At 52.8% G+C, this 282,336-nt stretch overlaps 5 protein-coding genes and 1 pseudogene across 13 annotated transcripts; 3 read left to right on the top strand and 3 right to left on the bottom strand.

Annotated features, from left to right (window-relative positions):
* Positions 1 to 74,055: 74,055 nt before the first annotated feature.
* MGLL (monoglyceride lipase) lies at positions 74,056 to 182,037 on the top strand. Of its 3 annotated transcripts, none has more exons than XM_082847764.1 (8): positions 74,056 to 74,174; positions 75,338 to 75,482; positions 111,533 to 111,639; positions 153,034 to 153,170; positions 154,381 to 154,491; positions 162,355 to 162,444; positions 177,158 to 177,373; positions 179,373 to 182,037. In XM_082847764.1, the coding sequence occupies exons 2-8, from the start codon at positions 75,358 to 75,360 to the stop codon at positions 179,496 to 179,498; spliced, it is 912 nt and encodes a 303-aa protein (XP_082703890.1). In that variant the 5' UTR covers positions 74,056 to 74,174; positions 75,338 to 75,357; the 3' UTR covers positions 179,499 to 182,037. The 3 variants fall into 3 exon arrangements, with proteins under 3 accessions (XP_082703890.1, XP_082703889.1, XP_082703891.1); XM_082847763.1 differs by lacking the exon at positions 74,056 to 74,174 and adding an exon at positions 74,758 to 74,874; XM_082847765.1 differs by lacking the exons at positions 74,056 to 74,174; positions 75,338 to 75,482 and adding an exon at positions 109,863 to 109,984.
* Positions 182,038 to 189,116: 7,079 nt separating this feature from the next.
* Positions 189,117 to 194,831, bottom strand: ABTB1 (ankyrin repeat and BTB domain containing 1). Of its 5 annotated transcripts, none has more exons than XM_082847317.1 (12): positions 194,725 to 194,831; positions 193,514 to 193,576; positions 193,365 to 193,420; positions 192,350 to 192,494; positions 192,064 to 192,223; positions 191,920 to 191,965; positions 191,556 to 191,657; positions 191,350 to 191,468; positions 191,005 to 191,100; positions 190,755 to 190,922; positions 189,779 to 189,979; positions 189,117 to 189,713 (listed from the first exon to the last, which is right to left on the bottom strand). In XM_082847317.1, the coding sequence occupies exons 1-12, from the start codon at positions 194,778 to 194,780 to the stop codon at positions 189,507 to 189,509; spliced, it is 1,419 nt and encodes a 472-aa protein (XP_082703443.1). In that variant the 5' UTR covers positions 194,781 to 194,831; the 3' UTR covers positions 189,117 to 189,506. The 5 variants fall into 5 exon arrangements, with proteins under 5 accessions (XP_082703443.1, XP_082703444.1, XP_082703445.1 ...); XM_082847318.1 differs by having other exon boundaries at positions 191,562 to 191,657; XM_082847319.1 differs by lacking the exon at positions 191,556 to 191,657.
* Positions 194,832 to 195,050: 219 nt separating this feature from the next.
* Positions 195,051 to 220,811, bottom strand: PODXL2 (podocalyxin like 2). Its single transcript, XM_082847132.1, has 7 exons — positions 220,649 to 220,811; positions 204,772 to 205,493; positions 204,057 to 204,131; positions 199,351 to 199,507; positions 198,960 to 199,021; positions 196,002 to 196,181; positions 195,051 to 195,373 (listed from the first exon to the last, which is right to left on the bottom strand). The coding sequence occupies exons 1-7, from the start codon at positions 220,794 to 220,796 to the stop codon at positions 195,161 to 195,163; spliced, it is 1,557 nt and encodes a 518-aa protein (XP_082703258.1). The 5' UTR covers positions 220,797 to 220,811; the 3' UTR covers positions 195,051 to 195,160.
* LOC309967878 (large ribosomal subunit protein eL29-like) lies at positions 215,610 to 219,064 on the top strand (annotated as a pseudogene). Its single transcript has 2 exons — positions 215,610 to 215,631; positions 218,530 to 219,064. The product of its transcript is annotated as a large ribosomal subunit protein eL29-like (transcript).
* A 15,813-nt stretch (positions 220,812 to 236,624) lies between the features above and the next one.
* Positions 236,625 to 254,191, bottom strand: MCM2 (minichromosome maintenance complex component 2; the record flags this gene model as incomplete). Its single annotated transcript, XM_082847767.1, has 16 exons — positions 254,066 to 254,191; positions 253,211 to 253,443; positions 249,500 to 249,675; positions 249,164 to 249,424; positions 247,983 to 248,202; positions 247,632 to 247,839; positions 245,918 to 246,052; positions 245,452 to 245,643; positions 241,066 to 241,159; positions 240,062 to 240,312; positions 239,822 to 239,948; positions 239,213 to 239,325; positions 238,225 to 238,470; positions 237,330 to 237,512; positions 237,050 to 237,205; positions 236,625 to 236,735 (listed from the first exon to the last, which is right to left on the bottom strand). Exons 1-16 carry the CDS (start codon positions 254,069 to 254,071, stop codon positions 236,625 to 236,627), a joined length of 2,712 nt encoding a protein of 903 aa, XP_082703893.1. The 5' UTR covers positions 254,072 to 254,191.
* A 3,749-nt stretch (positions 254,192 to 257,940) lies between these two features.
* TPRA1 (transmembrane protein adipocyte associated 1) lies at positions 257,941 to 267,791 on the top strand. Of its 2 annotated transcripts, none has more exons than XM_082847798.1 (11): positions 257,941 to 258,146; positions 262,546 to 262,675; positions 262,905 to 263,037; positions 264,233 to 264,319; positions 264,407 to 264,479; positions 264,575 to 264,654; positions 265,106 to 265,216; positions 265,317 to 265,377; positions 265,522 to 265,624; positions 265,711 to 265,791; positions 267,140 to 267,791. In XM_082847798.1, the coding sequence occupies exons 2-11, from the start codon at positions 262,563 to 262,565 to the stop codon at positions 267,381 to 267,383; spliced, it is 1,086 nt and encodes a 361-aa protein (XP_082703924.1). In that variant the 5' UTR covers positions 257,941 to 258,146; positions 262,546 to 262,562; the 3' UTR covers positions 267,384 to 267,791. The 2 variants fall into 2 exon arrangements, with proteins under 2 accessions (XP_082703924.1, XP_082703925.1); XM_082847799.1 differs by lacking the exon at positions 257,941 to 258,146 and adding an exon at positions 261,862 to 261,941.
* Positions 267,792 to 282,336: the final 14,545 nt, after the last annotated feature.

Genomic DNA, 282,336 nt, shown 5'->3' with positions numbered 1-282,336 from the left:
TCTGTTCATATTTTCTTTTTTAAAATAAATTTATTTGTGGCTATGTTGGGTCTTCGTTGCTGCACGTGGGCTTTCTCTAGTTGTGGCGAGCAGGCTACTCTTTGTGTGGTGCGCGGGCTTCTTATTGTGGTGGTTTCTCTTGTTGTGGAGCACGGGCTCTAGGTGTGCAGGCTTCAGTAGTTGTGGCTTGCGGGCTCTAAAGTGCAGGCTCGGTAGTTGTGGCACACGGGCTTAGTTGCTCCACAGCATGTGGGATCTTCCCGGACCAGGGCTCGAACCCATGTCCCCTGCATTGGCAGGTAGATTCTTAGCAACTGTGCCACCAGGGAAGTCCCCTGTTCATATTTTCTATTTCTTCCTGGTTCAGTCTTGGAAGATTTTACCTTTCTAAGAATTTGTCCATTTCTTCTAGGTTGTCCATTTTATTGACATATAGTTGCTTATAATACTCTCTTACAATCCTTTGTATTTTTGTGGTGTCAGTTGTAACTTTTCCTTTTTCCTTTCTAATTTTATTGATTTTGAACCCTTTCCCTTTTTTCTTTGATGAGTCTGGCTAAAGGTTTATCAGTTATGTGTATCTTTTCAAAGAACTAGCTTTTAGTCTCATTGATGTTTTCTATATTTTTCTTCATCTCTATTTCATTTATTCCTGCTCTTAGCTTTATGATTTCTTTCCTTCTACTAACTTTGGGTTTTGTTTGGTCTTCTTTCTCTAGTTGCTTTAGATGTACGGTTAGGGTGTTTATTTGAAATTTTTCTTGTTTCTTGAGGTAAGATTATCTGGATATAAAATTCCCTCCTAGAACTGTTTTTGCTGCATTCCAAAGATTTTGGATCGTCGTGTTTTCGTTTTCATTTGTCTCTAGGTATTTTTTAGTTTCATCCTTGATTTCTTTGGTGATCCATTGGTTGTTTAGTAGCATATTGTTTAGCCTCTGTGTGTTTGTGTTTTTTAGTTTTTTTTTTTTTTTGTAATTGACTTCTAATCTCATAGTGTTGTGGCCAGAAAAGATGCTTGATACGATTTCTATTTTTTTAAATTTACCAAGGTTTGCTTTGTAGCCCAGCATGTGGTCTAATCCTGGAGAATGTTACATGTCCATGCACTTTGGAAAACAACCAAGTACTCACCAATAATGAAGGCTTATGGTGTCCAACTCTAGGTCAGTCAGTTCTGAACTGAGGCAGTGGAAGTAATAATCTGAGCCATTTAATGTAAGCATCAGTAAGCACACTTTCTAAACCATGGTCACCACACTCAGGAACCTGCATCTTTAACCAGCAGCCTAGGTGATTCCAGTAAGTACAGCTCAGGTGGACCCTGAGAAAAGGCAGAGTTCATTTCCTGGTGCCTGTGCTCCTCTCTCATAGCAATAATGCTGTCAAATTCTCATCCTCACTTCCCTTTCTGAGGGGTTTCTTTTTTTCCCTGGCTTGTGCTGTAACTCCCTGCATGGCCCTGTCTTGCATTTGGTCACGTTTAAAGCCTAGCACTCCTTGAGTGTCTAATGTGGGCAAGTGCCTTTGATGTATCACCATGTTATCCTGATGACTCCTCAGCCTGCCCGTGATGTGAGCAGCAGCATCTTCCAAGTGAGCAAAGCGAGTGTCAGAGCAGTTTAATGACACAGTGATGTTCACACAGGAGTGGCAGAGCTGAGGCGGAGATCAGGTCTGGCTGGCTATAAGCCTCTGTTCCTTCCACCACTTCATTCGGTGCTGTTGACTCCACACTGGTCCTCCATCTCTCCCACCTCCTCCAAATTGCAGAACACCTCTTAAGAGGGGCACTTCTACATGCAGCTGACCTCTTGTATTGACTGCTAATTTCTGGGTTTCCATCAGAAAGGGTAAATTGTAGGGAACACTTACTTTAAGTGCTGTTTATGGTAACAATGCAGTGCGTAGTTGGAGTGTGACTTTGGAGTCTGAGATTCTGAGATTGGAGTTTGACTCCTCCTAGCTCTTCCATAACTAGCTGTGTGACCTTGGGCAAGTCACTCAAGTTCTCTGAGAGTTAGTTGTTTCATCTGTAAAATGGCCTCTCACAGTCCCTAACCATGCTGTATTACAGTCGTGTGCCTATTTGACTGTACCAGACTGTGAGATCTTTGAAGGCTAAGGAATGTACTATCTTTATCTTTGTTTCCTTAGCCTCTGGCAAAAGGCAGGGGCCTTGCTGTGTCCCGTTCACCCTTTCAACATGCAGGGTGTTGCCTGGTGCGCTGGGGGTGCTCAGTCAATGCTAGTGGAGTAGCTGAACAGTCCAGGACACTGTCTTCAGTTTTGACTGAAGAGGAATTTGAATTGTTTGCATTATGCGGCCAGACTGGAAAGTCCCCTAACTGGTGAGGGGATCCAGGTGCCTGTCTACCACCCACATTGTTACTGCAGCTTTGTTCTTCCCTGGTCCTTGTTCCCAGTCCATCAAATGTGGTGAGTTACTAAGGTTAAATGTTAGTGATGTCAACAGTTCTCTTGGGAATGTTGGAGCAAAACTTCTCTCTTTTCCTTCTGGACCAGCAGGAGGAAGGCCACGAGGCATGTGGGATCTTAGCTCCCCTACCAGGGATCGGACCCACACCCTAGGAAAGTCCTAGGCCATTTAGCATTGGGGAGCTTTTGGCAGTCGCCTTGGGATTGTGGAGGGAGTCTGCCTTAGGGTATAGTTAATACCACAGAAGACAGAGCAGAGAGATGGAAAGAGCTGTAGAGCAGATGAAGAAGTCCAAGAAACTGATACTTAATGGCCGGAGGAAAGCTTTAGATAACATTTTCCTTACAAATGATTTTAGTTTCAGTTTGATGAAATTCAATGATTTTTTACATTCACAACAGTTCCACTCCTGAGACATTCTTGCCTCTGTGCAATAGGAACCTTGTATAAGAAAGTATATTGTGACGGTGTGCACAATAGCAAAAAACCAGAAGCAGCAGTGTCCATCAGCAGAAAAATGCATAGTAAATTGTGTTCTAGTCAGGATGGAGTATTACGTAGCAATGGAAATTAGGGGACCATTGCCAAATGCAGCAACAGGGATGCACCTTAGAATCATAACATTGAATTGAAAAGACAAGTCACAGTATGATAACTTTTCCAAAGATAGGAAAATTGGATGACGTACCATTTAGAGAGATATACATAAGTGATAAAACAGTTTTTTTTAAAAGCGAGGAAATGAATAGTGGATCTGGATAAGGTGGAGTAGTTAAACTTTTCCCTATTCCTCCTGCTAAGTACAGCTAAAAACCCTGGACATTATTTATAAAACAAAGATGAAAAGACTCTGAAAGGTGGAAAGGAAAAGGCAGACCATCAGGGATCTTGGGATCTGACGAATGGCACAGCAGTGAGTTCTCTGGGTTTTCCTTTTGCCTTGTGTGCCCTGGAATGAATGGTTGCTGCAGAAGATGACAACCTGGAAACACCAATGAGAACAGACCCAAAATACCTTGATAAAATTCTCTTTAGCCAGAGAACCAGGAAAAGGATAGCTTAGCTAGACAGAAAACTTAAAAAAAAATTAATTTATTAATTTATTTTTGTCTGCATTGGGTCTTCATTGCTGTATGCGGGCTTTCTCTAGTTGCAGCTAGAGGGGGCTACTTTTCATTGCGGTGCGTGGGCTTCTCGTTGTGGTGGGGCTTCTCTTGTTGCGGAGCACAGGCTCTGGGCACACAGGCTTCAGTAGTTGTGGCACGTGGGCTCAGTAGTTGTGGCTTGCAGGCTCAGTAGTTGTGGTGCATGGGCTTAGTTGCTCTGCGGCATGTGGGATCTTCCCGGACCAGGGCTCGAACCCAGGTCCCTTGAATTGGCAGGTGGATTCTTAAGCACTGCACCACCAGGGAAGTTCTAGACAGAAAACTTCTAGACAATAATCGTTCTACTCCTGCCAAACACCCCAGAGAAAACTGTGGCCCCAGTTCTTCCCCATAGCAAAGGCTAAATGAGGAGCCTGGACTTTCCCTCTCACCCAGTTGTTATGAGATGACCCCCTTCCCAACTGGCGGGTATCAGAGAAGGCCAGGCGGGAACCAGGACTTATACCCAATGGTAACAAGCCCCTCTCCCTGCAGCATTAACAGAGGCCACTTGAGAATCAGTAATAAGGTGTCCTTCTCTCCTTGGCCAGGCAGGTATCCGTGGAGGTCTAGTCGAGAGCCTAAACTCCCAGCCCTGCTCAGCAGTGATGAGGTCTGTGCTGGAGGCTGAGTGGTGCACTTGCTGTGACAGGCAGCACCCTCCTTCCCTCACTGGCAGCAGGGGAGGCTTATTGCAAAAAGAGAAGTGTTAGATGAGATCCAGAGGCTCATAACATAACACACAAAATGTCCAGGGTATGATAAAAAATCACGAGTCATGCCAAGAACCAGGAACATGTCAACTCGAATGACAAAAGACAGTCAACAGACAGCAATACCAAAATAACACAAATGTTGGAATCATCTGAAGTGGATTTAAGGCAGCCATCATAAAAAATGTTGCAACAAGCAATTGAAAATGTGCTTGAAACAAGTGGGAACATAGAACGTCTCAGCAAAAAATACAAGGCAAAAAGAACCAAATGAAAAGTTTAGAACTGAAAAATACAATAATAATAAAATCAGTGGATGGGCGAAATAGGAATGGAGAAGACAAGAGAAAAGAAACTGTGAACTTGGAGCTGGAACAATAGAAATTGCTCAATCTGGAAAACAAAGATAAAGGACTGAAAAAAATGAACAGAGCTCTGGGACACCTGGAGGACAGTAATAAAAGGTCTAACAGTTGTGTCATTGAAGTTCCAGAAGGAGAGGAGAGAAATGTTGGGGCTGAAAACGTACTCAAAGAATAATGGCTCAAAATTTTCCAACTTTGGCAAAATACATAAACCTAAAGATTCAAGAAGCTGAGGAAACCCCAATCAGAACAACCCAGAGGAATCCATGCCAGGATTGGTTTGTGTGCGTCTGAAATAAAACCCTGAAAACTAAAGACAAATTAAAAATCTTGAAAGCATTGAGAGAGAAATGACACCTTATGTATGTGGGAAAAACAATTAGAATGCAAGTGGATTTCTCATAAAAAACCATGAAGTTCAACAAAAACTATCAATACTGAATTCTATATCCAGCAGACATCTTTTAGGGAAATTAAGACATTTTCAGATGAAGGAAAACATGTTGCCAGCTGAAAAAATAACCAGAGAAACTTCTTGAAACAGAAAGGAAATGATAAAAGAAGGAAATTTGGGATATCAGGGAAGAAGAAAAAACACAGTAAGGGTAAAAATAAGGGTAAATACCATAAATTTTCCTTCTCCTTTTTAGTTTTCTAAATTCTGTTTGATGACTGAAGGAAAAATTAAAACCATGTTTGATGTGATTCTCAAAATATGTAGGGTATATAAAGTATATAAAACAGTCATAAATGGGGGACAGTTGAGGGATATAAGTAAGGTTAGGTTCCTACACTTGACTTGAACAAGTGAAATGTCAACGCCATAGACCGTGATAACTTATGTATATAATATACAACCACTAAAAAATCAATGTAAAGTGATACACTTAAAAGAGTATTGATACACTTAAATGGAATTTTGAAAAATATCAGTAAGTCAGGAAAAAGAAAACAGAAATGAAAAAGAGAGGAAATCAACAGAAAACATTCCCCTCCCCCAAATTCCAGAGTTAATCCATAGCGTATCAAAATTACATCAGATGGAAATAGTCTAAATATACAAATTAAAAGACAGAGATTGACACAGTAGGTAAAAATGACCCAACTGTATACTGTGTGTAAGAAATTCATTTCAAATATAAAGATGTACGTAGGTTAAAAGTATAAGGATGGAAAAACATACCATGCAAATATTAATCAAAAAAAAGCAGGAGTGGCTATACTAATATCAGATGAAGCAGACTTCAGAAGAAGAAGAACAACAACAAATTACCAGAGACGGAAAAGGACATTACATAATTCACCAAGAAGGAATAGCAGTTCTAAATGTGCGTACACCAAAAGGTGGAGTTGAAAAACACATGAGGTAAAAACAGTGATGGAACTGAAAATGGTGAGGCTGGTTCTTCTGTATGTGGGGGGTGGCTAAGTATACCCAAGGTTCCGAAGGACGTTTCATGCTAGAATCTCAGAGCCAGACCTGGGAGGCAACTCTAGTTCACATGTGAAAAGCCACCCCTGGCCCTGGATTCCATGTGTACTAATTTGGGGGAAGCTTTGTTCTACAGTGATTAATGCTTACGTGAGGAGACAAAATTTGTGCCGCTGTGATGCAAAGTCTCCCACAATCCCAGGGTATTTTTCAGTCATTTTTTTCTGTGTAAATTCAGAGCCCTATCTTTATTCCAATTGAATTCTATCTTCTTCTATTTGACTAGCCTACCAACCTCCTGAGGTCTTTCTTAGAATGTGTTTGGGTAAAATATAAATTATTTTTCATAGTTCAGTGTCATATGGAAATTTGATTATCATGCTATCAGTTTTCTTATCCATATGTTTTATTAATCTAATTAGATATTTTTATGAGTGTCATAACTGAGAGTCACGTCCAGAGATTTGAGGACCTCATTGTAGTTTGGAATTAGCCACCAAAACATTTTTCTGAATTCAACCAGATTTAAATCATTCAAGTGATTGTCATTTATTCTGTGTTTCTGTAATTTGTCCACAAATACATTATAAGTAATCGATTACTTTAAATTATAATTTGTGACTGTGATATATCTTCCTTAAATAACCTTTATATAATCTCATCTTAAATGTGTAAAAAAGGGACAGGAAAGATCCAACTTGATATCAGAAAGGAGGCCACCTTCCCTACTAATCAGCCCTCACCGTTGTCATAGAGATTATAGGGGACCTGACACTCAAGCTTGAGTTTTCATCAGAAGTATTTTTTCCAGTCATTCAGAAACATTTATTTACTCATTATTATAAAAATAAAAATTCAAACTGTGCAGAAGGCTGAAAAGTAGAAAGCAAAGCCCCCTGAGTCCCCACCATTTCCATACCTGAAGGATAACGAGGAACGTGTAACAGTTTCTTCTGCATCCGTCCAAACCTTCCCTGCTGCCTGAGCTGCATCAGTGCAGGCAGTTCAGGTGAGCTCCTCCTTGAACCAGAAAGGCAGGGCATTGGCTCAGGTAGTTGGAAAGCCTGGAGGTGGGGCTTGTTTTGCGTGAGGCCTGATCTGGGAGCTCAAGACTCTCGTGATACCTGCTTTCTCTCCCTCCTCCTGCCCCAAAGCGGGTTCTCATCCCCTCTTGTTTGGCTGCTCCTGGGGGCTCTTTATTCACAGCCAGTAGGAAAGAGAGAGCACTTCTTTTGTCGCACATTTCCAGCAGAAGCCCTGAGATCACTTGGAATGGACCGGCTAAGGTGGCAGTCCCCACACCATTTATATGAGTGGACTTGTGCGCTGCATGTACTCCGTCACTTGCGTTTTAATTTAATGTACCTTGGACATCTTTAGCCCGTGTAGCTTCCAGCAGCGAGCTCTGCAACATGAAGATACGAGGAGGAGATGTGTTAGGTTAGATGGAATGGGCCAGTGGGCAGTTTACCGGGCTGGGAGCTATGGCTTCTCATTTTGAGTTTGCTTATGAACTGGGCAGCCCTTCTGTATCTTGGTTTCCCCGCTGCAAAATGAAGGGGTTGCTGGACCCCATGATTCCAGCTCAAAGGTACCACAAACAAGCTCATTGTTAGTGAACACTAATAATGTCTCTTAGAAGAGATGAATTATTTGGGGCATGGGCTAGAGAGTTCACGTGTAATCATAAATCGTAATAAATACGTCACACTAGACAGTGGGACTCGTCTCTGAACACAATTTCCAATGGTCCACGTGGCCTCTTGTTAAGAAAGGGATTCAGTAGCTTTCCGTTTCAAGGACTGAGATGTTGTTAGAACAGCTCACTTAATAATTTGGCTCCTCTTGGGTTTAATTTCTTTCCTGAGCTAAGTGTTTCTCCTTCAGGAGGTCTGGACCCTTATCACAAAGTAGTTGGTTTATTTATAATTCAGGATTTAAAGCCATTGACCTGAGGCTCACACAGTCTAGTAGATGGTTCTGTTCCAACTTGTTGGGAAACAAAGCTCTTGCAATCCCTGAGGACCTTTCCTCTTTGGTCTCTCCTTCTCTCTCCATTTCAGGATCATAGGGCCTGATTGCAAAAGATCTGTGCAAAGGGCTCCTTCACCTGAGGAGGAAGAGAAGCAGTCTGATGGGTTCCAGGAGGAGAAGGGCAGTTCCAGACAGGTGATAAGGGGACACCAAGAAGGCAGGAGGAGGATGCGCCCGAGGGCACATTCCTCAAAGATCCTGGCCCACAGAGCTGGGAATTGGTTTTAAAGGAACTCCGTGCTCATTAAGGATGAATGAGGAGAAAACCAGGAAGCTGGGGATCAGCGCACAAGCAGCAAGTGGCTGAGATTGTTTAGCAGAGCTTTGATTTGTCACACGGGTCCACTTCATTACCAGTTCTGTAGGGCACTCCCTTAAATGTAAGTGTGGGTTAGTGGAAAGAGCATGGGCCTTGGAGCCAGAAGGCAATATAGATTCTCATCCTGTTTTTGCAATTTGATAATTTTATTACCTTCTGCAGATAATTTAACCTAATTTAACTGAGGCTCAGAGAGGTTAAGCAAGTCACCTCAGGTCACACAGCCAGAGAGAAAACTGCAGAGGTGTGGCTGGGACTCTGGTTTGTTTCACCCTCGAGCCCAAGGTCTTCACGTAAGTGCTTGGCTACACCTGCCTGGGGAATTATATTACTATTCTATGTCTGTAATAGCACCATAATAACTGGAGCTTGTTTGGTGACAACTCTAATAAATAGTTCTGGTCTCAAGTGTTTGTATTCACTTTCTGTTAATTTACTTGACACACTATATGTAAAACCACCAAGCCTGAATTTGTGTATACTTAGGGTGACATATCAGGAAGAAACTTCGTTTAGTGCGTAAAGTTTTGAGTGTGTGTGTGTGTGTGTGTGTGTATGTATGTATCAGTTATAATACACATAAATCAGTTAGACACACTTGGCTGTAGTTAACAGAAACCCTAATTTGGATTTGTTTAAACAAGAAAGAGATGAGAGAGTGTTTAAGTCACTGGTGGTCCAGGTTTACGGCCGAGTGGGTAAGCTGGAGCTGGAGCTGCAGCAGGGTTACCCGGAGGCTCCAGCTTCGTGTCTCTATTGGTCCCCAGCTGCCCCGTTTCATATGTTGGTTTCAGTCAACATCCAAAGGAGGAGAGAACGTCTCTTCTAGAATGTCTTTCCCACAGGTCCACAGGAAATCTCCGCTTGTGCCCATGGGTCTGGCTCTGTCCCTGCACCCCAGTGGGGGGTGGGGGGGTATGGGCAGGAGACTGAGCAGTCAAATGGCCCTTCCTGTCCCACTGCTGCAGCCAGGGAATGCCAGGCCCTGACTGGCTCCGGCACAGGGCACCTCCTGGGGTCAGCAGCCCCTGTGGTACTCGGGCTGAGTTTGCAGGGGAGGCTTCCGAAAGAGGATCAGGTCTGCAAGGCGGGGCAGGGGGAGGGTGTGCTTGGAGCCCGCTGCGTCCTCCCGGGAGAAGTTAGATGCCTGCATAGAGCACTTAGAGAGGTTTTCTGTTTCAAGCCACTTGGTAGTTGGACAGTGTGTCTTTTTTTGTAAATTGTAACAAAAAATAAAAAAGAACAAAACCTGAGGAGGTTTTAGAACCTGTTTCCAGTTGAGTCTCATCATTCCATCATGTAATCTGTTCATTATATTGAGCCTGCACTCGAGTCGGCAGGACCCTTGCTTCTGTGGGGCACCAGCTTCCTTCATGGGCAGCTCCTCTGTCTGTCCCCTCGTTTGTGGGGGGCTCTGAGCCACAGTGGCTCCCACCCAGGGCCAGCTGCTGGGTACTAAGTTACTGACCCCTTACCGGCTCTGTGACTCTTGGCAAGTTACTTAAGCTCACTGTTGCTTGTTCCTCTCGTGTGTGTATATATATGCACACACACACACACAACTAAAAATTAGAACGTTCTTCATAAGGTTATTGTTGTGACTAAATGCGTTAATAAATGTGTTTTGAACAGTGAGTGACATTAGTAAGTGCTCAGGAAATGTGTGTTGTTTTTGTCATTATTATTATTTTATCATAATTAGTGAAGGGATTCTTTAGTCAATGAAACGAAGACCTCTGGTTTTAGCAGTGGCTGCAGAATTATATGTAGAGAGGGGTGACTAGACCAAGTGGCCCTGGTTCTGTCCCCCATAAAGTTCATCTTGTTGGATGGGGATGTGTATCCCTTTCTCTCTCTGTTTTTACTGTGGAAGCATACATAACATAGAATTTACCCTTTTAAGCATTTTTAAGTATGCAGTTCAGTGGCATTAAGTACATTCATGATGTTGGGCAACCATCACCTCCATTATCTCCAGAAAAGTTTCATCTTCCCAAACTGCATCTCTCTCCCCCTCCCCCTCCCCCAGCCCTCATAGCCTCTGATCTAATTTCTGTCTTTATGAATTTGCCTATTCTGGGTACTCCGTGTGAGTGGAACCGTACAGAGTTGGTCCTTCTGCTTCTGGCTCATTTCACTGAGCACAGTGTCCTCGGGGTTCGTCCGTGCTGTCGCAGGTGTCAGAGTTCTGTTCCATTTTAAGGCTGGGGTGGATACACACATATCCATTGCACAGACTACGTTTTGTTTCCATTCATCTGTTGATGCACACTTGTGTTGTTCCTACATTTTGGCTGTTGTGAATAGTGCTGCAGTGAACACGGGGGAAGATACCTGTCTCTTCAAGACGTAGTACTCCCCTTTTAAAGCCGCGGCCATGCGTGATTTCTTGTAGCGTATCCAAAAGTAGGATGGAGTTTTCAGTAAGACCTTATTAAATATCAAGGGGAACAAAAGAGAAAACCATGAACCTACGAAAAGCGTCAAAAGTGTTCAGCTCATAAAAGATCTTAGTTTGGAAACCTTGATGGGGACGGGGGCCCTGTGCTGTTCCCTGCTTCCCTCCTGAGTCCCCAGGGGCTGGTACAACTAGACAGGCTCTTGCCATGGGTGCTTATTTCCCGCTCCTGGCCGCTGTCCCCAAGGAAGGCACCACCCATGGCCCACGACTTGGCGTCTCATACACGTTGTGTTGCCTGTTGCTTGGCCAAGAAAGTGATCCTCCTTTATCTGCCTCTCAGGCCCTTCCCCTTGGTTCTTGTTTTGGGGACAGACTTTTCTCAGTCCCCGGGTGACAGGTAAAACTTCAATAAATGACCCATGAATTATCTCAGTCCTCAAATAAGACCCAGTCTAAGGGATGCACGTCCGACAGGTAATGATACCTATGCATGTGCTACCGTGGCATATCCACCCGAAGATGCTGTAAGCTCATCACAATGGTGGGTCCTTCGGCAAAAGGAAAAAAAAAAAATCTGGTGACGACGTGAGCTCACTAGGATATTATCCTGGCTGTTCTCTGATGACGTTTCACGTGGTGTTCAGTTATCCGCGGCTGCGTGACAGACAGTCCCAAAGCGGCGGTCTAAAAGGTAGCCGCCATTTGTTTTGCCTGTGAGTCTGGGGCTAGACTGGATCAGCTGGGCAGTCCTTGCTTGGGGTCTCTTGTGAGGTTATAGGTGGTTGGTGATGGGCCGGGTTATCTGGAAGCCTCACTTGTCACATGTCTGGCACCTGGAAAGTTGAACAGCTGGGGCTCCCCAGGCATCTGTGTCTGTCTGTCTCTCATCTTTCCACAGGTCTCTGTCAGTGCAGCAGTCGCAGTGCAGCCAGACTTCTTAGGTGGCCGCTGAGCCTCCGTCCACTGGTGGCTTGCAAATCTCTGTATTTCCTACTCAACTTCATCCCTTGGGGATGAAAGAAATCAGATAGTACTCAGATAAAAGTGTGTGATCAAGACCATAGCATTTTACTGAAAAGCAATCTTTATAACCAGCTGCAAATTTCCGCCAGGTATCTGATTAGGGTGATCACATTATGTAGATAGGGCACACGCCATGGACTGCAGGGTAACTGGGAGGCAGCCCATGGAGCTGGGCAGTACATATCCTGTGTAGCCTGGCACTGAGGTCCTGTCTATAATAGGTCCAAATCACTCATTTAAACAATTTTTGGGCCTTATAACCCTTCACTGATTGTCACTGTCCTTACCATAAATTCCAGAGAATCAGAGAAAAACCTGGGCTTCATCATCATTATAATCTAGGTGTGACCTGCCTTCCCAACCCTATGTCCCACTATTTAAATAAATAAATAAAGACCATAGGAGTTTAAAATGTATATAATGAGGAAGAGAAATTTCAGCAAGGCGCTCAGTGTGTAAGGTGCAACCAGTTCTGACTGTCTATCAGGTTTCTAATATCCATTGTGGACTTTCTGAGGAAGGAGCCTAGGACTCCTGGCAGCGTAGAAGGAGGGCTCTGGGCCTCCTGAGTACTGGGAACTGGGGATGACCACGGTGAGAGGCAGGTGGGCAAGGCAGAGAGAACTGGGCTCCAGCAGCCTGAAGTTGACACCAGCTCCACCCTGTTTGCGGTGGGCTCCCAAGCAGCTTTCTCAAACCCCTCTCAGCCTCCTTGTCCTCTGAAAAGTGAGGATACTAGTGGCACCCACCTCATGACTTGCATGGAGACTGGATTAGGCATTTCACCAAAAGCACTGAGAAAGGTGTCTGTCACAGAATAATGCAAAAAAAAAATGTTGACTAGTATTACCATTCACATAAAATCTTAGATTTTTTGCCATGAAGGATAGGATTTTTATTGACAAGATTTTGGCCTGATGTCCCCAACCCTCAGCAAAAACTTTGATGCACGTATACGTGAGTAGACATAAATAGAAGGAAGAATAAAAATGTTCAGATGGGCTTGACACAAAGACAGTCCTCCTTTAGCAATTATGAAGCTATAAAAAGAATGAAAGCAGCACGTCCTCTCGACACATTTCCAGAATGACTTGGCTTGGGGATAAATTACAGTACAGGCAAGTTCTAAGTACCCTGGGAGCTCCTTTGCTCAGCCCTATGAAAGTTTCAGGGCTGAATGCATTTTTTGGCAGCAAGAAAATTTGTCAAGCAGAAGTGTGAAAATTGGAACTGCCAAGACTGAAACAAAAAGCAAACACATTTCATCATTTTGAGGAGGCATCAAGGTTGGGGTTTGCAGCTGTTGTCCTGAATGAGAGAAAATAGAAGCCCCTGGCTAGAAAAAATGGAATATAATTATGTTATGATGAGCTGGGAGAAAGTGGCAAAGAAAAATTGTAATGCAAAGCATGATGGATGCTGTTCTGTCCGTCGGAACTGCTGGAATGCGCAGGACGGCAAAGCAGCATAATGACTTGCTTTCTTCCCTTCCAGTTTGGCAAGCAGACATGCAGTAGCGCACCACGTCTTCTGTTTTTGGATTTTCTTCTTGGCATAATTATGTCAGGTTTGTAGAATGGATTGAAAGTGAAGTGTATGTTCCACTTTGAGGCACAAAGCTGTAATTCTGTTGAGTAGAAATTTCCTTTTGCTTGTTTATATTTTGAAAATCACATCAGAGTCTTCTCTCAGGGTCGTTTACATGATGGCAAACTATCCATACATTTGAATACAGGGCTTCCAGGTAGTATGGATTTTATTTACATCGTTGCTAATCACATTTTTTAAAAAAATTATTTATTTATTTTATTTTTGGCTGTGTTGGGTCTTTGTTGCTGCGCGCGGGCTTTCTCCAGTTGCGGCGAGCAGGGGCTACTCTTCGTTGTGGTGCACGGGCTTCTCATTACCGTGGCTTCTCTTGTTGTGGAGCACGGGCTCTAGGTGCGCAGGCTTCAGTAGTTATGGCGCACGGGCTTAGTTGATCTGCGACATGTGGGATCCTCCCTGACCAGGGCTCGAACCCGTGTCCCCTGTATTGGCAAGCGGCTTCTCAACCACTGTGCCACCAGGGAGGTCCCGCTAACCACATTTTAAATCATGATTTATGTCACAGGCAGGAAGACGCAAATCATTAATCGACTCAACTTGCTGCTTGCTTCTTCTGCAGTCTAGAGGTTTGGTTTGGTGGGAAGTTAATCTCTTCACAGAGGTAGGAGGTGTATTCTGTTTTACTGCAGTATTTTAATTTCATATGTTTTCAGATTTAATAATTTTATAATTAAATAAGAAAAATAGTGATGATTCAGGCATCTTAATCAAATTATTCAAAGCATATTCTTTTATTTACTGGGAAATTAGTCATTTCTAATTTAACAGAATTACCATGGATATCTGGAGAATATATTTGCCATATCATATTAAAGAAAAACAAGCAATGTATCTGAAACATTTTGTTTAAGAGAGATAACAAATACATATTACACATGCAGGTGTATGTTTTAAAGAGTAACTTTGGAGTCTAGCACATGGGATGAGTTGGCAGCTGAAAAGCTGGGGATACAGAGACCAGTTAGGACGTAATTTCAATGGTCCAGGGAGGAGGTGAGGAGGACCTGACCCCAGGAAGTGGTGGTCAGCTGGAAGCAAGAGGACAGCTTTCATGGACAGATAGGAGAGACCTCTGAGTGATGAGCGTTGGAACAAGTGATGAGACATGAGGCTGGTCAGGATGTTTTACACAAAACGGCAGTCAGACTAAAATCTTGTTTCCAATATCATTTTTCTTCACTACGAGTTACTACTGTGCTTAAAAATCAAATCACCGGGCTTCCGTGGTGGCGCAGTGGTTGAGAGTCCCCCTGCCGATGCAGGGGACACGGGTTTGTGCCCCGGTCCGGGAAGATCCCACATGCCGCGGAGCGGCTGGGCCCGTGAGCCCTGGCCGCTGAGCTTGTGCGTCCGGAGCCTGTGCTCCGCAACGGGAGAGGCCACAGCAGTGAGAGGCCCGCGTACCGCAAAATAAAATAAAATAAAATAAAATCACCATTATTATAGTACTTAAAGATCCTGAGTGTCCAGTGGCCCTTATCCATATAGTATTTACTGTGTGCTTTCCCCACTCTGTCTTTTATCAGTTCATTTAGAACTCCATAATTTTAAAAAAATTACATAATCATAGTTTCATTGACTATTTGTATATAAGTCATTCACATTTTATATGGATATAAAATGCATTTGTATATAAAACATTGCTAGGAGAAATTAAAGATCCAAATAAATGGAGAAGTTTGCCATGTTTATAGACTGGAGGACTTGATTTAGCTAAAATGGAAAATCTCCCCCAGTTGATCTATAGATTTAATCTGATTCTAATCAAAAGCCCAGAAGACCATTGGCAAAAATTGATAAATAAATTCTTAAGCTTTTATGAAGGGCGAAGAACACAGAGGAGCCAAAACAATCCCAAAAAAGTTCAGCAAAGCTGAAGGACTTACACAGGATGATTTCAGGGCTTACTATACAGCTACAGAAATCAAAAGACAGCATTGTACTGGAGTAAGAAAGGATAAGTGGATCACGGGGATAGAACAGAGAACCCAGAAATAGACAAACACAGTCAGTTGATTTTTCAGCAAATGACACTGGAACCCGGTTTCTAAAAATGGACAAAAGACTTAAGCAGATACTTCAAAAAGAAGAATACAGATAGCCAATAAGCACATGAAGAGATGCTCACATCTTAGTCATCAGAGAAATGCAATTTGAAACCAAAGTGCGGGCCCATTACATACCCAACAGAATGGCTCACGTTAAAAAGACAGACAGTATCAAGTGTTGGCAGGGATGAGGAACGACTCGAATGCTCCTATATTACTTGTGGGAGTATAAAATGGTATGGCCACTTTGGAAGACTGGTGTTTTCCTATAAAGCATACACCTGCCCAGAAATTCCATTTTTAAAAAAATTTTATTTATTTTTATTTTTGGCTGTGTTGGGTCTTTGTTGCTGCGTGCGGGCTAAGTGGTGAGCGGGGGCTACTCTTCGTTGTGGTACCCGGTCTTCTCATTGGGTGGCTTCTCTTGCTGCAGAGCACAGCCTCTAGGCGCGCGGGCTTCAGTAGTTGTGGCACACGGTCTCAGTAGTTGTGGCTCGCGAGCTCTAGAGCGCAGGCTCAGTAGTTGTGGCACACGGGCTTAGTTTCTCCACAGCATGTGGGATCTTCCTGGAGCAGGGCTCGAACCTATGTCCCGTGCATTAGCAGGTAGATTCTTAACCACTGCGCCACCAGGGAAGCCCCAGAAATTCCACTTCTAAGTTTTACCTAAGTGAAACCAAAATATTTGTTCACAAGAAGACACACAGAAAAAAAAAAAAACTGGAAAGAAAAATGCCTATCAGTATGAGAGTAAACAATTTGCAACATATCCGTACAGTGGAATACTAATCAGTAATGAAAAGGAACCAACTACTGATGCATACAACAGCATAAAAAAAAAAATCTCAAAAATATTACAGTGAGCAAAAGAAGCCAGACACAGAAGAGTCCACGCTGCATGATTCCTTTTAGAGGAAGTTCGAAAATAGGCAGAATAATCTACAACACAATTCAGAGTGGTAGTTGCTTGGAATGGGAGAGTTAAGTAGAAGTGGGAACAAGGGAGTTTTCTGGGGTGATAGAGGGGTTCTATATCTTGATTATTGGTTACATGCGTGTAGGTATTTTTCGAAATGTATTGAATTGCATACTAAGATCTGTGCATTTCAATGTATGTAAATTTTACTTCAATTAAAAAATGCAAAAATCTCCAATGAATTATAGTCTTATCTAATATTTATGTATGAATGGTCTTTAGAAGTCTTCTGATGTAGATTCCACATTAATGATTTAGGAGGCACTAATAATAATTCCACATTGCAAAACTAAGGAAACATGGATGTGACGAAAACTGTTTCAAGGAAAATTTGCAACTTTTTTTTTTTTTTTTTTTTGTGGTACGCGGGCCTCTCACTGTTGTGGCCTCTCCCGTTGCGGAGCACAGGCTCTGGACGTGCAGGCTCAGCGGGCATGGCTCACGGGCCCAGCCGCTCCGCGGCATGTGGGATCTTCCCGGACCGGAGCACGAACCCGTGTCCCCTGCATCGGCAGGCGGACTCTCAACCACTGTGCCACCAGGGAAGCCCCGCAACTTTTGCTATTAAACATTTGTAACTCTATGTCAGTATCTTGAATGCCACCCCATCCTCCCGTTGGCGGGTAAGGATACTTAAAAACCCGCTTTCCCCAGCCAGTATTTTCAGGGCTTAATAAGGGGAAGGAGTTACAATTCTCTCAATCACTCCTGCCTTTAAGACTCTGCTTCCAGTGATTTTTGATCTGTGTTCTGGATTTTACTTCCTTTTTTCACACTGTTTCTTTCTTTTCTTGGGCACTCTCCATAAAACCAGCACAATATTTTCACTCTTGCAAGTACCACTGATTCAAGGTTGTGTGTCGAGCCTATTTGACTGAAATTTTGAAGCCTTAGGGTAGTTCAGTCTCACAGCACAGCACATCAAATGATAAATATGCCCCATTGGATGTTTCATTGGTCATTTTTTACATTTTATAACCAGTATCTGGCCATATAGCTGGGCTCTCTCCTTTCCACTTTTAATGTTCTCTCATCTCCTCCTTAGCTTGCTGCAATTCCCCAGCTCCTCATTTTGGAGTTTTTCTTCTCATCAATCTACACTAGACTCTGAGGTCCAACTTTTGATATGTAAAATAGTCCAGTAAAGTGTTTTACTGAAATTCCCCCAGAGGGATTTTAAAGTACTGAATCTCCTCTCCTTCACCCACTCCCACAAAAAGAAATACAGAAAATTTTACAAACATCCTCCAGTGGGAAGAAAAGTGGACAGAGCAGTAACTAAGGAGTTGCAGATGAGAGAGAGGAAACCCTGAGAGTGGGAAAGCTTACGTTATCACCACCAGGCTACAGAGGAGACCAGAGGGGCATCGTCTCAGAGTCTTTGCCACATGGGGAAGTGACTCAAAGCCCGCAGGAGTGAGGGAGGGTGTCCCAGTACAAGACCCCGAATGAACGCTCCGAAGAGAGAGCCAGTGTCCAGCGCCCTGGTGAGGGCTTCTAACAACTCCCGCTGGCTCAACCCTGCCCCTGGCCACACCACATGCCCTCAAGTCACACAAAACTTAATATAAAATACCTCTTAAGAAGGATATCCAGGAGAACTATCCACACGATAGTGGGGCAAATAGCAAATCTGGGCACATGGGTACCATCCTAAGAATGTGCAAAATGAAAGAAATGACATGCAGCTAGGAAAATTCATAACAACCAAAATGCATAAAATACTGCACAGAAGTAACAAAGAATGCAGTCTGGAGGAAATGATAGTCTAAGAAACAGAAGAAAACTTCCAGGTGTGTTTCATGATATGGAAGATCTAAAAAAGGATATCAACTCCATAAAACCTAGCTCAGTGCTAAGGTAATAACAGAGAGGTGAAAAGTAAGGAGATATGGAAAAATGAGATTCCAGCACTACTACAGATTGAGTAAATAATTTGGAATGAGTAAGACATCAGATTCCTAATATAGAACAAAGGGTTTGAGATAACACAGTAATTTCAGAGGAGAAATACAAAGAGACTAAAGCAATTAAGGTGACGATTTGAAGGAATGACAATGAACCAACACAAGGATAACTGGAGTAAGTCAAAAACAGAACCCAGGACATGGAACAGAGAGAATGTTCATGAGTATAATAAAGGTAAACCCTGTAATGGAGAAACTGTTAAATCTTTTGCTCATAGGGGCACATAGTGTTTAGGGGGAAATTTATACAGAACAGTCAATAACTTAGACGTTGTTAAATTATTGAACTTTAAGACTGAAGACATAATTCTTCAGGCATCCAGGTGGATAAACAAGTCATTTATCAGGGAGAAGGTCAGCAGCATTCATGACCAGTAAACATTGCGGGGCGGGGTGGGGGTGAAGTATTAGTAATGTTCTGAGGGAAGGAAGTGGGACCCAAGATAATTGTCACCAGCCAAAGAAAGGAAACAGGAGGTCACACGCAGACACGGAAGAATCCAAGAAATGTTGCATATGGCACTTCTTGTCATTTTTCCTTTTTACAATAAATAGAACCGATGATGAGGTTAAAAAATGTTATAAAAAATTTTATGTAGTAAAAAAAGAAAGGCTTAGTGTTAAATTCATGTAAACACAGACTAAAACTAAGCAACTGGAGAAATGTTTGTTCAGCTAAATGTGTTATAACGCTTGACAAAATAAAAATGAAAATATAAGTAACAAAATGCTAGTGGAGAAAGAAGTGTAAGAATACAGGTCTGTTTCATAGCAGGGAATCCACAGTTTTCATCCAAAATTGAGACATGTAGATACAAACATATAATAAATCCAACTTTCTAATTGTTTTACAACCTTAGAGAAATCTTTTAGGGACATCCTATGGAAAAAAACCCCTTTTTTTCCTGAAGTTCAGCAATTTTTTGAATTTCACACAAGTTTTCATACTTCTGTGAAGGTCAAATATTCAACAGAACCCTTCAATTTATATATAGCTTTAGACATACGTCTGAAATGACATTCAGCCCATATTTAACACTTTTCTTTCCTGCTTCATAGGATTTTGGGCAGTGTTTTTTTTTTTAACTTTCTTTTAAAATATTTTCTGTGTTTCTTAAATTATTTAATTTTTGTTTTTAATTTAATGAAGACTAATAATTTTTCGAAAGAAATACGGAAATGGCCAGTGCAACTTAGAAAAGGCAATGGTGAAGAGAGGTGACTTGGCCTATCAAATATTGAAACATTATAAGTAGAGAAATTAAAGCAATATAGTACTGAAGGAAAAATAGGTAGTTATTTCGCTGGAACCGAATACAGTCCATAAACCGACTCATGTTTTTATGGGAATTTGGTGTTTACGAAAAATGATGTCTAATGAAAAACTCTCTATGTATTGATATGTGAAGATCTCCAGGGTCATATGACTAAGTGAAAAAAGAGCAGAACAGTATTATAGTGTTATGGGTTGAATTTTGTCCCCCCAAATTTGCATGTTGAAGTCCTAACCCCTAGTACCTCAGATTATGACCTTAGTTGGAGATAGGATCTTTAAAGAGGTAGCCAAGAGAAAATGAGGTCATTTACGGTGGGCCCTAATCCAGTATGACTGGCATCCTAGTAAATAGGGGACATTTGGACACAGCCATGCATACAGGGAGGATGGCCTGTGAACATGAAAATCTACCAGCCAAGGAGAGAGGCCTGAGCAGATTCCCTCTGGGCCTCAGAAGGTACCAACTCTGCTGATACCTTGATTTTGGACTTCCAGCCTCCAGAAACTGAGACGGTAGATTTCTGTTGTTTAAGCCGCCCCGTTTGTAGTGCTTTGTTACAGCAGCCCTAGCAAACTAATACATGTACTATGCCATGTTTTGTGTAAGCCAGGAGGGAAAGTAAGTATATTTTTTTATATTTGCTTGCAGTTGCACAAGAAACGAATATAAATGATTACCTGTGGGGTGGGGAGGAATGAGGCTGAGGGGCAAAGTGAGAGTGAGACTTCTCAATATACTCTCTTTATTTTCCTTTGATTTTTGAATTATGCAAGTGTAGTACAGATTTTTTTTTTTTTTTTTTTTGCGGTACACAGGCCTCTCACTGTTGTGGCCTCTCCCGCCGCGGAGCGCAGGCTCAGCGGCCGTGGCTCACGGGCCCAGCCACTCCGCGGCATGTGGGATCCTCCCGGACTGGGGCACGAACCCGTGTCCCCTGCATCGCCAGGTGGACTCTCAACCACTGCGCCACCAGGGAAGCTCTCTAATGCTTTTTACAGCTCATAAATTAAAAAATATATTTTTTTCCCATCATTACAAAGAGATCCTGGGAAGCAGGGGTGGCAGGTGCTTGTGCTCTTTAAACAGGTCCCAAGGACCTCACTGTTGTAGCATCATGACTATCTTTGCTCACCAAGTCAAGGTTACACTCATTCATTAAATTCATTTGAGAAAACAGGGAAATGTTATATATTTAAGTGAGATGTCAGAATCAATCAGCATTCAAGAAAAAAATTGACCTGTGTATTTCAGGAGAGGGACTGCATGGAGGAAACTGGTTTTCAACTAAAGAAGGGCTGGAGGTGTGTTAAGGGGTGAGCTGTTGGTGCCCAGAGAGCAGGAGGTAAATGGAGCTGCTGTCCCCCCATCAGTCCAGCTTGCAGTCACTATGGAGTCTGGGGGTATGTGGGTCCAGCGCATCCCACTGGAAAAACCCAGCTGGAATCCTGCTGTCTGGGACGTCTGCTTCCATCCCCTATAGTATAAGGGAGAATAAAGGATAAAGCTGAAAGACCAAGAAGGACGGACTCCCCTGAAGGAACTAAGTTCCCCGCAGAATTGATAACAAGACATCCCTGAGTGGATTGCTTTGTGGGTTCAATGAATAGCCTGGGAGCCAGACTGCTGGGTTCAGACTTTGCCTCTTGGAAGTGCAGGGTTTTCTGTGCCTGAGGGTCCCACTGGAGCAGCAGTAAGAGTAGCGCCTCCGGGGTGGTTGTAAGGGGACATGAGTTAATGCAGGCTCACCCTTTGGAGCAAAGGCTGGAATGCCAGCCAGCCATTCGGTGCTTTGTCAATGACAGGGCATTCAGAGAGGCCATGCATTTTAAAGACTTGCTTTTCTCATTTGGTGGAACTTGCTTTCATGGAAGGATATTTCCATACCCTTTAGTGAAGTAGGTTGTGTTTTCAGACTCCATACACTCTTAGGGAGCTTCTCTCTGCACAGAGTCACGTGATGTGGAATGTATATGATGGGATCATGCCGTAGACCTTGGGCTTTCGCCATTTTGAGTAATTGTTTTCCCCCAAACATTTTCTTCTTACAAAAACTTTTAAAATACTAGAAATGTTTCAAATTTTAAAATTTATTTTTATTTATACCTTTCTCTCAAGAAATGTAAAATACTGTGGATGAAGAAAATAGAGACAAGTGGTGAAGGGTTTATGACAGCTGAGTGTGTGGTGTAGAATGAACACGGAACTTGGAATAACATTGGATCTGAGTCTCAGCCTTGCCTTTTACTAGCTGTGTAACTCCAAGTCACTTAACATAGTCTGGTTTTATCGGCTTTCACTAGGAAATGAGGGGGGGTTTGGACCAGGTGATTCCTACCCCTCTCTCAGCCCTGATAGGTTGTGGTTCTGTGTTAAACTATTATATCAATACATTGAGATCTAATTGATTTAACTAAGAGTTAACAACCCCATACATATGTGTAATCAAGTTGCTCACTGATGCAATAAAGACCATTTGAGGGTGAGGAGTCTTGATTTGACTCTCAAACTCACTAACGGTACAGATGTTACCCCCAGTGTCTCCTGAGATATGGACCACATCATCTTCTGACCTAAGACCCTTAGCTGCTGGGAACTGTCTGTGAACAGAGTTGGTTTTGTAATTAGTATGCTTCTCTTTAAGAAGGCAAAGTATAGCATATATTTTCAAATTTGAAATGGAAAAAATAAGGTAAAAAAGAATGATTTTCAATGTAGAATAACTTTTCATCTCCAAAAAGATCTCCCATATAGTTTTTTAAATTTCACAGTCTCCTGGGCATTTTGGTAAAATGTTTGAAATGTGGTATGATTTACACCCAGCTTTTCAGGAGGGCTTAGAGGGCTCTGCTACTTTGAGAATAGAGTTCAAACCTCTTAGCAGCTATAAAAGATAAGATTGTGATCTAGCCTCTGTTCATCCACCCCTCCCCCCACCTCCAAAACATCCCATTCTGACCATTGAGGCAACTCTAAGGACCATTTCTTAATGTCCTCTGCACCCCACTGCGTAGCACCTAGTAAACACTCAATGATGTTTGTTAACGGGTGTCTCAGTTCTGCTTTGACCTGAAGTCAAAGATAAATAGATATTCCCGAGAGAGGAGAGTTCACAGAATGGAGGGCTTGGCTAGACTATAGCTATCACCAAGGTCTGTCAGGTAACTTTACCTGGAAGATTACTTCAGGGGGAGATGCTCCAGGCTGGGCAGAGTGATCCAGGGGGCGGGGGGAAGCAGGTCGGACTGGGGACAGGTGGGATTGCCCAAGTATTTAACACCTGGCCGAGAACTGGGATAGCAGGGACACGTGGGCAGGTTCCTGCAAACTCCTGCCCACACCTCTGTGGGTTTTATCTGTAGATTTTTCCTCAGCATTTTATTATGAGGATGTTTACAGAAAAGATGAATATTGCAGCCAACTCCCCTATACCTATCACATGGACTCTGGAACATTTACTGTAGAGTTGCTTCTCACCCGTCTGTCCATCTATCCATGCCTCTAAACAAATCTAGCTTATAAGGATGCCTTTAAAAGTGGCTCACAGACGTCAGTACTTCACCCCTAAACACTTCTTTCTTTGGAGGTAACATTTTTTAAAATTAATTTTTATCGGAGTATAGTTGCTTTACAATGTTGTGATAGTTTCTGCTGTACAGCAAAGCGAATCAGCTATATGTATACATATGTTCCCTCTTTTTTGGATTTTCTTCCCATTTAGGTCACCACAGAGCATTGAGTAGAGTTCCTTGTTCTGTACAGTAGGTTCTCATTAGTTATCTATTTTATACATACTGTCAATTGTGTATATGTGTCAATCCCAATCTCCCAACTCATCCCACCCCCCCAATTCCCCCTTGGTATCCATACGTTTGTTCTCTACGCCTGAGGTAGTATTTACTTACAATGAAAAGTCCCAATTTCAAGCTTATGACTTGTCATTTCTGACAAATATGCAGACCTATGTAACCCAGATCCTTATCAAAATACCATCACCCAGAAGGTCAAAGGGAACAACCTTTCAGTTATAAAATAAATAAGTCCTGGGGATGGAAGGTACAGAATGGTGACAGTTGTTAATAATTCTGTGCTGTATGTATATTTGAAAGTTTTGTTAAGAGAGTAGGTCTTAAAAGTTTTCATCACAAGCAAAAAAATTCTGTAACTGTAGGATGACGAATAGTAACTAGACTTATTGCGGCGATCATTTCACAATAGATACAAATATCGAATCATTATGTTGTGCACCTGAAACTAATATCATGTTTTATGTCAATTATACCTCCGTAAAAAAAAGATACCATCACCCCAGAAATTCCTTCCCCCACCACAGCGTCCAGTGGCAAGCACTGTTCGGATTTCTCCACCAAAGTATCGTTTTGACTGTCTTAGAGCGTCTTGTAGATGGAATCGCAGCACTTTTTTATCTCAGGCTTGTTTCCCTCACCATAATGCACGTGAGATTCACCCACACTGTCGCATGTGTCAGGAGTCTGTTCCTTGTTATTGTCGGACAGTATTCCATTGCATGGGGTGGGGGGGCGGGTAGCCCAGGTGTGTATCCAGTCACCAGTTCAAAGACACATGGCTTGTTGCCAGTTTGGGGTGATTAAGAATAGAGCTGCTGTGAACATACTTGCACACGTTTTTGTGTGGACATGTTTTCATTTCTCTTCAGCAACGACTCGGGCATGAGATTTCCAGGTCATAGGTGAAGTGTATGTTTTGTTCTCTACGAAACTGTCAGATGTTTTTCCAAAGTAGTTGTACCATTTTACCCTCTGCCCAACAATGTGTAAGAGTTCCAGTCATCCTCTTCCCTGATTGGCATTGGGTGCTGGCAGTCTTTCAAATTTCAGCCATTCTGGTGGACAGGCCTGTAGGTTTTGGACCGTGACAGTGTCTGGAAGGTTCTAGAGGAGGAGACAGGGCAGCTGGGATGGAAGTGGGCCCTCAGAGGGCTCATGGGAACAGCTGTCTCTTGACTGACGCAGAAGGACGGACTCTTCTGACAACCTCGGGGCGGCCATGCCGGTGGGTCTGCCCCAGCTACAGATCAGCTCTGTCTGGAGTTGAGGGACCTGGGCTGCCACCTTGAGACTTTCTTCTGACATGTGAGGAGATTGAAATAGATGATTTCCAAGGTTACTCTCTGCTTTTAACTTTCACAAATACAGCACAACCAGATGAAGTCAGAGGTTGTGGGGTGCAGACTTCCTGCTGAGCAGGGAGTCCTGGGGAGGGTGCACTCCCAGGTGCCTGGCCCAACCTTCACAGACACTGTGGGCGCCCGGGGTGGATCAGGTCTTCCTCTGACCTAATGTTGACTAAATACTACTGAATGTAAATCTTTGGTACCAGTATTTCTTATATCGTTGCAGTCGCAAACCTGAACTCCTGAAATTTTGCAAGGAGCAAAGACTAACAAGTATATTGTTGGACTTCGTGGGAGAAAGGACCTGATTTAAAATTTTTGCCAGGTAGCATGGAGTTGACTTACTATAAGACAACCTAAATATTAGGCAATCCTCTATTTTCCCAATGAAAGGACAAAAATAGGAAGCTTCATTTTTGCTAATTTGAATATACAAACTTTCAGGCAGGGATATAGATTAAATAGTCAGTGGCCTGATTATATTATTATTTCAGTTACACACACATTTAAAATTATATATTGTACAGTATATTAATTTCAAATGCTTCTATTGTTCTACTGTCTCATCTTATGAATATAATTTTTTCAAACTTTTCGCATGTCCCATTGACTTCAGCATCTTTGCTCTAAAGTTGCTTATAAAGTCACCCAAAGCAGATTTCCAAAAACACGCCGTCTTTCATAGGTGGTTTGAGTAGCTCTTCCTGAATCCACGCAGGGCTGTGACTAGAAAACCTTCAAATGTTTTAGAAACTTATTTTGGGATTTTTTGGAGCATATATAAAAGAAAAGAGAATAAACAATTACTAGCTTCATGAATTATTAATTAATGGTCTATTTGTTTTACCTGTACCTCCCCCATCTTGCAATAATTATTTTAATTTTATTTTATTTTTATCGAAATGTAGTTGATTTCCAATGTTGTGCCAATCTCTGCTGTACAGTAAAGTGACTCAGTTACACACAGATAGACATTCTTTTTTTCTAATCTTTATTGAAGTGTAATTGCTTTATACTGTGTTAGTTTCTGTTGCACACAAAGTGAATCAGCCATACGCATACACATGTCCCCATATCCCCTCCCTCTTGCGTCTCCCTCCCACCCTCCCTATCCCACCCCTCTAGGTCATCGCAAAGCACCAAGCTGATCTCCCTGTGCTATGCGGCTGCTTCCCACTAGCTATTTTACATTCAGTAGTGTATATATGTCGATGCTACTCTCACTTTGCCCCAGCTACCCCTTCCACCCTGTGTCCTCAAGTCCATTCTCTGTCTACATCTTTATCCCTGCCCTGTAACTAGGTTCATCAGTACCACTTTTTTTTTTTTTAGATTCCATACATATGCGTTAACATTGGTATTTGTTTTTCTCTTTCTGACTTACTTTACTCTGTATGACAGACCAGGTCCATCCACCTCACTACAAATAGCTCAATTTCGTTTCTTTTTATGGCTGAGTAATATTCCATTATATATATAGATATATATATCTATATATCTATATATATATATATGCCACATCTTCTTTATCCATTCATCTGTTGATGAACATTTAGGTTGGTTCCATGTCCTGGCTATTGTAAATAGTGCTGCAGTGAACATTGTGGTACATGTATCTTTTTTCTTTTTTAAAAAAATTATTTATTTATTTATTTATTTTTGGCTGTGTTGGGTCTTTGTTGCTGCATGCAGACTTTCTCTAGTTGTGGCGAGTGGGGGGCTACTCTTCCTTGCCGTGCACGGACTTCTCATTGCAGTGGCTTCTCTTGTTGTGGAGCACGGGCTCTAGGCATGTGGGCTTCAGTAGTTGCAGCACATGGGCTCAGTAGTTGTGGCTCGTGGGCTCTAGAGCACAGGCTCAGTAGTTATGGCGCACAGGCCTAGTTGCTCTGTGGCATCCTCCCGGACCAGGGCTCAAACCCGTGTCCCCTGCATTGGCAGGCAGATTCTTAACCACTGCGCCACCAGGGAATTCCCATGTACATTTCTTCATTATAGTTTTCTCAGGGTATATGCCCAGTAGTAGGATTGCTGGGTTATATGGTAGGTCTATTTTTAGGTTTTTAAGGAACCTCCATACTGTTCTCCATAGTGGTTGTATCAATTTACATTCCCACCAACAGTGCAGGAGGGTTCCCTTTTCACCACACCCTTTCCAGCATTTATTGTTTCTAGATTTTTTGATAATGGCCATTCTAACCAGTGTGAGGTGATACCTCATTGTAGTTTTGATTTGCATTTCTCTAATAATTAGTGATGTTGAGCATCTTTTCATGTGCCTCTTGGCCATCTGTATGTCTTCCTTGGTGAAATGTCTATTTCTAGGACCTAGAAATGTCTAGGTCTTCTGCCTACTTTCTAATTGGATTGTTGGTTTTTTTGATATTGAGCTCCATGAGCTGTTTGTATATTTTGGAGATTAATCCTTTCTCTGTTTTTCATTTGCAAATATTTTCTCCCATTCTGAGGGGTGTGTTTTTGTCTTGTTTATGGTTTCCTTTGCTGTGCAAAAGGTTTTAAGCTTCATTAGGTCCCATTTTTAAATTTTTGTTTTTATTTCCGTTACTCTAGGAGGTGGGTCAGAAAAGATTTTGCTGTGGTGTATGTCAAAGTGTGTTTTTCCTATGTTTTCCTCTAAGAGCTTTATAGTGTCCTGTGTTACTTTTAGGTCTTTGATCCATTTTGAGTTTATTTTTGTGTATGGTGTAGGGTAGTGTTGTAATTTCATTCTTTTACGTGTAGCTGTCCAGTTTTCCCAGCACCACTTATTGAAGAGGCTGTCTTTTCTCCATTGTATGTGTTTGCTTCCATTGTCATAAATTAGGTGACCATATGTGTGTGCTGTTATCTCTGGGTATTCTATCCTGTACCATTGATCTGTATTTCTGTTTTTGTGCCAGTACTATACTGTCTTGATTACTGTAACTTTGTGGTAGAGTTTGAAGTTGGGGAGCCTGATTCCTCCAGCTCCATTTTTCTTTCTCAAGATTGCTTTGGCTATTTAGGGTCTTTTGTGTTTCCATACGAACTGTAAAATTTTTTGTTCTAATTCTGTGAAGAATGCCATTGGTAGTTTGATAGGGATTGCATTGAATCTGTAGAATGCTCTGGGTAGTATAGTCATTTTCACAAATGAAATGTGAAAATTTCTTTCATCAGTGTCTTATAGTTTTCTGAGTACAGGTCTTTCGCTTCCTTAGGCAGGTTTATCCCGGGTATTTTATTCTTTTTGTTGAAATGGTAAATGGGAGTGTTCCCTTAATTTCTCTTTCTGATCTTTTGTTGTTGGTGTATAGGAATGCCAGAGATTGCTATGCATTAATTTTGTGTCCTGCAACCTTACAAATTCATTGATTAGTTCTAGTAGTTTTCTGGTGGCATCTTTAGGATTTTCTATGTATAGTATCATGTCATCTTAAAACAGTGACAGTTTTACTTATTCTTTTCCAATTTGTATTCCTTTTATTTATTTTTCTTCTTTGATTGCCATGACTAGGACTTCCAAAACTACGTTGAATAATAGTGGCGAGAGTGGACATCCTTGTCTTGTTGCTGATCTTGGTGGAAATGCTTTCAGTTTTTCACCATTGAGAATGATGTTTGCTGTGGGTTTATCATATATGGCCTTTATTATGTTGAGGTAGGTTCCCTCTATGCCCACTTTCTGGAGAGTTTTTTATCATAAATGGGTGTTGAATTTTGTCAAAAGCTTTTTCTGCATCTATTGAGATGATCATATGGTTTTTTCCCTCAATTTGTTAAAGTGGTGTATCACATTGATTGATTTGCGTATACTGAAGAATCCTTGCATCCCTGAGATAAATCCCACTTGATCATGGTGTATGATCCTTTTAATGTGTTGGTGGATTCTGTTTGCTAGTATTCTGTTCAGGATTTTTGCATCTATGTTCATCAGTGATACTGGTCTGTAATTTTCTTTTTTTGTGATATCTTTTTCTGGTTTTGGTATCAGGGTGATGGTGGCTTTGTAGAATGAATTTGGGAGTGTTTCTCCCTCTGCAGTTTTTTGGAACAATTTGAGAAGGATCAGTGTTAGCTCTTCTCTAAATGTTTGATAGAATTTGCCTGTGAAGCCATCTGGTCCTGGACTTCTGTTTGTTGGGAGAATTTTAATTACAGTTTCAACTTCATTACTTGTGATACGTCAGTTTATATTTTCTAATTCTTCCTGGTTTAGTCTTGGAAGATTGTACCTTTCCAAGAATTTGTCCATTTCTTCGTAGTTGTCCATTTTATCGGCATATAGTTGTTTGTAGTAGTCTCTTATAATCCTTTGTATTTCTGTGGTGTCAGTTGTGTTTTCTCCTTTTTCATTTCTAATTTTACTGATTTGTGTCCTTTCTCTTTTTTTCGTGATGAGTCTGGCTAAGGGTTTATCAACTTTGCTTATCTTCTCAAAGAACCAGCTTTTAGTTTTATTGATCTTTGCTATTGTTTTTCTTTGTTTCTATTTCATTTATCTCTGGTCTGATCTTTATGATTTCTTTCTACTTACTGCATAACCTTTGTTCTTTCTCTAGCTGTTTTCAGTGTACGGTTAGATTGTTTATTTGAGATTTCTCTTGTTTCTTGAGGTGAGTTGAATTGCTATAAACTTCCCTCTTAGAACTGCTTTTGCTGCCTCCCATAGGTTTTGGGTCGTCGTGTTTTTGTTGTTTGTTTCTATGTACTTTTTTATTTCTTCTTTGATTTCTTCAGTGATCTCTTGGTTATTTAGTAGTGCACTGTTTAGCCTCCATGTATTTGTGTTTTTCACAGTTTTTTCCCTGTAGTTTATTTCTAATCTCATAGTGTTGTGGTCGGAAAAGATGCTTGATATGATTTCAGTTTTCTTAAATTTACTGAGGCTTGATTTGTGACCCAAGATGTGATCTATCCTGGAGAATGTTCCATGTGCACTTGAGAAGAAAGTGTATTCTGCCACTTTTGGGTGGAATGTCCTATAAATATCAATTAAATCTATCTGGTCTATTGTGTCATTTAAAGCTGTGTTTCCTTATTTGTTTTCTGTTTGGATGGTCTGTCCATTGGTGTAAGTGGGGTGTTAAAGTCCCCCACTATTATTGTGTTATTTTCGATTTCTCCTTTCACGGTTCTTAGCATTTGCCTTATGTATTAAGGTGCTCCTGTGTTGGGTGCATAAACATTTATAACTGTTATATCTTCTTCTTGGATTGATCCTTTGATTGTTATATAGTGTGCCTCCTTATCTCTTGTAACAGTCTTTATTTTATATTTTATCTGATACGAGTATTGCTACTCCAGCTTTCTTTGTTTTCCATTTGCATGGAATATCTTTTTCCATCCCCTCACTTTCAGTCCGTATGTGTCCCTAGGTCTGAAGTGGGTCTCTTGTAGACAGCATCTATATGGGTCTTGTTTTTTTATCTGTTCAGCCAGTCTGTATCTTTTGGTTGAGGCATTTAATCCATTTACATTCAAGGTTATTATTGCTATGTATGTTCCTATTACCATTTTCTTAATTGTTTTGTGTTTGTTTTTGTGGGTCTTTTTCTTGTGTTTCCCACCTAGAGAAGTTTCTTTAACATTGGTTGTAGAGCTGGTTTGGTGGTGCTGAATTCTCTTAGCTTTTGCTTGTCTGTAAAGCTTTTGACTTCTCCATCGAATCTGAATGAGACTTGCCCAGCAGAGTAATCTTGGTTGTAGGTTCTTCCCTTTCATCACTTTAAATATATTGTGCCTCTCCCTTCTGGCCTGCAGAGTTTCTGCTGAAAAATCAGCTGATAACCTTATGGGCATTCCTTTGAATGTTATGTTTTGTTTTTCTCTTGCTCCTTTTAATATTTTTTCTTTGCATTTAATTTTTGTTAGTTTGATTAATATGTGTCTTGGTGTTTTCTTCCTAAGGTTTATCCTGTATGGGACTCTCTGTGCTTCCTGGAATTGGGTGACTATTTCCTTTCCCATGTTAGGGAAGTTTTTGACTATAATCTCTTCAAATATTTTTGTAGACCCTTTCTTCTTCTTTTCTTCTGGGACCCCTATAATTCGAATGTTGGTGTGTTTAATGTTGTCCCAGAGGTCTCTGAGATGTCTTTGATTCTTTTCATTCTTTTTTCTTTACTCTGCTCCTCAACCATTATTTCCACCATTTTGTCTTCCAGCTCACTTATTCGTTCTTCTGCCTCAGTTATTCTGTTACTGATTTCTTCTAGTGTATTTTTCATTTCAGGTATTGTGTTGTTCATCACTGTTTGTTCGTTCTCTAGTTCTGCTAAATCTTTGTTAAATGTTTATTGTGTTTTCTCAGTCCGTGACTCCATTCTATTTCCGAGATTCTGGATCACCTTTACTATCATTACTCTGAATTCTTTTTCAGGTAGATTGCCTATTTCCTCTTCATTTATTTGGTCTTGTAGGTTTTTAACTTCCTCCTTCATCTGTGATGTATTTTTTTGCCGTCTCATTTCTTTTTTCTTTTTTTTTTATATGAGTGGGATTGTGTTCCTGTCTTACTGGTTGTTTGCCTTGAGGCTTCCAACACTAGAGCTTGTAGGCTGCTGGGTCTTGGTGCAGAGATGAGGACCTCCGTGAGACCTCACTCTGATGAAGGGGTCTGTGGTTCTCTGTTAGTCCAGTGGTTTGGAGTTGGAGCTCCCGCCGCAGGAGCTTTGGCCCGACTCCTGGCTCATGAACCAAGATCCCGCAAGCCGCGTGGGGTGGCAATAAGTAAGTAAGTAAGTAAATAAATAAATAAATAGAGAACAATAACAAAGTGAAGAATAAAATTAGACTAGGAAACTAACAGATTCAACGTTAGATATAAAAATAAAAATACTGATTCACTTTGTTATAAAGCAGAAACTAACACACCATTGTAAAGCAATTATACCCCAATAAAGATGTTAAAAAAAAAATATATATATATAGATGAATCAACTAACTGAAGGTACAATAGTACCACAATAGTAAAAAAGAGGAGAAGTGAAAAGGAAAAAGAATAAAAGGGTTGGGGGGGAGGCCTTGGCTGTGGAGGCGGGGCCTAAGCAAGGGTGAGGTTTGGGTGGTGGGCGGGGCCGATGCTCAGGACCCACAGGGCTGGAAGAGGCTGTGGGGGTTGGGGCTTAGGCTCAAGGAACAGAAGGGGCCCAGGCGTGCCCCCCACCCCTCGTCTCAGAGGGTGGGGGACCTCACCTGGGAGCCCAGCAGGCTTCCTGGGCTTGAGTGGGCGGGGCAAATGCCTTCCTCTCCTGCTCCTCCAGTCCTGGAGGGCCCCTTCTGCCTGCCTCTCCTGTTCTCCCCGTAGCCTCCTTCCTGTGCCCCCCGGACTAATGTGGCTGGGGGGAGGGGAGCCTTGGAGGGCAGGGGACCAGCCTGGGAGCTCAGCAGGCTCCCCGGGCCCGAGTGGTGGGGAGAACACCCTCCACTCCTCTCCCACTCCTCCCAGATGGCTCTTCCCGCCTTCCTCTCCGTATCTCCCCGGCCTCAGGGGCGCCGATCCTGTCTGGCTTCCACTTCTCCTCCCCCCTCAGTTTCCCCACATCCTACTGGTTCACTTGGGGGTTCCTCCCATCTCCTTGGGCATCATGGTTTCCCAGCAGTGCCAGCAGCCGCCCTAGTAGTGGGGAGGTGCTAACTCAGCGTCTTTCCACACTGCCTTCTTGACTCTGCCTCTGTACATTCTTTTTTAATATTCTTTTCCATTATGGTTTATCCCAGGAGACTGGATATAGTTCCCTGGGCTATACAGTAGAACCTTCTTGTTTATTCATTCTAACGGTAATAGTTTGCATCTACCAACCCCAAACTCCCAGTCCTTCCCTTCCCCGCCCCCTCCCCCTTGGCAACTACCAGTCTGTTCTCTATGGCCGTGATTCTGTTTCTCTTTCATAGATAGGTTCATTTGTGGCATATTTTAGATTCCACATATAAGTGATATAATATGATATTTGTCTTTCTCTTTCCGACTTCACTTAGTATGATAACCTCTAGTTGCATCCATGTTGCAGATGGCGTCATTTCATTCTTTTTTATGGCTGAGTAGTATTCCAGTGTATCTATGTACCACGTCTTCTTATCCATTCATCTGTTGATGGACATTTAGGTTGTTTCCATGTCTTGGCTATTGTGAACAGTGCTGCTGTGAACATAGGGGTGCATGTATCTTTCTGAATTAGAGCTTCGTTTGGGTATATGCCCAGGAGTGGGATTGCTGGATCATATGGTAGTTCTATTTTTAGTTTTCTGAGGAACCTCCTTACTGTTCTCCATAGTGGCTGCACCAACTTACATTCCCACCAACAGTGTAGGAAGGCTCCCTTTTCTCCACACCCTCTCCAGCATTTGTCATTTGTAGACTTTGTGATGATGGCCATTCTGACCACTGTGAGGTGGTGCAGTAATTACGTTAAAGCACATCCCAAGCATCGGTCACTTATCCAGCAGCATCGCCAGCTGTCCACAGTCACATCCCCTCCGTGACTCGTACGTGCTGCTCACAGTTGCTTTATGTGGATCAGGATCCACAGACCCCCACGTTGCGTTTGCTCATTAGGTCTCTTAAATCTCTTAGTTTATGGATTCTCCCTCTGCCTTTTTCGTCTTTTCCTTGCAGTTTATTTAGTGAGGAAATCAGGTCTCTTGTCCCGTCGAGTTTCCCACGTCATGTACTGGCTCCACCATATTCTTCCACCACCTTCATGTCTGGTCAGCAGGTGTTTCAACCAAGAGGACTCAGATGGTCAGCCTGATCCGTCACGTTCACTGCTAGTGGGTGGCCTTCTGGGTTTAGGAGCAGCGATGATCTTTGCCCAGATCCATCATAGGACGAGGAGGCAAAATGGCACAGTGCTGACTCTGTCCTCCCTTCTTTATCATTTGCTGGATTTCTTTCCCAAAGAAGATTTTGCTCTCATTGACTATATGATTATTCTGGGGCAGGGTTCCTTAGATGTCTGATTGTTTTCTTTATATTTACCAGTTTTCAGAATAATAATTAGTTTCTCCAAACATCCTGCAAAGATGACAAAGGAGATTTTTAATTTTAATTTCATTTTGAACCCATGGGCGATGAGCTCCAGTCCATTGCAGTTATTCTTTCTGACGGTCAAATTGCCTCATTTTTGGCTCGTTTGAGCCTCTCCAAGTTGGCTCCTGAGTCCTTTTGACATGACCCTAGGAAGGACAGATGTTACAGGCGTATCTTTTCTATTTCCTGCCCCGTATCTGGAATTAGCTGTTTTCCATGGAGCCTTGGTACTCTCTCAGCAGGAAATGGCATTTAGAAGCCACAGCCTGGGTGCTAGGGGTGCTTGTGATTACTGGGTCCATCATTGTTTGTAGACATTGCTGGGAAATACTTTATTCTTTTAAGAGTGTGCTGAGGGTATAATGGTATTTTTCATTCAAATGAAGACTTATGGAGTTTTTCCTTAAATTGTTAGATTTTATATTTTTTTAACAACAACAACAAAAAGCTTGGTTCCTAGTGATACTTGTTGCCTACTTCTTATTTACTGTGTGGGTGTGTTTCAGAATTACACTTCCAGTACTATCATTAACTATATATGATTATTGAAAACGCTTGTAAGATTTCTTTGCACTTCTTTGGTCCCTAGAGTACCTCCCACTGGAGGGGTGCAAATCACTGTTTCTAAGTCAAATCTGGAAACCCTCTGTAGGTCTAACTTCCTTTCCTGTTCCTTCTGACTCATTCTGTCCCTACTTCACAGGTAACCTATTAGCTTTTGGGTTATCCCCCTCATTTTTTAAAAATATATATAGCATAAGCACACACATATATTCCCCCTCTCTTAGGCAGATGTATCTGATCTGCTGTACATAACATTCCGTCCCTTATTCTTTTCACTTATATAGTCTCCTGGAGATCGTGCTATTGCACAAGACCGAGGTACTCGTCATTCTTACATATAGGTGCACAGCACTCCACTGCGTGGATCTGCCTTACTTTGTTCACCTAGTCCCGATCGATGGGCGTTTGTTTGTTTACGTTCTTTTGTGTTACACATACAGCTGCGAAGAGCAGCCTGTGTATATGCCTCATGGAATGCACTGTGTCTTCACTGAAGGCTCCTGGAAGCGACATTGGTCCCAAGGGATGGTTTTCCTGGGTGTCACCAGATCCCCCCCAGGGGGTGGTACCATTTTGCACTCCCACCTGCAGTGTATGAGGATTCCAGTTTCCCCACAGCCTCACCTGCAGAGGACATTGGTTCCCAGTGTGGTTTGAATTAGAGCTTCCTGTAGCCAGGCTGAGGTTTCAGAACCTTTTTATTGGTGGCTTTTCAGAGCACATTGGATCCAGACAGGAAGTTTTATTTGCTCCCTCAGGGGTGCATCTTGGCCTAATGCGATGGTTCAGGTGGGGCTGCTGCCCTCCAGTCTGCAGGTAATACTTTATTTTTTATTAGTTTATTTCTATTTTATCTTATTTTTTATTGAAGTATAGTTGATTTACAGTGTTTCAGGTATACAGCAAAGTGATTCAGTCATATATATATATATATGTATATATATAGTTCCCTGTGCTATACAGTAGGACCTTATTGTTTACCTATTTTATATATAGTAGTGTGTATCTGTTAATTCCAAGCTCCTAATTTATCCCTCCCCCCACTTCCCTTTTTGGTAGCCATAAGTTTGTTTTCTGTGAGTCTATTTCTGTTTTGTAAATAAATTCATTTGTATCATTTTTTAAGATTCCACATTAAGTGACGTCGTATGCTATTTGTCCTTCTCTGTCTGACTTCACTTAGTATGATAATCTCTAGGTCCATCCATGTTGCTGCAAATGGCATTGTTTCATTTTTTTTTTTTTTTTTGCGGTACGCTGGCCCCTCACTGTTGTGGGCTCTCCTGTTGCGGAGCACAGTCTCCGGACGCGCAGGCTCAGCGGCCATGGCTCACGGGCCCAGCCGCTCCGCGGCATGTGGGATCCTCCCGGACCGGGGCACGAACCCGTGTCCCCTGCATTGGCAGGCGGACTCTCAACCACTGCGCCACCAGGGAAGCCCTGTTTCATTCTTTTTTAGGTAATACTTTAATATTTCGGATCCTAGAAAGTCATAAAAAAATTATGGTTGTGTTCCTGCTCCCTTTTTGGGAATGAGCTGGAATGTTTTTGGTTTTTCTTCCCATCTCATCATGAACAGATCCTCCACATGCTTTAAGGCACAGCTCAATTGTCACTCCCTCCGTTCAACTGCATTAATCTCCCCCCACAAGGCATTTGAACTTGACCTTTTAGGGCGCTTATCATTCTCCCGTGTGCCTCCTTTTTTGGATGGGTTTTGTGTCTCATTGGTTATGAGTCCCTGTAAGTCCCTACCCTGGCATCCTCGAATCTCCCACAGCACCTGGTGGGGAGCAGGGGCTCCACGCTAGCTGTCCAGGGACTGAAGTGTCACAGATGCGCATGTCTGGGGAAGGGCCTGTCCAGGAAGGGGTGGTGAGAGCTGCATTTCGCGTGCATGTGTGTTCCCCTGAGCTGTGTGAATATGCACTCACAAAGCATATCATCAACCTGCAGAGGAAGCCACCTGCTAGAATATCACACATGGGTGTTGAAAGAGTAGGTGGTGTTAGGAATATGGGACTCAGAAATCTGGTGTGTATGGAAAATAGCAGCTCACCAGCACATGCCAGCTATGGACCGGGGCGGGGGGGGCCTCTTCAGTATTCCTGGGAGCTCTGGTCTGGGCAGGACTTGCCCCACCTGTGATTGTAAAATGGCGTGATCTCACCTTCCCACCTGGGCATCCTGTTTGCTTTTCTTGAGAACCCAGATTCACCAAGAACATCTCTGAGTTTTTCTGTTTCCCAAGCAGGCTTCTCTGCTGGAAAGAAAACTTGGCAACCCACTGACGTGAATCCTGCAGTGTACTTGGCACTTATATTTAGTTTTTTAAAAAAGAGTGCCGATTTTTTCAATTATAAAAATGATACATGCTTATAATAGAAAATTGGGAAGTATTAAAAAACTAGAAAGGAGGAAATAATTATCTGTGATTTCACTGCCTGGAACACCCACTGTTAGCATCTTAGTGGGTTTCCTTCCAGTCGTTTTCCATGAATATTTATGTAGCTGGATTCATTTTCTGGGTACACTCTTTTATATTGCACTTTTAACTTAAGTTGCAACACGAGTATTTGTCTTCTATAGATAACTATTTTAGCTGTTTACTACCTAGGTCTTTACTTAAAGTCTTCATAAACATCCGTACAATTAAACGTATATGTATTTTTCTGTTAACCGTAGCCATAGCTCATGGTAAGAGAACAATCAGAGGTGACAGGAATGTGTAATTTGGAGAGAGAAAGCTCCTTAGTTATAATCACCATTGTTGGTTGGGTTTCTCGGTGCCTGTGTTAACATTTGCTTATTTATATACACATACAATTTTAAGATTTTTCTTGCTTAATCAGAACGCTGTGAAGTAATCAGAGGATGGTGAGGATGCAGCATAAAATGCCCAGCCTCAGCCCCTTCCCCAGAGGCGATGACAGTTAGGACTTGCTGTTCCTGCAGCTCTTCCCCTGGCTGTCCTGTGCGTGTGCTTGCGCTACAGGGCAGAGCTGAGTCCAGATGCCAGGGGCGGTGTGACTTCCAAAGCCCTGTGACCTTCCCTGTCTGGTGTTACCCACGACTGTGTTACTTCGCTGGGCACAGGGGCTTTGCAGATGTGATTAAGGTTGCTAATCAGTGGACCTTAAAATAAGGAAGTTCTCCTGGATCATCTGGGTGGGTCCTTAAAAGCAGAAGAGGGAGCTGGAGAGGTTGGAAGCGCACCTTGAGGATGGAGGGGCCACGTGGCAGGAGTGGGGCCCTCGGTCCTACGAGCGCCAGGACCTGGAAGCTGCCAGCACTGGCTGAGCTGGGGCAGCTCCTTCCCCAGAGACTCCAGATAAGGGGAGCCTGCCAGCACCTTGATTTCGGGCATGTGAGCCACGAGCAGAGAATCCAGCCACGCTGTGCCGTGTTCTGACCTACAGAGCTGAGGGTTGATAAATGGTGTGGAGTCACCACATTTGTGACTGTTTGTGACGCAGCACAGAGAATGGATCCGTTGTAGATTTTACTGTCTGGCTCTTTGCAGAAGAGGTTTGCTGACCCTTACTAGACAGTCCCGTTTCTCTTTCTCATCCACGTTTCCCTTCGCCTTTACCTCTTCTGGACGATTATTCTGGCTGGTGCGTACGGGCCCCTGAATAACATTCTCATATTGCTTCTTCTGGCTTTTTCAGTTCTCTTCCATATCTACTGGTCCCCACTCAGACTTGCTTCCCAGCCCTGCTTCCCACTCTGGGCCACCCTCACCCTCCTATGGTTGCTTTACCTTGGTTTCGGTTAAACAGGTGATCGATATTCACATTTTCATGGCTGTGGAAATACTGTTTGCAGCTATGAAACTGCCCAAAGTGGTAATGTATGATTAACGTTTCTTTTCCTGCACAACTTTTGTTTTCCTTGGAGTAAATAGCTGTCTTTTATTTTCATATGCTTGGTTCTCCCTGAACTTATTGTTAATTCTGTCCCAGACTGTTTACCCATTATGTGTATTTTCTCACAGTAAGGTCACATGCATCAGATAAACTCTCAGTTCATCTTCCCGAGGGAGCGTCTCTGGACTCTTCTGAACCGCTCGAGTCTGGACGGCCCACAGCTGTCCTGCACTGTGTCTTCAGTACCATTTTGACACCCTTTTCTTCCTCCCTGTATCTACTCTTTCCTGTAACCCCAGTGCCTTCTCGTTCTTAGCTGAGTCATTTGTCTGAGAACATCCTCCAGGAGTTTCTCGAGGGAGGTTGTGTGGGACGTTAAGTGTTTTGAGAATTTACTCTGGAAAATGTCTTTATTTTCCTCTCCCCCTTGATTGATAGTTTGGCGGAGGAGAGAAAGCTTCCAGGCAGGAAGTGATCTCGTGCAGAGTGGAGAGGGGTGCCGGACTGCCGGCTGTGTTCCAGGGCTGCTCTTTACAAGTCCAGTGCTGGGGTGGGGGGCACACTCATGCCCCCGACCCAGAGGTACACAGCCGTAACCCTGGAGCCTGTGAACATGGTGCTTCACATGACAGAAGGGACTGTGCAGGTGTGACTGCATTAGGGTGTTGAATGAGGGGAACTATCCTCACGGGTCAAATGGAATCACAAGGGTCCTTATCAGAGGGGGGTAGGAGGGTCAGAATCAAAGGAGGACATGTGAGAGTGGAAGCAGAGTTGAGGTGGTTGGCAAGGGAAAGGAGGATAGAGAGGCTTGAAAATGCTATGATGCTGGCTTTGAAGATAGAGGGGCCACAAGCCAGAGCACAGGTGACCCCTAGAAGCCAGAAAAGGCAGAATCGGATTCTCCCTCAGAGTCTCCAGAAAGAGACAGCTGACCCTACATCCTGCCTTCAGCCCAGTAAGATCCATGTGGGATTTCTGATCCCCATTTAGTGTCAGATACTAAATGTGTGTTGTTATTAGCTATTAAATTTGTGGTTATTATTTATAGTAACAATGGGAAACTAATACAATGCCAGCTTATCCAACCAATTTTTTTTTTTTAATATTTACTTACTTATTTGGCTGCATCGGGTCTTAGTTGCAGCATGTGGGATCTAGTTCCCTGACCTGGGATCGAACCAGGGGCCCCTGGCTTTGGAAAGAGCGCAGAGTCTTAGTCACTGGACCACCAGGGAAGTCCCTATCCAGCTGATTTTTGAAAAAATTAATTTATTTTTGGCTGTGTTGGATCTTCGTTGCTGCACGCAGTCTCTCTAGTTGCGGCGAGCGGGGGCTACTCTCTGTTGCTGTGCACCCGCTTCTCATTGCAGTGGCTTCTCTTGTTGCGGAACACAGGCTCTAGGCACACGGACTTCAGTAGTTGTGGCACGCGGGCTTCAGTAGTTGTGGCATGCGGGCTCAGTAGTTGTGGCTTGCGGGCTCTAGAGTGCAGGCTCAGTAGTTGCGGCGCATGGGCTTAGTTGCTCCGCGGCATGTGGGATCTTCCCAGACCAGGGCTTGAACCCGTGGCCCCTGCATTGGCAGGCGGATTCTTAACCACTGAGCCACCAGGAAAACCCTCTATCTGATTCTCGATCTTTCCCTCTCCGTCTTCTGCTGGAAGCTTCTGCGTCTTTTCTGTCTCCAGCGTCCTGAGGTTTCGGGACCGTGTGCCTCATTGGGCACTTGGTGGGTCTTTGCAATGTGGCATCTCATCCTCTGGGGAGGTTTTTAGACCCTTCCCCCATCTGTCCCAACCCACCCTCTATTTGATTCTCTTTTTTCTGAAACTGCGGTTCTTTGAATCCTGAGCTTCACAGGCCAGTCCTTAAATTTTCTCAACTTTTCTCTTTTATTTTCCAACTTTGGTCTTGTTGTCTACTTTCTGAACTTACTTTCATCTTCTAACCTTCTGCGGAGCTCCCCACTTTGGCCATCATGATTTTAATTACCAAAGTTCTTTTTTGTTCTCTGAATGTTAATTTTTATTACATCCTGTCTGTTTCATGTTTGTGATATCTTGTCTTATCTTTTGGAGGATAGTAATGATTTTTTTTTAAAGCTTTCTTCTCTTGCAAAAATCCCTGTTTTCTCCGAATTGCTGTTCTTTTTCTTCCATCTTGGTCCACCTCCATCTGCATTTCGGCCCATCTTTCAGGTTAGGGCCTTTCCTCTGATGTCTGAGGACCTTTGCAGGTCTCCTCATATTCGGGCGTGGGACAGTAAATGCCGACTGGAAAGCGAGGGCATGAGTGGGGCCTGACAACTTTGAGCTTCGCGGCAGGGTGGTGTGGCCGGGTCGTTTAGTTGGGATGTCCCAGTGTCACTCATCAGATTCCATCTAGAAAGGTCCTCCAGTCTCCTGCCTCAAGGGCTAGATTTCTGGAGACTGAGTCGGGGAGAGGGCTGGGGATTTCACCATCCAAAATACACAGATCTTTTTGTTTTTTTGGTATCACAACGCTCAGTTGTCCCTCGTGTCCCCCAGTCCAGAGACTTACTTTTATGTCCCCCCAAATAAATTTCTTGTCTTCTGCTAGGCTGGGGGAGGGGCAGTCACCAGTGATGCAGCGTGGGGAGGGGCCTGAGTGCCACCTGCCTCTCATCACCCCGCCTGCCACAGGGGCCTAGCGCCCCAGCCCGGGCACTCCGGGGCTCTGCAGCCTGAATCTGGCTGCGCTCCTGCTCCCGCCCCGCCCCGCCCCTCCTGCCTCCTCTGATCACAGATGATGGCTTTAAAGCAATGCTGTGTTCACCTAAAAGGGAGTTCGGAGCAAAAGAGATGCCTGGGCTCAATCTGCTACCTGTACCGGGCACGCCCTGCAAGAGAATACTTTGTTAAACATCTCTCCTCTCACACAACAAAATTCTTTTCGGTAATCATCATGACGTCATAATAATGAAGAAGACTGTCTGGAGGAGAAATGCTGCAGGCTGAACATCTTTTATTGAACTTTGTATGTATAATCATGTCAGTGCATACAAACACACACGTGCACACGCATGTCCAAAAAGGAAGAGGCAACATGAAAATTTTAATTACATTAATTTTCAAGAGGGGAATTTATACTGAATTCATACTCAATTTCACGGTTTTAACTTTTCACCGGAAGTAGAAACTCCAAGTCATCAGTAAAAGATGAAGAACTGAAGTAACTCATGTTCCCTTTCTTCCTCAGTGAAATGACTGTGCTATCATTTTTTGTGTTGAATCTCCTGTTTAAAAGCAGGAAGATGAGGTGTCCATACCATTGATATGTTGGAGATAGGAGCCCAAAGAGAGCGAAAATGATTGCAAACTTACAGTGAACGTGTGTGGCTGGGTCCTCCCCGTTGGGGGCCAGCTGTGTGAGTGGGGGTTCTCCAAATTCACTGGGCGAACTGCTCCCCCCACACTGCCCTGAGGACATACGTCACATTCTGGAAGTTTCTTAAATGAATGAATGAATGAATGAATGACTTTGGCTCCACCAGGTCTTAGTTGCGGCTCGTGGGATCTTTAGTTGCAGCATGTGGGATCTTTTAGTTGCAGCATGCGGACTCTTAGTTGTGGCATCAGACTCTTAGTTGCAGCATGTGAACCCTAGTTGCGGCATGCAGACTCTTAGTTGCGCCACGTGGGCTTCTTAGCTGCGGCGCACAGGCAGGATCTAGGTCCCTGACCAGGGATCGAACCTGGGCCCCCTGCATTGAGAGCATGGAATCTTACCTACTGGACCACCAGGGAAGCCCCACCCCTTAAATTATTTTTAATGTAAAATTTGTTGCCTACCTCCTGCGCTCCAGGAGCTGCTAGGAGCTTTTTCACGTGTTCTCCTGATTCTTAGTTGAGTCCTCTTCTGTGTCCTCTTGGCGACATTCCTTGCTGCAGAGCCAGGCAATTCCCTGTCAGCTGAGCCGGCGTTAATCACTGAAATGGAAAGTCCTCCTCTAATGAAATTGAATTTCGGGTTACTCCACCATCCAGCTGCACGAGAGTAAACCACTTCTACACACTCACAGGAAAATGGAGGGCGGGATTTCAGATCCCCCCCAGAGGCCTTTGCGTTCCTTGGCTCTACCAACTGCCCCAGCAGCCAGAATTCCCAACTTCTGACGAGCGTCTGTCCTCAGGCTTCATCTGCCGGCGGCTGCTTGATGCTTTTTGATCTCATGTGGAAATTCACATTTGTGTGAATATATTTTACAAGACAGTCAGCCCCTTTCCTGCCTCAGCTTGTGACATTATCTTACGTGTTGTTATCAGTGGCAAACCTGATGAGGTCCCAGAGCGAGGGGTGAAGATGACGGCCATCTTGTCCATCCAGGTTCAGCCACTGTGCACCGACAGTGCTGGGCCCACTGTGAGCCAGGGACCCCTGTGTTATGGACTGAATGTTTGTGTCTCCCCAGATCCATATGTTGAAACCTAACCCTCAGTGTGACAGTACTAGGAGGTGGGGCCTTTGGGAGGTGATGAGCTGATAAGGGTGGAGCCCCATGGGTGGGATTAGTGCCTTGATAAGAGACCACAGAGGGGTAGCTCATGCTCTTGCCACCGGTGAGGACCCAAGAGGTCAGCTGTGTGCATCCCAGAAAAGGGCCCTCCCCAGGACCCGGCCGTGCCAGCATCCTGATCTCAGACTTCCAGCCTCCAGACCTGTGAGCAATAAATTTCTGTTGCTTATAAAGCACCCAGCCTGTTGTACTTTGTTGTTGTAGCTTGAATGGACTAAGACATCTTGCTTTTTTCCTTTTTTTAAAAAATGTAAATATTTTAGTATTTTTTACATTGTCACTGGTAGAAGCAGTAGGTCAGTAGAATCAGAATTTCTCTTGAACACATTGCCCCAGTTTAACCCTATTGTTTAAAATACATTTTATTTATTTGTTTATTTATGTCTGTGTTGGGTCTTTGTTGCTGCGTGCGGGCTTTCTCTAGTTGCGATGAGCGGGGGCTACTCTTCGTTGCCCTGCGCAGGCTTCTCACTGTGGTGGCTTCTCTTGTTGTGGAGCATGGGCTCTAGGCATGCAGGCTCAGTAGTTGTGGCACATGGGCTCAGTAGCTGTGGCTCACAGTCTCTAGAGCACAGGCTCAGTAGTTGTGGTGCACGGGCTTAGCTGTTCTGCGGCATGTGGGATCTTCCCGGACCAGGGCTCGAACCCGTGTCCTCTGCATTGGTAGGCAGATTCTTAACCACTGTGCTACCAGGGAAGTCCCTAACCCTCTTTTATGTAATTCAAGTTCTTTCCCTTCATAGCATCTTATTTTTCTTCTCCAACTTTTATTTGAAAAATTTCAAATCCACCTTAAAAGAGTAATACAGTGAAAAATTATACACCGTGTCCCGACTCACTGATTGTTAACATTTTGCCACATTTTATTTTACAGTCTCTTTCTTCACATATACTTACATACACACATTCACATTTAAAAAATCATTTGAGGGCTTCCCTGGTGGCGCAGTGCTTGAGAGTTCGCCTGCCGATGCAGGGGACACGGGTTCGTGCCCCGGTCCGGGAGGATCCCACATGCCGCGGAGCGGCTGGGCCCGTGAGCCATGGCCGCTGAGCCTGTGCGTCTGGAGCCTGTGCTCTGCAGCAGGAGAGGCCACAACAGTGAGAGGCCCGCGTACTGCAAAAAAAAATCATTTGAAAGTAAATTTCAGTTATCATGATATTGCACCTCTAAATAAATCAGCATGTATTTCCTGAGAGAAAGGGCATAAGCCTACTTAACCATCACAAGATTCTCTGTCAACGAATTTAACATTGACACACACTATTATTTAATGTATAGTTTATATTCAATTTTTCCCAATTGTTACAACAATGTCCTTTACAGGTTTTCCTGATGGAAGATTTCAAATGTTTGTGTTCATTAGTTACACTTCTTCACCTCCTTTAAGCAAGAATAGTTCCCTCTCCTTTGTGTGCACATGTGCATGTGTGCATGTGTGTGTTCCATGACACTGATATTTTTGAGTCCAGGTCAGTTGTTTTCGAAAATGTCCCTTGATCTGAGTTTGTCTGCATTTCTTCATGATTAAATTCAGATCACGCGTTTTTAGAAGGAACATCATAGAGGTGATGATTCTCTGTCCCCAGTGCAGTGCAGTAGGTGGACGTGATGTCACTTTGTCCCTTTATTACACCTGTTAGGATTGATCACCTGGCTAACGCATCATTAGAAACATGCCCATGTCTCTTTACAAGAAACTAGGTTTTTAAATCCTTTCTTGGGGTGTAGTTTCTATCCAAGCGCTCTGCACATAGTAACTGACAGCCGATGTCCTGAGTTCGAAGGAAAGCAAGACGTTTTTTGAGCTTCCTCTATGGGTCAATTCTAGTACCTCATTTAATTTGGCCAAGGAGAGTCATTATTATCCCCATTTTACAAGTGATGTAGTTGAAGCCAAGAAAGGTGAGTAATTTGTCCCCAGTAGCACACTAAGTGATACACTGGGATTCCAACCCAAGACGGTGAAAGTTGACATCAGCCTCATTGCCCACCGTCCCCCACCCCCCCAACCCCCACGCTCTGTTCCTATCTCCTTCGCCTGGGGGCACGAGCTCATGACTTGCTAATATAAACTTGGGCACTGGATACATGCCAGAGGTTCGAAAGGGTCCTTTGAAACAGTGTCCGAATTTGTGCTTACAAAGCACGTGAGTGGGTCAGCACTCATTCATTACTTGCTGGCATTGAATAACCGCTCACATCCTGAAAATTCTAGTTTTGAGGAATCGAAAAATCACTGTCGAGCCAGCATGTCAGAATAAGTGAAGCAGAAAATGCAAGGCTGTTGCATCAGTTTCTCCCCCAGAGCATTGCAGAGATCTCTGGTACAGCGAGCAAAGCAGCTGACGGCCCCTGCAGGCTCCATCCTCCCCTTCCTGTTCCTGGAAACAGGACCTCCCACGTTTAACTTGGCCCCCGGTTGCCCATACAGCCGCCCAGAGCAAGAACTACATTTCCCAGGCTTCCTCGCAGCTAGGTTCTCCCTGTGAGCAGTATGTGCAATTTCCAAGTGTTCCCAGAGAGGGAATTCGTTTGTCCTCCTCTTCCCCCTTCCAGCCAGAATGTAGAATGTGAGTGTATAAAAGTGGTAGGGGTGAATTTAGGATGTGCTGCGAATATCGAAGTGGTAGGGGTGGATAGGGAGTGCCCGGAGGGTGTGCTGTCACTTCAGCCGTGGAGAGGATAGAGTGCAGGAGTGGAGGGGCGGGTACAGGGTGCAGGGGCTGAGCCTTGGACCATGTGGGCGAGGACCAGGTCTGGCCTGTGGAAGGAGCCTGGGTCTCTGACACAGAGAAGACTTTCTGCCAGCCCTGGACCTCTCATGCTCATATTATTATATGAGAGAGAAATTTTGTTTGTTTGATTGATTTTATTCAGTTTTTCATTTTAGAAAGTTTTAGATTTACAGGAAATTTGGGAAGATAGTTCAAAGAGTTCCCGTATACTCCGCGTCCTGTTTGCCCTCTTGCTAACATCTCACGTTAGAATAGTACGTTTGTTACGATGAATGAATGTTGAGACACTTCTATTAACTAAAGTGCATACTTTATTCACATTGTCTTAGTCTTTCCCCAGTGTCCTTTTTCTGTCCCAGAGCCACGTCCACGACACCACATTACATTCAATCAAGTCTCCTTAAGTTCCTTGTGGCTGTGACAGTTTCTCAGACTTGCTTTTAAAACATTTTTATTCTTAAAGCCATTTTTATCTGGGGACATATTTTTTAAGACAGGCTGAACCCATGTCCAAACTAACACCGAGGCCACCGTCAACTTCATCTCACCCCACTTTCCGTCCTGCTTTCGCACTGCTGGTCTCTAAGGACACGCAAACTTACCCACACATGCTTCTGCTTATGCGTTTTGTACATGGTCTTCCTCGGCTCTCATCTGCCTGGTGAACTCCTACTCACCCTACAGTACATCCTCTCCTCCAGAAGCCTGCTTGGACCCCCATCTCTCGCCAGCCAGGAGTCATTATATCCCTTCCTTGAGCCCATAGTAAAGTGTCCAAACCTCTGTTATACTTACCTTGTGGCACCATAATTATTTTCTCACATGTGGATCTCTAGAACTAGACTGTGGTTTTCTGGAAGTCAGGGACCATATTTTATTCATTTTTTGTATCCCTAAAAACAAATTTGTAAGAGGCACATAAAGATCTTTGGTGAATGGATGAATGAGCTCAGATGATTTAATTGCATGTATGCCCATAAATCCTCACCTTAAAAGTGTTTCCTTTTTTAAAAAAATTATTTTTTTATACAGCAGGTTCTTATTAGTTACCTGTTTTATACATACTAGTGTATACATGTCAATCCCAATCTCCCAATTCATCCCACCACCACCACTACCACCTTCTCCACCGCTTTCCCCTCTTGGTGTCCATACATTTTTCTCTACATCTGTGTCTCTGTTTCTGCCCTGAAAACTGGTTCATCTGTACCATTTTTGTAGGTTCCACATACATACGTTAATATACGATATTTGTTTTTCTCTTTCTGACTTACTTCACTCTGTATGACAGTCTGTGTGTCCATCCATGTCTCTACAAGTGACCCAATCTCATTCCTTTTTATGGCTGAGTAATAGTCCATTGTATATATGTACCACACCTCCCTAATCCATTTGTCTGTCGATGGACATTTAGGTTGCTTCCATGACCTGGCTATTGTAAATAGTGCTGCATGCAGTGAACATCGAGGTGCATGTGTCTTTTTGAATTATGGTTTTCTCAGGGTGTATGCCCAGTAGTGGGATTGCTGGGTCATATGGTAATTCTATTTTTAGTTTTTTAAGGAACCTCCATATGGTTCTCCGTGGTGGCTGTATAAATTTACATTCCCACCAACAGTGCAAGAGGGTTCCCTTTTCTCCACACCCTCTCCGGCATTTGTTGTTTGTAGATTTTCTGATGATGCCCATTCTAACAGGTGTGAGGTGATACCTCATTGTAGTTGTGATTTGCATTTCTCTAATGATCAGTGGTGTTGAGCAGCTTTGCATGTGCCTCTTGCCCATCTCTATGTCTTCTTTGGAGAAATGTCTATTTAGGTCTTCTGCCCATTTTTTTTTGATTGGGTTGTTTGTTTTTTTAATATTGAGCTGGGCTTCTCTGGTGGTGCAGTGGTTAAGAATCAGCCTGCCGATGCAGGGGCCATGGGTTTAAGCCCTGGTCCGGGAAGATCCCACATGTCGTGGAGCCACTAAGCCCGTGTGCCACAAGTACTGAGCCTGTGATCTAGAGCCTGCAAGCCACAGCTACTGAGCCCACGTGCCACAACTGCTGAAGCCCACGCACCTAGAGCCCTGCTCCGCAACAAGAGAAGCCACCGCAATGAGAAGCCCACGCACTGCAACGAAGAATAGCCCCCACACGCCACAACTAGAGAAAGCCCATGCACAGAAACAAAGACCCAGTGCAGCCAAAAATAAATAAATTAATTAATTAAAAAATATATTGAGCTATATATATATATTGAGCTATATATAATTAATTAAAAAAATATATTGAGCTATATGAGCTGTTTATATATTTTGGAGATTAATCCTTTGTCCATTGATTCGTTTGCAAATATTTTCTCCCATTCTGAGGGTTATCTTTTTGTCTTGTTTATAGTTTCCTTTGCTGTGCAAAAGCTTTTAAGTTTCATTAGGTCCCATTTGTTTATTTTTGTTTTCATTTCCATTACTTTAGGAGGTGGGTCAAAAAAGATCTTGCTGTGATTTATGTGAAAGAGTGTTCAACCTACGTTTTCTTCTAAGAGTTTTATAGTGTCCTGTCTTACTTTTAGGTCTTTAATCCATTTTGAGTTTATTTTTGTGTATGGTGTTAGGGAGTGTTCTAATTTCTTTCTTTTATATGTAGCTGTCCAGTTTTCCCAGCACCACTTATTGAAGAGACTGGCTTTTCTTCTCTGTATATCCTTGCCTCCTTTGTCATAGATTAGTTGACCCTAGGTGCGTGGGTTTATCTCTGGGCTTTCTATCCTGTTCCATTGATCTATATTTCTGTTTTTGTGCCAGCACCATATTGTCTTAATTACTGTAGCTTTGTAGTATAGTCTGAAGTCAGGGAGCCTGATTCCTCCAGCTCCTTTTTTTCCCCTCACGATTGCTTTGGCTATTCGGGGTCTTTTGTGTCTCCATACATATATTAAGATTTTTTGTTCTAGTTCTGTAAAAAAAAAAAAAATGCCGTTGGTAATTTGATAGGGATTGCATTGAATCTGTAGATTGCTTTGGGTAGTATAGTCATTTTCACAGTATTGATACTTCCAATCCAAGAATATGGTGTATCTCTCCATCTGTTTGTGTCATCTTTGATTTCATTCATCAGTGTCTTATAGTTTTCTGAGTACAGGTCTTTTACCTCCTTAGGTAGGTTTATTCCTAGGTATTTTATTCTTTTTGTTGCCGTGGTGAATGGGATTGTTTCCTTAATTTCTCTTTCTGATCTTTCATTGTTAGTGTATAGGAATGCAAGAGATTTCTGTGCATTAATTTTGTATCCTGCAACTTTACCAAATGCATTGATTAGTTCTAGCAGTTTTCTGGTGGCATCTTTAGGATAATCTATATATAGCATCATGTCATCTACAAACAGTGACTTGTTTACTTCTTCTTTTCCAGTTTGTATTCCTTTTATTTCTGTTTCTTCTCTGATTGCCATAGCTAGGAGTTCCAAAAGTATGTTGAATAATAGTGGTGAGAGTGGACGTCCTTATCTTGTTCCTGATCTTAGAGGAAATGCTTTGTTTGTCACCATTGAGAATGATGTTGGCTGTGGGTTTGTCGTATATGGCCTTTATTATGTTGAGGTAGGTTCCCTCTATGCCCACTTTCTGGAGAGCTTTTATCATAAATGGGTGTTGAATTTTGTCAAAAGATTTTCTGCATCTATTGAGATGATCATGTGGTTTTTCTTCTTCAGTTTGTTAATATGGTGTATCACATTGATTGATTTGAGTATATTGAAGAATTCTTGCATCCCTGGGATAAATTCCACTTGATCATGGTGAATGATGCTTTTAATGTATTGTTGGATTCTGTTTGCTTGTATTTTGTTGAGGATTTTTGCATCTATATTCATCAGTGATATTGGCCTGTAACTTTCTTTTTTTGTAGTATCTTTGGTTTTGGTATAAGTGTGTTGGTGGCCTTGTAAAATGAGTTTGGGAGTGTTCCTTCCTCTGCAATTTTTTGGAACATTTTGAGAAGGATGGGTGCTAGTTCTTCTGTAGATGTTTGATAGAATTCACCTGTGAAGCCATCTGGTCCTGGACTTTTGTTTGTTGGAAGATTTTTAATCACAGTTTCAATGTCATTACTTGTGATTGGTCTGTTCATATTTTCTATTTCTTCCTGGTTCAGTCTTGGAGGGTTATACCTAAGAATTTGTCCATTTTTTCCAGGTTGTCCATTTTATTGGCATAGAGTTGCTTGTAGTAGTCTCTTAGGATGCTTTGTGTTTCTGCAATGTCCGTTGTAACTTCTCCTTTTTCATTTCTAATTTTATTTTTATCTATTTATTTTATTTATTTACTTTTTAACATCTTTATTGGGGTATAATTGCTTTACAATTGTGTGTTAGTTTCTGCTTTATAACAAAGTGAATCAGTTATACATATACATATGTTCCCATATCTCTTCCCTCTTGCATCTCCCTCCCTCCCACCCTCCCTATCCCACCCCTCCAGGCGGTCACAAAGCACCGAGCTGATCTCCCTGTGCTATGCGGCTGCTTCCCACTAGCTATCTACCTTACGTTTGGTAGTGTATATATGTCCATGCCTCTCTCTCGCTTTGTCACAGCTCACCCTTCCCCCTCCCCGTATCCTCAAGTCCATTCTCCAGTAAGTCTGTGTCTTTATTCCTGTCTTACCCCTAGGTTCTTCATGACATTTTTTTTCTTAAATTCCATATATATGTGTTAGCATACGGTATTTGTCTTTCTCTTTCTGACTTACTTCTCTCTGTATGACAGACTCTAGGTCTATCCACCTCATTACAAATAGCTCAATTTTGTTTCTTTTTATGGCTGAGTAATATTCCATTGTATATATGTGCCACATCTTCTTTATCCATTCATCTGGTGATGGGCACTTAGGTTGTTTCCGTCTCCGGGCTATTGTAAATAGAGCTGCAATGAACATTTTGGTACATGACTCTTTTTGAATTATGGTTTTCTCAGGGTATATGCCCAGTAGTGGGATTGCTGGGTCATATGGTAGTTCTATTTGTAGTTTTTTAAGGAACCTCCATACTGTTCGCCATAGTGGCTGTACCAGTTCACATTCCCACCAGCAGTGCAGGAGTGTTCCCTTTTCTCCACACCCTCTCCAGCATTTATTGTTTCTAGATTTTTTGATGATGGCCATTCTGACCTGGTGTGAGATGATATCTCGTTGTAGTTTTGATTTGCATTTCCCTAATGATTAATGATGTTGAGCATTCTTTCATGTGTTTGTTGGCAGTCTGTATATCTTCTTTGGAGAAATGTCTATTTAGGTCTTCTGCCCATTTTTGGATTGGGTTGTTTGTTTTTTTGTTATTGAGCTGCATGAGCTGCTTGTAAATTTTGGAAATTAATCCTTTGTCAGTTGCTTCATTTGCCAATATTTTCTCCCATTCTGAGGGTTGTCTTTTGGTCTTGTTTATAGTTTCCTTTGCTGTGCAAAAGCTTTGAAGTTTCATTAGGTCCCATTTGTTTATTTTTGTGTTTATTTCCATTTCTCTAGGAGGTGGGTCAAAAAGGATCTTGCTGTGATTTATATCATAGAGTGTTCTGCCTATGTTTTCCTCTAAGAGTTTGATAGTTTCTGGCCGTACATTTAGGTCCTTAATCCATTTTGAGCTTATTTTTGTGTATGGTGTTAGGGAGTGATCTAATCTCATACTTTTACATGTACCTGTCCAGTTTCCCCAGCACCACTTATTAAAGAGGCTGTCCTTTCTCCACTGTACATTCCTGCCTCCTTTATCAAAGATAAGGTGACCATATGTGCGTGGGTTTATCTCTGGGCTTTCTATCCTGTTCCATTGATCTGTCTTTCTGTTTTTGTGTCAGTACCATACAGTCTTGATTACTGTAGCTTTGTAGTATAGTCTGAAGTCAGGGAGCCTGATTCCTCCAGCTCCGTTTTTTCTTCTCAAGATTGCTTTGGCTATTCGGGGTCTTTTGTGTTTCCATACAAATTGTGAAATTGTTTGTTCTAGTTCTGTGAAAAATGCCAGTGGTAGTTTGATAGGGATCGCATGGAATCTGTAGATTGCTTTGGGTAGTAGAGTCATTTTCACAGTGTTGATTCTTCCAATCCAAGAACATGGTATATCTCTCCATCTATTTGTATCATCTTTAATTTCTTTCATCAGTGTCTTATCATTTTCTGCATACAGGTCTTTTGTCTCCTTAGGTAAGTTTACTCCTAGATATTTTATTCTTTTTGTTGCAGTGGTAAATGGGAGTGTTTTCTTGATTTCACTTTCAGATTTTTCATCATTAGTGTATAGGAATGCCAGAGATTTCTGTGCATTAATTTTGTATCCTGCAACTTTACCAAATTCATTGATTAGCTCTAGTAGTTTTCTGGTAGCATCTTTAGGATTCTCTATGTATAGTATCATGTCATCTGCAAACAGTGACAGCTTTACTTCTTTTCCGATTTGGATTCCTTTTATTTCCTTTTCTTCTCTGATTGCTGTGGCTAAAACTTCCAAAACTATATTGAATAAGAGTGGTGAGAGTGGGCAGCCTTGTCTTGTTCCTGATCTTAGTGGAAATGCTTTCAGTTTTTCACCATTGAGGATGATGTTGGCTGTGGGTTTGTCATATATGGCCTTTATTATGTTGAGGAAAGTTCCCTCTATGCCTACTTTCTGCAAGGTTTTTATCATAAATGGGTGTTGAATTTTGTCAAAAGCTTTCTCTGCATCTATTGAGATGATCATATAGTTTTTCTCCTTCAATTTGTTAATATGGTTTATGACATTGATTGATTTGCATATATTGAAGAATCCTTGCATTCCTGGAATAAACCCCACTTGATCATGGTGTATGATCCTTTTAATGTGCTGTTGGATCCTGTTTGCTAGTATTTTGTTGAGGATTTTTGCATCTCTGTTCATCAGTGATATTGGCCTGTAGTTTTCTTTCTTTGTGGCATCCTTGTGTGGTTTTGGTATCAGGGTGATGGTGGCCTCGTAGAATGAGTTTGGGAGTGTTCCTCCCCCTGCTATATTTTGTAAGAGTTTGAGAAGGATAGGTGTTAGCTCTTCTCTAAATGTTTGATAGAATTAGCCTGTGAAGCCATCTGGTCCTGGGCTTTTGTTTGTTGGAAGATTTTTAATCACAGTTTCAATTTCAGTGCTTGTGATTGGTCTGTTCACATTTTCTATTTCTTCCTGATTCAGTCTTGGCAGGTTGTGCATTTCTAAGAATTTGTCCATTTCTTCCAGGTTGTCCATTTTATTGGCATAGAGTTGCTTGTAGTAGTCTCTTAGGATGCTTTGTGTTTCTGCAGTGTCCGTTGTAACTTCTTTTTCATTTCTAATTTTATTTTTATCTATTTATTTTTAAAATAAATTTATTTTATTTTTATTTTTGGCTGCGTTGGGTCTTTGTTGCTGTGTGCGGGCTTTCTGTAGTTGTGGTGAGCGGGGGCTGCTCCTCGTTGCAGTGCGCGGGCTTCTCATCACGGTGGCTTCTCTTGTTGCGGAGCACGGACTCTAGGTGCACAGGCTTCAGTTGTTGTGGCAGGCGGGCTCAGTAGTTGTGGCTCACAGACCCTACAGCGCCTGCTCAGTAGTTGCAGTGCACGGGCTTAGTTGCTCCATGGCATGTGGGATCTTCCCAGACCAGGGCTTGAACCTGTGTCCCCTGCATTGGCAGGCGGATTCTTAACCTCTGCACCACCAGAGAAACCTCTCTAATTTTATTGATTTGAGTCCTCTCTCTCTTTTAATTGATGAGACTGGCTAAAGGTTTATCAATTATGTTTATCTTCTCAAAGAACCAACTTTTAGTTTTATTGATCTTTGCTGTTGTTTTCTTTGTTTCTGTTCCATTTATTTCTGCTCTGATCTTTATGATTTCTTTCCTTCTACTAACTTTGGGTTTTGTTTGTTCTTCTTTCTCTAGTTCCTTTAGGTATACAGTTAGATTGCTTATTTGAGATTTTTCTTGTTTCTTGAGGTAGGATTGTATTGCTGTAAACTTCGGTCTTAGAAATGCGTTTGCTGCATCCCACAGATTTTGGATTGTCATGTTTTCGTTGTCATTTGTCTTTAGGTATTTTTTGAATCCCGCTTTGATTTCTTCAGTGATATGCTGGTTATTTAGTAACATATTGTTTAGTTTCTATGTGTGTTTTTTACGTTTCTTTCCCTGTAATTTATTTCTAATTTCATAGTGTTGTGGTCGGCAAAGATGCTTGATATGATTTCAATTTTCTTAAATTTACCAAGGCTTGATTTGTAGCCCAAGATGTGATCTATCCTGGATAATGTTCCATGTGCACTTGAGAAGAAAGTGTAATCTGCTGATTTCAGATGGAATGTCTTAAATCTTTCTGGTCTGTTGTGTCATTTAAAGCTTGTGTTTCCTTATAAATTTTCTGTCTGGATGATCTGTCCACTGGTGTAAGTAAGGTGTTAAAGTGCCCCACTATTAGTGAGTTACTGTCGATTTCCTTTTTTTTTTTTTAATTGTATTTATTTTGGCTGTGTTTTTTTGGATCTTTGTTGCTGTGTGCAGGCTTTCTCTAGTTGAGGCTAACGGGGGCTACTCTTCCTTTGGGTGTGCAGGCTTTTCATTTCATTGGCTTCTCTCGTTGCAGAGCACAGGCTCTAGGTGCGTGAGCGTCAGTAGTTGTGGCACACAGGCCCAGTTGCTCCGCGGCATGTGGGATCTTCCCAGACCAGGGATCGAACCCATGTCCCGTGCATTGGAAGGAGGATTCTTAACCACTTTGCCACAAGGGAAGTCCGTCGATTTCCTCTTTTATAGCTGTTAGCATTTGCCTTATGTATTGAGGTGCTCCTATGTTGGGTGCATATATATTTATAATTGTTATATCTTCTTGGATTGATCCCTTGATGATTATGTAGTGTCCTTCCTTGTCTCTTGTAACAGTCTTTATTTTAAAGTCTGTTTTATCTGATATGAGTATTGCTACTCCAGCTTTCTTTCCCATTTGCATGGAGTATCTTTTTCCATCCCCTCACTTTCAGTCTGTATGTGTCTCTAGGTCTGAAGTTGGTGTCTTGTAGACAGCGTATATATGGGTCTTGTTTTTGTACCCGTTCAGCGAGCCTGTGTCTTTTGGTTGGAGCATGTAATCCATTCACATTTAAGGTAATTATTGATACGTATGTTCCTGTTACCATTTTCTTAATTGTTTTGGGTTTGTTTTTGTAGGCCCTTTTCTTCTCTTGTGTTTCCCACCTAGAGAAGTTCCTTTAGCAGTTGTTGTAGAGGTGGTTTGGTGGTGCTAAATTCACTTAGCTTTTGCTTGTCTGTAAAGCTTTTGATTTCTCCAGCGAATCTGAATGAGATCCTTGCCAGGTAGCGTACTCTTGGTTTTAGGTTCTTCCTTTTCATCACTTGAAATATAACGTGCCACTCCCTTCTGGCTTATAGAGTTTCTGCTGAGAAATCAGCTGTTAACCTTATGGAAATTCCCTCATATGTTATTTGTCATTTCCCCCTTGTTGCTTTTAATAATTTTTCTTTGTGTTTGATTTTTGTCAGTTTGATTACTGTGTGTCTTGGTGTGTTTCTCCTTGGGTTTATCCTGCCTGGGACTTTCTGCACTTCCTGGTCTTGGGTGGCTGTTTCCTTTCCCACGTTAGGGAAGTTTTCAACTATAATCTCTTCACATATTTTCTAGGGTTCTTTCTCTGTCTCTTCTCCTTCGGGGACCCCTATAATGCAAATGTTGGTGCGTTTAATGTTGCCCCAGAGGTCTCTTAGGCTGTCTTCATTTCTTTTCATTCTTTTTTCTTTAGTCTGTTCTGCAGCAGTGAATTTCACTATTCTGTCTTCCAGGTCACTTATCCATTCTTCTGCCTCACTTATTCTGCTATTGATTCCTTCTAGTATAGTTTGCATTTCAGTTTTTGTATTGTTCATCTCTGTTTGTTTGTTCTTTAATGCTTCTAGGTCTTTGTTCAACATTTCTTGCATCTTCTCGATCTCTGCCTCCATTCTTTTTCCGAGGTCCTGGGTCATCTTCGCTATCATTATTCTGAACTCTTCTTCTGGAAGGTTGCCTATCTCCACTTCATTTAGTTGTTTTTCTGGGGTTTTATCTTGTTCCTTCATCTGGTACAGAGTCCTCTGCCTTTTCATCTTGTCTATCTTTCTGTGAATGTGGTTTTCGTTCCACAGGCTGCAGAATTGTAGTTGTTCTTGCTTCTGCTGTCTGCCCTCTGGTGGATGAGGCTATCTAAGAGGCTTGTTCAAGCTTCCTGATGGGAGGGACTGGTGGTGGGTAGAGCTGGCTGTTGCTCTGGTGGGCAGAGCTCAGTAAAACTTTAATCCACTTGTCTGCTGGTGGGTGGGGCTGAGTTCCCTCCCAGTTGGTTGTTTGGCCTGAGGCGATGCAGCACTGGAGCCTGCAGGCCCTTTGGTGGGGCTAATGGCGGACCCTGCGAGGGCTCCCGCCAAGGAGTACTTCACAGAATTTCTGCTGCAGAATTCCCTGCAGTGAGCCACAGCTGCCCCCTGCCTCTGCAGGAGACCCTCCAACACTAGCAAATAGGTCTGGTTCAGTCTCCCCTGGGGTCACTGCTCCTTCCTCTGGGTCCTGATGTACACACTACTTTGTGTGTGCCCTCCAAGAGCGGAGTCTCTGTTTCCCCCAGTCCTGTCAGAGTCCTGCAATCAAATCCCACTAGCCTTCAAAGTCTGATTCTCTGGGAATTCCTCCTCCCATTGCCTGATCCCTAGCTTGGGAAGCCTGATGTGGGGCTCAGAACCTTCACTCCAGTGGGTGGACTTCTGTGGTATAATCGTTCTCCAGTTTGTGAGTCACCCACCCAGCAGTTATGGGATTTGATTTTATGGTGATTGTGCCCTTCCTACCGTCTCATTGTGGCTTCTCCTTTGTCTTTGGATGTGGGGTATCTTTTTTGGTGAGTTCTAGTGTCTTCCTGTCGATGATTGTTCAGCAGTTAGTTGATTCTGGTGCTCTCGCAAGAGGGAGTGAGCGCACGTCCTTCTACTCCACCATCTTGAACCAATCTTCTCAGTGTTTCCTTTTATAGTAAGACACCACTTGTGAATAGCACACCCATCCCTCCTGCAGAAATTCATTGAGCATCAATGTAGTAGTACATAATTCATAAGCCAGGGACTGATTACATATTGCCCAAAAGCCTGCATTACAGTTTGCCAGGTCTCCTTTGCTGAGCCACCCTGCACGTGGGCTCCCTGCCCTGGTGCTGCGGTGACTGCAGAATGTTAAATCAATGCCCTTGTTCCTTGTTTCTGGCTCCTTTCAGCTCAGAGCCAGCGATCTGGGCGGCAGTGCTAGCAGTTTCCAGAAGGTGCTGGGGCATGCTCAGAGCATTTTCCTGCCCTGGAGCGCTGCAGAGTTCAGGGCTTTTCAGGCAAGCGAGTTCTATTCCAGTGGGTGTCATGTTTTGCTTTTCTTTCATTCTGTGCCAAATATCATAGCAACACTAGCAACTCTGCAGGTGCGTTTTGTACTACTTTTGTACTAATGCTAATACTGGTATTAAAATGATTTTTTCTTCTCTAGAAATGTAATTTTTAGCATTTTCTAGGTTTCAACATGCAATGTATGTGACAAGTCTTGGAGCTGTCCCACATTAATGGCACTCAGCTGGGACTAAATGCTCCTTTACACAGTGGCCTCTGTGTTCTCAAATCTAGCCTGGGTTTTATTTCTGCAGAGATTTATCTTAGATATCCTTAACTTGTAAAAGTCCTAGAATTATACTCAAACAGTTCCACTGCCCAACTTTATCCACCAAGCTGTGGATGTTAAAATTGAATTGAGAACATGGATTCCAGTCTCTGAGTGTGCAGTACTAAAGCGTGTAGAATACATATGTATGTATGTGCTTGTGTGCTCATTTCCTGTCTCCTTCAGACAGAATATAAGCTCCAGGAAGAGACCTTGTCTGTTCTATTCTGGCTGTGTCCCCAGCACTGGCATATAGGAAGTGCTCAGTAATTCCGCAGAGTGACTTTGAGTGGCTGGCGTCTCTCCGCACGTAGATGTCTTTGCTGCCTCAGCAGCTGCTCCGAGTGGGGGGCGCCTGCCTGGGGCCCGGGACGCAGAGGCTGGTTCTCAGTGCTTGCCCCTCCTGTCCTCACTGCTGACCCCTCCTTTCCTGCTCAGGCATCTGGCACCTTTCTGACCCCCTGGCCTTCGCTGTCTCAGCTGCTACCCCACACTGCTCCTTGTGATGAGATTGTTGGTTTGTTTTTCTTTCCCTTTCTTCCACCTGTCCTTTCAGGATAATTAGATTAATTTATCCATAAAATGGGCTCTTCAAAATGCAGTAACTATTTTGGAAAAGAATTAAGGTTATTTCCAAACACATTTTAAGATCTAACCAAGAAGGGAGCAAATCAGGACAGGGGCTTAGTTAAGCAGACAAGGAAGGGTGTTGGCATCCTATGTAATGATGTCATCAGGGGGCAAGGAATTGCGAGAGAGTGAGGACAGAGGGAGAGAATGCAATGGACACAGGGTCCCGCTAACAAGTGACTGAAGCCTGAACTGTGCACCAGTTGCTCTCCTAGACGCCGGGACAAGACAAAGTCCGTATTCTCACAGGATGTTCATCCTAGATCACTGCTGTCCAGTGGAAACAGGACGAAAATCACAAATGCAAGCCACATGTGGAAGTTAAACTGGTCTAGTAGGCACATTGACAGAGTAAAAAGACGTAAATGAAATTGATTTCAGTATTAAATTGTGGGTAACCCAATATATTGAGTTAATCCAAAATTTATTGTTTCAACATGTAATCAATATAAAAATCACTGGTGAGATCCTTTACCTTCTCTCTTTATGCTCAGTCTTCAAAATCCAGTGTGTGTTTTACACTTGTAGCACTCCTCAGTTCAGACCCGCCAAACCCCAAGTGTTGCTAGAGGTTACCGTGCTGGACGGTGGTGTCCTAGACAGTAAACAAGTAAAGACAGAAAGATACACTAAGTATTAATGCATTTATAAATACTATAATTTTAGTATTGAGTACTGTGACCTATTATGAAGTACTCAGAATAGTGAGGGTGTTGTGAAGGAAACAGAAGGAAGGAGGTCGGGCGATAGAGGATCAGGGGCTACTTGGTTGGGGGAGGGCAGGGGGGCCTGTCTGGAGCTGACACCCGAGCAGAGCCTGAGAGAGTGAGGGACAGTCCTGCTAATAAGGTTGGACAGCACAGGGCTTCCGGGGTGGAGGAGCCACAGGAACAAAGGCCCTGAGTCAGGACCAGTGGGTGCGTTCAAAGTGGCGGGTGTGGAGGGGGCAACAGAAGGGTTAGATTGGGGGGGGGGTGCTCAGAGCTGTCGGGGTAGGGCCGGACCCATGGAACCTTGCAGGCCAGGCAAGGAGCTTGTTTCTGGAGGATGTGAATCCGTGCTCCTGTTTCCTGGGTGCTCCCAGCTCTTCCATGTCAAAGGATGCTGTCTTAGGCCTTAACCCTTAAATGCAGCCGTGTGTGTGTCTTCTGTCAGTTTCCCTGAGGGTTTCTTTGTACAGCACCTGCCATGAATCCTCTGTGATTAGACATGGGGACACCTTGTCTGGGGTTTGAGAGCGTCACATGCCAACGCACCTGCTTAAAGGCATTTTCTCCCTGCAGGTGTCTCAAGTAACCGTCATGCCCGCTGAATGTATCTATTCCACACGTATCACGATCATGCTTTAAAAGGGTTATAAATGTGCCTCAGCCTTTCTCTAGGATCAGATGTTTGGAGAGGTTTTCCTCTCCCTTAACAGAGGAAGGCAGCTCTTGTCTGTGCTGCTGACCAGCTCAAGTCCCTGCACTCTGAACACACACTGGTGTTTGCAGCGCTGCCTAAGGGCAGAGCCTCCCCTCCGCCACCACCACGCCCCCCGCCCCTGCCCCCGGCTGTGCATCTGTGGCTCTGAGGCTGCAGCGCGCATCCCTGCAAGGCTGACTTTCTGCTGCAGCCCCTTCCGCTCTCCCTGTGGACCCCTCAGTATTTACAGATGTGTTCTCCCTTTCCCAGCCCCTTCCCTTGCAGCGCCCTTCCGCACCAGCCCCAGAAGCTCTGAGCTTGCCTGCTGGCCTCTGGGGTTGGGAGGCCAGGGTGCTGTTGTCACTTCCTCTGCTGAGCAGGTTCTGACCCGTGCTCAGGAGGCCACCAAGTCATGCTTGTCACTCTCGGGAAGTGATTTAAGATCTTAACTGGGCCACGCGCTCCCCCATCTGGGTTCCTGTTACAACAGGTGGGGGGCTGCTGGCGATGTGAAAACAACTTCTTTTGACCTCAAAAAAGAAACTCTAAATGTTACCACCCCTGTAATAGTTTTGCCTGACCGGTGGCTCCCCTCCGACCCAGGCTGCCCTGTCCCTGATCTGACCTAGCGGTGCTCCTTCACCACTGCGCCGGGTAGGGGCTGCCGTGATGCCGCCGACTGTTCTGGGTTAATCTCTAAATCAGCTCAGGAGAGTTTTAACTTAGAGAGAGAGCCACACGTTGTTTTCAGCATTTTTGAACTTGATCCTCGTGGTCGCTTCAGGTGCAAGGGTGTCTGGGAAATGTCTGGTGGTTGCCGTGAGCTGGCAGTCTTTGCACAAATGTGGGTATAAAACGTCCTGTGCATCACAGCTGCACAGTGGGTGAGCCAGGTGGTCTGAAAACCAAAACAAGTGTATTGTCTCGTCGATTAGTGAATACGGTGTTCAATACAGTTCTTGGTGAAAATGAAAAATCTTTTATTTTTACTTAAAACCGAACGAATTTTTTTTTGCCAACCCAATACTTGTTTTCAGAGGGACACTCTGCCTTTTCAGTTACTTTGCCAAAGCGTTGAAATCCCAGCATCTGAGAGTCAGGAGGGACATGAGAGTCCTGGCTTTCTGGTGGTTTCTTTTGTTTACATCTAGATCTCTGACCCCTTTCTAATTTGTTCTTATGTGTGGTGTGAGCTGCAGATCTGGTATCTTTTTTCAAACAACTAATCAGTTTCTTTGTTAAAAAGTCCTTCTTTGCCCCAATGACTTGAGACGCCACCTTTATCAAATGCCAAATTCCTACATGTGCCTGGCTCTATTTTTGGACTTTCTGTTCTTTTCCACGGATCCTTCAGTCATTTGTGCGCTGATACCACACTGTCTGAAAAGCTTGCTTCAGCGTCTGGTCAGGCGTTCTTGCCTGTCAGGCGTTCTTGCCTATCAGGCATTAAATTTGGTTCTTGCGTTTTTGAGGTTAAGAGCTTTCGTATCAATTGTCTAACTTCACAAAGAAGCTTGTTGCTATTTTTATTGGGATTGTTTAAACTTCATAAATTAATTTAAGGAAAACTTAATTTTACGATGACGCCATTCTAAGAACAAGGAATGTCTTTTCATTTGTTCATATCTATTTTCCGTGTCTTTCGAAGGTGTTTAATGTAGGTTTTGCATGTTTCTTATTAAGTTTATTCCTAAATATCTTATCTTCTTTGTTGTTATTATAAAAGGGATTTTATCTTCCTAATGTCCTCTGAGATATATATTTAAGGCTGTTGATTTCTGTGTGCTAATTTTATCTTTTGTGCATTTGCTTTATTGCAGACTAGTGGTTATAATAAAATTAGTTCTATTCCACATTATTGGTTCATAATTAGAAATACATGAACAAAACAGATACCATCTCACCAAGTCTTCTATGGCTAAACAATTAAACTGTCCATGTGCTAATTTTAGAGCCTGCCTTACAGTTTTGTTTTGTTTTGTTAAAAAAAGTCAGCATTTTTCAACCTAAGAGCCACCTAAGGAACATTTTCAAGTAGAGATGCTGAGGCGCCCTCCCCCGTCCGAGGTTGCAGAGAATGTCAGGAAAGGAGGGGAGTTCAGGTGGCACTCTGCTCCCTTGGTCAGAACCCACTGATTAAGACCCAGAATGTGAGGAGCTCAGATCCACAAGTCAGAGAGAGTGGGGCTGGGCCGAGTAATGGGTTCCCCTGCTGCGTGAGTGATTGCATTTCCCCAGGAGAAGGAGGGAAGAACTACCTCTCAGCAGTGGGAATCGGGGCATCCACATGCAAGATGCAGAGACAGTTTGCATGAAAAGGGCAGCAGGCCCAGAGGCTGGGCAGAACTGAGCAGCAGCCGGGAGCCCAGGGCTCCCGAGGGTCGGAGAAGTGGGTACCTCGGAGTGAGCCCCAAAGGGGACGATGACAGTGACTGTAGACCCCCATGGTTACTTATTTATTTATTTACAGGTTTGTGTTTGAACTTCAGGTGCAGAGGGCTGGGCCGAGAGTACCCCTCATTTCATGCTACTTACCACGCTTGGTTGTTTCTTCTTGCATTTTATTTACATTTTTCTTCTTATTATTTTATTGTTTGCTCTTTGTTTATTATTTTTATTACTTCTTTCTCTCATTTATCATTTTCTGTATCTCTGCATCCCTCTCCCGATTCTCCTTCCAAGCAAATACAACTTTTCTATTCTGAATATGTAGCTCATGATTGCAAACTATGTTTGGGGTGCCTGTGTTTTTAAGTACATACAAATGGAAGTGGGTTATAGATTTCTGTTTTTCACTTTGTTTACTAAGTGCTCTGCAGGCGCTTCTGTTACTTTGGGTGTGTCTGGCCATTGCTTTGAACTCTGCATAACCTTCTGTGATTGGTCCACTGCCCCAGCAACGGCGCTCAGGGAGCATGGACGGCTGCCCACAAAGGGTTGTGCTGCCCCCTCTGGAGCTGTGTGAGAATGGGACTGGGAGGTGCCGGCCGGGGGTGCGAGGCTGTCCACTCCCACCAGCCGGGTGCAGCTCTCCTGCAGCCCCTTCCTGAGCCCAGCCTTCTCTCGTTGCCAGGCTGACACAGGCTTGTACGGAGTGATGTGTCGATGTTATTTAGTTGTGCATTTCTCTGATTACTGATGATTTTGAGCATCTCTTTGATAGACTTGTTAGCTTTTTGGTATTCTGTTTCTGTAAATCCCCTATTTATATTCTCTGCCCACTTTTTCCCTCTTAGGTCAGTTGACTTTTTCTTGTTGATTTTCAAGAGTTCCTTGTGCCTTTTATAAATTAATCCCTAATTTGTCTTTGGTAAATATCTCCACCTTGTCCTTGTCTTGCCCTGTTTGTCCTTGGTGTCCTTTGTCGAAAGGAAATCCTTAATTTTGATGTAATCAAATTCTTTTTTTTTTGTCTTATGGTTTGTATTTTTTAAATTTGCTTTAAGATGCCTTCCCTACACCTAGGGTAACAAAGACATTCTCTGGTATTTTCTTTTAAAGTCTGTCTCTCACTGTTGGGTCTGTAACTCGTGTGGTATTAGGTAGAAATTCAGCTTTATTTTCCAGTACTATTTACTAAACCCTCTGCCACCTCTAGTTCTTGCTCTGTTGTGGAGAGAAATTGGTGATTCAACTACATTCATGTCAGGGTTGAAAATATAATTGTACTCAGTGTCCCTTAATTGAAGCCACTCATTCTGCTCTTTTGGTTCTTCTTAATGAATCCCTTTGTTTTAAAAGCTTCAAGCCCTTTTAGATGTTGCGAGGTTAACAACTGGATCCTGGTAGACTAGGGTTGCCAGATTCAGCAATTAAAAATACAGGATGCAAAACAGTTCCATTTGAATTTCAGATACACAATGAGTAAAAAGAGGAATTCTACTAAAAATTTAAAAATATTACGTGGGGGACTTCCCTGGTGGTGCAGTGGTTAAGAATCCGCCTGCCAGTGCAGGGGACACGGGTTGGAGCGCTGGTGTGGGAAGATCCCATTTTCCGCGGATCAACTAAGCCCGTGTGCCACAACTCCTGAGGCTGCTCATCTGTAAAATGGGGCTAATGATAAGAGCTCCTCCTTCCTAAGGTTGTGGTGAGTGTTACATAGGCCTGTAGACACAAAATATCAACCCGGAGCCTAAGTAGTGGGTGTCATCAGGTATTACCATCCCTATACGTGACTTAATTTCCATCCCCTGGGTGATGAGGTCCTGGGGACTCAGGAGAAACACAAGATTATTTGCATGGTGTCTCCACAAAGTCTCCTGCAGGTGAAGAGGCTAGTCTTCTAGGCTCTGCATTTTATTTTATTTTATTGGCCGAACCACACAACTTGCGGGATCTTAGTTCCCTGACCAGGGATTGAACCCACGCCCTCGGCAGTGAAAGCGCGGAGTCCTAACCACTGGACCGCCAGGGAATTCCCTAGGATCTGCATTTTAGTCCTTCAAAAAAATAAGCGAATAAAGTTCAACTAAATGCAGAGTTGGCTATCTCCATTTGCCATTAGACAATCTTATTAAGGGACAGGAATCCTAGGAATATGTCTGTATCTGTGTTTTGGAGATTGTTTGGTGCCACAGACTAAATGTTTGTGTCCCCCACACCACCACCACGCCCAAATTTGTATGTTGCCATCTGTCTCCCAACGTGATGGTATTAGAAGCTGGGGCCAGGGACTTCCCTGGCTGTCCAGTGGTTAGGGCTCTGTGCTTCTACTGCAGGGCCCATGTGCCACAACTACTGAAGCCTGCACGCCTAGAGCCCATGCTCCACAGCAAGAGAAGCCACCTCAGTGAGAAGCCCGCACACTGCAACGAAGAGTAGCCCCCGCTCGCCGCAACTAGAGAAAGCCTGCGCTCAGCAACAAAGACCCAATGCAGCCATAAATAAATAAATAAATAGGGAAAAAAACCAGGTCTTCGATTGCAAGCAACAGAAATCAAATCTGGCTGACTTAAGCCAAAAGGGCCTTTATTGGAGCCCTGTTGGATCCACTTACAGGATGCACCAGAGCCTGGAAGCTTGGAAACCACAGATCAGGGCCCACGACGTGCACCAGGCATCCTGCAGCAGGAACCAACTCCTCCCCACCCCCCAGCTACCATGCCCAGAAAGCATAGGTGTGAGTGAGCTCTGCCTGTACCTTCCATCCCATGTCACTCTGTGCAAGGGTCTGGGAGCCTCCAGTGGCCTTCCTTGGGCCCTGGGCCAACCCGTCTGGAGGGAGGCACACACTTTGATTGACAGTGGCCCCAAGAATTTACACAGTGGTGGAGAATTCCTTAAAAGGAAATATAACTGTTGTTGGAAAAGAGAAAGTGTTGTCTGGTGGTCAAAAAACAAATTATAGAGAAAACAAATGTCCACAGAGACCTCTTGTGGATTTGAAGGAAATGAGCGGGGGAAGGTCTGACACTGCCTGTGACAGCATGTGGGTGAGGGACCCCACGCATCATAATCCCTGGTTTCCAATTGCTTTTCATACCTGAAACACTAAGAATCCACTGGGAATGAAAGCAGATGATGTAAATTGTACCCAAGATGCAAAAGGAGCAGCATGGGCCCTTGTTCTGTACTTGACCGCCAACTTGCTGTGCAACCTTGGGCAAGTCACCTCACCCCTCTGGTCTCAGTTGTTTCATCTACAAAATGGTGGCTTTAGAATGGATGATGTCTAGGACAGCTTTCAGAGGTAAAATCCTTCCTCAAGCTCACCAGTTTTGCTTGACGTACAGGGAAGTGTACATTTAACATTGTATATGGTCCACGATTTCCTAAGACACAGGTTCTCAGGCGTGTGGTATTTACAAAGGCAATTTGGAGGGGAGTGTTGATGCTGTGTTACAAATAATAATAATAATAAAAGAATATAGCTCACACGTAAAGCATTTACTGTATGCCCAACATTGTTCTCAGCATTTTAATGTGTCAGTTCATTTAGTCCTCACAGCCATTCTGTGAAGCAAGTAATATTACCACATTACTTTTACTGATGAGGACACTGAGGCACAGAGAGGCTAAGTAACTTGCTCAAGGGCACAGAGCCTGAAAGTCCAAGAGCTGATTAAGACCCCAGGGTCTATGCGCATAACAAGCCTCTCTGACCAAAATCAACCAGATGAAAACAGACGAGAAAATATGCTGTTGTTTAGAGATGCTGTGCACCATGCCTCCCCCCAAACTGCCTCGAGTGTCTGGAAATGTCCATACATCTGCAGCGCTGTCTGCAGTTACTCAACCGTCACTGGACTTTCCCTGCCTGAACGTAACCACGACCTCATTTGCCTTCAGAGACCAACCTTCAGCACTAGGGGAGTGGCATCTATTTCAAGTGAAGTTGAAAAGACATTTTTTAAATAAAAATAGATGTGTGTTACCCACCACTGTTACTTGCTAGCGGAGTCCGTTTTACTTGTACTTAGAGTGACCCTGATGGAATATTTTTCGGTGTGTATAACTTTAACTGCTCCATTAACCAGATTAGTCAGTGGAAGCATTTCTCCTTTACTGCTGAGTGCAAATCTCATTACAGTGACTGGGCCCAGTTACTAATTGCTGACATTGTGGACTTGCCAAACGCATTTAAAGGGGGTGGCATGTGGGTGGGAACCTGCGTTTTCATCTTTGTGGATCTGACTGGACTTAATGGCCTTTCCCAGTAGGCCTGGCCCTGGTGCTTAAATATATAGCAAAAATAGCCCTCCTCAGATGACTTTCTGAGAATGACCTGGCCCTGGTGCTTAAATACATAGCAAAAATAGCCCTCCACAGATGACTTTCTGAGAATGACCTTGGAGACCCTCTGTGCCGACCGTTATTCTGACCCACAGGAGGCTGAAGCCTAGCAGCAAGGTCTCGGGCTGGCGTGGAAGGAGCCTGAACCAGGACGCACTGTCGGCAGGTAGAGGCAGAGCGCCTCCACCCCGGGGCTCCTCCCTGGGCGTCCCTGACTCACTCACGGCCACACCACTGACATTGTAGCTTCGCCGTGTCTGTGGACCACGTGCTCTGTATTTACTTCACTGTCTTTCTTTACATTAACTGGTGTTAAACTTCATTTATTTTAAAGGTTTCTTTAAATAGAAAATGAACTCTTGCCACAAATTTAAGGTAACCCTACAAATAAATGAATGAAGACAAAGCCAAGTGGTTAACTTCTAGGGACGCGTGGTTGCCTTTATCAGAAAGGGAGATGAGTGAGCCTTTACGGATGCATAAAAACCTAACGAAGAGTTTTCCTCAGAAAGATGCAGGCACTGAAGGGGATTTTCCCATGATGCAGCTGAGTGGCACTTAACCCCTGCCTGTGAGCACCTGCATCCATCCTCCCCAGAAACCTCGGCCCACATGGCAGTCTGTAGGAGAGGAAAGGACATGGGGTGCGGACAGATGGGGTTCAGGGGCTGCTTCTGCCTCCCAACATGTGGGCCGTGGCCAAGGAAAGGCAGTGCAGTTTCCTCAGCTGTCAAATTCCCCCTTTTAATTGAACCCCCGTTTTGATTCCAGTGGATGTAACTGCTGTGGGAACCACACTAAAAGGATTAAAATTCCACTGTTTTGTCTTTCCTGCACAAGTCTCAGTGGTCAAGGAAAGCCAGGGATGTGCCTTGAGCGCCATGCTGCCCTGCCGGTGTAACCACCCTCAGTGACGCTGACAGCCGTGTCCTCGGAAAGAGTCAGTGGAGGCTGAGTCACCTCAGGAGTTTTTCTGCGCCCACACGCGTCTTGGGACTTCCACGTGCATTTGACACCCAGCAGCCCTTTCTCAACCATGGCCGTTAGTGGCCCCAAGTCTCCTGTGCAGGAAGAATTGATGAAGAAGGAACTTAAGACTTTATGGGAAAAGTAAGGAAGGGGGGCCAAGGCAGAAGTGATGTTAGGAAATTTTTAAACACATTTCAATAAGACAGAACAGCAGAATCAGTACACCCTGTCACAGCAGCCCTAGGATTTTTTTTTTTAATGACCTTTTTAGTTACAGCTTTGGGTACATCCTATAACCTGTTCGTTGTCATCTGTAAATTCTTTTTTGTAGATAGTGTATATACTACAGTGTTCCCTTTTCCTTCCTCCATCCAAATTTTCAGTGATTTTAAAAAACGTTTACACTTGGAACTGTTGAATCCCACCTCCCAGGTCCCGCAGTGATGCCGGAGAAAGGAACCTGTGAGTGTGGAAGAAGGCACATGTAATGGGGGACCTGCTGTGTCACGAGTCACCCCAGGACTTAGGGCTTCAAAGAGCCGCCACCTATTCAGCTTATGATTCTGGGGGCTGGACTCAGCCAGTGGCGGTGGATGTTGGTCCCGGCCAGGTTCCCTCAGGCACTGTGGGCAGCAGCAGGTGAGCAGGGCACAGCTGCTTCTGGACAGGCTGCTTGTGAGCTGCGGAGCCTCTGTTTTCTCCGCGTGTTCATCCTCCCTGCGCCTCGATAGTGGCCCCAGCGAGCTGTCCAGGCAGGTTGACACAGCAGAGGGAAGGGAGAGGAAGCATGGCAGGCCTCTTGCAGTGGCTTGGAACAGGCTTAGAATGAGCACAGCATCATTTCCACCACATTCTACTGGCCAGAGCAAGTCGTGGAGCCAGTCCAGATTCAAGGCAGGGGATCTGGACTCCATCTCTCCATGGGAAGAGCTGCACAGTCACAAATGCAGATGGCGTGGGGAGTGAGTGGCCCTTCGCAGGGGCTGTTGATGCAACAAACCTCGACACCTGCTGAGCAGCAGCCTCACGGGCCCTGTCCTCACCGCCCACGCCCAGCAGCTGGCTCTGCCTCTTTAAGGAGCCACTAGAAATTCAGTTACTCTCACTGGCGTTTGGTGCCCTTGCATCTTAGTTCCTCCCTTCTTCCTCCTAGATGTTTCCGGCATTTCCCACTCTCCTCAGACCTCAGAGTGGGTCTGGAAGGTCACTCGAGCACCTGCAGGGCGGTTACCCGTGGGGACAGGAGTGGGAAGGAGACTCACCGTTCACTGATTACTTTTTGGTTCTCGCTGGCATTTTTCACACAAGCACATATATTACCTTAACTTAGAAATCGTGAGGTTTTATTGTACCGGGCGCTGTGCTAAGTACTTGACCTGCGCTGTTCTTTTCAGCCCTGTGAACTAGAAAGTAATTGTAATTATCCTCAGTTTGTGGAGGCACAAAGAGGGTAAACCACCTGCCCAAGATCATGTCGCTGAAGTCAGCACAGCTGGGCTCTGCATCCAGGCTGTCTGGCCCCCAAACCCATCGACTTCACCACTGTGCTCTTCTGCCCCTTCTTCACAGAAAATATCCTGAGATGGTTGTCTCCACTCGCTGCCTCACTCCCTTTCACTCACTTCATAATGCAGTTCGGGCTGTCTTCTGCCCTGATGAACCATGAACTGGGTTATCTCCAAGGTCACATGTGACCTCCCTGTCATCAAATCTATTGTGCACACCTCAGTCCTCTTGATTGATTTCTGGACAGTAGTATTAGACTCTGTTGGTCCTTTTTTCTATGCTGTACCTTTGGATTCTGAGATCACACCCTCCGGATCATCTTCCTCTGTCTCCATCACCTTTGCAAACTCCCCTCCCCTCCCCTCCCCTCCCCTCCCCTCCCCTCCCCTCCCCTCCCCTCCCCTCCCCTCCCCTCCCCTCCCCCTCCCCTCCCTCCCCTCCCCTCCCCTCCCCTCCCCTCCCCTCCCCTCCCCTCCCTCCCCTCCCCTCCCCCTCCCCTCCCCCTCCCCTCCCCTCCCCTCCCCTCCCCCTCCTCCACATTTCCTGGACAAGTTACTCCATTCTCATGACCTCAATTACCAATTATTTCCAAATGTCTGAGTCTCATTCTGCACCTGCCCATCAGGCCTCTCCTTGGATGTCCCAGAGAACTCAAAATGTCTAGAATTACATGTCACCCCACCATCAACACCTACTCCCCCTCCTTTATGTTCCAACCCAGTAAAATAGACCAGAAACCTTAGGATTGGAGTTTTGGGAGGTGGGCATGGCAGAGGGGCTGGCAGATGGGCACATACATGCACCACCTGAAATAAAAACCCCAAGAGTTGGGTTCAAAGGCAGAATGGAGGTGACAGAGGAAAGAATTAATGAACTGGAGGATAGGACACTAGAAATTACCCACTCTGGACAACAGAGAGGAAACAGACTGGAAAAAAGTGAGCAGACCCTCAGGGACCTATGGAAATATAATGAAAGATCTAACATTTGTATCATCAGAGTCCCAAAGAGAGAGGAGAAAAGATGGCGGGGCTGAAAAAGGAACAGAAGAAATAATGGCTGAAAATGTCCTAGATTTGGCAAGAGACATAAAGCTATGAATCCAAGAAGGTGAACAAACCTCAGATGGTACATACTCTAAGAGATCCATGCTAAGACACAGCATCATCAAACTTCTGAGAACTGGAGTCAAAGAAGAATCTTGAAAGCAGCAAGAGAGAAAGGACATGTTGCCTGTAAGAGAAAAACAATTTGAATGACAGTGGATATCTCTTCAGATTCCATGAGGCCATAAGAGAGTGGCAAAACCTGTTTCAAGTCCTGAAAGAAAAGAACTATTAACCAGAATCCTATATCCAGCAAACATATCCTTCAGGAATGAAGGGGAAATCAAGACATTCTCAAATGAAGGAAAATAAAGAGAATTTTTTTCCAAAAAATGGCCTCAAAAAATGGCTAAAGTAAGTTCTCTAAACAGAAAGAAAATGATAAATTGATCCTTGGAATACCAGGAAGGAAAAAAAGCACATGGTGAGGAAAAATACATGGAAATAAAATAGGTTTTACTTTTCCTCTCGAGTTTTCTAAATTATATCTGATGGTCAAAGCAAAAATTATAACACAGTCTGATCTGTTTCTCAGAGTACATAGAGGAAATATTTGACAAATGTAGTATAAATGGGGGAGAGTGAAGGGACGTAAGGAGATGTTAGGTTTTTATAGTTCGCTAGAACTGGTAAAATGATATCAGTGAACATGATATATGTGTACATATATGTATATATATGTAATATACATGCAATATATGCTCTCTCTATATATTTGCAGTACTAGAGCAACCACTAAAAGTCTATACAAAGAAATACACTCAAACACAGTACAGATAAATAAAAATGTATAGAATTATAAAACGATCCTGTTCCAGTAACCCACAGGAAGGCAAGAAAAATAAAACAGAAAAAGGAAAAAGAGAAATAACAGAAAACAAATAAAATGGTGGACTTAAGCCCTAACTTAACAATCGTTACAGTAAATGTTCTAAATATACCAATTAAAAGACAGAGGTTGGCAGAATTAATTTTTTTTAAATGAACCAACTATATGTTGCCTACAAGAAACTCCAAATATGATGATAGTCCATATGGAAAATCCCAAGGAAGCTACAAAAACAAACAACAACAACAAACACCCTCCTACTAAGTGAGTTCAGCAAGGTCAGAGGATACAAGATGAACCTACAAAAATCAGTTGTCTTTCCATGCACTGGAAGTGAATACATGGAAACCGAGATTAAAAATACATGACATTTACAATTATTTGAAAAAAGAAAGATGTAAATGTGACAAAAGAGGTATAAAATGTGTATACTAAAAACTATACGAAGATGTAAATGTGACAAAAGATGTATAAAACATGTATACTAAAAACTATATGACACCGAGGGAACTCAAAGAAGACCTGAATAAATGGAGTGACATACCAAGAAGAATCAACATAGTAACAGTGTCATCAGCATAATTGATGTGCATGTTTAACACAATTCCTATCAAAATCCTACCAAGACTTTTTATAGATATAGACAAGATTATTCTAAAATTTATATTGAAAGGTGAAGGAACTAGAATAGCTAAAAAATGTATAAAATAAGCATAAAGTGGGAGGAACCAGTTTATGCAATTTTAAGATTTCTTAGGTTGCTACAATAATGAAGACAGTGAGGTCCTGATGAAGAAATAGACACATAGATCAAAACAGAATGGAGAATCCAGAAACAGATCTAACAAGTTGTGCAGAGGATTTTTGACAAAGTTGCGAAACAGTTCAGTGGGGGGCAGGGGAAGCCTTTTCAGCAAACTGGAGCAATTGGACATCAACAGACAAAAAACAAAACTGATCTAAGTCTCACACCTTATACAACAGTTAACTTAGACTAGATCAGAGGCTGAAATGTAAAATATAAAGAGAAAAACATAGGAGAAAATCTTCAGATGTAGTACGAGGTAAAGGGTTCTGAGACTTGACACCACAAGCAAACTCTGTAAGGTGAAAAACTGATAAATTGTATCATAAAAATTAAAAACTTCTGCTTTGCAGAAGACCACATTAACAGGATGCAAAGACAAGCTACAAATGGGAAAAAATATTTGCAAATCATATCCAACAGATGATTAATATCTAAAATATAGAACTCTCAGGACTCAACAGTAAAAACTAAAACAAATAGAAACTAAAAAAAAATCCAATTAGAAAATGGTCAAAAGCCATGAAGAGGCATCCAGTAAATGAGATATACAGATGGCAAGTAAGTACATAAATGATACTCGACATGAGCCATTAGACAAATGAAAATTACAGTCGCAGTGAGACACCCCCATACACCTAACAGAATGGCTAAACAAAACAGACAGGGAGCGGTAAATGCGGACAAGTTGGTGAGAGACTGGACCTCTCACACATTTCTGGTGGGAATATGAAATGGGACAACCACTCTGAAATACGTTTTGGCGATCTCTTAAAAAACTAAGCATGCAGTTTCCATAGGGCCCAGCAATTGTACTCCAGGGCATTTATCCCAGAGACATGCAAAACCTGCAGATGAATGTTTACAGAAGTTTTATTCGTAGTAGCCAGACACTGAAAACAATCCAGACGTCCTTCACCTGGTGAACTGTTAAACCATGTGGCACGTCCATACCATGGGATACTACATGATAACCTGGAAATGCTGAAAGGAAAAAGCAAATCCTAAAAGGCTACACACTGTGCAATTCAATTTATAAAACTTCTTAAATTATAAAAGTTTAGAGATGGAGAACATCTTAGCGGTTACCAGGGGGTGTGGGGAGAGTGGGGATGGGAGAGCAGAGGGTGTAACTAGAAGAGGGCAACATGAGGGATCTTTGTGGGGTTGAAAGGTTATGTCAACATCCATATCCCAGTTGTGACATGGCCCTGTAGTTTTGCAAGATGTTATCTCTGGATTAAAGGGTACGCAGTATCTCTCTGTATTATTTCTGAATTGAATCTACGTTTATATAATTGAATAATCGAGCCTACAATTTTCTCAAAATAAAAAGTTTAATTAAAAAAAAAAAGCCAGATACGGAACAGCACAATCCCACTCTCCTAACTCCCAGTGTGGGTGCTGACCAACCCCCGTGCTCTCGTTTACGTTGGTAACCAAACTAGGAGAGACTCTTCAAGCTCTTAACCATCACTTCCACTGGGGTTCTGCTGAAAACTGTCCCCCAAACTTTCACAGTGTGTATTCAAAATCATGAGACGCTGGAGCTGGGAAAATGTGAAACAACTGCATACAGGGGACTTGGTGGGCTTTGGGTCCCCCACAATGTCCATTGGACCCCAATGGCCACTCCTTGGATAAATTCTAATCCAGGTGCTTGCAGCGTGACAGCCTCCGCCTCCGGGCTCTCTGCTCTGAGATGGCTGCTCCAGACTTGGCGTGCCTGGGTCCTGTCACTTAGCCACCCCTCTCCGCAGCGCTTACACCCAAGCGGCTTCTCAGCGGCTTCTCTCGTGGTATTTCTTAATTTGGAGCACAGGCCTTAAGCAGCCTGGGTCCCCCCCTCAAGACGTGTGACCCTGAGATGGGAGTTTCTGGAGGACAGTGGTTCTTTTCAACACTGCTATGGTGTAAAGTTGTTTGTGAAAGAAGGAAGGACGCAAAGGCCTTCCGAGGTCAGTGTGAGCAGGGGCACCTGTCACTCAGGGACAGAGATACTGTCAGTCGTGGGTTGCAGGTGAGGAGACGAAGCCTCGCAGGCAAATTGGAGGTGCTAATTTTGAGCCCAGGTGGTCTAGACTGTGATCCAGTGCTGTCCCTGTGCCCCAGCTACGCTGCCAGCTGCACTGGAAGCTGTTCAGAATCCCCTGTTCCCAGGGGTTTTGTTAGGAGCCCAGGGAGGGTTTCTGGGGCAAGGCCTGCACTTGTCTGCCTCTACCCTACCTCTTGGGGGTTGTGCACATCCTCCCCCAAACCCCCAGCTTCTTGTGTGTGTGTCTGACTGTGTGGTGTGTGTGTGTGATGTGTGTGTGTCTCTGTCTGCATGGGGTGTCTGTGTCTGAGTGCCTCTCTGTTCCTTTTTATGTGTTATGTGGGATTGTGTGTCTCTGTGGATCGCGTGTGTCTGTCTTTGTGTATTGAGTGTGTGTCCGTGCAGTTTGTTGTTTGCATGCGTGGTGCCCACGTGTGTGTATCTGTGGGGAGGTCTGTGTGCATGTGTGTCCCTGCATGTGTCTCTGTGCGGGTGGGTGTGCGCGCGTGGTGTGTGCGCGCGTGGGTGTGGCGTGTCCTCCCGCTCGGAGGCTCCCGAGAGCCGACCCCGTTCGGGGAGTGACAGTCCCCGGCGCGGCCACCCCGGGGCGCGGCCGGCGGGGAGGAGCGCGTGGCGGGTCCGCCAGCCGCACACGTGGGCCCGGCGCCGCCTCTCGCGTTCCCACCCCCTCCGGCCGCCCCCGCCGAGAGCCGGGATAAGTGGCGGCGCGGACGCCGCGCCCTGTCTCTGCGGAGCCGGCAGCGCGCAGCTCTCCGGCCCTAGCCCGCCACAGACGAGGACCGCGCTCGGGGACGCGACAGCGGCGCTCGTGGCCCCGGTAACTGCCTCCCGTACCCGCCCCCGGCTGCCGCGCCGTCCCCGGGTGGGGCAGCCCCGGGTCCCCGCGTCCCCGCGTCCCCGCGTCCGGGCTCGGCGTGGGCTCCCGCGCCCCTGCGCGCGTGTGCGCGCGTGTCTGTGTGTGCATTGGTGCGCGCGCGCCCCGCTCCCCAGCAGCAGCCCCGAACCAACTTGGACCTGTCAACTCCGTGTCCCCGTGCCCGTCCTCGAGCAGAGCAGCTGGCAGCACCTCCAGAGACAGCGCGGGGCTGTGCTGCCTGCGCTGGTGGAGACAGGAGGGGAACAAAGTTTGTCGGGAGCCCGGGTGACTTTCCTCGGGGACCCGCATGTGTGCGTGTGCGGGGGGCCTGGGAGCGCGGAGCTGGTTCCCTGGCTTCCCGGGCAGTGGGCGCCGGGCTTCTGGCCCCCCTTCACGCCGCCTCAGTGGTTTGTTTAGGAAAAGTGATGGTGAACTAATAGTGGAGGCTCGCAGGCGCCCGCTGCCCGCCCCGCGGAGGGAGGGCGGCCCCGGAGGGCTGAGAGGGCGCCGCACCCTTCAAGCCCAGGCGGCATATGTGAGCCAGGGCTCTGAGGTGGGAACCTGTGACCGCGGAGATGAGGGAACAGCCCGTGTTTGCCTGGCTCTAACTGTCAAGGCTGTGTGATTGTGGACCGCAAAAGCCAGGACGTGATGGAAACAGGTTTGTCACGGCATCCTTGGAATTTCAGACAGGAGGAATTAATCGCAATATCATCCACCTCATTATCGTGCCCCTTTGAAACTTCCTTGGGGATTTTAAGATAGATGGGTCTTTTGCAGCTGGGTCTTTATACCCATAGAGCTGACTATAATTTCCACTTGATTACAGCTAAAGTAGTCTTTAAGATGAAGTTTCCTGAAATGATTTAAAATAAACACAGATGGGAAGGGGGGAAAAGCTGTAATGAGGCGCTTAAAAAATAAAGTGAGCATTTTTCTCAAGAACGAATGGGATTTTTCAGTCTTAAGGAATATATATGTATTTTTAAAATCTTTGAAATGGAGGTTTTTTGTTTTTAACCTGCTTTAAAAAATTGTTACTGACTCTGAACAAGGTTTCCCTCCTGATCTCTATGTGTTTTGCCATATCCCTGACTTCGGAATGTGTCCTTCTTCCTTCCCAGGACCTGAAGATCCTTTCAGAATGCCGGAGGAAAGTTCTCCCAGGCGGACCCCGCAGAGTGTTCCGTACCAGGACCTCCCTCACCTGGTCAACGCTGATGGACAGTACCTCTTCTGCCGGTACTGGAAACCCTCGGGCACACCCAGGTACGTCTCCCCCAGGTGCTACCCGGATGTGCCCTGGGGGGGTTCATGTCCCCTCTGCCCCTTTGTGTGCAGCTCCCGTGCGGCCACTTTCTCCATGACCAACTTCACGTACCATTTTAACATCAGGCACAGTGGGCTAACAGAACTGAGATTTATATATCTTTTTTTAAAATTAAGAAGCAGACGTTCTATTTTCATTATAACAACTAGGATACGGATCCTACCGTATGGCAGTTTTCAAAAATTCCACATGACTTTATTTTTTGTACTGGAGTTGATTTCCTGTTGTACAGGCATTCCTTTAAAATCCAACCCAGCAGGTATAGAAAACCACCTAATCAGATAAGATCAAAATAATGGATATGTAGTAACTTTTGTTCTCTTTTCCTGTTTGAGTATGAGCTTCAGAAGGTGTCATACCTGTGTAACAGAGAGAAAGGGGTCTGGGTGTTTCCTTCTGATTTCTTGCCAGCTCAGTTACTTTGTACATTTTCCATCCAGGACTTGTCTTGCTCTTAGAAGCAGGCGTTGGGACCTGCACACAGTAAGATAGCTGGTCTCCTGCTTCCCTCCTCTTGTACGAAATAGGGAAAACCCTGCTTGTTTGCGTTGTTCAGGGAAAGAAATTATTTGTGGTAACCAATTGGCCTAGTGAAAAGTGAACATTTTCTATTCCATGGACATGTTACCTGTTTCACAGGCCTGTTGTCTCCTAGGGGACATGTATGGTGTGCTGTGGCTTATAGGATTATGTCTCCCTTTGTGTTTCAGTCATCACCCAACCCTAGTACAGATACAAAATTCCTCCTACATTTTCAACAAGGTGTGTATAATCCAGGTAGCTGCACATTAAAAAGCAAAAACAAAAGCAGAGATATGGACTTTAAAGACCTAGTTTAAAATCATAGCTTCAGGGCAGCTGTATAAACCGGCTATTGTAATGGGCAGTTAAGAGTTCCTACAGGGCTTCCCTGGTGGCGCAGTGGTTGAGAGTCCGCCTGCCGATGCAGGGGACATGGGTTCGTGCCCTGGCTGGCCTGTGAGCCATGGCCGCTGAGCCTGCGTGTCCGGAGCCTGTGCTCCGTGATGGGAGAGGCCACAGCAGTGAGAGGCCCGCGTACCGCAAAACAAACAAACAAAGAGTTCCTGCACGTCTGGCCATGTCCTTCTTAAAGATTTCCTCTACAGGAAAGAGTGTGTGTGTATGTGCATGTGTGTCAGACGGGGAGGTGGGGTTGTCAAGCATTATCATTAATTCTCCATTCTGACTTAATTGGCAGTACAAGTGCACACTCTTGGTTTAATTTCTAACAACTTCGTGGTATGTGGTGCATTATTTGATCAATATACAAAAAGAGGACAAAGAATTGGGAGCTAAGTTTGTGATGTTTGAGTCTCAGACATTGGGGGCTTTCCTGGTTAAGTGGGGAGGTTGTCCTCGCTGGAGGTTGATGGAAGGGAGACCCTGCGGTCCTCAAATGGGCGGGGTGGTGCTGAGTGGGTGGGCCAAGGCAGAATGGCTGCCCTTCCCTGGGCTGTGAGTGGTTTTCACAGTCTCCACCCTGAGTCGCACTGTGGGGAGCTCTGTGCGCCCTCGCTTTTGCTCTAGTTAGAGATGGCAGACGCCACTCCCAGTTGTTTAAACCGAGTGTCTCTTGGGGTTAGTGTTTACCTTGCAGCGGACGCTGATGGGAATAAGAACGGGGGCCGATAGTTCAGGCAGCTGGGCCCTGGGCTTTGGAAGAGAGGCTGCCCGCCTACCTGCTCGGCCTCCACCCCCTGAGATGATGCAGGTCGATAAACTCCCTCTGGGATTGGCCCCCCTCTGTCAGGGGGTCCTTAAAACATTTCACCACCAGCCCTGACCAGTTGGAAAGTCCTGGAGGCCCCCTGCGGTGACAGATGCCGCATCCTGGCGTCCTGGGGGAGGGGTCAGGGCAGGCCAAGTGGTAAGGACGCAGCGGGGGCCTCAGGGCAGAGGTCTGTGCTGGCTGGTGAGGGAGCGTGTCCCTATCAGAGAAGCTGAGCCCAGCTGCTCTGGCAGATAGCAGTGTGGCAGCCCAGCCCTCTTGCTGCTCTGGGACAGCTCTGCTGCTTCCCGTCAGCAGGGCTGCCTCTAGGAGCGGGAGGGGACCACTGGCCTCCGCCTTTCCCCTCCAGGGAGTGTCCTCCATGGTCTTTCCCCCAGTTAGCTCAGAGTCTTGTCTGCTCTAATCGGCGGGGAAAACACCAGCAAATGTCCCTTTTCTCTGCTCCTCTTAAAAAATCTTTCCTGCAGAGGCCCTTGGGACCTCAGAAGCCACTGTCTTACAGACTGTGTCCAGCAGAGGGGTCGGTGCCTGTCTCTCTTAGTTGGCACTGGGATGGGTTGGATTTCTGGTCAACAAGTTGGGCCTGTTCAGAACACCTGCCAGAACATTCAGCCCCCGGCGGATTTGCTGGGTTCCCAGACCAGCTCTGCAGGCGGCTTCAGAGCGACCCAGGGTCATGGCATCAACCACACTGGGAAGTCGGCTTAACCTGCTGATGGAAACATCGTGTCTCTACAAATGCTGGCCTCCTCACCCTGGGCCCTGGGGTCGCTGTTCCCATGTGTGCGTCCAAACTCAGTGTTGTTTTTAACAGAGCTGGCCAGACACTCGGTCTTTAATCACTATGAACCAGAGGTACGCTTGGTTCCGCCAAGGCAGATTCGTGCTCATCTGGTAGTATTTTCTGTAAGTATCGTGTGTTCTGGAGTCCGGACTAGTCTCTTAGATGTGATCTTGTTTTATCTTCACGTCAACCTGTGGGGCAGATGTTATCATTGTTTTCCCTCTTTTAAAGCTGGTCCAACTGCATTTTGTCCACATTCCTCTGGTTCCAAGTCTCTTTCTAAGGAAGACAGACTTTTGTCTAAGTACTGTCTTCCTGATAAATTCTTATATTTTTTGTTAGGGTGAAGGTCACTTCTTATGGTAAAGAGGAATAGAATAATTAATCCTCCCTAATTGTTTCTTCATAATATATTAAAAGTGGGAAATAGATTAAGATATGATCCATTCTGAAACAAAACCTTCTGATGCCCTGGGGACTGGCTGCCTTACCGAGACTCACTCGGTACTTTGGAATTGTAAAATACTGGTTCTTCAGCAAGTTTCCACTGATGGTGCTTTCAGGGTAGTGGAGACTAGCCCAGGTGAGGCTTGAGTTGCTCTGTGGGCTCTCGTGCCCTTGGGTAGTATTTCACACCTTTGGATTCAGTCCACCACCGGGCCCTCAGTCCACTTAAAGGGCAACTTTGAATTAACTTCTGAATGTTACTTAGCCATCCTGCCCCACAGGATGAATGACTGGGCAACATCACTGGGGGGTCTGAAACAATACTCAGTTTGATGACTTGGCTGCAAAGAAGTCCTCCCTTGGTTCTGCTGGACCAGGAGGGCTAGAGAGCTCGCTGTAATTGTGTGATCGCACAGCTGCCACCTTCTGGGCGGTTAGTTCCCGGCGTGGACCGGTCATGCCCAAGGCCGGTGTGAAATAGACACTTGTGGAATCAATGCCCAGATGCTCCTTTGAGCAGGGGCTCCCCTCGCGCTGAGTGTGCTCTGTCTCGGAGGAGCACCCCACCCCCGCCCAACGCTGAGGAACTGACCAGGCTCTCCTGCAGCTTCTGTGGTGATAACAGCCAGTGTACCGAGGGAGCCGTTTCAAAGAGCGCTGTCCCTCCACGGGCCAATGGCCTGATGCAGATGCCTGGGTGACTCCTCAGTGGAAGCTCCAGAGCCCCTGCCTTTGCGGGGACCTCCCAACCTGAGCCCCGGAGCCCCTTCTGCAGTCTGCCTGGCTCTGCCCGCTTCTCCTTTCTTGCCTCCACTCAGGAGCTGACCTTCCTCCAGTGACCCCGTGGCCACTGGTTGCCGTGGACGCCTCCTCTCCCCTCCCCAGCTCCACGCGTCCAAGCTGCCCCCTCGCAGTCTCAGCCGGTGTGGTTGTCAGGACTTTCCTCTTGGTGACAGGGTGCTGGGAGTGGGGCCCATGGCAGGGGCTGGACTAAGGAGGGTGGCGTGGCGTCGTTTCGGGAACGTACCTGTGTTCTCAGAGCCATGGCTGTTGTCGGAGGATCTAGAATCAACAAGCCAAGGCCCCTTCTCCCCTCTTTATTCCCATTCCCCAGAACGGGGCTCAGCTGACATCCCCTACCCCTGCTCTGCCCTTTACTGGGTCACTTTGCTCCCTTTCAGACACGAGGCCTTCGCAGTCTGTGTCTGGAGTTTCGGGCGATGCCGTCTTAGGGCACTTCCTCCCACCTATGCACATTTACCTGAAGAAGAAGCCATTCCCTGAAGCTGGGATATATTTAAATGCTAGAGAACGTCCTCCCTTCCTGCCACCCCTCACGATGTCCTTCCATCAGTCACCAACCACTTGGGTGTGGCATCTGTGACTCCAGGAGCTGGGCCCCTCCCGGCCAAGCTGGTCCAGACCACAGAGAGGCAGAGTGTCCATCATCTGGTTGGACTTGATTTCCAGCGCCCGCCCTCTGGAAATTCTGTTCCCTTTGGTCAGCTTGGCGTCTGCCCGTCCCCCCCTCCACCTTAGGCTTTCCCATCAGGTTGTGTGTCAGTTACTTGGTGCCTTCCTCCCCGCTGCTCACGGTGTGGGTTCAGTGTCCTGGGCAGCATTCCCCGGGTTCTGTGTTTCTTGGAGTGTTTCTCCCTCCCTGTGGGCCCCTGCAGCCCTCACGACCCCACACCCTCTGAACTGCTGCCGCCTGTGTGACTAGGCGTCACCAAATCACTTACCTTTGGTTGGTACATCCCCAGGGCCAAGCAAATCACATCCTTTCACTGTCCCTAAAAGTAGCCACTTTGAACTCCATTCGCTTGGTCTCCATGGGCGTGAGGGCCACCACGCATCTAGCTCCCAGCCCAGCCCCTTGGACCTTCCCCCAATTGTGAGGGTCTGGGATAGCTCTTGGGCTCCCCAGAGCCTCTGCAGGAAGGCAGGCCCTGAGGGCTCAGCTCCGGGAGTGTCCGCTCTTCGCGCTTACCCATAGCCACACTGCCACCCAGAAAGTCGGTTAGCAGACCCTGATTTATTGAAGCCTGCGTGTCCCAGACAGAGCTGGCCACCAGGGTGGGGAGAGAGGAGCAAAGGCCGCTGTGTTTCAGGAAGCGGTGGGTGTAGTTATTGTACGAGGGGCAGGTACCTGGAGACGGGACCACTGCTGGCCACACAACACCTTGGTGTAAGTTAGACAAAGGAGCCAATCCAGGTAGACGTGGCCTCACAGGTGTGAGGTTTGGTGAGCAGAGCGTGGGCTGGATTTCAGCTCCTACTCATCCTTCCAGCCAGCGCCCTTGAACGGTATTGCACCTGTGAGAAGGGCGTGCAGGGCAGGGAACCAAGTGAAGCTAGAAAGGTGGGCGGGTGGGGCCAGGCGCCCAGGGTCCTGAAGGCCAAGCTGCAGCCTTGAACTTGAGCCTCAAGGGCTGGGTGGGGAGCCACGGACAGGTGTTAGGCCAGGAAGTGGTGCAGTCAGGCATGTGACCTGGACAGCCAGCTGGGTGGAGGTGTTTGCCATCATCCAGGTGGCAGGTGAAGGGGGCTGAGTCAGGCGTGGCAGTGGCACCTCAAGTTGCAAGGGACTGACCGTGTGTGGTGGTGATGGTGGTGGGGGGGGCGCTCCCAGGTGTCTCCCTGGGTGACGGCGCACAGGGAACACCTTTAGATTGCTCTGCTCTGAAGACGCGGGGCTGCCCTCTGCCTGTGACGACATGTGGCACTCCAGGCGCCGTGGGACACCTTGCTGGAGCATCCTTGATAAGCCAGTAGGAGAAGTGGAGGAGAGGTATCGGGGCCGCAAAACGAACCACACTGCGAGCGTCACCAGTAAGATACTAATGCGGGGGCGGGTGGTTTCCTGAAGGTAAGAAAGGAGTCCTTCCTGGCTTCCACCTTCTCCCCACGCTGAAGAATCAAAAACCGCCCTTGACTTATATGTGTTGGCTCGTGAAATTTCTACGTGGACACTGAGAAAATGGACCTTACTGTGCGTTTTATAGCAAGGACATTATTTTTAATGCGATCACTGCCTTCCAGTACGACTTCAGATTTCTCTTGCCTATTTTAAGAATTTCCAAAAGTTCCTTCCCCTTGTAAGGAGCCGCTGGTCCTCCTCCTGGTGCTTCTGCCATTCTTACAGCGCAGCAAACTGCCTTAGTTTTAAATAGGGCATCTCTTCTGGGCTTTTCTTTTTTTTTTCTTAAGATTCTTCAAACAGCAAAGATCTTTTGATGGCGAGAGGAAAGGCCGCAGCTATTCTTGCAGCTGATTTTTCCAGCAGCTACGTTAAGGGATGATTTTTTCCAGTTGCTTTGAGAATGTTCTGCAGATACAAGTCTGTCTTTGTTTGCAGTGGAGATGAAGAAAAAAATAGCAAAATAAGCTGCTTCCTGAACGAGAGCCATGTTCACCATTGTCTGTCTCTTGGCACCTTTTAGGTAGAGATGCTGATCCCAGGCACACTTTGTCCCCCAGGGCCGGCCAAACATGGGTTATTGTCAATGGGGAAGCGGTCCTTAGCGGTGCAAATCTTTGCGGCTGGGATCACAGGATGACCCTTGTCCCATATTCAGGGTCAGCCAAGCCTCTTGTTGGAGGCGGTGCCTTCACTTCACACAGGCTTGTTCACTGGGGTGGGGGTGGGGAGGCAGTGGTGGCCATCGAGTGGGGCTGGGGGTGGCGTTTTCTCTGTATGGAGGGCCTGGTCCACTCGCAGAGGGGCGGGTGCAGGGAAGAGGGCCGCCGGAGGAGCTTGCTCTGTGTCACGTTGTTGGGTCTCACGGCAGCCGTCCCTCCCCCACCTTGCTGGCCATCAGTCTCTGCTCTGGCGTTTGGCAGGCTCTCTGGTATGCAGGGGTGGAAAGTTTCTCACCTTCCTCAGAAAGGTTCAAAGGAGCTCTTCTCCTTAACCTTCTGGAAGGAAAGGGGGAGGAGGGAGGAAGAGGAGGGGCAGAACAGGAGGAGGGTTTGGGCACTGCGTCCTCCCTGGGGGCTTCCCACGGCTGGTGGAGGGTTTAGTGGGTGGAGTTTGCGGACCTGTTGACATCATGATGGGCGAGTATATGCCGTTTCCCAGAAAGGACGGTGGATCACAGACTTGCCCAGACTGTCCAGGTCGGGGCGGCCTGTGACCCCAGCACTCGGTGCAGCCTCATCACGTGCAGGGGAGGTGGCTCAGAGGGTGAGCATGGTCACCCAGGGGCTGGCGGGGCCAGAGGGCAATCCTGGAGTTCTTCCGCCCCACCCTGTCTCTCAGAAGCCGCTCCCACACCTTCCTCTTGTGGGTTTAAAGCACAGATCAGCCCTTCCCAGTAAGCGTTTAAACAAATGTCTGGCTTGGGGCCCGGCTTAGAGAGGTCCTAATTGCCACCCTTCTCCCCGCCCCCTGCCCCCACCAAAGGAATCATTTCCCACGCCTCTGTCCTGGTGGTTCTGTTTTCAGTGGTGAAGAGTGTGTGGGCACCTGTGCGGTGCCCAGGGGGCTGAGGAGCGGGGGCAGACGGACCTCAGGAGGACGCAGGAGACTGACTTAGACCCAGAGGTGGGAGGAGAAGCCCGGAGGCCTCTAGGAACAAAAGAGAAGAAGCGGAGGAGATGGGGGCCCCCCGAGTGGAGTGGGGGGAGGGTGGAAGAAAGAATGTCGAGAGCAGGAGCTGGAAGGCAGGGAGGAAGCTGCAGGCTGGGTCACCCCGAGCTCTGGTCAGGCTCTCCTGGTCAAAGCAGGCCAGTTTCCCCCAGGCTGTCCACGGCGGCTGGATTAGAGATGAAAGGCCCCCCGCTTAGGAAGCGCTGCCTTTGGACATTTTAGGAGCTCCGCTCTGTTCTTCCTGTTGAGTCACTCTTGTAGAGGTATGTGCACAGCTGGGTGGTGCAGCAGAGAATGGGGAAGACCGTGGAGCCAGGCCCCAGGACCAGCCTGAGTCCACACGGACGGCGTGGGGGCCGTCACTGGACCAGTGTGTTGGTCTTCTCACCTTTCCCCCAGGTGATTATACGGTTAGACATCAGTGGGTGGTCAGCGCCTGGCACCCGGTAATGAGATGTGTGTCCTCTTTGCCTCCACCGTCTGGCTGGTGAGCTCTGGGGACCGTTGGCTTGTCTGTTACTCACCACCCTTCCTTATTCCCCTCCACCCTCTTGTCCGGCATCAGTCACAGAGACCCAGAGGCAAAGCAGTAACCTTTTTTTTTTTTTTTTTTTTTTTTTTGCGGTACGCCGGCCTCTCACTGTTGTGGCCTCTCCCGTTGTGGAGCACAGGCTCTGGACGCGCAGGCTCAGCGGCCATGGCTCACGGGCCCAGCCGCTCCGCGACATGCGGGATCTTCCTGGACCGGGGCACAAACCCGCGTCCCCTGCATCGGCAGGCGGACTCTCAACCACTGCGCCACCAGGGAAGCCCAAAGCAGTAACCTTTATTAACTCCACCTTGACCTCTCTCCCCATGTTGCAGGCTGTGTGCTTTCCGCAGACTCCAGGTTTTGACTTTTTTTTCCTTAACAGTTAAAACTCAGTTCCATTTCAGTGAGATTTCAAACTCCACGATAAACTTCTGTAGGTGCTTAGTTTACCAAGGCATGGGGAAGCCGTTGGTGGTGAAATTCTTTTTGAGATAACACATAGGTAGCAAATTAGATACTTTCTTTAATGTCACACGAGACCTCTGTGACAGTGTTTGTGGTGTCACTCTAGACTGGCTGGAGGACCAAATGAGTCTTAGGGAGGGAGGCTGGGGGCCAGTGCAGACAGACCCGCCCGCTTCTCAGAGTCCCATCTCCAGTGGCCTCAGTCCTTGTCGTGTGTTTCTCCTTTGGTCCCGATCGTGGGCCGGGGTGTGTGGAGATGCTTGTGCTACAGAATGAGCCTGTGCTACAGAATGAGCCTGTGCTACAAGGGCTGTCCTGGCACCTGCCACGTCTGCAGTGGCAGGGTGGTTGGTGCATCAGGGATTCTCTGGGTTGGCGCCCTGTGCTGGACTCAGCCGGGCAGTCCTGTGCTAGTCTTGACTGGGCTCTCCATGTGTCTCTGTGCAGGACTGGCAGCTGGCGGGGGCCTGCTGGTCTCAAGTGTCTGGGCTTGGCAGGCTGGTGGCGGGAGCACGTCTGTCCTTCCCCACATCCCCTGTCCTCCTTTCCCAGGCCGTTAGGGTGGCAGTGTCTCGTGAGCAGCAGCGCGCTTTCCAGGTCTCTGCTTGTGTCGAGTTTGCAAATGTCGAAGTCAGTCGGCCCGGAGGCGGTGGGGACACATCCACGGAGCAAGGCGAGGGGAGGATGGTTTGTGGCCATTGTTGAATCTATAGCATTCAACAGTGGGAAAGGTTTTTGTGCTGAGATTTGGGAAACCAGGGTCGAAATTTTATTTCTGCCTCTGAGTGACTCTAGACAAGGTACCCTCCATTAGACCTTCCAGCAAGTTCCCAGAGGGTTTTGTATTTTATGTAACTCTGGTGTGTTTTGCATCTCATAGTGGTAGAACAACCTGTGAGCTTCTCCAGGGCAGAATTCATGCTTCCTTAGTGCGTGCCCCTTGTAGACTTTCGTGCCTGGCACAAACTAAGGGATCTAAACATGTTTGTTGAATGAATGAATGAACGTCCCGTATTTAGAGTAAGATGATGGGGCTAGATGAGTCTCAAAAATCCCTTCTGGCATGGTTTTCGAGGAAAAGAACCGAGCATTTCCATCAAGTGTAGGTCAGAGGGGCTAACTGTTTGTGCAGGAAATGCAGCACCTAAATCCAGAAGCACGAGTGAAGAAGTTAGTAACACCTAGGATGGGAACATTCCCTACAGGTGATCCCCTGGGATACTAGGTGGCTGGGTTTTAGCCAATTTAACTTTGAAGTAAAGGTCTGTGTGTGAAGACACACCTACAAGTGAGAACTGCAGGACGGCAGACAGTGTTTTCCCTGTTAGCACAGAAGTCAGCGTGGACACCAGAATCTGGAGTGGTGTCAGCTTCCCCTTGATGTGGGGGATGATTCAGTGGGCGTTAACTGAGCTCCAGGTGTAAACTCAGCGCTGTGGTAGACAGCGATGGGGGGTCCTCACAGCGACGTGGAGACTCAGGGTCTGCTTGACTGCAGACCTCCAATCCCATGAGTTTTTTCTGAACATCTTGTGCGTGCCGTGTCTCATTCTGGTTTGGAGATATGGAAATGAAACAGCCCCCGTCTGCCTTTGAAGACATCGCCCCACGTTTATCAGGGAGACAGTTCCAAGCACCGTGGGAGTTTGCTTGTGAGGGCAATGCATTTGGGGGGAGGGGGTGGTTTCAGGGAAAAGTTGAGGTGACTTTAAGCTGGCCCTTGAATGTGGTTGGAGAAACCACTTTCACACAGGCATGGAGGTATGTTCTGAAAACGACAGGAAGTCTTTGGAAACTATATAGTCTACGGTACGTGGCAGAAGGAGAGTTTGGAATCACTGATTCAGGAGCCTGAATTTGAATGGCCCTTGTATTAGTCTGCTAGGGCTGCCATAACAAAATACCACAGACCTGGTGGCTTAAACAACAGAAATTTGTTTTTCTCACAGTCCTGAAGGCTGAAGGTCCACAATCCAGGTGCTGGTTGGGTTGGTTTCTGGTGAGAGCTCTCTTCTGGCTTGCAGATGGCCACCTTCTCTCTGTTTCTTCACGTGATCTTTCCTCTGTGAGTCTTTCCTCTAATTGGGTAAATCTTCCATGATTGAACTTGGATGAGGATCCTGACTTTTCACTTATTTGCTTCTCTGTGATTCCATGGTAGATGCCCCAGCCTGTCTGAAGTTGCCTTTGCCTTGATGTCTTGTGTCTAAGACCACCTGGTTTCAGCAAACCCTACTGGCCGGCTGGCCTGAGGCAGGTTCAGACACAGGAGTGGGAGATACCAGGGACAAGCTCTGTCAGTACTGTGCAGACCCAGTAGTTGCCTTCTCTCTAGCCATTCCTCTTTCTTTCTTACTGATTTTTGTCCCCGGGGTGGGAGGGGCAGCGGTATGACTAATGATTGGAATATTTACACCTGATTAAAACCATTCTCACTTACCAGTGTTATTTGTAGCTAGAGGTGGCTATAGGACCAGTATATCTCCTTAAGACACTAGGAAAAGAACAGTAAATTAAACCTAAAGCAAGCAGAAGGAAGGAAATAATAAAGATGAGAGCAGAAATTAATGAGGTAGAGAATAGAGAAACCGTAGAGAAAATAAACGAATCCAAGAGTTGGCTGTTGGAAAAGCTCAACAAAACTGACAAATCTCTAGATTGATCGAGAAGAAAAGGGAGAAGATTCAAATTACTAGAATCAGAAATGAAAGAGGAAACCTTAGTAGCAATCTTGCATAAATAAAAAGTTATAAAGGAATAGTACGAGCAGTTGTACACCAGGTACAGTTAGGTAACTTAGATAAAGGGAACACGTTTCTAGAAAGATGCAGACTAGCAAAACCGACCTAAGAAGAAATGAAAAAGATCGGAATAGACTTGTAACAAGTAATGAGATCTAATTAATAAGCAAAACAACTGCCCACAAAGAGAAGCCCAGGCCCAGATGGCTTCACTATTGAAATCCACTAAGTATGTAAAGAAGAATTAATGCTAATTATTCACAGATTTTTCTTAGAAGAGGAAGCACTTCCCAACTCATTCTAAGTGGCCATTATTACCGGGATACCAAAAGCAAACAAAGACATGCAAGAAAAGAAAACTACAGGCTAATATTTCTTATAAACATTGATGCAGAAATCCTCAGTTAAATACTAACAAGCTGAATCCAACAACAGAGAAAAGAATTATACAATATTACCAAGTGAGATTTATCCTCAGAATGCAAGGACGGTTTAATATCTGAAACTCAGTTACTACAATACACTATGTTAGTAAAATAAAAAAAAAACTCACATGATCATCTCAGTATATGCAGAAAGTGTTTGACAGAATCCAACACACTTTCATGATAAAAACATCCAACAAACTGTGAATTGAGGGGACCTTCCTCAGCCTGATAAAGAACAATGACAAAAGTCTCAAGCTAATACCATACTTAATGATAAATGACCGTATGCTTTTCTCCTAAGATAAGGAACAAGACAAGGATGTCCATCTTACCACTGCTATTCGTCACTGTACTGAGGGTCTAGTTATGGCAGTTAGGCAAGAAAAAGAAAAGGGATCCAGATTGAAAAGGAAGAACTAAAACTATCTCTATTTGCAGATGACATGATCTTGTATATAGTAAATCCTAAGGAATCCACTAAAAACTATTAGAACTAATAAATGAATTCAACAAGACTGGAAGATACAAGATGAATATATAAAAACCGATCGTAGGGCTTCCCTGGTGGCGCAGTGGTTGAGAGTCTGCCTGCCGTTGCAGGGGACACGGGTTTGTGCCCCGGTCTGGGAAGATCCCACATGCCGCGGAGCGGCTGGGCCCATGAGCCATGGCTGCTGAGCCTGTGCGTCCAGAGCCTGTGCTCCGCAACGGGAGAGGCCACAACAGTGAGAGGCCCGTGTACTGCAAAAAAAAAAAAAAATTTTAAAAATCGATTGTATTTCTACATACATGCAGTGAACAATCTGAAAATGAAATTAAGACAATTTCATTTAAAAGAGCATCAGAGAGAATAGAAGTGCTTACAAGTAAATTTAACAAAAGAAATGCAAAACTTGTACTCTGAAAACTGCAAAACATTGCTGAGAGAAGTTAAAGAAGATCCAAATGAGTGTAAAGACATCCCATATTCATGGATTGGAAGACTTAATATTGTTAACATGGCAGTACTCCCCAAATTGATCTACAGATTTAATATAATCCCTATGAGAATCCCAGATGCCTTCTTTCTGGAAATTGATCAGCTGTTTGTAAAATTCATGTGGAAACTCAAGGGGCCCAGAAAAGCCAAAACAATCTTGAAGAAGAAGAACAAAGTTGGAGGACTCACATTTTCTGATTTCAAAACTTACTGTAAAACAACAATAATCAAACCAGTGTGCTATTGGCTTGGCATAAGGATGGACAAGAATTGAGAGTCCAGGAAAACCCATATATCTATGATTAATTGATTTTTGACAAGAATGCCAAAAGAACTCAATAGGAAAATGATAGTCTTCTCAACAAATGTTGCTGGGACACTTGGATATCTGCATGCAGAGGAAGGAAGTCGCACCTCTTCCTCACACAAAAGTAAACTCAAAAACCTAAATGCAAGGGCTACAACTGTAAAACTCGTAGAAGAAGACATAGGAGCAAATCTTCATGACCTTGGATTTGACAGTGGTTTCTTAGATGTGGCACCAAAAGGACAAGTTACAAAAGAAAAAACTGGTATATTGGACTTGATCAGAATTAAAAAACTTCTGTGCTTCAAAGTAAACTGTCAAGAAAACTAAAAGTTCACAAAATGGGAGAAAATACTTGTAAATCTATGTGATAAGGGAATTGTATCTAGAATGTAAAAAGAATGCTTGTAATTCAGTGATAGAAAGACAATCCAATCAAAAAAATGGGCAAAAGACCCGAGTAACATTTGCCCAAAGAAGATACACAAATGGCCAATGAGCATATAAAAAGATGCTCAGCATCAAGTGTCGTCAGGGAAATGCAAATGCAAACCACAGTGAGGTACCACTTCCCATCCACCAGCGTGGCTGTAATAAAAAAGACAGAGAATGACAAGTATCGGTGAGGATGTGGAGAAATCTGGACCCTCATGCACTGCTGGAGGGGATTTAAAATGCTGCAGCCACTTTGGAAGATAGTCTGACAGTTACTCAAAAGTTAAACAGTGTTAGCGTATGACCCAGCAATTCCATTCCTAGGTATATAGCAAAAGCAATTTGGGTTTAACAGGTACACACTACTCTATATAAAATAGATAAATAAGGACCTACTGTATATCACAGGAAACTATAATGTTTTGTAATAACCTGTATTGGAAAAGAACCTGAAAAAGAATATGTATATAGATAGATAGATAGATTTGCATTTCCCTGATGACAGTTGTACACAAATATTCATAGCAGCATTATTCATAATAGTCAAAATGTGGAAACAATCCAATGTCTATAACTGATGAATGGATAAATAAAATGTGGCATATCAATACAATGGAATATTATTTGGGCTTAAAAAGGAATGAAATACTTACACATTGGTGAACCTGAAACAATTATGCTAAGTGAAAGAAGCCAGTCACAAAAGGTGACGTATTATATGACTCCATTTACATGACGTGTCCAGCATAGGCAAATCTGTGGAGACAGGAAGTAGATTAGTGGTTGCCAGGGGCTGGGGCAGAGATTGGGAAAGTTGCGGGGTGATAGCTAAGGATACGAGGTTTCTTTTTGGGGTGATGAAAATGTTCTAAAACTGATTATGGTGATGGTTGTACTATTCTGTAAATATACTAAAAACCACTGAGTTGTACACTTTAAAAGAGCAAATTATATGATCTGTGAATTATATCTCATTAAAGCTGTTACCAAAAAATGCAAATACCTAAGGAAATGAGTTAAGGAATGTTATGCGAACATTTTTAACGATGTTTACCAAAAAAACTAACGACACAAAGTTATTTAGGATATAATGGTACAGAGGAAAAATATAAATTTAAGTATAAAACTGTGATCTCAACCATATTAAAAATATAATCATGGAAAAGAGGTTAGAAATTTGATTACAAAAATTGAATGCATGTCTTCAGGCCTTGCATCATCTTTGGAAAGGAAAGGAAACTAGTCTTCAGAAAGGCCCACACCCGAGTCTGACACCTTGCTAAATACTTCTTTGGCTTCACCTCCCTGAATCTCACAACACACCAGCGGGTTGGCATCGTTCTTGATATTTTATTGACGTGGAAACTGGTCGCAGAGAACCATGGGCTAATGAATGCAGAGCCAGGATTTGAACCCACATCTGCTTTGCTTTAAAGGCACTGTCCTCTCTCCGGCACCCAGCTCTGCCACATCAAACGCTTACAGAGCTGCTCGTAGAACCCAGCTGTGTGCACAGGCGCTGTTTATAATGCTCTTGGCAGCTGGCGAAGGTAGGGATGACAGCCCCACCTTATAGATGAGACTGATGCTTGGAAAGGCACGGTGGCTCTGATGAGGGGCCCTGGTACAGTGACAGGCCGTGGTGTGAGCCCACGGTCCGTGGTCCATCCACCGCCATTCGCGTTCAGCTCTGCCGTCTGCTCTGATTAGGCCGTCCTGACTGTAGCTGCCCGTCAGGGCAGTATATTTACAGAGTAGTACAACCATCATCATAATCAGTTTTAGAACATTTCATAACAGAGCTCTGAGCTGTGTGCCCATAAGATTGTGACCATTTCCCTTAAATTCGTCACTGTGTGCTCGTCTTACCTCTCCTGCATTCTTAGTAAATTCCCGATTGTTTATTGCCATCCGTTTGGCATTTCACCACCCAGAAGAACTTGGAGCCATCTGCAGACCTGGAAAGTTCATTTTTTTCTCCTTCCAGGAAAAAAAAAAAAAAATGAATGTTACATAAGATGGGACCGAGCACATTCTTACCGGAAGGTCGGGAGCCACTTCTCAGCCTGAAGAATCCCTGTTACCTCTGCCCGTTACTTCCTGTTTCATCCAGGTCCAAAATCACACTGCAGCTCTCTTTGCAAACGCGGTTCCTTGCAAAACCTCTAAGAATAAGTGTTGCCTCCATTCCCACACAGAACTCTGCCCTGTCTTCAGGGTCTCCTCTGGGTCTGAGGAGAGGTTCCTCCTTGAGAACTCATGGGCCTTCCTCTAGGCAGTCTGTGCTGGTCACATTGTCCTCCATCCTTCAAGCAGGGATAGGAGTCATCTCTGGGGGCAGAGGTCCCCAGGACCCTCGCCCACCTCCTCCTAGCGCCTCTCCAACTGTGGCCGTTTCTCCCTCGTGGAACAGTCTCTTCGCGACTCGCTCATCTTGGGTCATTTAATTTTGTTGTCGTAAATAAAATTTGCTCTCTTCTTTTGTGAACATATTCATGATAAGACATTGAGAAATTAAGGAAGAGTGGAAAGCTAGGACAACTGACCACCCCAGGACAATCCTTGTTAACATTCGTGGACTCTGAGAAACTGGAAAGCACCATAAAGATGACCAGCCCCTTGGCTCTGCAGATGGGGAGCCAGAGGAGCTAGGACCGTCCAGTCACCTGCAGAGGCCTGGTGCCTGTGGCAGGAATCGGGTCTGAGCCGAGTGAGCTGCGGGCCCACCCCCAGGAAGCCGGAAGTCGGCAGGCAAGCAAGAAGGTGAGGGGCAGGTGACCAGTGAGCCCAGGGGATCGCCTGACTCTGCTGGGGTGGCTTCGAGCTGAGGGGGCCTTGACCTGGGTCTGGACATGAACCTGCTGTCCAGTGAGGAGGCGGCCCAGAGCTCTGTGCCCACCTGCCATCCAGCCCTCTGCTGCCCGCGGCTCGCCCTGGCGCTCGGCTCACTGGCAGTGGGGCTTTCTGCTTCCGCGTCCTCCAGGAGCGTTTGAGGGTTTGCCTAATAAATGTCCACCTCCTGTGCGGGTCATTTCTGTGTCCAGCCTCCTCCACCTCTGCTCTCGGTGAGTCTTCAAATGCCCGGTGGTGAGAGAGGGGCCTGGTGACCCCCTCCCTGTCAGATGAAGGCCCTGCGTGTCCTCGTTGCCACAGGCCCCCGGTGCTGTGGCGGCTGCAGCTGTCTGAATTGAGTTATCATTTCCTCGTTGTTCTCTTTGACTCAACTTTCCTTTTCACTGGCGAGCTATTTTAAGAGGAAGCGTTATTCTAACTCGGGAAATGTAAAACCAGTATCAGGGGCCATCAGTGGAAGGTGACCACAGGACAAAAGAAAACCCCGGCACTGAATCCCAGCTCTGCCCTGGGCTTGCCCCCAGCCTGGGCCTGTGGCTTCTCTCTGTCCTGAGAACGGAGGCGGGTCGTGTTGCAGATCTCTTTCAGACAGACCGGCACCTCGCCCAGGGCTCCGTGCATTCAGGGTGGAATGGGAGGGATGAAGGAGTAGTAGCATCGCCCTGTGCACGTTCCCGTTCCTTGATGCTGTGCCTCCAGCCCTCCCCGGTTCAGCCTGAGCGCTGCCCGCATGGGGGCCCCACAGGTTGGGAGCCCGAGGACAGGTGTGCCATCCCCGACCCCCGTGACGCGTTGCACCAACTGGGAAGCGTCGAGGCTTGCACCTTCGCTTCCAGAGACTGGTGGTCTGGCTTCTCCAGGTGCACGCATGTCCACACCACACGCCCGCGTTCACGAGTCCCCCGCGAGAGCCTGCCGCTCTCTTTTCTGTGGAACGTGACACTGCGGCAAGAGTGTCCCAGATGGCATGGGGTGCCTGCGTCACCGGTGCCGTGCATCTGGTTGGCCCCTTGGAGGATGCAGGGGAGCAGCGGCAGGCCAGAGCACCCCTGCGTGCGGCCCCTCCTCGTGGCCTGCAGGCGGCGGCTCACTGTTGGCAGCAAGAACAAGCACAGGCCCTTTTCTGTGCAGGGAAAAGGAGCCCTGGGCTTGGAGACAGAGCTCAGAGCGCTTCCACGCAGAGACCACGTCAGTCACACTAACATCTGGCCCTGGGCTTCCCTTTTCTGAAATCTTGGGACAGCTGTGAAGCTCTTCATTAATGGACCATCCTAAAAGCCATGCCATGTGCCTTCCGCAGACCATCAGTGATTTCCCAGAAGGCCAGTTCCAAATTGATCTCGACAGCGGCCCCCGAGGAGCCCTTTGGCACGAGAACCTTTTCAGAGCCGCAGGGCCACGGCTGCCAGAAGACGCCTCTGAAGAGATCACACATGTTAATGAAGGGTCTTAATCTCCTGCCCCCTTACAGTTCAGAGCTGCTTTGCAATTGAAGATAAATCATTCCTGGAGGTTGCATCCCCCAAAGCGTAGGAAATTACTTTGAGGCAGGAGGAATAATAATTTCCATATCAGTTTCGAACTTGGTTTATGGAAGGCAGTTATCCGCCTCACTTCACTGGAACCTTGAGCAGATGATAGGAGGAGGGGCTGACGTGGGAGGGGCTGAGTAATCTCCGTCAGGGCATCCAGATGCCAATTTTGCTCACTGGATTTTGGGCACTGGAACTGTCAGCTGCTAAGTACCTCAGAGGGCCCCATATTTGGTTGGTTCTGCACTTTATTGGCAGCAATAAGGCATGCAGCTGAGTTAGTGACACCCTCTCTGACCAAACTCTTTGTTGTCGCTGATGTTGCTTTCCAGTTTTATTGAGATGTGATTGACGTATAGCACTGTATGAGCTTAAGGTGTGCAGCGTAATGATTTGACTTAATGGACTTAGAAATGATTATCACATTAGGTTGGTAAACATTGCTCATCTCATATAGATGGAAAAAAAAAGGTTTTTTTTCCTCCTTGTGATGAGAACTCTTAGGGTCTGCTCTCTTAACAACTTTCCTGTACCATGTACAGCAGTGGTAACTGTGGTCACCATGCTGTACATCACATCCCAGGACTTACTTATCTTATAACTGGAAGTTTGTACTTTTTGACCTGCTTCTTCCAATTCCCCCTCCTCCCACCCCCATCTTTGGTAACCACAAATCTGATCTCTTGTTCTCAGAGTTTTCTTATTTTGCTGTTGTTTCTGTTTCGGTTCCATGTATGAGTGAGAGCATGTGCTATTTGTCTTTCTCTGACTTATTTCACTTAGCATAATGCCCTGAAGGTCCCTCCATATTGTTGCCAATGGTAGAATTTCCTCAATTTTTATGGCTGAATTATATTCCACCGTATATATTGGGTTGGCCAAGAAGTCCATTTGGGGTTTTCCATAGCGTCTTGCGGCGAAACCCGAACGAACTTTTTGGCCAACCCAGTATATGCCACATCTTTATCCATTCGTCTGTCGACGGACACTTAGGTTGTTTCCATAACTTGGCGGCAGTAAACAATGCTGCTGTGAACATGGGGGTGCAGGTATCTCTTGGACATAGTGTTTTCATTTCCTTTGGATATATTCTCAAGTGAAATTGCTGGATCATATGGTAGCTTTACTTTTAATTTTTGAGGAACCTCCATACTGTTTTCCACAGTGGCTGCACCAATCTACGTTCCCACCAGCAGTGTAGGAGGGCTCCCTTTTCTGCACACCCTCTCCAGCATTTGTTATTTGTAGGCTTTTTAATGGTGGCCATTCTGACCAGTGTGAGGTGGTAGCTCAGTGTGGTTCTGATTGGCATTTCCCTGATGACTAGTGACGCTGAGCACCTTTTCATGTGCCTGTTGGCCATCCATGCATCTTCTTTGGAAAATGTCTGACCGCAGTCTTGGACCTGGTGTGTCTAGAGTGTCTGGTGCTGCAGGAAGCAATTCTGCACTCTGAGGGGTGGAGCACAGTGGCGCTTGGCCCCTAACCCTGACTGTTCTCTCCATGGTGCTTTAATGCGACCTGGCATACGTTTATTTGCTGATTATTCTGTCTCCACCAGGGTAGGGACTTTATCTAATTCAGATGTGTCCTCAGAGCCTAAGCCAGAGCCTGGTCCAGAAACCCAGCGCTCAGTCAATCTCTGTTGCTGAAGAAATGAGGGGCTGAGAGCCGGGCAGCCATTGGACTGTGCCCAGTGGTCCTGTTGCTCCTCCACCTGGTGTTACAGGTGGAGTCATCGCAGCCTTCCATCCCCTTTCATGGGTCTTTGTCTTCTCTAGGGAAAAATATGTCTATGTCTGTATCTATCTACATATAGATGGATGGATGGATGGATGGACCCTTTCATGGGGCTTCGTCTTCTCTAGGGAAAAATATGTCTGTGTCTATGTGCATATAGCTGGATGGATAGATAGATTTTTTTTTTTTTTTTTTTAAGGAAATAGATGCTCTGGGAAACATGCTGGAGGAGCCTTGCAGCATTGGAACTTTGCTCTGCAGTTCTTACCACTGTGCTTGTTAGGATCTTGCGTTAAAATGGATGTGAGGACGGTGATATCAGCTGGGGCAGGAAGACAGTAGCTGACGCCACGGGACCCACATAAAACCTGCGTCCTCCAGCACAGGCTGACTGACGGGGCTGTTGGCAGGAGAACACTCCACTACGCTGACAGTAGCCAGCTTTGTAGTGTGTGTGCTGTGTCATCTGCACTGCCGGTCCTGTGTTATCCTCGTTTCACACGGGAGGAAGCAGAGAATTCAGCAAGTTGCCCACCGTTGCAGTTAGGGAACAGCAGAGCCTGGGTGTGAACGCACATCAGCTTGCACCTGCATGTGTGAAGGGATCTCGTACACGAGGGTCTGCGTTTGTTAAGGTTCAGCCTGAGTGTTGTGAAAAAGAAACATGGTGCTCATGTAAGATGGAGGTCTATGTCTCTCTCCATCACCAGTCCAGGGGTCCACACGGCCACTCAGGGCACAAGTCCCTCCCGCCTTGTTGCCCCACCCTCCAAGGGTTTGGGGGCTTCCAAGAAGCCCAGTTCACTGTCTCTGCTGGTAATGTAGCTGGGAGATGAGCTGTCGGCCACCAAACAGGGAAGAGTAAAGAGGCTGAGTCACGATTGCACTCATCCTTCACTCCCCTTCATTTGCCCGTCTCACCCTAAGAGAGGACTTGAGGCTGGTAGCTGGTCACATACAGTTGGCAAAATGCAGTCCGTACGCATAATCTCTTTCATCTTCTCGCCACCCCCCCAAAAGGGGCGGGTAGGTCCATGCTGGTGAGGGCTGGAGCCATGAGCTGGGGCCCTCGGGGATCCTGGTGGGATGGGCAGAGCACAGGTTCAAGGTCAGGTGGATCCAGATTCTACTTCTGACTCTTCTTTTTTTTTTTGAAAAAAATTATTTATTTATTTATGGCTCTGTTGGGTCTTCGTTTCCGTGCGAGGGCTTTCTCTAGTTGCAGTGAGCGGGGGCCACTCTTCATTGGCCCGCGGTGCGGGGACATCTCACTGTCGTGGCCTCTCTTGTTGCGGAGCACAAGCTCCAGACGCGCAGGCTCAGTAGTTGTGGCTCACGGGCCTAGTTGCTCCGCGGCATGTGGGATCCTCCCAGACCAGGGCTCGAACCCGTGTCCCCTGCACTGGCAGGCGGACTCTCAACCACTGCGCCACCAGGGAAGCCCAACTTCTGATGCTTCTGATTGCTAGTGCGTAACTTCAGCTCTTTGAGTCTCCGTTTTCTCCTTTGCAAAATTGGCTACTTATGTCACAGGACTCCTGGGAAGAGTCTGCTGGGATGAAGGGTATGGCTTTGGGTAAGTGGACGGCCCCAGGCGTATTTCCTTCCCTCTGGCTGCTTCGGAGCCCCTGGTCCCCGACCGTTTGCCCCGCGTGTTTGACGACGTCCGAGGCAGCCCTGCCTGTCCCTTCCATCGTGGGCCCTCTGCCAGCCCTTGTCCTGAGCCTTGTTACCTGTGGTCCTGTGACTCCTCCCACCGCCCACTTGCTCTGCCCATGGTGTCCCTTGGCCACCCCCCGGCTGGGCCGCGTCGTCCGTGGCCTCAGCTCCCTGCGGCCGCCCTGACCACCCATGTCCTCCCCAGACCCCCGTGGCTGGGGCACCCTGGGAGGGCCTGGAGCAGAGCCTCTTAGGACAGGCAGAGGTGCAGAGCCCGGACAGGGGCCTGGCAGAGGAGAGGGCCCAGCGAAGGCGCAGGTGTCAGCACGCCAGAAAGCTGGGGTTTGTGTTGGCACAGATTGGAGTGGGAGGGCTGGGGGCAGGGTGTGGAGTTGGAGGCTGTTGTGAGCCTCGATCTGGGGGAACGGGGGCCGGGGGTGGTAGCAGAAGGGGTGGAGAGAGCGCACATGAGAGGCGAGGCCCATCTCGGGGGGTCAGGCCCGGGGCTCCGTGTCCAGAGGCTGCAGGGGTGGCTGGCACGGCCGCAGAGGTAGGCCGGGGGCTCAGAGCAGAGGCTGAGCTGGAGGCCGGCTGCCTGTGACGCGCGCCCAGGATGCACCTTGAGCACCGGAGGCTCAGGGGACCGGCGAGGAGTCCACAGCTGTCTTTTCACCTAAATCGAACGCCCCACCTGCACCCAAAGTACTCTCTGCTGGAGCAAGCAAGTTTTCCTTCAAAGCTGACGGAAGCCGCCGACACAGTGAGCGGCTTGCTCTGTGCCGGGCGTGTTCGTTTGGTTTCTTTATAAATGTATTTATTTTGGCTGCGTTGGCTCTTCGTTGCTGCGCACTGGCTTTCTCTAGTTGCGGCGAGTAGGGGCTACTCTCTGTTGCGGTGCGCGGGCTTCTCATGGTGGCTTCTCTTGCTGCGGAGCCTGGGCTCTAGGCACGCGGGCTTCAGTAGTTGTGGCACGCAGGCTCAGTAGTCGTGGCTCGTGGGCTCTAGAGCGCAGGCTCAGCAGCTGTGGCGCACGGGCTTCGTTGCTCCGCGGCACGTGGGATCTTCCCAGACCAGGGCTCGAACCCACGTGTCCTGCATTGGCAGGCGGATTCTTAACCACTGCGCCACCAGGGAAATCCCATTTTGTCTTGTTTTCAATTGTACGCTGTTTTCCTAAGCTGGTATATTTTAGGATATTAGTGATATTCAGAATACATAAAATCGTAGGTATGTAAGTAAGGAGTTAGAGACAATTATAATAAAAGGATGGTGTCAGATCTCAGTCTTTTTGCCCCAGGGTTCTGCTTTCAGAGGGCTTCCAGCTCAGAAAAAGGCTGTGTGCAGGGCAAGACTAGATCGAGTCTTGAAAGGTCAAGGGACATATCACGTAGGGGATGTGGTAGTCCTGTGCATCCTCGAGACACCTTGCTTTGCCTGCAGACATTAAGGCTGTGGGCTGGCGAGGAACCTCAGCCTTGCTCTGCCAGGCCCGGGTCTTCTCGGGGACAGCCACACGGGGCGGAGGGCTGAGGGGAGCCAACCAGGAGAAGCTGGCAGAGCCCAGGAGTGCGTGTGCTGGAAGCAGAGTGCTGAGCAGTCTGGGGATAACGTCCTCTGCAGAGAGACGAGGACAGTGGGGCTGGGGGCCGGGCTGGTGCGGACCCCCCATGCCCGGTGGCGGGGCGGCACCGCATGCTGCTCCCTGCTGGCCCTGACTGCAGGCACACCTGTCAGTCGCAGGAGCCCAAGGGCTCTGCGGAGTAGGTGAGGTACCACATTAGCAGGCTAGGTAAGCCCGGCACACGGGTGGCCCGGGGGGGATGCGATAAGTGCCCAAAGAGAGATGTTAGCAGTGTGCTAAGTTACGGATTAAAAGTGCATCAGGCTGTCCATCGCCCTCTGCTTCAAGCTGGTTGATGCTGGATTTGCTTTTTGCACAAATCAAAACAAAGGTGTGTTTTGTATGGAAACACACCTTTGGTGTGGCCTGTGATTTCCCAGTTGACTGACTTCAGGGCAGGCCAACTTTGGGATTTCATTATCCTTGCACAGGGAAACCTTTGCTGAGTGGGGTCAGTGCTGGAAGAGTGGCTGCTCCAGGCGTCCTGTGACACCTCCCGGGGCACCATCGGCTTCCATGTGTTGCTGTCTGCTGGAGGGTTGTGTGACAGTGTTCCTTCGATGGCCCAGGAATCAAGGAGCTCTGGTCTCAAACTAAATCCAGCCGCGTCACTGTCGTGATGCTGGGAGGCCAGACCCCGATTTTGGAACCCATGTGCAGTGGTTTCACGGTACTCATTCGTGAAGGCCGCGCTGAATGCAGAAGGACCAGCTGCAGGTCCACAGAATGCGAGAGCCTTGATGCTCCAAGTGGTGGTGACATCATCCTGGGGGAATTAGGAATTGAAGCTGTTCAGAACCAGCCTTTTCAAAACCAGGACCCAGTGTAGGAACACAGTATGAGTCCCGAGTGTGGAGCTGAAAAGGCTCAGAGGCTTCCTGGGTTCAGCAGAACAGGGAGCTGTGGTTGATTAGTGATGTCTGCTCTGGATGCAGGAGGGATGTTTATCGTCTGACCATTTCCTGGGTGCTTCCCAGGTGCGGGCGCAGTGCCGGGGGGCCTTCTCAGGTGTTCCGTCCGTTCACTCACAGCAGCTCTGGAAGTAGGTGGTGCTGCACTTCCTGCAGGAAACTTCATGGAAAGACGTTGAGGAATCAAAAGAGGGGTCCAAAATGGAACATAAGTGTGATTACAATTATAAGCCATAATCACAGCTGTAAGTTGTAATTATAAATTTATAATTAACTTACAAATAATGAAAAACAGAATTTAATGTCTGTGGAGAGGGAGAACCTGAAGGGAAGTGTAGTGTTCCTGACAGTGCCACTGGGTGGTGGGTTATGGGCGGGTTTGATTTTTCTTTATGCGTCTGTATTTTTCCATCTTTCAAAATGACCCATATTCCTTTTTCAAACTTACATAAATTATGTGTGGGGGGGTGTGTGTGTGCGTGCGTTTTTTCATATTATACTTGTGGAGAGTTGGTGGCCTTTGTCCCTTCATAAATTCACCAGGAGCATCAATTACTCCTCCTCCTGTGAGCCTTGGTGGCTCCCTAGGGGTAGTTGCGCACCTTTTGCTTCAGCTGGACTAAAAGGTTTTGGCAGGACCGTCACAATTGCCCCTTAGTTCTTGATACTGGGCACATCTTGACCTTTTTCAAAAAGGATGAGCAAAAGATGAAAATCACCAGAAATCCAGACTTTACAGCTCCACAGAAGGGCATCCTTCTGAGGACTCGAGGAAACGTATTATCAGGTAGCTTTGCTACAAGAAATTTAGAAGCTTTCCAATAACTTCCAACAGGATCCAGGAAGACTTGGCTATAAAACATTCTGTAAAATAAGAATGGGCACTTACGAAGAGGGAATAAACTGAAATCTGAGAAGGCTCCAGGAGATCCAGAGCTTTTCCAGCCTGGGGGTGAGATTGTGCACACAGAGTGCAGAGCCCAGCCCCTGGCACACAGGCACTCAAAATAGCCCTTCTTATCATTTGTAAAATCAAACTATGTTATGACGTACACACACACATTACCTGTTTTTTAATGTTTTAGTAACGTCGGCATATGGGGATTTAGGCTAAGTGGGGTTTTTGAAACCACCCCGTTGTGCAAATCTGCCAAAGCAGGCCCTTCCTCCCGTGGACGTGCGTGGGTTGCAGTGAGAGCTGCTGAGCCAGCCAAGGCCCCGGGCGGCTGTCGTCCTGCTGCATGCCTGCTTCCACTCGGCTGCTTTATTTCTTTGGTGGGAGCCACTCTTGTTAGCGTGTTGGAGCTGGGAAGACTTCTGGCTGGCTGGCAGCCGTGGGGCGTGGAGAGGTCCTGCAGCCTTGGGTGGGCTGACAGTCCAGCACTGCTCCCGTGTCCAAATGACTCGAGTCGTGACCTCCTGTTGGCTTTAGGTCCATTTTGGGCACAGGTGGGGCTGCTTATGTGTAGAATACCCAGAGTGGAAGACCAGGAGGTGACCTGCCTGGTAACCGAATGGCTGTGTGGAGCAGGAGCTGCACGTGCAAGCACCCTGGCGTGTTCCCAGGTGGCCCGGCTCACGCAGTGCCGCCGTGGGCTGAACAGGGAGAGGAAGCCGAGCGCCACGTGCTGGGCAGGCACCTTGAGGGCGTCGTCATTTACACCTCTGCGAGGCAGGGATTGCGTTTCCCTTTTTACGGGTACCTACCCGAGTGACTTTCTCAGGTGGCGGAGGTGGGGTCCGAACTCAGGGAGAGCTGATTTTTAAAGCTCACCCCTTTTTGGTGACTCTAGGTTTTCTCTGCGGCCTTCCCGTCAGGTCTTACAGAAGGACGTTTGTGGACCACAGCCATGTTTTTCTGCAATGTTACTGGTCTGTGAGATAAAAATAAAGTGAATGGATTGATTTAGCACGAGTATCTTAAAGCCAGGTCCGTAGCCGTCGGTCTCCATAGAGAGAGATGTGTGGACTTGGCTCCGAGTGGCCCCAGGCACAGTGCACTCGAAAGGACAGGGCCCTGGCCCCTCCTTCCCGCGAGGACGGAGCATCAGCAGGTGGAACCAGTTGCAGCGTGAAGAATTTCCGTGAAAGTGGGGGAAAAACTGGCCTCAGGAGTTCAGTGCTGGGGTGAGCGGGCCGCATGGTGTCCTGGGGGCGCAGTAAGCAGGGAGCTCATTCAGTAGGATGACTCGACCTCACTCAGCAGATAAGAATTTCTCCGCTTCTGTGTCTTGGGACAGCTAGGAGATGCAGAAGACACCTCCAGCCTAGAGACAGACATAACCAGCTGCCACTGTGTGGAGTAACCAGGGCGTGGACATTAGCTCTGGCTGTGCAGTGGTCACCCTGGAGGCTGCAGGGTGCTTTGAACCAGGAGGGCACACAGACCAGAGGGGAAGGGGGGCGGGCGGCTCTGTCTGCAGGGCATGTGGGTGCGCAGGGTGAGCCTTCAGCTCTCTAGATCTGGCCTTTCGGGCGACCCGGAAACAAGCCCGTGGTGAAGGGTACAGCTCAGAGCGCGGGGATGTGGGGAAGCTCGGTGCTCTCCGCTCGGCTCGTCTTCTGTTTCTGGGAGCGTCTTGGTATTGGGTGGGGGGCATGCACGTCATCGAAAGGAAGCGGAAGAGGGCCTCACAGGGGCTCGCCGGCCACGCCTTACACGTGCACTCTGGGGACCCGGCCACGCTCTCCAGCGGGGAAGGCAGGAGCGGGCGGCCTGGAGGACCAGGGTCACATCAGAGCAGGAGGGAAGGGGGTGTGGGGAGTGGGGGCCCAGCCAGGCGGGAGGAGGAGTCACACGGGCAGCGGGCGGGCAGCCCAGGCGTCCACTCTGGAGGCTCTGGGCAGGCAGCACCGCGGGTTACTCATGGCCTTCAGCCCCGCTTCGTGCTCGTAAGTCCAGTAAGTCAGGGGAAGCGAAGGGCCTGCTGCACTCATCTCAGGGTTATCGACTCAGAGCAGACCTTGTGTAGGTGTCCTGCAGTCTTCCACTACTGCCCAGGGCGAGGGCCTTCGGGACGCCACCTGACTGCACATCTGGACGTGGCCACGTGGTATCTTCCCCTTATCGTGTGGTCCCACAGTGGCCCAGCGTGCAGGTTCAAAACTTACAGCTCTGTGACCCCAGGAGAGCTGCTTAGCCTCTCGGGGCCCCACTTTTCTCATCTGTAAAATGGGGAGTCTAGCGGTGCCTACCTCTGGGTTGTTGTGAGCCCTGAGTGAGCTAGCGCCCAGCACACTTAGACCAGTATCTGGCCAAAGTAAATACCAGCTGTCAGCACTGGCTGTTACATAACGCCTGACTGCCCCCCGCGTCCTGCTGGGTTATTTTCCATAAATTCTCTCAATCATTCCTCACAAGGCCCGGGAGATAGGCATTATCGATCTGTTTTACAAACGAGAGGTCTATTTCTAGTTCCCTCTGTGAAGTTTTAGACCCCCTTCACTGGCTCTGTTCTATTTCTGTCCCCGCTACACACTGTTCACGCTGTGGGAGCCCTGCCAGGGAGGAGGAACCAAGTCCTCCGGCAGCTGGGTTTGGACTCTGCAGAGCCCGGCGTGCTCCCGCTCTCGTTATGGGGAAGGGGTCCAAGCCAGCCTCACAGTCCCACCCGCAGGCCTGGTGACACATGCGCTGGGTTTTTTGTTTGTTTGTATTTTTTAAGGCTGCGTTGGGTCTTCGTTGCTGCGCGTGGGCTTTCTCTGGTCGAGTTGCGGTGAGCGGGGGCTACTCTTCACTGCAGAGCACTGGTTTCTCATTGGGGTGGCTTCTCTTGTTGTGGAGCACGGGCTCTAGGCACACGGGCTCAGTTGCTCCGCGGCATGTGGGATCCTCCCGGACCAGGGCTCGAACCCGTGTCCCCTGCATCGGCAGGCGGATTCTCAACCACTGCGCCACCAGGGAAGCCCCAGGGGAATTTTTTTACGTCATAAAACGTGGCAGTAACGAGCGTGGTGGATGTGGATGCTGCCGTGTCCATCTAGTTTTCTGAGCGGGACGCCTTGGAAATAAGCAAGTGCAGCCCCTGAAGAGGCGGGAGGAGCCCCTCGCGCCCCCTGCATTGGGGACGTTATGAGGGTCAGCGGGCTGGTGCCCACAAAGCCTGCCGCTTCCTGGGTCAGGTGACCCCACCTGAGCTGCGGCCTGCTGGCGCAAACATCTACTGTGTCCCTCCGACCAAAAATCTCCTCCAAGAAATCCTTGGGGTTTTTTTTTTGTTTGTTTTTTCCTAATAAAATAAAATAATAAAAGGAGCAGAACATCTCTTCAGCTGGGCAGTCAGTTCTTCCTTTGATGAGTCAGCATGTCTGGGAGAAGGGTGAGCAGGAAGGAGGCTGACGTTTTCTCCTTCAGCCAGGCCAGGCCGAGTGTTTTACGTTGGTCCCCTTAGTTCTCCCGACGGCCGTGTGCCCACCCTGCAGGTGTGCAGACGGAGGTGGGAGCGGGTCTCAGCCGAGGCCGAAGTCCTGTAGGAAATAGGTGGGGAGGAGTTCTTTGCATCCCAGCACCGGTCTCTGTCTTCGAAGCGCGTGAGGCTGCTGGCCCGTTTCCCGCCCACCCTTCCAGGGGCCTCTGCAGAGTGTGGGTCCATGAATGGGCTCGCTGTCCAGCGGGTGAGTGAGGCAGAGCCCACGACAGGGGCTGCAGAGCCCCTCAGCGTATTTTCACATACCTTCTCTCATCTCATCTCCAACCCCATCGAGGAGGCACCAGTGCCCCCGTTTCACAGGTGGAGAAACCGAGGCCCACAGAGGTGCAGGAGCCAGCTCACGGGGGCTGCAGCGTGAACCGGCCTCCAGGCTGCAAGTAGGACCCCCCTGTGCCGTCGGAGAAACATCCTCACCGAGGACAGTGCCAGGCAGGACCCAGAGCCTTCCACACCTGTTTTCTTGTTTACCTTGTGATTCCTCTGTGGTCAGTGGTTTTAGGATTGTCCCCCTTTTACAGCTGAGAAAACTGAGCCCCAGAGAGGTCAGTCACTTAAACAATGAACAAGCAGAGGAATAAAGAGAATCGGTTATTTGATGGAGGGCGAGTTCCGCTTTGTCAAACCCAGGCACAGGTAGAGCGGCTGGCTTGTAAATGCCGAGGAGCTCCGCAGCGTGCTCATCTCAGGGGCGGCACGTGCTTTACTGGGAGCTGCCCCGCCTCCCAGGCTGGGTGCCAGGCAGGCCATCTGCTCCCGGGGCCGGGCCGACAGTCGCCCTCTCCCGGAATGGGAGCGACGGGCTCCCGACTGGCTGCAGCCGGCGAAGAAGTTCCAGGAAGAAGATCCTCGCCAGCGTCTTCTGGAGCCTCGTTCCCGCCGCTGCGGGTGTTGCCTTGTCTGCATAAACGGCCTCGCCGACGTTCCGCTGCCGTCCTTTGTCGGGGATGCAAACACGAGGGGAGGAAGGAGGGAGGGGATCGCCTTCCCTGGCACCTGCTGGGGGCCTGGCCACGCGGGTTCCTCGGCGGACGTCGTCCCCTGCCTCCCTGCTCTGTTGTCCACAGCAGCTCCGGGGGCTTCAGGAAGTCAGATCGGGTCACTGCCCTGCTCGGTCCCACCCTCTGCATGCAGAACCCCCGGCTCTTCGCAGCAACGTCCACATGGGAGGCCTTCTCTCTGGGCCTGGGGTGGGCAGGACCCTGCAAAGGACAGCTGTCATTCCCACCACGCCTGTCTCTTTCTCGGCCTGCCTTCCCGGCCGCTCCCTCCAGGGCGGATCAGGCTCCCTGCAGCCCCCCTGTGTGTTCACGGTGCTTCTCACAGCACACGCTGACACTTGTGTTCTCTGCTGAGGCCTGTCTTTCCCACTGGACTGTCAGCTGTGTGAGGGCAGGGGCAGTGCTGTTCGTCCGTCTCGTGTCCCTGGGGCCTGGCACGTGGTTAAGCCTTGAGTCAGTATTTCTGGGTGATCTCAGTCAAAGGACTGCCGTTGCTGCCATCCTGTGAGTGGCTAGGGGCCTTGCCCGGGGTCACGAGCGGCAATGCCGGGAATCAAACCAAGTTGTCCTGGCTTCAGACGTTGCTCCCTGTTCACAGCCTTGAGTGAGGCTGGTGTTTATTTACTTGGCATGCTGGTTCCACAGTGCTGTTTCCCAGAGCTGAAATGTAATCACGGGGTCTCGTGAAACCCCAAAGGAGCAATGCCAAGTGACGGCCAGCATGCAGTGGTGAATGTGCTGGGGGGGGGTTCCCTTTTCCCCAGAGACACAGCGTAAGCACGCAGCTCGGGAAATGGCTGGATGTTCCCGTGGCAGCGAGGTAGGGACCTGGGAGGGGCTGGGGCCCGGCCTCAGGTTTAGATCGCAGGACGGGACAGTGAGCAGGGGCTCCACCTACAGCAGGCCTGGGGGTGGGGGAGGCAGGAAGGTCTCCTGACGGGTGGGTGGGGCGAGGCAGAGGGACACCCCGGGCATGAGGTCTGAGCCTGTGGGATGCGGTGGGCGGAGGGATCCAGGCTCCAGGGGTCTTGCAGCCTGTCAGCACATCCTTCCTAAGCTCCTGTGTGTGCCGGCCTGTTCCTCAGCTGAGAACTTGGGCATAAATGAGATCAGTGAGACCTCTGCTCTGGAGAGTACGTGCCGGCCAGGGGTCGGGGAGGCAAAGCAAGGCGTGGCCGTGGACCGGTGATTCAGACGGTGTCGCGTGCCGAAGGGACCCTTCACCTGAGGTGGTCGGAAAAGGCCTGAGACCCAAGCGACAGTCCAAGCACAGTCAGAAAAGAGGGGTCCCCAGAGAGGCCTCGGTTGGCGCAGGGGTTCCGTGCCGGCGCCCACCTGCCTGGCTCTCGGGAGTCGACTGTGTACACCTCTCCCCAGCACCGTGTCCAGTGGTGTCACGTTAATAACTTGAAATCCGCTGTGCTGAGAGCATTTACACCGTGGAAACTGCAAACCCTACAGATGAGGACCACTCCCTACGGTTATTAAACATTTAGCAGTGCACCCCGATCTGCTCATCTGAGCGCCAGGAAGAAGGGTAGCCCTCGGCCAAGGGGAGAAGGGAGATGAGGGCGTGATCACAGGGCCTGTAGCTTCTCTCTGACGCAGCGAGAAGTCTCATGTGACTGGATCTTCACTTTGCTAGACGCATTCTACAAAATAAAGGCTCAGGTCCAGGGAGCAGGGAAGTGTGGGGAGCAGGAGGGCAGACTGATGTTTCAGAATTGGGGTCCAGGTGAGAGCTGAAACTAGCAACTAAGGGGAACCCACTTAATGGCAGCAGCAGCTTAGGACCAGTCGAGGCCAGTGCCGGAGGGCGTGTCTGTGGAGAAGCCTGGCCTGGGTCTGGGGGAGGCGAGCGTGCAGGTGCTGCCCATCTGTGCGGGGGTGTGTGTGCGTGTGTGTGTGTGTGTGTGTGTGTGTGTGTGCGCGGGTGTGTGTGTGTGTGTGTGTGGCGGCAGCATGCCTCAGAAGCCTCTACAGCGATCCAGGTAAGCCTGTGGTTTACCCAGCATGTCCCTCCGGGAGATAAGTGGCCCCAAAAGTCTCCATGCCAGAAGGGCTGCTTTCTCGCCACTGGGGATCCCACGTGGCGTCTGAGCAGCATCGTTGGCCGCGCTGCACGTGGTGACAGGTGCTTCTCTGCCTCGGCCACACAGCGGAACCTCTGGGGCGCTCTCCCACCCAGACCAGTTAACCAGAGCAGCTTCCGGGGGTGGGACACAGCCTTGGCACTTTGGAAGGCTCTGCAGGTGATTTCAGGTGTGGCCCAAGTTGAGAACCGCTGGGGGAGAAGTTGTTCCTGTACAGTAAGAGCACCCGTTCTCCCACACGTCGTGTCCAGGCTGGGTTCTGTTAACAGACAGTTCCAGGCACGGTGGCAGTGATGCCGTGTGCCGCTCCTGTGGATGCAAACTGAGACCCTGAAGTCCTCCTCCACCCTGGGTCCTGACCGCAGGGAGAGGCTGGCTGTCACGTGACCCGGCTTGTCTGTCCGCGTTAGCTGTGGGCTGAATTCATCCAGCAGCTGCCACGTTCCCCAAGGATGTTAAAGTGCTTGAGCTGCCCCTTCTGGGAGCACAGCCCCTTGTGCCGACGGCAGATGATGGCTCTTTAGAGGTTCCAGCCATGCTTCTGGGTAGCTGAGGGACATCCCATCAGCCGACCCCGGAAGTGTCAGGTGGGCAGGTGTAATCTGCCCAGATTGACGTCTGAGCAAGCAGAGGTAGCTGGACATTCCGTGGAGCAGTGAAGAGGGGGTGAGATGTCTGCTGTATTTTAGGAAAAGGGCAGGGAGGACAGACGCAGAAGGAAACTGAGGTTAGTGCTGGGGCTTTGTGTGCTGCTCAGAGAATAAAATGCGGGGCGCAGAGGGGAGCTGCAGAGAGAACGCAGGAGTCTGCTCGCTCACCACATATGTGCCAGTGCCACTAGGCTGGGGCAGCTCTGGGATTCTGCCAGCAGCAAGGTGGACAAGGCTTCTGGCCTCTTGAGCTGACCTCGAAGTGGAGGAGAGAGCCAGGAACCGAGTGAGCAAGTGAATAGCAAAGCAGTGGCAAACTGTGACGTGCAGTGAGGGCCCAGTGCAAACAAGGACAAACTGTGACGTGCAGTGAGGGCCCAGTGCAAACAAGGGCAAATGTGACGTGCAGTGAGGGCCCAGTGCAAACAAGGGCAAACTGTGACGTGCAGTGAGGGCCCAGTGCAAACAAGGGCAAATGTGACGTGCAGTGAGGGCCCAGTGCAAACAAGGGCAAATGTGACGTGCAGTGAGGGCCCAGTGCAAACAAGGGCAAATGTGACGTGCAGTGAGGGCCCAGTGCAAACAAGGGCAAATGTGACGTGCAGTGAGGGCCCAGTGCAAACAAGGGCAAATGTGACGTGCAGTGAGGGCCCAGTGCAAACAAGGGCAAATGTGACGTGCAGTGAGGGCCCAGTGCAAACAAGGGCAAATGTGACGTGCAGTGAGGGCCCAGTGCAAACAAGGGCAAATGTGACGTGCAGTGAGGGCCCAGTGCAAACAAGGGCAAATGTGACGTGCAGTGAGGGCCCAGTGCAAACAAGGGCAAACTGTGACGTGCAGTGAGGGCCCAGTGCAAACAAGGGCAAATGTGACGTGCAGTGAGGGCCCAGTGCAAACAAGGGCAAACTGTGACGTGCAGTGAGGGCCCAGTGCAAACAAGGGCAAATGTGACGTGCAGTGAGGGCCCAGTGCAAACAAGGGCAAATGTGACGTGCAGTGAGGGCCCAGTGCAAACAAGGGCAAATGTGACGTGCAGTGAGGGCCCAGTGCAAACAAGGGCAAATGTGACGTGCAGTGAGGGCCCAGTGCAAACAAGGGCAAATGTGACGTGCAGTGAGGGCCCAGTGCAAACAAGGGCAAATGTGACGTGCAGTGAGGGCCCAGTGCAAACAAGGGCAAATGTGACGTGCAGTGAGGGCCCAGTGCAAACAAGGGCAAATGTGACGTGCAGTGAGGGCCCAGTGCAAACAAGGGCAAATGTGACGTGCAGTGAGGGCCCAGTGCAAACAAGGGCAAATGTGACGTGCAGTGAGGGCCCAGTGCAAACAAGGACAAACTGTGACGTGCAGTGAGGGCCCAGTGCAAACAAGGACAAATGTGACGTGCAGTGAGGGCCCAGTGCAAACAAGGGCAAATGTGACGTGCAGTGAGGGCCCAGTGCAAACAAGGACAAATGTGACGTGCAGTGAGGGCCCAGTGCAAACAAGGACAAACTGTGACGTGCAGTGAGGGCCCAGTGCAAACAAGGGCAAATGTGACGTGCAGTGAGGGCCCAGTGCAAACAAGGACAAACTGTGACGTGCAGTGAGGGCCCAGTGCAAACAAGGACAAACTGTGACGTGCAGTGAGGGCCCAGTGCAAACAAGGACAAACTGTGACGTGCAGTGAGGGCCCAGTGCAAACAAGGACAAACTGTGACGTGCAGTGAGGGCCCAGTGCAAACAAGGACAAACTGTGACGTGCAGTGAGGGCCCAGTGCAAACAAGGGCAAATGTGACGTGCAGTGAGGGCCCAGTGCAAACAAGGACAAACTGTGACGTGCAGTGAGGGCCCAGTGCAAACAAGGGCAAACTGTGACGTGCAGTGAGGGCCCAGTGCAAACAAGGACAAACTGTGACGTGCAGTGAGGGCCCAGTGCAAACAAGGACAAACTGTGACGTGCAGTGAGGGCCCAGTGCAAACAAGGACAAATGTGACGTGCAGTGAGGGCCCAGTGCAAACAAGGGCAAATGTGACGTGCAGTGAGGGCCCAGTGCAAACAAGGACAAACTGTGACGTGCAGTGAGGGCCCAGTGCAAACAAGGGCAAACTGTGACGTGCAGTGAGGGCCCAGTGTAAACAAGGACAAATGTGACGTGCAGTGAGGGCCCAGTGCAAACAAGGACAAACTGTGACGTGCAGTGAGGGCCCAGTGCAAACAAGGACAAATGTGACGTGCAGTGAGGGCCCAGTGCAAACAAGGACAAACTGTGACGTGCAGTGAGGGCCCAGTGCAAACAAGGGCAAACTGTGATGTGTAGTGAGGGCCCAGTGTAGGTCAGAAAGGTCAGAGGGACAGGGGCCGCTCCAGGAGACGTCTTCCATGAGTCCCAGGCACGAGGAGCAGCCATGGGAGGTCTGGGGGAGGGTGCTCCGGGGAGACGCGCCAAAGACCCTGAGGTGGGAAGAGCCGGTGCTGCTGAAGAATGGCCGGAAGCTCCTCGTGAGGACGGGCGGTGAGCGGGAAGGGGCCGAGGAGTGGTGAGACAGGAAGGGACAGGACGACCTGTACTCTGGGCCTGCTGGTTGCCCGCTGGAGACCTGGAAGCCGGGTGGTGACATGCTCTGCTCCACATTTTACCCGCTTGTTGTGTGACCTCTGGTTTTCACTCTCAGCTGTAAAGAAGGTAAGGGTAGGATGATTATGAGGGTTAGAAACCTGTATGTGGACTTAGCGGAGGAACTGTCACATGGGAAATGCTCAGTGAAAGGGCAGCTGCTGTCCTCCCCCTCCTGCCCCCTCTCCCTCCCCCTCGTCTTTATGGGCGTGGCTCACAGGAGTTCCTCCCTTGCCTGAAGGGGACTCTAGCCTCCCTGGGCCGCATGCTGAGTCCTAGACTGGGCAGTTGTATATTCAAGAATCTGAGTGCCCTCCTGTAACCCTCCACTGCCGGGTCACTCTGGGGTGAGCCGCGGCGTGATGGGGGCTGCTGTGTGTGTCCGCAGGTGGGCTCACCACATGGAAGGCTTTCGGCGGCTGGGGGACTGGGCGCCCAGCCAGGCTCTGCTTCCAGGCCTGAGGCTTCCACCGCACAGATCTTGGGTGCGAGATACCGTGTTTATTTCAGAACGTCACAGCCTCTTCCTTCCTTCCTTCCTTCCTTCATTCAAACCGCATTTGCAGAGTGCCAGCTGTAGCTCAAAACCGTGCCAGCCACAAAGAGGCAGCAAGAGGGAGAGAGGGAGAGAGAGAGTGAGTCAGTGTGTCCTCAAGGAGGTTACAGCCAGCGGGGAGGGCAGCAAGCCGCTTGGCCCCTGCTGGGAAGAGGGTGTGGAGCCCAGAGGAAGCTGTGGAATCTCCCTCAGAGGAGGGGCCCTGAGTGGGGCCTGGAAGGGAGGGAGGAGGGAGCCAGGTGGGCAAAGGGGGGAAGGGAAGAAAAGGTGCACACGGAGCACAAACTCCAGCAGCTGGGGGCAAGCACGTGCGAATGGAGTTATCCGCACGACAGTGGGAAGAGCTGTCTGTCGGCACAAGTGACAGAAGACCCAGTGCCTGCACGGCACAGCCAGGAGCAGGGCTGGGAGCGTGCTGGCTTCAGGTCTGGCTGGGTTCAGGGCCCAGACAACACCGTTAGGACTGGGTTCCCCCTACGTGCCTCTCCTCTCTTGGGTTGACCTGTCCTCTAGGGTCGGCTCCTCCTGGACCCATTCGCTTGGCTGGAGCCACTTGAGCCAGTGACTGCGGCTGCGACCCTGGTGCCCCGATTGGCTCAGGTCTGGCCCCTTGGGTGGGGCCGATGGAGGACCCGCCATACGCCAGCACCTGCAGAAGTGAGCTCCCGGGACTGCCTCAGCCCCCGACTGGAGACACTGTTGTGGTGACTGTTCTGTAGGAACCGGCTCCATTCTGGGTGACCCTGAAGCCCATGTTTTAACAGCGTGCCCTCTCACTTAGACCTGTGATTAGTGTTTGACTCTCCGCTGATGTTGCGGGGGCCCTGCCCCGCCCTGGACACGGCCTCCATGGCCTGCGCCTTCCTAACAGCCGTCTCTCATCCCTGCAGGGCCCTGGTCTTTGTTTCCCACGGAGCGGGGGAGCACTGTGGCCGCTACGACGAGCTGGCTCGGATGCTGGTGGGACTGGAACTGCTGGTGTTCGCCCACGACCATGGTGAGTAGCCCGGGGCTGAGCCCCCGCTCTGGGGCGCCCCCTTCCAGTCCTCCCTCCTCCTCAGTTTTCCACTTCTGATTCATGCACTGAAACTGGGAAAAGACGTTCTCCACGGGATGTTTGTAAGTAAAAAATGTGCAGTTATGTAAACAAAAAATGTGTCTGACCAGCAGTTTCTGTTGAGTCTGGGATTGAATGCAGGCTGATTAGAAAAGCCACTCCACTCCACTGAAAAGCCCCAAAGTCGGGATGTGTTTGTGTAAGAACTTGCCGCAGGCCAAGTCACCCTCTCTCACGTTTATAAAGCTCTCTCTGCACAGAACGGGCCCTGGTTTCCCCCACAGGACTTCAGACAATGCCATGCTCTCAGTGCGAGTGCCGTACACAGCCCAGTGCGGCCTCAGGATGCTTCCAAAGCATTCAGACCAGGAGAACAGTAAGGGTCTCAAGGGCCGTGTGGTCATGAGAAGACCCCGAACACGGGCACATTCACAAGCACATACAGATGCACGCACGCATGTACACACACGTCCCCAGGCCAAGTCTTTGATTCTTCATCAGTAGCAAAATCCATAGTAACCATCAGAATTTGTTGCCTAAATCAGTATGTAGTTCCTTAATCGTTTGGGTGACCTTCTCTGTGGCTGGGAAGGCTCCCAGTCGAGATCTTTCTTTGTCTAACAGTCTTAAGAATGAAGAGTTCCTTGTGACGGACCATGGTGATTTCTCACTGCTTCAATGTAGAAAGCTATCATCCCGGCCCAGATCCAGAAACGTTGCTTCCGTTTTATCTGATAGGGAAATAATTAAGTGAAAAGAGGGGCAGGGGCGAAGTGACAGGCCTGGGAGTCCTTGCGACAGGAGGGAAAGCTTGCCTGGGGCGTTTTGTATATAAGGAACTGCAGTTTGGTCTACCAAGAGCCCTTTTCAGCCAGATATGTGCAGGGGTCCTCATAACTGAGAATATTGGCTCAATTCTTTCTTACTATGGTCATAATGTGCTGTAGTGCTTTGCAAACAGTCCCAGTGATATTTGTCAGACTGAGAGAGAATATTCGAGGATTATCCTGATTTTCACTGTGGGACTGTCGTTATTTACTTTGACACCTTCTACACCGTAAGGCCCATGATAGGAATGACTTTTTTCCTATCGCATTTGTCTCTGTTAACGTTTGTTGAAGTGAGCTGAACAGCATGGGGGCATTCTGAAAGAAAAGAACGTTTGTACTGTGCAAACGCGAAACACCTCCAACGGAATTTTAAGTTGCCTGCTTTTAATCTTGAGGTCAGCTACCCTCTTATCAGCTGCCTTTGGCCAAATCTGGGGGGGAGTAACTGTCGTGCCTGTTTTTGTTGTCTGGCCGTGGAAGTTAGAGAAACAATTTGAAAAGCCTTCTCTTTTAGGCTGAAGAGAGAAGAGAAGCAGCCTGCCTTTTGATGCTTCCAAGTTACCGTCCAGGTCTGAGGCCTGGCTCTGTGACATTCCGAATATAGCTCAAAGCTGGTTGTTTGCGTTCACCTGTTTTAAGTTCCTTGATTGATCAGTTTCTTCCAGTGACTCATGGGAAATCTCTCTGGCAAGTGCCTGTGGGAGGTGTTTTATTCAAGAAATGAACCCAGCGTGACTTTGGTTGTCTAGAGATGAGTGTGGCCGTGGCTTCCTTAGTGGGAGAAAGCGGGTGCTGGGCTGCCTTTGTGGGGTCTTGTGCCGGCTGGGGAAGCAGACACTGGTGGTTACGCCCTGTGCCTGGTGGCTTCTCGCAGAGGTGTGGAGGGGAGCGTGGGGCGTGGAGGGGCTTGAGCCCAGGCCTGCTGGTTCTGCAGCCCAGCCTCCCTTTAGCACACCACACATGACTTGGTGTTCACACAGGCATGAAGCCTACAGAGAGGTGCTTCACTCTTTCCCGCATAGCTTTTAAATTTAAACAAAACCTCTGTGGGGAAGATGTCAGGGCATTTATGGGGCCAATTGGAGGGATACAAAGATTAAAAACACAGAGCAAAAACACCTCTCAAGGCCCCAGGGCCTCGCCAGTGCCAGGCTGGCCGAAACCTCCCCGTTTCCAGTCCTGCTGTCGGTTGTCATCTGCACTCCTGTGCTTCTGGGGGGACCTGCCCCCCAGATGACAGAAGGGCCGCGACGCAGACACACCTGGGGCCGGGTGTCTACTGGACTGCAATTCCAGCCGTGGGCCTTAGACGCCTAACCATTCTGAGCCTTAGTTTTTTCATCTACCAAGCGGGCCAGACAGTGCAGTGCTAGAATAAAATAAGGCATACGGGGGCCCAGGGGAGGGTGGTGCCTCTTCCCCTTCACTCTGCCAGCTCCTAGACCCCCTCCAGCCCCAACGGGGGACACCGAGGCTGGGAGCCGGGGTGCCGGCTTCCTGGGTCCCCTGCCCGGCTGCAGAGGCTGCGGTGAAGATCGGCTGAGGATAGATGGAAGGTGCTTCACAAAGTAAACAGACACCAAGGGCGGTTTCGTGGCTGTTTCTATAACACAGTCTGTAGAGACGCGGGTGTCTACAGATCCTGTGCTAACTTGATTTTAAGTTAAATCTCCTTTCTCAGCTGTGCTCCAGTAAGAAACCTGGAGACGCTGGGTTGGGCGGTCTGGCTGGCAGCCTGGTGTGCACAGCAAGGTGCTCAATTAGCATCCCGCTTACCTTTGTTTTCTATTTTTTTTTTTTTCCCCCGGTACGCGGGCCTCTCACTGTTGTGGCCCCTCCCGTCGCGGAGCACAGGCTCCGGACGCGCAGGCTCAGCGGCCATGGCTCACGGGCCCAGCCGCTCCGCGGCATGTGGGATCTTCCCAGACCGGGGCACGAACCCGTGTCCCCTGCATCGGCAGGCGGACTCTCAACCACTGCGCCACCAGGGAAGCCCCTTTGTTTTCTGTTTGACCTTAGAATTTTACAGGATGGCCTCCTGGGCCTGCAGGGCTTTGCCAGAAATGAGAATTATATTCCTGCCCTTTACTGAGTGCCACCTGCATGCCAGGCTCTGACCAAGGCCCTTGTCGTGCATTATTTCCTACCCCTCGTAACAGTTAGTCAGAGGTGAGGGTCTGAGGCTCTCCTTGTCCACCAGAGCACACGTACCGGTCGGGGGCTGTTTGACTGCATCAGACCCCTGACCTCGCTAGCTTAACAAACAAAGGTTTATTTTTCTCCCGTGACATGAGAAGGCCGAGGCGGCTTCGGGACACCGCTGTGCCATCCACGCCCAAGGCTCCCTCTGTAGCTTTGCTCAGCTGTTCTCACTGCATGGCTTTCATGCCCACGGGTACCGGCTCCAGCTCCCGGGCTCAGCAGGAGGCAGTACAGAGCTCCCCGTCGTGTTGCAGCTACACCGCAGGTTCCAGGACAGCATCACACGGCCAAGCCCAGCTGCAAGGGAGGCAGGAGATCTAACTTGTTTGCTGCGTGTTTGCTGGTTCGGGCAAAACAGGGCCTGGTTGCTAAGAAAGGCACCCAGGATGGACGCTGAAGCACCGTCTCCTCTGACAGCCGTGCTTCCAGGCGTGTTCTTTAAGAGAGCGTCTCTCATCCGTTTCTGCTTTATATATTTTCTGAGTTATGCTTAGCTCACAGTGTCACCTTTCTGTGTGCTTTCAGAAGGTTTAGATGTGAAGGTTATTATTAGGATCATACGTATGTAGCGGTGAAGGTTGCTAATCGTGCATTAACCTTGGGTCAGGTCCTGTACAAGGAGCAATGCACGGACACAGGCGCTGGCATCCTGATGGCCGAGGGACCTGTCCCGCCAGCCCCCTTAAGCAGCCCCGTGAAGCGCTCAGCTTTGTCCTAGTACTTGTACCCTGAGGGGTACCTCTTCCTTCTGTTGGAGGCAACGGAAACTGACTTACGGTGTCGTGTGCTCGCTTCTCCCTCAGCCCCACAGCCTTCTTGCTGTGCAGCCCAGGCCTGAGCAGAGAGTAGAGGCATCACCAGTGTTTGCTGAATGAACGAAGGAGTGTATGACCCGGCATAGATCAGACCAGAGATGCTATGAATATCAGCAAATACTCACATGAAAGTGTCAGCGTCAGCAGGGTGGAGAGGACCCAGCAGAGGGACCAGGACTCGGTCTGGTGGCTAAGGCTGGGGCAGGGCTGCTGTCGACTGGAGCTGGGGCAGAGGAGCCTCGAGGCCTATAACTCAGGTGCTCGAGGCAGGCTTGGCCACCCAGCGGCGCGCGGCTTCCCAAAGCCTGGCAGGTTGGCGAGGTTCTGGGTCTTGTCGGCTGAGTAGAGGAGCCTGAGGGGAGAAGAAAGGGTGTAGAGGAGGGGCCCATAGCTGAGAGCCATGGTCCTCTCCGGGGAGGCCCCTGAAACACTGCGGTAGGGTTCTTGAAAAATACCGATGCTGGGGCCCCTCACTCCACAGAGACTCTGATCTCTCGGGACTTTGGTGTGGCCGTGGTGTCAAGACCTTTGAAATCCCCCAGGTGAGTCTAACGAGTAGTTGAGGTTGAGAACCACCGTTCCAGGCAGAGGAGGCCGTACGGTACTGGCAAAACTCAGATGCATGGGATCACATGCTTACGTCCTGTTCAGATGGGACTCCCGGCCCGAGGGTTTAGCTGGATCCTGGAGTCTAGCCCCAGGAGCGGAGGGGGAGCCAGCCCCTGGCCTGTGAAGCTCAGGGCTCTGTGGTAAGACCCTGTGGGCGCTCGGGAAGGACGCTAAGCAGGGAGTAACCCCCGGCGAGATGGGATCCAGGGCAGGGCCAGCGCGGGAGGGGGCGGCAGGCAGAGTTGGGGGAGCTTCCGCGCGGTCTGAGCAGGCGGAGAACCAGGGGTGGGAGTTTCTGTGCTGTTCGAAATACAGCACCGAGGAAGCCCGGCCTCTCGTTCACGCCGTCCTGGTCACCAGCTGCTCACGGTGACTCACTGGAAACCCCTTGGAGCAGTGGTATGAGCAGGGGAGAGGGGCCGGAGAGGCGGGCAGCCTCCAGTCCCACCTGCCGCTGGGGCGGGAGTGCTGGGAGGCCGTGGGCGGCGGGAGCCCTTCCGTCTCCAGCACAGCAGCTCCAGGCCCTTCCCATGAGCAGCCTCCTGACTCTGCACCGTGGTGCATTCAGAGTTACATTGGTGGGGCCCGAGTTGCCCTCTCTTTATTTACGGAGTATAAAAGAACCATTCCTAACTGATTAACAGTGAGGTAATTATCTGCAAATATTTGAGGGAAAGTGTTAAAGGCAGTTTGTATGTGTCTTATTTATTTTTTAACTTTTTAAAAAAACTCAGACAGGGCTGGGGTGTATGTGAGAAGAGGAAGCTCTGGGGGAGTGTCTGTGGGCGGCAGTTAAGCCTGACTCTCTTTGGTGGGAGCCCTGCCCAGTCAGAAGAAGAGTATTCAGGAAATTCAGGGGAGAAGAAGCTACCTGTGTGTTTTCCACACAGGGAGAGTTTTGAGTCAAGGCCCCTTGCGGGATCTAGTCTATAATTGCTGTCAGTTACAGTCATATGTTCTGTTTCCAGTGTTTGAAAACTGTGTACATTTTCTTGCTGTAGTAAACATGAGAGTGAAATGGATGGCACGGGGCCCCACCCGCAGTGGGTGCAGGCGTCAGACGCAGAAGGCAGGCCCCGGCCGCCTCTGGGTCCCTTCCAGGCCTTCGTGGTCCCTCCTCCTTGCCCTTCTGTATTCACGTTACACATCCCCAGACCTGCCAGCTTGGATATCCGTCTCTGACATGGGATTGTTTGGGATTGACTCTTTCTTGCGTAAAGCAAAAACCTTCATGAGCCTCCGTTCGCTCATCTGTAAAATGAAGGTGATGGTGACGATAATACTAACAACAGTGAAGTTACCTGTGGCTGAGACAAAGTGAGAGAGATGGGGTTCACACCTGGGGGAAGCCAGGGTCCCGGGAAGGCTGGTGGAAACCCAGACGGCTGGGCCCACCCCCGGATCTTCAGCTTCAATTGGGCAGGTTCCAAGAAGTGGGCCAGGGTCACCACAGGTGTTTCTTGGGTAGAACTTACTTTAAATAAGGTGCAGTGTCGGGAATTCCCTGGCGGTCCAGTGGTTAGGACTCCGCGCTTCCACTGCGTGGTCGGGGAACTAAGATCCTGCATGCCATGTGGTGCGGCCAAAAAAAAAAAATAGTGCAGCGTCAGTGTCGTTAAACTTGGAAGTGGAATATCTGCAGTCAGCAGACTGGGCCTCTCCTGCGGCAGATACAGCCCGGGGACCTCCCTTGTGCAGTCTGTGCTGGGCGTGGGCTGCAGAAATGACACAGACCCGGGTACCTACCTCCAGAGCCTCCCAGGGCAGGGAAGGCGGCAGGTACCCTGGGCCTCTGGTGGAAGTGTCCCTGGGGGTAAAGGGGGACGGGTCTTCCCTGGAGGGTGAGCGTGGGGAGAGGCTTCAGAGTACACGACTCCGGTGACCTTGGACGGGGCACTAAGCCTCCCTGAGACTCCGTTTCCCCACCTGTGACTGAGTCAGAGCATCTGCCTGGTGAGGAAACATGATGTGGTAGCTGCCGGGCGCGTATCAATATCAGTAGATATCGGCGCTGCCCCCCGCCCACCCCCAGACCCCTGCTCTCTGCGTCCCCAGACGCAGTCTTCAAGAAGAGGACCTCGTCCCTCTCCCTGCAGACTAGGGGCGTGCTTCCCATCTCCTCTGAAGCAAGGGGCTCACACTCCCCATTTTATTTAAGCCGAACTCCATGTCACCCTCGACGGGACCTCTATAGGGATGTCCCTGTCACCGAGCACCCTCTTTATCACCATCTGGGGGCATCCGTTTATCGTGTCCGTTCTTTACCCACTACTGATTCCATTTTTAAAGACATTTAGGGGACTTCCCTGGCGGTCCAGTGGTTAAGACTTCGCATTCCAGTGCCACGAGTGCGGGTTCGATCCCTGTTCAGGGAGCTAATAAGATCCCACATGCCTCACGGCCAAAAAACCAAAACAAGATAGAAGCAATATTGTAATAAATTCAATAAAGCCTTTAAAAATGGTCCACATCAAAAAAAATTTTTTTAAAACAATGAATAAAAATAAAGACATTTAGACAGTGATCGCTGGGGAAGGTGCCCTGATCTATTCACATGTGAAGCAGGTGACAAAAACATGCAGCCCTTTTGAGGGTTAGAGGCAAGTTTTGGTCTGAATCCTGCATCAGGCTCCGCGTGAGGGGCTTTGAGAGCCACGTGGATGCTTCTGGGAGCCCAGTGCCGTCTTTTCTTGTCTCAGGGCAGGAAGTACCTGGTAACTTGTCACCCTGTTACCTTTCTAAAGGAATTTCCTCCAAGGGAGTGTTTGTTCACTCAAAACTACTCGCCTGGCCCCGAGGTGGAAATATTTGAGGCTTTCTGGTAAGGAGAAAACAGTCTCCACTCTCCGTCTCTGGAGGAAGCAGTTTCTGGAGTGTTCAGGTGTGTCATGTGTTGGAGGAGAACAGTCGAATTACCTACATGTGGTGCTGTGCTAAAAAGGAAAAGTGGATAATTCTAGGGAAGGGAGTTCTTCTCAGCACCATGGATTCTTTGTCCACAGGTCAGGAACTGCGAGAAGATGGACCTCATTTTAACGTATATGTAGGTTATATTTGAAAGTAGAGCAAAACATGTACCTTGGCATCTGGAAGACTTGAGTTCAAGTCAGTTCAACCATTTACTTGCTGTGTGACTCTGGACAAGTTACCCAAGCTCCCTGAACCTCAGTGTTCTCATCTACAGCAAGAGAAGGATTAAAGTCTCTACCTACCCCATAGGGTCAGTGAAGGGACCAAGTGAGGTAGTGCATGTAGAGGGCCTGGCCCCCGTGTGGGGACTGGACACCCGACACCCACACAGGCCCCACCCCCTCCAAGTGCAGGTCACTAGGGTAAGGGAAGCAGGGAAGAACGAGACAGCCAGGGCGGGGGGACGGTCCCTGCAGAAATGGCTCCAGGTGAGCTGAGACTTGAATGACAGCTGGGACTCCATCCAGGCAGAGGTGCAGAGGCACAGAGGCCCGGGCAGGACGCGGGCACGGGCTTCCCTGTCACGAGCTAGGCACCACGAGTCAGAGGCGTGTCCTCCTGCATTAAAGGTGAACATCCCAAGCTTTGGGGAGGCAGAGGCCAGGTCACGTAGTAGGAAGGGCATGCGGGTTCCCTGCACCATCCAGGATGCGGACGGTTGAGAAGAGAAGCCATGATCGGGCTGGGTGACCAAAGCCTGGGGCTTGGGGACCATCAGCTGCTCGGGAGGAAGGGAACCTGCTGCTGCCAGAGCCTCACAGACGGCCTGGACCAGGGTGCCGAGCAGGGCCTGGCTGCTTCAAACAGATCAGCTCCTGGGTCTCTACAACCACCGTCAAGCAGCTTGGTGCTGCCCACGTGGCCAAGGGAATTTGGAGGCCTGGGTAGCGTCAGCCACCTCCTAACGTACTGCTTTGTGTGGGCGCTGGACCAGCGTGTGCCCACGGCTGCAGCCTACCCGGCGGCCCGGCCACCTCCAGCACCAGCTGCGGGCCTGCCACTGCCCACCGTCCCGCCGGGTGTCCCTGCCCCGGGTCCCCTCAGTGCTCCTGCAGCACCTTCCAGCAGAGGAAGGTTCTTCTTCACGGTGCCTCTTCGGCTGTCTGTCCACGCGTTGGCCTCTTAGCTCCTCCAGCTTTGGAGGCGGGACTTTTTCTCCTGGTCACTCCCTGAGGGGAGGTGTCATGACTGGGAAATAAGGAAGCTGAGTGGCCCCCTGAGGTCACTGCCCTCCTCTCTCCAGTCGGGGCCCATCCTTGGGGGAGAGACGGGGTCGGGGGAAGGAGGATGCTGGAGGAGACCCCACGGAGGGCAGGGTCATGGGTGCAGAGGTCAGAGCAGAGCAGGAAATGGACACCAGCCCAGGCCTGCACCGGGTCAGCAGCAGGACATGTCTGGGGCCCTTGTGCTTGGACAGCAGAGGTCCCCGCCTGGTTTGGGCAGGAAGGAGGGGGCCTCGTGGCCTTCAGTGTCCGGAGCCTTCCGTTCCAGGCTGAGTCAGAGCTGTCTTTGACCCTTCAGAGCCTACAGCCGTGGACGGGCTGCTGGCCAGGCGGCCCGGGAGGGTGGTGCCTTTAGCTGTCAATTTATGACACCCTTGGTCACGGGCATCTTAAAAACGAGCTTTGGAGATGTGCCCTCTGGGCCTTTTCTTCCCAGGCAGCTGCTCCCTGGCTGCTGGGTTCATGTGCCGGCAGCCCTGGCGACCCCCGAGCACGCCAGCCCGTGCCCTGCATCGCGCTCCACGAGGCCAGCTCCTCCCCGCCGCGTGCCAGACGCCTTCTAAATTGAAAGTCTGCACCCGCTTAGGTAACAATTACTTTGGATTATTTTTTCCCATCTGCAAACACTGAGTCTTTTCCTGAAGACGTTCAAGTCGGGTGTCCCCAGTGTTAGGGACCCGCAGGCTCTTCCAGCGCACGTGAGACCAGGGGCCGGGAGCGGCCAGGGTGAGAGGCAGGACCTGGGGTGACCGCCTGGGTTCCAACCACCAGGCAGGGGTGTGGTCAGGGACGCGACCCGCGGCCCCCCTTCCTTGTGAGGTGGGGTTGCTGGCGGTGGTGCCTGGAGGCAGGGCTCCCATGGTCGCCACCCGGGAGGCCCGAGAGTGAGCAGGCCTGGCCCAGGGGAGCCCGGCAGGGGTGGCGCGGGCCCTCCACGCAGACTCGTGACTGAAGCTGAAATGGTGATTGCAGCTGCCGTCCTCATTGGGCCCCCGACGAAGCCGCGGGCCGCAGCCAGCCTGCAGGGACGGCCCGTCTCCTCGATTCAGGCGCGGCGGGTGCGGGTTCGGGATCCCACCCTGAACAGCAGGCTGGGGCCGGGACCCAGGTCCCCCACACGTCTCCCAGGCTTGGAAGCTGCCACTGCCCTTCAGTACGTTAACGTTAGAAATAACTGGCTGCAGGTGGACCAGGAAGAGGAGCCACCGAAAGAAATTTTAAAACAGTGGGGCCAGAGCCGGCTTCATTGGGATGTGTCCCTGGGGAAGGCCACACTGACGGCCCCGTGGGGGCTGCCTGGGGTAGGGGCCTCGCCTCTGCTCTGCGGGCTGGAGCCTTTCGGAAGTGGGAGCACAACAAGGCCCGGTCCCACCAGGGGCTAAAAATAACTGCTGAGATGCCGCCAAGGGCCAGGGCCTGGGGGGGCAGCCGGCGGGCCGCCCCGGGGAAGGGCCCCATGTGGCAGACGGGGTGCTCCACAAGTACCCGCTACCCACGTGCAGACAGTAAATGCCCAGCTGCGCTTGCCCCTTTCCCGAGGGCGTCTGTAGCCTTTGCTTAATTTCGCTGCACGCGTTGCTCCCGAGGCAGCAAGAGGGATCCTCACTCCGTTTCCCAGGTGAGGCAACGAGCTGGGCGGGCCAGGACCAGAACCAGAGCTCCTGCTCACAGCTCTGGGAAGCGCCCTCAGTGCCTTGATTTCTGTCCCGTTAGCGGTAAGAGGAAGAAGTCAGAGGCCACCGAGGAGCCCAGCGGGATACTCAGACCAGGGGCATCTCATGGACAAGCACCCCGGGGGCACCTCGCGTATTCAGCACCTGCCTGGACATCCGCGAAGGAAGCCCTGCGTGTGAAACCTGGGCGAGTCGGAGCTGGAGAGCTGGGCTCCCAGGGGCCAGGCCGGAGAAGTGAGTTTGCAGGACACGCTGGGACGGAGGCGGCCTGAGTGGCTGCACCCAGGCTCTGCCCCAGACGAGCTGTGTGCCGGGCCTCTCTGGGCCTCTGCCTCTGCAAAAATGAGACCAGCGAAACTTGCGGCGTGAGCTGGACCTATGCAGGCCATGCTCGGAACCGAGCGTGAAGTCGGGGTGCAGTCTCTGCCCGAGGCCACTGCACAGTAGCAGCTTACCCAGGAGGACCGTGGGCTCCTGCCCTGATTCTGGAAGCAGAGGGTGGGCAGCAGGGGCCCTGCTGGCAGGAGCTGGAGGAGCTCTGGAGAGACCCCCGTCCCTTAGCATCTCACGCCCACCCAGATCCAAGCCAGCCAGCCCGACACAGCAGTGTGGAGGAAGGGGGTTGCCTGGTGAGCCCCAGAAAGCAGGCAGACCGGTCATCACCTCCCGGGGGACGACCCCCACACTCCAGGCCCCTCTCAGCGTAGTCAGCCACAAGCACGCACCCAACTGTAAGCGCCAAGACAGCAGCCCAGTGACCCGCTTCCTGGGCCCTGCCCGGAGCCTCGTCCGTAACAGGGTCTCGGTGAGCATCTGTGAATTATGAGGCAGTTGACTAAAAACGATCGTTTCTCTGGGTTTGCCCAAGTTCAGGCTCGTGAACGTGTGTGTGTGTGTGTGTGTGTGTGTGTGTGTGTGTATGAATTTGGACTAGAGGATGGGCCCTGTTTAAAGAAAATCAAATAACGCTTTCCCACTGGGGAACATCCGTCATCTCTGTGCTAGTATTTTTTTCCATGGATCACCCCCCATTTAACCCTTGCAGCAGTGTGGTGAGACAGCCAACGTGCCCATGGAGGAAGCCAGCTGGCTCAGAGATGGAGAGTAACTTGCCCAAGGCAACACAGCCTATGCGGGGAGGTGGGGGAGCAGCAAAGCTGGATTCAAATCCCCACACTCTTTGCCTTGTTAAGACCTTGACTTTTGGAAAACTGCTTTGGAGTGAGGTGTCGCAGGCCCTGTCAGACCGGCGATGGCTGTGAGCAGCCTGGCTTGGAGTGCAGTCCCCAGGCAAGCGGCCCTGGGGTTTCTGCACCTCCCAACAGACAGAAGTGGCCCGAGCAGCTCCAGGAACAGCTTATGACGTGCAGTCTGTCGGGGGAGGGGCGCCAGCTCCCCACCGAGCCCTCCGCCAGGGCTCTGCTCGAAGATGCCCTGACCCCCACGGGTGGCACACAAGCTCAGCCAATGGACAGAGAGTGTTGGGCCGATTCCAGGAGTGGAAACGCAGTCCTTCTGCCCCCCGATTCCTCAGAGACGGCGTCGCCGCACTTCCCACACTGACTGCATCCTCTGAGCACCACGGGGGCGGGGCTCCCCGTTTTCAGGGTGAGCCCAGCCTGGGCGAGCTTGGTGTGACGCTCCAGAGGGACGCGGCTTGGGGCCTGGCCCCGTGTTTCTGGCTGTGTGGCTGGGACAGTCCAGTCTCTCTCTCAGAGCCACATTTTCCCCATCTGTGGTGGGCCTGAGGCTTCCCCTAGAGACCATAGATCGCTGCAGCCAACACAAACTCCGTGTGCAGTAAGCGCGTGGTTCTTCCCCTCCGCTCCGCTCCGCTCCCGTTAGGAGCTTTGAGACGCCCTCCCTGCCACGCTTGCTCCTTCCTTCAACACAGAAAACCAGACCCGCCAAGCAAGAGCCCCTGAGGTCATGCGGCTCCCGGGCTTGAAGCATCTCGGTAAAACGGCACCGTTTCTGTGAACTAAAGTTCCTCCAAGCGGGAGAAGCTGCCGTGAGATGTGAGGACGGGCCCGTGATGAGATTTCTAAGTGGCGCAGGTGGACGCAGACGTCCCTCTCGAGCTCGAGACCCAGGACGGGGATGAGCTGACCTCTACTGAACACGCTGTGTGCCAGGCACGACACTGAGGGCTCTCTCTCACATCTGTGTGGGGACAGGGCCGGACACAGTTGAGACGTTGGCTGGTCTGCCGGGACCCGCCTGACGCCGTGCGTTTCCCCTGCCGCTGTCACAGAATAGGGGACCATTTGAAGTAGCTGTAGGGAGCCTCCTAGACCATCCTCACCTGCGAGGACACCATTCACAGTTTGAAGCTAGTGTGTTTATACACATTTTCAAGTTTCCCCTTTAGCGATAGCTTGTCATCGGCATGGTGAATTGACTGCTTTTCCCATAAAGTACGTCTGACTTTAAGGCCTTTTTAAAGAGTGATCAAGAAAAGAAAACTGTAAGTGATGTCCCCACTCCCCGTGCTCCAACAGCAGAACTGCGGAGAGCACAGAGGATGCTTTGTCTCCCAGTGCCAGGGACGGGGGGGCGCCCAGGAGGAGGTGCTGTGGGTTGAACCTGCTGCGGGGCCGGGATCGTGGGTCAGTTTGCACAGAGAACTCGTGCCATTTCCTCCACACCCGAGAGCCTCACTCCTTCATCCGTTCATTTCTTCATTCACCTGTTCATTCTGTGATTTACTGATCACCTGCCAGGGCCAGGCCGGCTTCACGCCTGTGAAGGAGACGGCGCAGTCCCTGCCCTTGTCAGACACTAAGCGGAAATGAATGACTTCAGAGCGTATAACTCAGAGATCGGTGTCAGAAGGAAGGTGAAACGGGGTGGGGTGTGCAGTGGAGCAGGAGGCTGGCCTCACTGAGCTGGTGACAGCTGAGCCAGGACCAGAGGAGGGGAGGGGGGCCGTGAGTATCCGGGCCACAGGGCACCTGCAGAGGCCAGGCGGCAGGAGAGCAGGCGCCGTGGGGGGAGGGGGAGGTGACACAGGTGACAAGGGCAGGCCACGTAGGGCCCAGTGGACCCTGGGCCCCTCATCGGTAAAATGGGGGTAAGAGACCTCACGCACTGTGCTGCAGACTTGATGGCATCGCCGGCACCAACACGTGTGGGAGGAGCTCAGTGACCTTGAGCAAACACGCACCCCTTTCCTGCAGCACACACGCAGGCTGGCAGCCTTCATCCCAAGGCGCTGATGCACCTGGCTAAAGGCAGCCGAGTTGGGGTGCCCTGAGCCGACTTCAGATGTCCCCCAGCTCACGACACCATCGCAGCTTCCTTCGTGTCCCCAGGGCTCTTCCGGGACTTTATCTTTTAGGAGTTCAGGGAGGAGTTTCTTCCTCTGGGGGAATCCATTCATCTGGGAATGGGGACACATCTCCTGCCAGACTCATGGCTGGGCCTCGAGCTATCTCACTGGGTTTGGGAAGTTGGAGGGTCCCAGAGCTAAGATGTAGAATCCTTGAGGACAGGAACCGTGTTGCTAATTTTACGCGTATGTGTGTATGATGTACTGTATATTGTATATGTGTCTATGCACTGGGATATGCCTCATACGGGTTCTCAGAAACAGTAAGAAATCAATAGGGAATTCCCTGGTGTTCAGTGGTTAGGACTCAGCGCTCTCACTGCCCAGGCCCTGGGTTCAACCCCTGGTCGGGGAACTAAGATCCTGCATGGTGCAGCCAGAAAAAAAGAAAAGAAATCAAGAAATCCTTGTAGATCACAGCTTTTATGACCGAATCAGTCAGCAGTTGCCACAGTAATATTGTATAGCAAGGCCCCCCAGACTCATGAGCATAAGACAGCAATAGCTTTGTTTTTCTTGTGTATCTGTAGGTCGGCTGACTTGGGCCGGGCCTGGCTGCGCTCAGTTTGGGTCCGGTCCTCTCCATGAGCTCTTGTCCTCCTTGGGCCAGGGGTCTAGCCAAATCCTGCTCCTCCCAGGACCATGTCAGAAGCATGAGAGAAGGGTGGGACCATGTAGTGCTTTTTAAAGCCTCAGCTCAGACTGGCCCCACCATCACCTCTGCCCATAGTCTACTGGCCAAGCCCAAGGTCGGGACATCGTACATTCCTCACCTGGCGTGAGGACCCGCAGTGACTTGGGGCAGAGAGCTCAGGTGGAGGAGGCTCATCCCAGTGTTGACCTGGGCCCAGGTTATCAAGGATGGAGCCCAAGCTGATTTTAAACAGTACGTAGGCAATCACTTCTTATTTTAAAAGATACGTATTTATTGACCAGAGGGCAGACAGTAGAAGCAAGGAGAACTACAATCCTGCAGCCTGTGGAACAAAAACCACATTCACAGAAAGATAGACAAAATGAAAAGGCAGAGGGCGATGTACCAGATGAAGGAACAAGATAAAACCCCAGAAAAACAACTAAATGAAGCGGAGATAGGCAACCCTCCAGAAAAAGAATTCAGAATAATGATAGTGAAGATGATCCAGGACCTCGGAAAAAGAATGGAGGCAAAGATCGAGAAGATACAAGAAATGTTTAACAAAGACCTAGAAGAATTAAAGAACAAACAGAGATGAACAATACAGTAACTGAAATGAAAAATACACTAGAAGGAATCAGTAGCAGAATAACTGAGGCGGAAGAACGGATAAGTGACCTGGAAGACAGAATGGTGGAATTCACTGCTGCGGAACAGAATAAACAAAAAAGGATGAAAAGAAATGAAGACAGCCTAAGAGACCTCTGGGACAACATTCAACACAACAACATTCGCATTATAGGGGTCCCAGAAGAAGAAGAGAGAGAGAAAGGACCCGAGAAAATGTTTGAAGAGATTATAGTCGAAAACTTCCCTAACATGGGAAAGGAAATAGCCACCCAAGTCCAGGAAGCGCCGAGAGTCCCATACAGGATAAACCCAAGGAGAAACACTCCGAGACACATAGTAATCAAATTGGCAAAAACTAAAGAAAGATTATTGAAAGCAGCAAGGGAAAAATGACAAATAACATACAAGGGAACCCCCATAAGGTTAACAGCTGATTTCTCAGCAGAAACTCTACAAGCCAGAAGGGAGTGGCATGACATGTTTAAAGTGATGAAAGGGAAGAACCTACAACCAAGATTACTCTACCCGGACAGGATCTCATTCAGATTGGACGGAGAAATCAAAAGCTTCACAGACAAGCAAAAGCTAAGAGAATTCAGCACCGCCAAACCAGCTCTCCAACAAACGCTAAAGGAACTTCTCTAAGTGGTAAACACAAGAGAAGAAAAGCACCTACAAAAACAAATGCAAAACAATTTAAAAAATGGTAATAGGAACATACATACCGATAATTACCTTAAACGTGAATGGATTAAGTACTCCAAGCAAAAGACACAGGCTTACTGAATGGATACAAAAACAAGACCCATATATATGCTGTCTACAAGAGACCCAGTTCAGACCTAGGGACACATACAGACTGAAAGTGAGGGGATGGAAAAAGATATTCCATGCAAATGGAAATCGGGAGAAAGCTGGAGTAGCAATACTCATATCAGATAAAATAGACATTCAAATAAAGAATGTTACAAGAGACAAGGAAGGACACTACATAATGATCAAGGGATCATTTCTAGAAGAAGATGTAACAATTATAAATATATGCACTCAACATAGGAGCACCTCAATACCTAAGGCAACTGCTAACAGCTATAAAACAGGAAATCGACAGTAACACAATAATAGTGGGGGACTTGAACACACCAATGGACAGATCATCCAAACAGAAAATTAATAAGGAAACACAAGCTTTAAATGACACAATAGACCAGACAAATTTAATTGATATTTATAGGACATTCCATCTAAAAACAGCAGATTACACTTTCTTCTCAAGTGCACACAGAACATTCTCCAGGATAGATCACATCTTGGCCCACAAATCAAGCCTCAGTAAATTTAAGAAAATTGAAATCATACCAGGCATCTTTTCTGACCACAATGCTATGAGATTAGAAACCAATTACAGGGAAAGAAACATAAACACAAACACATGGAGGCTAAACGATATGTTACGAAATAACCAAGAGATCACTGAGGAAATCAAAGAGGAAATCAAAATACCTAGAGACAAATGACAACAAAAACACGACGATCCAAAGCCTATGGGATGAAGCAAAAGCGGTTCTAAGAGGGATGTTTATAGCTATAGAATCCTACCTCAAGAAACAACAAACATCTCAAATAAACAATCTAAGCTTACACCTAAAGGAACTAGAGGAAGAAGAACAAACAAAACACAGAGTTAGTAGAGGGAAAGAAATCCTAAAGATCAGAGCAGAAATAAATGAAATAGAAACAAAACAATAGCAAAGATCAATAAAACTAATAGCTGGTTCTTTGAGAAGATAAACAAAATTGATAAACCATTAGCCAGACTTATCAAGAAAAAGAGGGAGAGGACTCAAATCATTAAAATTAGAAATGAAAAAGAAGTTACAACAGACACCACAGAAATACAAAGCATCCTAAGAGACTACTACAAGCAACTCTATGCCAATAAAATGGACAACCTGGAAGAAATGGACAAATTCTTAGAAAGGGATAACCTTCCAAGACTGACCCAGGAAGAAATAGAAAATAGGAACAGACCAATCACAAGTAATGAAATTGAAACTGTAATTAAAAATCTTCCAACAAACAAAAGTCCAGGACCAGATAGCTTCACAGGTGAATTCTATCAAACATTTAGAGGAGAGCTAACACCCATCCTTCTCAACCTCTTCCGAAAAATTGCAGAGGAAGGAACACTCCCAAACTCATTCTATGAGGCCACCATCATGCTGATACCAAAACCATAAAAAGATATTGCAGAAAAAGAAAGCTACAGACCAATATGACTGATGAATATAGATGCAAAAATCCTCAACAAAATACTAGCAAACAGAATCCAACAACACATTAAAAGGACCATACACCACGATCAAGTGGGAGTTATCTCAGGGATGCAAGGATTCTTCAGCATATGCAAATCAATCAATGTGATACACTATATTAACAAATTGAAGAAGAAAAACCACACGATCATCTCAATAGATGCGGAAAAAGCTTTCGACAAAATTCAACACCCATTTATGACAAAAACTCTCCAGAAAGTGGGCATAGAGGGAACCTACCTCAACATAATAAAGACCATATATGACAAACCCACAGCAAACATCATTCTCAGTGGTGACAAACTGAAAGCATTTCCTCTAAGATCAGGAACAAGACGAGGATTTCCACTCTCACCACTGTTATTCAACATACTTTTGGAACTCCTAGCTATGGCAATCAGAGAAGAAAAAGAAATAAAAGGAGTACAGATTGGAAAAGAAGAAGTAAAACTGTCACTGTTTGCAGATGACGTGATACTATACATAGAGAATCCTAAAGATGCCACCAGAAAACTACTAGAGCTAATCAATGAATTTGGTAAAGTTGCAGGATATAAAATTAATGCAGAGAAATCTCTTGCATTCCTATACACTAATGATGAAAAATCTGAAAGAGAAATTAAGAAAACACTCCCATTTACCATTGCAACAAAAAGAATAAAATACCTAGGAATAAACCTACCTAGGGAGACAAAAGACCTGTATGCAGAAAACTATAAGACACTGCTGGAAGAAATTAAAGATGATACCAACAGATGGAGAGATATACCATGTTCTTGGATTGGAAGAATCAATATTGTGAAAATGACTATACTACCCAAAGCAATCTACAGATTTGGTGCAGTCCCTATCAAATTACCAATGGCATTTTATACAGAACTAGAACAAAAAAATCTTAAACTTTGTGTGGAGACGCAAAAGACCCTGAATAGCCAAAGCGATCTTGAGGGGAAAAAATGGAGCTGGAGGAATCAGACCCCCTGACTTCAGACTATACTACAAAGCTACAGTAATCAAGACAGTATGGTACTGGCACAAAAACAGAAATATAGATCAATGGAACAGGATAGAAAGCCCAGATATAAACCCATGCACCTATGGTCAACTAATCTGTGACAAAGGAGGCAAGGATATACAATGGAGAAAAGACAGTCTCTTCAATAAGTGGTGCTGGGAGAACTGGAGACATGTAAAAGAATGAAATTAGAGCACTCCCTAACACCATACACAAAAACAAACTCAAAATGGATTAGAGACCTAAATGTAAGACTGGACACTATAAAACTCTTAGAGGAAAATGTAAGAAGAATGCTCTTTGACATAAATCACAGCAAGATCTTTTTTGATCCACCTCCTAGAGTAATGGAAATAAAAACAAAAATAAACAAGTGGGACCTAGTGAAACTTAAAAGCTTTCGCACGGCAAAGGAAACTACAAACAAGACGAAAAGACAACCCTCAGAATGGGAGAAAATATTTGCAAACGAATCAATGGGCAAAGGATTAATCTCCAAAATATATAAACAGCTCATGCAGCTCAATATTAAAACAACAAGCAACCCAATCCAAAAATGGGCAGAAGACCTATATAGGCGTTTCTCCCAAGAAGACATACAGATGGCCAAGAAACACATGAAAAGCTGCTCAAAATCACTGATCATTAGAGAAATGCAAATCAAAACTACACTGAGGTATCACCTCACACCAGTTAGAATGGGCATCATCAGAAAATCTACAAACAACAAATGCTGGAGAGGGTGTGGAGAAAAGGGAGCCCTCTTGCACTGTTGGTGGGGATGTAAATTGATACAGCCACTATGGAGAACAGTATGGAGGTTCCTTAAAAAACTGAAAATAGAATTACCATATGACCCAGCAATCCCACTACTGGGCATATACCCAGAGAAAACCGTAATTCAAAAAGACACATGCACCCTAATGTTCATTGCAGCACTATTTACACTAGCCAGGTCACGGAAGCAACCTAAATGCCCACTGACAGATGAACGGATAAAGAAGATGTGGTAGTATATACAATGGAATATCACTGAGCCATGAAAAGGAACGAAACTGGGTCATTTATAGAGATGTGGATGGATCTAGAGAGTGTCATACAGAGGGAAGTCAGTCAGAAAGAGAAAAACGAATATGGTATATTAACACATGTATGTGGAACCTAGAAAAATGGTACAGATGAACCGGTTTGCAGGGCAGAAGTTGAGCCACAGATGTAGAGAACAAACGTATGGACACAAAGGGGGGAAAGTGGCAGGGGGGTGGTGGTGGTGGTGGGATCAGCTGGGAGATTGGGATTGACATGTATACACTAATACGTATAAAATGGATAACTAATAACCTGCTGTATATTAAAAAAAGAGAAATCGTAAAATAAACATCAGTTAGGAATTAAGTTTGGTTGCTGGAATAAGATGCATCATAACAGTGGCTTAAACAAGAAAAAGCTAATTTCTCTCTAACTGGAAAGATGTCTGGAGACACTCCAGGCCTGTGTTTTAAGATGCAGGTTTTATTATGACTCAGGTATGGTGAGATCAACAGATCAGGTACAGGAGACAACTGCCATTGAAAAGATAGTTGTAAGAAAAAAAAGAAGGTAATTGTTACAGTCCCAGAAGTGGGGGATGCCACCCCCATGCAGGGCCACATGGGGAAGGACCAGGGAGGGGCAGGGGGAGCAGGGGACTGGGGACAGGACGTTTTATTGTGGTTTCCCTGGAGAGGGGTGGTGAGGCAGGGTGAGCAGGCTGAGGACTGGCTGGTTTGAATAATTTCAGTGGGCTCTGGGGAGTGGGGGCCCGTCTCTAGTTGTCTGGTACAGACCCTGGGGTGATGAGGGCAGGAGGATATTGGCCTGAGTGTGAGAGCCACATAGAGGAGAAGGGGGTGGGGTGAGTGGGCTCTGGATTGGTTAGTTTGCATACGAAAGGCACCCTGGAAGGCAGGTTGATACTCTGTGGGAGTTGGATAGCCCTAGGAGGGCTTCCCGCCCCCCGCACCCAGTTTCCCCAGGGTCCATAAGGCCCCAGATGTCAAAATATTATAACAGAAGACACGTTTAATACACCCTGGGGTGACAGCTCTATTGTGTTGTCAAGAAACCAGCTTTCTTCTGTTCTGCCAGAGAGAAGAGCGTCCAGCCTCACGTGTCCCTCTTGGTCCAAAACGGCAGCCAGAGTACCACCCATCACATCACGTTTATATTTCAGACGTTAGAAATGCTGCCTACCTTCCGTCTAGGTAGTTTCATCCATCAGTTTCCTCATATGTCTTAATGACCAGAACTTAGTCATGTGGCCACACCTGGTTACTAGGGAGGCTGGAAGCTAGAGTGCTCTAGCTGGGTTTCTTGCCAGTGTGAATAAAATCAGGGTTAGGTTACTAAGAAGAAGGGAGAGAACGGCTACCAGGTAGGCAAATAGCAGTCTGTGCCAGTTACTCTCTGTTTATGGGAAGCGACTCTGGTTCTCCCTTAACAGTAGTGTTCGAAAGTGTCTGGTAAGCGTGGTGGTATAAGATACGAGTCCCCGTGTAAAGAGGTATACTGGGCAGATGTTACCACGTTTGGTGCGTGGCCAGGACACAGCTGTGAGGGACACTGGGCGACTGCCTCCTCTGAAAGAGGTTTGGGGCCACAGAAGGCTTGGTGCACTTGCCGGGGCCCGCAGTGGGTGCCCCTCGTTCTGGGTTCGGAACAACAGTGACACATGTCCTACAAGTCTGCCTGCGTCCAGTTGTGCTGAGTCACCGCCGGCTGGTGGCCGCCCTCCTGACCACGCGCCACGTCTGCATGCTCCCACCCACGTGCGCTCAGAAGCAGCTTTCTCTTGCAGCTGTCGTTAAAATGTCCTTTGATGTATGCCATGCCTGACGTTCCGTGTCACTGCCGTGTGTGCGGAGGGGGCTGAGACATGGGAGGGCGGGAGGGGCGGGATAGCATCCTGTACTTTATGGAGCTGCACGCAGATATGTAAACCTGTCACAGAGACCAGAGCACAGCTCATGTGAACCCAGTTTTAACTTTGGATTTTCCCCTGTTCCCGGGTCATGGTGGCTCACGGGAAGTGAAATTGAATTTAGGCTTTATCTTCTGCTTTTCTTTCTGAGGTTGAGCAGTGCTGGGGCAGCCCCGTGCAGATGGGGCTGTGTCAGCTGGGAGAGTGGCCGGGGTCTGATGGCCCTCCTGTAGCCAGCCCCTCCCAAAGGCTAAGGGCGCCGGGAGGCACGCGTAAAAACAAAACACCCGATGCCTCGTCAGAGGCTGCGTCCCTCCTACGCAGTCCCCTCCCTTGGGCTCAGGGCGAAGTTTGAAACAGAAAGCAGCATGGGGGACATTCCTGTCTAAAGGGTGCAGGATATGTCAGCGTGCGGGCACACATTTGAAAATACATCTCAGAAGATGCCTGCCCAGAAAACCCCTTTCTTTTCAACATTCCCCTCTCCCTCGCCGTGGTTGTGGTTGGTTTCCTCAGCTACTGAGCGGGAGAGGGTATGGGGAGCCCAGCTGGGCGCCCTGCAGGGAGAGGCTGGGTGCAGGCACGAGCCTCCGGCCTCCCGGGACCAGGCCTTGGGGAATTCGGGCACGCCTCCCTCTCCCAGGCACCGATCAGGACCCTGCCTCCCAGCCTGTAGGGTGAACCTGCTGGGACTAACAGACGAAGGTGGCCAGCTGTGGACCCGGGCGCTGTGGGTCTCCTCCTCCTGGGTCGGATGGGGGACCAGCAGCTGCACCCGCCTAGTAGGGCTGCTTTGAGAAGTAGTCCAGGTGGTGTACGCGGAGGCCCTGGGTGCGCGTACGGTATTTCTAGGTTTCCCAGTAGCCTTCCCTCCCTCAGCAAGAGGTTTAAGAATTCTCATCTTACGGTTGAGGAAACTGGAGCAGAAGTGAAGTATTTCTTGCAATCTTGGAACATTTTGGTATGGAGCTTTTTATATATATTTTTTTGTTTCTTCTTTATTTTGCCTTTTATGGTCGTGAGGGTGACAGCAGGACTGATTCCCTAAAATGGAGAAATTTTCTCACTTAGTCTGGGCGCCGCCTCCTTTCACGGGCATCCCAGGAGCTCAGTGTGAACTGGGTGGGACTGTGGATGGTGAGCCTGGCGGGTCACAGGGTCAGAGGTTGCCACGCGGGCTCTCGCCGGCCGGTGCTGCGTTCGCAGAGGGAAGCACCAGCCGGAGAAGGAAGCTCAGAGAAACGGGGGAGGGGGGCAAGTGCGGCCCCCTCCCCACCCCAGCCGCTGAAATGGCCACCAACCAGAAGTGACCGAAACAGGACACTGGCGTGTGGGAGGCAGGGCCTGCAGACCCAGGAAGCCAGCTGAGAAGTGCACGGCGGGGCAGAGCCCCAGAGGCTGTGACATGGCTGTGACGGGAGTGCCACCCAAGGAAAGACGGGGCTCGGCCGGTACCAGCTGGTTCAGACTGGTCCAGGCTGGCCCTCCCTGCACACCACGCCAGAGGCAGGGGTGGAAGTGGAGACCTATGTGCGAGGACCGGGTGCCTGCTGGGGGTGGCGAGACCTGCATGTCCCGAGGACCAGGGTCCTCGTCATCCTGTAGCATGTGGCCCTGTGTCATCAGTGGCTTCTGAGCTTCCTTTTTTTTTGCAGAAGGAACTTTCCTCCCCATGGACCACATGCTGCCCTTGTTACTGTCAGCACTTCCAGCGAGGAGAGAGGTGACAGTGTTTGCACGGGGCTCCCGAATGGCAGAGCCGAAACTCAGGCCCGAGAGTGCCTGGTGCTGATTCAGTGAAAGTACAGACACCCAGCTTAGCAGCTGATCCACGCACGCCCGGAGAATCCAGGGAACAGAGATCCATGCCAGCTTGGAAAACCTTGGGTCCAGGGCCGTGTGCGTGGGCTCAGGCCTGACCCCTGAGGGCACCCCCGGGTCCTTCACCACCAGGGAGAGGGTGCGGAAGCGAGTGTGCCTTCCCTGGGCCAGGTGGCCCCCATCAGGCGGGGGCTCCATGCTGCTTCACTTCGTTCTGCTGCTTCTCTTCCTCTTGTCTTTTTTCTTTATCCTTTTGGGTTCCTTTTGCACTTCTGTGAATGTTGTCTCCCATTTTCGTACTGATTACTTTCCTAGTCTTTCTCCCGCAAGAATCTGTTGTTTATTTTACAATGCAAAAGTAGAAGGTATTTTTTAAAAAATTTTTTTAAATGCAAGGCTGTTGGCTCAGAAAAATCAATCAAAGGTGCCAGAGCAAGTAAATGGGGCAGTTTTCTCCTCTCTTGCGTAAATACAGCAACTTCAGCGGACATGCTTTTTTAGATGAAGGCAGGAAAGATTAAACTGTATTTGACCGTCCCGTGCGATGTGGGCTTGAGGCTGCAGGAGGGGAGGCAAGGGAGGGAGCCTGAGGGAGATGGGAGCGACACAAACCAGAAGTGCAGGGCCAGGGAAGCCCCGCTGGCTTTTCAGGGATCGTCTGTGGCTTTTGGCGTCTCCACCCACTGCGTTTTTCTCTTTAAAATGCTTGCTTGACCAACGAGTCCACATTTCTCTTTCCACCCAGGGGGGGCCCAGCGTGTATGCGCAGACTGCTCTAGTTGAAAAGTCGGGAACAGCCCTCGTGCCCACCCAGAGGGGTGGCTAGTCCAGACCAGGGCACGCTCAGACCCCGCCTGCTGAAAGGAAAGAGAGGTATAATTTTGGCTGTGGAGAGGCCTCTAAGACATATTGTTAAGGAGAAAAATAGAGTGCCGTTTATGGAAAGAAAAAGAAGAGCATAACACAGAATTATCCGGAGGCACAGACGTGAGTGTGACTGTACAAAGAGGTCTCGCAAACACACACCCAAGTGATAGGGTCAGCAGATGGGAGGCTGTGTTCATGTGCTTTGTCATTTAAAGTAAGTAACAGCTTAAAAATCAACAGATGCACAGCTTGTTGACTCAGGTATTACTTACGGCTCTTCACCTGCCACAGTGCTTGGCCTGGCCAGGCCCCGGGGGGCTGGGAGACCCAGATGCCCATCACAGGAGCACGAGCCTCAACGTGTAAACAGCGTTCTCGAGGGCAGGTTCAGACTGTGCCAAGGTTTTCTCACCCAGGACGGTGTGACAGTTGTCGTGAGAAGCCACCTGCCATGTGTCTAGCTTGTGGTCCTGTGAGTCCATGCGGTGGCCTGGGCTGTAGAGGTGCCGGGCTGGTTAGCAGGGCTTCTGGAGGCTGCGAGACCTCTGGAGCCTGGGCCCAGATCTGGCCGACTTCCCCGGCGCTGCATGTGGTCAAAGCAGGTCCACGCCGGGGTCAGGCCCGGCGGGGAGGAGCTGCGGCGGGGAGGAGCTGCGGGCCCACTGCAAAGGGTGCTGTGGGGGGAGGTGCAGCTGTGTTCCCGCCAGCCCAGCAGGGGACCGCGAGGAGCCCACAGGTGTGTTTCCGAGAAGGCAGAGATGGCAGCATGTAATGAAAAGTGTTTGTTGGAGCTGTTTTTGATAGTCGCTTTTTTCTGTCTGGGTGGCGGTTAGGGAATTGTGTTGATGGCGCTGATCCCCGCCAGCAGCCGCAGCATCGCTCATTAAAGGGCCCTTCAGACTGCTTGTCGTTACCTCCTTACCCCCGACCCAGCTCCCTAGGCTCCAAGCTCGCGACACCTAGCTGAGTCCCCGCCTGTCACTTTGACACCTGAATGTGCTAACTCCAAGTACAGTCACTTCTCGAGGGCAGATAGGATTGTTGGCTGGTTGCAGAGCTGGCTGACTTCATTTTCAGGCTTTATGGTTCTGTGCTTATGTACAAGTGTGATTTTTAAAAAAATGATTAAAAAGCCTTAATTTTTTCCCCTGATGGCAAAATACCTGTTCATTGTAGAAATTTTGGGAAATATATAAAAAAAAAAGAAAAGACAAAAAAACTAACCTTAATCTGATTACCCAGAGACAGTACCCCATTTTGTGGTATATTCTTTCGGCTGTGTGCGTGCGTGTGTGTAAATGAGATCAGAGTGGACAGATGTCCCCTTACAGGTCACTGGGCTGGCCTCCACCTGCTGTCTGGGGCGTTCTCTGTCTCCTCTCTTTTTTTTTTTTTTTTTTTTTGTGGTACGTGGGCCTCTCACTGCTGTGGCCTCTGCCGTTGCGGAGCACAGGCTCCAGACGCACAGGCTCAGCGGCCACGGCTCACGGGCCCAGCCGCTCCGCGGCATGTGGGATCTTCCCGGACCGGGACACGAACCCGTGTCCCCTGCATCGGCAGGCGGACTCTCAACCACTGCGCCACCAGGGAAGCCCTGTCTCCTTCATTTTTGCACTTCCTTCTGCTTTTTCTGAAATGGGAAAGTGGGAGCACAGCATCTTGAAGCTCGATGGTAGCAGATATGGAGGCCGTGTCCTTAACTGCACAGATGGAGAGGCAAGGCCCAGAGAGGGCAAGTATCTTGCTCAAGGCCACCCAGCAGGCTGGGGACAGGATGGTGACTCGATTCCTGGCCCAGGGCCCCAGACCACCTGTGTGGCCTCCTTGTCCCTCGGAGGCTTCATCTACAGCAAACCCCAAAGAAAGAAGGGACCTGAGTTTCACCAGGAAGCTGTGACGGTCCCACTCGCTTGGGCTGGGCTGGACGTGGTACCCGGCGGTCCGTTCCCGCGGGCCTGTCGGTTGACCTGGGGAGGCCCTCTCGTTTGTGAGGCCACAGCCACAGCCTCTGGCTCTTGTTGCTCCTTGCATCCTTGAGAGTCTGCTGTGAGCCTGGAGATGCAGGGATGAGATGAGGTGGCCTTGCCCCAGGAGCACTGTCTCTGGGGGGTGTGGTTCTCCAGGTAGAGCGTGGTCACCCCATCGTGTGCTGACACTGGAGCCGGGGACCCCAGAGGACAGTGAGAAATCAGGGGGTCTCCTGGGGGGGACAGGATGAGACAGGAGAGCTGAGCTCCACGAGGGGGGAGGGGAGTGTTCCAGAAGGAGCCCCGGAGCATGTGCAAGGCTGGACGTGCGTGGTGCCTTTGGAGGACAGAGGGCAGAGGCCTGGGACGCGACCTGGGTACTGACCCTTCCTCTGAGCCCCAGGCCATCGAAGGGCAGGAGCTGGCGAGGTACCCAAGGAGCTCCCCGTTTCTGCTGAGTAGGAGGGGCAGGACCTTCTCGCACCCCGTGGTCCACTTGCTCGCAGGGGCGTCTCTGTCAGGGTCTAGAACAGGACCCATCAGATGAGCAGACCACCTTACTGGGAAAAATGAGGAGGGAGGAGGGAGGAGGGTGGGGGCGGGAGCATGTCCCCTCTGGGCCCGAAGACCGGGAGGGTTTTGCAGGCAGTGCTGGGCCAGAGGAGGCCGGGCGCTGCAGAGCATGGGGGTCGGGGAGAGTGTGGACCAGTGAGTCGGCGGGCAGGCTCCCCAGGATGGGTGAGCGAGGGGCAGGGGCAGCCAGGGGAGGACCCTGTGGTTCTACCACCAGGGCAGGTGAGGGACGCAGCACGAGAGGCCTGGGCTGGAGGGGAGCTGCGGGGAAACATGGCAGTGGGACCTGGGAGCCCAGTGAGACGGGAAGTTGCCCGGGCTGGACCAGGGAGGGGAGAGGGTGGCTGCCGTCCGCACAGGGTGTGAGCAGCTTGGAGAGACTCGGGGCACATAGAACATCAGACGCTTGGAGGAAGTGGCCACGGGTATTTAGTTTTGGGTTTTCCCTGAAGGAGAATGAAGAAGACTTGCCCGTTGCAGCTGGACTCTGCTCCGTGTTGGCCACCCCCCGAGCCCCCTGGCTGTCTCCCGACCTTCTGGCTCCACTGCTCTCCCTCTTGCATTCCCCCTGATTTGTGCCCGTCTGGGCCACCTCTGTCCCAGGCTCCTGGCTACTGAGTGTCCTGTTCTGGTTTTTTAAATAAATGTATTCATTTTATTTATTTATTATTTTTGGCTGCACTGGGTCTTCGTTGCTGCGCGCGGGCTTTCTCTAGTTGCGGCGAGCAGGGGCTGCTCTTTGTTGCGGTGCGCGGGCTTCTCATTGCAGTGGCTTCTCTTGTTGTGGAGCACGGGCTCTAGGCGTGCGGGCTTCAGTAGTCAAGGCACAGGGGCTCAGTAGTTGTGGCTCGCGGGCTCTAGAGCGCAGGCTCAGTAGTTGTGGCGCACGGGCTTAGTTGCTCTGCGGCATGTGGGATCTTCCCGGACCAGGGCTTGAACCCGTGTCCCCTTCATTGGCTGGCGGACTCGTAACCACTGTGCCACCAGGGAAGCCCTCCTGTTCTGTTTAAACTCTGTTCTTTGCGTTTGCTGCAGAAAAGTCAAAGCCACTTTGTTAGCAGGGTAGGTGAAAGCAGGAGATTTCACAGCCGGTCTCGTAGGAGCTGGTGCCCTGTGCAGCCACTCCTTCCATGCTCCACAGCCGGTCCCTACGACAGGCGCCAAGGGGGCCGCTCTGGGTGAGGCTCAGGCCTCCTCGGCCTGAGTGGGGGCCACGTCGTAGAGGGGGGCAGACCCCGTGCTGGGACTCAAGCGTCCCCGGACAGGCTTTCCCGTTCCTGGAGTTGCCACCGCAAGGACGAAAGGCAGAGCATGGAAGAAGAGGAGCAGCATTTGCTGGGTGACGTTCGCTGCTTTCATCTGCGTTCTCGTTTAATCCTCCAGCACCTGCCGGCTAGAGTCAGGGCAGTTTTAACTGATGGGAGAAACAGGGCCACAACAGGGAAGCGGTTGCCCAAGCTCACAGCCGAAACGCAGCAGGATTTGAACCCACACCTGCTTCCAAAGCTGTGTTCTTTCTTCTTCCAGAAACTCTGCCAGTCGAGGGGTTTACGGGGTCGAGGAAAACATGAGAGTCAGAACGTGGTCTGTTTAATCTGTCTTCTAACAAAAATAAAGCTGACCTTAAGGTCACGGAGAAAGTAGTTTAGAAAGGAAGCCTGTGTCAAGCCAGGCCAGGCCGGGCACTGCCTGCTCGGGCACGGTGTCGCCCATCCCGTGGACATTACATTAAATTGTTTTTAACATTAAACCTTTTCCTGAACTTTCAAGCTCTTGGGATTGCTGATCCCGTGGAGCTCTGTCCTTTGCCTCGAGCGTTGTTCGGAATTTGCCGAGCATCCTGTTATTGTGTCACAGACTTCTATTCCTTGATCTCATCGCATCCTGGAGTTGCCGTTGCGAATGCCTCTCCCTGCCCCACAGCTGCTGCCTGTTTATAAGCCACGGGCACTTTCTGTATGTGTTCAGCTTTCATCGAGAGATCTGGGTGAAAGGTCTGGTAGTTCTGGGTGATTCTGCGTCACCCAGAGTCGCCCAGAGCCCTGCCTGCTCAAGAGACAGGAAAGGAGCGTGATGTGTGGGAAGGGGGAACCGGCCTCGCCCAGTCATCCTGCAGCTTGATACAAAAGGAAGATCATCTCGCTAGACACCACGAGCCATAGTTATGACACTTTTTGTCATGCTGTTTCCTCTTATTTATGCAGTGGAGAGTAGGATGTTTTCAAATAAACCCTCTAAATATGAAATCCTGAGAATGCATTATTTCTGAAACGCTGCACCGTTAACAGCCTTTTAGCTGGTTATATTATAAAGCATGTTGTAACAGCTCAAAAAAAATATATATATCTGAGCCGAAATGTGTTTCCATAGCCCATATGCTGAATTCTGGCATCTTTATACCTTTTTCAAGCTGTTGTCAATTAGTAGAGAAATTAATTTCTCTCTTTGTGTCCTTCGTACAGTCGAGCTTGTGCATGGATGCCGCAGGGAACTCCCTTTTCTCCTCCCATCGAGGGGAGCTCGTGCAGCAGGAGTTCAGGAGATGAAAGCGTGTTGGTCCAGGTGTCCATCATGGAAGCCTGGACCATCAGCAAACAGAAAAGGAGGAAATGGCTTTTGTTGAGGGAAACAAACTGTTTTCCAGGCCAGCAAGCTGTGATCTTGGACTTTCTGCCATATGCACGTTTTCTTAGAGAGAGACAGACAGAAGCAGAACCTCCCGGATCACACGGTGTTCCCCGAGAGGCAGCACGAAGGTCCTGTCCAGCCTGCACCAAATCGCCTGTGAGCCCTTCGCCCTCCGAGTGTCCTTTTGTCCCACACTCTCTGCCCTTGGAGCCTCACTAGGGCGTTTTTAGCATTGGCGGACTGTGTCGGCTGATGACTGAACATGATTTTTGGTGGCCTTTTAGCTGAAGGATGCGGCTCCTCTACTTTTAACCTGTCTTTGGTCTCGTGTCGTTACACTTCAGTATAGAATGCTGTTGCTCATGGGACTTCTGCAACATGAAATCCCACGATTGGGGACTGTCACAGGAGCGTGGAAGGCAAGCCAGACCTTCGTCAGAAATGGGCTTTGAAACCCCGATGGCTAAATTTTAAGTAGCGTGATCACGTTGCGGCCTAAGGTAGGGAGGATCTGTGGGGATTCTGGCATCCTCGTGCCAAAAGAGCATCGAGGGGAACTCAGTGGAAGCAGAAGCTACAGAACAGTCTCGGGGAAGCCTGCTGGGCCCGGAGTGTGTGCGCTTTCTGTCGCATCTCTTCTGGGGGCACCTGGTGTGGCCCAGGTAGTCACACAGCTGCTCCTGGCAGTGGGGGCTTCCATCTGGCTCAGCCCAGAGCCCTGGTTATCTTACGAACCATCGTTTGGGTCACCGTGTGTTCTGTGGCTCTCTCCCTACCACAGGTAGAGAAATGAACTGCCTTTAAAAGAGGAGAGAAAAACATTTGATTACAAGTTCTTCAGACCCAAACAGTAGCTTTCCATAGGGTTTTTACCTGGAAGCAAAGTACCGTGATGGGAAGAAAGCGGGTTTGCTACCTCCTCTAATAAACAAAGAGCTGTAGCTCCCGGTGTGGACAAGGACGTGAGGAAAGTCAAATTTCTGTGCTTGGCTGGGGACAACGGAAATTCTCAAGTTGGAATGCATTTTTGGTTCTATAAATGGGGACTCCCCAAAATATTCACATCTTTTGATCTAGAAATCCCATCTTGGCAAGTGTATCCTGACAGTTCTATAAATATCTGTGAAAAGATGTTCATCTCAGTGTTATTTAGAATAGCAAACATTGCTGGCAACCTCAGTGCTCCACCATTGAAAGTAAAGTGAGTTTTGATTTTTATCCCCCTGATGGGACATCATGCAGTCAGTATAAATCCCAAGTATAAATTTTGTGTGAAAGTGGGGGAAATATTACAGTCTTATGTGTTAAGTTGAAAATCAGCCCCCTGCCCCAGAGCCTAGCCAGACCGACACCCAGCAGGTAATTGGGAAGCGTGTGTTCCAGTTGGAGTGGTCGGCTTTACCTTCCTCCTGCAGCAGCCCCTACAGAGGACCCTTGTCACCTGCAGGACTGACCTCCCCAGCCCCATCCTGACGTGTACCGCCTGGATGGGAGATGAGGCTGTTGACTGAACGAGGAGTCCGGTTGTATTCCCGGCTGCTCTGGCTGGAAAGCACTCCTGGCCACCTCCACCAGGACCCTCTGCCCCACTGGGAGGCCCATGGGTGCCCCAGCGTAAGCCTCTCGCCCGGCAGAGGACGCGGTGGCTTCGTCTTGTCTGGGAGAACTCAGGCTGGCTGGGAAGACCCAGGAGGCCATGCCAGCCGGCCCTGACCCTGCTGAGGTAGCACCCGGGCCACAGGCAGGACAGGGAATAGACAGTATGGTTTTATGCGTTGTTAAAAACGTAAGTGGTGACAGTGGAGGCACCCCTCACAATCTGAGTTCTTTTTCTCCCAGTGGTGTGTGCTGGAGGGTGTCCCCGGTCAGCTGGTCCAGTTCACTTTGGCCGCCACGGAAATGAGACCAGACTTTCGTGGTGTTTACTCCTGCTTGGCGAGGGCAGGACTGGTTTGTTGCTTTAGAAAAAAAAATTGTTTGTTTGTTTGTTTGGCTGCGCCGGGTCTTAGCTGTGGCGTGCGGGCTCTTCAGTTGCTGCATGCGGGCTCTTAGTGGCGGCAGGCCTGTGGGCTCTAGTTCCCTGAGCAGGGATCGAACCCGGAGCCCCTGCGTTGGGAGCGCAGCGTCTTAGCCACTGGACCACCAGGGAAGTCCCCGTTGCTCTTTTGTGGTTAATTTTTCGTCTCCACAGCTAATATTTGCCGTCCACTTTGTGCCCAGCCCTGACCTGTGCAGTTCACACAGGTGGTCTCGGTTCACGTCTCCCACAGTCCGGGGAGCGGGGGTGAGGAGACAGGGGCCCAGAGGAGCTGAGACCCTGCAGGAGCCTGCACCCTGCGGGGCCGGGTTAGGTCCAGGGACGTCTGACCCCAGAGCCGTCCCGTGACCCGTACTCGGGCTGCCCGACGCTTTCCTGGCTTCCCCAGAAATCGGCCGTGAACGTGTGTCACTTCTGTAATCAGAGGAGGGGCGCCGGGTTTTATTATTTACGTAACATTTTAAATGCAGGCCAACGGATCCAGGTGTTTTTCCTCATTCCACATGGCACCTCCGCAGTAGAAATTGTTTTCAACACTGCCTAACGGAACGTTCCGTGATGGGGCTGCTGAGGCTGAGGACCTGCGTTTTGACGGTTTGCACTTCAGTGAATTTAAATTTGCCCCACATGGCTGTGGCTGCCGCCCCTCCAGAGTCGCTGCCCCATGGCGTCTGGGGACCAGGCGCCCTCGTCTGGGGCCCCACCGCCACCCTCCTGCCTGCTCCCCCCGGGACCGAGCTCCACCCTCCGCAGGGAGCCGAGCCTCGCGCCCAGGTGGCCCATCTCTAACCCTTTCAAGGGCAGGCCCGGGGTGGGGGGTGGTCGGGGCCAGCAGGACGCCCACGGTCCAGCCGATGGCCTGGGCACAAGGCCTCCTGCTGCCTTGTCTGTTGCTCTGACAACACCAGAGGGTGGAGGATGCCTGAGGCCGGACTCCAGGCCCCCAGCCTCCACCCCACGCGGTGATCCCACGGGACCCCCACTGGCTCCTTAAGAAGCAGAGACTTGGGGTATACTTGCCCCTGCGTCTGCTTGAGGAATCAACAGGAAAGGTCCAGACTCCCGGGCCCGCCAGCACGCCGACCTCATCCTCATCTAATTTCATAGCCTCGTGTGCAGTAGTGGTGCTGATGCATGATTTACGCTGGGTTTGAGGCTCGAGGATGCTTTCACTGTGTCCTGGGGGTGGTTGGTGTGTCCTGGAGTTGAAAACGGCAGGGAACACTGCCCAGAGAACACAGGGCTGCCCTGGGTCCCCGCCCGCGTCCTCACCTGACCAGCAATGCAGTGAGCCGCTACTGAGCGCTTGCTGTGTGCTGCACTCAGGGCTGACCACCGTGCCTCACTCTCCCTGACTCCCCACGCACCCTGTGGAGTGGGGTCCACGAGCGCCCCTTTGTGTAGGCGGGGAGGCTGAGCCGGCCGAGGTGAAGTCACCTGCCCAAGCTCACAGGGAGGTGAGGTGGAGCTGACTCCGGACCTCCGCGGTCAGCTCTGTCCTCCATATCCCGTCCTTCCCTGGTTCTCCTGGTCCTTAACTGGGGTGGTGACTCTTCCTCGAGATTTGCGCTGTTGTCATCAAACAGGAGGAGCCACGGGTGCAGGGGCTGGCACGGGGCGGGAGCTAATATGTGCTCCTCTTCTCGCCTTTGTAACATCTTAGCTGAATTTGAACTTGCAGTAGTGTTGGTTCAGTACCCGGGTGTGTAAGGGCGTGCCCCCTGCCGGGCCCTGCCGGGGCCTCAGTGTGCAGAGCTGGCCCTTTGTCAGGGGCAGAAGGGGCCGTTTCTCCTGCCCGCTCGCTCTGTGGTCGCTTCCATTGACTCTCTGTGGTTGAGAAACACTGACCACCTTCTGTCTTTTCTGAAAGCTCTGGGGTCCTGACTTCAGCTGGTTTTAGTTGCTGGCATCTCCAAGGCTTTCAGAAAGTTCTGCTTCCTAAATATTAACAATACAGTGTCTCCCATCCTGGAGAAAGGGATCTGTGCTTCTTTCTAAAGCAGTTCACTTCACCATGGGTGATCTCCTTTGCTTTTTAAAAGTAGCATTTGTTGCAGTTTCAACAGAGGTTAAACTTGGGTTGCCCAGTTCTCATGTTTTTCTGTGGGTTACAGAAGCTCTAAACAACTGTCAGGCGCCACATGGGAGCTTCTGTCATCTGGTGGGGACTGAACAGACCTACCTTAATGTTTTGAGGAGAAAAGTTCTGTTAGATGTTAAATTTATTTTTAGTTAGAAGGAAACCAAGGCGAAAGCAAGCCATGATTATGCAGAGGAGAAATACAGGTTAGACATGCAGAAGAACCTCTGATGGGGAAGAGCCCTAAACACGACGACAGCTTACGGGTTTTCTCCTCTAAGACTGTGTGGGGATGGAAGGGAGCGTTTGGTGAAGACCCACTACTTGCCGGGTGTGCTGCCCTGGTTCATTTATTCCAGCAGCTTTACGATGAGGTCAGGAGATGTCTCCTGGTTCTACAGATGGGCAAGTGACTAGCGGTAACTACCGTCTTAAAATTTGTGTTTCATTCCCTTGCTTTTTTATTCTGTGCTTTAATCACATAGGTTTGGCTCTCTAAAAATAGATATAGTTTGCTTTTGCTTTTTTTCGTTTTCTTTTTTGATTTTTTTTTTTAGCTTTCTATAAATGGCTAAACTTGAATACCTTACTTTCTTTTTTTCACTTTGTATTTTGTTTCTAAGGTTCCTACATGTAGCTTTCGTTTATTCGTTTTTTCACTACTGTAGAATAATCCCTTTAGCTACAATGTGTCCATTCTCCAGCTGTGACAACAGGCTGTAGCGAAGGATGTTGCCCCGTCTCCTGTGGTGCCTGCACAGGAATTTCTCTTGGGTGATGAATGCCTGGGGGTGGAATGGCTGGGTTGTAAAGTATGGAGTTCCAACCTTGCGAGATGCCAGATAGGCTTCCAAAGTGGTTGTACTGGCTTCTCTCTGTGTAACATGTACGGGCTAGTGACGCCCTTTAAGTTTGGACACGGGAGCTCAATCAGGTCTCCTCCCGGCCCCTCACAGTGCTCTGTTACACCGGAGCTCGTCCAAGTGGCTTTATTCTCCCTCTGGGTCTGTGTGGCTGTGATTCCCACACGTGGCTCCTGCCCGTCCAGTCCTGTGGTTCTTGAGGCCAGAGGCGCCACAGTGACCGTCTGTCTCGCTGGCCTGAACCGCACGTCCCACAGGAGTCCCCCTCCTCCTTCGTGCTGGCCTGTGCGCCGGGTAGGAATGCAGGGCCAGCCCCCCGCGGGATGGGAGGAAGTCCGTCCCCTTACTGGTCAGATTTTCCCAGGGAGAGAAAGCCATGTCCCTAGAGCCTGGGTCAGGGAAGTGCTGTCTGCTTGGAGCCTCCAAAGGAGCAGAGGCGAGAAGTGAGAAATCTCTGTTGGTGCAGACACCCCGTGGGGGGCGTGTGGTCCGCAGTTAGGGCCCTGCTGTGGACCCTCACCAGACAGGGCACGTGGCGATGCTTTTGCTGTGCAAATGGCAAAATGGGGAGCCTGGTACCCCAGCGTCTGGAGGAAACCATCTCATCGTTCAGACGTGCGGGCCTGGTGTGAATGCCTGCCTGTGTTTTCAGTCACACGCACCCATCGCTTCTGATTGAAACAGGAAGAACGTTTGAGGTAGAGTTAGGGGTAGGACAGAAGAGCACAGAGGCAGGGTGTTGAGGCACCACCGTGTAGGGGGCGGGCTCTGGAATCAGACTTCCCTGGGTCAGATCCAGCCGTGCCGCGAGGCCCTGGTCTCCTTGTTGGCAAGGCAAGTGGCATAAAAGCACCAGATCTGGGGTCTGAAATCAGTGCTCGAGCCGTTGCTCGGCCTGGAACTCACCGGGAGGATGAGCTCCATCCAGTCCGTCCGAGGGTCAGTTTTGTCTGCTAGAAAGTGGGGGAAAGAACCCCTCACTCACGGGGTTGTGAGGATCCAGTGAAATAACCCTGGGAAAAGGGCTGCGCAGATTACAACCTGCTGCGTAAACATGGGGTGTTGTCATTACCGGTTTTTTAATGCTTTGTCTCTCTTTCCTCACTCAAGGCTACATTTCACCAGATGTTTCTTCTCTAAGAAAATGAGTACTGAGTAGAACTGGTTCCCTAAGAAGAGGGAAGTCAGGTGCTCATTTCTTCCTATTTCAGCTTTAACGGGACCATGAGCTTTCTGGATACTTCCTCATGATCTCTAGCACACGGTGGTGCCTTGGAAAGTTATTTTCAGGTAGAAATATTTTGTATGAGACAAAGAGACGGGGATTATTTCATCATTCAGCAGAGAATGATTAACTACTTAACTGTGCACGGAATACGACGCTAGAGTGTTTTAAGGGTCCTTGGGATTGGTTTTAATCAGATGTGGTGAGACACACAGACACGGAAATGGCTGTCATGAGGGACAATTTATTATATTCACAATTCCCTAGAAAGGGGGCAGGGCACCCCACACAGGGCTGGTCAGGAGGCAGAGGGAGGGGGGGGAATGTAGACGGGAGCCTTTACTGCATTTTCTGCGAGAAGGAATGGTGAGGCGGGCCGAGCAGGCTGAGGATCGGCTGGTTTGAATAATTTCCGTGGGCTCGCGGGCTCAGGGGCTGCCCTGGTTGTCCGGTACCTGGCCCTGGGTGACAAGGACAGCAGGAGAGTAGCCCAGAAAGTGAGAGGTGGGATGCAGGCTCTGGGCGGGTTGGTTTGCATGTGAAAGGCCAGCTCACAGGCCAGTTCTTTCCTGTCTCTAGAAATTTGCTAACCCTGGGAGCAGTGGTCCCTCCAGGGCCAGCTTTAACCAGATGGTAAAGCATCAAAATACAGAAACTAAAAAACACAGTACATAGCAGCATCAGGGCAAACAAAACAAAACTATGCTGGATTAAGGCCTGTGGCGCAGGGTTCTTTCTTTTACAAAATATGAGGAAAAGGATTTTCATTGCAAATGCAGAACCGTCGCTCAGTGTACGTGGCGGGAAAGGAAATGTATCCATCAGTGTGGCCGGGGTGATGGAGATGAATCTCTGGTGAGTGGCCATTATGGAAATCCTGGCTACAGTTCATTTCAGCAGGTGTATAGCAGGCACCTGCCCCCCGAGCCAGGCCATCGCGAGGAGCCCTGAGGAATGTGCGGAAGAACAGAAGGGGATCCTTGATCCCGAGGCCACCAGCCCTGGCGGGTGTGGGGCACGTGCGGGCCCAGCCTCCTCCCCGAGCCCGTGGCAGACGTCACCAGTCTCCCACAGCACAGTGCCGTGGGGGCCACCAGCCACCCATCGGAGCTGCTTGTCAGCTGGGCTCTAGGGCCCCTCGGTCCATGGGGGAGGAGTGGTGCTGGAGGAGAGAAGGGGGGGAGCTCCGGTCAGCTCACCTGTGATAGAGACAAGACCTGGTTGGGGGGGAAGGGGAAACTTGCACCTGTGTGGAGGGAATTGACTCCGTGGAAGGGTTAGGAGTGGCGATGGGCCTTAGAGGGTTTGCTCCTGGCCTGGTGCAGGGCTGAGGGCCCCGCAGCAGGGGGCTGCTGCATGAGAGGCGCAGCAGAAAAGCGTGGATGTGCTTGGAGGGGCAGCGGGCGGGGAGGTGTGAGTGTGGCTCCGATTGTGCTTTCTAGTGAGGGAGCAGGACCAGTAGGAGCCTTTACCAGAGGCCCCGAAAACTGGGCTGGCACACGCGGACCGAGCTCTGAAACAGTGGAGACTCTGAGCCCTGCAGCATCAGAGCAGCTTCCAGAGGGGTGCAGAGGGGGTTAGGGCAGGCAGGGGGCTGGGTGGGAAGCTGTCGCCGGGGAAAAGGCGGTGAGCGTCTCACCCCCCGCTAGTGGCGTGGGCATGCAAAGGGGCAGGCCGATCCAGGAGGCTGAGGACCTAGAAATCTGGAAGGGTTTGGGGAGCAGCTCGACATAGGATAGAATGAAGGTCAAAGACAGCGGGCCTGTTTTGAGCCTGAGTGATTCAGAAGGTGAATCGAACCCGGGAGCAGAGCCACTTTGGAAGCTGTTTGAGGATCAACAGGACAGTCGGGGGATTCTTCTGACCAGGGTTTCACGAGGCGGATCTGCAGCTCTGGGAGGAGCGTGCCAGAGCGGGGAGAGCGGGCAGGCGTGGGCAGGGAGAGGCAGCCATGGGACGGTGGAAAGGAGCGCGGGAGGGCCTGCGGGGCGGCCGGGGCGGGTAGCACTGCAACGCACTCGTCGCGGGGGCTGACTTGTGAGCAGGCAGGCCGGCAGAAGTGAGCAGCCCTCCTCCAGAAACAGGCCAGGCTCCAGTGAAAGGGGAACCTTCACATGGGATCGGGGGGCGCCACAGTTCAGTGAGGTGATGAGGGACTTCTTCATAAATTCCGCCAGAACAATTAAGAACCATTTAGGAACTTGATAGAGGTGGTTGAACAGCGTTGTGAATATACAAAATGCCACCGAATTGGCACACTTTACAATGGTTAACGTTGTGTTATGTGAACTTCACCTCGATTTTAAGAAGAAAAGAACCGTCAGGAAAGAGATCGTGTCTCATACCAGGTACCATGATAAGCTGCAGGTGGATCAAAGATTAACATGTAGAAAATGAAACCAAATCTGGAGATGATGGTGGCGATGGTTGCAAAAAAGTGTGAATGTACTTGATGCCACTGAGCTGTGCACCTAAGAATGGTTAATGTAGGACCTCCTGGTTGTCCAGTGGGTAAGACTCAGCGCTTCCACTGCAGGGGGCATGGGTTTGATCCCTGGTCGGGGAACTAAGATCCCACATGCCGTGCAGCATGGCCAAAAAAAAAAAAAAAGGTTAATGTAAATTTTATGTTATGTATATGTTTTCCCCCTGCCCACAAGAAATGAAACCATAAAGGAACTCATAGAAAAAATGCTGAGTTCTTTTATACCCCTGGAGTAGAGAAGGCTTTTATAACTAAGAATCAAAACTCAGAAGCAATAAAAAGAAAAGATTGATAATTTTTTAAGGGTTTTTGTTTTTTTTTTAAAGCAACTAGCGCTCAAGCTGGTTTTTTTTTTTAATGAATTTATTTTTTATTTATTTATTTTTGGCTGCGTTGGGTCTTCGTTGCTGCATGCGGGCTTTTTCTAGTTGCGGTGAGCGGGGGCTACTCTTCATTGTGGTGCACGGGCTTCTCATTGCGGCGTCTTCTCCTGCTGCAGAGCACGGGCCCTAGGCGTGCAGACTTCAGTAGTTGTGGCTCACGGGCTCTAGAGCACAGGCTCAGTAGTTGTGATGCATGGGCTTAGTTGTTCCACGGCATGTGGGATCCTCCCGGGCCAGGGATCAAACCCGTGTCCCCTGCATTGGCAGGCAGATTCTTAACCAATGCAGCACAAGGGAAGTCCCAAGATTGACAAGTTTTTCAAATAAAAATCTTCTGTAGCTTAAACACAACATCAAGTCAAAGCACAGATGACCAGCTCATATACAAAGAGCTCTTAAATATCAAGAAATGCAAAACCCTGCAAGCAAAGACAGAAATTCTCAGTTTACCAGAAAAGAAATACAAGTGACTCTTGAAATGTAAGGAGATGTTCCACCTATACTTTCTCCTCTGTCTTAAGGGCAAGAATACAAACACTGAACGACCTGCTTTGTTGGGAGGCTGATAGATTCAACCCAGCACGTCCCACGTGGACGGCAAGTGGGCGACTTCTACTGAAATGGCACCTGCACGCACCTTTCAACCAAACAACCTTGCCACCTAGACATACACCCTGAAGGCGCACCTTCACAAAGATGGAATAAACATTCCCAGTGATTCGTTACAGTCCGATGTTTAATAAACGAGAGGTTGGATGTCACACAAATGGGTTTTGATGAGAGATGGCCAGAATAATCTGTACTCCGCCCACACAGAGGAGTACTGCACAGCCCTAAGACAGAGGAAGAGCTCTTGGCCTGTTTGTGATATGAAATAACCTCCAGAATACGTTAAAAGGGAAAAAAACTGGCACAGAATAGGGTGGGTCTATAGCATGCTACCTTCTATGTAAAAAAAAAAAAAAAAAAAAAAAAAAAATTATTTTTGCAAAAACAATTGCTTTGAAAGCAAAAACAGAATAGTTAAAATGATGAGCCATGGGGAGTGAGAGGGGAGAGGTAGAGGAGGCAGGAGCAGCAGCAAGATGTCCCTGGATGAATCTTCTTTTTTATTTTTCTAACTTTTGAGCCAGGTAAATGTTTACATATTCACAAAAGAAAATGAAAAGTAAAACAGCAAAATCTATAGTTGTGAACAAATTTATTTTGAAACTAATGAATCTAATCGTATATCAAATTAGTAACATAAGCACACAGAGAAAATAATGATCACGTATTTGTAATAATTCGAACTTTAAACATAATACTCTGGGGCTTTCCTGGTGGCGCAGTGGTTAAGAATCCGCCTGCCAGTACAGGGGACATGGGTTTGAGCCCTGGTTGGGGAAGATCCCACATGCTGCGGAGCAGCTAAGCCCATGCGCCACAACTACTGAGCCTGCGCTCTGGAGCCCATGAGCCACAACTGCTGAAGCCCACGTGCCGAGAGCCCGTGCTCCGCAACGAAGAGTAGCCCCTGCTTGCTGCAACTAGAGAAAGCCCGCGCACAGCAACGAAGATCCAATGCAGCCAAAAATAAAATAAATAAATAAATAAATGTATTTTTAAAAATGGCAGTATTAAACATAATACTCTGGCCATTTCATTACTGAACTGTTTTCCAAGGACGGGAGGTGGGATAGGGGGAGTATTGTTTAGTGGGTGTATCAGTCAGCTTGGGCTGCCATAACAAAGTACCCCAGGCTGAGTGATGTAAGCGATAGCAATTTATTTTTCTGAAAGTTCTGGAGGCCGGAAGTCCAAGATGAAGGTGTCGACAGGGCTGGTTCCTCCTGAGGCCTCTCCCCAGGGCTTGCAGACGGGCGTCCCTCTGTGTGTGTCTGTGTCCTAATCTCCTTCTCTTACAAGGACACCAGTCAGATTGGGTTAGGGGCAAGCCCAGCGACCTCATTTTAACTTAATCACGTCTTTAAAGACCTGTCTCCAAATACAGTCATGTTCTGAGCTGTGGGGATTAGGACTTCAGCACGTGAAGGGAGTGGGGTAGGGGGACGCAGTTCAGCCTGTGCCAGGAGCGTGAGGTTTTGGTCTGAGGAAGGTGGGAAGGTTCTGGGCGTGCATATGGTGGCGACGGTTGTGCAGCAGCGTGAACGTGCTCGATACTGCTGAGCTTGCACTGGAAGATGGCGAAGATGCTGTGTTACCACAATAAAAAAATAAAAATGAGTTTAAGGGGACTGAGGGTGCCGCTGAGAGGGTGACAGAAGGCTGTGTGCGATGGGCACTCGTGGGGGACGGACAGTAGGAAACAGGAGTTTGGGGTCTGACCACACAGAGGGTTTCCGAGTTTGAGGTCTGGGCGGCCAGCCGTTCCAGCCACTGTGAGCACCCCCTCCGCTCTCCGTCCGTGAAGCGGGCGGCATGGTCACTGCAGCTCTGGGCAGGTCCGCTTGCTGTGCTTCCTTGTGCTCTGGGAGCTCCTCCTCGTTTGCAATTTTCAGACCCCCCACATTGCGTGGTTTCTATGGCGACTGACGTCCCTCCGAGAGGGGAGCGTGGAGGGACCCTCAGAAAGAACGCAGGGAAGTGAACAGCACGGATATGGGACAGGCAGTACAATCCGGGAGGGAGGGAGCATGACCTAGTGTTACGGCTGCTTCGCTGAGAAGGTTCTGGCAGGTGCCCTTGACTGTCTTATGTCTGTCGCACTGTCTTCACCAAGAGCTGTAAAGGGAGGTGACAGGATGCAGCACTTTACCTGGTGAAAAGCTAACGCTTGGAAACACAACTGCGAGGGTCAAGGACTTGGGAAAGCCCAGGGAATTCCAAGCCTCATCCGTCTTGTTTCTGGCCACTTGGGGAGAAACGAGGCCTAGTGAGACTCCACGTGCCTGTCCTTTCTTTTTTCCTGGGATACGGCCACAAGGAAGGCATCCTGGCTGCGTGGACAGGCTTTGTGATGTTCACATCCTGGCTCATGACTTCTGGCTGTGTGATCTTCGGCACGTTCCTTAACCTCTCTGTGCTTCAACTTCCTAGTCTGTAAAATGGGGGAGAAGAGTTCCCACGGTCAAGAGTTCTTGGAAGGGCTTGGTGGGTCCTCCCTAAAGAGTGGCTTGTAATTCCGTGAGGAGACCCCTGGGCTTGGCAGGAGTCAGCCTCTGGTAACTGGTTCTGTTTCCTGTTCTCTTCCAGTTGGCCACGGGCAGAGCGAGGGGGAGAGGATGGTGGTGTCTGACTTCCAGGTTTTCATCAGGGACGTGTTGCAGCACGTGGACGTTGTGCAGAAGGACCACCCAGGGCTTCCCATCTTCCTCCTGGGCCACTCCATGGTGAGTAGACCACGGAAGAGCCCTCGAAGTCGAGCCGGGCCCCAGCCCCAGCCCTGCGGTGGGTGGAGGGTGAGGGTCCCGGGATGCAGGGGGCCGCCCTGCCTCTGGCCCCATCGTGCTCTGACTGGCCAGCATGGCCCCCTCTGGGAGTTCCCAGACAATTTATGCTCAGGAAACAAGGGCCAGCATCTTGGAGGCAGCCCCAGAGAAGCTCACCTCCGCCCGTTCCTTCCTGCCGGGGCCCGAGGCGCCAGGAAGGCGCCACTTCATGGTGGGGCCCCAAGGGTACTTCTCCCTGCACGGCCGCGTCTCAGGGCAGGAGGGCCCCTCAGTCAGCCTGTGGAGGAACAGAGGTCCTATGCGTCCTGCCCGTTTCAGAGTCACACAGTACACATGGGAATTAGGATGGGCTTCCAGAGGAAACAAATCCTTAACGGTCACTCCAAATCCCTTTCACCTTTTAAATACATTAACCCCCTAAGGATCAGCCAACTATAATGTATAGATCAGGGCTTCTCAAGCTGGCAGCATGCAGGCCGGATCCGCCTCTAGACCCCCGCCCCAGTGGCTGGCAGAGAACGTTTTGAGCTGCTTGGTTTTGAACTCTGGGTGACTTTTCCCTCCCTTCCAGCCCAGTCACTGTCGGGCTCTGTTCCTGCGCGTCTGTTACCTGCCTGGCCCTCGTGAGCGTGTGTGGTGTCAGCCCTGGGTGCAGGTCACCTTCAGCTTCAGCAGATAGCCAGGACCGCACGCCTTCAGCAGCACCCACGCTCTCTTAACTATTCTTCTTGGAGCCTAAATTTCTGGGACCTTTACTGAACCAGGAAAACAGAAAAAGGGTAGCAGTCTCTTATTGTCATCAGATTTTTTCAGATCTCGTGTTAAGGCTGACGGAATGGGTGAGTTGGGAGTCTGCCAGCTTTGGGCTTGAAATGAAATAGAAACATGTTATTGTTTAACTTGCAGCCCACAAGCAGGAACCTTATTTAGATCTCCCTGAAATGTTTGCTGTTGGAAAACCCGGAGAAAAAAACATGTGAAAGCTAGTAATTGCAGGTCTAGTTTATCCAACATTTGAGGGCGTCTATTCCAAGGTACCGTCCTTGGGGCTCTGGGCCGGGACTGCAGCCCAGCAGGAGACCCGCGATGGGGCGGCTAAGAGCCCACGCTGGCGACGCCCACACCCACATGCGGCCCGTTCTCATTGCAGGGGGGCGCCATCACCATCCTCACGGCCGCAGAGAGGCCCGGCCACTTCTCCGGCATGGTTCTCATCTCCCCGCTGGTTCTCGCCAGTCCCGAGTCTGCCACGACTTTCAAGGTAAACGGACTTCCGGTTCCATGAGACTCCTGCAGCTTCCCGGGCCCCGGGGCGTCCGTTCACAGCTAGAGTCTGGGGGAAAGGGCTTCTCCCACGATTATGATAAGGTTTGGACAAGTAGCAAGCATTGTTGTCCCTGGAATCCTGTAGTTTCTCAAGTCAGGTACTTTTTTTCCCAGAGGCAAAAGAAAAATGGCTTCCTGCTTGTGCATGTTTCTCTGGTGAACGTTAGAAGGAGGAAGGGTTACGCGGGTTAGGAATCCAGCGAAGGGGCCTCTGTTAACAAGCCACGTGCTGGCCTGGAGCTCGTTTCCGGGGACCGTTGGCCAGCATCGGCCACGGCATGCGGACGCGGAGCTGCAGGCAGTTCCTAACGGGACAGCGCCGGCGCCTTGGCTGTAGTACTTTCCATCCCTGAGCACTTTCACCTCTGACCTGTCGGATCCTCCATTCTGTTTTTCTGGCTGTAATGTTCCACGCGGCGCAACCCAGTGGTTCCCGCGTTGAGCTGGGCCTCCTCCCCCTGAGGAAGGAGATGGGACTCGTGGCCTCAGCAGGGCTGCCGGGTTGTTGACACGTTATGGACCTGAGGTTTCAGAGACAGGTAACCCGGTGAGGGTGGGGAGTCCCAGCCCCGAGTCTCCCCGAGCACCGGTCAGTCTCTCCTGGTCGCTGGGGGACACTGCTGCCCCCGAGCCAGTTCTCAGGACTCTCAAAGGAGCACGAGGGGTGAGTGAGGCAGTGAGTGGGTCAGGATCATTCAGTGGTCCTGGTCCGAGTAGAGTAAGCAAGACCAGGATCGCAAAAAGGGGGTCCCCACGGCGCGCCGCACGCTTTGATTCGTGATTCGTTCTGCCCAGTGTCGGGCACGTGCTGGGCTCACACGCGAATCATCTCCCTCGGCTCCCACCCTCACCCCAGGAGAGGTCGAGGCCTGCGCTTTACGGTCGGGACGACTGAGGCTTGGAAGGGACGAGCGACTCTCCAGGTCCCACCCCAGTGGACTGGGGTCTGGGGCTGTCCTCTCCTCTCCCCATCAGGGGTGTTTCCCCAGAGAAGAAAGTGGACGTTTTCCCTTTGGGAAGAGTCCAGGACCGTGGGGATGTTTGGGTGAAGTGCACCAGGGGATCAGGGCAGCTGGGCCCCAAAGTGGAGCCCACAAGCTGTCCCCCGAGTCACTGGCAAAGGGGGAACTTCTGGGCAAGGCCACCAGCATGACCTTCCGAGCCTGCCGCTAATAGATCACCTTGTCAAACCAGGAGCCAGCTGTCCCGGGGGGATGCAAGTCTCCTCTCATTAACCGAGACAAATGAGATTGCCCGTTGCCCCCAGACCAGAGGACACATCCTCCCCGTGAAGTCTGTCGCTGCTCCGGGCTTCGGCAGTTCTGACTGACGTTCTGTGACTCGTCTGCCACCCCCGGACCACGGGGTTGCCCTCCACATCTCGCCTGACAGCCTTCTGAAGGAGTCTCACGGAATCTTTGTTTAAAATTTAATTGACACATGCTTAAAATAATGTATCTATACATTCAAAATGTGAGAGAGGGAAAGGGCATGAGCGGAGTCTCCTCACGGTTGCAGGCGGGCAGCCATGTAGCAGAGTTCGTGCATCTCTGCGGGTGCGCACACCACTGTGGGTCCCTGTGTTTCACACACGTGAGAACACGCTCTCTGTGCTTCCTGTTTTGTTCTTTTGGTGGCCTGTTTGTTTTTGTGGGTGGGGTTTAGTTTGGTCATTTTTCTTTGTGATACCTCTTGGCGCATAGGACTAGGAAAGGCCTCGCTGCAGGCCTCGGGTCAGGTGAGGCCCAAGGGGGATGGCCCTGGGTCAGGTGAGGCGCCCTATGGGGATGGCCCTGGGTCAGGTGAGGCGCCCTGCAGGGATGGCCCTGGGTCAGGTGAGGCCCCCTGCAGGGATGGCCCTGGGTCAGGTGAGGCCCCCTGCAGGGATGGCCCTGGGTCAGGTGAGGCGCCCTGCAGGGATGGCCCTGGGTCAGGTGAGTCCCCCCTGCAGGGATGGCCCTGGGTCAGGGGATGCGCCCTGCAGGGATGGCCCTGGGTCAGGTGAGGCACCCTGCAGGGATGGCCCTGGGTCAGGTGTGTCCCCCCTGCAGGGATGGCCCTGGGTCAGGTGAGGCGTCCTGCAGGGATGGCCCTGGGTCAGGTGAGTCCCCCCTGCAGGGATGGCCCTGGGTCAGGTGAGGCGCCCTGCAGGGATGGCCCTGGGTCAGGTGAGTCCCCCCTGCAGGGATGGCCCTGGGTCAGGTGAGTCCCCCCTGCAGGGATGGCCCTGGGTCAGGGGAGGCCCCCCTGCAGGGATGGGCCTAGGTCAGGTGAGGCGCCCTGCAGGGATGGCCCTGGGTCAGGTGAGGCCCCCCCTGCAGGGGTGGCCCTGGGTCAGGTGAGGCACCCTGCACAGATGGCCCTGGGTCAGGTGAGGCGCCCTATGGGGATGGGCCTGGGTCAGGTGAGGCCCCACTGACTGGCCTTTGGGTCTTCCCAGTGGTTCACTCTTACGGACCCCAAAGACAAACAGCCTCCTGGAGAGCACCCTGGCTGAGGGGGAGGAGGGGCCCCTTCCCTGGGTGGAGTCACACTGTCAGGGCACAGAGCACAGGGCAGTGTCCTATTCTGTGACTCTTCTCCCAGAGTGAGGCTCCTTGACAGCTCAGAGGTTTGCTTCATGGCAGCCAGTTCCTGATGGAGAGATTTTGAAAGTCATTATAAGCCAGCCAGCGTGAGATACCCAAGGCTTGGAGCACAGACGGGCTTGTGGAAGATGACAGCTCCCCGCTCCAAACGTGAGAATGCCAGACCCCGCCCCCCCCCCCCCCCCCCCAGATCCCGCACATCTGGTTCTTACTCCATTTTCAACAAGCTGGGGTATATTTAGCCTGGGGAACAGACAAGGAGGACAGAGTCTCCTGGTCCCAAATGCTGTCTGTGTTCAGATCGTGGTGGGAGCAGGAGAAATTTAGAAACAGAAGTCCTGCGCATCAGAACAAGTCTCAGTGGTTAATGGGAGGTTTCCTGGGGATTGTCTCATGCCCCTGGGCATGCTCTGGGGAGGGCAGCACTGCAGCCAGCCCCGGGGCACACGGGGAACGCTTGGGAACAGGTGTCACACCCTGAGCTTGCCAGGCCTTGTCCCCGGGGCGACACGCAGGAGGGGCTGCAGGTTAACCCAGTCCTTTCTCTGGGGAAAAACCCGACATCCCCCTGGATTTCTGCCCGGGGTCGGGGCGGGGACTCAGGCTGCCCAGAGGGTAATCCTCTAAATGACCTTCTCTGCCTGTTGCCTGGAGGTTGTCCCCTGGGGTCAGGTCCGAGATGCAGGAGCCATCCCAGTGCTTCCGGATGCTTCTCCACCCCCACCCCCACCCCCACCCCGCCCGCCAACCAGGGCACCTGGCCAGGTGGGGCTTGAGTGGCCGCTGTATACCCAGCACTCATGCCAGACACGTACCATCTTATTTCCCCTCCGTCACCACCCCGTTCCCGTTTACAGACGAGGAAACGAGGCTGACTGTCTCGCTGAAGGCCAGCGTGAGCTCTGGCTCAGGCGGCAGGCGTGGCAGGATGTTCCCTTCACCCCGAAACTGCCCTGGATCAACTCTAGCCCACTTCCCCTCTGAATGTCACTCTTCTGCTTCCGGAGTCCGGAAGGCCCTGGAGCAGGGGGTGGAGAAGGGACACGGAAGGGGTCTGGGGAGTGGCCACTCATTCAAACTTCAGGTAAAATTAGCCTCAGGAGTCAGGGCTTAGCTGGGTCATAAACCGGCCCCTGAATCTGGCAACAGCGATGCACCAGGCGTGTTGTTACCTCTGTAAGGCGTGCGGGCTTCCTGTCGTCTGCCGGGAGGTGCACTCTCCCCCACCCCAGAAACTCTGGGCTGTGCCCCGGCCATGCACTCCTGCGCCCACGGAGGCCTGCACTTCTGGCCTGCTGTGCGTGGGTCAGCCTGTTGAGCTGCTGTATAAAAGTGAGTGTAATTACTTCCCTCGTGTCAAGTCTTTTAGTGGCAGAAGCTTAGAAATGATCTTCGGGAGCCATTAAAACCTTTTGGATCAGTAGAGGCATTTGTGCAAGTCACTGGCACTTAAAGCGATGGGGCTGCAGTTAACCCAGGGGCGCCCCAAGGGCAGGCCAAGGACACGTGGCCGTCCGCTCACTTGCTTGTCGGGGGTGGGCCTCACTTCCGGGAGAGTCATCCTCTTCTGTCGCTGAGGTAGTTTGGGGCTCCCGCTGTCACCTGGTTCCGCAGGTCACCTCCTGCCTGGGGTCCCCGCTCTGGATGACATCCGCGTTTGCTCAGTCGACCGAGGAGTGTTGCTGGAGCTTCTCCTTGGGGCCGGAAACCAGAGGGCGGTTAGGGACGAGCTCTGGAGGAATTAGGTGTCACGCAGCCTCCTAGCAGCCCTTCAAACTTCGTTTCATTTTCTCCATTTTAGAAATGGAGACACGGAGGATCGTAGACCTTCTCCGGGATTCAGAACCACAGTTCGAATCCCACTTTGCCCAGCTCTGAGTCTCCAGGACCGATTCCCCCACTTCATTACCTTCCCTTTCCAGAGCTGGGGTCCAGTGACTCTGTGTAAGTCGTCATGGGTCTCGGCCCCCAAATTGTCCTCAGGCGACATGCCCTGGGGCCCCCGTTGAGTCGGGGTCCCTGGGACCTGTGTGGTGGCACAGACCTGACTTAGCCTGTTGGAGTCACGATGAGGGTGGGGTCTCTCCTCCGGGGGCCCGGCAGGGGTTGCCCCTCTCCTGAGCTGGGTCTGGGGCTCCCTCCAGCGCCCCTGCAGGGTTGTCCGAAGAGTCCGCAACGCTTGCTCAGAATGGCATCAAGATGCAGGGTCTCGCATCCCACTCCCTTTGGGGGAGGCACTGCCCCTCACTCTTCTTCCCGTGGACACAGGTGCGGGGCTCTCGCGGTGGACGGCGCTGGGGGAGATGATGGCAGGAAGCAGCAGCAGCCTGGACAAATCGCTCTTTCGGGCGTGGGGTCTGCCGGGCTCCCCCCGACCCCCTGCCTCCTCACCACGCGACCTCAGCACCCCTCCTGAACCTTGTCTTCCTTGATCCACCACTCCCGCTGCTCCGCCTCCTAACGGAAAAGCTAATGAAATAGGCCAACCCTAAAAGAGCAGCAGGGAAAGTGGGTGTGTCGAGCAGCCGTTTAGAGCATCCTTCCCCGGTGCCGCCTCTTTTCCTCCTCTGGTGTTTGTGGGGAAAAGGCTAAGAAACACCTGATTGTTTTAGCTGTGACATTATTGCCATCAAAGGTTTGTCTCTGCCCAGTTGAGTCTTGTTGGAAATGTGGCCAGAATTTACTCTGCTGGTTTAGAAAAAGAGCTGAGGGTCAGGGTGGTGCAAAGATGTCTCACTGTGACTCCTTTGAAAGAGAGGCTTACACATTAGGTGTGTCCGTGTCCCTGGTCCTACGCTGTGGGGGTCGGGGACACTGTACCACCTGGGCCGCAGGTCAGGCAGAACCTCTTAGGGTGGTGCTTCTCTGACTCAGGCCACCTGCCCCTCCACCTTCAGGGCACACAGGAACGCCGGGAGTCCCGTGAAAATGCAGAGCCTGATCCCTGGCAGCTGCCGGTGCTGCTGGTCTGAGGACCACACGTAGAGCAGGGGTCATGGAACACCAGGAAGGGACAGGGCCTGACGGGGGCCACGCCCGCTGCCAGTACACCAGCGGGGTGCAGGGAACAGGACTTCAAAACCAAGCGCCGTCTTCTGTGGAGACCAGGGGCTCAGGGCCGTAGGCTGTCGGAGCTGCAGCAGGAGAGGCCCCGCCGGACCTCGGCGATTGTACCGGGACAGGAAGGTGAGGGGGCAGCCGGACTGCTGTGCATTACCTGGTCCCTCCAGGGGCCGGACCCTTGCACTGTTCTTTTCGTAAAGCAAATGCTTGTCCAGAAATGGCTCTCTTCCTCTTTTTTTCCCCGTGAGGCTCTTGACGCTTCCCATGGCTGCGCAGAGTTCCTCTTAGTGATGCAGAGAAGACCACATGCTCAGGGACGGAGGCAGGGCAGGTTTCCCTGTGGCCCTCTCCTAGAGGCAGCGTCTCCTCTGGCTGCCTCGTGCCCACACCCACCCCGGGAAACTAGAATGAGGATGGCATGAGTCTCAGCCCGCCTGGCCTGATCCTCGTGGAGCCTGAGCTGTCAGTGTCTCTTCCTGGGGTAGAGGCCTTGGCACTTTGGGGTGTGAATGTTTGGGTTGAGAGGTGCCCATGGTGGGAGCAGAGACCGCAAGGGTGAAGGTGAGTCTGACCCTCCACGAACAGCTGGCAGCGTGCCCGCGTCCACGCAGAAACGGTGCCCGGCTTGGACAGTGGAGTGGACCCTGTACAGTCTCTGCCTTCACGCCTGCCACGGGGCAGGTGCCCAGGCGGTGTGTCCCTGGGCCTTTTCCTGCTGTCGGCTATCTGATCGGGGAGTGGGTAGGAAGCTACTTGCCGAGAAAGAGCCGTGTCCTCGAGGAGTCCGTGCTGGACGAGGCAGGCAGACGGGCCAAAGTGGGCAGCAGGGTCTGGTTGCATCGCACACGGCCTCCCCAGACTCCTGGGCCTGGCAGGGTCACACATGGAGTCAGCTGAGCGGCTCCGTGTCCTTCAGGAGGCCGTGGCAGGGCATCAAGGACAGCGGAAAGTCTAGGACCAGTTCTACAAGCTTTGGGATCCACGTCGTTTTCCCTGATAACGTTGCCCTTGGGCCACTGTTGCTGGAAGGGAAAGGGCAGCTGCATCCCAGGCCCCTGCCCACTTCCAGCTGGCCGTGTGCAGTGGCACTGAGCCTCTGTGTAACACACAGTGTCCTCGTCTGTTACACGAGGGTAAACCCTCACCTCACAGCATTTGTGTCCAGATTAAAAGACTGGGCACCTGGGACCGTGCCCAGCACACCCAGGGGTTGTCACTGAGTGGATGTGTGCGCCCTCCCGCGATGCGGGGTGCCAAGAGGCAGCACCTGTCGGCTCTGTGACACGCGCCCTCCGCGCAGGCCGCGGATTCACGCTCGCCACCTTCCGTGCAATTCTAATTTCAGCGTTTCTCAGCTCGCTTTTGAAATAGCATCTTTCATCCCCGGGTGTCTGCACAGCCCAGAAACGGGAACAGCCCCCCTCTGCAGGCAGACGTGTGAGATCCAGGTTCACGCTTTTCCTGGGTAAACACCAGATCCAGCAGGAGGGGGTGGGAAGGCCTGGACCTGAGCCAGGACCGTGTTCAAGGAGCACGCGTTGAGCACCTCCCGTGTGCCGGTGCCTTTGCTCACAGTGGTCCCGTGGGGAGCTAAGGGGACAGGCTCAGTGATGTGCAGCTCCATCCACACACCTGGGGCCACACAACCAGCAGTCAGATCGGTGTCTCCCTCGGCGCCGTGTCTAATCGGCCCAGTGACTGTTTGTGCCCCAAGACAGTCAGCAGGCGCTTCCGGATCAGAGCGTGTCCTGCCTCATCTCGGGTGACTGGGTGCGTCTGCTCCTGCTGTGTTTTTGAAGGTCCTCTGAGAGGTGCTCGTGCACAAGCACTCAGCTAGGAGGTCCTGCACATCATTCAAAGTCATGACCCATGAGGGATCTAGGGAGGGTAACTGCACAGAATCAGGGTCAGCAAAAAACACACGCGGTGTCCCGCCGTCACCACACGGCCTCCCCTCGCCCGGCTCACCCACAGTGGCCCAGAGCCAGACCAGTGAGGCCGTCTGGTCGGAGAGAGGAGGGTCCTCGGGTGCCCAGCCCGGGACCAGGCCTGGCTGAGGTCCAGTCTGGGTGTCCCTCTCCTGAGCTGGCCCCGAGGGCAGCTGGGTGGGGTCCCACTGCACTCACCCTGGCTTCTCTCCCACCTAGGTCCTTGCTGTGAAAGTCCTCAACCTTGTCCTGCCGAATGTGTCCCTGGGCCGGATCGACAGCAGCACGCTCTCACGGAATAAGACAGAGGTGAGTCTTTCTGAAGGCCTGGGGCAGCCGGGGCTGGTGGGTGGGAGGGCAGCAGCCCCGGGGGGAAATGCAGGCGTTTACCACTACCCAGCCGAGGCTCTGTGCGAGGTGACGGGGACTTGAAGACGTGTGAGACGCTGTCTGGCTTCAGGATTGGGTGGGAAGGAGTGGGTGGCGGTGCTGCCTGAGCTGCACCCACGTGTGCAGAGGAGCTGACCAGATGAAACTCTGTGTGTATCAGCCAGGTCTCTTTTGGTTGTAAGTGACAGAAACCCAACTCAAAGTGATTTGAGCAAAGAGGGATTTACTGGTGAGTGTAACTAAAGGCTTCAGGCATGGCTGGGTCCAGGGGCTGAGTCTTGTTCACCATCTCTCTCCCCACCTCTCATGTCCCCTGGTTTGGCCTCATTCCCAACCAAATTCTCCCCAAGCAGAGGCAAAGCTGACCGCCAGCAGCTTTACACGAGCAACTGCAGTGGAAAGGCAGCACCTCTTCCCAACAGAAGTCTCAGGGCTGGTTCTTACTGGCTGGTTCTTACTGGCTGGGTTACTGGTCCAGGAAAGCGGGCGGCATCAGTCCTACCCAACCTCGTGGCCTGAGAGCAGAGAAGGGCAGTTCTGTTGGGGGGCGGGGTGGCTAGGATCGAGGATGGAAGAATGGATTCAGGCCAGGCCACGTGTGCACTGGGTTGGGAGCTGGAGGGAGGATCAGAGGAAGGGGGTTCGTGGCAGAGGGAACAGCACGGGTGACGATCTCGGCACGAAGAGCCTGTTTGCAGAACAGCCGGTAGTTTGCTTCGGCCACAGTGTAGAGGTGAGTGGCAAGGGGTAAACTGAGGGCAGGTCAGGAGGCACCGCTGTGCCGGGGGTGGGCTACTGCCCTCAAGCAGAGCTCGCTGCCCTCTGTGGAAGCAAAGCCAGCCCAGGAGGTGTAGCGTGCAGGGTGGGGCGGCCTCAGGGCAGATACGCTGGGGGTTGTGCGATGTCACCGTCACCCCCTCTGGGACCAGACCCCAGGGTTCAGCGTGAACGACGGTGCGCCTTGACGCCAGGTCCATGCAGAGACCGGGGTTGGTCTGTGAAGGTGCTGCTCAGCGGACCAAGCCCCTCCCCTTTAGTGAAGGGCCGGCACCTCATCCCCTGCCTGTGACGGGGCCCTTATGCTCCGTGCCAGGCTTGTGTCACGTGCTCACCCATGCACAGCTCCCGTATCGCGGGGGAGCAGACTGAGGCTCGCCATACGCAGGCACACGCCTGGGGTCACCCGCTGATGGGACGGGACTAGCCTCAGAGCTTAGGTCAGCGGGTCCCCAGCCCGCTCTGTCTGGGGGGCGACAACCCAGTGGACAGGCGGCACCCCGGGCGCCTGGAAGGGATGGTCCTCAGGGTTGAGCACATCACTGTGCGGCTCTCCTGCCTCAGCCTCCCATCTTGTGTCAGGAGTTTGAAACCAGGGAGTTGCTGGCTGCCCACGGACCCTGGAAAGTGGAGCGGGTGCCCGGCATCCCAGTGGCCTCCCCCGCTTCCTTGGGGCTTGAGCGGTCGGACTCTGGCTTCATTATAAAATATGGCCTCCTGGCCCTTTGAGCCACTCAGAGAGCAGGCAGCTAAATGGGGATCGTGCCTAACGTGTAGGAGGGGACATTCCCGATCAGGGGTCAAAACCCAGGCCTCCGAGGGCCGGCTGTTTATGAATCTGGCTTGTGTGGGCCCTGTGCGGGGAGCCTGAGGTGGGCCAGTCCGCCCAGTCGTCCACATGCCATTTGAATTTTAATTTAATCTATTTTTTAAAATATTTATTTATTTGGCTGTGCCGGGTCTTAGTTGCAGCACGCAGGATCTTTAGTTGCGGCATCCGGGATCTAGTTCCCTGACCAGGGATCGAACCCGTGCCCCCCGCCCCCTGCATTGGGAGCGCAGAGTCTTAGCCACTGGACCGCCGGGGAAGTCCCCAATCTAATTTTAAAAGCAGTAACTCCCAAACCTATGTCCTGGGGCCAAATTTGACCCACCAGGGTCAAGGACATTTGAGTAAAGGAAGAAGATTTTCATTCCAAAAGGCAGATCTGTGTGGTGAGAAGGCACAGTGTTAGGACCCAGAAAGACCGAAGCCAGTCACGACATGAGTGAGATCAACATTAACCCCATTTCCGAGGTGAGGAAACCGAAGCTCGGAGGTTACATAATTTGTCCGAGGTTACACAGCCAGTCAGGGGCAGAGCTGGGACCCGAAGCCTTTGATTCAAAGGTCTCTGCTGGGACGCCTCCTCCCAGCTAGTATTTATTTGCAAGCGTGATGCTCTCTCTCCTGCTTTGTAATTACTGGTCCACACGGCCCGCGGCTGGAGACCATCGCTGTGTGTGCAGGATCGCTTGTGAGGGGAGTCGTGTGGGCAGGGCCTCCTCCACCTGCCGCGGCCAAATAATGGCTCTGGCTCAAACGTGCAATTTCCAGAAAAACCACTGATCTGTGTGGCAGCTGTGCTAGGACAGCACTGGGCTGGAGGAGGGACCTCCCTTTGAGAGGAAACGTCGAGGTGCAAATCCGAATTGTTTATCTCACCACCTGAAACCACGCGGGCAAAAGGGAAGGAAAGAAAGCTAATGAGATGATTCCGAGCCCTCATTGTTTGAAAGTAGCAAATTTCAGAGCTTTTATCTCCTTTCTGAAATAATGGAAATTTCACTGAAGGCCTTATGAAAACAGCAGAGTCTGGGCGAATACCCAGCATGCAGCCTCCCCTTGTGCGCTCATCCCCGCCCCCGTCCGTGGGGCGGGGGGGGGGACCAGCCTGTATCAGGTTTCTGACGGGTCGGGTAAGCGGGATGACTCTTCAGAAGCACTCATAAATTCCCCTGCTGGGAAGACTCGGAGGGTGGACTCGGGCTGGAATAAATAGGAAGCAGGAGCTTCCAGTCCTTGGCATGGAGAACGAGCCCCTCTCCTGCCTTCTCTCTGAGTCGCCCTTTCAACATGCTGCTGAGCGTTAAAAATAGCAGTGCCGAGGGGGAAAATGTGTTCAGAAGAGGCACCTCCCAGATCCAGCACCGGGTGTCTTAAGGCCCACTTTAGCCGAGACATTTCCCCTGGAGTCCTGCAGCTTTTTAAAAGCCTCAGGAGGAAAGGAACCATTTGCTTCACAAGCTCACTGAAGTGGGACCTGGGGGAAGGGGCTGCAGGCTGGGGTGCGGGGGGCCTGGCGGGCTCCCGGGGGGATTCGGAAGTCGGCTGTGTCTCTGGGGAAGCAGGACGTTTGTTTGGGGCTTGATGTGGCAGCCAGGACTGCCAGCATGACACCCTCACTTCACAGAAGCGAGCCCTCAGACGCACAGGCTCCCGGCATGTAGGAGTAAAGGCAGAAATGCCAGGCGTTGGCTCAGCACCACCCAGTGCACCGCGTCGCGGCCCTCCGTCTCCCCTCCACAGCTCCGGGAAGTCAGTCTTAACATCAGTATTTGCGTTTGTGGAAACTTAGGCCCAGAGAGGGCAAGTCACTTATCCAGGGACACACAGCTACTAAGTGAGGATTTGAGCCTAGGTCCTCATGTCCGAGCCTTAGCTCTGAAGTGCTCCTGGAACTGAAATCCTGGGGACAAGCAAGTGGCTGCTCGGCCTTTGTTGTGTCTGTCTGCACAGTTAGAGCCCCCAGTCAGCACACTGGCCTACTGTACTGACATGCTAGTCATTCCACCCTCAACCACGGGCTCTTTGGAATGTGATGAATCCCTCCCACTCTGAAAAGCCTTGAATGTTCTAAATAGTTCTCCGGCCAAGGCCGCCGGAGGGGGAGGTGTGAGGGGGAAGTGCTGAGGAGCTCCTGACGCCCCCTGCACACCATCGATGACCCTCCGACCGCTCACAGACAGGTACCCTGCTTCCCTTCCAGGCCCCATCCCCTGGCCCCGTGTCCAGGTCTTCTGCTGGGAGCGTCCACTGTTTATATATTGGGGCAGTTTGTCTTCTAGAACCGAGTCTCTCTTCTCTGTAACTGTGCTGGGACGCCCTCCAAGCGTCTCCTGGCTGGTTTACATTCATGCCTGCTGGCCATATGGTGAGTTCCGGGCACCCAGGGAGCTGAGAAGGGGCCAGCTCTGCTCCCTTTCATTTCTGTGGTGGGTTCCGCTCCAGACCCCCACCCAGTATTTGTGGTGTGCCTGCCTCAGGGGTCAGGCCACTGTTGCCCTGTTGCCTGCGTGTCTTCTGCCCACACGGCTGGGAGGCCACCTGCCCGTGGCCCTGGGAAGCTCCTGCCAGCTCTGGGAAGGCTCGGCCATGCCGAGGCGTTTGACTCATCGTAACCAAGGCTAAAGATAGGCTGAGGCTCCCATGCTGCCCCCAGGACACAGCCTCCCACGAGCCCCTCTGAGAGCCGGTTATTACTTTCCAGTATAACCTGCTTGCTTATCTGATCTTACTCTGTGACTCGCCATCGTTCATGGCTCATGTCGCCACAGAAGACTTGGCTATTTCGGGCAGCTGATAATTTACCGACGTCTTAAAAAAAAAAAAGGAACCATGGGAACATCTCTTGGCGTGGGCCTCCGTGTGGGGTGGCCGGCGGGGGAGCGCGTGAGCGGGCCCAGCTCAGGCCAGCGCCCTGCATACGGGTCCGTACCCCTGCCTCCCAGCCCTCCTTCCCCCGGGACTCTGGCAGAAACAGCTCCGAGCTCGAGAGAGGTGGGTCCCTGAGGTCAGCAGCTGTAATGGCAGCAGAAAAGCCAGGGCCTCTGTGGAGAGCCTGCCAGGGGCAGTTCCAGCTGCCAGCCAGGCCCCAGACAAAACGAGGCACCCCCTGCCCTGCCTCTCTCCCAGGTACCGTCACGGGTCCAGCGAGAAAGCAGCTGCAGGCCGGGCAGGGCTCACCCACCACCGTCTCAGAGGTACCACCGGTGACCTCGCAGCAGGCCGGGAGGTGAGGGGCAGCTGCAGGCCGGGCAGGGCTCACCCACCACCGTCTCAGAGGTACCACCGGTGACCTCGCAGCAGGCCGGGAGGTGAGGGGCAGCTGCAGGCCGGGCAGGGCTCACCCACCACCGTCTCAGAGGTACCACCGGTGACCTCGCAGCAGGCCGGGAGGTGAGGGGCAGCTGCAGGCCGGGCAGGGCTCACCCACCACCGTCTCAGAGGTACCACCGGTGACCTCGCAGCAGGCCGGGAGGTGAGGGGCAGCTGCAGGCCGGGCAGGGCTCACCCACCACCGTCTCAGAGGTACCACCGGTGACCTCGCAGCAGGCCGGGAGGTGAGGGGCAGCTGCAGGCCGGGCAGGGCTCACCCACCACCGTCTCAGAGGTACCACCGGTGACCTCGCAGCAGGCCGGGAGGTGAGGGGCAGCTGCAGGCCGGGCAGGGCTCACCCACCACCGTCTCAGAGGTACCACCGGTGACCTCGCAGCAGGCCGGGAGGTGAGGGGCAGCTGCAGGCCGGGCAGGGCTCACCCACCACCGTCTCAGAGGTACCACCGGTGACCTCGCAGCAGGCCGGGAGGTGAGGGGCAGCTGCAGGCCGGGCAGGGCTCACCCACCACCGTCTCAGAGGTACCACCGGTGACCTCGCAGCAGGCCGGGAGGTGAGGGGCAGCTGCAGGCCGGGCAGGGCTCACCCACCACCGTCTCAGAGGTACCACCGGTGACCTCGCAGCAGGCCGGGAGGTGAGGGGCAGCTGCAGGCCGGGCAGGGCTCACCCACCACCGTCTCAGAGGTACCACCGGTGACCTCGCAGCAGGCCGGGAGGTGAGGGGCAGCTGCAGGCCGGGCAGGGCTCACCCACCACCGTCTCAGAGGTACCACCGGTGACCTCGCAGCAGGCCGGGAGGTGAGGGGCAGCTGCAGGCCGGGCAGGGCTCACCCACCACCGTCTCAGAGGTACCACCGGTGACCTCGCAGCAGGCCGGGAGGTGAGGGGCAGCTGCAGGCCGGGCAGGGCTCACCCACCACCGTCTCAGAGGTACCACCGGTGACCTCGCAGCAGGCCGGGAGGTGAGGGGCAGCTGCAGGCCGGGCAGGGCTCACCCACCACCGTCTCAGAGGTACCACCGGTGACCTCGCAGCAGGCCGGGAGGTGAGGGGCAGCTGCAGGCCGGGCAGGGCTCACCCACCACCGTCTCAGAGGTACCACCGGTGACCTCGCAGCAGGCCGGGAGGTGAGGGGCAGCTGCAGGCCGGGCAGGGCTCACCCACCACAGTCTCAGAGGTACCACCGGTGACCTCGCAGCAGGCCGGGAGGTGAGGGGCAGCTGCAGGCCGGGCAGGGCTCACCCACCACCGTCTCAGAGGTACCACCGGTGACCTCGCAGCAGGCCGGGAGGTGAGGGGCAGCTGCAGGCCGGGCAGGGCTCACCCACCACCGTCTCAGAGGTACCACCGGTGACCTCGCAGCAGGCCGGGAGGTGAGGGGCAGCTGCAGGCCGGGCAGGGCTCACCCACCACCGTCTCAGAGGTACCACCGGTGACCTCGCAGCAGGCCGGGAGGTGAGGGGCAGCTGCAGGCCGGGCAGGGCTCACCCACCACCGTCTCAGAGGTACCACCGGTGACCTCGCAGCAGGCCGGGAGGTGAGGGGCAGCTGCAGGCCGGGCAGGGCTCACCCACCACCGTCTCAGAGGTACCACCGGTGACCTCGCAGCAGGCCGGGAGGTGAGGGGCAGCTGCAGGCCGGGCAGGGCTCACCCACCACAGTCTCAGAGGTACCACCGGTGACCTCGCAGCAGGCCGGGAGGTGAGGGGCAGCTGCAGGCCGGGCAGGGCTCACCCACCACCGTCTCAGAGGTACCACCGGTGACCTCGCAGCAGGCCGGGAGGTGAGGGGCAGCTGCAGGCCGGGCAGGGCTCACCCACCACCGTCTCAGAGGTACCACCGGTGACCTCGCAGCAGGCCGGGAGGTGAGGGGCAGCTGCAGGCCGGGCAGGGCTCACCCACCACAGTCTCAGAGGTACCACCGGTGACCTCGCAGCAGGCCGGGAGGTGAGGGGCAGCTGCAGGCCGGGCAGGGCTCACCCACCACAGTCTCAGAGGTACCACCGGTGACCTCGCAGCAGGCCGGGAGGTGAGGGGCAGCTGCAGGCCGGGCAGGGCTCACCCACCACAGTCTCAGAGGTACCACCGGTGACCTCGCAGCAGGCCGGGAGGTGAGGGGCAGCTGCAGGCCGGGCAGGGCTCACCTACCACAGTCTCAGAGGTACCACCGGTGACCTCGCAGCAGACAGGGAGGTGAGGGGCAGCTGCAGGCCGGGCAGGGCTCACCCACCACAGTCTCAGAGGTACCACCGGTGACCTCGCAGCAGGCCGGGAGGTGAGGGGCAGCTGCAGGCCGGGCAGGGCTCACCCACCACCGTCTCAGAGGTACCACCGGTGACCTCGCAGCAGGCCGGGAGGTGAGGGGCAGCTGCAGGCCGGGCAGGGCTCACCCACCACCGTCTCAGAGGTACCACCGGTGACCTCGCAGCAGGCCGGGAGGTGAGGGGCAGCTGCAGGCCGGGCAGGGCTCACCCACCACCGTCTCAGAGGTACCACCGGTGACCTCGCAGCAGGCCGGGAGGTGAGGGTTGGAGGCCCATTTACGTGCGGATAGGACGCCACTGACTTGCCAAGGCTTGGGACACTGGCCAAGGCCGATACGAGCCCCAGACAGTGCAGTCTGACCACGGGGGTCTCCTGCCCCAAACCTGCCCAGGGGATGCGTGGCTCCTCCTGACAAGGGGATGAGAATGACGTGAAAGCCAAGACCGCGGGGAGAGGAGAGGTTAATTTCCATAATTCAAACTGGAGCTTTCCCTCCAACTTTAATTGTGGAAAATCTCAAATCTACAGAAAAGTCGACATAGTAGTATAGCATACACCTGTATACTCCTCCCCATAATTCACCAGTTGGAAGTACTCTGCCATGCTTTCTTTATCTATGCTTAAATATGGAATATCAGTGTGGACATATATTTTAAATATTTTAAGATTTGTGCTAAAATATACAGCATATAAAATTTGCCGTCTTAACCAGTTTTAAGTGTACAGTTCAGTGGGATTAAATACATTCACATTGTTCATCCGTCACCACCGTCATCTTCAGAACTTTCTCATCTTCCCAAACTGAAATTCTTCCCCACTGAACACCAGCTCCCCAGCACCCCCCAGCCCCTCCCCCCCCCCCCCCCCCCCCCGTGAATCTGACTCCTCGAGGGACCTCAGTGTTTGTCCTTTCATGACCAGCTTATGTCACTGAGCATAATGTCCTCAGGGTTCATCCGTGTGGTAGCAGGTGTCAGAATCTCCTTCCTTTTTAAGGCTGAACAATATTCCCTGGTCTGTATAGACCATGTTTTGTTAATTCATTCATCCTCAGTGGACACTGGGTTGCTTCCGCTTCTTGGCTCTTGTGAATAACGCTGCCGTGAACGTGGGTGCGCAAGTATCTTTTCAAAACCCTGCTTTCAATTCTTTTGGGTTTATACTTAGAAGAGGGGTTGCCGGGTCATTTTGATATGCATTTCCCTAATGATTAGTGATATTGAGCATCTTTTCACATGCTTTATTGGCCATGTGTATTGATATATCTTCTTTGGAGAAATGTCTATTCAAGTACTTTGTCCATTTTTTAATCAGGTTTGCTGTTGTTGAGTTGTAGGAGTTCTTTATATAGTCTGGATAATAACCCCTTATCCAGGTACATTGTTTGTAAATGTTTTCTCCCATTCTGTGATAGTGTTCTTTGATGAACAGAAGGTTTTCATTTTAAGGTAGTCCATTTTATCTATTTTTTTCTTTTGTTGCCTGTGCTTTTGGTGTCATATTCAAGAAATTATTGCCAAATCCAATGCCATAAAGTAGATGCATTGTTTTGGCTGAAACTTTTTTTTTTAGGTTTGTTTGTTTGTTTATCGATTTTGGCTTCGCCGGGTCTTAGTGGCAGTACGAGGGATCTTCGTTGCGGCATGCAGGCTTCTTAGTTGTGGCGTGTGAACTCTTAGTTGAGGCATGCATGCGGGATCTAGTTCCCCGACCGGGGATTGAACCCAGGCCCCCTGCATCGGGAGCGTGGAGTCTTACCCACTGGACCGCCAGGGAAGTCCCCTGAAACTTTTGAAAGGAAGTAAGTTGCAGACCCTGTGGTCGTACTTCAGCATGTGCTGCCCGAGAGGAAGGACCCAGAATAAGGACATTCACACACAAGCCATTCTGTCATCACACTTTGGGAAAGTAACAGTAATTCCCTGTCATCGTTCCTTTCATTACCTCTCACCATCTGGTCCATGGTCTGATTTCCTCAGTTGTGACCAACATTTGATTCCAAGACTTGAGACCACGCGATCTTGCTGTTTTGTGACCAGCAGTTGTGAACATGGTCCTGCGAGACCCCAGTGATTCTTTCTTGTTTCTCTTATTACTTATTCAATCCCTGGGCCTGTGAAAAGGTGGCCGTGGCCCGTGTGATTGGGTGCAGAACGTGGGGCTGCTTTTTCCCTTCCCTCGGTGACCACTCAGGACCTGTGTCTGGTTCCAGGGTCACACCGCAGGGACCACCACTCCCAAGGCACAAGCAAGGTGACCCTCTGCATCACTTCTGGTTCCAGTGCCCTGTGGCGGGTTTGTGCAAACCGCTTGCACCCACCTGCCCAGGGCCTGACCTGCCGGCCCACCTCAGGGCTCGAAAAGCAGGTACAAGGGTGAACAGGAGTTCAAGCTTTAGTAGCAAAAAGCACTTCTCGGGAAAAGATGCTCGGTAGTTCACACGCCCTTGACCCGTGGCAGTGTGTACATGTAGGCTAACCCCATTGGTCCTCTTTCTTGACCCGTGGCAGTGTGTACATGTAGGCTAACCCCATTGGTCCTCTTTCTTGACCCGTGGCAGTGTGTACATGTAGGCTAACCCCATTGGTCCTCTTTCTTGACCCGTGGCAGTGTGTACATGTAGGCTAACCCCATTGGTCCTCTTTCTTGACCCGTGGCAGTGTGTACATGTAGGCTAACCCCATTAGTCCTCTTTCTGCCCAAAGTGGAGCTGCAGGTCCTTACTTCTGGTGGCTCTCCTCTGGTCTGGCTCAGGAATTTCAGTCCCCCAGGGCGGGGCGCCTGCTCCGGGGTTGGGGTCATAGCGGGAACTTGGGCCTCGGTAAACAGGGCTTGCTTCAGTCGGCCGTGCTGGGGAGACTCTGTGGAATCAGGCAGGGCCCTTATGTCCCCTCCCCACCCTGCAGGCGGCACGTCAGGCCAACCGACACTGTGTCACTCGCGCTTTGGACCAGGCCCTGTGTTCGGGGTCACATCGTGGGTCTGTTAACAGCGGACAAAGAGGCGGGGCGGGGGGACGCTTGAGCTTCCCAACAAGAAGTCCAGAGGCGAGGCCTAGGAGAGGTTTTCTCTTGTCCAGCTCCCTCTGCAGCAGTCCTGCCGTTCAAGACCAAGGCGGGGGCGAAGACATGGCCTCTGCAAAGACCTGCCAGTTCATCTTCGGGTTCCCACAGGTTTCTGGCTCCAGAGAACACTTGGGTAGAGTTGCCCTGCTCTCTCCAGTGTGCCGGGGAAGGCTATCTGATTTCCCTGGGGTGAAAATGGGTGGATTAAGAGAGATGGAAACAGCAGAGGAAGGAGATGGGAATCCCAGGTGGCCCTGAAGCAGGTGGAAGATGAGGTTTCCATAGGCAGAGGGAGGGCATGGGCTGGAAGGAGAGTCGGAAGACCAGCTGCAGACATGTCTGTAGGTGCCTGGGAGGGAACGCAGGAGGTTGGGCCTGCTGGGCTGGGCCTCTCTGGGAAGTGTGAAATCACGTGGGCAGGACACTCACCTGTGCTCAGAGGCCCCCCCAACCCCGTGGCAGTCCGTGAGGGTGGCAGCACCCTACAGTCCTCACCAGGGACGCACCCGTTTCTCTCCTGGGGCGTGCTGGTTCCCTGCAACTCCACGCCCCCTGGCCGCTTGAGCCCACAGGACTCACCTTGACCTCCTCCTGTCTAAACACGTAGCGCAGCGTGGTGAGAGGTTGGGAATGCTGATGGTGGGGCCCACCTGCCTCGTTCTCATCCTGGCTCTGTCCCTTACTTGCTGTGTGACGTCGGGTGAGTCACCCAGCGTTTCTGAGCCTCAGTCTCCTCATGTGTAAAATGGATAGGGGTCCTGCAGAGACTTGAGGAGTAAGTACATGTAAAGCACTCAGCACAGCACCTGGCGCAGAGGTGAGGGCTCAGGGCTAGTTATTTCTAATACTGTTCCAATTAAAAATCTAATTTTGAGTCTATCCCAGAACAGCTTTTCAAAAAAGAGGTCAAGAGATCCGACTGGGTGGGGGTCGGGGGTGATTCCTGGATTTTGGTCAACCAGAAGTTTAAGAACGCTCCCAACTATAACTGTGGGTTGCTTCCTGTGCTTCAGGGCAAAGCTTTTTCAAAAGGCAGGCCCAGGCTTCCCTGGTGGCGCCCTGGTTTCCTGGGCCCGTGAGCCATGGCCGCTGAGCCTGCGTCCAGAGCCTGTGCTCCGCGCCGGGAGAGGCCACAACAGTGAGAGGCCCGCGTACCGCAAAAAAAAAAAAAAAAGGCAGGCGCCCCAGTTGGCTTGTTCCCAGCTGTCAAGTCAACCTTGCTGAGAGCCCTCAGACCCCCCGACAGGGAAGGTGCCAGAAGAGGCTGGGGCTCGGAAAAGGACCCTTCCTCTATGGGAAACCCAGGCCGAGGAGTGTGTGACGCTGCACCTCGCTGCCCTGCGCTGGGGTCAGGCAGCCACACGGCATTAGCCTCGCTGTGGGGAAGACCCAGCCTGGGCCCCGGGGTGCACATCCCATCCAGACGCCCGGCGTCCTCCGGGGCGTGACCACCGTCACCCCCATTTCACGGATCAGCAAACTGCATCCCAGAGAGAAGAGCCTTGCCCACGTCACACAGCTGGGAAACGGCAGGGCTGGGTGGTCTTCCTCACAGGGTTTCCCCCCAAGAGAAAAGACGTCACGTCTCAGCCGGTGGACACACCCCCAGAGGTTGGTCACCTGGAGCAAAGATGCCCTGGCTTGGACCTGGGTCCACAGCCTCCAGTTGGTGTCTTCGCGGCTGTGCTCCAGAAATGGGGGGCAGGGGGGCAAGAGAGATCGCCAGAGACCGAGTCCTTGTTGTGCCTTTAACTATACTTGTGCTTTGAGACCTCTGATTCACGTGCAGTTGTGAGAAATAACTCAGAGGAGCTGTGTGCCTTGCCCAGTTTGCCCCAGAGCTGACATCTCGCAAAACCACAGGGTTATGGTGACCAGGATACCCTCGGGGGTGAGTCAGGCCGTCCCCACAAAGACCCCATGTTGCCATTTTGTAGCCCCACGCCCTCAAGCCTGACCACCACTCGTCTGGTTTACATTTCTCTGATTTGTCCTTTTTTTTTATTTATTTTTTTTGCGGTACGCGGGCCTTTCACTGTTGTGGCCTCTCCCGTTGCAGACCACAGGCTCCGGACGCGCAGGCTCAGTGGCCATGGCTCACGGGTCCAGCCGCTCCGCGGCATGTGGGATCTTCCCAGACCGGGGCACGAACCCGTGTCCCCTGCATCGGCAGGCGGACTCTCAACCACTGCGCCACCAGGGAAGCCCTGTCCTTTTTTTAAAATATAAATTTATTTATTTATTTTTGGCTGTGTTGGGTCTTTGTTGCTGCGCGCGGGCTTTCTCTAGTTGCGGTGAGCAGGGGCTACTCTTTGTTGCGGTGCGCGGGCTTCTCATTGCAGTGGCTTCTCTTGTTGCGGAGTATGGGCTCTAGGCTCGCGGGCTTCAGTAGTTGTGGCTCACAGGCTCAGTAGTTGTGGCTCGAGGGCTCTAGAGCGCAGGCTCAGTAGTTGTGGCGAGCAGGGTTGGTTGCTCCGCGGCACGTGGGATCCTCCCAGACCAGGGCTCGAACCCGTGTCCCCTGCACTGGCAGGCGGATTCTTAACCACTGCACCCCCAGGGAAGCCCCCAATTTGTCTTTTTAAGAATGTCGTGGAGATGGAATCCCACAGTCAGTGATCTTCGGGCACCGACTGTTCGGTCTTTGGTTTTGAATGGGCTCAGGCTGTTGACCGGTGCTCCGGGCCTGGCTTGGGCTGGGAGGGAGAACGCTGTCTGTCTCCTGCCTGGGGGACAGGACACGACCCTCCCCCACTAGGAGAACTTTTGGTGGATTTAGGTCTTAAGCCCTCAGAAGGCAAAGGCCCTGGGGTTGGGCGGGGCTGGTTACCTTAGGGGAGGGTTTGGGCTTCTGAGCCTGTTTCCCTGAGAGGAGGCGGTCCCTGCCCTGCCTTCCCGGCCGCCCCTCTGCCCCCCCCCCCCCCCCCACCGTACGGTGGTGGCTGGCACAGGGGCCTGCACTTTCCCCGACACAGCTGGCGGCTCCTCCCAGGTCTAGAATGGACCATTGTGTACACAGCGCCTACGTGCTCCAGTCGTGGGAAAAGAGCCAAGAGTGGGAAGCCACCTGTGCCGTCAGAGCAGTTAACCCGGAGCCGACTCCCTGCGGGGCTTCATGGCCGTCAGCAGGGCAGGCGCCAGGCCGCTCAGGAAGGAGGTGACCTCGTGGGCCCTGGCCCTGGGCGTTCGTTCACCGGGACACCCGGCAGCCGGGGCTCTCTGGCCCCGCCGCCCCTTCCCGAGCAGCCCTCCTTGCAGACCCTGAAGGAGCCCCTGCTGCTCCCGTGTTCTCGGCCCCCAGACTGGTGGCCCGGCTCCGCGGGAGGCCCGCCGTCTCCGCTGCAATAAGGGGCTCGTTCATCTCGTGTGGCTTTTCCCAAGTGGTCTGGCTCGCCTGCTCCGGAAGAATCAGGGTGGGGGGGGGACCTGGGACAGCCTGTCCCTCTCCAAGTGGATCTGGGACCCTGGATGAGGCCTTGCGGGGAGTTGTCACAGGGAGACGCGGCCCCCGCCCGAGAGTCAGATGGAGACACAGTGGACACTCAAGCCTCCTCGCGGGCAGCTGACCCTCTGTTCCCTCACCCCTCCTGACACCACACAGCTCTTGAAAAGAGAGGTGAGGGAAGAGGGGTCACGGCCCCGACCTGGTCCAGAGAGTTCTGTGGGCATGTGTCCCGTCTCAGCTCACAGCAAGCAGGCCACTCACTGTCCCCTTGGGGCAAGAGGAGTGAAGCCAGGAAGTCAAGGACGGGGCCCGGGCAGCCCCGCAAAGGGCATGGTCAGATCCTCAGCCGCAGGTGAGGCCAGTGTCAGAGGAGGTCCCGGCGGGCTGACGGCTGAGGAGGGCGGGCCCGGCCGCTGCGCACGTCCACAGGCGCAGGGGGACAGCAGACCTGCCTCTCAGGCTGGCAGGCAGCCTGCTGGAGCCACGTCCTGCAGCCCGCGGGGTGTCCTGCCCAAGCCCTTCCCTGGCCTCGTTCCCGCACACACAGCCCTGTGACCCGGCAGCCGTGGGTGCCCCTCACCCTCTTCAACCAGGGGACACTGTGTCAGGACAGACAGACTTAGAGAAAACAGAATCCACTCAGACTGACGCCGAAACATCTTCTGAGCTGTTCCTGTGTGAACTCATCAAAGCGAACATACGATGTCGCTCACGTGAAGAAAACCCACAGCTTGATACTGAAACCGTCCCAGGGCACAGGCGTGGATGGGGGAGGGGGTCACAGAGCAGGCTGGAAGCAGGGGCAGCGCGGCCGGACGGACCGGGGGTCCCCACCCCAGGCCCGCCGCCAGGGTCGGCTCTTCAGAGCCAGAGCAGGAGGGACCGCGAGGGCCTGACGGGCCCTGTCTCTCTCCTCCCGCAGGTGGACATCTACAACGCGGACCCCCTCATCTGCCGCGCAGGCCTGAAGGTGTGCTTCGGTACCCAGCTGCTCCACGCCGTGTCGAGGGTGGAGCGGGCGCTGCCCAAGCTGACCCTGCCCTTCCTGCTGCTGCAGGGCTCTGCTGACCGCCTGTGCGACAGCAGGGGCGCCTATCTGCTCATGGAGTCTGCCAAGAGCCAGGACAAGACGCTCAAGGTGAGCAGCTGCCCCACGTCCCCGGGGCGGGGAGAGTGACGTCCCTCTAGGGCACCTGCCCGAACCCTTGGTTTAGGGCTGGCCTGGCCCCCGGGAGGCACGTCCGCACCTGGCCTCCGGGCAGAAAAGGTCGTCCTCCTCAGAGAGCGTTAGGCGTGTCACACACAGCAGGATGGAAAATGCTGTTCCAGGTGGAGCAGTTCCCGGGTGTCTGTCTGAACCGGGAAGACCCCTGGCTGGAGGATGGGGAGAGAGCAGGTGCACCGACTGTGTCCCTGCCACGTGGCAGCGGAGCCTGAAGGTGGCTCTGCGTGGTCGGCTGGGCAGACGGCCACCCCGGGGCACACGTGCGAACAGACGTGTCCCTGGACAGTGCTGCCCCAGCTTGGGCATGGCCGAGTGGACGCCCCAGTCGAGGGCCACCTCCCGCTAGGTTATAGGGAACGCGGCAGCTCCCCGCAGGTGCCACACCTGCTGCATGGGTGCCAGGACTGGCACTCAGCTCTCTGCCCCGAGCCCCCTGCACCCAGCGCGCTGTGCTACAAAGGCTCTCACGTGTCTGCACTGTCCAGCACCTCTCCGTCGTGGCTAAGAGTGGCAGCCCCTGGCCCAACACCCCTGCCAGAGGGAGGCCCGGACGAACAGCAGGAGGAAGGAGGGGAAGGAACGCCACTCCCATCACGGCGGGAGACGGTCCCAGCCGCAAGTCCCACGCTGGCACACCCGAGAGAGAGTTGAAATTCAGAAAAAGAATTGAAATCAGGGTCTCGAAGAGATATTTCCACCCCATGTTCACGGCGGCCAAGAGGTGGATGCAGCCCCGGTGCCCACTGAGGGGAGGTGGTCCGTCCAGGCAAGGGGGTGTTTTCCAACCTCGAAAAGGGGGAAGTTCTGACGCCCGTTGCCACACGGATGAGCCTGGAGGAGGCTGTGCTCAGCGAAATGAGCCGGTCACAGAAGGCCAAATAGCGCGTGATTCCACGCACATGACGTATGCAAAGTAGTCAGAGCTCATAGAAACAGAAAGTAGAGGGACTTCCCTGGCGGTCCAATAGTTAGGGCTCCGCACTTTCACTGCTGGGGCCCTGGGCAGGGAACTAAGATCTCGCAAGCCGAGTGGCGCAGCCGAAAAAAGAAAAAGAAAAGAAAGTCGGGTGGTGTTTCCAAGGGCTGGGAGGAGGGCGCTGTAATGGGGACAGGGTTCACTTGTGGAGGATGAGAATACGGCACCGCGTGCAGAGATGCTTAACACCACTGAGCCGTACACTCAGAGGTGGTTAAGATGGTAAATTTCACGTTATATGATGTGTACTACAGTTTAAAGAAAAAAACAGACTTGGAGATAGCTGTTAGAAATCGCTGAAATGGCAAGTAGGCAGGTGGTTATACACATGGAGAGTTCAGGGGAGGTCTGGCTGGAGATAGAGATTCTGAGTCATCAGCACACGGGTGGGTTTACAGCCAGGGGCCTGGACGGGGCTCCTGGGGAGAGGGGGAGAGGCCCGACCCCGCCTCGGCCGCGCCAGCCTGCAGCTCAGGAGGGCGGCGTGAACAAGACCAGGAGGGGCGAGAGCTGTGGGAACCACGGAGGAAGGTGTTTCTAGAAGGTTCCCCTGGCCAGCTTTTGAATGATGCCGAGAAGCCAAGTCCTACGAGAGTGCAAGTGATCCCCGGCCACCGCTATGTGAGGGCCGTGGGGCTGGTGTCAGGACCACCGCCGTGGGCGGGTAGGAGTGAGGGTCAGCCGGGTCAGGCTGGGGTCCCACAGGGAGGAGAGGAGGCGCAGGTGGGGCAAGGCTGGAGGGGGAGTGGCGTGGAGAGGGGACAGTGGTTCAAGAAAGGATCTGATGAACATGTTGGGACCTTGCCAGCTGTTTGCAGCACCACCTGCTGACCAGGCGTGGGTGCGTGGAGAGGGGGTCCTCTCCATCCGCTGCCCGGCCGCCTTGCCCACATGTCACTCGCAGTAGCCGTGACTTCCTGTCTTTCCTAATTGCAGATTTACGAAGGTGCCTACCACATCCTCCACAAAGAGCTTCCTGAAGTGACCAACTCCGTCTTCCGTGAGATAAACACGTGGGTCTCTCAAAGGACAGCGGCGGCAGGAACGGGGTCCCCGCCCTGAGTGCCCTGGCCAGCCGTCGGGCCACAGTCGGGGAAGCAGGCAGAGGAAGGGCAGGAGCTGGCTTCTTAGATGTGGCTTGCCAACAAACAAACAAAAATCACAAATTGGAGGAATCCCTAGCGCAATTTACTAAAAAAAAAGAAAAAAGACAGTCTTGTCGCACATCAGGCCGTCCGCCACTGGATCTGCCTTAAGTGGTGGACACTTTATGCAAAAATAGGAGGTCACAGCACTTCCCAGAGAATGTGCTGGAAGGCCTTAGGCCGCAGAGCCCTGCCCCGCCTCTCCCGCTCCGCAGGGTCCCAGGACCCCCGCTGCAATAACTGGAGGGGTCCCCTCCCGCCACCCCGCGCCCCGCCCTCACTGCCTCGGCTGGGGCCCCCTCTGGCCGCCGGGTGCGGGGCGGCATCCACTTCCCCGGCAGACTGGCGCCGCCGCGGCCCAGAACATGCCTGCACTTCCTCAGCACGTGTCCACCCGTGACCCGCGTCAGCTCCTTGTCCGCCGGGAGCCCGGGGTGGGCTGTGGGGCAGGTGGGGCTTGGCCCAGAAGAGGCACCCTCGCCCCTTCCCTCCGCGGGGCACATCAGGGCGGCTGTCCGTCGCTGACTAGTGTTACCTGGGGCTCAGAGGATGGTTGTGTTGGAGATGGAGTGCCTCGTGTGTATAGCGTCTGTTCTGAAGCAGAGCCGGGGGGGGGGGGGGGGGGGCGGGGAACCAGGGGCCTTGAAGGCATGGATGCCCGACAGCCCTATGCAGCCCCGGGGGGCGGGTCTAGGAGCCCCGTGCGGGACAGGCCTGTCCCAGTTCCCGCCTGCCGGGCCGCAGCCGCCCTGGGAGCCTCGGTGCTGGCAGCACAGCTACCTCTGGTGGCCGGAGAAGCTCCCCACGCGGTGGCCCTGCCCACGGCTGCAGGCCTGAGGCCACAGCAGCCCCGCTGCCTTTCTCGGTGCCAAACCCGCAGCCCCCCACCCCTTGGCCCTCAATTGCGCCAGAAGTAAACGGGGTCACCACCCACCTGGGGGGTACTCTGACTTTGAAATGGGACTCGCTGTCAGGTCTTGAGGCCCCACCTGCAGATGTGGCCGTGGTGGGGATGGAGCTGCCGGGGCATGGAACCTTGGGGGAGGTGCGGTCCCGCCACCCCAAGGCTTCCCTGCCTGACGCAGAGGCTGGGGGCAGGACTCCCCACTTCCTTCCCCCTCCAGCGCTGGGAGCTGATGCCCCATGTGTGCCGTGTTCTTCCAGGTCTGCTTCTCAGTCCACCTCCGAGGGCCCCCGAGCTGCTCACCCCAGCGACCGTTAGCTGGCGGGGGCCTTGGTGCGTGTCCTGCTGCCCCTGCCCCTTGGGAGGGAGAGGCGCCCAGCCCCGGGGGACGGCGCCTGGGTCCCCACAGAGCGGCTTCATCGGCACGTCTTATTCCTCTGGCTTCTCTTCGGAGGAGAAAAACATGTAGAAAATGCAGAGAGGTCGGCCCCACCTGCCCAGCTGGGCAGCCGTGAGAAAGTTCCTGCTCTCGGGCTAAGGACCGGCAGGAACTCCACCCACAAACCCCAGGCGCCCAGCTGTCCCGCCTGCAGGTCACAGCCCACCCCCACCTCCCAGAAGCACGCACGCCGTGGCAAGGCCATATCCCAGAGTAAATACCAGGCCCGTGGGTTGACCAGTGAGCTTTCGATGCATGAATTTATTTATCTGAAAGCTCTTACAGAGGCATCTTCAGTCACCTTTACAGATCTGGTTAAAGAATCGCCCATATTTAAAAGAAAAGTTATTTGAAACAAGGACTGTTTCCTCATCTGGGAGGGGACACAGGGTACGTCCACCTGCTGAGTCAGGGGTGCAGGTAGCAGCGTCTGGAGGGCCCCCAGGGGGCACCCCCCGTCCTTGCTGCACCGAGCAAGTCTTGAACTGGGGTCACCCTCCATGTTGGCGGCTCCGTGCCCATACCTGGAGCACCAGCGCCATGCCATCGCCGTGGTGCAGGGGAGCTGGGCTTGGAAAGGAAGCGAGGTCACACACGGCCTGGGCTCTAGGTGACAGGAGGACAGCGGCCACAGAGGGGCCCTGGACATGCAGCCTATCCAAACCACGCCTGGGAGGACGGACATATTACTCGGGACGCTGGGCCCAAGCACGCCTGTGAACTCGGTGCCGCCCTGTAACTCAGAGGCCACGCTGGGCCACACAGAGTGGTTTCAGGCCTGAAAAAATCTCTAGGAAAAGATGCCACCTGCAGCCACTGGAGGTCCCAACCCCGCCAGGGCCCATCCCTTTGCTGGGATGGGGAGTGGTGACCCCAGCTTCCCCTTGGCTCTTGGGGGCTCTGGAAACTCCCTGCAGGGCCCCACCCTCCTGCTTTTTCCTTCACCAACTGCTGGCATCAGCCTGTTAGGATCATAAGCAATTTACTGGTTATTGTCATTGCTGCCGCTCAGCCACCTTCCTACACGTACGCTGTTAGTGGGGACCCGTGTATTAGAGCTCTTAACGCACCAACGTCTGCCACAGCTAACCCTAATAAACACATGTTTTCTGATGGTGTCGTCTGCCTGTCTGTGTGATCTGACTGCAACGTCCCTTGTGGAGAGACCAGCGGCCCTTTGCGAGGCTGCACTGGGGGTCTGGGCCGGTCCCCTGATACACCCCAGTATGCGGACCTGACCGTCCCTCTTGCGGAGCGGACTGCACACCAGCTTTCTCGTACAGGCGCGGCCACCGCTGCCACCAGAGGCCGGGCCGCCCCAGTTCTGGGCTCCACGGCTGACCCTCCTCCACAGTCCCACGTAACTTCTGACAATTTAGAAATAAGTTCTGATCTCCTCCCCCGTGGCTGCACCTCTGCCTCGCCCACCTGAGCGCAGGAGACCCCAGCTCGGGCAGGTGCCTGCACCCCTCCCTCCGTCCCCCCTGCGCCTGACCCAGAAGCAGAGGCTGTCGGCTGCCTGTCTGTCCAGGCAGACCATCTCCCTCTGGCCCCACTGGCCCCAGGGCAGTCACTGTCCCCTCCTGCCAGTGGCCACAGCAGCCTCCTCTGGGTGCCCCATCTCCCGACTTGTGTCCCATTGGTCTTTTCCCACATAGCGACCAGAGCGGGTGTTCAACGAGTCAGGCGGTGGCCCTTCCCACTCCAGCCCTCGTGGTCCCATCTCATGCAGAGGCGGCCACGGCCCTCCCAAGCCTGCAGGCCCTGGGCCCGTGGCCACACGCCAGCCTCTCTGTGGAGCCTTCTCACCACCCTGTGTGGAGCTACCCACTCCCTGGCCCCCGCCACCACTCCTGCAGCACAGCCACTGCCATCTGACTCGACCGCGTTCTGTGGACCCTCGATAGCCCTGTCCCCCCACCGGAGCTGAGCTGCGGGAGCCGGGTCCTCGCGTCAGACCTCTGTGTGGCTTCCAGCGGTCCCTGGTAAATATCTGTCCAGGGAGGGAGGGGGTGGGGGACCAGTGCTCTCTGTGGGCCAGGCTGGAGCCTGGAACTGGGGTTATAGGCGCAGGGCCCACTTCTTGGTGGGCGCCCGTGCCCTCACCCAGGCCACACCTCCAAGGGCCCCCTTGGGTTTAATGTTCTGCTGTTGCTGGCTTGAAATCCTCAGTCTTTCCGGGCATGGTTCTCCTCCCGAGTTCCTGGACCGTCCTCAGGGTCGCTGCTCTGGACGCTTCCTCGGGCAGGTCGCCCAGCTCCACGTCACTTAGTTCTTCTGGGCTTTGTCTTCTCCTTCGTCTGGAACATGTTCCTCTGCCCCCTCGGTGTGTCTGAGTTGCTATTTGTATTTTATGTCTGCTAGTGGCGTTTCTCGACCTTGGAGCGGGGGCCTGTGTAGGAGGCGTCCTGTGCCCCAGCGGCGCCCTCTCCTCTCGTCACCCAAGCTGCATGCTCTGGGGGGCTGCGCGAGCCCTTCTGTGGCAGGGGGCTGAGCGCGTGGGGCGTCTGGTGGGCCTGGTCGGCCCCTGGCCTGGCTGGTCGCCAGGCCTTGCCACGTGTGGATGCCGCTGGCTGCTGGTTAGCGGGGTCTGGTCACGAGGCGGCGGGTTGTGGAGTCCTAGGGGACCCCAGGCTACTGCTGGCTCCCTGGTGGGCAGAGTCGGGGTCCAGGAGACCCTGGGATGCTGCCCACACACTGGCGGGTGAGGCCAGGTCCTGGGGTTAGTGCCGGTCTACTGCCAGGCGGAGCCGGGCCCAGGGTTCCCAGAGCTGGTGTTGGATGGCCAGTGGGGGAGCGGTTCCTGACACAGTTGGGTCTGGGGTCCAGGGTGTCCTGAAGCTTGCGGTGACCTGCCGGTGGGCAGGGCCGGGGCCCAGCTGGTCCCAGGGCGGATCTGGCCTGCTCTGGGCAGGCTGGGTCCACAAGCTGCAGGACTGTGGTTTTCTTTTCTTTTTTTTTTAAATTTAATTTTTATTTTATATTGGAGTATAGTTGATTTATAATGTTGTGTTAGTTTCAGTCAGGTGTACAGCTAAGTGATTCAGTTATACATATATACACTGTTTCTCAGATTCTTTTCCCACATAGGTTATTACAGAATATTGAGTAGAGTTCCCTGTGCTATACAGTAGGTCCTTGTTTATTACCTATTATATATATAGTAGTGTGTATATGTTAATCCCAAACTCTTAATTTATCTCTCCTCTGCCCCCACGTTTCCCCTTTGGTAACCATAAGTTTGTTTTCTAAGTCTGTGTGTCTGTTTTGCAAATAAGTTCATTTGTATCTTTTTTTCCTTTTTTTCTTTTAGATTTCACACATAAGTGATATCATATGGTATTTGTCTTTCTCTGTCTGATTTACGTAGTGTGATCATCTCTGGGTCCTCCATGTAGCTGCAGATGGCATTACTTCATTCTCTTTGATGGCTGAGTAATATTCCATTGTATATCTGTACCACGTCTTCTTTATCCATTCCTCTGTCGATGGACATTTAGGTTGTTTCCATGTCCTGGCTATTGTAAACAGTGCTGCAGTGAACACTGGGGTGCATGTATCCTTTCAAATTATGGTTTTCTCCGGATATATGCCTAAGAGTGGAATTGCTGGCTCATATGGTAGTTCTATTTTTAGTTTTGTAAGGAACCTCCATACCGTTCTCCATAGTGGCTGTATCAATTCACATTCCCACCAACAGTGTAGGAGGGTTCCCTTTTCTCCACACCCTCTCCAGCATTTATTGTTTCTAGATTTTTTGATGATGGCCATTCTGACGGGTGTGAAGTGATACCTCATTGTGGTTCTGATTTGCATTTCTCTATTAGTGATGTTGAGCATCTTTTCATGTGCCTCTTGGCCATCTGTATGTCTTCTCTGGAGAAATATCTATCTAGATCATTTGCCCATTTTTTGATGGGGTTTGGTTTTTTGATATTGAACTGCATGAGCTGATATGTTTTGGAGATTAATCCCTTGTCGGTTGCTTTGTTTGCCAGTATTTTCTCACATTCTGTGGGTTGTCTTTATTCTTTATGGTTTCCTTTGCTGTGCAAAAGCTTTTAAGTTTATTTAGGTCCCCTTTGTTTACTTTGGTTTTTATTTCTGTTACTCTAGGAGGTGGATTGCAAGAGACCTTGCTGCGATTTGTGTCATAGAGTGTTCTGCCTGTGTTTTCCTGTGAGAGTTCCACAGTATCCAGCCTTACATTTAGGTCTTTAATCCATTTCGAGTTTATTTTGTGTATGGTGTTAGAGGATGTTCTAAAGTAAGTCCCCTACATAGGAATGAGTTCTGTTCCTAGAGCACATTCGTAAGTCGTTTGTTTATAAGTCCAACAAAGTTAGCCTAGGTACCCAGCTAACACAATGGGCTGTGTAGTACTGTACTGTAATAGGTTTATAAGGCTTTTCACACAAATAATACATAAACACAAAAAATAAAACTTTTTCTTTTTTTTTTTTTTTTTTTTTTTTTGCAGTCTGCGGGCCTCTCACTGTTGTGGCCTCTCCCGTTGCGGAGCACAGGCTCCGGACGCGCAGGCTCAGTGGCCATGGCTCACGGGCCCAGCCACTCCGCGGCATGTGGGATCTTCCCGGACCAGGGCACGAACCCGTGTCCCCTGCATCGGCAGGCGGACTCTCAACCACTGCACCACCAGGGAAGCCCAAAACATTTTTAATCTTACAGTACAGTACCTTGAAAAGTACAGTAGTGCAACAGCTGGGATACAAGGGCTGGCATCAAGTGAACAGGCAAGAAGAGTTACTGACTGAGGAGGGAGAGGAGGTGGGAGACGGTAGAGCTGAAGCATCGTCAGCAATAGGAGACGGAGGGCGAGCTGCAGTTTCACTCACGCCTGACGTTAGTGGAACACATATTTCGTTCGCAACTTGAAGGTTTGTATGTAGGGGACTTACGGTAATTTCATTGTTTTACATATAGTTGCCCAGTTTTAGGGCTGTGGTTTTCTTGGTCTGGTGTCTGCCCCCTGCTGGGCAAGGCTGGTCTAGCGGCCTGAGCAGGCTCCCTGGAGGGTAGGGCAGGTGCCTGCCCACTGGTGGGTGGAGCTGCGCCGTCTGGTGGGCAGGGCCGTGTCCCAGGGGGCTGTGAGCTCAGCAGGTCCCAAGGCAGCCTGTCAGCTGACGGGTGGGGCTCTGTCCCCCAGGGGGCTGTTTGACCCAAGGCTCCCAGCACTGGGCCCACAGGCTGTTGGGTGGTGCTTGGTCTTGGCGCTCACAGGCCAAGATGTCAGCCCAGCAGCACAGCAGCTGTGTTCACGGGCCGAATGTCCCCCAGTGTATCTGCCACCGGCGTCTGCGTCCCCAGGGTGAGCCTCAACCGCCCCCCACCTCTGCAGGAGACCCTCCAAGAACAGCAGGTAGGTCTGGCCCAGGCTCCCATCAAATTACTGCTTCTGCCCTGGGTTCTGGTGCGTGTGAGGTTTTGTGCGGCCCTTGAGGACTGGGGTCTCTGCTCCCTCGTCCTGTGGGGCCCCTGCAGTCAAGGCCCGCTGTCTTCACAGCCAGATGCTCTGGGGGCTCCCGGTGCCGGACCCCCGGGCTGGGAAGCCCGACGTGGGGCTCAGAGCTCTCACTCCTCGGGGGGAACCTCTGCAGGGTCATCATTCTCCAGTGTGTGGGTCGCCCACCTGGGCTAAGGGACTCCTACTGTCTCGTCGTCGTTCCTTCTCTACGTCTTTAGCTACAGAAGATATTTTCTGGCAGGGTTTGGTCTTTTCCGTGGATGGTGGTTCTGCAGGTGGTTGTGATGTTGGTGTGCTCGTGAGAGGAGGTGAGCTGCTCTCCTGAGATGACTTGTGATGAAATTTTCAATCATTTTGGAATAGGTCCCACGGGGTGGCCAGAGCTGGCCGTGCCCTGTGCAGAGGCCCCCTGGGTGGCATGTAGACCTGAAGGACGGCCCCCTCCCGAGGCCTGCACTCCTCCTACAGCCCAAGCCTCAAAGGGTTGACTGTGGGCAGTGTCCTCTCTGGGCTGTTCCTGCCTCCTGGGAGCACCCATGGAGCACAGACTCCTGCTGAGGGCCATCACGTGGCAGGTGCCCCATGGTCTTGGGGCTGCCCCCAGATCCAGGACGGGGTGACACAGCTTGCCTCATCTTGGTGGGGCAGGAAGAGGGACGATGGAGCGCCAGGCTGGCCCAGCGGGGGAGAGCACGAGGTGAGCATGAGAGGGGCGTCTCCGAGGGGCTCGGGGTAGATGGGAAGGGAGCACAGGTTGGTCCCAGGACTGGGACTCAGGGACGGAGATCTCCAGCAGCAGCAGCACCCCGCCCGGGACGGTGCGTGGGGGGAGCCACCCGCCCTGACCGGAGGTGTCTGGAGCCTGGGGTAGAGGACACGGCGGTGGCCAGGTGGGGGCTGGGTGGGAGCAGCAGCTGCTGTCCCACTCACGGCCCTGAGTGTGTGGCTTCCAGCCCGTGGACCAAGGAGGCTGCTCCTGCCACAGCATCCTCATCCCAGCCCACTGGGAGGGAGGAAAGGAGAGGGGCAGGGTGAGCTTTGCAAGGACGAAACCAGAGACCCCATCTGCCGTTTCTGCTCACATCTAGGACCTGGTGGCGTGGCCACGGCTCAAGGCAGGGAAGCTGGGAAATGAGCCAGGTGCCCACAGCAAAGGGCGGGCACAGAGCTCAGAGAGACAGCAGGCTGTGCCCAGGAACCAGGCATGCACCCCAGGCTTTCCAGGAGGGGAGACCTGGGCTCAGCATCCACCTGGCAGATGCCAACACGGCAGGTGAGAGTGAGCTGGAGGTGAGGCAGGGCCCCAACTGGGGCCGAGCTGGCAGGAGGCGGCTACCGTGGAGGCTGGGTGACAACTACCTCGAGGGCCGAGGAATCAGGAGAACACGGGTGTCCATCTCCACGACTCCATGGGTAAGAAGGGGCTACACCGTGTGCCCACAATTGCTCGGGTTCTATCTTCCAGGAAAGGTTCAGTGGGCTGAGCCCCACCCCTGCTGGTGCCTCCTCAGGACCCCGTCTCACTCCAGGTTTGGTGGTTGGTAGTACTGCTCCCACTTAGACCGATAAGGATGCTGGGGCTCTCATGTGCTCTAGCCCAGGTCCCCGGCCCACGTGCAAGACAGCCGCTGCCTCCCCGAGGTGCAGGTGGTGACCACCCAGGTGCAGGGTGCTGATGGGACTCCGAGAACTAAGCCACTGGCAGGGGGTGGGGGGCTGGAGTGCCTGAGGGCAGCTTCCTGGCTCCAGGGCCCCTCCCTGCAGAAGTCCCTGCCTGAGGCTGTGCTTCAGACTTTTACCAAAGTGAGAATTTTTATGCTAGTAGAGTGCTCCAGGAATGAAGGCTGCCCCTCGCCCTGGCAAGAGCACTCCTAACTTTGTGACGGCACCCTCACTCCTCCTCACTCTGCCGCGTTGAGGCGGACACTGAAAGCTATGTAGGAGTTTTCCAGGTAGAGGAGCAAACATATGCATGCCTTTTTTTTTTTTTTTGGCAGGTGGGAAGATTATTATAGGATGGGTTAAAAAAATGTGTATCATCTTTGGGTAAGGGCCAGGACTAGGGCGAGGCAAGTGAGGCACTCCCCTCAGGCACACAGGGTGCACCAAAAATCGTAGTCATTAAAAATATGCAATATTTTAATGTAATACTTTACTTTTAAATCAAAATTAATGATAAACTAAATACTGACATTTCAAAACAGGATCCCAGGACTCGGCACAGCACGGTTGGCCGGCTTGTGGCCGCTGCCCCGCCGGCAGGCCCTCTTCGCCCTTACACTCCACTTTACGTACAAGCCGTTTTTCTTTTCTGTTTTTGCTTACTCTGTTAACGGTTGATCTGTTTTTCCCAGTGGGATCTTGTGATGGAATAGAATGCATACAATATTTCCTAGTAAAATGTATGGAAATTTTTGATTCAACAGCGTTCACTTCGAGGAGGCCCTGGGCTGAGGGTAAAACAGTGGCTTCCATCCTCAGCACCCCCTGGACTGATACGCACCACAGCCAGTGGCTGAGGCGGGTGCAGGGAGCCAGGCCAGGTCCGTTTAGCTGGGGCCCTGCGCCCCAAGATGCAGGCTGGGCTGAGGCCCCACGGCGAGCCGTATGAGCAGCTGCTCAGTAAGCGAGCTCGGAAGCGCCCCGCCTTAGCTCACCTGAGGGCAAACACCTCTGGCCCCGCGAAACCCCCCAGGGCCAAGGGGAAACCCTGTCCCCAAGGGGAGTCTGGTCATCAGAGGGGCTGCCTACTCAGACCCACAGATGCGGGGCCCTGACCCGAGCTCCCCTGACCCTGTCCCTGGTACACAGGCTCCCACGGTGAATTCAAGCTTTATTGCCGCCTCCGCCCAGGAAAGCATGCGAGGAGGGGCCAGGAGCAGGTGGGACGGGGGAGGGAGGCCCTAAGAAACGGCCCCCCAGGTTTCCCTGAGTGGTGCCCAGCCCCAGGGCCTTGGGGCTGGTTTGTGCTGCAGGAGAGGCCTCATCCCAAGGTGCCCCTCCCCGGGGTCCCCAGGCACAAAGAGGAGGGGAGCCCCGCCGAGCGCCTGCCGGCGCGGTGACGCCCTGAGCTCACAGACCACACGGAGCGCAGCCCTCAGCAGTCCAGGCCGACGGACGCCAGCAGGTCCTCCAGCGCCCGCAGCTGCCGCTCTGCCTGCTCCATGGCGCTGCACGTCTGCGCGGCGCTGCCCAAGTGGAAGCGGATGTCGTCCACCAGCGGGATGGAGTCCGTCTCCTGCCGGGCCGTCACGGCCGCGGCCTCCTCCTTCACCGCCTCCACGAAGTCCTCCCGCTCCAGCAGCTGCGGACAGGCCAGCTCAGGGCACGCCCGCCGCCCACCCTCAGCCACCCCGGGCCCACGCTCACCTTCTCGATGACCTTGGCCATGTACTTCGTGCACTGGTCCTCCAGGCGTGCCAGGCCAAACAGCTTGGCCACGCGCCACACGCCCACCACGCTGTCCTCGTCCAGCAGCTGGGCCAGGCCACGGCCACACAGCTGCTTCAGGCCTGGCAACAGGTACATGTCGGCCACACTCAGCACGTCGTAGGCCAACTCGGGAGGCAGCTGCGAAGAGAACGGAGGTGAGGAAGGGCACCCGAGACTTAAGAATGGGGTCCACGGGCCGAGCCAGGGGCTCACGTTGCAGGCCAGCTCTGCCCCGAGCCCCGCAGCCAGAGCCCGTGTTCCCCACCTGCTGTGGCAGGCACGGCCTCCAGAGGACGAGGGAAGCTGGGTGCAACTTTCACCCAGTGCACGCGGGGGCACCTGCTTGGCCGTCACCCCGTTCTCTGGGAGCAGCTGTGACAGGGATCCTACAGCCCACTGACCCCTTCTGGGAGGAAGTGTGCTAACCCTGCCCTGGGCACTCACCGCAGAGAAACAAGAAACAAACCACCTTCCTCGGTCACCATATTACTAACTAACTAACTACAGTGACCAGCACACACGCGCACAAGCAGGCAGCGCACACCTGCCGCCTCCTCACCTGGGGCAGCTGCCTCGGGGCAGCCTAAGTAAGGGCCCTGTGGTGACCCCAACGCATCCCCACTGTTGCAGGAATTCAGGGTGACTGTCCCCGCCCACCCCGTGGCTGGAAAACTTGGGGACCTCAGGTGGCTACACTGTCTCCAAGTGCCAGGTGCTCATGCCATGAGTCTTGTCACTCATTCTTGCCCTGGAACCAGGGCCCCTCCACCTGATACAAAAGTTCACCCAGGACCCACACCCCAGCCTCATGGAGAACAGGCCTCTCAGAGCCAGTCCAGACCTGGGCGCTCCCTCTAAGCCCCGTGGTGACGTGGCCTGTGTGGCTCCCCCAAGCCCTGCCCAGCGCGCACACCTCGGTGTGGTCGCTGTAGACGTAGTACAGCACATGGGTGAAGACGGCGGGCGAGACGTCGTGCAGGGTGACGGCCAGGAGGCCGCCTGATGCCTCCAGCTCCTCGTTCTCGCGGAAGTGGTCATCCAGCAGGGCCCGGAAGTAATCGCTGCGGCCACAGAAGAAGGCCTGTGGGAGGCGGGGCTCAGGATGGGCCAAGACTTGTGCCTGGAGGAGCTGGCCCGGGGTCCGGAGGGAAAAAACTTCGTACCTTGTGACAGAGGAAGCTGTAACCGTCCACTCGGAAGCAGACATCAGGACAGCTGCTGAAGCCGTCGCAAGGGAAGGGCAGCTCGCCAAGATCACCCTGGTGGGGGACAGCAGAGCAGGTGCCACCAGAGCAGGCAGGAGACGGGAGAGCAGCCGGCCCCGGCCAAGAGCCCGTTCTAGCTCATCCTGGAGGACGACCGCTGCCCCGCGTTGACTTAGATACAAGACAACTAAAGCAAGCAGGCCAGCTCAGAAAAGGGAAGCAACTGGGCTCTAGGTTTAAACCGCATCCCCATCCCCAGACACGCCCGCTACCCACAAGCCCAGCCCAGGCGGGTGCGCTTACCCGGAGCTCGGGGGGCAGGGCACAGTCGGCCAGCAGGGCCAGGTCCTCCCGCAACCGGGGGTCTGCCTGGGGGGACTCAATGGTCAGCACCTTCACACACGTGCCTGGCTTGGAAGCCACTGTGGAGGGGAGAACGCAGCTTCAGGGAGCCGGGCGGCCCGCCAGCTGCTGCCTGAGGCCCCGGGCCCCAAGTCCTGGACACGCACACTCACACTGGGCCTCCAGGTCGCCGAGCAGGTCCCACAGCTGGCACTGCTTGGCCAGACGCTCACAGTCGCCGACGTGCTCCACACCGACGTCCAGGCAGCCTGGGTATGGGTGCAGGGCTGGGGGGAGGCTCAGAGCCTGAGGGGGCCCTCGGCTGCCCCACGGCCGTGCCTGGGCCCACCACCCGAGTTCTACAGGACCCGGGACAGACGAGAAGGGCTCCTCTGTGGGCGGGAAAAGCCAGCCCAGGAGGCAGCTGGAACCACCCTGCACCCCAGGGGATGAGCCCCAGGAGAGAAAAAGTGGTGCCAAAGCCACGTCTGGGTGTGCTGCAGCCCTTCCCTACCCAGACCCAGGGCTCACCTGTGTACAGGTACTGCAGGAGGGCCCCAAAGGCCACGGGGTTGATCTGCAGGCAGAGACCGCAGGGAGACAAGGTCAGAGACAGCCGCTCAACACAAATTCCCTGCTCACCCTCTGCCCTCCCCATCCCCGGGAGGGACGCACCAGAGGGTGCCTGAGGACCACGACACTCTTGCCCTTCCATTTGGTGTCGAGCATGTGTGCGAAGTAGGTGCTGCGAGCACCCAGGATGCAGCGATGTGCCCGGAAGGACTTGCCGTGCACTAAGAAGACCACGTCGCTGTGGATGCCCTGCTCCAGGAGGCTGGGGGCAGTGGAGGGGGTGCTCAGCAGTGCCGCCCCCCATGTCCCCCCACTGCCCCCCCTCGGCCCCACACCGGCCACGCCCACCGCAGAGCCTCTGTGCAGGGTGTCTCGCGCTCAGTCTCACCGCAGCAGGCAGCTGTAGTAGAAGTCCCGCCGCCGGTAGGAGGCCGTCACCTGCTTGTAGTCACGCAGGGCCCGGCGGATGGCCTCGCTCTGGGCCCCGTAGAGACAGCGCTCCCCATCGAAGGTGTTGGCCTCGCAGCGGGCTCCTGGGGACGGCAGGGCTGCCCAATCTGCAGGGCCGTGGGGCTGCCCGCCACAGCTGGGGAGGGGCCTGGGGGAGAGGCGCAACTCCCCCTCCCTACCCCACCTACAGGGCCCGAGTCGCCCTGGGCCTGCTCGTGCCCCAGCATCCTCCCCGCCGGGGCCCAGGCACACGCCACACGCCACACACCACACAAAACAGACGGCTTGGAGGCCGGCCCTAATCTGTGCACTGGCGGTCTGGGGACACACCCTAGGCAGAAGAGTCCCCGTCCTCACCTAACTGAGGTTCCTGGGGCAGAAAGACATACACAGGTTAGCAAATGACGTCAGGTGCTCTGAAAAAAAAGCTAAGCAAGATGAAGGGTGACAGTGGTGGCAGCTGCCACAGGAGAGGCTGCGGAAGGTCACTGTGGCAGAGACAAGGTGCAGAGACCTGAAATGAGTGAGAGCCATGCCAAGACCTGGGAAAGGCCTTCTGAGCAAAGAGAACAGCAAGTGCAAAGGCCCTGAGGGGCACGTGGGGAGGCAGCAGAGGGCTGGTGGGGCGGGAGGGGGAGCCCGTCACGGAGCAGCTCAGGGCAGGCCAGGTTCTCTAGCTCATGGGAAACACAGCGGGGAAGCCACTCAGGCCAGGAAGCAGGTCACACTGGCCGTGGGGCATGCCCACTGTGGCAAGGACAACACACGGTAGAGGACAGGGAGGGGCAGCCGCAGGGAGACGCTGACCCGGGGCTGCGGAGCTGAGGGGAGAACCGGCTCTGAGGGCAGAGCTAAGGGCATTGCTGACGGGGTGCGGGACTGAGAGGGGATGCCAGGGCCCCTGGGCACAGCCCGCGTCCACCACCCCACCCAGCCCTGCCCTGCGCACTCACCGTTGGCTAGCAGGTAGAGCACCAGCTCTTCGTGTCCACAGAGGCAGGCATAGTACCTGAGGGGGAGATGGGCGGGGCAGGGGGGCTGTCAGGCCTGCAGGCCCCGCCCACCCTACCCACCCCCCTGCCCCCCCCCCCCCGGCACTCACAAGGGGGTGCTGTCCCACTTGTCCCGCACATTCACCTCCACGTCTCGCTGCTCCAGCAGGTACCTGGGCAGGGGAGGTCAGAGCCTAGGTCAGGATGGGTTTGGGGTCTGGAGAAGAGACCTGCGGAAGGGGAAGGAGGAAAGCCTCCCCAGGTGAGGGCAGAGACCAGAGCAGGACAGGCGTTTAAGGCAAAGGAGCCACGAAGAGTGGATGTGGGAGCCCCTGGGCGTCGGAGGCCCCAGAGCTGAAGAGGCTGAGCATCTGGGCTGAAGGCTTAAGAGAGGGAGGGAGGGGGGAGGGAGGGAGGGAAGGAAGAAGGGAGGGAGGGAGGGAAGGAGGAGGAGGGGGTGGGGCCCTGCCTCCACCCGAACCCTCGGGCTGCATGGGGTGGCAGGTTAGCCTTCCCAGGGCAGAGGGACTGGAGGTGGACAGGACGACCAGGAGACTTGCAGGCGTCCTGGCAGCGTGGAAACGAAAAATGGACAGATTATATAGAAGGCGGAAGTCAGGAAACAAAGCAGAGGAGACGGGTGAGGGGAGACCACCAAGAATGGTGATGGACAGGAACCCACTTCGAGGAGACGCCCAGGTTGGATCTCAGAGTGCACCACACTTTGGGGGCTACCAACCAACTCCCAGGTGTCACCCGACCCTGGGGAGGACCCCGGAGAAGCTGCGGGGCTCAGGAAGTCCCCGACTGGCCCAGGGGAGGGCGCCAGGGGAGGTCGGGACCAGAGATGGGGGAAGGAAAACAGGTGCCTCATATCCCACATCAGCAGCCCGCTCCCCTCCCCGTGCGGCCCGCGGAGACGGCGATTGCAGCACCCGGGCTGCGTCAACCGCAATTAGGAGTTCCCAAACTTCTGAGAACCAGAGTCTGGTTCCGGGCCACAGGCGTTCCCAGCGCGGGGTCCGCAGCTCATCAGAGGAGCCGCGTAGGGGGCGTCCCAGGCCTGCCCCCAGCGTCTGACCTCCGGGCCCTTCTCTTCTCTCTGCCCCTCTCCGCCTCCTCCGGGCGTCCGCGTGGCAGTCCTCCCCTCCGGGACTCCCGGAAAGAGTCACGCCAGCACCCGACCCCCGCGCCCCCGCTCAGAGAGCTGCCTGGACCGGGGCGGTCCTGCTTCGGCGCCCGGGCCGCCCCCCACCCCCACCCCGGCCAGGCGCTCCGCGGGCGGCCCACTCACACCCTCCTCGGGGCCACGGCTCCTCACCGCACTCGGCCCACGTCCCCCTTCCTGCAGCTGGAGAACAGGTCGCAGGTATCCATGGCGCGGACGTCCCCGACCCCGGCCTGGCGACCCCAGGGCAGCGGCGAAGCCCCGCCGGATATAAACACGCCGCGCCGCGCCCCGCCCGCTCCGCAGCGGCGCCTGGCGCCCGGAGGACCGACCCGGGATGTGCCCGCCCCGCCCCTTAGTCCACCGCCCCCGCTTATCACACACGTTCTCCCCCCCCACTCCGCCCCCAAGCGCAAAAACCAGTCGCGCAGGCGGAGGCGCGGGGCCCGGCGTGCTCTCCGGGCGGCTTTAATGGGGTCCCGGGGCAGCCCCTCGGGGCGTCGGGTGGGGACGGGGATGGGGCCGAGGTGCGTCGTGAGTCGGGGGAAAGCGGGGACCCCGCGCCGAGGGCCGGGCGGGGCACAGCCCCTCACAGGTGCGTGTCCTCCTCGAATACGTCCGAGTCCTCGGGGTCGCGCTTGCCCCCCATGAGCGCGCTCCAGCCCCCCGGGCCGTTGACGGCGCCGCCGCCGTTCAGGCTGGGCTGCTTCTCCTGCATCTCCGACTGGCTGTCGCTGGCCACGTCCAGCGTGGGGTTGTCGTGGCAGCCGTTCTCCACGAAGCGCAGCTCCTCGCCGTGCGACTGCGGCGGGAGGGGCCGCTGGGAGAGCACGCCGGGCCCCCGCCGCCCCCGCTTCATCCCTTCACCGGGCCTCAGGCCGGCGGCGAAACCGCACGCAGGGAACCCCAGCGGACCCTGATGGACGCAGGCCCCTTCGGCTCTGGGTCCTTTCTTAAAGTGACTACTGACCCTGCACACGGAACAGACCCATGGCCTCCCTGACACCATCTGGTCCCTCCCGCCAGCACCGACCCCCTTCTAAAGGGGCTCATGGGAAACAGGAGCTCTGTGCCCGGGCCCCTCCTCTGGGGGGAGCCGCCAGGCTGCTGGAGCCTCCTCTTGACGCCAAGCCCCCAAGCCAGGGCCTGTCTGATGAGGCATCCACAGGAGCCCAGGCCTGCAAGGCCGCCCGCCCCCCAGCAGCGGCCCTGCGGGTGCAGCCAACGTCCCGCTCCCTGCACCTCCAGCACCTAATGCGAGGCCGGCGCCCTGCAGAGGGCAACTGGGGGCCAGGCCCTGCACTAGCGCCTCACCCGCAGTCACCCCACCGGCAGATGGGGACACTGAGCCTCAGATGCCTGAGCTGGGCACCCCCTCACCGGCACCACCGCGGCCCAGCCCCCTGCCCCTGGGCTCCACGCTCGCTCACCACGTGTTTCAGCTTGGGCAGCCGGCGCTGCCAGCAGTTATAGAGCAGGCCGAGCACGATGATGATGACGCAGATGGCGCCGATGGCCACCAGCACCACAAAGAGCGTCCCGTAGTCGCTGCGTACCTGGCTGGCCCGTGCCTGGCAGCTGCCGGTGGTGGAGTAGTTCTGGATGCCAATCTGGGGGCGGGAGGGCCCGGTTCCTTAGCCGAGATCCTAGGGTGCCAGGGCTCCCCACAGGGCCCTTGGGGTCGGAGCTCAGGGACGGGGAACAGGCTTGCCCGATCCCCAGCCCACGCTGCCTGAGGGCGCCTCCACCCCCAGACGCCTCACAAACCCTGCTGCAGGCGGCGTTTGGCCCTAAACCCACCTGGTGGTGGCCCTAATCCCCCACTGAGGTTGGCCCCATGCTGGCAGTCACAATCCACACGGTCCCCACCAGCTTGAAAAAGGACACGAGCAGCTGTGAAGCTCTCTCCTCACATTCTCCACCACACACCGCAAGGAACTGCAAACACAGCTTCTACCTTGGGGGGCAGGGGTGTCCCGGTACCATCATGGCCATTGTGGGCCAGAGAGAGTGCACGTCCTCGGCCACCCCCAGTCTCCCAGCTTCCTCCCTCTTCCCACACTGGAGTGGTCACCAATGTCATTTAGCTGCCCAGCACCCCCGACACTGTGCGTTGTCTCGAGTGGGCGGCCTTCTCTGGCCAAGTGTCTGCTCTGTCCCCACCGGGTCAGGCAGACACTCTCCACAATCAGCACCTCGGGTGGAGGAAAGCAGGAACGGCGAGGTGCCGTGATCAGATGACAGGTGCCAGGGCGAGGGCGCCGTCCACTGGCTCCGGCGCAGAGACCTGGGAGTCCCCCTTTCTAAAGCCAGGTATTAGCTCTTCTTGCTGTGAACCACCTGTATATTTCCAGCACTTTCTCTATTCACTTTTTAAGTTACCACGGCTCAGTTCTCCTGCTAGATTCACCACCAATGCACGTGCTAAATCTGCCCACTAATATATGTCGAAAGACCCAGCATGCTTTTCGGCCGAATCAGTCTGAATGAAACGCCCGGTAAAGCCAGAATACCCAGGGGAGGGGAGAAGCAGAAGGGTCTGTAAAAAAGGTTAAACCCAGCTTTCCACCAGCCCCCCAGTGTTCGTGAACCCCAAGTCTCACAACTGGACCGGCCCCCGTGGCTACCAGGTGGTGTAGATACACCATCACGGTGAAAGGCCCAGGCTCTTGAATCTCTCAGGCCTGGTCCAAAGCCTGGCTCAGCCACGCACTAGCTGTGCCATTTTGGGCAAGTCACCTCCCTGCTCTGAATTCATGAACCCCAAGTCTCACAACTGGACCGGCCCCCGTGGCTACCAGGTGGTGTAGATACAGCATCACGGCGAAAGGCCCAGGCTCTCGAATCTCTCAGGCCTGGTCCAAAGCCTGGCTCAGCCACGCACTAGCTGTGCCATTTTGGGCAAGTCACCTCCCTGCTCTGGGTTTCAGCTCCCGTCTTAAATGGGGCACCTATGGTACTCAACAGGGGGCCTTATTTACTGCTTACAACCCCGGGGTGGTGCTCAGGGCCGGGTGAGAGAACCCAGTCTGGCACTCAGCACACTTATCAAAAAGCCGCAAACCACCACGGAGGCCACCCCCAGCCTGGCGTGGACTAGATAAGGAGGTGGGGCCTCAGCTCTGTCAACAAACACTGGAGGGCTCTCAAGGGACTTCCCTGGCGGTCCAGGGGCTAAGACTCCACACTCCCAATGCAGGGGGCCTGGGCTCGATCACTGGTTACGATACTAGATCCCACATGCCACAACTAAGAGTTCACATGCCACAACTAAAGATCCCTCATGCCGCAACTAAGACCCGACACAGCCAAATAAATAAATATATAAAAAACAAACTAAAAACACTGCAAGGGGCTTCCCTGGTGGCGCAGTGGTTAAGAATCTGCCTGCCGATGCAGGGGACACGGGTTTGAGCCCTGGTCCGGGAAGATGCCATGGAGCAACTAAGCCGCGGAGCAACTACGCCCATGTGCCACAATTACTGAGCCTGCACTCTAGAGCCCGCAAGCCACAACCACGGAGCCCGCGTGTCACAACTACTGAAGCATGCGCACCTAGAACCTGTGCTCTGCAACAAGAGAAACCACGACAATGAGAAGCCGCCGCATCACAACAGAGTAGCCCCCGCTCGCCGCAACTAGAGAGAGCCCGTGCACAGCAACGAAGACCCAACGCAGCCAAAAATAAATAAATAAATAAATAAATAACAAAAAAACAGATACTGCAGAACTCTTGAGAACTAAGGGGACTGATAAGGCCCCATTCCAGTGAGTGGACGGGGCCTGGAGGACACGGGCTGTCCTCAAGAAGGGAGGTGAGGAACTGCACTTCCTCCTCTGGGGAAGGTGGATCTGGAGTAGAGGTCGGCCAGCCTGTCTCCTCAGCCCAGGTCCCCGGGGCCGGCCAGGTGGGCGGTGGACTGCCTGGGTCGCCCCCCCCAACCCCGCCCCGGGGCCCCCGAGCTGGCCCAGCGCCGCGACTCTCGGTGGGGAGTGCCTGGTGACACTTTCTTTTGTGCCTTTGGGAACTGCGCCACGTTCTCCCCACCCACCAGGCTTCTGCACAATTTCGAAATCTGCACGATTTCGCTTCTCTGCCGTCCACCAAAGAACTCCGCTTACCCTCCAAGATCCCCTCGGGGGGCCCCTCCCTCTGCATCCTCTCCTGACCACCTCCCTCCACGGCTTGGGTCTGCGCCTGCTGTCGCATGTCACACGCACCGCAGCTGGTAGCTCCGTGCTCCTCGGGAGCTGGGCCTCGGAGACCGGAGACAGGAGCTGTCCAGAGCTGCTTCAGGCCGCACCCCGCCACGCAGGCCCTCACGCCTCAGGGAAGGCAGCCCCGCCCCAGAGTTTTAGGGGTGCAGGGAGCACGGCCACGCTCTTACCTCCACCAGGCTCCTGCGGATGTCGCCCAGCATGGAGAGGACGTCTTGAGTGGGCACCACCCCTAGGGAAACGCACCATCAGCACAGCCCTGGCCGCAGAGCTGCTCGGGCTCCTGACCCTCGGACCCCGTCTGAGCCTCCGAGCCTCACTCCCCAGCGTGGAGCCCACACCGACCATGACCCGTACCTGCTGCCCACCCGCTGGCCCCTTCCAGAAGCCACACCCACGGCCCCTCCCCCACCACACAGAGTACACGGGCCTGCGCCTCCCTCCCGACCAGGGTGCACTCATCCTCCTTCTCTCCAGAACCCAGGCCTGTGGGCGTCACTGAAGCCTGAACCAGGGAGTCCAGCTGGGACTCAGCTTGCCCCCCCCACAGCCCCCACTCACCCTGCTCGCCCACCAAGGTCATCAGCAGGTGCCGCTCCTTCTCACTGGGCTTGCTCAGGGAGATGCGCCAGGCCCCGTGGCGGCTGCGGCCGTGGCGGGGCAGCGCCCCCTCCACCAGGGCCAGGAGCTGCAGCCCCCGGTGCCGCCGGAACACCTCCTGCGAAGGCAGAGAGAAAGCCCCGCGTTCGGTGAGGGGTGATGCCCTCTGACCCCAGCCTCTAGGCCTGGGCCCCTCTGACCCGGGGAAGGCCAGCGGGCTGCCCAGAGTGGCTGCTCAGGGACCTCTGGGGACCGCGGAGGAGGCTGTGAGCCTGGCCTCGGGGGACAGTGGGCACAGCAAGACCTGAGTCCACTTGGTCCCTGCAGGCGTCCAGGTGCCCCCTCCTGCCTTGGCCTCTTGCACTCACGCGGGGCCTGAGTGTCCAGACGTGTCATGTGACGGACGAGTATGTCGGGGGGGAGGACAAGAGAGTGCACGTCAATACGGCCACCGAGGTGGGAGGCATCCTCCCCAAACTCCCCTCCGCCTGTCACTGGAGAGACAGGGCTCAAAGCTGGGGAGTCAAGAAAGAGTCTGCTGTAGAGAACGAAGGTGTGGACACCGAGGCGGGAAAGCGGGGGGTGGGGATGAACTGGGAGATTGGGGTTGACATATATACACTAATATGTATTAAACAGATTAAAAGAAAAAGACGCCTGCGTCCTCGCAGGGTGCAGCGGTGCCCAGGACAATTAGCAGAGATGGCCATAGCGGTAGACCCCTGGCCGCAGGGAGGGCAGGAGAGGGGGAAGGGAGGCTTCTTTCCCATCTGGCGCTCGTGTGCTGCTGAGATTCCCTTCAGCTTGTCCACAGGCAACCACACAACTTAAAAACAAAAGCAAGAGGCTGGCACTGAACAGGAACTCGGCATGGGGCAGGAGGCCTTGCCTCTGGCTCCCAGCCCGTCACTGTCCCTTCCTGGCCCGTCTGGGAAGAGGCCCTCCTCTGGCCGGGTCCCCCGACCCCTGGCCCCCAGCAGCCCCTCCCTCCTGTACGTGGGCTCCTGTCTCCAATGCTCCTAGCCGCGGGGCCGCGAGCCAGGTGTCTCTGCCCATGAGACCCAGGCGTCTCTCCAGGCCAGCCTTGTGGGCTCTCCTTTCTGCTGGGGCCCAAGCTAAGGAGCGTGGCTGTCACGCTACTGACGTGATGAAGGGCCTTGTTGCCATGGCAAGTGCCCAGTGCAGGCTCTCACGAGCGTTAGGCTCAGCAGCCTAAGAGAAGCCTGCTCAGTTCCACACCTGGGAGAAGGCTGGTACCTGGAGATGGCCCGAGCGAGCGGCTCGGGAAGCCCCAGCTCCTGAAATGGCCGCTACCGTCCGTGTGTGCGCGTGCAGGGGAGGGGCAGCCGTGCCTGAGCCCTCCTTGGGGTGGCGCCTCCCCGTGTGTGTGTGGGCTGCAGCCCTGTCCTCCACCACCTGCGCACACCCTCCATTTTCAGGGTCCAGACGTTTGCCTGGCTTAAGCCCTAGACCCACAAAGTCAGTTCTGGGAGGGCCTGATGACTAGGTGTCTCATACATTCATTCTGTAGATGGGAAGTCAGTGTCAGTGCCTTTGGAATCAAATATGGACTCAAATCTTGGTTCTGCCGTTCATCGGCTCTGGGACCTTTAGCAACACACTGTACCTCTCTGAGCCTCAGTTTCCCCATCTGAAAATGTGGGCATCGGGCCTAAATCCGTGGGCTTACTGTGAGGATTGAAAGGACTTATTCAGTCATAGGTGCTGGGACGACTGGATATCTCAGCAGAAAAGAAAAAACATACCTGGACTCATAGGTCACACCATACACCAAAGTCAATTCCAGATGCATTTCAGATCTAAAGCTTTTAGAAACAAGCATGGCCTTGGAGTAGGCAAACATTTCTAAATTGGACCCGACGAAACCACTAACCATGAACGAAAAAACTGGTAAGTTGGAGTATTTTATGATGAAGTTTAAAAAGATTAAGAACTTCCACTTATCAGAGGGTACCATTAAGAGGGTGAAAAGGCACCCCACAGGGTAGGAGAAAACATTTACAATATGTATACGAGACAGAGGTTTCATATCCAGGACATATGAATAATTTACAGACATCAATAAATAAAAAGTCAGATAACCCAGTCAATAAATGAGCAAAAGATCTGATGAGGCACGTGACCAAGAGGCTAAAACACACATGAAAAGCTGTTCAACTTTGTTAATCATCAGGGAAATGCGAAGTAAAGCCACAAAGTAATGCCACCACACTACATACCTCGCAAAATGGTTAAAATGAAAAACAACACCGATGGCCGGCAGACGCGGCAGCCCCAGAGCACCCGGGTGCTGCCGCGGTGTCACTGGCACAGTCACCGTGGAAAGTCGCTGGACAGTATCCAGGGAAGGTGAACGTACGCATACACGCTGACCCCACGGCGCCACCCGTTGGAATGTGCCCGAGATGTCACAGGAAGACAAATACTGTGCGATCCCACTAACATGAGGGGCCCAGCGCACTCAGATTCACAGAGACAGAAAGTAGAAGGGCGGTTGAGAGAGGGGGGAGATGGAGTTGTTTAATGGGGACAGAATTCCAGTTTCTGCAAGATGAAAAAGTTCTGGAGATCTGTTTCACAATAATGTAAATGTACTTAACACAACCGTACACTTAAAAATGATTAGAATGATAAATTTTATGTTAGATTCTTTTACAATTAAAAAATCCACCGTAAAAAATAATATTGACTAATTAGGTGGATGTCAAGTATTAAATGAGAATAACAAACCAGACAAAAACAGGGAAAGCTGAATGAAAGCATTTAAGCTTCTGTGGGTTCTTTGGGAAGAGAACAGAGACATTAACTTTAGACTTCATTGTTCAAGTATGTGCCCCCCAAACTCCAGAGTCTCAAGTCCCCATGAAAGCCATGAGAGCTCCTTGAAGAATGTTGATTCCGTGTCCGGGGAAGGGAACATTCAAGAACAGCCTGGAACATCCTCGTGCACAGAAAGCAGGGAAACTAGCAAACACTAAAGGTTGGTCAAAAGGACTCAGAAGCCAACTCTGAGTTGAGGCTTTCACTGGCCAAAGATGGGGCTGTAGGCAACGCAGGCTGCCTGCCACTCAGTTCCACAAGGATCAAGTCTTAAGTCACTGCAGTCGCTGACCTACACTCTGAGAGGAACGCAGGACGAAGCATTCTCTGTCTGGATATATGGGCCCCCAGAGAGTTAACATGTATACTAAGGAAGAATGGCATTGACCCCAGATTCCTGCATTGTCCCACACACAGAAAAGCACTCAAATCATTAACTGAGACATCTGGCCCTCAAGGCCAGCAGTGACCTTTCCCTGAGGTCTCCGCTGCATGCATCCCCTTCTCCGAAGTTCATGTGTATCCTGGCTCGTCCACCCGAGAGGCTGTCTCCCCGGCCACCGTCCTCAGTCAGACACTGAATGAACTCGACTCACAGCCCTTACATCGTGCTTTATTTCCAGTTAACAGAGTGAGCATCGGTAAGACTAATAACTGCACTTCCCTGGATTAAAACACACCAATGATGTTACAATCTATCACTTTATAAAGACGCTGGGAAAAAGAGAACACCTCGTTGGTCACTTGTGGATTAAACGTGTGCATGTACTTTCACTTTTCTACCAAACACACTAAGCAAGAATGAAGGTTTCTTTCTTTTAAGGTCTAAAACCACAAAGACAAAACCACAACAAAACAGCAGAGGAGACAAGAGCCACAGCATGTGATCACCGGAAGCGGATGGGTGAGTCAGAGTTTCCCAGTTCAGCAAGCCCGAGAGAGCCAGACGCTGAGCCAGGCGGGGAGAACTGAGGAGCACCCAGACTTCTCGCCCAACTTGCCAAACGCTCTGGATAAGCGGCACTGGCTCCCTCTTGGGAGAGAGAACGGAAACGGCACCAGCACAGGACCACACTGAGAGTGTGTTTAAGAAGCAATGGACCCCTAGTTCCCCCTGACACCGCACAGCTGACAAACATCCCTTCTCCCTGCAGAAGACGGGACGCTTGTTCTTTAATGATGGTAAAATAGAGGGTCGCCGACCTTGAGGACACCAGACCCAGCTGTGGGAGGGGCTCACACTGCGCATGGGTGCGGTGAATAAACTCACCCATCAGGCACGTGTGTCCTAACACAGAAACACAGCCCTCTCCCAAGCTGCTCCCAGAACCCTGGCGGCCAGCCCCATACACTCCCTGAAGGACAGAAGTTCCTTCTTCCAAGAACCTAATCACCCAAGAGGAAGGCCCTAGAGACACTCACATTAGAAATTTTCAGATGAAATGGCCAGACCACCCTCCCGAGAAGCTACAGTGAAGCCCACCCCCAGGCTCAAAGCTTCCCACCAGCTTTTGCTGGCCCTCCTTAAACAGCACCAAACAAACGCCGCCAGACAGCTGAGGAGAGGACGCATGCGGAAAACTGGGAACAAAACTAACAAATGGGGAAGGCGCCCCGTACAGGGAGAAACCAGCTCTCAGAAGGCAATTTCAATATCCCCATAGAGGGACGGCACCACACACAGCCAAAAACGGAGGGGGCAGGCACAGAGAGCCTTGGGGATTTAAAAACCCGAGAGCCCTCTCTTCTCAGACGTTGGTGGGAGGTGGCTCCCCCCAGGGGGTCAGGCCACCCACCCCGGCCCGGCCTGCCGCGCCAGCACTCACACAGTCCACGTTCTCCGCCATGTTCAGGATGATGTAGTTCTTTCCGGCTAGGTTGCTCCAGTCTTTGCAGATCACCTGTGCAAAGAAGTAAGAAGGGCATCTGGAGGGAGGGTGGACGGAACCCTGTGAGAAGCTAGGAGGGCGAGGCCAGGCATGGGTGTGACAGCTGGGTGAGAGCAGACAGCCTCTGCAAGGTGACATGCCCAGGACCCGGCCAAGGTTCACCAACCCGATGTCTGGAGGGAGTGGAGGCGGGAGCTGTGTCACAGGGGCCCGGCTGCAGGGGCCGGCCTGGAAGCTTTCGAAGGCAAACTCGTGTAACGTTCTGAAGGGCAAACAGTAGCACGCCTGGGGGCCAGACGCACAGCTGACCACCTGGGACCCCTCCTTTCCTTTTGGTGTCGGGGTGGGCGGGTGAGGAGGAAAGCAGGGGCAACTGCACAGTGGTGGGGGGGCGTGGAGGTGGGGCTGGCCAGAGCGCTGTCAGCACCCACCCTCGGCGGCTGTGACGAGCAGAGGGCACCCGAACCCATGACTACTGGGCGGGGGTGCCGAGCCTGTGCACCTCAGTGTGAAGAGGATGCCCGCTGCTGGGCCGTGAGCTGTGCCCCCCAAAGTTCTGCCCGGGATCCACCCGCCGTCCCGGGGCCCGGCAGAGCTCTCCCCATGCCGTGAGCTGGGCATGGCCGGGCAGCCCGCGAGCACCCTCACTTACCTGCGTGGAGTCCCAGGGTGTTCTAGACGGAGTGTCGGCGGTCTGCCCTTCCTGGGGCAGCTGGCTTAGGGTTTCTCGTCCCACGGCAGCAGAGGAAGGTGTCAGCTCCGTGTCTCCAGGAGCCAGTGAGAAAGAGGCTGAGGCTCCAGGGTGCGTGGGGTCTTCGTCTGAGGCCTCAGCCCCGCCGGGAGCTTCTGTCTGAGAGAACGAGGCCGGGGACGGTCCCTCCCCCGGCCGGCCAGCCAAGCCAGCTGTTTCCGCAGTGGCCTCCTCACTGGGCTCCCGAGGGGCCTCCAACTCTAGCCCGTGCCCTGCGGCTGGCAACGCCGTGCCCCCTGCCCCCCGGTCGGCCACATCCTGACCCCCCAGGGTCACTGGACTTGGGGCGACTGTGGGCGGGGAAAGGCTTGGCTCCATGCTGCTCCCCACCTCCACACCCGAGGAGGCCTGGTCCCCAGACTCTTCGTGCCGGTGTTCGGGGGCCCCTGGGGTCTGGCTGCTGCCGGTGGGAGGAAAGCCGTGGACCTGACTTCGGGGTTCTTCTTGGGATCTGGTCACAGGAAGCAGCTGCTCCGCCTCTTCCTCCTCTCCAGGGACCACACGCCAGGGTGGCTCCACCAGGCTCATCTTGGGCAGGGGAGACGGGAGGCTCGCCCCCTCTTGACTCTGGCCCGTATCCTCTATGGGACCAGCCTTCTCAGTCAGGTCTGGAAAACCGTAATCTACAGACAGAGACGGAGAGTTCATTCACGAGCGTCATCATTCGTTGATTTGCTGAGTACGTGCTGAACGGATGATGAAAAGAACCGTGAGACCCGCAGGGGAACGGGGGGCAGGTTGGACAGTTGATCGTGTGGGAAAGGAGTGGGAAATAGGAGTGGATTGGTGGGGACAGACTGGGGGGACAACGGCCAGGCTGGTCCTCACTTCCTTCATGGGAATAAAACGACACAATTCTGCCACTTAAGTCCCACGAACCCGGGAAGGTGCGAAGCCTACAGGCTCCCCAGAAGTGGCCCCGCCAACATCTGGCGCACAGGGTCCCTGCGGTGCCTTGTCTGGGCTCTCCCCGGGAGACCCCATCACGACCCTTCACCCCTTTTCTAATGGGCTGGGGTGGGCGTCTTCCAGGTGAAATCCCCCAATGAAGTCTGAGAGCCCTGAGATCACAGATGACCACCACTGTCCCTAGCCAGTGCTCTTATTCTGTAAATCAGGTCCCGACTGGGAAATGCAAGATGCTGGGAGAGCAGAGAGGGGCACTGGCTGAGCCCACCCAGCGTCTGGAGCCTTCCAGCACTCACGGGGCCACTGCCGGCGGGTGGAAGGGGAGGTTCCTCTCCCTGCCATCCCTGGAACGACACTGTGAAGCAGAATACGGAGGCCTCCTGGAGACCAGGACATCTGGCTTCTCAGCGCACCCCAGGCTCCGTCAGGATAATGACACGTGAAAAGCACAGACCAGTTTTGTTGGAAATTCATTCAAATATCAGAATCTATATCTAGGTAACAACTGTTATTGGCTGCCATTTTGTTTCAAAATAATAAATATCAAAGACAGTTCTGAAATACTGCGTAGAGCTGAGAGGGCCGGGGAAGGTCTCAGGTGCTGACTGAGCTGCTCATTCTCCTCCTCCCAAATTTCTGTCAAATGACGAATTTTTTTTTTTCACTGTCAAAATGAAAGTCTATAAAATGTAGATAAATTTGTGGGAACATGGAAAGTAGATGAGATCATAAGATCAGACAACCCCTCAGCCAAAATTAACAAAGAAAAAGTCAGCAGTGGAGGAGGGAGACTCTCTTTCCATCAGAATTAAGGAGAGAGACTACTGTGGGGTTAGCAAGGACACAGAACAGAAAGCTCAGGGAACACAAGATAATTTTTAAAATTCTAATGAGTATCCTCAGAAAGACCCAAAAATATTGCATCCCTAAAATAAGAACAGGCTAATAAGAAAATGAAGTAATCTTTAAAAAAGAAAAGTTCTTGGAAACTGAAACTCGATTGTTTAAACGTGAAAATTCAACAGAACAGCTAGAAGAAAATTCAAGGAAAGGTCATCAGAGCAAAAGCAAAAGGAAAGAGAAGCTAAAAGATACAGGTGATCAATGCACGAAGCCTAGCAACTAGCCAATACGATTTTCAAGAAGACAGAGATAAAATGGAGTAACAGCCAAACAAAGTTCCCAGGCCTCACAACATGAATCTTCATGTTGGAAGGGTAATAAACAAGGTGAATCATAAAAGACTCACACCTAGCCTCATTCTCACAACAGTCCAACTCTCAGAGGGCTACCTATAAAGGAACAAGAAACAGATTATCAAATCATCATCAAGCTTCTAATTAATAACACTAGATTGCCGGAGGGAAAAATGTGTTCAAAATTCTGAGGGAAGCTTATTTTGAACTGGGAGTTTTATACCCAACTGAGCTATCATTCAAATGTGATTACAAAATAAAGACACTGTCATGTACGTAAGGATTTAAAGGTTTTCTTATCCACAGATTCTGAAAGAATGAATTAAGGAAGTTCTCCAAGAAATCCAAAAAGACATGGGAAATCAAGAAATATAAGAGAAATGTCATGAAAATCAATCTCAGGACAGAAGCTGGGAAGCAGGCCTAGAGAGCAATTATTCAAATTAGAACAAGGATCCAGAGGGCTCTAAGAATGATTATTTTTCATAAGAAAAAGTATGATTTTCAGAAGCTGGAATGATCACTGAACTCCCACTACAACATTTAAATGAATAATTAAAACAGTCCACCACCCCCACTTTTGTTAATTACACTCTTCAGGGCAGCAGAGACTTAGTAATTTAAGATCTTCCCCTCCTCCACCCCTGCACACACTCTGAAGGGAAGCTGGCCTGTTCCCCACACAGAGCAGCTGGGGTGAGGCCTGCTGGTGGGACAGTGACCACAGAACTGCTGAAGAAACCCACGACAGCCCCTAAAACTGAGCAATCTAGTACCACCTGTACAAACATGGAAGAACAGTCAAGACTCACAAGACACCTGAGGAAAGCCAGGCTCAGGAAAAAGCACGAGAGTGAGAAAGCAAAGCAACTGGCCTCTGAGAGAAGGGCTAGTCTTGTCAGCAAAGAAGCGCTTTGAAGAGCTGATCATTAACCTCTTCAGAGATTCAAGAGACAAGTACACCATAAAACAAGGAGAACAAAAATGTTTTACTTCAAGAGAAGTAAGAACTTTATAATAGACCTGTTTAAAACTGAAATGCAAAATAAAAACAGGACTGAAATGGGCTGGCTGACCGCCTGGCGGGAACCTATGTAACAGAACGTCAGATGGGTGTCTGGGCAATAAAACATATAAAAAGCCCTTACAATCGTGCAATTTCATTCTTAGAGGATTAATCTGACAGCAACGCACAAGAATTAGATGAAGGAGGGGATGGAAGAAGGCAGAGCAGAGTTAGGGGCTTGTCGCAGTGGATCAGGAGAGATAAATGGAGTGACAATAGTGGAAGTGACGAGACAGGAATGGATGCAAGAGCCGGCCCTGGGGCAGAGGCAGCTGGCTAACGGGAGGAGGTGAGCACTGTGGGAAGAGCCATTCCATTAACAGAAACAGTGAAATCCAGAGGAAAAGGGCACTGGACACCCTCAAGAAGCGGTGGGAACAGCCAGCAGCTCAGGGAGAGCCTGGACCGTGGCAGAATGGCGAGCCACTGACCCACAGAGTCCCACTGGGGCGGGACAGTCCCCAAGGGGCAAGCTGACCAGACAGCCCCTCTACTCACCCTGATGCTGACCCGTGCCAAACACGGGGGTCACAGTGGTCATGCTGTTGGTGACAAGATCTGGGAGCCAGAAGGCTTGCCACCACCTTGCTTGTCTGAGCAACGGCAAACTCCTCAGCTACCCTGGGCTTCAGTTTTTCCCGAGACAAATGAGGATGCCCATACCGAGGATTTCTAAGGCTCTTTCTAGCATGGATATTCTAAGCTTCGGAGACACTTTTGACAAACGTGTCTTATAAAAACAGCACTGAAGGCAACCACTCGTCTACTGTCCTAAACAGCATAAAATAGGAATCACTAGGTTACAAGCTCCTCTGGACAAGCAGGGGGACCTTCTTCACGTGTGTCCCCAGCACCTAACACAGAGCCTGGCGGAGTGGACAGGAGAGCAAGGCCTGCTCGCTGAGCCCGTCTCCCACCTTCCACCTCCCGCACCCAGGGTGTCCCCACAGGGAGAGAACAGGGCCTCCAGTCACGGTGCAGAGTCTCCTTTACGACCTGCGTCAGCTCCTCTCCCCTCTCCCTAAATGTGACCACTTCCAAACCATCCGCCCTGGACTCACCATTTCTGCACTTCTTTCTCAGCGAGTTCCCTGTTTCTGAAGCCTTTATCTATTGCCTCAACGCTAAGGTCTCCCAAATTGGCGTCTCCCAGCAAGCCTCCACCCTCTTCCAGCCTCTCGTCTCTGGTGACTGAACAAATCACTAACTGACGCTCACTGGTGCTTGGAATCAGCAGAATTTTCTTTTTCTACTTTTTCTTACCACCTCTCAGCATCCAAAATTATTCCTTTCCCTTTTACTGTGTGATTTCCGTTTCACTGCTTGTCAACCGTATGGCCTCGGTCATGGAACCTCACGTCCATGCACCACCTCTTCCTTACCTGTAAAAACACGAAGAGTGCGCAGCACACAGGGCTGTGGTCTGGATTCAGTGAGATGAAGCTGGGCACCACCAACAGCACAAACACCCCGTTAATTTAAGCTCTTCCTCCACCTCCTCCTCCTCCACTACCAATATTAAAGGAATGTTCACACTGTTAAATCGTAAGAGAAAACAGCAGCATTCTGGAAGTGCGCTCCACAAAGGAGGAGCACAGTAAGCACCTGAGTGGTAAGTCAGGATCCAGGAGAGAGGCAGGAAACGACCAATCATCTGTTGACAAGCCTGCATATGACCTGAATACGGGAAATGCCTCTTACACCAGAAATGAGAACTAATGGGACGCCCACTGGGGGCACAGACTACAGAAGTATGACAGGAGGTGACACAGGGGCAGCTGGGGGACAGACCATGGTGGGATGGAAGCGGTGGTCCCAGGGGAGTGGATCCGAATGTGAATGTAGACTAACAAGCAAAGAAACTGAGCCTTGTCCAAGAGTAACCGCGCGCTGATGAACGGAGAAGGAAAAACCGCGTGTGACATTCCTTCCAAAACTGCAGCACCTGAATCCAATTACGAGGAGACACTAGACAGACCAAAACTGAGAGGTCTTCTACAAAATAGCCGGCCTGTCTCCTTAAAAAGGCAAACAGCACAATCCTGAAAGACAGACTGGAGTGTTCCAGAATAAAACAGACAGAAGACACAGGAGAGCTAAATGCAGGACATGATCCTGGACTGAACAGCGAAGTGGAAACAGTAACTTTTTTTTTTTTTTTTTTTTTGCTACTAAGGACATTGCTGGGAAAACTGGCAAAGTTTGAATAAAGTTTGTAGTTATATAACAGTATTGTATCGATGTCAATTTCCTGATTTTGATCATGGTACTGTGGTTTGGTAACAGAATGTCTTTGTTAAGAAATACACACTGAAGTACTTAAGGGTCAAGGGGAATTTGCCTGCAACTTATTGTCAAGTGATTTAGGAAAAACTCTCGTACATACATCCATATATACATACACAGAATAACAAAGCAAATGTGACAAAATGTTAATAATGGGGGATCTAAGTGAAGGGTATATGGGAATTATTCTTGGACGTTTTCTGCAAACACAAAGTTACCCACCAGAAAACACAGAAGGCAGGGGACAGGACAGGCTGTGTGGACTAACAGTTTCTGACCTCCAGGAGAAAGGAATACAGGTGCACAAGGCAGGTGAACAATCCCAGTGGGGAAGAAGCGGAGCGTTCGTCCCACTCAGGTGTCCAAGGGAGGAAGACCAAGATTCCAGAGGGTAGCGACCTTGGAGGAATGAGGAAGCCTCAGCACTCACCTTGCAGGGACCAGGAGTAAAACGACAATGGAGGAAAAGGAGAGGGATGGAGATGGGCAGAGTGAAGAGGTGGGAGAAGGGGACTACTGGGAGGAGGGGGGAGGGGACTGGAGGGGGGGGGAGGACTAGAGGGAGCTCGTGGAGAAAATGCACCAGAAATTGCAGGATGAAGGGAGGGAATGGGTCTCCTCCCCAGGCGAGGTGGCCCCTGCCAGCGCCCCCGTCTCCGGGAGCAGCATCAAGCATGGCCTGATGCCCCAAATCCTGGGCACCAGACCAGACACTTGTCCACTGACAGCCCCGTGGACATGGAGAGTGGTGCTCCATCCTGCTAGTAGCCCAGGCTTTGCCCTCCTTTTCCACCTGCTTCAGGCGCTGGAGTAGGGTTCCGCAAACCCCAACAGCCTGTCAGGGACAAACACAGCACACACCTGGACACAGGTGTGAGCAAGCAGAGATGCCCAGGAGACGCGTCCGAGACAGCCCGAAAGCAAGTCAGAGCCTGCCCCTGTGCCCCGGAGGGCGGCCACAGCGGGGGCAATGGAGAGACAGCAGCCAGGTGCCTCACTATCCCTGAGATACCAGAGGCCCACCTGGGACCTCGTCCAACGCACCTGCCCCCGTCAGCTCCCTGCCTGAAACACCGGCCGACAGTGCGGGGAGCAGCAGCACCCCCAAGTGGCTCCCGGAAACGACACCTTCCCCAGAGCCCTGGGGAACATCAGGCCTGCGCATTCCAGAGTGGGGCCCTGTGACATCAGCAGGCCCACAGCCCTGCTTTCACAGATGCAGAGCAAAGCTCAGAGAAAGGATGACACTTGCTCTGTGTGGTGAGGCCCAGACCTGTTGCAGCTGTGAAGCTGCCAACCTCAGGTTCTCGTGTGGTCGAAGCCAGTCTCTCAAGACACGTTCCCGGTCAGCCAGGCAGCGCCAGAGCTAGCTTCAGCTGACGCAGCAGCAGCATCCCCTTGGTCCCGATCCTCTGAAGCTGGGCTTCGGTCACCAGCCTGGGTGACATATAAGAGCCAGGGCCAAGCTTCAGAGTTCTGCAAGGGGGGCTGGGATTCTGGGTGACCGGCCCGGGGGCTCCGCACAGCCACCACTCTGGAACGTGAAGCTAAAATGAATGACATAAGGGATGCACAACCCTGGGCCCACCGAGGCACTCTTTCCTCCCCTGAAAGTCACCTGCAGGTTCTGCATCCCAGAGCTCAGCACACAGCCAGGCACACGGGTGTGTGCTGAGGTGTAGTTGCGGCGGGACCCTGAGGAGTCCAGGGTCCTGACAGCAGAAGGACCTGGGAGGTTCCCTGATGGGCCTTGGCCCTTGGCCGAGGCATGATGGCATTGCTCTAAGTTACTTTAATGGTAACTCGATAGAGCGAATTTCTTATTTATCTTTATTACAACACAAATAAAACTGTACAGACTGTAAATGGCAGAATTATGTATGCATAAGGGCAAATTATTCGGAAGGGAATTTTTAGACAACGTCTAGAAAAATGGGCTGCAATCTTCTTCAAGAACATGTCTTGGCCTCCTTAGGGAGACATTTCTGTGTCATTGGCTTTTTTTCTCCCCAATTTCCTTAAACCCAACTGGGATGGTTCGCTTACAACTTAAGCCCATTTCTGTTTTATCTGCTAAATGAGGGGAACCTGGGAAGCATCTTCCTCAGGGGGAAAAAACCCTACATATTCTCTTAGTTGCCCCAGTTTAGCCTTCTTTTCCTGGGGCTACATAACCGTAATTATTCCTTATTCTCAGCCCTTCCCCTTGTCATTTATCTCCTCTTGCGAAAATTCTGGATTCGCCAGTTTTAAGGGTGGTCATGAAATCAAGAGTAGGCATGCAGTAAATGTTTGGTGAAGGGACTGTTAAACACTGAACACGACCGACTAACCGGAGGCTAACAGATCAGAGGGTAAAGGAAGATCTCTTAACTCACCCAGTGTCGGCACGTAAGCTGCGTCTAGGCCTTTTTGTTTTTCTCTTAATCTCACTACAGTGCTGGCTTTTGTTCCCTAAATAGATCATGTCACATTTTTTTCCTGCTAATATGTCACCCAAGTTTTGTAGGTCTTTTTCCCTTTTTATCAAGGTTGCACCGGACGTTATTTCTGCCTTCCAGGGTGGCCATCCTCTCATGTGACCTTCGGCCTCAGCTGAAACGGTAATGAACTGATTCCTCTCTTTAAGACAAGGAATTAAAACAGGCATCAGGGCCACTGGCCTCGAAAGATCACTTTAAACATCCCTTTAGGTTAATGTCAAATCACTGAAAACTGTCCCCTGAGTGCAACACGCAAGCCAGTTATTCAACTGTTAATATTTACAAAAACATTCACAAAATTCACAATAGATTTGTATAAAACAGGGGTGCAAGGGAAGCTTCCAGTAAATTAAACATGACTTTTTAATGGTCAACCTCAGTAGTCATCAAAGAAATGTAAATTAAACCAGATGATAAACCTTTTGGACCTCCAACCTGACAACATAGGAGTGCATTTAAGGACCATACTCGGTACCGGGTGGGCGCGGGAACAGGCACTCCACCTGCTGCTGATGGGAACAGAAATCGGGCCTCAGTCTGGAGGGGAAAGCATGAACAAAAAGCTGTGAAGACAAACACCCTGATCCTATCACTTGTCTTCCAGAAACGCACGCTAAGGCAACAATTAAGGACGCTCATGACGATTCAGTGTCAAGGATTCTCGTCAGGGCACGGCTCATGGGACACTCCTGCTTTCACATGGCAGGGGCAGCCCGTCCACACTTGGGATGCCAATTCGGCCTCAAAGCTGAGGCTGGAGAACTGTGTTTGCTGCCTGGGAAAGATGTGCGTAAGTGAAACCGCAAGATCTGTGCCCTCGAATTCCATTTTTCATGAAAGTGTATTTTATCTGAAAGTCCAGTAAGAGACACACCAGAATGTGGCTGTGCCCAGACTCTGGGTTGGTAATGGAGTTATGAATTTTTTTGTAACTTGTTGCATGTTTCTGACTTTCATACAATGAAACTTACTAGTGTAAATCAAAAATACGGGGCTTTTTGCATTTCCTTTCTTTTTTTGGTGTCCAGCTGAAGTGCTACTGTCAGGAAACATGCCTGAAGTGTGGGCAGTGACCTGGAAGGTCAAATCATTGCATAACAGATACGACCCAACAAGACCGCTATACTGAAACCATTTCCACACCCCAGCAGACAGCTGCTTTGATGATCTATCTGGTTTCCACAAATTCACTCCAGACGAACAGTAACTGAAGTACCGTGAGAGAGGAGCTCACACAGAGAAGGAGCGGGTCCTGAAGCAGACACCTCAGAGCTGAGAGGCACTCTGCCACCAATCACCCGCACAACCTCAAACCACCCGTGAACCTCCCTAAGCCAGTCGCCTCCGCCACGAGACAGAGATACTCAGGCTGCTTTTAAGGCTGCATCAGGTCGCCGTGAGGGAAAAAAAAAAAGTCATCATGTGATGATGACTGAGGAAGCATAAGCACTTAGGAATGACCCTACTCGAGGCCATCATTTCATCCCCCTTTCTGTTAATGGCACCTTGATTCTCCTCTGGGGGGCCCTCCTCCCCTCTTCTTGGTCCCAAAGTGTGGGGCCGTGGGGACTCGGGAGCCAGATTAGACCAGACCAACGAGCCTCCACCTGAGTCTTCCCCAGAAGTGCTGGGGCTGCTAAGTGACAGGAGGATGACAGCAGAGCGATGGAGGGCCTCGCGCAGCTACCACAGAGAACGACCGCCTAAGAGTGAACCGACGAGGGGACGCAAAGCACGATGGGCTGAGGCAGCTTCTGATGCCGTTTCAACACCTGGACCCCACCTGCCTGGGCCGGAAACAACCGATCCCTTACAAGCCGATACACACCGCTCTCTCACACAGGCCTGTGGGCCTGTTTGAGTTGGGATTCTAGGACGTGCCAATCCCAGAGTCATCTCTTGTCCTGTAGCACACTAAGTAGCTTGCTCACTGGGAAGATGAACGCTGCGTGCAGAGAATGTTACTAAGGAGACTGGGAAGTGAAAGGGGTGAGGCGGCAGCAGGGCAGTTTGGGGATGGAGAGGTAACCTGGGCAACTATTCCGAGTCACTAACAGTTTTCCATGCATTAACTGATCAGGCTTGATTAGCTGGGAGAGTGGTGATTTACGTTCCATTTCTTTTCCCTACTTTGTAGAGACCACTCTTCCCACCCGAAATGTCAGAGAATCATAACATTTTAAAGCTGGAAAAGATTTCAATCTATCACTTCCATGGTCTCACTTTCAGATGAGGAGACTGAAGGCAAGATTAGAAAAGGGACCCACACAAGGTCACGGCCCTCATCACTGGCCAGGCAGCTGCTCTGCCGTCGGGCCCCCAGGGATCGCTGCTACCGGAGGAAAAGGTGCTAGCTCCGGTTCTTCCAGGCCCAACGAACTAGAAGGCGACGCAGAACAGGGCTCCAGTGACAATCAGAGGCACTGGTTCCTCTCTGACACACACCACCCATGTGCTCTCAGGGCAAGACCTGCTCGGGAGGCCCTGAGCCCAGACTCGGCTCTGCCGCACACAAGCCGTGTGACCTCGGGCAAAGCTAACAAGCTTTCCTGGCCTCAGTTTCACCACGTGTGAAGCAAAGACAGTAAGTGCTGCCTTGCTGACCCCACAGAGCGGCTGTGAAGTTCGGTGAGCTAAGCAAAGAGAAAACGCTATGAAAAAATGGTGGTAAGTCCTACACAAAACCAAAGACGTTACTGCTGGTCTCCAGTAAAACTGCTGAGCTGAGAGGCAACACGACACAAAGAGCCAAGGCTCTGGAGTCTGACAACTCGGGTTTAAACTCTGGTTCTTATGCTCATGGAGCTGTTACCCAAACTCCGTAAGCCTCAGTTTGTCCACTGGTCCAGTGGGAGAAACAACACAGACTTAACTGTTTCTCTGAAGATTAAAGGAGGGAACACTCTACAACACCTGACTTGGCGCCTGGCACAACTTGGCATTCAATTCCTGGGTCGGAAGTCCTCGTTATTAAAGAACCTGCCCTGAGGCTGGACCGTCTGCAGTACGGCCCCCAGCCCTCACAGCCACTGCTGCATGGAGCGACCCCCGTCCCCAGGGGCCTGCTAGGTTGGCACTGAACTCTGGGCAGACTCCCCGCCCTGGCAGGCCCTTAGCAGGCCTCTCTCTTTGTCCCCCCTGACCTGAGCAGCAAACGCCACGAGTGATGCCCTCCCTCCTCCCAGAGACCCCTGGAGGGAAGCCTCTGACTTCCCAGGTTGGGAGCAGAGGGCGGGGGGGGAGCGGCACACACGATCCCTTCCTGTACAAATCAGCCCCACAGCCCGAACGCTTTGCCTCTGTCGCGTCCTCAGAGCACAGCATCGTGCGCTGTGAGAAGACGGAGGCAGGAACGAGCAGACTGACCTCAGGGCCGTCGCCAGCACAAGGACGTCCCCACTGGCGGATGAATTAGGAAACGGTGTGCCTTCCATCCAGCCCAGGGCCTGCTGAGAGGTACACAGACTGGACTTCAGCCCCTGGGCCAGGGCACCACCAGCCCAGCCACCTGCAGTGGCCCCGTCACCTGGGGGAGCTGGAAGAGCCTCTCAGAGGCCGCATCTCTCCAGATAAGTGCTGAAGCAGGACACAGCCCAGCAGGCAGTCGGGGTGGAGAGGAACACGCTGAGCAGGTGGGACTGGGTATAAGGGCGTCGCAGGCTTGGGGGATGGGCCTGAGCCACTGTCAGTAAGAAGACACTGATTCTCAATGCAGCCCCATCGCGCACCAGCACCAGCGGTGACCTTGGGCAAAGCACTTAGCGTCCCTGTGCATCAGTCCTACGTCTGCCATGCAGGGCGGACAACAGGCTAATGAGACGATGCAGTCGCAGGAGGGGAGGAGATGGGGCCAGGGATAAGGCTGGGCCAGACTGTCAAGGGCGTTTTCTACAGCGCCAAGACGTTTGGCCTTTATTCCCTGGCCCCCTTTCTGCACACATCTCCTCGGGGTGTTGGAGAAGACTGAGCTGAGGAAAGGGCAGGACGGTGGGCAAACAGAGCAGCAGGAAAGGAGCAAGGACGAAGCCCTCCCCGCCCCCCACCCCCAGGGCATGCACGTCCCCAACTATCAGGCGTGAACAGCAGACACAGGAAACACACCTGCATGGAGCTGGCATGAGGACCTGGCCACACTCAGTGAGCCCCAGAGAAGCCACTGGGAGAAGAGAAACGACATGAGAGAAAAGAAGGGGGGATGCACGGGGGTGGGGCAGTGGGCAGACGAAACGGAGCCCATCCAGGCCCAGGGGCATCCCACTGGGATCCGAGGACAGGTGGCACACAGCTGCTCCCTCCAGACCGAGGCTCTCGAACGATGACGGCTACTCTCACACTAAAATCCCACGAGTCTGGACAAAAGGGAAGACCCCAGTACACAGCCCTGTCTAGCGCGAGGGGGAAGTGCGCTTCTTTTCAACGAGGAGAGGACAGATTTACGAAGGAACGCTGCTGTAGCTACAGGCCTGCTACATGGGGAGATGAGCTCGATCCTCACCCTACACCACAACGCAAACAGATGACAGCTGGCAGCAAGTTACAAGGAAAATTTAAGCTGAAAAAGAATACAAGACATAAACGAGCGTCTATCTCACGGAGGGACAGGCTTTTCTAAACATAAAGAAAAACACATGAAAACATTCCAAAAGAAAGACTGTCCAAGCTTATAAAAATCCTCACTTATGTATGTCAAATGTTACTATAATAAAAATAAAATTACTAAACTGGAAAAAAATTTTCTATTTTTGTCAAAAGGTTGTATCCTTTTCATAAGAAGATTTGTACAGTGATAAAAAAAATTAAAGCCTCAACAGAAAAAAAAGGAAAAGTAATAATACTAGCTGATATCTTCAGAGTACTTAACGATGTGTTAAGCACTTTAAACGTACTATTGCATTTAAACCTCAGGACACTGTGATACTACTTCCTACAAGACAAAACTGAGGCTTAGGTTGTCACCTGCCAAAAATCACACAGCTACTGAATGGCAGTGCTGGAACTTTGGAATCTGCCCGACTCCAAAGCCTGCTCTTAACTGCCCTTGCTTCAAATTAAAAAAAAGATAAATGGTCACAATGAATATAATATACTCAGTGTGTACGGGTTTCACTTACACGTGCTTCAGTTAAAATTTACTAGTAATCAAAGGCCATTATAATTTTGCCTATCAAATTGACAAAAATCTCCAAGTGACAAAATTCAGTGATGGGAAGGGGTCAAAATCTGGCATTCATTTCCCTCTCTGACGGGTACGCAAACTGGAGCGACCTTTCTGGAGGTCACCTGGGAAATACGGAACAGGAGCCTGTGCAAAGATCCTCATCCTCTGTGTCAGATACACCCACTCCCACGCGCACTCCCCACCCTTCTCCACCCCGTCCTCTGCCCGGGGACCGACCCAGTGAATCACACGAACCGGGACACATCCCTGCTTCCTGCCTGGACTCCTCCACAGAGGCAGGGGAAGGAGAGCAACGGGGACCCTGGCAGGAGACGGGAGGAGCCAGAGGCCGGGCATCTATCTTCCACTTTCTTCCTGCGCGTGTCAGGACCACTGCTCCCCACCCCTCTGTCCTCGCAGGCTCCTGTCATGTGTCCCTTTCTTTGTCCCGTGGGTGTGGGGCGCTGAGCGCTCCTCTGCTGGCATCCCTGAACTCCTCTGGGTTTGCCATCCCCTGGTAAGTACACTGGTCTATAAATAAACCTCCTTGGTCTCTTCTAGCCCCAGGCGCTTCGGGATCCGCGGGCCCCGGTGCAAACGTGGCCAAGCCCAAGAACCACACCACGCACAACCAGTCCCGAAAATGCCACAGAAACGGCATCAAGAAAACCCCAGTCACAACGATACGAATCTCTTAAGGGGGTGGACCCCAAGTTCCTAAGGAACACACACTTTGCCAAGAAGCACAACAAGAAGGGCCAGAAGAAGATGCAGGCCAGCAACGCCAAGGCCGTGAGTGCGCTGCTGAGGATATCAAGGCTCTCGTAAAGCCCGAGGAGGTCCAGCCCAAGATCCCAAAGGGCCGCGCCCGCAAGCTCTGTCAACCTGCCTACACTGCTCACCCCAAGCTCGGGAAACGTGCTCGTGCCCAATCGCCAAGGGTCTCAGGCTCTGCTGGCCAAAGCATCAGGCCAAGGCTGCAGCGGCAGGTGCAGCCGCAGCTCCAGTTCCGGCTCCCAAGGGTGCCCAGGCCCCCACAAAGCCTACAGAGTGGAGGCCTTTATCTGCCAACGTGAGGACAGAAGGACTGGTGTGACCCGCTGGGCTGCTGTCTGCACGGGGCTGGTGTCCTCCTGTGCTATTTGTACAAATAAACCTGAGGAGGATCTGTCAAAAAACAAACAAAAAAACACACCACAACCTCCTTGGATTACCTTACTGTGATTGTGTCTTCTGTTTCTGGGTGCGACGCTCATTGATACATCTTTAGACCTAGCAATTTTACTCTAGAAATTTATCCTAAGGAACAATCAGAAAAGTGCAAAAATATATGGGGATATTTGTAGCATCAGTAAGACTGGAAACAAACTAAATATTCAATAACGGAACCATTTCATACTGAGGGTCATGATCTACATGAAGAAACACTACGCAGTCATTGAAAACCAAGTTATAAAAGATAGTTAATGATGTGAAAATAAATTTCAGAAATATTTTAAGTGGAAAAAATGATTCCAATCTGCATATGAGAGAGACTGGAGGGATGTACCCCAAACTACTAGCACTAATTATCTTTCAGTTCTGACGTCATGGGTGGATTTTCTTGTGTTGTTTTTGTATTTGTCATATTTTCTACAGTTTTCATGTATCATTTTTGCAATTACAGAACATAAGTCCAAAATACTATATATATATATATATATTTGTGTGTGTGTGTGTGTGTGTGTGTGGTACGCGGACCTCTCACTGTTGTGCCCTCTCCCGTTGCGGAGCACAAGCTCCGGATGCACAGGCTCAGCGGCCATGGCTCACGGGCCCAGCTGCTCCGCAGCATGTGGGATCTTCCCAGACCGGGACACGAACCCGTGTCCCCTGCATCGGCAGGCGGACTCTCAACCACTGCGCCACGAGGAAAGCCCCAAAATACTATATATTTAAAAAAGGAAAATCAGTGCTAAATTCTGGAACACCCCAACCCCATGCATGTGCACACACAGTTTGACAGTCCAGTGCTTAAAAACGGGCTCCTGCCGGCCAAGAACGTTCGCACAGCTGCTGTAGCTGGAAGCACGGCGAGCACGCTCTGCTGCACCTGCAATCAGCCCACAGCTGCGTGTGCTGCTGGCTCCAGGCCTCGGGCTCGCTCTGTGAGCCAGACCCCAGCTCTGGTGCAGGGCTGAGGGAAGGGCACCTAGAATGCCTTGTGGGGCTCTAAGACCCAAGGAGGGACACGGGATCTGCTGACCTCCAGGAACCTTAAACAGAGACAATACAGCACAGAAGAGGGAAAAGACAAACAAAACCCGAGACCTCGGACAGACCTCGGCTTGAATCAGGACTGATCATCTCGACAGCTGTATGACCTCAGGTGTGCTTTCACCTCTCTCAGCCTCTGCTTCCTCATGTTGAAGACAAGGATAACATTCTTTACCCCACAGCCTATAAGCATTACCCTGAATTGCATGAGCACAGAAGTAAATATTACAAAAGTAAAAAGGGCCTCCTGGGCCAATAAGACCCTCAGGGCCCAGACACCTGGCTTTGAGGTGCAGATGGACAGCAGAGGGTGAACGCGGGTCGGGAGGGACAGGAGATGATCTGGCGGAGGAAAGGGCTGTTTGGCACTGTGCCAGGCCTCCTGGCGGCTGTGAGCAGCCCACATCTTAGGGGAGAGTGCTACCTGCAGTGGGTCCCAGGTCCAGACTAGAGTCGTTCAGCACCTCCTCCTCCTCCCAGAAGTACTGCGGCGGCTGCAGGATGCGGGACTCTTCGCTCTCTTCGCTGGCAAAGCCAGAGCCAGGGGCTCCCAGGCCAGTCCCCAGTCCCATGGCCTCGCTGGGCTCCTCCGAGTCCAGCGGCTCCAGGCCAGTGGGCAGCAGGAGGTCCAGCAGGGAGGTGGAGGTGAGGCCCTCTGGGCCAGGCTCCTCGGACCCGGCTGCACACGTAACCAGGGATATTCCTGCACAGACATGAAAGCCAGTGGTTAAGAAGGAAGAGCGGCACAGGGTTGAGACCCATCTCCAACAGCCAAGAGCCCAGGGGTGAGGGTGGGGCTTCAGGGACATTCCTGACGCCAGGGGGCTGCGAGGCGATTCTGAGATGCTGTACTCATCTCCAAAAGGCCAAACTGCTTAGCCTTCCTTCCCTGTAGCAGGGGCAAAGGCGAGACGGGGAGATGGACAGGAGAGAGGGAGGAAACATTTGCTGAGTACCCACTCTCCACCACGCTGTGCGGGCGCAGGACAGCGGAGAAGGGGCCCTGCTTCCCTGGACCTTGTGCGCACACTGTTCTGCAGGCTCCTATCCTAGGCTGAACATTTTCCAAAACTGCATTAAGAATGTGATCTGTGTTTCAGCAACACACAGTCTTTAAGACCATGTGAGAGACCTCCTGGTGGTGTGATGGTTAAGACTCTGCGTTCCCAAAGCAGGGGGCCTGGGTTCAATCCCTAGCCAGGGAACTAGATCCCACATGCATGCCACAACTAAGAGTTTGTATGCCACAACTAAGGAGCCCTCGAGCCACAACTAAGGAGCCTATGAGCTGCAACTAACGAGCCTGCCTGCCTCACCTAAGACCCAGCACAACCAAATAAATAAATATTTTAAAAAAAACCCAAAAACCATGTGAGGTCACAGGTCAAACTCATCCAGAGCTGGTAATGATACGTCTGTTTGGAATCTTGGACCCCTCTCTCCTAATTTACAAAACAAACAAACAAACAAAAAACAATAAAATAAAGGGCATCTTTTTTTCCTTCTCTCTCACTCCCATTCACTAAGAACAGGAAACAGCCCTCTTTGCTGGTTTCACAATGTCATTACTAATTACACAAGTATCACTAACTTGCTGTAAGTCTTCTGGAAAGCTGGGCCTCAGTCTCCTCATCCAAAAAATGAGGAAAGTGGGTGAAATGACCTCCAAATTTTCTTTTCCAAAACGAACATTCAGTGATGTAAGAAAGAGGGAATTTCGGGACTTATTTCCTACTCTGCGCCTATAGCACACTATGACGTGGCCGAACAGCAGTTCATAGAAATTTTTAGTGATGTTTAATAATAAAAATAAACAATAACACTACTGGTGCCACGTGCTAAATGCTTTGTAAGCGTTATCTGAATTTTAATCCTTATAAGCACCTTATGAAGTAGTAAACCCTAAGCTTTGTGTGTGCCCGCACAATGAGCGGCTGCTAAGGAACACAAGGGCTTTTCAGACTCAGAAATGAGTTCTATCAGAAACAGAGAACAGGGCTTCCCTGGTGGCGCAGTGGTTGAGAGTCCGCCTGCCGATGCAGGGGACACGGGTTCGTGCCCCGGTCCGGGAAGATCCCACATGCCGCAGAGCGGCTGGGCCCGTGAGCCATGGCCGCTGAGCCTGCGCGTCCGGAGCCTGTGTTCCGCAACGGGAGAGGCCACAACAGCGAGAGGCCCACGTACCGCAAAAAAAAAAAAAAACCCAAAAAACAAAAAACAGAGAACGTGTCTGGGGGGGACGGAGACTTCGTATGCTACGCACCAGCTGGACAACACAGGACCACGAATAAAACATCTCGTAAGGAAAGCAGTCCAGGGTACAGGGAAAGGGGCGTAACAAAATAACAAGTGTGCTGCAGAGGATTAAACAGGTCTTCAGATCAGACACAGCAAGAGCGCGTGGCGCAGGAAAGCACCCTGGCTTCCTGGCTGAATGACTCCAGGAGAACGTCTGCCCCACCAGCACCCTGGTCTCCTCATCTGTAGAGCAAGACAAGAATTCCTCCAGCCTGCAAAGGCCACCCAGTGGTCAGCTCCGTGCAGCATATAAACTGCACTGCAAAAAGCACACTGCAGTCTACAATCATAAGTATCATGAAGGATAGAGAACCGGGACATTCTCGGCCAGGAAGAGAATGTTTAAGAACGACAATGATATCTTCAAATGCGTTAAAACAAAAGGTTGATGTGAATAAGAAAGATCAGTTATTCTATGTGACCTGAAGGAAAAAACTAAGACTAATGGGAAGAAACATAGATGGCATGAGAGTCTCAAATAGCCTTTAACAAGAAGCTGGTGACGCGTCAGGTCACCTGCACCAACCCGCCTAACTCCTACTCCTGCTTCCACCCTCAGCTCAGAGCAGCCACCCCGGCCCCCACGGTCTCAGCTGGGCACCCACCACTACATCGCCTCTGGACACGTCACAGCACCTTCCTCACTGAACTGTCACAGACCACCTCACAGCCTCCCTCACTCAGCAGCGGGCAGAGTCGAGCGTCCTGTGTCAGCTTCACCTTTGTTCTGCCGGGGCCTCAACAGTCTCTGAAATGTCACAGGAACTCAAGACGTGTGAGAGCGAATAAATCAACACCCTTTTCTTTTACAGATGAGATAACTGAGGCCTCATGACACTAAGGTCAAACAACCAGCCAACAGAAGCACTGTAATTAGCTGGTTTCTCCTCACAAAAAGGTCCTGCAGGTGCTCCGTAAAGAAAGACCAGAAAACTACTCTTTATGTGCCCTTCATCCAAAGGATATGTAAGGAAGAGAGCACCCAGGATGGCACGGATGCCTCACAGGACTTAAGGAGCAGGGAAACAGGCCAGACCTGAAGACTGAAGACACCCTCTCCTCCGGGTCCCCACGAGAAACCCAAACCACAGGGTGGCTCCTCTCCTGAAAGACCTCAAGTTGGTAAAGTGGCCCCCTATATTTCACCAAGAAGCCCCTTTATTTCTATTTCTGCACAGACCCTATGTTTGGAAATAGTTCGTCGATCGACGGTACTCAGGTTAAGAGCTACTTTCTAATTTTTAAATAGTCAGAATCATATAATATTGCCAGTCAGATATGCTGCTAATTAGGACCTACTTTGGTTTCAGGCAGGCGGCAGTATCGTACTGGAGCTAACATCTGCATTAGACTTTCACTGCTTAGAGGAATGCGCACCCCCGAGTTCCCATTCTGTGCCACGTACTGTGCCAGGCCCTCTCTGGAGACACTGAAATGAACACAAGACAGCCTCTGCCCTCGGGGAAATAACCACTGCTTGGAAAACGTAACGCAAGTTTTATATAAAAAGCAGCTGATACAACAGGTCTACTTTCAGACTTGGTATCCTCAGGGTTGGGGGAACCAAATTCTACAAGACAGGAATCCGGAAAAACTCACGCAGTCCAGGAAGAAAAAAGTCAATTGACGAGAAATAATTAAATGACAAAAACTGTACAGGTTCCCGGGGCACCAGAGCAGCGGTCTTTGAGACGGCCAAGAGGTGAAGCTCATTATCTACCTACTGGGAAAGACATTACTTGAGCCGTTTTAGAAAAGCACAACTGACTTTAAGCATTCTTGGAAGTTTACCCTCCACAAACCTGCTGGAGGATCAAACACACGTTGCCTCGTCAAAACCCGACAGGTGTCTCTGCGAGCTGAACCGAGGTGTGATGGGAGCAGAGTCGCAGCCACGTGGGCCTCGGTCCTGCTGGCCAGACCAGCCCGGACCGCAAGGAGCCTGCATGTGCCCTCTCAGGGGAAGTCTGACCGGCAGTCCTGTTGACTTCCCACCTCTGGGGATAAAATACTTTTCAGTCGGTGAAGCTCTCTGCGCAGAGCACTGTGGTCCGATGCATTCGCTGGGTCTATTCCCGACCATTTGCACGACTTAGGCGGGGTCCCCATTCTCTCAACCTCTCTCCTCCACCTGTCACAGTCTGTCCTTGTCTATCTTTCCCAACAGTCTGATAGGAATTAAAAGAGGTTCTGATAATGGTGCTGAAAAGCTGTGTGTGAAAAAGAGGAATCTGGTTTTTCATTCTTTCTGCAATGAACATTTCCATTTTCTTGAGGTTCCTTTTCCCTCTGATGACTATTTTTCTTTTATATGGACCCTGATATTTTCAAAAGCTCTCGCAGTGGGTAACTCTTTAGCTAACTACAAGAGATTACTTATTTTCAAGCCTGCCCACCGAAACAGTGGCTGAGACCCAGCCACTCCGTGCATAACTGCTTTTGCGTTTAACTCATTGGCCTTGAGACCCCCACCTGATTTTAACTTTCAGAATTACACTCCCTGTGATTTTTTTTTCCTCTAGCACCTATAATCTTCTGCTACTTCCATCACTCCCAGTGAAAAGGAGCGAAAAAGAAGGCACGTGAAAAGGATTTGGAAATCAGCCTCAAAGAACTGAAAATCTGACCCAAACGAACTCAGAACCAGGTGAAGGAAGCAGGCTTGTATCGTAAGGGGGTGGGGAACACAAGGCCTCTCAATAAGCCCCATGTTTTATCTCCCCCGCAATCTGCTCTTGGTCGCAACACCCTTCCCTGATTTCCACCATCAGCCCACCCCACCCTTCCCCTAATCAGCAGCTCTGAGTCCAGGGATCCCTAAGCCCTCGGCAGACACCCATTTGGGAGCTGCCCGGCAGCATCTGTCACGTGGCCCACACCCTGGAGTGGCAGCTGTAACAGAAATGGCCCAGCACCACCACCCTACCACACACACTTGCTTGCATGTCTGTGTGTCCTTGCAGGGTGCCCACACTACGGTGTGCAAGGGAGACACGCTGCTGGACACACGCCACCCAAGCACAGGGGTGCTCACAGGCACACGGAGAGCGCGCCCCGGGGGCGGAGGCGGGAGAGGGGGTACACGGAGCCCAGCTGCCCACAGTGATCTGTGGCTAGCCAGGAAGAGGCGCCGTAACAGCTGGGCACGGTCCTGACTCACTTCACTGGCCAGTTCGGGGGTGGCTGCCACACAGAGAAACAATGGACAAGCAGGACTTATTTGGTGAGCCTCCCCTTCTTCCATAGAGGACTTAAGGTATGCAAAGACAGAGGTGGGGCAGCGACGGAGACAAACACGGATGCCATTTCTCATGCACACCACCTGTGTCCTTACTCATCCTGGACTGATGGTGCAGAAGGCGTCCCCTCGCTGAGCTGGGCGCAGGGACGCGCTCAGGGGCAGTGGCCCTTCCCCGGGATTTTGCACCACGGCCCAGGGCCGTGGCCGCTCTGCTGTCATCATCAAGCAGAGACCCCCCCCCCCCAACGCCGGCTGGGACCCAAACACACACACACACACACACGTGTGCACCACGGGCCCGCGGGCTGACTGCACGGGGAGCGCCGCGGGCCGAGTCCGCAGGACGGGAGCCAATGCAGGCACCCGGGGTGCGGGCGGGACCGTACGCGCGGGCACAACCCCAGCCAACGCTACCCCCGCCCCGGAGGGCTCGCCGCGCTGCCCGGACACGTCCTCGTGCGACCCGCCCCGCACACGCCGCTCCGTGGCCGCGCCCCTCCCCCCGCGCCTTCACACCTGCCGTCACCTCCGCGCACGTGCCGGCACCGCGCTCGCCCCCCGCGGCCGTCACCACAGTGTCACCCGGACACGCACCGCGGGCCCCCGCCCCGCGCCGTCGGCAGCGCCCGGACCGCGGGCGGCCGCCCCGCCCCGCCGCCAGCCGAGACCGCCTAGCCCTTTGTTGGCGCGGTGCTGCCCAGCGCGCGCCCGCCGCCGCCCGCTCACCTCCGGCCAGCAGCAGCAGCAGCGGCAGCGACAGCAGTGGAAGTGGCAGCGGCAGCGGCAGCAGCGGAGTCTGCCCCGGGGCCCTCAGCAGCCTGCCCATGGTGCCGCGTCGCCGCTCCGCAGCCGCCTGGGCTCCTCAGGGCCGCGCGGGCGGCGGCGGCGGCGGCGGCGCGCGCACGCCCATTGGTCTGCGCGGCCGTCGCTCGCGCCGCCCCTCCGCCCTCCACCGGCCAATCAGCGCCGCGGAGGCCGGGGGCGGGGCCGCGTCGCCGGCGCCTCGCGCCTCGCACCTCAGACCTCGCGCCTCTCAGGCCCGCGTCCACCTGGAGCCCGGATCGTGGAGGAGGGGCGTGGCCCCGGCGCTGAAGGCCGCGATCGCGAGATTACGCGCGGACCCGGCGCGGAAGCGGTCGCCCACCTGTGCGCCCCGGGCTCCATCGCAGCGCGAGACCCCAACTTACATGAGGGGTTAGTCCCTAGGCCGCGCCGGTGGACGCAGGGCTCATTAACCACAGCCAGAAACGCATGCCTTTCTAAATAACTCTAGAGTTGAGGGGTAAATCACAAGATAAATGTTACTTTGCTTATAAATTAACGACATTGAGAACGTTGCGTATCAAAATCCGTGGGGTGCAGCCAACAGTTCACAGAGTAGAGTTTATAGCCACAAACACATTTATTAGAAGACAGGCAGTAAAAGTAAGCGAAGTAAGTATTCAACTTCAGAGGCTTTAACACACACCTACACAGAGGAATCAGTAAGTTTCTATCGTTGAAATAACAAAAACCCAGTAGAACTGACTGCTAAAAGCCTGAGAAAGATGAATAGAGCACACAAATCTTTAGCATCCAGAAAAGGACATAAGTGAATACCATTAGGAATGAAAAAGGGAAAAAAAACTACAAACAAGACGATTTTAAAATTATAAGCAAAACTTGACGCATATCAACACAAAATTTAAAGTCTAACTGAAATGGATACTTTTAAGGAAAACGCAAATTACTGATTCAAGCAGTAGAAAAGCTAAACAACCAACAATGGGGAAAGATAAAAAGATAATTTAAAAATTCTCCTCTTAAAAAAGGCATATCGCTCCTTTGGAGTGAGTGCATTCTGTCAAACCTTCAAGAAACAAACTCCTCCTGAACAAAGTTAGAAAGCCTCCCAATTCACTTTAGGAAGTTGGAATAACACAAATAGAAAAAAAACCCTAAGCCAATCTTACTAAACACAGATGCAACTTTCACAAAAATATATGAGCAAGGTGATTGCTGCAATGTATTAAATATGTTAATATGCCATGATTAAGTGGGGCTTACCCTAGGGATGCAAGATTGGTTGAGTGTTAGAACCCTAACCTAAACAGACGTTTCTCCAAAGACATACAGATGGCCAACAAACACATGAAAAGATGCTCAACATCACTAATTATCAGAGAAATGCAAATCAAAACTACAATTAGGTATCACCTCACATGGGTCAGAATGGCCATCATCAAAAAACCTACAAACAATAAATGCTGGAGAGGGTGTGGAGAGAAGGGAACCCTCATGCATTGTTGCTGGGAATGTACACTGATACAGCCACTATGGAGAACATAAGATTCCTTAAAAAACTAAAAACAGAATTACCATATGACCCTGCAATCCCACTACTGGGCATATACCCTGAGAAAACCGTAATTCAAAAAGCCACATGCACCCCAGTGTTCACTGCAGCACTATTTACAATAGCCAGGACATGGTAGCAACCAAATGCCCATCGACAGACGAATGGATAAAGAGGACATGGTACATATATACAATGGAATAGTACTCAGCCATAAAAAGAAATGAAATTGGGTCATTTGTAGAGACATGGATGGACACAGAGACTATCATACAGAGTGGAGTAAGTCAGAAAAAGAAAAACAAATACGGTATATTAACGTATATATGTGGAATCTGAAAAAATTGGTATAGACCATCTTATATACAAAGCAGAAATGGAGAGAGACGTAGAGAAGAAACATATGGCTACTAAGGGGGAAAGCGCAGTGTGGGAATGGGGGGGTGGGATGAATTGGGATATTGGAATTGAATACACTATTGATAGTATGTATAAAATAGATAAGTAATGAGAACCTACTGTACAGAACAGGGAATTCTACTCAATGCTCTGTGGTGACCTAAATGAGAAGGAAATCCAAAAAAGAGGGGATATATGGATGCGTATAGCTGATTCACTTTTCTGTACAATATAAACTAACACAATATTGTAAAGCAACTATACTCCAATTAAAAAAAAAAAGAAAAAGCTACTCACTCATTTCTCAGCATTAAGAGGATCAGTTTTTTTAAAATCTCAGGAGGGAATTCCCTGGAGTTGCATTGGTTAGGACTCCACACTTCCACTGCACAGGGCACGGGTTCAATCCCTGGTCAGGGAACTAGACCCCACATGCCTCGCAGCAAGGCCAATAAATAAATAAATAAATAATCTCTGGAGATGCCCCCCCACCATTGGCATGCAATGAAACAGCCTCTACTGATAAAAGGGACAAAAACTTTAGAAGCAAACAAATAGAAGGGAAGGAAAACATCCTTAATTCAGTAAAGAGTATCTCCTAAAAATGTACAGCAATCATCATATTTAGTGAAGAAACATTAGAAGCATCCCCATTTAAGTGAGGAACAAGAAAAGGACTATCATTACCACCACAAATATTGAATATTCTGTAACAAACAATGCAATAGGCTTGATAGAGGAATAAAATGAGATAAAAATTTGGGAGAAAATTTGGTAAAACTAATTATTTGCAAGCATACCTAGAAAATTCAAGACCATCAACTGACAGACTAATTGAAAACTAGTATGATTTGAGGAAGATTTCTGGATATAAACTAACACATAGAAATCAATAACTTTTTAATACATCATCAATAACCAATTAGAAAATACAGTAGGAAAAAAGATCTCATCCACAACCGCTATTGAAAGCCAAGAATAAACCAAATAGAGGTATAAAGTCTAAATGAAGAAAATACTAAAGCTTCATATAACACCAGAACAAAGGGGGAAATGTATCTTGGCCCTGAATGGGAAGATTCAATGTTGTAAAGATGTCAGTTCTTCCCCGGAGTAATCAACAAACGCAATGGAATGCCAACAAAAACCCCCAGTAGAATGTTTTGTGGAATTTGACAAGCTGATTGAAAAATTCACCCCAAGGGCTTCCCTGGTGGCACAGTGGTTAAGAATCAGCCTGCCGACGCAGGACACGTGGGTGTGAGTCCTGGTCCAGGAAGATCCCACATGCCACGGGGCAACAAAGCCCGTGTGCCACAACTACTGAGCCCTCATGTCACAACTACTGAAGCCCGCGTGCCTAGAGCCCGTGCTCCGCAGCAAGAGAAGCCACTGCAATGAGAAGCCTGCGCATCGCAACGAAGACCCAACGCAGCCAAATATAAATATAAATAAATAAATTTATTTTAAAAAATTCATCTTGAAGAGAAAATACTCAAGAGTAATAGAAATTTTGATCAAAACACATACAGAAATTAAAATATTGTGGTACTGAATCTGGAATAGATGCACAAACAATGAAATGAAACAGAGAGGTCAGAAACAGACCACTGTACACATGAAAATGTTTTACAGAGGAAGCTTTTCAACATGGTGGAGAACAGATATTCACTCAACAGTGTTATGTCAATTAATCTGAAAATATAATGTTAGATCCATATTTCACATCATACATCATACCCATTAGACTGAAGTACTAAATCTAATTTAAAAAGTTGCTTTAAATACTGGGAAGTAATATAGGTCATTTATTAACCAAACACAAAAGGCATAAGGGAAATGAGATACACGACCATATAAAAATGAACACCAAACATTAAAAGAAAAATGAATACCAATTCTTCATAAACGCTTCCAAAAATTAGAACTGCAGGGAACACTTCTAAACTCATTCTATGAGGCCAGTATTACCCAGATACCAAAACCAGACATAGACGTTACAAGGAAAAAAAATCGCAGACCAATATCTCTTATGAACATAGATACAAAAACACTCCACAAAGTATTAGCAGGCCAAATCCAGCAACATATAAAAAGAGTCTTATACGACGGCCAATGAGATTTACCTCAGGAATGCAAGGTTAAAATTTAACATCTGAAAACCAATTCACCCTGTCAACAGAATAAAGGCCAAACCCCACATGATCAGCTCAATAGATGGAAAAAAAGCATTTGACACAATTCAACACCCTTCCACGACAAAAACACTCTAGAAACTAGGAATAGAAGGGATTCTTCCTCAACCTGAAAAAGGGCATGTTACCCCACTGCTAACATCATGCTTAATGGTGAAAGACAAAGCTTTCCCCCAAGACCAGGAACACGACAAGGCTGTCTCGTCTTGCCACTTCTATTCCATGTTGTACAGAGGTTCCAGCCAGACAAGTAGGCAAGAAAATGAAATAAAAGGCATCCAGGGTGGAAAGGAAGAAATAAAACTACCCTCATTCATAGATGAAATCATCTTGTACATAGACGATCCTAGGTTTTCATCCACTAAAAACACTATTGGAACTAATAATGAGCTCAGCAAGGTAGCAGGATATGAGATCAATATATGAAAATCCAATGTATTTCTATACACTGTGTGGTAAGCGGGATCACGGCTCCCCAGAGATGTCCCTCATCTCCAGCACCTGTGAATACATGACCTCACGTGGAAAAGGGGACTTTGCAGATGTGATTAAGTTAAGGATATGGGATGGGAGATGATCCTGGATTATCTAGGTGGGCCCAGTGTAATCTCGAGGGTTCTTACAATGGAAAGAGGGAGGAAGGAGAGTCAGAGTCAAGGAAAAACAGGACAACAAAAGCGGAGCTCAGAGTGACGCAATTTCTGGCCAAGGAACGCAGGGATCCTCTAGAAGCAGGAAACGGCAGGTAAAGGAATTTTCACCCAGAACCCTGCTGACACCTTGATTTCACCTCAGTGAGACCCATTTCAGACTCCTGGCCTCCAAAGCCGTAAGATAATAAACTTGTGTTGTTTTACGCCACTGAATTTATAGTAATTTGCTATAGCGGAAACAGGAAACATACAAACTGCAATAGAGAAAATTCCACTTACAACTTAGAAACAAATCTAATAAAATAAACACGAAACTACAAACACGGCTGAAAGACGTTAAAGAAAACCTGTGTAAGTGGATGGACATTCCATGTCATGCATGAGAAGGAATGAAATTGTTAAACTCGTAATCCCCAAGTTGATCTACAGACTCAATGCGATCCTCATCAGAATTCCTCGTGGCTTCTTTGCGGAAACTGATAAGCTGATTTCAAAATTCATATGTAAATTCAAAGGGTCCAGAATGACTGAAACAATCTTAGAAAGAAAAACAAAGTTGGCACCAGCACAAAGATAAGCATATCCTTGGAATAAAATTGAGAGTTCAGAAATAAACCCTCACAGTTATGGTCACATGATTGCCAAGGCAACCAATGGAGAAAGAATAGTCTCTTCAACAAATGGTGCTGGGACAGCTGTACATCCCCGTGTAGAAAGTTACACCCCCTACCGTATGTCACACCACATGCAAAATTTACTCCAAACAGATCAAAGACTTAAATGTAAGAGATAAAACTATAAAACTACTTGAAGAAAATATAGGGATATATCTTCAAGACCTTGGATTATGCAATGGTTTTTGAAATGATACCAAAAGCATAAGCCATAAAAGATATATAGATAGGAGCTCGGGGGCGCAGTGGTTGAGAGTCCGCCTGCCAATGCAGGGGACACGGCTTCGAGCCCTGGTCCGGGAAGATCCCACGTGCCGTGGAGCAACAAAGCCCGTGCGCCACGACTACTGAGCCTGTGCTCTAGAGCCCATGGGCCACAACTACTAAGCCTGCGTGCCACAACTACTGAAGCCTGTGCGCCTAGAGCCCGTGCTCCACAACGAGAGAAGCCACCGCAATGAGAAGTCCGTGCACCACGACGAAGAGTAGTGGTGCAGCTGCTCTGGAAAACAGTGCGGTGGTTCCTCCACAGCGAAACACAGGGCTGCCCTATGACCCAGCAATTCCACTCCTGGGGACATACCCAAGAGAAGAGAGAACACACGTCCACACAGAAAGTTGTTACAGCGATGTTCATAGCAGCATCATTCACAACAGTCAAGTGCTCATCAACTGATGAGTGTATAAGTGAAATGTGACACATCCCTAAAATGGAATGTCACCCAGTAATAAAAAATGAAGCACTGACATATGCTACAACAGGGATGAACCTTAGAAACATTATGCTAAGAAGCCCGTTGCAAAACACCGTATATCGTATGATTCCATGTGTATGAAATGTCCAGAACAGGCAAATCTACACAGACAGAAAGTACATTCTGTGGTTTTCTAGGGCTGTGGTAGGGGTGGGAGAAAAGGAAGGGGAGTGAACGTTAACGGCTATGGGTTTGGTGGGGAGATAATAAAAATGTCCCAAAACTGATTTTGATGATGTGCTAAAACCACTGAGCCGTACGTTTTAAATCATGTTATTTAACCATATCTCAATAAACCTGTTACTTAAAATAACACAAGTCCACAAGCATACATTTTATAGTCTATAACGCACACACAGCAGTACGTAGTAACTGTATACTTAAAATTTTTACGTGTATGATATCACACCTTCTGGTATCTTATATTTTCAGTCACAGTTATCTTTCATATTAATCCATTAATAAACTTGTTGTATGAATAAAAACTTGTAATTGTTCAATCCTAAAATATACCAAAGGAAAACCTTCCCTCGCTGCCGCACACTTTGCCCTGCCCCATCTCACCGCTCCCCTTCAGAACGAGACTTCCCAAGTTTCTACGCGTACGATTTCCGCTTCCTTACCCACTCCCACCCCCTTTATTCTACTCACGCTGCACTGACACTGTTGGTCAAGGTCACTGTCAACCTCCGTGTTACCACAAATACCGGATTTCAACTTAAGAGGCACATTTACAACTATTTCCAACAACTCTAAACTGGGACGTTTTACGGTTTGACGGCATCCAGCCTTTCTAAATGTTAGCATTTTTGCCTTAGTAGCATATTAAAATGGTGATTCTTGTAACAGGTGGCATCTGACACTGGATGAAACACGGCACAGGGGACAGGTCTGTCGTCTCACCTGACCCTGAAGCTGTCTGGGTCCCAGTTGACCTCAACCTTCTTGAAAGGTTTCCCTTTCCCGGCTTCAAGAACAATCCCTCCTCTAGTTTCCCCCAGCACCTGCCCGTTCCTAAGTGTCCTTTGCTGGTTCACACGACAGGCACTCAAGCTTCCAGCGGCGATCGCTTCTCTCTGCTCTCTGCAGGGTGATTACACCCAGCCCCACGGGGACACCTGTTGGACCACTACAGCTCGTGCCCAAACCTCCACTCAGCAGCCCAGACTCAAACCTGCCCGCGAAGTTCCCGTTTCTCCTGGGACATCAAACGCATTTCCAGCCAACTCGTCTACAAGAAGCTCCCGGTTTTCCCCTGACCTCAGCCTATCTCTCAGGCCAGAAGCCTGGTCATCACCCATGGCTGCTTCTTTTCTCCCAGTACTTCTTACTCATGAGATGCAAAATACACCTAAAATAGGTCCACTGTCCCCATCCCCTGGTCCAGACCACCGCCATCTCTAGGCTACACCCCAGGCTCCCATTCAGCCCCTCCATGACTCTCTCTCTCCACTCACTTCCCTGTGGCCGGATAGGACCTCCCTGTAAAACACGTGGGACCAGCTTCGTCTCCTGCTTACAAGCCGCAGGGCCATGTACTGCAGTCAGACTCAGAGCCTTACTGGACCTGTGTGATACTGTGATAGAGTAAGAAATATATATTCTGGTCTTCATCCCAGCTCCTGGCCAGACTCTAAAAATACCTTTGTAATTTCCTAAGTGATAAGAGACACTGACAGAAGCATCTTTTGTAGTAAGATCTGGGTTTTATCCCTCGCTCCAGAAACGGCTCTGGAGTAATTCAGGTGAAAAGAGTGTCTTCACTACTCTTAACAAGACCCTTTTGACCACTCCTAGGTTTGTTAAGGAGGTGAATTTTGGAAAGCCCCTATGGAGAGGGCCTAGTTGCCAGGGGAACCAACCAGGTGATCAGAGGGTTGGAACTTGCCCCAGGCCCTGACCTCCTGGGAGGGGAGAGGGGCTAGAGGAGGAGCTAATCTAATCACCAATGCTGGTGGTCCGACCAGCACACACGCCACAATGAAGCCTCCACAAAAATCTGAACTGAAGGGGTTCAGAGAACTTCCGGGCTGGTGACGCACCCCGCTCTCCATGGGGACCGAAGCTCCTGTGCCCGGGACTCTCCATCTGGTTGTTCATCCACATCCTGTAATACAGCCTTTGTAATAAATCGGTTAATGGAAAGAAACTTGCCCTGGGTTTGGGAAGCCGTTAACGGCGAGTTACCAAACCCGAGACGGGGCGTGGGAGTCTCTTATGTGCAGCCCAGCTGGACAGAGGCGCCGGTGAGCTGTGGCTGGTGTCTGAGCCGAACCTGTGGGGTCTGCTCGGACTCCTGTAGTTGGCGTCGGAGCTGACGCCCAGTCTGTGACCGCAGACAACCGGACAATGGGTTGGCGTGAAAATGCACACGTGAGGTGTTGCATACGCGCAGAAAAAGCTTTCCTTTCAGCCTGCAAGCCCAGCCTGCCTGCTCTGCTTCAGCCGTACCCACTCCCGCTTGTGAGGAGCCCCTTTTAGAGGGTCACCTCCCCCCTAACGCAGGCCCGCAGCACCGATCCTTCCTCCCGGCTCTTCCTTACCTCCTGACTGGAGTCCATCTGCCCCATCCCAGCAGAGACCACGTCTGACGTGCTCCTCAGGCCTGGCAGCCGCACGGCAGGCTCTCCACGATTTGGGGGAGGAGGTGAGTGAGGCATCAGACATACCGTATCATCAGACGTCCGCAGGGCTTTCACCCGAGTCCTCACCTTGAAAGGTTCCAGAAGGCAAAACCTGCACAAGAGGGACGATCCAACGCGAGGAGACACTTCCGCTCCATCTCGGGTAAGAAGCAGGAAGACCCAGAGGCGTGCAGCGCCCCGGGGGAGCTGTCAGAGCGCGGCGGTGCTAGGGCGAGCAGGGCTGCTCCCTCCACAGCATGGTCACCTCCAGCCCCTCTGGGTGTACAGGTCTGTCCCGAGGTCCCCTGATTTCACGGAGACCACAGAGGCAGCAACCGAATTCCCCAGCAAGACCGGACGCACAAACAAAGCCGCTCTCCTAGCCCGATCCTCGCCTGCAGGAAACCAGAGGCGAAAGGTGGAAGGGCCTTCAGGGCAAGTCCAGGAGAGCCTGGGTTACAGTATGAAAACGGAATTCAGACCAGTGTTCAGGTTTACTCCACTTTATTAAAAACTACAACGACAGAAACAAGAACTCAGTGTACAAAATGAGAGAATGAGGAAAGGGCCAGGTAGGAGAACAGATCACACAGCAATGGTGAGGGGGTGGCCCGGCTCCGACGACCCTCACCATCTGACCCCAAACCCACTCCTCCCACTGGCGGAGGCCAAGGCTGCAGGGCCGTCAGAGGACGCGAGGCTGTGCCGACAGCTTAGGGTCCCATCTGTGCAGGACCCACACGCTGCCCCTACTCACGGGAGCCTAGAGAAGGCTGCAGGACACAATTCAGAAAAACGCTGCAAATACTGAGAACTTGCTCTTCAACCACAGGCAACAAAAGCAACAGGACACGGAACTCATGCCAAGAGGCCAGCAGTTCTGGTGACACCCTTCCGTGCTCAGCCCCCTAGAACAGCCCCCAGGGGCCCGAACACAATCGACTTCAATCCCCAGAAGGTCAGGCGAACCTCCTGCAAGTAGTGGGCGGTTGTCAGAGGGCTGAAAACGCAGCTCTGGGAAGTCAAGTGCCCCGAGATGAGAGCAGAGGAAGTGAGTCAAGGAAATAAAACACCTCGGCCGTGGGGTGGATGCAGCCACACGGCACCGCTGCGAGCCCGGCCCCACGACTCGGAGCCCCGCGCAGTTTGGTTTTGGGTCCCTGCAGCAGAGTGAAGTCAGCACCAGGTCTGACCTTCCACCAGGACCACGGAGCTGCCGCGGACGCTCAGAACTGCTGAAGGATCATCTTGCGTTTCAGGTCGTGGGTGAACTTGTGCATCCTGAAGAGCTCACTGTCGTAAAAGGCAGACAGGTTGTGGATGTTGATCTGACGAGCCTGAAAAGAGGGGACGACCAGTGAGCCGTGCGGACGCGTGGGCAGGTCCCGAGTCCGAGGCCCCAGCAGGGGAGGCAGGCAGGCGGGGCCTCTGTCCCGTCACAGTGAAGAGCGAACCGCTCTGAGGCCGAGGGAAGGTCTGCAGCTGGACACGGGGCTTGAAATTTCAGCCCGGACAACGGCCGTGAACTCGGACAAGCTGTGTGGTTGCCCCGGCCCAGCACGTCGGCAGGACGGATGACAGTAATGGGACAGTAGTAGGACACGTGCGTTGTGACGGCCCGGGCAAACCCCGCCCCTGGCCACGCCCATACCTTGTCCACCAAGTCCTTCTCGGGCACCTCGATCGTATCCTGCTGGGCCCCGAAGCGGTTGCGCTGATACGTCACCTGCTCGGCCACCAGCTGCTTCAGGATGAAGAGCAGCAGCTCGTTGTTGTCCCGGCGGAACGACAGGTAGCGGGCAAAAGTCTACGGCGAGAGCGGAGGTGACCCTCCTGCCAGGCCCCCCCAAGCCAGCTGCTCCTGGCAGCAGAGGCAGGTTGGACTCCCGCGGCCCAGGCCCCGCCCCCCATGGCCCAGGCCCCGCCCCCACCTTCCGCATGCTGCGCATGACGCTGAACTTCTGCGTGTCCACGAAGCTCTCGAGCATCACGCGGATGGCCATGTTGACGTCATCCTCCATCACGTAGTCCCGCAGGTGGATGCGCGCGTGGGCCTCAGCCATGCGGATCATGGATTCGATGTGACGCACCGTGATGGGGATGCTGCCCGTGGCCTGGAGGGAGGGCCGCGTCAGGTCTCCCCGCGGGACGGCCAGCACGTGGCAGAGGGGCAGAGCTGGTGCCGCCAGGAGGCCCAGCTGACCCCCCTGCAGGGCTCACGGCTGCCACCGCCAACCCAGCAGGTGTGCTCCTGGCAGCTCCCGGGCACCCGGAGTCCACACGCCTGTGGGCGGCTGCATTTGTTACTGTCAGGTACCAGGGACCGCCTGACGCAGTGCAGCACAGGGAGAAAACAAAGCTGTGTTTCTGTGAAGCCCAAGCTAATGCTCTGAAAAGACCTGATTAAGTGAAAAGGTGTTGTTAGGAGGGAGGGAAAGGGAAGGAGCGGTGGCTGTCATGCTTAGGTAGGTGAGAGGGAGCAACCGCAAGAACTCTGCGGTCCACCTGCTTGCAAGCTGCCTTTAAAGTCTCTCCCCACCACGAGTGAACGAAAACTAGCTCAGGCGCGTGCTCATTTGGGCGAGATTTTCGCAAAGTCACTGGAACTAAATCAACGGCCCAAGAACAGAGACCTCAGCTGTACCCGGAGACAGACAAACGCACATACGTTTAGGTTCCGTCTAAACAAAACAGTTAAGGTGAGTGAGTATCGTGTCTTTAAGGCCGTCCTGCTGCTCCAGTGCTCCTGGACCCACTGAGCACGCAGACAAGGCTCTGCCGTGCGTCCCCCTCTGCCCCCCCCTACCTGCCCCACCTGGCCCTCACCATGGATTCCTTCCTCAGGTCACTGTACATCTTGGCCACCTTGTCCTGGTCCATCTGGTTGAGCTTCGGGTGGACCTTCTCCTTGGCGTAGATGATGTACTTCTTCAGGACCTCCTGCGGCAGGGGCTCCACGCCATATGTGTTGGGCATGGGGGGCTCCGGGGCGCCCCCCAGGCCCCCATCCTCCTTGTTGCTAGGGTGATGTCTGATGTGGCTGCCGACCACGAAACGGGCCAGCATCTCATCCTGAGACAAGACGGAGAGGACAAGAGCGGGCTGAGCCTGGCGCCTGGCTTGGAGCAGGTCAGCTCACTGAAGACGCTCTGTAACGACACGTGTCCCCCACCCGCTATGGGCCGGGAGCTCCCGGGGCGCAACCCCGCAGTGAGGGCAGAGGAGACAGACAGAGTTCACACTATAGGAAGAAGAGAAGCACGTGGTGGGATGGAGGCCGGAGGACAGCCTCCAGCTGAGGCCACCAGAGCCCCAGTCACGACACCTGAGAGAAGAGAACAGAGCGCGAGTGAAGCCTGAGAAGGTGAGGGGGTGTGGATGAGGAAGGGGCAGGGGGAGAGACCTCTCGGGGACGGTGGACTCCCTGCCAGAGAGATGGGATGGGAGGCCGAGAGCAGGTCTGTAAGGAGAGGCAGGTCCGCCGTGCCCCCAAAGGCGGCTGGCCTCTGACAGGAGAAGCCGGGGGCCCAGGACCAAGGCTGCAGTGCATCGGGCCAGAGGAGGGAAGCTGGGACGAGGCTCATAGCAGCGAGAAGTGAGGAGACTCGGGGGCTGGTGGCAGAGCGTGGGCGATGCTGGGTGGGTGGCCGGGGAGGGGTTGGCGAAGGAGAGAAATTAAGGAACTCTGGACTGAGAACGAGTGGAAAACACACGGTCCACATGGCAGCCCTTCCCTGAGCCTGGCGAGTCACAGCCCTGGGCCGACGCCAGGTCCCCAAACTCACTGCGCACACCCAGGGCGTGGGCTGCATACCTGGACTGGGTCCACTGTGTCCCTCACCACACACAGGACGTCGAAGCGGGAAATGATGGGCTCCGTGAGGTCCACGTTTTCCGAAAAGGTGAGCGAGGGGTCATAGCGGCCACCTGCGTCACAAAGGCAGGTCCCCATCAGGGCTCCCGCTCTCCGGGGCCCCTCTTCTCCTTGACTGGACAAGGTTCTTTCCAACCCGTGTGGCTTCAGTGACGAGAGGGGAATCAGTGGTGGAGGGATGCAGGGCCTGCCCCAGGCACCCCGGACAAGCCCGCGTGAGGCTCTCCCCACCTGCCCCAGTCGGCCCGAGGCCGCTCAGCCGCCTCCCGCGAGGAAAACCCGGGGACAAGGTGGCAGGGGCGCCTGGGCTCTCTAACCACTTGCTGGCTGGGACCGACGGCCAGTCCCACCCTATTAAGCGCTAGGTGCTCCCGAGAACATGGCTCAACAAAAGCCCGGGGGTCCCCCGTCCCCCCACCCCCCCACCCCCCAGCAAGAAACGCAGGAGAGGAGCACTTGCTGCTGCTCGGCCCCTTCCTCACTCAGCGGCGCGGGTCCCAGAGCAGGGGCCCCGGGTCTGCTCCCCCTCTGGCCGTCGCACCCACGCACCTATGGGGTTGGCGGCAGCAATGACGGTGCAGCGGGCCTGCAGGGAGGTGACGATGCCGGCCTTCGAGATGGAGATGCTCTGCTGCTCCATGGCCTCGTGGATGCTGGTCCTGTCCTGGTCGTTCATCTGCACGGCGGGCAAACGCAGGATTCTTGCCCGACCGCGGTCTCTCAGACGAGGCCCCCGCGCTCCCCACCGAGGGCTCAGCCCACATGTCAGCTCTGGGCCCGGGGACCCACCTTGTCAAATTCATCGATGAGACACACTCCTCGGTCCGCCAGGACCAGGGCCCCAGCCTCCAAGGCCCACTCCTTGCTGACGGGGTGCCGCTGGACGTATGCCGTGAGGCCCACGGCCGAGGCCCCCTGGCCGGTGGTGAAGATGGCTCTGCTGGACACTTTCTCAATGTACTTGAGGAACTGAGACTTGGCCGTGCCGGGATCTCCACAAAGGAGCACGTTGATGTCACCTCGCACCTTGTGCTTGCCACCTGGGGGCAGGAACGGGGCAGAGGGGGCTCAGGACGGAGCTGGATCATCCCCGATTTCCCAGCCTGCTTACCGCAAACAACAAAGCAGTATTCTTTCTAGAAAGGGATGTAATGCCCAGGACCAGCCACCCCACTCTGAGCACAGAACCCAGAACCATGGTGCACAAGGAGGTGCCTATGAAGACGCTGTTCGTAATGTACACACTGGAGGCCATGCACGTGCTCCCCAGCCAGGAGGACAGCTGAATGCGGCACGATGTGGGCCAGCACACGGTAACTTCAGAGCGTGAGCTCGTCCTCTGTGTGCCCACAGGAAACGATGCCAAAGCCGTGATGGCGGGGCAGCTGGGTGCGTCACGGACAGTCCCTCACACGCAGACAGGGAGCACTACACTGGCTAGAGAAACATGCCACGGCCGCGAGCGCCGTGTGTTCCGTGTCAGCACGCGTGTAGTCTATCTGAACAGCCACACAAAGTTCCGCCCGTGTCCCCCCGACACCAACCAGGTGACCTGCAGGGAGGGACCGTGATGAGACAGGGAGGTCAACGGGGGCTTCAGCCCCTCTGAGGATGTAATACAAACACACGTTCAGGTATTATTCCTACAGTTAAATCTGTGCACAGTGGCGTGGCTGTGGGCTGCGCTCTCCCTGGGATGATGAGCCACCCGTGGACGTATCCTTCTCCCGGGACACCGGGAACTGCTCCCACCAAGCCCCCGGCAGAGAAGGTGGCCCCCCTGCCCCGCTCACCAGGGTTTTTGGGCTCCCCTCCAAACAGAGCCAGTGCCAGGCCTCGCTTGATGTCTTCGTGCCCGTAGATGGAAGGAGCAATGCTGGCAAAGATCTGGAGGTGGGGGGTGGGGCGATGGGAACGGTCACCATGTGCTCCGGCCTGGAGCGCCCATGCACAGCTGCAACTCCCCCGACCCCGCACTGAGACCCACCCCCATCCCACCCCCAACTCCGGGCCTTGTACTTGGTTGGCTCTTCCCGAGTCACCGAACCTGAAAGCTGACCAGAACCCCGGCCTGACCCCCTTCACTTCGTCCTGTTGCAGGACCGCCCCAAGGTCGCATGCAGAACAGGAGCAGGAGACGAGACCCAGGCCCGCGTGGGCGGGGGTGGGCTCCGACAGCACGGACGCAGAAGACCCCACCCAGGATCAGCGGCCTGCCTGAGCCTGTGTCCTCGAACGGAAAGGAGATGACACTGCCCAGGTCACGGGGGCTGTGAGCACCACAGGAGGCGTGTACACAAGCCCGGGTCCCGCAGGACTGCAGGTACCGAGCTCAGAACACGGGGCGGCCGGGAGGTGGGTCCACCGGGAGGTGAGACGTTCACCTGGAAAGCCGTCGAGACATTTCGCCAATTGCTCTGGGTGTGTGTGCGTGTGTGTGTGTGTGCGCGCGTGTGTGTGTGTGTGCATAAGAGAGAGGAAGAGGGCTTCCCTGGTGGCACAGTGGTTAAGAATCCACCTGCCAATGCAGGGGACACTGGTTCGATCCCTGGTATGGGAAGATCCCACATGCTGCGCAGCAATTAAGCCCGTGCGCCACAACTACTGAGCCTGCGCGCCACAACTACTGAAGCCCGCATGCCTAGAGTCTGTGCTCCAGAACAAGAGAAGCCACCGCAATGAGAAGCCCGCGCACCACAATGAAGAGAAGCCCCAACTCGCGGCAACTAGAGAAAGCCCGCGTGCAGCAACGAAGACCCAATGCAGCCAAAAATTTTAAAAATAAATAAATTTTAAAAAAAGATGAGAGACAGTCAACGAATCAGTGTGTAGACCTTACTTGGACACTGACCACAAGAAACTTTTCAAAAACAAAGAGACCACCGGGGAACTGTAGACCCAAGTGCACATCAACCCTAGGAACTGCTGGTATCTTCAAGTGTGACAGGGGTAGCGGGGTCAGTTTAGTAAAAAAGAGCCTTGAGAGACGCACTGTAGGTGCAGGCGCAAGGGCGGGTCTGAATTTGTGTCAGAATAACAGGGGAGGGGCTTCCCTGGTGGCGCAGTGGTTGGGAGTCCACCTGCCGATGCGGGGGACGCGGGTTCGTGCCCCGGTCCGGGAGGATGCCGCATGCCGCAGGGCGGCTGGGCCCGTGGGCCATGGCCGCTGAGCCTGCGCATCCGGAGCCTGTGCTCCGCGGCGGGAGAGGCCACGGCAGTGAGAGGCCCGCGTACCGCAAAAGAACAAAACAAAACAAAACAAAACACAAAAACAGGGAAGGGGGCTGCACAGAGGAGCCCAGACCAGCCATGACCTCGGGGATAGGAGACGTTGGCAAAAGACACGCAGGGTTGCCACACCATGCCACGCTCGCGTCTCACAACTTCTGTGGTGACTTTTAAAACGTGGGCCAGGGTCCCCCGGAACTCACGATAACCTTGAGCTGGGTCCCCTGGAACCCGACACTCAGAGGCACCTCCCACACGTGGGAACCGCATGGGGAGACAGAGGGCGGCCCCTGGAAGCAGGGGTGGAGGCCGGACGGCCTGGTGGGACCCTGGCTCTGCCACTTGTTAGCCGCGTGACGTGGGCGTCTCACGTAAACCAGGCCCCCACCGCCCCACGTCTCAGGTTGCTCGTCAACAACAAGACACAGACGACCCTCTGCAAACCGCTCAGTGGCCAGCGGCTACCCGGCGCTCCGTACGCGTTACCCATCCCCTTACTGAGCCCCCACCTCTGTCGGGAGACCTCCTGCCAGGACTGCCCAGCCTGGGCTGCTCCACCCAGACCGTTTCTCGGTGCTGTTTGGGCACCAGGCACCTCGCAGGATGAGGTAATGTCTCCCTCTGGGACCAAGGGCAGCAGCCCGCTTCCTGCCTGCTGTGCTCGCAGGCTCCCTGTGCCATCTCTGCCGGCCGGAAGGGCACGGGAGCGGCCACACCACTGCCACACTGCTCGCTGCACCCGTGCTGACCCGGCTACCTTAAGTGATAGGGCAACTCAGCGCCTGGTAAGAGGGGTGAACCCAAACCCAGACCTGCCAGGGCGTGCCACCCACTTCCCAAGGGTTATTCCATTTACCACCACGACCTCTACATCACACGGGAGGAAACAGACCACCTGCTGCTGAGGACGCCCAGGACCCGACCCCAGGCTCCTAACACTCCTAAGTCTTAGGTGCACCACCCGCCGCCCTCAGACAGCCCAGTCCCCACCTGCACGGCCACAGGGAGCACAGGAATCGTCGAGCGCAGGCCCAAAGCTGTGCTCATCCTCCCGCTGGCCCTTCCCAGCGCCCCAGCTGTAACACCCTGTAACCGCGACAGCTGGCCGCGGAGACCCCACGCCTGCTCGCTGACCTGCTCAGCCTTTAGAACAACTCTGCGAGTGGGCGCGACCCCGTCTCTGCTCACAGCCGGGGCAGCGCATCTGATCGCACCGAGCACGATGCCAAACCTCCGCCCTCAGTCTGGCTTCGGGCCGCGTGCGTCTCCTGTCAGTCCTTCAGACCCTCGGTGTCGGGCACCACACACACCTCTCGAACGCCTCACCCCACCAGCACCCACGAGATCCAACGCCCACGGCGGCAAGCAGGGTGGAAGCCGGAGGGACGCAGGCGGGAGAGCCCACGGCAGCGGGCAGCCGGCTGACCGGAGGGAACCCACCTGAGGGCGGCGGCCACCCAGCACACCACTTGCTCCTAAAGACACAGACCACCCGACTTGGAATATCGAAACCTGGGTGCCCACGTTTTTATGTGAAGTCTCCCTATCCCTAACTAATGATAACTCATTCAAACATTTGGAAAAACAAAAACACAGAACCACGTACCCGTCGGAAAAAACCCGTCGGCCGGCTGGATGGGGCCCACCAGCCACCAGCCGGCAAACCTCCAGCTCCAACCGTTCCAATGAGCCTGACCATTTCTGGATCTTCCCTGTCACCCGTCAGCTTGTCTCCGAAGTGGCAGAGGGCGCAGAGGGAAGTCATGGCAGGCAGAGGGCAGGCGGGCGCTAGGGAAGTGTTCTAGAAGCACACGGACCCCCCGCACCTGCACACGTCAGGTGTGTAGACAAGCTGCCACAGGCCTGGGACCCAGGGTCCCCCGCCCTCAGAAACCGGCTCCGTGGAGATTCTGAAACATGCCCGTCACACTAGCACTGGTGTCCGTCAGCGGGGGCGGGGCGGGGGGGGGGTTGCCGGGGCTGTAGTGAAGGACAAGCCCCATGAGGGCGACAAGCGGCTCTCACTTCCCACCGAGAAGCCTGAACAACGCGGCCCTGGAGGGTCCCTCAGGACCCAGCACATTGGTGGAACTGCAGTGCCTGTCCTCCTGGGGCTAGGGACACCCGCCTTCCCCGTGTGCCCCCAATCTTGGCAGACTAATAAAGGTGGCCGACAGGGGTGCAAGGACCTGAGCTGTGCGGCAGCAGAGCAGCCAGGGAGAGAGCTGGGAGGTCCTGCACCAACAAGAGAACAGGAAGTGGGGAGGCGAGGGGAGAGGGATGCCAAGAGGGCTGGGGCAGGGCCACGAGCCTGAGGGGCCACCCGGCGACCCAGGAGCCCGAGGGCCATGCGGCAGAACTTTTATCAACAGGAACTTAACGTCCTACGGCTGAGACTGGAACAACCCGGGTTTGATCTGCGTGGGGCCACTTACACGTGGACTTTCAACAGAGTCGGGGTGGGCGCCCCTCACCCCTGCACTGTCCAGGGGTCGCCTGTATTTGTAAATTCTGCAACGAAAACCCCCATCCCCCCAACCTCAGCAAAAAGCCTACAGTTAAAGGGAAAAGCAAACCCCCGTGCTGGGGTAGCGCTATTCCTGGAGAAACGACTGGGGACAGGGGTCTGATGCCACGGGACACCCCACCAGACAAGCTTTTCCTACTGCCCCCCCCGGTTTCCCTTCCAGTCCAAGCCCGGCACAACCTGAGGAACCCTGACCTCACCCGTGTCCTCGCGGGCAGGACACAGGCTCAGGGGGGCTGCCGGACGTTCTTCCCCTGGAGCACAGCCCCCGCCAAGGCAAGTGGACTGAGCGGACACAGGGAACCAAACGAAGGGACCAGCTTCCAAGACCCAGGCACCAAGACGGAGGCTGCAGGGTGGGCCAGACGGCGAGCCCCGGGCACCCTGACTCTGCGGCCGCCCCGCCCGCCCACCTTCCACCTGCCTTCTCCCCAATCTGCTGGTCCTTGGAGAGGCTGATAATCTTCTTCACATCCTCGTCAGTCAGCTCTCCCACGGCCACCTTATTGTCCTTCTTGGCCACATGGTTGGCTAGGATGACAGTGGCGAAGACGGGAAAGCCGTTGGCGGTGTTGAGAGCCCCATCGTAGTTGTTGTGGTAGATGCCGGTCAGCTCCTGGGGGGTACCGAGTGGTCAGGAGGGCCACCCCGGGGCCAGAAGCTGGGGCCGGGCCCGCCTCCTCACTGGCTTCACCCGACCCCTCCTCCGGGTCCCTGGGTCACCGACAGGAGAGCAGTAACTCCACAGCACGCTGCTCCCGAGCCCAGCACCCAGCTGGCCGCCCACCGCAAGGAGCTCAGTGCTAGAGACGGGAGAGCTGACCTCGACCCCCTCCCCGGGCTACCGCCACAGCGCCCACACCAACTTCCTCGGCCCCCCGGCCACTCACTATCTCGTCTCCCGGCTTGCAGCTGTCCACCAGGTCCGCGAGGAGGATGGCATCCTTGGAGCGGGGCAGCCGGCCGGCCGCCACCTTGCCAGGACTCTCCTGAATTCGGATGCGCTGGTAGTTCTGGTAGATGGTCTGCGCGGGACAAACAGATGGTCAAAGGGACCCGTCCCTAGCCGGCGAAGCCTGGGCTGTGGTCCAAGCACCGACTCTTTGTCACCTGAACTGGACCGGTGCCCTGGGGCAAGGAGAGCAGCGTTATTATTCCCACCACTGACTAGGATACGCAGAATCAACGATGGCAGGGGGGCGAGCCACTGTGACCAGCGCCACGGTGCACGGTCCCCACTCCTGCCACACCGCCCCCCCCACCCCGGGATGCCTCCCTCCTGCCAGAAGCCAGAGCCCTGTGACAGGCCCTACAGCTGAGCGCAGTGCACGTGGACACTGGAGCCAGGCTCCGCTGTGGCCTAAGCTGTGTGGCCCTGGCGAGGCCTCCCCCTCTCCGTGCCTGCCCCGCAGAAGGGGGGTCGAACGCTGCAGCCACAGCCACACAGGGAGAAGGAAGTCACGTCACACGTGAAAAGCACTGAAGCCAACGCCCACGAAACAAGTTACACCACGTGTGGGCTTACTGTCGAGGTCACAAGGCAGCACTGTGCATGCAACCTAACATCCATCATCTCACCTACTGTCTAGAAAAGAGCCACAGGAAAAGGTGGTTTTAAGCACACGCTCTGCATCAAAAAGCTTGCGTTCCAATCCTCTGGGCCACTGCCTGGCTGGGTGACCTCAGGTCAAACAGGGCCAGCAACAGCACCCGCCTCACGAGCATGATGAAGACCACATAACGCACCCCCCACCACGTGGCACCGAGCAAGTGCTCCAGAGACTTCGGCGTAATTATTACCCCCCCACCACTTACTGTCCCAGGCGCCCTGCAAGCAGAGCCTGCAACCCTGCTCTCGTTCAAGTAGCTTCTCAAGAAACGTGTGTGAAGGGGGAACCTGTAAAGGGGAGGGGGACCAGCTAGACGGAGGGGGCGGGGGGACTCTGGGCAAAGGCACAGGCTCAGCTGGAGCCCAGCCCTGCAGCTGTCGCTCCCCGAGGCAAGGTGCACTTGAACTTTGAAACAGGGCAGCCTTTGCCTGCGGGCTGCCAGGCTTCTCCTGGCAAGGCGGCTCCAGCTACGGCGCTTCTCAGGATCGTAGAGCAGTGAGGCGTCAGCCCATCACTCGTGGCAGCAGAGCAGTAGAGGGGGGTCTGGGCTCTACTGCAGCGATCGTGATGAGCCCGCCACACTTTACACTGGGAGTGGTTCACGTTCAAAGGCGGGTGTTGCGTGCCCGAGGTCTTAAGGCCCAGAGCCTTCCAGCAGGGCCTCCTGAAGACGGCACAGCAGTGTCGCAGACAGTTACAAATCCGGGGTCCCCAGCGCAAGGCCAGAGAGGCAGGTACCAGGGAGTCTGGACTGGAAAGCAGGTGCCCTGCTGAGGGGCAGCCAGGGGAGACGTGGGCCCAGTTTCACCAGATCTTCCCGCTCGAGGAAAAAAAGCCATAAACGTCGACGCTTTAAATGTCTGGTTTGTACATACTGGCTTGAATTCTTGAGAACACCACGTGGGCTGACCACATGGGCCTGCTTGCCCCAGCGCGGGGCCTACACGCACTTGCATCTTGCCTCCCGCGGCTACGGTGCCAGCCTCGCGCTCACCTCCTCCATGTTGACCTCGAAGGGGCCGGCTGACTGGCACTCGGGGCACGAGCCCGGCTTCACCTCCTGGTTCTGGGACTGGCAGAAAGGCCCCAGCACGAAGCCACACTTGTTGCAGTTGTACTTGACCATGCTGAGCTGAGGCAGGACGCCCGTGCAGCTGGTCACCACCCCGCTGGTGCGGATCAGCTGGTTCAGGTGCAGCTGCCTGCGGAGGCGAGGCGCCGTCAGAGACCACAGGGCGGGGGCCGGACCCTCGCCCGCCAGTGAGGCCAGGACTCACGGGGTGGGCTTTCTCTGGCCGCGGCCACCCGCCACCCCCCACGGGTGCCCGAGCCCCCGCCGGCTCACCTGAGCGAGCGCAGCTCCTCCACCAGGGGCAGGTGGGAGATGCGCACGTGGACGCGGCTGGCGATGCGGTCATACTTGGGGTACATGGCCAGCACCACCTCCAGGGCAGCCTCGCTGAAGATCTGCAGCAGCTCAGCCGGCGCCTCGGGCAGGAAGTAGGCCAGGACGTGCTCCCTGGCGGCCAGGTCCTCGTAGTTCACCACCAGGCTCTCGCGGTTCTCTGAGGTGGGCGGGGTGGGAAGGGAGGCTGAGCGCGGGGCAGGCTGGGGCAGGCCCACCTCGCCGCGAGAAGGGGAGGCCAGCCCGCCGAGCCCTTGACTCGGAGCTGGAGGCGCAGCCTCGCTCCCAAGTCCGCTCAGCGTTAGCGACGGGACCCAGAGAAGTGACGGATGCTAGGTCTCAAGCTCGGAACCTATGAAACGGGACCTAAGTGCCTGGGGGGGATATGGTGGAGTAACACGTGGGGTGCCTACCGCAAACTCAGTGCCTACAAGGCCAGGAGGAAACCCGCGAAGAAACGTGTCGGATGTGAGACAAAAGGGAGGGGAGGGGCCGGTGGGGGCCAGGAGCCACACGCCGCCTCATGTGCTGCTTTGTTCAGAAGCGCGCCGCTACGCTCTGATCAAAGCAGTAATCCAGATTTTTACATGAAGTCTGTCCGATTGTAACTCCATCAAAAATGACTTCTGGGGCTTCCCTGGTGGCGCAGTGGTTAAGAAGCCGCCTGCCAATGCAGGGGACACGGGTTCGAGCCCTGGTCCGGGAAGATCCCACATGCCGCGGAGCAGCTAAGCCCATGAGCCACAACTACTGAAGCCCGCGCACCTAGAGCCCGTGCTCCACAAAAAGAGAAGCCACCACAATGAGAAGCCCTCACACTGCAAGGAAGAGTAACCCCCGCTCGCCACAACTAGAGAAAGCCCGCGCGCAACAACGAAGACACGGCACAACCAAAAAAAAAAAATTAATTAATTTTAAACAAAACAAAAGAACGACTGCTGTGGTCCAGACGTACGTAGTCCCTGGACAGTGCGCTGGACCCACGATACTTTGTCTGAAAGACGGGCACCCCGGGCTCAGGCCCCGGCCCCGGCGCCCCATGTGCCCCGCACATCCGTCTGTCAAACCCGCCGCCACAAGGCCAGGGCGGGCGGCCTCCCGCGGGCACGGGGCAGGCGCACCTTTGCACATGTCACTGATGCGCTCCTTGAAGACGTTGTGGCCACGGCCGTCCACGTGGGTGCGCAGGAAGTTCTTGAAGCGGTGGTGGATCTCCAGCCGCGGGCCGGCCATGCTCACCCACTCGCGCACCGAGTGGCCCTTCAGGTCCTCCAGGTTCTCGATGCTCTCGATCATCTCGTCGGCCTCGCCACCGTCCTCCGTGGCCCGCTCCACCTGCCGCCGCTTCCGGCTGCGGCGCTCCTCCTCCTCCTCGTCGCTGTCTGGGGGCCGGGGGCACGTTCAGGGCCGGCTCCCCGCACCGCCTCCCGCCTCCCCCGGGCTCCCCGAGAACGCACCGTACAGGAGCCCGCGGCGCATGCGGCCCAGGCCCCGGCCGGCCTCCCGGTCTCGCTGCCGCATGACCCGCTCGGCCGCCTCCCTCTGGCTGGCGGTCAGCTCGTCCACGTCCTCGTCGTCCGGGGCCAGCCCCTCGGGCTCGTAGACATCTATCTCCGGGATGGGGCGGTAGTCCCTGCGAGGCCCCCAGATGGAGCCTGTTAGCACCCAGACCCCAAAACAAAACCCCACCAGGAACCGGGCTCCCGAGGGCTCCGGAGCCCCGGCCAGGGCACCTGGAGAGGCTCCGAAAGGCTCCCCCACGGATCCCACACGGAAAAGGACACAGTCTTCAAAAGGACGGACCTCCTGACACCTGCTGTGACACGGGCAAACTCTGAGGACACTGTGCTCGGTGAGACAAGCCAGTCACAGGACAGAAATCCTGCGTGATTGGGTTTGGGGAAGAAAGTCCTGGAGAGGGTGGTGACAGTCGTACGACGTGAGTGCCGCGATGCCACTGAACTTACGCTCAGAGATGGCCGAGACGGGAATCTTGTGTCACGTGGGTTTTCCCACAGTAAAAAAGGGGACCTCTGAGCACCAGCAGGAAAGAGGAATCGGAGGACCCACAAAACCTTCAGCTCGAAGGGCCTTCAGAGAGCCAACGCAGCTCCCCACGGGCAGGAACCCTCCTGCACTCCTGTTTCTGGCAGCCCCACCTTGAAGCCCGGACCCCAGGAGGCCCACACACATCAGCCCAACCAGCCTCTCCCGAACACATCTGTGGCTCAGTCCTTCCAGCCACAGCGAGACCTTCCACGTGACCGCCTGTCAGATATCTGAAGGACTGATGCCTCAACAAGGACCCCCACCAGGGCAAACACAGCTCCCCTCCCCGCGATTTGGGGAAGCACACATCACCCTCCATCAGAAAGATGAAGAAACCGAGGACAGGGGGCGGGGGGTAATGGGATTTCTGCCAAAGGTCACTCAACAGAGCTGGGTGTCAAGGTGGCTAGCTGCTTCCAATACCACACTGGCCCCACAACAGTCCTCTTGAATTCTCCCTTTCTCAGAGGACGTGGTAATTTGGGGAACTTCGTTTTTTTTTTTGGCCATAGACTCTGTCAAAGAACACTCTCAGATAATCCCACACTACTGACACCAGAAACAGAACCCAGAACCAGGTATGCTTCTGGATTGATCGCTTCCAAATTCTTAAGTGTTCTCAAGGAAAAGGTACCTGTCTAACTCGTTAAGAATTTCAAGTCATGGGCTTCCCTGGTGGCGCAGTGCTTAAGAATCTGCCTGCCAATGCAGGGGACACGGGTTCGAGCCCTGGTCTGGGAAGATCCCACATGCCACGGAGCAGCTGAGCCCATGCACCACAACTACTGAGCCTGCACTCTAGAGCCCGCGAGCCACCAACTACTGAGCCCACGTGTCACAACTACTGAGCCCACCAACCTAGAGCCCGTGCTCCGCAACAAGTGAAGCCACGACAATGAGAAGCCCGCGCACCGCAACAAAGAATAGCCCCTGCTTGCCGCAACTAGAGAAAGCCTGCACGCAGCAACAAAGACCCAACACAGCCAAAAATAAATAAGTAAAAATAAATTAAAAAAAAAAAAAAGAATTTCAAATCATGTGAAATGCCCGCAGTGAAATTCTAATTGGTCAATTTAAAAGAATTTGATAAATTAGACTTCAGCAAAGTTTTAGAACTGTACACGTCAAATCCCACGATTTAAAAAAAATTAAAAAGACAAGCCACAGACTGAGAAGAAGATATTTGCAAATCACATGTCTGCTAAAAGCCTTACATCCAGAGTAAGTTTTTAAAAACTCTTACGACTCAATGATAAAAAGTCAAGAAAACAAATTATTGATAAAAAACGGGCAAAGGATCTGAAGACAAATTTTCCAAAGATACTCAGATGGCCGACAAGCGCGCGAAGCGCTGCTCAACGTCACTAGTCGTCAGAGAAATGCAAATCGAAACCACAGTGAGATACCGCCTCGCCCCCATTAGGGTGCCTGCTGTCAAAACCCAGAAGATAACAGGTGTTGGTGAGAATGTGCAGAACTCGAACGACATACGCCACTTGTGGGAATGTAAAACGGTGCAGCTGCTTTGGAGAAGTCGGGCGGTTCCTCAAAAAATTAACAGAGTTATCACGTGACCCAACAATTCCATTCCTAGGAACTGGAATTCCATTCCAAGAGACCTTAAAAATGCATTCACATAAGAAACTCCTAGCAGCTCTATTTATAATTGCTACAAAGTGTAAAGCACCCAAAATGTCTACCAACTGATGAATGGGTAAACCGAACGCAGTCTGTCCGTACGATGGAGTACTACTCAGCCACGAAAAGGAATAACGTGCTGACGTGGGCTCCAACGTGGATGGACCCTGAAGAACACAGTAAGCCAAACAAGCCTGCACACGACGACGTGTGTATTCCAGACTCCACCTGCACGAAACAGCCAGCACTAGCAAATCCAAAGAGACAGAAAGTAGGTTACTGGTTACCTAGGGGTGGGGAAGGGAATGGGGATTAACTATAAACGGGCACAAGGGATCTTACGGGGATGATGGAAAAAACTGGATTGTGGTGATAGGTGCACTACCCAGGAAGTTTACTAAAACGCATTGAGTTGTATTCCTGTAAGAGATAAATCTCATACTGTAAAAATTATAGCTCAGTAAGGTTGTTTTTTAAACAAGCCATGAAATGAAACCAAAATCTCACTGGGCCCATCCAGTCCTCAGATACCTCTATCCAGTCTTCCTTGCGAGGGAAGGACAGAAGACGCAGAGGGCGCGGATGGAGGGTGGCCAGCCGGGGAGGGGCGTCCTGCCTGCACAACCTCACAGGGCACAGCAGGGAAGCTGCTCAGGGCTGCTCTGCCCAGACTCCTCATCCCTCCAGACTCTGTCTGGCCTGTGCCGCACACCCAGGCCCATCACCTGGAGTGATGGAGCTTAAGGCGAAGATCCAAACGGTCCAGAGTGCCCTGGATGCTCCCAAAGGGCTCTCCCTGTGGCCTGTGGGGCGGCCTCAGCAGTACTCTCATACACACCAAGTGTGAAGCCCCCACGTCAGAGTACAGACAGCCCCAAAGCAGAACCTCCACGAGGCTCCCGGGCGTTCAGATAATTCTATTGCTCATGTATAGGCCAAATCCTGGCTGTTAACACAGGGTGAGACACCAGTGGAATCTAACCTTGCTCACTCACAGAGCTTTCCTCCACCATCTTAGCAATAAGCCTCCATAACCTTTACTACGTTTGTACATTTATCAATAAGTGTGAACACAAGATCTGCTACAGATTAAGCACAATAACTGTGGGCTGAATTAAATCTAAATCTTGATTAATCACCCCCCCCAACACACAGTTCCTCTGAAGTTGCAGAGAAACTCTTGGCGACCTGCTTCCTGTCCTTCCCGGTTGGGGTCCCTGACGTGGCCCCGGATTAGAGATGCCCTGCGTCCCCGGGGGTGCACATCTCATGGAGCTGGGGCTTACCAAGGCCTTTGGGTCTACTCTAAGGTCGACACAGCAAGTTACACGTACATATGCTGTGGCTCCATGAACCTGTCTCCCCCCAGACCCTGGACCAAGATGTGCTCAAAGCAAGCAGGCTCCGATATATCTGCTTCCCCGGGACACACAACAGCCCCCCAGCAGAGCTTGCTGAGAGCAGGGTCTTGAGCGCCGAACCTCTCCATGCCATCTCCGAAAAGCTCCTCTCCATCCTCCTCCTCCTCCTCCAGGGGCCCCTCTGTGCCGAGCAGTCCCTCCGACTCATCCTCAAAGGGAGGAAGGTCGCGGCCGGGGCTGGAAGTCAGGGCATCCGTGCGCCGGGAGCTCCGCCCAGGGCTGGAGGTCAGAGGATCGTTGCCTCTCCGCCTCGGGGCCGGGCTGGACGCCACCGTGAAGGACTCGGATGATTCCTGCAAGAGGAGATGGATTGGAGCGGGTGAGCGCCCACTCAGCTTCCTGTACGGTGGCGCCCCCACCCATAGGGTCTCCCTCTCCACGGCGGACCCTATCCTCCCACGCTGCAAACCCCTCCCAGCCTGCACACTTTGCACCTGCTGTTCCCTCTGCCTGGAACGCTCCCTGAGCCCAAGGCTTCTCCACGCCCGGGGCCGGCTCATTCCTCACACTCACCGTGACTCACCCGACCCCGTTTTCTCCAGGACAACCCACCGAGGCTACCTGGTTAGCTGGTTTGCCTGTTTACCGCCTACTCCTCCCCCCAGCACGCGTTCCCGCCCTTCTGGGCCCCCGGTGCACCAGGAGCTGCCAGGGGAGACGGGACACGAGAGCGGCCACAACCTAAGGGGTCGGAGACCCAGGTTGGTGGAGGGGCAGTCAGCTGACGAGGCTGCGGACGAAAGCAGCACGATAAGGAGGGCCCGAGCGCGCGGATCGGGCCGGGGGCCCGGGCTGCCGGGGTGGGACCCGCCGGCCTCGCAGACCCGCCCGACTGGAGCACGGGAATCGGCTCCGCGCCCGGCCCCCCACCGCCCGCGCCCCGCACGGCAGACGCACAGACTCCGCCGCGCTCACCGCCATCGCTGCTCAGTGCTCCTCTCCGCTCCGCCAGCAACAGCCAGTTTTCGCGCGAAAAACGGCCCACGTGACCGCCCGTGCCCGGGAAGCGTCTGAGAGAGCACGACGTCATGACGTTGGCGTCCATTTTCGTCACGCCGGCGCTCGGGGGCGGGCCCGAGCTGCGGCCCCGCCCACGCTGCCCGAGACCCCGCCTAGCCCGCGCTCTGTGCTGCGGGGCCAGCCGAGATGGACGACCTGGTGCTGTGGCCGCCTGGGGGCCTCGTTTTCTGACGTTTTCTTACTGTGTGATGTCAACTCCTCCGAAAGCTCAGGCTGCGTCCTTCAAGCGCCGAAAGGCGGGGGATGGTAGGAGGCCAGCTGTGACGTTCTAGTGGGGGTTACCCCCCCCCCGAGGGAGCCGAGATGCAGGGGTGTTCCAGGTAGCAAGAGCCTCGTGCGCAGAGATGTGGAGAGCAGGGCACAGTGGGCATCTGCAAGCACTTTCCTAGTTCCAGTTAAGCCGCTTGTGATGTTCAGGAAGGGACAAAAATTGAGGCTGGAGAGCCCAGGTCACGAAAGATCACCAAGTCTTTCTACTGAGCTGTCTTGAGGGCAGTGGAGAGCTACGTGGGTTTTAGGAGAATCCCTCAGGCTGCCAGGGGTGGATGTAGATTGAGGCAGGTTGGAAGCAGTTACAGTTGGTTCCAAATCTGCGGATTCAACCAATAGGGTGGTTAGAAAAAAAGTTTAATTCCAGAAAGTTCCAAAAATCAAAGCTTGATTTTGCTGTAGGCCAGCTAACTATTTACACAGCATTTACACCTATTTGCATAGCATTTACATTGCACTAGGTATTGTAAGTAATCTAGAAATGACAAAGTATACAGGAGGGTGTACCTAGGTTATGTGCAAATATTGCACCATTTTATATGAGACTTTAGCATCCTTGAATTTGGGTATCTGCAGGTAGCCTGAAACCAATCTCCCAAGGATACAGAGGGACGAGTGTGCTGCGATTCTTCGTCCAGGTACAGGCAGCCTGGGCTAGGGCAGGCGAGCAGGGCAGGGCCGGATCTCAACCCTCTTGCCCTGGCACTTTTGTGCGGTGAACAAGCATCTCGGGATGGGGCCCCGGGTAGGGGCGGGAGTGATGACAAGGAGGGGAAATATCCAAGACGTATTCAGGAGATGGAGTCTCTCGGTCCTGGGGACCGGGAACAGCAAAAGGGAGGCACCCAGGATGGCAGCAGGATTCTGGCTTGGGTGGGTGACAGCGCCACCTCTGAGATGGGGGCGCGGGAGGAAGACAGGGAAGGAATCCAGCAGCTTAAAACAGCTGCCATGTTGTCTCAGTGTCCGTGGGCCTGGGCCTGGGCCTGGGCCTGGGCCTGGGGAGGGCTTGCTGGATGCCTCTGCCTCGTGGTCCGGCTGCTGAGCCAAGCCCTTGTGTCTATTATTTAGGGAGCCCGGTTCTGCAGCAGCATCTCCTCCTGTCAGCCATGCCTCGGGAGGAGCACCACCCTGAGCCTGGTGCAGGCGAGGGACGGAACCTGAGAGTCAGATCTTTATCTACTGAACTACCATCCAGGGAAGCTCACTGCTGCCATGCTCTGTCTGGTGTGCAGGGGGCACTGCAGTGAGTCAGCACTCCTCTGCCCTGGAGGGAGGGGAGATAGATACCCTCATTACTCCACAAATGAAATCCCACTGAAACCTATGCGTGGAGCCCAAAACTCAGAGTACAAAACGCAGAATTGCGCATGGTGTAGTAAGAGCAAACTCCCGCCTCCTCCCACGCCCGCTCCAAGGTGTCTGTACTGTCTCAAAATACAAAGATGGAGGGAGGGGGGTCATTTGGCTTAGTCACCGACTCTCCATTTCTCCTCCTTCCTGGCACAGGGTGGAAGGGAAGTTTCCTGCCCCTGGAGGTCAGAAGTGGCCTATGACTTGTTTTGCCGATTAAAGGTGTGCAGGGGGAATGCATGTAACTTCCTGGCAGAAACTCTTGGAGCTGTCCACTCAGGAAGACAGGCGCCTCATGGAGCTCAGCCTCTCCTGGCTGATACAGAAACTGCACGCTGACCAAGGTCCAGATAAACTGGGTCCCAGATGGTCACAAGGCAGCGGCTTCCTCACCTTCCCCTTGTTCAGAACAGGAGCAAGGCAAAGACTGGGGCCCAGTCGCATTCCAGCCCAGCTGTGAAACAAGTGTGGTGTCACGAGGTGTGTATCTTGGGGCTACTGTGATCAGTGGGTGCCTACGACAAGCGCCAGGCCCTGAGGCAGCCTCCGCACGTTCAGGGAACGTGATAAGCATGGCTCTGTCCTCACGACACTGACAGTCTAGTTGGGGGAGGCTGATGCTGAACTAGGAAGTGACTAAATGAATATGAACCCGTTAGAGAGACTGTGCTGCTGCGTAAGCAGATGGGGCAGGTGGTTCCCGAGAAAGAGAACCAGGAATGGCTTTCTTGACATAAGAGAAGCCATTTGGGGCTTGGTTGGGATGGAAGCCTGGCCACAGTGCTTACCCTTAAACAGGTCTCAGTAATGAATGATCTTAAAGGAGCAAAAGAACGCAGAAACACATTGTTATCAGGTGAGAGAAGTAACAATGCTACACAACATATCAGTTGTAAAGATTCCCTGTTCTGATTCAATGGCAAAAATTAGCCTGAAGAGCTCAACCATCAGATCAACTGGACCCTAAGGGAGGATGATGGTGACCACCTCTGAGCCTCATGACTTCAATTAACTAAAACTTAGACTGCCCAAGCCCCTTGATGAATACGCATGTACCCTTAGCTTAAAACGTCCCCAATTTTGTTGTTTGGGGAAGCACGAATTTGGGAAAAGTCCCCTATGTTCTCCTTACTTACTGCAAGTGATCAGTTCTTCTTTCTCCTGCTCTTTGCCTTGGTTGTGTCTTTCCGCTCGACGTCCACCAACAGACGAACCCAGTTTTGGTAACATTGGGAATGAAATAAAGGGGCTTCGTGTGACAGAGACTGGACAGCTACTTTGGCTAGGGTGTCAAGCAGGAGAGGGAGGTCATGGGACAGGAGCCAGGCCGGGGTGGGGGTGGGGGGACAGGTGCAGACCCACAAGCAGGAACAAGCCTTGGTATAGCCAAAAAACAGAAACAGAAACCAGTATGGCTTGAGCACCCAGTGAGAAGCGGGTGGGAGGGATATGTTGGGAGGGATAAGGACTCAGAAGCAGGAGGGGCCTGACATGGTGGAACCCGGGAGAGGGGCAAGAGGAGTGAACACAGCAGGGACGCAGGAGGTTAATCCGGGAAGGCTTCCCGGAGGAGGCTGCCTGTAGTTAGAGGTGAGAGGAGGCGGCTCAAACCCCAGTTCTGGGCTTTGTCACTTCCTGGTCCTGTCGCTTCGGTCAAGCACTTAACGTCTCAGCCTCAGGTTCTCCTGAAATGCGACTAATTACAGCTGTTGTGAAGAGCTGCCGTGAGGCGGAGGGTGCGCAGCACTGCGTCGACCGCTGCCGCGAGGACAGGCGCGCGGGGGACGCGCCGGTCCGGGCGGGGCTTGTCCCCCGGGACCAGAGGTCCTCAGGCAGGCGGCGGAGGCTCCTCCCCGGACGCTCGGTTGCCGCCTGCGGGAGAAAGGTCGCGGGCGGGGGGGGGGGGGCGCGCAGGTCGCGGACAGCTGAAGACAAGGCCCCTTGCCGCCGAGAGGGCCGTGCGCTGTCTCTTTAAGAGGTTGGCGAGCCGCCCCGCCCCCTGGGGATCTGATTGGCTCCTCCCGCTACGTGCGCCCTCTTTTCTGCGTAACCCCATTCCTATAGGCCGCTGCGGACTGGGGGCGGGCCTGCGTGCCGCAAGTAGGGACAGTGGCTGTTTTGCAGTTTCGGCGGAACGAAAAGGACGCGCCAGCCTTCCGGGTCACTGCTGTCGGAAGGGCCGCGCGGTGTCGGGCCCGACGGCGTCTCCCTACCCGCCCGCCCGCCCACCCAGTCTGCGGGAGCCAGCCGCCCGCGCCTCTTGGGCGACGCTCCCCGGCCCGAGCGCCGGAGGCCGAGTCCCGCGGCCTTGCGGGGTCCGCGGCCGGCGGCGGATGGGCGGCCGGGGCCTCAGGTAAGGAGGGGACCCCTCTCCTGTCCCAGCTGCGGGAACTGATCCCGGCGGCCCCCGTCCCGCCTGCCGCTCCTGCCGCCGGGAGCGACCCTCCCGCCCAGAGGCAGGCAGGGGCGCAGAGGGCCGGCGTCCTGGGTCCCCGGGGAGGCCGGGCTTGCGGACCCTGCGATCCAGGTCGTGCGGGAAGACGTCCCTGCGAGTGGCCGAGTCCCACTTCCGGCTCCCCGGGCCCGAGAGGGCGGGGGTCCACTGGATAGGGAGCGAGGAGTGACCTGCCCTCACGCTGCAGTAGGGACGGGGCCGAGGGCCTCCCAGATGGTCCTCCCACTCCCCAGAAGGGCTGGGCCGCACTCTGCTGGACATTCATCTGTCCACTCACAACGTTTGCTGTCCTGGGGGGCTGGGTCATGAGATGCGTGGGCTGAACACCACACAGCGGGGGCCGCTTCAGACAAACAGAGGTAGTCAGGGAGGGCTTCTCAGAGGAGGTGGCCCGAATGGTGAGCCGCAGCTGGGAAGGAGTACGCACCGGGGCCCTGAGGTAGGAACAGTACAGCAGCTTGGAGAACAGGCTGAAAGACGGGCTACAGAGTGGAAGGGAATCGTCAGGGCAGTTGGCAGGGGTGAGGCCAGGTTGGACCTTGAAGGCCCAGGGCTGTCCTTCCTCCTGGGGGCTCCTGGCAGGGTCCACCTCCCCCCTCCCCAAGGCTGCGGATTAGGGGGTTGGCTCTGTCCTGTGGAGTCTTCCTCACCCTGTTTCGGTTCCAGGGTTTTAAGGCTCATCAACCAGCTCCGGTCGGAAGCCCTGAGGGGCGTTTAAGCAGCAGCCTCTCTGCTCAGGGTTTTGTTTGCCCCAGCGTTCCCCATCCAGTAGCTCTGGGTGGTCAGACCCACTGCACAGATGAGAGATGGGAAAGCGGAGGCCCACAGAGGGGAAGGTCCTTCTGGTCCAGGGTCTCACCGCAGGTCCAGCCCGCAGGACCCTAGCCAGTTGGCATCCTGCCCACAGAGGGAGGGAGAGAGGTGGGTGGGAAGAGGCCTCTGGAATGTTAGTGAGGTCAGGAGAGTCCTTCCCAGGTGGAAGAAACGCCCCAGACGGTGCCCCAGAGCACTTGGCATCCCAGGAACTTGGCCTCTGAGAATTCCCTTCCCCATCCCTCTGGTCTGGCTTCACCCCTCCCTTCCCTGCCCTCAGCCAGCCTTCCCACCATCCCCTTTCCTGAGCACCCCTTACTTTGCCACTGCTTGGGCTTCTGCCAGCAAGGCCAGGAGCTCACCTGTGGCGGGGAGAGGGGAATACAGGCCACAGGCTGACCTGTCTCAGCCTCTTTCCCCTTTGTGTGATGGGATGTCAGCAGTCCTCTCTCTTGGAGGCTGGTGTGGTGGCTCAGCAGGTGACCCCGTGGAAAGCCTCAACTGCACACGGGCAGGGAAGGGTGCAATGCCATTTTTATCATGGCTTCAGTGATTTTGTGAGCTTTGACACATAGTGGCAATTCCGGTGTGGCTCAAGTGTGGTTCTGGGGCCAACAGAGCAGCAGTGCCAGCTGGGAGGGTGTTCGAGACGCAGACTCTCAGCCCCCAGACCTGCCTGACCCGAATCTGCTTCTCACCAACACTCCACTCTGGATCCAACCCGGCTGCAGGTGGAGACACCAAGGCCCCAGGAGGGGCCCCTGGCAAGTTGCCGGTTGGGGGCCTGCGCTCTGGAGACAGAGAGTCTGCGCTGCCCGGCTCCGGGCTCTGTGCAGGGGGTGACATAAGTACCTCCCTGCAGGGTGGCAGGGCTCCATGAGCCTTCTCTGCAGTTATTACAGAGCTAGCAGGGCTTGGTAGAGGGGGCTTAGCTGACGCTCTCCTTCCTCACCTCAGACTCCGTAGCAAGTGGCGCTTGGACCCGTGAACCAGATCCTTCCCTGCTGCGCGTCCCCCAGCCCCTCCTCCGGGAGGAAGAGCAGCAGCTACCTTTCTGTGTGTGACCTTTTGTAGACATTCACTTCTCTGGTCTTGCTTGATCCTTACAGCAGCCTTGTTGGGGGGGGGGGGGCGGCGGTGTTCTTGTCCTGTGACACCCAGAGAGGGGAAAGACTCCCCCAAGGTCACGGAGAAAGAACCTGGCAGAGCCAGAAGCACAACAAGGTCTACTCAACTCGGAGTCAGACCGGCCTACGCAGGAAAGGGAGCTTGTTGGATTCTGTAACTGAAAAGTCCGGCCTGGGGTGCGGGTATCTACCTTCAGGTGTGGCTGGATCCAGGGGCTCCTGCAAGGCGCCATCTCCAGGATCTATTTCCATCAGTCTCACCTCTGTGTTGGCTTTCTTTCCACGTGGGACTCCAATGTGCACATTCCCTGGAGTGGTGGAGGGGTGGAGTCAGCAGTACCTAAACCCTGTGGATGGGGACTGGGGTGCTGAGGTGCCCCCATGGGAAAATGGGGTGCTGGACAGGCAAGGCCAAGAGAAGCCCTCTGACCGCCCCCCTCCCCACTCTATCCGGCCCTCCTGCTTCTGTCCCCATTCATCCCCACGGGCTTCTCTGCCGTGTGGGGTCCCTGCAGGACGTCAGGCAGCCCTGGGCCCCGATCCTGTGTCACATGGGCACCCTGCGCCCTGCTCAGGTGCCCCGCGCTGCGCCACACCACCCCCACTCCGAAACCTCTGGCTTACAGCAGCCGAGGCTCAGCTTCTGGCGCCGGCAAGGGGCCCCTGTCCTGAACGCAGGGCATCAAGGAGGGTCCTGCAACGGTGGGGCACCTTGTTAGCGAGGCAGACGGGCAGTGTCACGGGGACACGGGGCTGGGCGCCCCGAGGCTCGGGCCAGAGCCCCGGCCTCAGCCTGCCCTGCCGTCTTCCCTCACCCCAACGTGCGTCTGTCTGCAGGTCTTGCTGGCCAGCCCTCCCCAAGGGGTCCCGGATCCCTCCACTCCACCCCCGCTGCCCCCGCCGGTTCGGCCACTGTCCTCGCCGGCCTGGCCGGGCACTCCTCGGTCTCCCTGCCCCTCCACGGCAGCCTCTCCACGTGGGAGCGGGGCCGCGTCGCCCGCCTTCCTACACCTCCTGTTGCATTTAAAGTGAGCTCACCGCGCCGGTGGTCCCGGCTGACCTGGCCCCTGCCCTTTCTCCTCTCTCTCCCAGCCTGCTCTTTGCCCTCTGAACAGGCCAAGACTGTGTTTTCTTCTTAGCACTTACCTCTACGAGAAGTTTGCTTTCTAAGGATGGTATTCGTGCTGGCTGTCGGCCTCCCCTCCGAGAATGAGGGCCCCAAGAGGGCAGGTGCGTCCTGGCACCTGGACCTGCCGGCTCATAGCAGGTGCTCGGCCGCGTCAGCACCGGTGGAAGGGTGCAGAGCGCGGGAACGGGGAGGAAACCAGCTTCTTTCCTTGGACCTGCCGTGTCAGGCACACGTTCTCCCCTGCAGTACCTCCCGTCCTTGGTGTATCCTCAGGCTGCCGGGGGGACGCCATCCCAGAGCCGCTGGGTGGCCTGTGGGAGAGAAGGATGGGGATCCTGAGCCCTACGTCCCGGCCCTCCCGCTTCGGAATCTCCCCACTTTCGGCAGAGCAGCGCTCGTTCCACAGCTTGGCCCGCGGGGTGCTGCCCTGCAGGCCTGCTGTCCAGGGACGTGAGAGCAGCACGAGCACGGGGTCCTGTTGCTTCGCTGCAAACCCTGCAGGAGGTGTCCTGGGCTGCTCCTTGCTGAACGGGAGACCTGCGCTCTCAGCATAAACGATTCATCTTTTCCATTTCTTTAAATCTACTGAAGCGTAACCCATATGGAAAATCGCTCGGATCACAGGTGCGTGGCTCCATGAACCGCGACACTGGAGCACGCCAGCGTGCCCGCCACCGGGTCCAGGGCTGGCCCCGCGCCCTCGGCCCTCCACAGGGCGTCCCTCCTGGTGCCCGTGTAGGGGCAGGCCGCGTGCCCACAGCTGGCCGGGCTCTGCTCAGTGGCCGGCTGCCAGGCCCTCCGTGTCACCGCAGAGCAGGAGTCACTCTCATTTCTGGCCGGCGTTCCACCGGCCATGCGGACGCCCTGCTGACGTGTCAGTTCTGCTGACGGGGGCACTTGGGCTGCTCCCGCCTGGGGCTGTCGCGAATGGCCCAGAAACGGGGGCGCCGGGTCAGGAGCCCAGTCTGTTCAGTCATCGTTTTAAACGCTGGCATCTGTCACGTCCCGCTGCCGCCCAGGCCCATGTGCTCCCTGCGACGTGCTGCTGCCGCCGTCCGGTCCCCGACACAGAGCCGACAGCGAGGAATGGCCCCTGTCAGGGGCTGGGTTGCGACCCGGGCGGGAGGGAGCGCCACACCTGCCCCCCACCTGCTGGCCCCCACCACCCACCAGAGGCCCAGGGCTGCACAGCCCCTGCGCTGCTCACGTGGTGGCTCTCACCCCCCAGGGCCGGCGGCTGGCGGGATGGACACCCCGGAGGAGGAGATCTGGGCCAGCGGGGCCCCGCCCCCAGCGCCCAACATCAGTGTGCCGCACCGCTGTCTGCTGCTGCTCTACGAGGACATCGGCACCTCTAGGTGAGGCCAGCACGGTCGTGCCGGGCTGCGTGACGAGGGGTTTCCGGGGTCGGGTGTGTGTGTGTGTGTGTGTGTGTGTGTGTGTGTGTGTGTGTGTGTGTGTGTGTGTGTGTGTGTGTGTGTGTGGTGTGTGTGTGTGTGTGTGTGTGAGAGAGAGAGAGAGAGAGAGAGCCGGGTGGGCTGCAGACAAAACCCCAGCAGTGAGCCGCCTTCTGCACCCCCCTGCTAGGGTCCGGTACTGGGACCTCTTGCTGCTCGTCCCCAACGTGCTGTTCTTCATCTTCCTGCTCTGGAAGCTTCCGTTTGCTCGGGCCAAGATTCGAGTCACCTCCAGCCCCATTTTTATCACCTTCTATATCCTGGTGAGTTCATTCCAGTTGGTGACAGAAAACCCAACTCCAACTGGCTTAAGCTGTCTTTGTAATGAAGAACCAGCTTCAGGTATGGCTGGATCCAGGGCATTAACTGATGTCAGCAGGACTGTCTCTCTCTCTCTGCATCTCTGCTCTCCTCTGGCCTTATCGCAGATGAGTTCTCCCCATAAGGTATCAGAGGTAGCCAAGAGCAGCTCTGAGCTAACCTCCCTGCCAACTCCAGCAGAAGGGTACCTCTTTCTTGATGCTGCAGTGTTGATCTGCAATTCCCTCTGAGTGGCCCACCTTGGAACCCCTGTTCATCCCTGAGCCAGACTCTGTGACTAGCAGGGAAAGGGACACTTTGGAGCTGGGATGGTGGGGTCAGCTCAGCCAGACTGTATGGACTGAGGAGGGGTGGTGGTCCCAGGAAGAAAATTGGGGAATGGTTACTAGAGGGAAGGGGAATGGATGCTGGGCTGGGGAAAAAGCCCACTGCTTTCTGAACCCCAGCTGTGCTGAGTGACCGTGGGCCAACAACTTGGCCTCTCTGGACCTCAGTGCCCTCCTACACGACGTGACGTGGACCTGCTTTAGTTTGCGGTGCTCCCGTGAGCACCCAGTGAGATTGCGCAGAGCTCCAGCCCCGTGGGGGCCCGGCACACAGTGGGCACATGGCCCTGAGTGGTGTCACCCTCCCTGAGATGGGACATGGTTTTCAAGGCACAAAGGACAGAGTGTACAAATCTGGGCTCTTCTGTTCGTATGTGTCAGAAAACTGAACTTCAGCTCACAGAAGCCCGGGGTGGGGTGGGGTGGGTGGGGGCGGGGTAGTAGTGACTGAGAAACTGACAGTCCCAGCTGGATCCCAGGGTGCTGTCTCCCTGTATTTCGTAGATGAGGTGCAGCACAGACAGGTCCCAGAGGCAGCGAGCGGCAGGTCTGGGATTAAAACCCGGCAGGCTGGCTGCACCACGTCACCCTAACAAGCCTTCCCAGGCTGTCAGCGTAGCCAGGAAGCCAAGGCCCAGAGGGGAGGCCAGGCCTCCCTGCATCCCACACAGGCGGCTCGTTTAGTGTGGAATCCTTCCATTCTTGAGGAATTGAGGGCTCCTGCAGACGTGGGGTGTGGGGTGCAGGCCCTGCGATTCCCGGAGCTCTTGTCCCCCGACGCCAACCCCCCAACCCCTCTCTCACTCACCAGGTGTTCGTGGTGGCGCTGGTGGGCATCGCCCGGGCCGTGGTGTCCATGACGGTCAGCGCCTCAGATGCTGCGACTGTCGCTGATAAGGTGGGGCTGGGCCTGCTGGCAGGGCTGCTGGGCACTGGGAGGGGGCAACCGGCCCCCAGGCTGACGCTCTGCCCGCTCTGTGTCCAGATCCTGTGGGAGATTACCCGCTTCTTCCTGCTGGCCATCGAGCTGAGCGTGGTCATCCTGGGCCTCGCCTTTGGTGCGTCTGCTGCTGCGGCCAGGGCTCCCCTGCCCCTCCCTGGCTGGGGCTTCCCTAGGCTGGCTCCCGCTGACTGACCAGCACGTTTCTTCCAGGTCACCTGGAGAGCAAGTCGAGCATCAAGCGGGTGCTGGCCATCACCACGGTGCTGGCCCTGGCCTACTCCGTCACCCAGGTGAGGTGGGGGAGGGCAGCCCCGGGGCTCACCGGGGCTGGGCGTCCACTGCCTTCGGGCCCTGAGTCAGAGTTGAGTGTGCAGTGGCTCAGACTTTAAATGCAGCTAAGGAATCCCCTGGGCTGCTGGTTAACAAGGCAGGTTCTGGGCCTCTCCAGTTCCGATCCAGTAGGTTGAACCTACCGTTTCAACAAGCAGTCCAGGTAGGGAGAGTGCAGGTCTATAGATCCCACTGAGACCCGTGCGTCCAGAGACCCCTTTCTTACTTGGGGGCTGCCCCTCCCCGGGCCTGTTCTGAGGGCTGGAGCTGCGGGGCAGGGCGTGGCCAGAGAGCTGGCTGGAGCAGGGTACGGAGCGCCAGGCAGAGCGGGGCTTGGTGTGGTGGGGAGCCCAGGGATGGGGCGTTCCAGGTCCAGGAGCCCCTGAGACCCTCCCCTGCCCGCCGCTGCAGGGCACGCTGGAGATCCTGTACCCGGATGCCCACCTGTCGGCTGAGGACTTCAACATCTACGGGCACGGGGGCCGCCAGTTCTGGCTCGTCAGCTCCTGCTTCTTCTTCCTGGTGAGCTGGGGGGTGGCCGGAGCCTCGGGCACGGCCTGCTAGCGGGCTCAGCACTGGGCAGGAGCTCCCTGCGTCCCGGTCAGCGCCAGTGTCTCCGCAGGTCTACTCTCTGGTGGTCGTGCTCCCCAAGACCCCACTGAAGGAGCGCATCTCCCTGCCCTGTGAGCGCCTGGGGATGGGGCTGGGCGCGGGGTGGGCTGTTGGCCTTGCGGTGGCCTGGAGCGGACGGCTCTGGGTGGGTGGGAAGCAGGGAGCCGGTCCGGTCCCGACACCTGGGCAGGACCTCATGCGCGCCCACCCTGCAGCACGAAGGAGCTTCTACGTGTACGCGGGCATCCTGGCGCTGCTCAACCTGCTGCAGGGGCTGGGGAGCGCGCTGCTGTGCGCAGACGTCATCGAGGGGCTCTGGTAAGCGGCCGGGGCCGGGGGTGGCCGGGAAGGGGCGGGGGCCGGCCGGTCGCTCCGCCGCAACCCTAACCTGCCCGTCCTCCCAGCTGCGTGGACGCCACCACCTTCCTCTACTTCAGCTTCTTCGCGCCCCTCATCTACGTGGCCTTCCTGCGGGGCTTCTTCGGGTGAGTCCTCCAGCGGGGGCTGCAGGGAGGGGGACTGGGGGGCGGGGTTCCAGGTCGCGCTCTGGGCTTGTTCGCCCCCCAGCTTCCAGGCTGCGGGCGCCCCCGCGTGGCCGCCGTCGGGATCACGCCTTCTGCCTCTTGGGCATGCGCAGCCGCCACTGCAGCATCCCAGCCTCTGGGCTCGGGGCTGGGGGGCAGCTCAGGCTGGGGCCGGAGCTTGAGGAGGCGGACAGGGTACATGTGTGTACATGCACGTGCGTGCGGATATACGTGCACACTCGGGCGCGCACACATATGCATGCGCCCCTATAGATATAAACATACACACATGTATGCAGATGTATACATGTGTAACGTGCATGTGCACACACATAAACATGTACACATATATGCGTTTATATGCACACATGCACATGCATGCATATACCACACCCATACAGGCACGCACAGGTTCACGCAGATATATATAAATACAGACATAACACGTTATGTACACAACACACAAAGACGTGCACTTTTCTCACGAGAGAGACAGGCCATGCCTGCTGATCTGCACTGTGTTTTTCATTTAAGGATAGATCAGCTCATTCCTCAGCACCTGCTGTAGCCGCTGACACAACAGGGAACAAAGCAGACACAAACCCCTGAGCTCGCGGAGCTTGTGTTCCATCTGGGGGCAACCGGAGTGGGGAGCAGTGTTGGGGGGAGTCCAGTGTGTCTGTGAATGTGCGGTGGGGTGCACTTTTGTGACTCAGACGTGGTGGAAGCAGGCGTTCTGCCCCCAGCTCCCCCTTCCCTGCCTGCCAGGTCTGAGGGGGGGCTGCAGGGGTGCCTCAGCTCTGGAGCAAGAAGGACTAGATTGGATCCTCCCAGCCCTGATGTGCGTGACCTCACACGTGATTCATCTCCCTGGCCTCAGGCTCCTTTTTGTAAATGGGGAGTGAGGCTTTCTCCCTGGACAGTCACCCAGAGGACTGAAGACAGGCGGGCACCTGGTGGGCAGTAGTTAGTGCTGTGGGGCAGGGGTCTGGGCCCGCGTCTGCCCCACACTGTGGGCAGGTGCTGTTTTAAGGCCCATCATTTGCCCGGGTCCAAATCCTTCCACCCATTTTACGGTGAGAAAGCAGGCGCTCGCCAGGCTCCCATGCCAGCAGCAGGAGGGCCGTTTTTAATACCGGTGTCCCAGCGGACTCCAACGTCAAAGCAAGGAAGGGGCCCTCGCGGGGTGGGTGTTAGGGGGCCGTCAGCACGTTTCTTGCCACGTCTGATGCTTCATTGCCCAGCCCCAGCGAGGAAGGCCTTTCCTGACCCACGGTGGGGCTCCCCCGCCTCTCTTCTCCCCCCCCAGCTCGGAGCCCAAGATCCTCTTCTCCTACAAATGCCAAGTGGACGAGACCGAGGAACCAGACGTGCACCTGCCCCAGCCCTATGCGGTGGCCCGGCGGGAGGGCCTAGAGGCGGCGGTGGCCGCCAGCACGCAGTTCGACTCGGCCGGGGGGGTGGCCTACCTGGACGATGTGGCTTCCATGCCTTGCCACACGGGCAGCGTCAACAGCACGGACAGTGAGCGCTGGAAGGCCATCAACACCTAGCCTGGCTGCCCCGGGAGGGCGGGAGGGCCTGGGGGCCTGTGGAGGGCCGGCTGGGGAGTGCAGAGCCCCCGGCAGAGGAGGACAAGGGGTCAGGCCCATGCGTGGGCAGCGGCCCCGTGCAGGCCCTGTCCCACCCTCTGTCCCCCACTTGCCTGCGGCCACCTCTGCTTCAGCTGGGGGCCGCCTCCCCCTCCACCTGCCCTCGCCTTGCTCGGCGACTCGGCCCCGACTCTGACATCCCAGGGCCAGGCCTGGCTAGGCTGGCCGAGGGCAGCTCCCTGCGGCCTGGGCCCCCAGGACTGCTCTGATCCCCCTGAGCCTCCGCCCGCCCCCCCCAAAGCCCACTCTGGCGGATGGGCTGAAGTGTGTATATTTTCTTGATCTGTTTTCTAATAAAAAGGAAAAGGAGCAGAAGGTGTTGACGCGAAGGCTGTGCGGGGATACCGGGGCCGGGGTGCCCGTCTGCACTGGGAGCCTGGCGTACCTGCTGCGAGGCCCCGTTGGAGCAGAGGGGACGGCCGTGGAAGGAACCGTGGTTCCTGTGCGCTGTCCTGTCTGCCCCTCGCGCTCTCTTATCCCGGGCAGCATTCCCCTCCTGCAGCTTCCGTTTCCGCATCTGTGACATGGGGATAAGAAGGCCTGTCTCACAGGGATGTTCGTAAGGGTTAGTGGGGAGCAGGTGTGGCTGGCTGGCACGCGGTGGTGGAGCGACGGCGACCACAGGCGTTACTTTTGGGGACCGGAATGGTGCTCGGCACGTAGTAGGCCCTCGGGAGGCAGGATGCGGGGACTGATGTCCATAATCATGGATGTGATGGGCTAAAAGTGGGGGCAGGCCCGAATAAAGCCCGGGGCCCTGGGGGGCTGGGGGCCAGGCCGCGCTCCCCCTCCACTGCCCACCTTCTTTCTCAGGAGGGCACCGAGGGCACCAGCTCCAACACACTCATGACTGGGGGGGCCAGCGGCCAGGCTCCCTGGATCCAGGGCTGTCAGCAGGCGTGGGCACAGCCAGCGAGCTGGACTCCGGGGCCCGCGGGGCTGCCAGGGCGCTCTTGCAGGCTCCTCGCCGTGCCCGGCCCGGCTGCCACCCCACAGCTCTCACAGAAGCCTGTTAGGTGGGGAGGGAAGCCAGCGGGGCATTCCGAGCCGGGCAGGTGTGGGGGGGCCAGACAGGGAGGAACGGGTCCTCAGATCCAGAGCTGGGTTCGCCATCGGCAGCGTTGACGGGCTGCGTCTAAGACGGCACGGCGGCAGCCTGCGTTGGCTCCGTGTGGTGACTCGGTAGAGAGGGCAGCACAGGAGGCCTGGCGCCCGTTGCAGGGCAGCTGGTGGACCGTGGAGGCTGGGGGGACCCTCCGCTGCTCTGACCCCGTCTCCCTGCCCCCCTCCCCAGAAGCACCGCAAGGCCGGGGTCTTCCTAACCTTCCAGGAGCACCTGTGTTCACACGCGTGTATGCATGTTACCCCTAGTTTGGGAGCGTGAATGTCTAGCTCGTTTCCCACGCTAACACCTGGTCTTGGGCTCACCCCACGTCAGGTGGGAGAGCTGCGAACGTTCTGGATACGCGGCAATTGATTTACCCAGTCCCCTTGGGAGGGACCTTGGTTCCTAATACGTTTTGCAACAACAAAGAACGCAGCAACCCAAATCCTTACAAATAACTCACACAGGTGGGATTGCTGGAGCACAGCCTTCACTCGTGAGTTAATTAGTCCCGCAGTCTTCCGGCGAGACTAATCGCCGTCCCCCAGTACGTGTTCTCCTTTCCTTCCGCTGTCACAGGACACCTGACTTGTAGCTGGATACACAGCTGCCTGGAACAAAGACTCCATTTTCCAGCCTTCCTTGCAGGGCCTGGCCAGTGGGACGTCAGTGTGTGTGCACCTTCCTTGAAGAGAAAGGATCGGCTCTTCTTTCTTGCAAACCGGGATGTGGTTGCAACGGCTGGAGTTGTAGCAGCCACCGTGAATCATCGGGAGATCTTGGAATGGGAGCCTCTCATGGCAGAGCATCAAGGTAGAAGCAGACGAGGTCCCCGACACTAGGGCACCCCTAACAGCCCTGGACTTCCTCCTTTGGATGACCTGTTGGATGTGAGAGAGAAGTAAACCTCTGTCTTTCTTAAACCACTTTGGATTCTTCTCTCACTCATAATCGAACCTAATCTGAACCGACACACCCTTCAAAGAGGCTGTACCAGTTTTGACCCCCGTGAGCACAGCCTCACCAGTGCCGTGTGCTGTTCAAATTCTCAGTTGTTCCACAAGTCCGTGCTCATGTCTGTTCTCCTGGAACCGCACCCCGTGTGCCGCGTCTGGGTGGGAACAGACCTCGTGCCGACGAGTGGCCAGGATGTGGGGCGCTCTGGATGACGAGTCCACCATATTGGCTCCACGTTCCAATCTTACGGCCTCCTGTTCACAGCCTGTGGACCTTGACATCATGCCTCTCTGACCCTCAGTTTCCTCATCAGGGACACAGGGCTGTGGGTGACTGGTGGCCACATGATACTCATTTTCCCTCCCTCAGTAACTGCGTCAGGATGTTTGGAGGGTCAGTGAAGCACCAGATAGAAGGTGACATTCCTGCCCCTTTACATTCACTCAGGTGACTAAGTCCTGGTCGTTGGGATGTTAGCAGTAGTATGAGACTTTCTTCAGCACAGGCTGCTTAAAGGGAGCTGACTGAGCTCGGAGATGTGCTCCTTTGTCCTCCTGCCTTCTCCTTCCTGCTTCCTGGAATGCAGACGTGATGACTGACTCCAGCAGCCAGCCTGGGTGATGAGGCGACTTTGGGAAGCTAGTCAACAAGGATGGTCAAACAGAAAGACAAAACGAGCCCTGTCCCTAATGACGATGGCGCTGCCACACCAGCACAGCGCTACTACACGATAGAACAGAATTCTCATACACGGAAGACTACCCTGTTTACGGCAATCCCGATCCTAAGGGAAACACGTGAAAATCCGAAAGTGTCCCCCAAGGCGTCACATGAGGGAGACAGGATATTTCCAGACACCAATTTGTGACTTTTCCTTCCTGAGCCCACCATTCTCCCTCCCCATCAGAGGGAGTTTGGGCCTGGGCTTACTTGTTGAGGGAGCCTGCAGCTGGTGAACGACCTCTGACTTTGTTTCCAGATGCCTTGGGCTACAGAGGGAGCAGGGGCTTGTGGGAAGACACAGGTGGGATTCCCTTTGGAGTGAGTCCTTCCCGAGCCCTGGGGACCAGGCACGGGTGAGGCCAGACTGCAGATAAGATGGCCCCCCTGCGGGTGTAGGGCCCAGAGCGCTCCGCTGCTGCAGAGGGTCCCGCAGCCCGGGTGTGGCTCTGACACAGGGCAGCTCTGAAACCTGCAGGTCCTGTGGCCAGGAGCCCTGGAGGTGACAGGGCGACCAGGACCACGGTGTATGTGTCTGCTCCGCTGCTGTAATGGATCCCATGGGCGCAGGGAGGGGCTTGAACCAGACATCTGCTGCTTACAGTTGTAGAGGCTGGACCTCCAAGATCGAGGGCTGGCTTTTCCCAAGGCTTCTGTCCTGGGCGTGCTGGCCATGTCCCCTGTGTGTGCACATCCCTGGGGTCCCTGCGCCCACAAGGACACAGATTGGATTACGGCCCACCCTGATGGCCCCATTTACATTTAACGACTCCTTAAACGCCCCCGTTTCCACATACGGTCACATCCCGAGGTCCTGTGTTCCGGACCCTACACTGACACAATGCCCCCTTTACAGACGCAGCAGCAGAGGGACAGAGGTCACACGGCCACCAGAGGCGGATGCCATCTGACCCCAGGCCTCCAGCCCTGGGCCTGCTGCCCAGGCTCACAGACGCACCTCCCTCAGGAGACGGGCTCCGAGCCTTGCTGCTGGGGCCATCAGACCAAGGCGAGGAGGCTGTGTAGCCACGCCAGGCCAGTCTGGGGGGCGGTGCAGAGGACACCCAGCGGGCTGCCTGGGGGTAAAGGGAGCCCCTGGTGTTTGTGGCAGCGCTGGGTCCGTTCGGCCGCGCGCCGCCCCAGCGGCTCCCGGTGCAGCTCCGCTGTTCCCCACCTGTGACCCTAGCAGGCCCCTCGCGGGCGGATCCCCCAGTGGAACGTGCTGCCGCCGTGCCTCCTTGGCCTCCATGCAGCCCCCAGGCCCACCCCGTGCAGGGCCTGGGACCGAGCAGCTCCCTTCCAGGCAGGACCTCCCGGGGTGCCGGAGCCGCCTGCGGGGAGCGGCCCGTGTCGTCGGCCCCGGGAGCAGGGGCTGCGCTGGGCGCCCGAGCGTGGCCAGCGTTTTATTTCTCATATTGTTTGCAGGTGGTGACTCAGCCGAATCATTCAGCAAATCAAGACCCAATCACCACCCACCGTGAAGAGCGTTTAAAGCTGGGCTGCTCTCAGGAGGCCCCCGGACGCAGCATCAGTTCCACTTGGCCGGGGTCGAATCGGGAAGATTGGAGAGCGGCCCTGAAGACACGGTCCTCCTGGGGCCGGGCCTGCGCGGGACGGGGGCCGGGGGCTGCCCCGAGTTGGTCAGCCTGGCATGGGTGGTAGCACCCCCCCCGGAGTCATCCAACAGCCCCGGTGAGGGTGGCCTTCCGGAACATTCCTGCTCTTCCCCTTCCAAACTCTGGCTCTCATCCTCCTCATAAACACAGGGGGCCCATGGGCGGGAAGAGGTGGGGGAGGGGAGCCAGGGCTGCCACTGTCCCCTGTGCCCGGGGAGCTTCCCACAGGCTGCGCTGAATGGCCGCCGTGTGCCCTGGTGGCCGCCGTGCCGCGAGGGAGGCTGAACGCGGCAGGGTTTCCTTTTCTTTTCTGAGCTGGTACGTGCTGCCCCCAATAGATCAGTGAGAAAGAAAGAAAAGGGGTGTCAGGGAGGCAGCTGGCGGTCTCCGCCACGTACCCCGGGACACAAAGACCAGCGGTAGCTGGTGACGCACCGCCAGCTCGTCTGTTTTCCATTTCCCCACAGTTCCTGGATGGTGTTTTGAAAACAACTTTATGAATTGAGCATCACGGATACAGCGAAAGCCCCCGTGTAGCCTCCCTCCTGACTCTGCCCCAACCCCCAGGTAACCACTTTCCCGCCATCTTGAACTTCGTGTTTATCCCCACGGCACACGTATGTGTGTCCGCAGACAATGTGCTTTGAGTCAATCAACCGGCTTCATTCTGAGCTCTTCTTCCCCGACTTGATTTTTTCACTCAGTTTTGTGTGGGGGACTTCTCCTATGTCGACACTTCCTACAGCACTCCGCTGTGTAAACAGAGCGTCGTCCACTTGTCAATTCTGTCTTTCAGGTTGTTTCCAAACCGTGAAAGCGAGCGGCAACCCGATGCACATCCCACCTCTGACTGGTTCCCACGTGCCCTCGAGGGGCTCTCGGGCGGATCCAGAGGACGGAGCTGCTGGGGTTACAGGCGTCCGCGTCTGCAGCTCCAAACTTCTCCTGATGGTCGATGGTGGCGATCAGGGCACAGGCCAGGGGCTCTCACACTGGGGTCCTCACCCCTCAGGGCTTCTGAGACCCTTCTAGGGGTCCCTGAGGTCAAAGCCATCTTCGTAGTAGTGTGAGATGTTCCAGCCTTTCTCATCCTCTCACGAGTGCACCGTAGAATTTTCCAGACCAGCGTGTGGTAATGTCATAGCTCTGACGGCCAAAGGCACGTGTGCTTTGGTTGTTATTGAAATTAAACTTTGAGTATATAATTTCGAATATGTAAATGTTGGTAGACCAAACTCCAAGCCACAAAAGCTCTTCGAGGCCCTCAATGGTTTTTTTTTTTTTTTTTTTTTTTGCGGTACGCGGGCCTCTCACTGCTGTGGCCTCTCCCGTTGCGGAGCACAGGCTCCAGATGCGCAGGCTCAGCGGCCATGGCTCACGGGCCCAGCCGCTCCGCGGCACGTGGGATCTTCCCGGACCGGGGCACGAACCCGTGTCCCCTGCATCGGCAGGCGGACTCTCAACCACTGCGCCACCAGGGAAGCCCCCCTCAATGGTTCTGAGTGTAAAGAAGTCCTGAGACCAAGCAGCTCAGGACGTGGGACAGACCCACGGACTGGACCCCAGGGCGGGGCCCGACGGGGCAGTGGCAGCTGCGTGGCTCCTCCCCACTTCCTGGGGCGCCGGTGGCACAGTGATAGCACGCGTGGCTGCCGGAGATGTGCTGACCGGCCCTGCCGGGGGGGGGGGGGGGGGGGGGGGGGCGCGGCGTGCCCAGAGGACGTTCGTGCGCCTGGAATTCTCGGCACTTCTCAGAACAGCCGCAGCCTGACCCCTCGGCCGCTGGGGGGCGCTGAAGGCGTGTCACAGACCTGACCTCTCTGATCCTGTCCCGCTGGGCACACCGAGCATCTGAGCAGGGAATCCTTTTGGAGGCTTGGGGCGGGGCGGGGGGTGCAGAGGCAGGGAGCCTGGTGCGGGTCAGACTCTGCTCCCAAGAGCGACCTTTACCCGCCGAGTCTCAGGTGCAGACGCACGGAAAAGGAACAGAGGACTTCTTTCCCTGGACCATCTGAGAGCCACGGGCGACACGATGCCCAGCGGCACGGACGCTTGTTTGTGTATTTCCCTCAAACGGACACTCCTCCCGCGTGACCACTACGCCAGCACTCGTGTCAGGAAAGCACACGGCTACGACAGCACCGTCCAAGCCTCAGACCCCACACACGCTTTGCCGATGGTCCCCGTCATGTCCTTTCTGGCAAAAGAATCCAGTTCAGGACCCCAGGCTGCCAGGTTGCTGCCGCTGTGAGGAACCTCTTCTCCTCATCCGTTTGTTATTTATTTATATTTATTTATTATTCAGAGGAAAACAGGGACCCTTTTGAAAGGGGGCACAATCATAATTACACAGGGACCCTAGGTATAGAGCAGGACTTTTCCCCAGAAAACTGGGAGGTGGGCTCACCTGTGACATGCCCCTCCCCAACGCCAGCTGGCGCCCTGCTAAGGAGAGCACGCTGCCGCCACTGCAAAGGGCATCCCTGCCCCCCAGCTCCAGGAGCCAGGCCTTGAAGGGCCTCCTGACACCGCCCGCCCCTCACCTCCACAACCGTCCCGTCACCAGGTCCCGTGCATTCCACTTCCAGCTATGGCGCCGTCCACGCGACCACCGCACCCCTCCCATCCCCTCTGCGGGCTGAAGCCAGAGGCTCTTTAAAAATGCAGCTCCGATTCTGTCCCTCTGTGCCCTCCCCCGTCCCGCCCCCAGCTCCCAGAGGCCCCGCCCTCCTCACCTGCCTCACCTGGAGCCTACCTCCCTGGCTGGGCTCCAGCACCCGGGTCTGTGGGCCCCTGTGACTCTGAGCTTCCCAGCGCTAAGCTGCCAGACACGGACGGAAGGAGATGGCTCGTGGCTCTGAATGTTTATGGTTACTGAGTCATCTTGCTTTACAGCCATTGAGTTAAATTCATCAGGAATTGTATGGGCTGTTATTCTGGCTCCAGCTGTGAGCTCTAATTCAGCTTGGCGACGTGGCCTGGGAACTTCCCACCCGACACCAGAATCAGCGGCCTCCACGCGCTCGCCCTTCTCGCTGCCCCTCCCGCCGGGGCTCACCCGCCAACAACGTCAACAACCCAAAGCCCTGGTCCGGGAAACAAAGTCTCAGTCAGGCGCTGTGTTTAGCCCTCTCAGGCATGACACCTGATATATGGGTGTAAAAGGCCCAGCTCGGGCTTCCCTGGTGGCACAGCGGTTAAGAATCCTCCTGCGTGGGAAGCAGCCGCACAGCACAGGGAGATCAGCTCGGTGCTTTGGGACCGCCTGGAGGGGTGGGATAGGGAGGGTGGGAGGGAGGGAGACGCAAGAGGGAAGAGATATGGGAACATATGTATACGTATAACTGATTCACTTTGTTGTAAAGCAGAAACGAACACACCATCGTAAAGCAATTATACTCCAATAAAGATGTTAAAAAAAAAAAAAAGAAAGAATCCTCCTGCCAATGCAGGGGACACGGGTTCGAGCCCTGGTCTGGGAAGATCCCACATGCTGCGGAGCAACTAAGCCCATGCGCCACGACTACTGAGCCTGTGCTCCAGAGCCCGCGAGCCACAACTACTGAGCCCACGTGCCTAGAGCCCGTGCTCCGCAACAAGAGAAGCCACCGCAATGAGAAGCCCGCGCACCTCAGTGAAGAATAGCCCCCGCTTGCCACAACTAGAGAAAGCCCGCACGCAGCAACAAAGACCCAACACGACCAAAGATAAATAAATAAATTGAAAAAAAAAAAGACCCAGCTCAGGATTCATTTACATATTTGAAAACGTTTTATTTGGAATTTTAGCGCACATTCAGTACTGTCATCTTTATTTATTTATTTATTTAGGCTGCACTCAGGTGTCTGCAGAAGAGCCACGTGTGTAGCTCCTGCCCCGTGCGCCAGGCTGCTGGAAGGTCCTGCCCCTCCAGTGGCCCCCTTAATCCTTGAGACATTGAATTCCCCAGCGGCTATTATTGTCCCTATTTTACAGACGATAAAACTGAGGCTCAGAGGTTTGGTGACCTGGCCAAGCTCCTGCCACTGGAAAGTGGTGGAGCTGTGGTTCTCATCCAGGCGATGGGGCTCAGGCCTGTGCTTTCCACCACTGTATGATGCTGCCTCTCCTTCACGCACTGCCTTTGTAGGGCTGAATCTACTTGTGATGGTATGTGGTGACTGCGATCTCTGTTGGGGGCCCTGACACAAGGCCCTGTCCTTGGTAAGTGGTCACTATGTATCGGTTGAATGAATGAATGAACGAAATGATCCCTTAAGTGATCAAAATACCCTCATCCTAAGTTCCCTCTCGCGGAATGAAGGGATGTGAGCAGAGCACTGATAGACGGTGGATGCCCAGAGGGCAGAGGTGGGCCATCCTCGGCCACCCTTGCCAGTGGGAGCCAGGGAAGGCTGCCCTGAGGAGGTGACATTGGGTAAGTTTTGCAGGATGAGTAGGAGTTCACTGGAGCACAGACATCCAGCCTGAGAGCACCTGGGGCTGGAGGTTCGGGCTCAGCTTCAAAGAACCTCCCTTCACTGCAGGTGCCTCTGTCTCCACACGGGAGGCCAGCCCGAGAGCGCACAGCAAACCAGAAGGAAGGGACAGATGGAGACTCCGGACGACTTCTCTCAATGCTCGCATCCACAAGGGCCCGAGGTCCTGGACTTGCATGACATGGGCTTCTCCCCGTGTCGTTAAGGCCAGTCTGGCTGGGTGTCTGACCCTGGTTACCGGAAGGATCCAGGGCAGAGGAGAGCTGGCCCAGCTCAGGGGCCGGGGTGAGGTCTGCAGCCCCTCCAGCGCTGAGTCCGGAGGGAAGGGCAGCTGCAGGGGCGGAGACACTGGTGTATTCTCCCAGCTGTCGGGCAGAGGCGGCGGCTCTGAGCGGTTCTGAGACAGGGCGGAGGGCAAGCACACACGCCCAGTGTGCAAAGCCACTGCAGCTGCAGGCATGAGCCTGCGGGCACCGGCCCAGAGACACACAACGGAAACACACACACATTTCAAAAATGTGCAGCTCTTGAGCTAGAAATTCCACTTCTGGGAAGCTGCCCGAAGGACAGAATGAAGGGTGTGGGCCGAGACTCAGCTTCAGGGAGTTTCCCTGCAGCGCAGCTCAGAAGCTGGCAGCACTCTGGATTCCAACGTGGCAGGAGAGCACGATGGGCTCAGCCCTCGGACCAAATGCAGGCGGATCCCTTCCTCGGGAAGAGCAGCCGTGTTTACCGTCACGTGAAGAAAAGGCCGCAGCTTGAGAGCAGTCTAAATGCCCTGAGCCCATTTGTGTAAAGCGAGTGAGGACCAGTAAGGAAGCAGGGCTGTGGGGCTTTCTGTCCCTGCAGGAAGCGAGTGACGCTTTGTGGGCGAGAAAAACAAACCCGAATTGGAAGATGGACATGGCGCCTGCACACACCTACCCTCCCGTGTGCGACCGTGAGCTGTGCATAAAGACTGAGGTCACAGCGTTGCCTTAATGGCAGGCAGCTGGGGCAGCCGTGGTGTCCGGCGGGGACACTGCTGCCACTGTGACCAGGGAGGGCCCCCAGGCACACCGGGTGAGGAACAGACTCCATGATACAGTAAGTGGGGAAAAAAGCAGAACAGTGTTTATGGTGCGTGATCATTTTGTAGAAACCATCTCTGGGAGGACCTGCAGGACACACCGCGGCCCATGTCTGGGGCGGGGACAGGTGTCCGGGATCAGGGTGGAAAAGTGAGGCTCGTGGAAGCTGCAAACCCGTCCACACCTTGGATCAACACGTTATTTGCATGTGCTCCCTGTTCGAAAGCATGACGGAGACATTAAGGAAAAAGGAAGCACACACGTCTTAGGTTAGCACACAGCAGGGGCGTCCGAACACGTTAGCACGAGCACCTGCTCATCGCGATGCCTGAGCAGCGCCCGCCGGGCCCACACGTGCTCTCCGTGCCAGGCTCAGCTCGGGTGGGGCCGGGCGGGCGGGCAGCAGGGAGCAGTGGCCACCCAGGGCTCTGCCTCTCCAGTTCCCTCTGGCTGAGCTGCCAATTTTCTGCTAGGCTGGCCCGGCGGCTGCAGAGCCGCTTCTGTTAACCAACTGCACCGAAGAGCAGAGCAATTAGGCAATTACACTGTTTTAAATGGAATTCAGAGCCCTGATGTCTCTCTGGGAGGCTGGCCTCGTGGCCTCACCTCTGCCCTGCATGGCGGGCAGGGGAGCAGGGGATGAAAGGGCAGGGCCGGCGACAGACCCCAGAGACAGACCCTCAGAACCGCGGCCCCTCCCGGCTCGTCCCCGCACACGGGAGCCGGTAGGTCCTGCACTCAACCACGCGCTCGTGTATTGAATGAACACCCAGCACGTACGTGCCAGGCACCGTCCCAGGCACTGGGATCCACAAAGTCCTCATCCTCCGGAGCCAGGGGACACGGATAACAAAGAAATAAGCGAGACAATTCCAGGATGAAACAGGAAGCTGGGAAAGGGAACGGGTGGGGAAGAGGGCCAGCTAGAGTGCTCAGGCCTCCCCAAGGAGGTCACATTCCTGCCCTGAAGCTGGGGCTGGGAAGATGCAGACACACAGCTTTCCAGAGGGCAGGAACAGTAAGTGAGAAGGCCCCGAGGTATGCCCAGTCTCGGCTACTTCAGGCAAGACCAGAGGTTAACACGGCCAAAGCAGGCAGCACAGAGGAGGGACGGGCTGGAGCCTGCCTGTGGGCTGGCAGCATCCCGTGAAGCTCAGAGCGCTCCTGCTCCTGTGGAAGGGGCGTGTTATCCACATCGGAGCTGGGAGGGAAGGGGAGTCACCCAAAACTGCGACCAGGACCGCGCAGCCTGAAGCCTGGCGCCAGGTGCTCTGGCCTCCACGTGCCCTGCGGCTTCCCTGACAGAGGAGCAGGTGGCCCCCAGGGCAGAGCCAGGGGCGGGGAAGCGCAACTGCGGAGGGAGGAGGAGCTTTTTTTTTTGCGGTACGCGGGCCTCTCACTGTTGTGGCCTCTCCCGTTGCGGACGCTCCGGACGCACAGGCTCAGCGGCCACGGCTCACGGGCCCAGCCGCTCCGCGGCATGTGGGATCCTCCCGGACCGGGGCACGAACCCGCGTCCCCCGCACAGGCAGGTGGACTCTCAACCACTGCGCCACCGGGGAAGCCCGGAGGAGCTTTTTAACGGAACCAACTGGCCATGGAATCCCCTCCTTGTAAGGTGGTGAGCTTCCTGTCCTGGAAAGTAGGGCAACCCGTTGAGAGATTTCTACAGAGGGAACTCCAGTGCTGAGCAGGGTGGGACCGCGTCTGTTTTCCACCCGGCCTGGGGCGTCTTGGGGACTCGACGGACAGCATGCGCGCCAGCGTGTGATGCCAGGCAAGGCCCTGACCTCTCCAGGCCTCCGTCTCCTCAGCTATAAAAGGGAGGGAGGCAGTGGCACTTGCTCTGCACGTGCAAACCCTAGAAGAGAGCCCAGCTCGAGGTGCAGCCCGTGCTGGGGAGCTGCTGAATTATTTCAGCAGCCCGTGGGCTCCCATCACTTATTCTCCTCCTTTTTTTCCACTTGAAAACTTCGAAACACGTATATGGTAAAAAGAAAGAAAGAAAATACGAATCCACCCATCCAAATGGATCAGCGGTGAAGGGTGTCTCCCTCCAGCCCTGGCCGAGCTCCTCCCAGAGGCCACCGCGGCAGCATCCTGTGGGGAGGGGTTGTCCTTCCAAAGCAGCTCCACACATCAGGGAACGTGCCTTTCCCGCACAAACCGTAGCATCCTGTACACACTCTCCTGTGCTCGGCTTCTTTCCCTCGCTCCAACAAAGCCATATGCACTGACTTGAGAGTTTTAAACTTCTGACTGGAATATACATCCTCTCAGGGCTTCAAAGGTGCAATGATCAACACTGAGTACCCTCTCTCCTCCCTGCCCCTGACCGCCACTGCCCAAACGGCTACACACCTGCTCGGTTTCTTAGGGATCCTTCTAGTGTTTCTTTACACAAGTACAAACACATACCAACAGGCCTCTTACTCCCACACCCAGTTCTGCACGTCGGTTTTTTCCCTGAATGTCTACCGGCACGTAGATTTCCCCTTACCTGCCAGGACTCTCCTCGTTGCCAGTTAACAGCTCCGTACTGTTCCCCGGGGGCGTCCGAGGCAGCGTTTCTATACGGCTCCTGGGTGGGTTGTGATTTCACCATCACAAACACAGCAGCAGTGGCCCTCCTGATGTAACCTTGGCAACATGGTACCCGGCTGTGCCTGCAGGGGCCAGGGTTGGCGTGGGTTGCTGGGCCGGGGGAAAGCCTGATGGACAAACAACGTCCCCTCCCGAGGGTGCGTGCTGTGTGCTCCCACCAGCGACACGGCAGGGACCTGTTTCCCATGGCGTCGCCAAGTCGGTGTGTGCACACCTGATGGAGGTGCGTACTGGTGGGAAGCAGGGTATCTCTGGGTCCTTCGTTTCCGTTTCTCTTGTCACACGTGAAGTCAGGCATTTGTCACATTGGTTCAGGGCCTTTGAGTTTCCTTTTTTAAAAACCATCTATTAATGTTTTCTCCCCATTTTTTTTTTTTTTGCGGTACGTGGGCCTCTCACTGTTATGGCCTCTCCCGTTGCGGAGCACAGGCTCCGGACGCGCAGGCTCAGCGGCCATGGCTCACGGGCCCAGCCGCTCGGCAGCACGTGGGAACTTCCCGGACCGGGGCACGAACCCGTGTCCCCTGCATCGGAAGGCGGACTCTCAACCACTGCGCCACCAGGGAAACCCCTCTCCCCATTTTTTATTGGGCTGTCTCTTCTTGATTTCTAGGACCTCTTCATATATTGGTTAAATGAGACCGGACTATGGCCTGTGGGCTAAATCAGGCCCACTGGCTTATTATGTTTTTAATGAATAAAGTTCCCCTGGAGCACAGCTGAGTAGAACCTGTGGCCTGGAAGCGGACAGTATCTACCACGTGGCTCCTTACAGGGAAAGTATGCTGATTCCCATATAAGACTTCCGTGATGTGAGTTGCAAACACTTCCCCCAGTTTGACATGTATCTTTTGACTTTTTTTTTCCTTTTGTTTTAAGTGCATTTTAAACTTTTAGCTGTCCGGACATCTTTCCATAGGCTAAAAGGTGCTTGACTTTGGAGGGTCCTTGCTTCTCAAAATGCACGATCTTTACGTACCAGACTCTGCAGTTCAGCGTCACTTGTGTTTCGCTCCAGAGCTAAGAGAAAATGAACGAAAAAGGCAGATTTAGACGAAAACTGTCTAGAAATTGTTGGAGAATTTAGCACTTGCACTCTTCCGGCAGGGGGTTTAACGGTCTGAGAGGTGAAGTCTCTAAGGCAGGTGCGGGTACGATGACCCCTTTTTACAGACGAGGAAACTGAGGCTCAGAGGTTGTGCAGCCTGCAGGCCTGCGTGGACAGCACCGCCACTCCCACTGGGTGACCCGCGCCCGCCCCCGCCCCCCTGGGAACGAGACCCAGGGCAGGAGAGGCTGTCCGAGGGGACAGGGCGCGCCTCCTCCTCGCGCTCGCCTCGCAGCCCGTCGTGGGTCCCACGTCCCGCGCCCCCCGCGGCCCCGCAGCCCTCCCGGCGCAGAGCGGCGCGATGCTTGGCGCGGCCGGCAGGGGGAGGTGTCGCACCGGCCACGGCGCGCTCGGTCTGTCCGCTCGCTCCGCCACGGGGCTGCGGGGCTGCAGCTGACGGGGCAGAGCCAGGCCCAGGCCCGCGGACCCTCCGCTCGGACCCCGCGGGTCGGGCCGGCGCGCTGCTGCCCCGGTGCACCGGCACCGCCCTGCTGCGCCCTCGGCACCCCGGCCTGTGTCCGCACCCCGGTCCCCACCTGGTATCCCACCCAGGCCCCAGCCTGTGCCCCACCCCGCGCCCACATCCCCAGACCCCAGCCCGTTCCCTCCACCGGCCCCCAGGCCCTCCCTCCGGCTTCATCTTCTTGCCTGGAGCTGTGGGCTTGGAGTCAGAGCCAGGGCAGGGCGGGGCCGGCCGCGGGCCTCGCAGTGAAATAGCCCCCCCGCCCCCCACCGCTGAGCTGCCTTGGAACCCACCGGGGGCTCCTGTCACCTTAAAATAGAATCCCGATGCGGTGGCTCGAAGACCTGCAGAGGCCCTGCCCGGCTGACGTCACCTCCTCCAGCGACTTCTCCTGAGGTCCGCACATCGCTCTTCCGCCTTCTTGCCGTTTCCAGCAGTCTCAAAGCTCCCTGCGCAGGCACTACCTGCCCTCCCCCCATGACCTTCCCGGGACTCACGCCCCCCACCCCGCCCCACCCCCCTTTCTAACGTACCTTCCTCAGGACGCTCCTCCGCACCGGATCTCCAGTAGCCCCAATTCCTACCTGCATGTTTCTGCTTTGCGTGCCCCCTCCCCCAATACACACACCCCTAGGAGACCTGGGGCAGCCCCTCCCAGTCTCAGTCTCCACTGGCCGGCTCTCCACAGCGGACCAGGGTGCGTGGCACATGGCACAGACTCAGTAAGTCAGGG

The sequence above is a fragment of the Leucopleurus acutus genome (assembly GCF_964270905.1).
Source record: "Leucopleurus acutus genome assembly, chromosome: 10".
Taxonomy (NCBI): Eukaryota; Metazoa; Chordata; class Mammalia; order Artiodactyla; family Delphinidae; genus Leucopleurus; species Leucopleurus acutus.
The sequence above is the reverse complement of the archived record's forward strand: the minus strand, read 5'-3'. Positions and strand labels throughout refer to the sequence as shown.

Excerpts from the sequence above, each read along its gene's own strand:
- MGLL (XM_082847763.1), top strand. Across the intron at positions 75,483-111,532 it reads AAACCCTCGGGCACACCCAG|GGCCCTGGTCTTTGTTTCCC; the intron begins GTACGTCTCCCC and ends TCATCCCTGCAG. Across the intron at positions 177,374-179,372 it reads GCCAGGACAAGACGCTCAAG|ATTTACGAAGGTGCCTACCA; the intron begins GTGAGCAGCTGC and ends TCCTAATTGCAG.
- ABTB1 (XM_082847317.1), bottom strand. The coding sequence starts at position 194,780 with ATGGATACCTGCGACCTGTTCTCCAGCTGCAGGAAGGGGGACGTGGGC. Across the intron at positions 191,966-192,063 it reads TGGTCCTCAGGCACCCTCTG|ATCAACCCCGTGGCCTTTGG; the intron begins GTGCGTCCCTCC and ends CTCTGCCTGCAG. Across the intron at positions 189,714-189,778 it reads TGGCCAAGGTCATCGAGAAG|CTGCTGGAGCGGGAGGACTT; the intron begins GTGAGCGTGGGC and ends GCCTGTCCGCAG.
- PODXL2 (XM_082847132.1), bottom strand. The coding sequence starts at position 220,796 with ATGGGACTGGGGACTGGCCTGGGAGCCCCTGGCTCTGGCTTTGCCAGC. Across the intron at positions 199,022-199,350 it reads GACCTTGGTGGGCGAGCAGG|GGGTGGTGCCCACTCAAGAC; the intron begins GTGAGTGGGGGC and ends GCGTTTCCCTAG. Across the intron at positions 195,374-196,001 it reads TGCCCAAGCTGAAACACGTG|TCGCACGGCGAGGAGCTGCG; the intron begins GTGAGCGAGCGT and ends CTCCCGCCGCAG.
- TPRA1 (XM_082847798.1), top strand. The coding sequence starts at position 262,563 with ATGGACACCCCGGAGGAGGAGATCTGGGCCAGCGGGGCCCCGCCCCCA. Across the intron at positions 263,038-264,232 it reads TTATCACCTTCTATATCCTG|GTGTTCGTGGTGGCGCTGGT; the intron begins GTGAGTTCATTC and ends CTCACTCACCAG. Across the intron at positions 264,480-264,574 it reads CATCCTGGGCCTCGCCTTTG|GTCACCTGGAGAGCAAGTCG; the intron begins GTGCGTCTGCTG and ends CGTTTCTTCCAG.